Below are 252,460 nucleotides of genomic sequence, written 5' to 3' on the forward strand. Positions count from 1 at the left end.
AGTTTTGTCTTTAACCTAAGAAAAATGGGAAACCATTATAATCACGGACTGTGGACTAATGTCCATTTTAAAAAGGTGTCTCTGGCTGCAGGACTCATAGTAGACGCTCTACCCTCGTCCCTTCGATGCACCCTCAGGTACCAAAGTTGCTAAGTTCTGTTGGTTGCTCCTTCCTTTTTATTCCTTGCAGCCCTAACCATTTTTCATGGGATGATTGCAATGGTTTCCTAACTGGTCTCCCTGCCTCCAGTCCAATCTCCTACACAACAGGCTTGATCTTATTTGATCTTCACAACAAGTCTGCAAATAAGCAAAGGAGCAATCCTTATCCCTATTTTGCAGATGAGAAAACTATAGTACTATGGAGCTGGCTCAGACAGGCTTTTGAAAGCCAATTATTAAAATTTCAGGAATTTTGCAAGCCAGTTGTTAAACACAGCCGCTGTTAAAAATTAAATTATACAAACTTATAATTAAATAACTGATATTAAAAACAAAGGTAATAAATTATCAAAACTCATCACTGAATAATTTCACTATTTACCTATGCTCTTGGGGTTGTTATTGTATATGATGAAACTACTACATAATGGTACGCTACTGCTCACCTCTAACTTCATGTTCCGTAGAGTCAGGTTGGTAGATTGAAATTACCGTGGAGGCAGTGTTTACGCCATGGAAATTGGCAAACCCTACAAATCAGGACCTTGATTTATTGTTTTGTTGATTATCTAGATTTAAGAATGTGATGGAGAAAATGTTCATTATTCAGATTTAAATTTAATGTGTGACCTCTGCAGCTATTCCATTGTGGACTGCACAAAAATTGAGAACATATTCTTTCAGTATTTGAAAACTGTTTTCTGATTCGGCAAAGAAGTCACTCCGAAAATTGAACTTTCCTCTTACATTGACATAGAGGAAAATATTAACCAACATTCATGTCATAATTATACTGCTTGGTCAACTGAAACCCAGTCAAGAGGCAAAAATCAATGAAAGTATTCTATGAGAATCTCTTGGTTACGTGGAATTTTCAATTGTATATTATTGTTTTTTGAAAATCATCAGTTAAATTTGATAAACGTATGTACCGGTATATGTGCATACGCTCCTTCTCCCCCAGAGCTGTTCAACATTTATCAGCACACCACTGGGTCTAGAACACATTATTCATGTGTCATTACCTAAATATTCACTAGATGCCAGGGGGATAGTTTGTCAACGAAGAAATGACACGGCCACGGTCACACATCACAAGCCGCATAGACCGGACCAGAACCAGAGTTACTCCCAAAGCCAGCAGCTCTCTCCCAGGACCCGTCCGCGCTTCCCAGGGCCGCTCCATCTTACCCGGAGGGATGGCTCCTGCCTGAGCGCCCGGGAAGTGAAAAGCAAGGGTCGGGGCAGGAGACCAACAACCAGGCAAGAAGCAGCTCGCGGCCAATAGCTGCCCAGACCGCGAGTAACGTCACGCTCGGTGAAGGCCCGCGCCAGCACACCCGGAGGAAAGGGGCGTGGTCACTGCCTCCCGGAAGTGACGCCATCCGTGGGCGGTCCTCCGCGGCGGCGGCGGCGGCGGCGCGCGGCCTGGGCTCGCGCTGGGCTCCGCGCGTCCCCCGCCCCCTCTATGAGGCAGAGGCCGCGGCGGCCGTTAACGCTGTCGCTCCGGGGCCCGTGGCGGGCGGGGCTCCGGCGGGGCTCGGCCTAGTCCCCACCCCAGCCCGGCTCCCAGCCGCCCGCCCTCGCTCCCTCTCTCCGATGCAGGGGGCCGAGCTCCGGGATGGCGAGGCGGCGGCGGCGGCGGCCGCTTCGTACCGTGTCCTGAGCCGCCTGCTCGGCTATGGAGAGGCGGCCCCCGAGCCAGGCCCACCGCCGCCGCCCCCGGGCCATGGCCCGCCGCCACCACCCTTCCTCGCGCGGCCGGGTCCGCGGGGCTCCCGGCCGCCGCAGCTGATGGTGTTCCGCAACGTGGGTCGGCCGCCGGAGGAGGAGGACGCCGAGGCGGCCCCGGAGCCGGGACCCTCGGAACTGCTGTGTCCCCGGCACCGCTGTGCCCTGGACCCCAAGGCCCTGCCCCCGGGGTTGGCGCTCGAGCGGACCTGGGGCCCGGCTGCTGGACTAGAGGCGCAGTTGGCGGCTCTGGGGCTCGGGCAGCCGGCGGGGCCGGCGATCAAGACGGTCGGTGGGGGTTGCTGCCCGTGCCCGTGCCCCCCGCAGCCGTCCCCTCCGCAGCCCCAACCGCCTGCTGCCGCCCCGCCGGCCGGGGAGGATCCCACGGAAACGAGCGACGCGCTGCTAGTCCTGGAGGGCTTGGAATCGGAGGCCGAGAGCCTGGAGACTAACAGCTGCTCGGAAGAGGAGCTCAGCAGCCCGGGCCGCGGAGGAGGAGGGGGCGGCCGGCTTCTGCTGCAGCCCCCAGGCCCCGAATTACCCCTGGTCCCCTTACCGCTGCAGGACTTGGTGCCACCAGGGCGCCTGAGTAGAGGGGAGCAGCAGCAGCCGCCGCCCCCGCCCCCGCCCCCTCCCGGGCCCCTCAGGCCACTCGCAGGCCCTTCGCGGAAGGGCTCCCTCAAAATCCGCCTCAGTCGCCTCTTTCGCACGAAGAGCTGCAACGGTGGCACTGGTGGTGGGGATGGAGCCAGCAAGAGGCCTTCTGGAGAGCTGGCTGCTTCAGCTGCGAGCCTGACAGACGTGGGAGGCTCCGCGGGCCGGGAGCTGGACGCGGGGAGGTGAGACCGGCTGGGGGGGGGTGGATGGGGGGGGGGCTGGCTGACAAACTTCCTTTTCTTGTTTCATTTCCCTTTTATTCTGCTAACAAGATCCTGACAGTTCTTATGATATGGCCTTCATAAGGAGGCAGAGACTTGGGGCTAAAGGTGGTGACATAGCTCATTAGGTCAGAGCTAATTAATAATGGGAGACAACTTTCACTCTAAGAGTCCACTCCCTGTGACACTTGTCAGCTAGCTATTGGCATCTCTCTAGTTCAGAGATGATTTGAAACCATTCCCCTTCCCCTCCCCGGGCCCAGCTTTTAAAGTTTTTGCAAGGTGTCTGTCTCCCATTACCCCTGGCAGGGAGGTTGCTGGAAATGTTTGGCCTTTGGGACAAAAAATTGGTGTTGCGTTTTGACCACCTTGCTCGCTACTCTTTCTGTTACCAGCACCCCACCTCTTTCACACTGATGCCTATAAATGAGGTGACGGACTTGTGCAGTGGCAGGCCCGCTATCAGTTGGGCTTCTCTCTTCATCTCTGTTTTCCTGATTGGTCTCTTAGATGTACTTGGTGTCTCAATCCTGTGTGCTGACTGCTGTCAGTGAGCATAGAAAATAGCTTTGCTCTCAAGCCCATGTAAGAAGTGCGAAGCATAGGCATTGGTGCATGAGTTCCGGCCAATTGATGAAACTTCCAAACTTAGACGTCGAGTTTTCCTGCATTTCTGAAGAGTACACTGCTCTCTGACCCTTCAGTGTTAGATCTGTTCATTGGTTTAGAAAGCTGTCAACTTCTGTGTCCATGAATGGAGACTTCCCTTGTGGTGACTGCCATTGTAGTTTGTGCTGCGGAATGGATTCTTAGAAAGATTGGAATTGGTTTTGGTGCAGCTCCTGTGATAGATTCTTGAGACACAGCCCAAGGCTGAAGAACAGATAGATGAATCAATTGAGAACTTTGTGCACCAGGATCACGCGGGGAGCTTTGGGGAAAAGATCAGTATGTCTGAGTGCCCAACAATTTGAATTTTTCAAAAGCTCCCCCATTGATCCCGAAGTGTGACCTGGACTGGGAACCATTCACCCATGGCCTTCTCTTTTCACGGGAGTTCGGATGCCCCAAAAGGAAAGTGTGAGGGCAGGTTGGCTTTGCTACCCTTTCTAAACATCTGCCAGGGGCTCATCTTGGGAATCGGCTCAAACCCAAACTCCCTAAAGAAACCAGTACGTTGATGCGTGTTGCCCCTTCTGGTAGACCTATGTTTCTGCATTTGCCTCCCAGAGAATTCATGCTCAGATCTTGAAAAGTGTGTGGCTGCTAAAACAGCTTTTTTCTTTGTTTTAGGCTCTGCATTCGATGCTCCACTTAACCAATATAGATGAAATTTTCATCAGATGGGGGAGGGCAGGGTTGAAGCTGTGGGTAATGACATAGGATAGATTACTAATTTTCTTGTGGTCTGTCTTGCCTTTGTTCCATATTGACCAGGACTTGGTCTATGATTCTAGAACCGCCAAATATGATGTGTGGCGTGAAATTAGCTGCTCCATCTAATAGATTAGGAAGAGGAAAAGTCATATAACATTATACGGTTTTTTGCCTTTGGAAGCAGAACTTAATGGTCATTGGCTGCTCTGTCACCAACCCTCCCACTAAGCACAATACAGATTGCTGCTGCTGAGCAAATTGGGCTCTTGTTCTGCAAAGCTTAGTTCAGGGCACTGGAGAATTACGTTTTTTGGTCCAGGGGCTTTTCTGATGAATTGGAGAAGAGCTAGATATTTGTGTACGAACGTTTGGTTGACTGCTGTTAGGAGGCAGCATGTTGGTTGGAACGAGAATGGGAACATCTAGAGTCCATTTAGAACTCCAGCATCAGCTGTGGGATGCAGGCCAATTTTGTCGTCTTCATGCTTCCTCCTTTTTATTCATCAGTAAAATGGGAGTGATTCCTGTCTTCTTCCTGTTCTTATAGGAATAGAGTGAAGACAAGAGAAATTGAGATGGAATATTTTGTGCTTTTGGAGAAGTAGTAAGATTGAACTGATTTTTTTTTTTTTTTAATGCTTAGGATTTAGTGCTGTTAGATTTGCTTGTTAGCTTTTACACAGCTTACTATGTGCCAGTCTTGCTGGCAGCTTCACAGCTGTGAGAAACTTGGTACGTCTGGCCAGGGTAGTTGTGATTTCTGTAGATCTGAACCTGTTGGGAATAAGTTCGCCCTGTTGGGAGGAAAGATGAGTTTGGATTTTTAGCTTGTTCTCTTGTTTTGATTGGTAGGACCTGGAAGCTGTGAGAAATCTGTCTCTTGCCAGAAGTTATACGCCTTCCTCCTTATTGTTGATTGGAGGTAATTATGAGTCTGCAGTCTTTGCTGTATAATTTGGGGCTTTTACAATAACCTCTGGGCATGATTCTCTTTGCTTTTCTTAACATCTACCTTCCCCACAGCTATCACTACAAAATACTTCCTATAATCATTTTATAAGGCTTAACAGTTTCCAAATTTTAACAGTAAGCAAAACTCAAGTTCTCTTCAGGTGCTTTAGAGTCTGCTAAGTGGACCTGCCTGGATATTCTGAGTCTTAAGTCTAGTATGAGTTAGCTCACAGAAGTTTTTTCAAGTGAAGGAAGAAATGGGCCCACCAAGGAATTAGGTTTCTGTTGTGGAGAACTGGGCCAGGCCTTTAACACATATGTTGGAATTCACAGAGCTGGGCTTGATGCCTGTGGGCTTCAGTGTAATATAGACTTGCTATTTCAGGAAAACCAGCGAAGTTCCCTTGTCTGTTTCACATATGTTGAGCTGATTGTCTTCCTTGATACTTGGTGGGAAATGGCATTTGATCTGATCCTTTCTGAATCATTACACAATACACACTTGGTTGGAAATGGGTACTTGTTCATTTTTCAAGGTTTATTTTCTTAGTTAACAGTTGAGGCTGTTATCAGCTGTCTTCATAGTTGTAAGGTGGAAAAATGAAGAACAGTTCTGTAGTGGTTTCCTGTCTATTTGGGGGGGGGAAATACATTTCTGGAGAGAGGCAGGCTGCCTTGGCATCGGTTTGGGGCCCTGCTGTTGTGGACAGACCTGGCAGATATGAGAAACCCTTGTCTCTGTTTCCTTGGGTCTTTGGGTCTAGGGGGTCTTTTTGAGAAATAGCACGACCTGCTGAGAGCAAAAGGATTTTGATGGTATGGGGAGGGAGTTCTGACTTTATGTTTGGGTTTTGGGTCCATATTCCGTTGTTCTTTTTAACTATTCTTCACGAAGTGGTTGTGGTTGGCAGCTCTCTTTTGGAATGAGCAGCCTGGCTTCAGAAATCTCTGTCTGTCCATTTGAATCTTATGTCTTTCACTCCTTAATATTTTCCCTGCTAATATCATTCCTAAGGTTTTAGACCTTGGACTATCTACGCCTCTTGGCTTTTTCCCTGGAAGTTCCCTCCATAGGTTCTTTAGTTGGTTTATGATGGAGTGTTGGATCTGACCTTGCTGCACAGATGTCTGTGTATTGGAACTAAAAATGAACACATGGTTTTTGTGCCTGTAGCACATGAACAGACACTGGCTTATGACGTGTTGGAAATGGCACAGGCTGGCTAACTTGGCACTGTATGCTTTAGCAGGGGCAGAGGTAAATTATGGCTGCAAAACCTGGTATTTGGACACCTTTGTTTGGAAGTTACTTTAGAAAAGGACATGTATAAATCTTAGGACATCAGAAGAAGGGTTTTATAGACAAGAGAGGGAGGGCATTACTATTTCATTGTTTATATTTTAGGTTTCAAGGAATTTGAAAAGTGGCCAATGGTTTATCAGTGTGTGTTGTCGGCCTGTCTAGTCTAATATGCTTTTAACACTTTTTGTCCCACAGATCTGTTGCCATACAATTAGTAATTACAGAGTGGAAATGGACAGAGGCAGTTCTGTTTCTTTGTTACCTGCAGCACAAGCAATGCATAGTTGACACAAAGGACTGCTTACCCTCAAAGAAGACCTTTGCCTAAGGTCTTCTGCCACTCCTGTCCTGTTCTGCCACTTGAGGCATAGCCTACCAAATCCTACCCCTCCCCACCCTCACCCCATCAAATCTTTCTGCTGCAAAAAGACTAGTGACCCATTGGCAGAGTTACAGTGGCTTAATTTTGCTCCCTAATGCTTGTCAAGGTGATCTAGGGAGGAATAAAATAACATGGGAATGTGGTATAGAATTGTTACTTACAAATGTTACCTGGAGCTGTATCATTCATGATACTCTCCAAAAAACAGCATATTCAGCTTAGAGTGAACTTGGACTTTTATCATCTTAACTATTTCTTACATATAAAAGGTGTATAAAGTGTGTGCACTATAATAAGAAGAAAGTGCATACCTAGGTAGTCATCACTAAGCTCAGCAAATAGAATGTTATCAGTTACCTTTGAAGACCCCTGTGTGTTGCTTCCTGATTACATCTCCCTCCTCCCCCTCTTAACCACCATCCTCAGTTTTATGTTAATCATTCCCTTGTTTTGTTTTTTTATAGTCGTCTAGATTGGTCTTTTCATGAATGACTGCCATTAGAATGCTCTCAGGATCCTTGAGTCAGAAACTGCTTTGGATTTTCAGTTAGACAGCATCTCCCCAAAGAGGAAAGGAAGCACTCATATTTATTACTAGCCTTTCAGCGTCTTAGACCTTCTACTTCTCCAAGCTTCCAGCTCTGAGGACCCCTTATTTGCCAGGAAAAAAACCATTCCACAACCATCCCAGGGCTCTTAAATGGCTCTGCCTGGGTTTAAATTCATATGTATTTCTTTTTCTAGATCCTAGAAACTATCATTTTCTTCTTCAAAATGCCTAGGGCGGGGGAGAAGATGAGCTGGAGTGAGAAGGCCTCCACAAGCTGTGTGCATTTGGGTACTGCCGTTCTTCAGTGCTTGGCACTGAAGAGATTCGTCCCCAGCATGGGCAGATGGCAGAGTAATGCAGCTTCCTTTGAAAAGAGGCAAACGGCCAATGGCTGAGGTGTGAACCCTTTGAAAGGCCAGTCCTTTAGGTTTCTACTTGCTGAGTTTAATGTTGTACCCACAGTTTTCAAATAAAAATCAGCTTGGAAGCTCTTCAGTCTTAAAGTTCATGTCCAGTGGAATTAGCTTTCCATTTCAGCCCTCGGGAGTGTTGGAACGAAGCTTCAGACTGTCATGAGCAACTTTTATAAACAGAGGGACTCTGTGTGCTTGTGTCTTGATGCAGCCACCTCTCCTGTGGGTGCCGTGGGTGGGACATTCGCCGTGGGCACCATCCTTAGCTTTCTTAAGTCTCAGCATGGAGGAGGTTGTAGAGGGAGTGGGAGATGTCAGGAGAGGGAATCCAGCATCGTGGCTGTTTCTGAGGAAGGTCTTCATGGTAAGATTTTGAAATTTTGTTTGAAGTGGGTTCTGGGAATCTCAGATATCTATGTTAAAACATAAATGCATAAAGATCTTCTAAAGTACAATAATTTTAAATAGGATTTCATTTTGGATTTTCTTAGCTTCTTCCCCCCTCTATTGGTGCAGTTGAAGTTTCATTTTGTCCTTTGGGTGAGAGTGATTTTGGAAGGTGAGCCAGCTACAAGGCCTGGAGTCAGGCACACAATTCGGGGGTAGGATTTTTAAAAGGTCTGGTTTATTGAGGTATAATTTGTATACCACCTAACATCTTTTTTTAGGTGTCTAGTTTTATTAATTTGGACAAGTATGTTTAGTCATCATAACTTCCACCACAGTCAAGGTAGAGCATATTTTCTTCACCTCCACGAGTTTTTCCTTTGTAGTCAATTCAATCATCCTGAGGTGAATTTGAGATTAGCACATTTCTAGCTAGAAAGTCTTTGTCAGAGTCTGGATTTCTTTCATTTCTCTTTGAAAAGCCAGTTGAAATTGGTACAAAGCAAAGTTACCTTTTGTGTATCTTTTCACAGGAGATCTGGGTTTTCCAGCTGGTTCCCTGGAGCAGCATCAAGGAGAAGTCATGGGGACAGCTATGTGACTGGCAGTTCAGAGAGGGGAAGGGGGTCAGCCAAAGATGTTCTGAGGAGGCCCCCTTGTTAGCTGATGGCTTTGACCTATGGCTTGGGGGCATTTTTGCAGAAATCAGAGGTCTTAGTGGTTGAAGATTACATGTGCACCCTATAGTGTTGACCCCAAGTCCTAATGTGTTCCTTGGTTCACTTTGGGACCTCCTGCTCCTAGGACAGGCCCAGAGGGAAGGCTGTTGCTCAGCTCAAGAGCCGTTTTCTTGGCTCCCATATGAAAATCAACTCTGCATCCAGACTTCCTGCCTCTAGAAATGGACTTGCTAATTATCACTCAAGATGTTTTACTCTCTTAATGCGCTAGGTGTGGAAAGATCCAAAGGAATTTCTCGTTGCTTTATAGGCTGTGAATTCTGTAGCCAGATCTATTTAAGGAATTGCCTTAATTATTTCATTCTCTCCCTTTAAATTTTAGGCTTTATTACAGAAGTGTTCCTGACAATGACTAGGGTTTGCTGTGTTTTCCTGCATATTTTAGGCTTTATTACAGAAGTGTTCCTGACAATGACTAGGGTTTGCTGTGTTTTTCCTGTATCTGGAATTGAATAGCGTAGTGATTTAAGTGCATCTGTGTTCATTCCCTCTGTGTGCTTTCTTACCCCCTAGGAAACCCAGGTTGACCAGAACTCAAAGTGCCTTTTCTCCGGTCTCCTTCAGCCCCCTGTTCACAGGTAAGGGTGATCTCTTTTTTTTTCGTTTGACATTTGAAAGCCCAAGTGTTATGAGACCTGCTCGGAAACACTTACAGATGGATCGCAGAGGGAGCTTCAGGCATGGCTACAGTTATTTTCTTCATTCCATGCCTGCTGGGTTTGGGGTGAGGCTGTTTTTATGGTGCCGTATGTGTTCTTGACTTTGGATGCTTTATAGTTTGAGTAGTGACTGTTTGCTGGCAATTAGGTGGCCCTGTAGTTACACAGTGCTTAGTTCAGGATCATCACATATAAATTAAGAGGAGGAATTACAGATTTATAGGCTTGCAGTATATAAAGAACTCTCTAGAAGTCATACAACTCCTGTTCCTGCTTCCAAGGGCTTCATGGATTATCTGATATACATGATCCATGATTATCTGGTCTATTTTTAAAGACTGGTCAAAGGGGATTACATGAACTCTTGTCTTACCCATTTTAGGGGCTAGCAGTTCTTGCAGCTGTCAAGAGTTCTTCATTGTACCTAATTTAAGTCTCTCCTCTTGCAGCAGAGAACACAGTTGCTAAAGTAGGAAAGGGGCTAAATGTCCTTTGGGCAACTGCCTTCTCGTTAACGGGGAACTTTTTCAGAGAGGGAGACTGTTATGTCAGTCAGATGTGAAGCTCCTGCTTGAACAAGCTGCAGAAAAGGTCTTTGGCGCACTGCCTTAAGTCTCAAAAACTGGGTACTCATTGATTGTGGCTAAGAAGCCTTTTAAAAACAAAAAATCCCAATTTCAAACTCTTAGATATTGTGTCTCTCAAAAGGTGATTGGAAGAATTATGATTTGGGAATGGACATTTTCAGATGTTAAGCAGGCTAGTGGAACCCCCGTTACTACGTCGATGGCCATGAGCTGCCAGAATAAGTTAGTTGGTGCTGTAACAGGCGCAGGTGGAGAAGAAGGTTTCTTACCCCAGCTCAGAATTAAAGAATCTTATCCTGTAGCAGCGTGTCTTTCTGGTTAATAATTGTTTCCTATCTAAAGTAAAGAATACCCACATGTGTAGTTTCAGGTTTGGTGTTGTTTCAGACAGTCTTACCTCTTTTGAATTACATCTTTGTATTGAGGTGCTACACCTGTAATTTAGGCATCTCTGACCCTTCAGGAAACATACTTATTTGAGTTCGTTGCATTTTGCTCTGGGCAGCTAGGACCTCAGTTACAAAGCTATGTGATGAATTAGTACCAGGTTTCTAGAACTTCCACTGATGACTTTTAGACAGATTTTCTGCTTATCTTAATTAGTGTTCAAGAACTTTGTAAAAAACTGTGTTAGATTCTGAAAGCCCAGCTCCTGACTTTAAATTTAGAGACCTCACTTTCTAAACTGGGAAATAATAAAATTTTAGCTGAAGAGTTAATTCAGCAGCCTGAATAAGAAAAAGATGTTGTAAATAACACCCTAAGGGCTAAATTTAGAGAAATCTTGAGTTCTGACCTATGGATCAGACCTACCAAGACAAACCTATTTTTGGCTGTCAACCTTAGTTAATAAAGTACCATTCATCCTCCGGTGGAAAGAGGGTAGATGGGGTTGGGTGGCAAGGAGGAGTGCGCATGGCTGAGAACAGACCTGTATGACATGCTGGGAAGTAAAGAGAAACCACATGCCACCCCCATCAAGTTTTTACTGAGAAGCTTCCTCTAAGCTTACCTGACTCTTGGCTGACTGTGGAAGTAGTTCATTATTAGGGTTGTAAATGTATTTTTCAGCCGTTGTTGCCTCAGCTATTAGGAACTAGTTGATATCTGAAGTGGTTGTTTCTCTTATGAGTGAATCTTCTGAAAAATAGAGACATGGTAAGCCATTTAGGAAGAAGTTGGGGCTAACACTGGGACCTCCCTCTGTGTTCAGCTTACCGTGTATTTCTTACTGTTTTTCTGGCATTTGCTTTCTATGTCCATTTGGGCTTATAACAAGCTGCTTGCCGTGCTCCCTAAGGCAGAAAGTGGTATACAAATCTGTAAAAAATAAACGGTATGGGTCCATTTGCATAAAGAAGACCCCTTGTTCAATCAAGGTTATATTGTCAGTGGCAGAACCACAATTAATTGGCCTTTCCACTGTCATCCCATGTATTTGTCCTAAAGAGTCCTTGACGTTTAACAGGGCAAAGAAATGATAGAGTTTAAAATGGACTTCCCAGGTGTTTGGGGGTGAGTCCAGCCCTGGGAGCATTAGATTTGGAGCTTTTTGAGAGCCAGGGACTTCTAGCTTCCTTTGCTTGCCTTTGCTTCTGGCCGCAGCTTTGGGCAAGGTGCTGCTATAACATGCTTGCTCCATGAATCCCTCAGGTGAAACAGTGTCGCTTGTGGATGTGGACATTTCTCAGCGGGGCCTGACCTCTCCACACCCTCCAACCCCCCCTCCTCCTCCGAGAAGAAGTCTCAGCCTCCTAGGTATAATCTCCTCCCTTCTGCCTTCCTGTCCGAGTGGGAGGGGCGCTCTAGGGACCGGTTTTGTGCCGGGAGCCAAACAAGCTCCTGGGTTTCTAATGATGACCCAATTATTTCCTGTCTCTTTCTCAGCCCCCCTGTCATCTACTTAAGCGGTTGACTGGGTCTCTTACCTGCATGCTATAACATTGACTATCCGTGCGTGGATTAGATCTGTATTTATCGTACCCTGAATCTATAGCTAGTAGGCTACGTTAGGAATATCCTTATTTTCCTGCTTTCAAGCAAAGGAAACCAGATTAAGATGATTGTTGCCCTCTGTGCATAAAGACGGGGTGAAGGTCAGGCCATCTTGCCCCAGAGGGCAGCCTGATGATCCTTCTCCCTCTCCTCTGCTTCACCTTGCTCTTTCTGTACTCGTGTTTCTGAACCTCTTGCTTTTGTTCTCTCTTCTAGATGATATCAGTGGGACGCTGCCTACATCTGTCCTTGTGGCTCCGATGGGGTCTTCCCTGCAGTCTTTCCCCCTACCTCCGCCACCTCCACCCCATGCCCCAGGTTAGCTTAGCTTAGGGGCAACACTTGCAAGAGTTGGTAGCACAAAGTGATAAACTTTTGAAGGATGGGAGAATTCTATTTATGGTAACAGAACTTAGGAGAAAGCTTAAATTTCATCCCCTTGGCTAGACCGTAACTACTTGGAAATGAGGCCAAGAACTGGTTTTTCTAACCCTTTTTCTTTATGGAGTTGAATCTGATTTTTGTTAGCGATAAAAGACTATTGAATTTTTTTGTCGTTTTGCTGCTGAGACTGCTGTTTTAATCCTTAAGTAGATATCACTTGGGAGACTACTTTAATTTCAGGGCAGTGAGGAGGTTTAATATGTTGCTGGTTTTCAAAGTTCTGTGGTTTTTCTAAGCTTTTCATACTGACCGCAGCCTTGTAAATAAGTACCAAGCATTTAGTAGCCCATACCTGCTTTGCCAGCCTCCAGTACCCAAGGAGTAAAATGAATGAAATCGGCATTCTTTTCTACTTGCCTGGCAAAATCGTTACACTTCCTGGGCAAGTAAGCGAGTCACTATTTCCAAGGCTGCTTTACCGGCACTTCACCTCGAGGTGGGAGAAGTTGGAATCGCTCTAGGCTGGTGAAAGTCCTGAAGTAGTCACCTTAGTCAGGTTAGTGAGCAGCTCCCCACCCCCTATCCTGGGGTTCAGTGCCCCCACCCATCCTTCACAGCTTACACAAGCCCGCCCATCCAGCTCTTTCCCACTGCTTTGGCTTCCACCCTTTTCAGCTTAGCTTCTAATGCTTTGCCCCTCTTCAGTTAGCATCTCTGTTTTGGGGGGAGGGTCTGCTTATGGTTGGGAGGATTGAGGGTAAACAAGTGACCACCACGGTCTTGCCCTGCAGATGCATTTCCCCGGGTTGCTCCCATCAGAGCAGCTGAATCCCTGCACAGCCAGCCCCCGCAACACCTCCAGTGTCCCCTTTACCGGCCCGACTCGAGCAGCTTTGCAGCCAGCCTTCGAGAGTTGGAGAAGGTAGGTGGTACCTGAGCAGTGGTGGCTTACCCCTTCCTGCTCCCTAATTCTGTACCAGGCTCCCCTTTTATTATTTTTAGAGGAAGGGTCATTTCCTTGCCTCTATATTTACAGTGATAAAGCAATATGCTGCTATTATCTATTCCATAAAAGATGTAAAATTGAATCTTAGGAAAAAAAAATTGAACATGATAAAGGTTGTAGAGAAGTGTTTACGTAGTCTAAGCTGATTGTGGCAGATTGATTGCCCCAGGTCCCTTTTCTTTGTATGGCGTTGGGAAGGGAACTGTAGAATTCTTCTATAACTTTGCAGGGCTAAGAGTATGATGAGCCCAATGTTCATTGCTAATGGCTGAAACTCTCCGCAGCTTTTTCCCTACTGAAACGTGTTGGAAGTGGGGGTGTTCTCCTGCGGTAAGATAGATTGTGCTGAAAACTTGGGACATTTTTCTGTTCTGTTAACCACTCGACTGCTTTTAATCTTTGATAGTGTGGTTGGTATTGGGGACCAATGAATTGGGAAGATGCAGAGATGAAGCTGAAAGGGAAACCAGATGGTTCTTTCCTGGTCCGAGACAGCTCTGATCCTCGTTATATCCTGAGCCTCAGTTTTCGATCACAGGGTATCACCCACCACACTAGAATGGAGCACTACAGAGGTAAGCCTTCTTCCTTCCTTGCCTGTCTCTACTTTTGCTATTTGACTTTTTCATAGGAAGGATTCATAGAATTGGAACTGTGAATGGGGGAAAGGTTCATAGACTCAATTGGACGCTGATATGGGCTCTGGTTTCAATCACTAGAAGAAATGTCAGGGGTGGGTAGGAAAGAGTAAAAATTCTGTTTAAAAGTATTTGTCAGCGTCTTGTATCCTAAATAGGAGGGCCTGAGCAAGACTATTGAAGAACAGAACAAAGCCAGTAAAACCATGCTCTTGGTAAAAGGAAGGATTAAGCTACACAAATTCTCCCAAGCTTTGTTCATAACTAACCTTAATATCTAGAGATACTTTCTGTTAAATCGTATATCCAAAGAGGAGAATTTAGTGTTGATTGTCTTGACTGTTCTATTCTGAATTTCTTTGCCTGATAGTCACATCCCCTCTTCCGCAGGCAGCATGGTGATGATAATTACCTCTCTTGTGAGCTTTGTAGTCTCTTAGGTAGTAGTCGTAGAACTCCGAGAGTTTGTGGGATCGACGTGCTTTAGACCGTCTGCCTTCCTCCCTGGTGGTACCTCCTCCTCTGTGGCGGATTGTGCTGAATGTTGCCGTCATGTCTAGAAGAGGACTTGTTACACACTGCTGTCTGGATTGACTTTGTATCGGGACATTCTGGACTTGACTTGGGGCAGAAACTTGTGGTGCTCATTGGTGGAAGGGCTGGGTGATATGTCACTTGTCGAAATACCTCCGTCTGCTACAAGTTTAGAAAGTGTAGAGAACTTTGGAGAGTTTTGGGGACTTGCTCCTCCCATCCCTCACACGCTTCCCACGTGTGATCGCCTTAAATGAACTGCAGTGAACATTCATCTCAAATAAGAGTCTCTTTCATGCTCTTCTCAGGCACCACCATGTCTTTCCTGCTCTCACCCAAGTTCTGGATTTATTTGGTCTGCTGCTCTGGTGAGGCAGAAAGTAGCTGTTAAGCATAGCTTTGTCCATAGTTTCCTCCTCCCCCACTTTTGCCTCAGAGATGCGGGCAGAGAAAGGAACTTCAGTCCAGAGACCTGAGAATGAGTTAGATAACTGGGGTAGACCACTTCCTATTTTCCTGCCGCTCCTAAAAGCAAAAATCAAACAAACAAAATGCAAAATAAAGTATTGCAGAGTGAAGTATTTTTATAAACCTACTAAAATGGTTAATGAGTAGGGCATGGGAATGATGAATAAATGCTTGACCTCTAGGTTCCTGATAGGTGAGATGCCAGGAATGAGAGGGCTCTTTCAAATGGTTCTCCAATTACTTTTTGTTCAAAGGGACTTTTCTTCCGTGAATAAATGGAATTTTTAATAGAAGCCTTGTGGGCCGTTCAGTTGCCAGTTTGCAGTGGAACATTTGTCTTGGTCTTTTTAAGTGATACTGTAAGAGTAGCTAGAGAGACTCAGATCTGCAGTTCTCCTGAGTGATTCGGTGTCCCCTTTGTGGGTGCTTTCGTTTGGGGGATTTTATGTGTGTTTTAAATTGCGGGAGTTCAGATTCCCTTTTGCCTTTGGGATTCTCAAGTTTGGAGTGGGATCTTTGTAACATGTTGGGGTGTAGAATTTAGAAGTTAAAGAGAAAAGACTTAGAATTTGATTTTTTGGTGCCCAGCACACACATGAATGAGTGATACCCACAAAACTGCTCATCTTGTCTTTCCTTACTGTCCGTGAATACTTGCAGACTTAGATCTTCTTGAGAGGGTGTCATTAAAATTTGCTTTTGCTACAGAAGTCTTAATCTTATGGTCTATGATTGAAGAATTAGTGTTCATACTGGACAGAGTATTTTTGTATCTTTTTTTATGACTTGGAATTTATTATTTATTTGTTTAACAAAAGCCTTGTAAGACCTAATTTATGTCTTATTAAAGGCAACATCTTTCTTTCTATTAATTGTGGAACAAGCAGGAACAGATGGCTTCAAGGACCTTTTCTGACTCAGCTTGCCCATAAACAACCCTCCCAAAAGTGAGAATCATAAAATGTTCAAATCAACCTCCCAGACTTTCTTAAAGTCAGTTTTACATTTTTATGTCTCCTTAATTTTCCATGGCAGGAACCTTCAGCCTGTGGTGTCATCCTAAGTTTGAGGATCGCTGTCAATCAGTGGTGGAGTTCATTAAGAGAGCCATCATGCACTCCAAGAATGGGAAGTTTCTCTATTTCTTGAGATCCAGGGTTCCAGGTAAGCCTGTAGTTACTATATTATTGAACTTACTTGGGTATGGTCTAGTGTAGTATCAAAATGTACCCCCCCCCCCCAAAAAAAAAGGCCACAGTTATTTAAAGCTTTTTGTTCTGGCTTTTATAGCTATCACTCTAGAGTCCAATGGTTAATCCCCTACGCTTGTACATTATAATCTATCAATATTTTGAGAAGGAATCTTTGTTTCTCTGACCACATGAAGGAAAAAACTGATCCTGCCTCTGATGTGTAGGCATCATGTGAATATTTAATATGCAGAGATGTCTCCTTGTCCCTAATCCAGGCATTGTACACTTCAATGTGAAACAGGTGAGAGTTCTCAGGTCATTTCCCCAGGAGCAGGAAAGGTAAAAGAAGGTTCACTAGAAAGGCAATGGTGAGTGTCAAGAAGGCTGAATTCAGTGGCAGTCTGTTCTGGATTTTGTCCATGTCGTAGTAAACTTTCTGTTAAAGAGTAGGTTCTTTTTGTTGTATCTTATATCCCTACCAATGTTGACTACAAAGACTTCTCTCCATTTGGAACACTGGGCAGTTCCCAGCCTTGCCGGTGTGGTTATGTAGTCTTCCTGCCCACAAAGCAGGAAGGTATCTGTGTAACAGCTACTGGAGGGGGAGAAGGGGTGGGTTGGAGGAATCTATATACTGTTGGAAAAAGTAAAATGATAAGCACATTAATTGAAGCATTTGTAAGATATAAACAGGACTTCACATGAGAACATCATTCTTTCCCATTGAATCAAAGTAAGATTTTTAAACATACAGGATGCCAAGAAATTGCTCTAAAAAGAAGTTGCAGGAGAGCCTCAGGCAGAATATCAGTAACCGGATCGAGCCAGGTTGCAGGAATGTGTTTTATAATCTTGGTGATTTAAATAAGGTGTGACAGGGTGCGAACTGTATTAATTCTCACTTCATTTAGTATTTGCTTCAGTGCTGTCAACACAGTTGGGTCTCATACAGTTGACTTGATTAAAGGGAACAGTTAGAATCCTTTCTTATAGCAAGTACTCTGCATAGCAATTTGTAAAGTTTGTGGCTTTTGGGAGGTATTTATTTAACATTTATTTTTGTAACTTAGTATCAAAAACAAGCCACATCTCTGCTCTCAGAGAACTCATAGCCTCAAAGGGGGAACAGGTAGGAAGATAAAGGTAATAGCATGTGTTAAGTTCTATACAGTGATCAGCAAGGACAGGCTAATAAGCTCTGTTTGTAGGTGAACCAGGGAAATCCTGTCAGAGGATTCTGGAGTCTGGAGCGTGTATTTACTTGTAGAGTTATTGAGACACCATGGAATCTTGGACTCCTCAGGTGTAGTTCATTTCATTTCACAAATATGACCTGTCTGTAGAAATTTTAACTAACATTGTTAATGGCTAGAGATTATAATAATTGCTATTTATTGTCTGTCATGTGCCCAGGACTTTGTCAGATTCTTTATTTACATCTCTCTAAGTTTTGTTTTTTTTTAGCTAATAGATTGATCTATTATTTACAGGTAAGACTGTTTTCATTTTGCCAGTGAGGAAACAGGCTGAGGCTCAAAAGTGAAATTACTGTAAAGGTCACATCGCTGATCAGTCAGTGCTGAAGCCAGGATTCAAATCCAGGCCCAACTAACTCCAAAGCCTGTGCTTTCTTTACCACCACTCGGTGATGGGAAAGAAGTAGCAGTAAGCAAATGGAAACTTGAGTTTGTTGGGATTTGTGAAGACTACACAAAGAAGTCCGAATTGTGTTTGTTAGTGGAGGGTATCTTTCTGGGAATACTCACCTATGGTGAATACCTGTAGCATTCACCATGGTGAATATTTCTTCCTGGGAATATTCACGTATGGTGAATGCTACAGGTAGGGTATCTATTTGTACTTAAAAATGTGTCATCAAGTTGAAAAGGCAGAGCAGAGTTAGTGTTTGCCCCTGGACCCTAAGTGACCTCTCTTTGAAGGATTGGGACAGAGGAGGCAAAGCCAGTGTTCTCCTGACCATTGTTTGCTGCCCTCCTTTGCTTAGGAAGGTCTGGGCGTTCCATGAGGTTGACTGACTACAGGCGAGGACTCACCGAGAAGAGGTAGTCATAGCCCTTAGGTTGAGCCGTCAGCCTGCACCGGGAATTTTAACTTAGCACATTTGAAAAAGAGCCCGTTTGTTCAGACCTTGGGGTGATAACTGAATGCCCACAAGGAGCCAAGTATTATTTCATTTAATCCTTACAAAATCCTTTGAAGGGACATTACAACTTCTCCCTTTCTGTCTCTCTCTTCAGATTGAGAAACTGAAGTACAGTAGGTTGCAGTGCTAGGATAAAGTGTCAGGTTTTTCTGGCTCAAATCTAGAACTGGGTGCACTAGCAGGGCATGCCAGGGATCATAGGAATCATAAAGGCGGAACTAATGGGAAAGTTCTCAATGGTGGCAAATAGGGAGCAGAAGGAAGGTAATTAGAATAAATGGAATAATTAGCATCTAGAGGAGGAGCCCTTGGTAAAAATGATGGCACCTGAGCTTGATTTCCCCTTTTATCATAGTGTTGGAACATGGTCATAACAAATCTGAGGTCGCTGATTACATCTCAGTCTGATCCATTTCACAATTATAAATGAAGCCCCTAACACCAGGCAGCAGTCTCAAAAAGAGAATGTGACTGGATTAGCACAAAACCTCTGACCCTGGGAAAGCCATAACTCGAAGCAAACATGTCGTAGTCGGGAGACTCTTCATCATTTGCGAGGAAGAGAAAATACCCTTTTTTTTTTTTTTTAAGATTTTTTTATTGGGAAAGGGGAACAGGACTTTATTGGGGAACAGTGTGTACTTCCAGGCCTTTTTTTCCAAGTCAAGTTGTCCTTTCAGTCTTAGTTGTGGAGGGCGCAGCTCAGCTCCAGGTCCAATTGCCATTGCTTGTTGCAGGGGGCACAGCCCACATCCCTTGTGGGACTCGAGGAATTGAACTGGCAGCCTTGTGGTTGAGAGCCCACTGGCCCATGTGGGAATCGAACCGGCAGCCTTCGGAATTAGAAGCATGGAGCTCTAACCGCCTGAGCCACCGGGCAGGCCTTGTTTTTTAATCACACTTTGAATTACACAACTGTAAGGAAGTTGGTCATTTCCTCTTTTGTAACCATCATAAAGCTTATATTGCTTGTTTAATGACATGTCTTCCCTGTATCCCAGGGTGTCTCAATTTAGCACTTTTGACATTTTGGGCTGCATAATTCTGGTCTTCAGGGAACAGTCTGGTATGGCAGAAAGACCGTGTTCAGGTGCTTAGACTTGAAATCCAGATTTGTCACCCCTAACCTGGTCCATGTTGGAGGAAGAGAAAATAGTGAAGTAGTTGGTGACTGCATTGGTGCCCAGAACCCCTGGCATGAGGACCAGAGGAAGGTTCCTGCTGATCACTGTTCACCTCGCCCTTTCCCTTTCAGCTGCACTGGTGTCTTACCTTGTTTCCAGTGCTAACCTCTTCTATTAACTGGTTCTGATGTGAGAGCACCAATCATTTGCTGTTTGGGGGCAAACAGTAAATGGTCAGGTTGACACCAGGGAATATCAGAGAAGTAACAGATTCCAAATTGCTATTTGTGAACCTAAGGCTAAAAATAACACAATTAAATAGGCACCTATGTATGGTCATTAAAATTCAAGTAGGCAAACAATCATAATTATATGCTGCTTATTAGCCTGATCTCTTTAGGCACAAGTCCAAACTGTTGCATCTTTGGGAATAAATAATTAGATACATAAATTACTTTTATTTCTGAAACATCATGTTGAATTTAGCAATATTACAACCAATCCCCAAAAGCTTTCTGTTTGCCATAGTTTAACTTAGTAAAGAATACTTTAAAAACATGAGAGAAAGGGTAAATTCAAACAGGCATTTGAACCCGAAATCATTTTTAAAACCACTTAAGTTTAAATATATTCAAGAGAGAAATTCATGTGTGAATTCTATTTTTTTAGTGATGTGTGAGAAGAGGGCCAACCATGTGGGTGGAGGGGGGCTACAGAGCTTCAAAATATAAACCTTAGACTTGAAGGGGTAGAAGTGAAAAGGAGAGAACTAAGGGAGGCTGGTCATGAAGGAACCAAGGTGCTGTGACTGGCCTGGACAGCGCCCCCCCAACAGACATAGGGACAGGTGCTTGCTCTGAGGAGACTCCTGGGCTTACCACCCCCTTCCCACCCCCACAGAGGTTTCCTGGGGTAAACTTTTCCTCAGACAGCAGGTGTTCAGGGCAGTGGGCAGGCCTGCTTTGTTGATTCTGTGCTTTAACAAGTTCTCTTAGCCCAATAGGCCTCAGTTTCTTCACATGGGAAATGGGAATAATAGTGGTATCTAAACAGTACAGTTTTAAAGACTAAATGAGTTAAATGTTTTTAAGATAAACTTACTTGTTGCGTAGCAGTATAATATGTATTTTAATTTTTTGTTTGTTTTAGAAAGTCAGTTGTCAACAACCATGAAAAGGCTTCGGGAGGCAAGCTCTAATTTTTTCTTCTCATGCCTTGAAACAAAATTTAAAAACTGCTTGAAATTAAACTCCAAAAATAGTAGACATTTTATTTCCCAACAAATTGTATCTACAGAATTTTTTTTGATATGACAATGGCTGAGAAAATAATTCTTGCAAAGATTTTGCAGCTCAGATTCTTTCTGAGAACAGTTTGCTTATTTACTTTCCACAGCCCCTTTGTGTATTAAAACCAGAATATTCTTTGTTCCTTTGAACCTGTTTCAGTGCCCCTGCCATTCTGGGTGTCTCCATTCTGTAGCGTAGACCCTTGGGGGGTTGGAATTTCCCAACACAGAGCCTGCTGATAATTGAGGAAACCTAAGAGTGGGGGGCTCCCGTTGGGCCTGGCTGGCATTAGTCAGCAGGCGCTTGGGATTCCAGCTTGCCCAAGCTACTGTAGTTGCTTTGCTTTTAATAGCATCATCCTCTTTTTTTTTGTTCCTGTACCCAGCCTAAAATTTCAGAAGCAAGGAGGGTGGTTGGGGGTGGGGGAATAAGAGGTGATTAAACCTGACTGTCCTGTCTTGAAGTAAATGGCAGAAGTGATAGGCTTGTAAACTTTGATCTCAGCTGTTGCCTTCTGCTTACCAACCTGTCAGTTAGAATTTGGTGGGGACCCTGCCTAATAGCCTTTTGAGTCCTTGCCTTCAGGGTATTGCTAGATGTGCTGAACAATTATCCCCCATTCCCAGGAGGGATGCTTTTGATTCTTGTCCTTCCCTGAGAGCCTCAGGCCTGGGATTGGTCACTTGGCTCCCAGTAAAGTCTCTAGCTTGGCATTTTTCATTGGGTTGTTTTAAGAGCAAGACTCTTGACTATTAAGAGTGACGCTAGGGAGGCCCTCTGCTGGGGAGAATAGATTCTCTTGAGTGTGAAATCTAGTGGTAGTGCTTTTGCAAACGGAAATCAGCAGGCCTTTGTGGAAGGGAGCTTTTGCACAGAACACATAGATGAACGGTAAAGAACCCCATTTCCCTTCCCTGGACTCCCTTCATGAGGGAGACTGTAGTTAGCTGCATTGTTCCCTCTGAATGTTTCTCTTGGTTTTCATTCTTGAAGGACTGCCACCAACTCCAGTCCAGCTGCTCTATCCAGTGTCCCGATTCAGCAATGTCAAATCCCTCCAGCACCTTTGCAGATTCCGAATCCGGCAGCTCGTCCGGATAGATCACATCCCGGATCTTCCACTGCCTAAGTACGATGGGGTCTTCAGGGCTGGGGGCAGGAGGGAGGGTTAGTTCCCGATGTTAGCCAGGCCTACACTCTGACTGCACAGGCCGCTCCTTTCACTTCTCCTGGCACCTAACTCGAAACTGTCACATTTCTAGCCAGAAGGGAGCAAGGTGTGTGTGTGTGAGCCTATCCTCTGCAGTCTCTATGAAGGGTGGAGGGAAGGAGACAGAACTATAATAAAGGAGAAAGTGGGGATTCCATTAGGGTAGCGGAGTCCTTGGTGTGGTCTCACCACATAGGATTGACAGAAAGCGTCGAGCAAAGGTGGTCTTTTTGTAATAATCTGTGTAAATGACACTCTGTGTGTATCCCTCTTGTGTGTTTCACAGACCTCTGATCTCCTATATCCGAAAGTTCTACTACTACGATCCTCAGGAAGAGATATACCTGTCTCTAAAGGAAGCGCAGCTCATTTCCAAACAGAAGCAAGCGGTAGGACCCTCCACGTAGCGAGGGGCCCCTGCTGGTCACCTCCAAGGGTATGAGCTCTGCTTCTCTGTCCAGCCATCTTCTTCCTGGGCAGCTGTGATCATGTGAGGGCCTTGTTCCCCTCCCCCCCCCGTCCTGTGTGTATACCCCTGCTCCCAGCATCTGCCCACAGTTACCACATCTGATAATGAAGTCCCCAAGGGGTGCACACCCCAGTTGGGAGAAGAGCAGATAGACGAGGGAGGCTTAAAGAATATTTGCCAAGCAACGTGCAGGCTAACCCCTGAATGTGGAGGACATGCACAGGTCGCTAAGTGTGCAGCTTTCTCATACTTCGGCTAATCTCCCTGATACTGTACAAATGACATATAAAGCAGGAAACCAAACGGGAAGGAAGCTTCATCAAAGGTAACACAAACATGCCTTTAATTGCAATAGGCATGCCCTTCCGTGAGAGCTCCACTATGTCCCACAGCTTGGCATAGGGGATGAGGAAAAGAGCTCACTCTTCTCTTTAGAGTTCAATTTGGGCCACTGAAAGTAAATTGTTCAATAGAATAAGTGAATTAACTAAGGAATTCATTCATCTAACAGGCTGTTCTCCCATTGCTGCACTAACTGAGCCCTACTCATTTTCCCATAAAAAATCTTGGAATACTGGTTCCTGCAGATGGCATTGAAAAGTAGAGAATAGGGAACAAAATTGCCAGAGAGGAGTGATTTTGGTAGTGTGGGTTTACATGCAAGATCTCACATTTCCAGTGATATATTATTGGGGTGCAGTCACACACACCCCCCCCACCGCCGCCACCACCCCCACCCCCGTCTTGCCTTAGTGCAGAATGTCCTTTTAAAGCACTGAATACTTCTGCTTCTCTTATAACCTCTCTGTTCCCGATCTCCCACATAAAACAAAGGGGGAAAATCCACAGGAGCAACAGCCTTAGAGTGAGAAGGGGCCTTTAATCTCTCCACCCTCTCTGCTCTCTGCATAACAGAAGAGTGACCTTTAGTGTTTATGTCCCATGGATTTTCTTGAGCCATGGCTAAAGTGAACCCAGCTGTGTGTCTGTCTTGGCTCTGGAAGTCCCTGATCCTGTGTTATTGGGGGAGAGCATGTGGGCTGGGCTAATAAGGATTAACCAGGGAGAAGGAATGAAGAGGAGAGATCAGCAAATGGTAGCTGGGAAGCTGCAGAGTTTTAACTTAAAGGATCCTGGATTGGGTATACAATCTCTTATCATTGCTTCAATTATGTGCAGATTCTATGCCCTCAGAAGTGTCTCCTAAGGCATCGGAATCTCCTAATGTTTAGAAGCATGTTTCTGTTTGGTGCCTTTGTGGTTGAGCTTAGGATGGGAAAGCAGAAGGGAATTGGGAGGCCCAGTTACCTGACTGCACCCTTGAAAGGTAATTAGGACCCTTCAGTTACAGCATCGCTTCTGTGGATGCTGTGCCCTGGGAGGAACCCATGTGAACAGAAGCACATTCAGAGAAAGACTCAAGAAGGTGGAAGGTTCCAAACTTCATCATATGGGGAATAAATGATTAACATGAGCAGAGAAGTTGTAGGGTGAGATGAACTTTATAGCTAAAAGAAGTATTTGATGGATTTTCCTGAGGAAGGGAAGAGTATTAAACTTACTCTGTGTGGTTCCAGGGGCTGGACCAGGACTATAGTGGATGTAAGTTATAAGGAGTTAGACTTCAGTCCAACATTAGAAGAACTGTTTTAACAGAGAGGTCCAAAAATGAAATGGTTTTTCCACAGGAATTAGTGAGTTCCCCATGTTTAAATTCACTTAGCAGGTATCTGTGTGTGTACGTATACATGTACCCAGTGTGAATTGGGAATAGAATGCTGAGCAAGATCGTCAAAGCTCGTGTTCTCACTGAGCTGCAGTTCTCATAGGGAGAGACAGACAGAGAACATGTAAATAAATGAATAGGTTCATTTTAGTTGAATAGGTTCATGTTTTGAGGGAAATAAAACTGGTGAAGTTAGTGATTAGTGGTGGGATACGACTCAATTTGGATGATCAGGGAAGGCTCCTGTGAGGAGGTGACATTTCCGCTGAGATCTGAATATTGAGGAGTTAGCCAAGCAAGGATCTGGGAGCAGAGCATTCTGTGCAAACGGTCTTGTAAGTATAAAGTCGCTGAGGTGGGAAGGGACTTGATAAGATCAGGGGTAGGCATTTGTCGCAAGTATGGGGGCCAGTCATGTGTTGGTCAAGGATTGAGTTGAACTTCCAGGGTCTCTTTCTTGTGACACAGGGATTGTTGTCTGTGGCAAAGAATAAGCATCATGCTGTACTTGCTCCTGATTTAGACCCTAGGATCCCATGAAAAAAGAGAAGTAACACTTCTCGAAGAAAAGGTCTTTCAAGTGTAAAATTTTGGTCCCTATGACTTCTTGTTGGTAAGGCTGATTTTAATTTGGGAGTTCTGAGTGGACCACTTGGTCTGTTACCTGGCGAATTTCATGCCAGGGTGCTTGGAGTGTAACAGCTTGAACAAGTACCCTTCTTAAATTAGAAGGTAGAAGCTGCACTGGCCTTGGTGATTATGTCAACCCTCTTCAATGGCCAGAAGCTGCAGAGACCTACAGCTATTTCTAGCTAGCTCTCAAAGGGTTATGTCAGGGGTTCGGCCCCTTTTTTAATCTCAGGGGAGAAGGGGGAAGTAGGTAGAAAATTGAGAAGGGAAATAGAAAGGGGAAGTTAGGCATTATGGTAGGACATATTTACTAGTTCTTTTTTTTTTTTTTTAATTTATTTTGAGTGTGTTTTTCCAGGACTCATCAGCTCTAAGTCAATCTAGTTGTGGAGGGCGCAGCTCACAGAGGCACATGTGGGGATCAAACGAGCAACCTTGTTGTTAAGAGCACTGTGCTCTAACCAGTGGAGCTAAGCGGCCCCCTTACTAGTCCTTTAAGAACGTTCAGGTCATAGGCTGCTCAGGCCCCTCCAACAGAGGCCATTGCTACATCGCCAGCTAGCTGCAGTGTTTGTAGAAGTGTTTGGCTAGCCAGACTCCATTCCCCTTTTGAGCTGTGCTTCTCTACCTCCAGAGGCTGGGCTATTCTTTCACTCCATTTTGGTTCCACTGGGTTGAACCCCTCTAATTTTTTTCCCTTTTTTTGCCTAGCCATTTGGTTGCCAAGCTCCAATTTTGAAGAACCAAATGAAGCTACTATGAAACGAGGAGTAAGAAAAAACAAGAGGGAGTAGTAAGGGTTGGGATCGTCTGCGCAAAGACGTTGGTTCCCCTCGCCGCCTGGGGCTTGGAAGAAGCACACAGCCGTACTCTCTGAGTGGGGGCTCCACCGTTTGCATCCGCCCCTGTGATATCTGGGAACCTGATGAGCTCCTTGGAAAACTGGAAGAAGTCTCAACACTGTTCCTTTTTCACCAGTTTTGTTTTGGACATTTACATTTCTCGGTATGAAAAACTCACCTTAAAGACAGCTGGGGTTTGTGCCCATTGGATTGGACATGGTGTGAAGAGTGAGCAGGTCCAAGGGGGAGGGGGACCGCCAGTGTGGGTCATGCAGCTGGTGCCAAAGGCAGAATGCGAGTTTTCACCATTGACCTTGAAGAAGGGAAGAAAAGGAGTCAGAAGTGCAAATCGAGTTGGGAGTTTCTGAAGGATGAGAATCTGCTTCTCTTTAAGCATGAGTAGCTTCAGTGGGAGCAGGAAAGAAAGGTGGGTGGTCTCAGACAGAAGATTACGGGACAGAAACTGGCAGATGACTTCTGCTGGGGAAGTCGTGACTCCTTGCATCCTTTCTTTTTAAGGTTTAGAAACCTAATTACAGAATCACCTCTCATAGAAGCTGGATTCGTTTTATTTTACTTGATTCCTGAGTTCTGTGACCTCAAGTTAGCCCCGTTCTTCCTCCACCCTCAACCTGTTCCCCAAGATAACTGTACATTTCACCCTGGTCGTGGTAATTCATTCCTATTGCTTCTGCTAGCTGTCAAGGCACTAGTTTTTCTCATCACCTGAGTGGTTCAGAGCTCCAGTCATGGGCTGCTAAAGGTAATGGAGCATGCTTCCAGATTGTTAATAGCAAACTGTACCATGACTTAGGAGTCAGTGTTACTTACCTCCATATGTCTGTCGGCTAGTGAGAGGGAATGTGCAGGAAGGTGGGAAACGAAGCTGTCACGTTGTCCTCTTCCTAGAGAAAGCTTTCTACTGTCTCAGCCTTAATGGGACGTCCTTAGATTAGGAGGAGGAGAGCATTACATCTCATGTGTTTGGGTTTATCACTGTCGTCCTACTTCTGGGACGCGAGGTAGCAAGGGCTTCTATATTTTCCTCTGTTTTTTCTGGCAACACGAACATTTTCCTGAGTCAGATCCTGTTTGCCCTCCTTTCACTGGGATTCTGTCAGATGCTGATTTCAGAGTTGCCTGTCTTCCAGGTGGAAGTGAGGAGGAGGGAGAAAAACTCCAGTGCTTTCCAATGGTCCTTAATTTTTCCTGAAGCAGGCCATTGCCAAATCATGTAACATTATAAATTTGCTTTTCTGTAGAGTTACTCTGGGGAAACTTTTGCAATTAAGATGTGAAAATTGAACTGTTTGGTCTTTATTACTCTTTTCCAGGGAGTGTTCCATTAGACCGCTTCTTTTGGTGCCCCTGTGCTTTATATCTGTCTCATCTCCTGAGATAAGTAATACTGTCGGGTTCGTGGGTTCCTGATGCTTTGGGGTGAGGCCTCCGTGACTTGTTAATTTACAGGACTGTCTCATCTGGAAGCACTGGCCTTCTGCCTTACGACCTGCATAGAATGACCAGTCTTCCTCTTTGCAACTGAATGGGGAGGAAACTTGCATTGTTACTTGGCTCTAAAGAGGTGGCCCAGAAAATGAGCTTTGTAGCATAAACACAGCCCACCTCTGATTTGTCAGGAGCTGCTTCTCTCCTTGGCTTCCATGGTAGTATTACCAACCAGTTAAGATTACCTACCCAGAAATTGGCTTAACCTGTGAGTCTTACCTCTTGAGGATACAGATTAACTTGCCATCTTGCAGACAGTGCCACCCCTCCCCGACCCCTCACTGTAGAGCCTGAAGTCTGGAATCCATCGGGATCCTTGAATGGCTGATGTGCAGCTCTCTGGGATTTTTTTTCTGTAACCACTTTCGCTACACATAATTTTTTAGTTATTCTTTAGTATGTGTTTGCTTGGCTCTTGGGCCAGGTACTGTGGAAAACACAGGAGTCAGAAGGTGTGATATCTGGCTTTAGGGAACTTTTAGGTGACTGCCACTCATGAAGCAATTGGAGAGTGACTCAGTGTGGCAGGGAATCAAGAACTCTTTAAAGAAATTCAGAGTGGGTAACATCAGGGTAGACCATGATGTAGGAAGGCTCTGAGGCGGTGGGTGAGGCTTTGGGTTGTAGGCGAGGGCAGGACAGTGAGATGAGAAACACATGAACCAAAAGCATGGAAGCGGAAATGTGCATGGCGTGTACTGAACAGTGCGCAGCCCTAAGTTAGAGCAGAAGCACCTAAGAATCCGTTTTCAGTGCGAAACTTCCCAGGCATCAGGCAGGTCTGAGTGAGTGCTGAGGGCTTATGATGGCAAAGTGGAGTCCAAAGCCGGAAGTCAGCAGGGTTCCTGCTGGTGGCCCAGGACCTGACCTCACTGCTCTCGGTACAGCCTGCATGAGAGAGGCAGAGCTCCTGGACCCACTGTAGTACCAGGGTTTCCACTGGAGAAGTCCTACACTCAGGTACAAAACCAAGCCAGCTGAGGAGGGCCAGCCTCATCCCTGGCTTCCGTCTGCCCCGGGAAGGGTGGTGTTTACCTGTGTCTGTGATCTGTCTGCATTAGTCACAGCCCAGGCTGCAGCCTAAGTCCTTTTTCTCAGTAGAGCGGGTACAAGACAGTGCAAAAGGGGAGAGGCTCCATCAGGAGATGTGGCGGAAGAGGTGGGGTGGGGGCAGTGGGCTGAGGTGCCGGCATGGTCAGAGAGGAACCGGAGCGGGAACAGCGGGCCTGTCATTAGCACTCCCCTTCATCTCCCCTGGCTGGGCCCACCCCCGCCTTTGCCCGGTCTGTGCAGTGCTAATTGAAATGCAGTCTACAGAGTCTACTTGTTCCTTTTGGGTTGTATTCTAAAGTCACAAACTGGAAAAGGTTCTCAATTTTAGAGACCCCTTAATGATTTGTAAGTTGTGAGTGGCCGATGTAGTACCCTCAGGCCCTGCCTGTGTAACCCTCACTTGTTTCTGATTGACCTGCTGTAATCATCCTCAGGATGGCGTGAACCACTGTGAGCTCGTGACAACTACTGCTACAACTTGCTATTACTTGAAACTTGTGTGCTGTGGTAGGAGCGCAGGAGTGAGGAGGGTGGGGGCTTTTGTGTAGGGACCAAGTAAGTGGGTGACAGCTGGGAGTTTGGGACCCTTGGTGATGACCTTGGCCTAGTCATCTGCCTGTGCCTACATGTAGTGAATGTATAGTCACTGGAACGTGAGCTGAGGACTGTAGCCACCAGCCTCCCAAGAGGAAAGGCATGATGGGGAGCTTGCCACCCCGGCCGGTTTCTCCTCCACCTCCATTCCTCCTTTTCTCTTGACTCATATAGGCCCCTTATTAAGGTTGGGTATGACGTGGAGCTAGCTGCCAACACCCATACACTGCACATCCAGGAAGAACTGGGGAGCAGAGAGGGTTGTTAGTGGTCCCACATCCGGGTGTGAGACTAGGGGGAGCTGAATGCCCTGGGGTGCCAGCCCATTCAGGCCTCCCCCCAGCTCCTCAGAAGAGCATGGCCTGCTCGAAACCCTCAGGGCCCAGCAGGGTGGGCATGGGAAGAACTTTTCCCTTGGCTTCCATCCGTCCCTGCCCTGCCACCTCTCCCTTGGCTTTGAACCCTGAGATTGGAGGACCGGGCACTGGCCTAGAGTGCTGTGCCTGCTGAGGGCCAGGGGAAAGTTGTGTGTACGTGTGCACATGTGTGTCGTCATTTGCAGGAGTCTTGCCACCAGTTGGGGTGTTGAGAGCATCTCCACTGGGGGGAGACCCGCCATTTGTTTTCCACTTTTAAGAGAATGACATGCCCCCTGTCCCTAAGGGAGGAGCTTTTGAGTTAGACATTTTCCCTATGGGAATCCTCTTGGTTTGGTCTGTGGGAAGGGGGGTAATGGATAAATGATTTTTATCTCTAATCGTCAACACAGCTGTTCTGACACTGAATTTGTGCTATCGCATACGTGTAGCCATCTTTCTTTTCACTGCAGCAGTGTTTATCAGTAGTTCAAATGATTTATTTGCTCCTGGGGAGTAAAACCTTTTTTATTAAAAAAAAGAAAAAAAGAAAAAAAAACGAAAAGTGCGACCCCCCCCCCCCACAGTGATAGGATTATTGGGCCATGCCTCTCAAGAAGGCAATGCCCAGTGTGCCGGTCCCCGTGATCTGTCCTGTTTTTACTCAGCACAAAACGACAGGAGACCTCGAGAAAACGGAGAGCAGACAAAGCCTTGGGAAGGAGCAGTGCGAGGGGTTGTACCGCAGAGAGGGGCACTGGGGGCTCAGGTGCTACAGGAAGAAAAATAGTGATGAATTGTATTTAAAATGTTGACTCTAATCTGCCAGGAAAGACCTTTCTTTACATGCAAATTCCATGTTGTCTTTGTCCTTTTCATCCCTTCTTGACCTTCCTGGTAGGTGCTGTCCGGTTTCTCCCTCTTTCCTTTTCTGTCTTCTCTGCCCCTTCTCCTTCCCTTTCCCAGTCCCATCTACCTCCCGGGAAGCCAGCCCTGCACGCTGAGTCTGTGGCATGCCTTCACACCCATTTCATCTCATTTAGAGGGTACCTGGAATTGCTCTCTCCCCCTCTCCTTCCCCCTCCGCCATGCCAAGAGGCATTAAGGGACAGGCAAAAAGCAGCCAGCCATGGCCGGAAGACAGGAATGCCTGGTTGCAGCTGGACTGCGATCATAGTTGCTCCTGGAGATAGAGTACGAGGAACGCTTAGGACACTCTTGATCAGAACCCAGGATAATCCCAAAGCGCACAGCCCTGCTCACAGCTGTGTCCTAAGCCCCCTGCCCAGCTCAGGTGGAGTGGGAAGGCTGGTCTGACTGCATCCCTGGTGCTCCCTTGAACAGGGCGCTGCCCCTTGCGTTGGGCCCGGAGCCTTTTCCAAGGGACAAGCATGACACAGGCACCACTGGGCAGCCCAGGCGTTGGAATGCCCACACTGGTGCTGCCTGGGCATAGCCACTGCTGTACATTTTTTGATTGTTTTAAGAAACTCAAGAGGGGTGTCATTCTGGGCTCCTCGGGTGGCTGTCCATTCTTCACCGGAGGGGAGCCACACCCCCTGCAACCACTCTGTCCTCTTCAGCCACCCTTCCCTCCAAGCCAAAGCGTGGCCTGGCTTTTCTCTTCCCATTTAGTTTTCCTCCTTTCCTCTCCCTTTTTGTGCTTAATTTATTAAAATAGTTGCTGTATAATTTATTTTCATAAACTATAAAAATTACTAAATGGTTAAAATAGACTTGCAGGCCAATCTTAAATGGGGTGGGAGGGTCTGAGGGTGGGTGGGGAAAGATGTTTTGATATAAACAAAACAAATGCACTTTGGGTGTGTTTTGGTATTTTTCTGGGGCTAGAAGGGTGGGTGTTGGGATGTCCCTGTAGATTAGTTCCAGAATGGGGTGTCTGTATATATTGTATTAATAGGCATGTTTGACTCTTGTAAAGGGACATTAGTAGCTGCTGCAGGTCCTGTTTGAAATCCCATGTACAATTCCCGGTTTTTTGTAAGTGTCAGTGCGGGAGACATTTGACTCTTGTGTTTGTATCTCCTTTTTATGATTGCTGTACTGACCATGTCTTTTTGGGGAGGGGTGAAAAGAAATTTGAAATAAAAATGTTTAAAAATTATTTCATGTTATTCAGTGTGTGTTTTTCAATCCCTCTCCCATCTCATTTGACTCCTCACACCACACACCCTCAAGGTCAAGTGACCCACTCTTGGGGACTGGGCAACCCCGGTGACCTCAGCCAAGCAGAGCACATCCAGAACTGGTCTTGTCAGAATTAGAGATGTGGAAAAATTCCCGAGTCTCATGGTCATTGCTCAAAGCTGCCTTCTCCTTCCTTAGGAAGTGCAGGAGAATTCCAGAAAGCTTTCTGGGGGGCCAAGTGCCTGTGGCCCCTTTGCCTTGGTGAGCAGTGGTGTGGGGCTGTACTTAGGGAGAACTCATATTTTATCTTGGTACATAGTCATTTCTAGCATTTACCTAGGCCGGCAGTCATGGGGTTTTCATAAATTTAAACTGCTATTTCTGTCTTTCTCTCTTGAACTGCGCTTTCTTTGGAGAGAAAAAGACCAGGTTAAGTCTTGTTCTTTGCCTTCTCACCCAAGCCCTTACCAAGTTCCCACTGAGAGGAACAGTGTACCGCCCTGGCACATTTTGGGGAGTTTTTTTTACAATTTCTCTGCACCCTCAGTGTGGGAAACATGCTGAGAGATGAAATTGAGTTCCCAGGAGTTGCATTTTCAAGGACTGACTAGAAAAGCTGCAAGGAGAGTCTGGGAATCCCTGCGTGCCAGTCAACTCATTCACAAGTCTAATGTTGCGTTAGGATGAAATAGTATTGTATCAATGTGACAAAATTAACGCTTGATTAAAGTTTTCTTCCCTTTTGGAAGAAAAGGTGCTCCGAGCTATGAATTGTGAATATTCCAAGGAAAAATGCTTAGCTCAGAATTCAGCAATTCAAATGCTTTAACGACCGCCATTTGGACAGTTTGTCAATCATCAGGAATCTTTACTAACACCATCAGTCAAGAGTGTTAATGTGTACCTCCTGAAAGTAGAGAAACATAGGTTTTCATCACTTCAAATCAGCATTATTCATATTAGTAAGGAGTGGTTAGTGGTTAGGTTTGTTAGGAAAGGTAGGTACGAGTCTATCGTATGAGTCTGACTTGGGTAATAAAGCCACAGAAGGAAAGGCATTCTTTCGGAAACAGCCCAAAATAAACAAACTACCCCCTCCCACCCTCTTCACCCTAAAAACCTGAAACCGCCTACTTCATCTTCTGTGTTCCCTGGTTACTTTTACCCACCACTTTCTCACAAAGGCTGTTCCACCTCATCTCTCAGTGGCACTCATGCATACCTACCTTCCTTGAATTCAATTATAAGCACGTGACAAATAATAATAGAGCGGGAGATTCCCTCCTCCACTCCTGTGTGTCCTGATTCGGATGAGATGGGAAAAGTGAATTTTCTGTCTGTCTTGGTTCCCTCCAGCCTCTCCTATTGTGATCATCTTGTGTATAATGATTCTAGTGCTTGTCTGTGCCACATGAATTCAGAAAACCAACCATTTTCATCTGGTTCTCAGCCAAAGGCACAAGAGTTGACTCCAGCTCTGCAGATCCACTGGCTGGGTTATCATGGATCTGTCATGGAACCCCTTCCCGAGAGATTTTCAAGAGGAATTTTGACTGCGATGTTATCCTGTGCACTGATCCTCATTTAAGCTGTGACTTCATCATGCATGTCTCCTTAATTGTCGTGTCCTAGTTTAGGCAGTCCTCTTTGTTCACCTGGACGATTCAATAATTTCCCGATTGGTTTTCCTATGTCCCCTCTCCAGTCCCTTTAAAAGTCCTTTTAAAGTAAAGATGTGTTCAGGTCACTTCCTTAGTTTAAAATCTTCGATGACTTTCAACATAGAGAAAAAAAATCTTAACTCCAACTTGATATTCAAGGCTTTCTCCTTCCCTGCCACACAAGCTGCACTCTGGTCGTGATTTATGACTCGAAGTACCCAGATCACGGCACGCCTTCTCCTGCCACTCCACCCTCCCTCATGCCATCCCCTCTGACGGGAGGACCCTTACCTGTCACCATCTTTACCTGCAAAGCTTCTGCTTGTCCTTCAAGTTTCTGCTCCAAGATCACCTCTGGAATTTTCACCAGCCACTTCCGGCCAAACAGATGTTCTTTCCTCTGTTATTTTTTCATGTGTCTACCTGCTTGCTCACCTGTGACCTCTGCTATGTGAGGGACAGAGCCCATGTCCTGTTCAGCTCTCTCTCTGCTCCCAGGATTGACACAGTTGAGTAGCTGTGGAAAGGTGGTGGTTGAGGAAATGAGATCAGCCCTCTCGGTAGGAGTGCTGCTTGTTTCCCTTGGTCTCTAGTCAGCCAGCCTTGAACCTGGATTTTCACCTTTCACATAGGACAACTTGATTGTATGGGGGAGGGGTAGCCACCAAAATGTCAGTCTTCAGAATTTTCTCAAGGGGTTAAAGTTATGGTGGTTGGAGTAGGAGCGTGAATTATGTGATGTAGCTATAACTCGATATGCCAAGGGAGGGATGTGGACTGGGGACCACTTCCTCTTGGTACCAATGGCATCAGGAGGAGGACAGCTGTCACTGCCCTTTGGGTGGAAGATGCTGCTGGTGGGTCAGCAGGCTTTTTTCAGTGACCAGAGGTTGCACCAAACCCCCACCCTGCATCACATCCTGCGCTTCTCATCTCATCCCGTGGGGTGTCAAGGCCTGGCTTTCCCTTACCTGAGACATTGGACTTAGTTTCTGGGCCTTTAGTCTGCAGATCGAGGGGTGGTAGGAGAATAGGAGAGGCTAGCTAGGTTTATATTGGAAGAGAAAAAGAAGTGTGGCAGGGTAACGGCTGAGCTTGGGAGGTGTTTGGAAGATTTGGAATAGGATAGAAAAGTCTGGCAGCAGCTGTCCCCCTGTGTGAGGGATTGATAAAGTTAAGGAAGATTTCAGGGACTTTCACTGAGCATTGGGTGTCATCTCCTGACGCCCCTTCCCTGCAGCTGCCACCCTCCCCCATGCCCTGGTGTTGAGAAAAACTGCAATGGACATCCTTTTCTTCTGACTATGGGCCTATTTATTTGAATGGGACACCGTATGTAGAAGTGACTTCAGGCCAAGCTTTAGACATGTTAAACTCTTATCTCACCTGGAGAGTGGGCTCTGGGCCTTGTCCATTTTCTGCCCTTCCCCCCACCCCACAACCCAACACTTGGCCAGCACACCAAGAGATGCCCCCATGTTTGCTGAAAATGATGGAGTAGGTCACAGACAGTCCAGGAGGGGATATGGCACTAGCGGAGGGTCCTCTGGGTAGAATCACCTTGGGGTCTGCATGGGAAGACAATCATATGGAATGAGAACTCGCAGGAGGCAATGCTGGTGAGAGGAGAACCGAGAATGCCATGTGGAGTGTGGAGGAGAGGCAGCAGGACAGGGTTTTTGTGGGCCTGGATCTCTTAGACAACCTTTTCAAATAAACCTCACTCACCCTGAGACTAAGACACCCTCCTAGAATCTCAAGGTGGGAGGGAGAGGGGTGGTAAGGATGGTGGGCTAAACTCCGATGCACCTGATGGGTCGTTTATTTGCCTCCTCCCCACCTTACATCCACTGCTTACACTGCTGTAGGGAGGACCCGCCCAGCATTTGCAGGCCGGGTTGGAGCGCTGGCTCCACCACTTGCCAGTCATATGATCTTGGGCAATCCATTTATGTTTTTTCAGTCCTCGTGAAATGAGGGAGAGCATTTTTATTTACCTCATGTGTGAGTAAATGAGATAATGCATGTAAAATGCCTGCTACCTCTTCAGCACTCAATATAATAGCCACAGGCACTAATTGTTACCATTATTATTAGCAACATTTTGAGAAAAGGACTGAGAGCTTTTTGCCTTCCCAAAGGCAGAAGGACTTCAAGCCCCTGCCACCAAAGGCTGTAAAGAGGGGTGGGATGGAGAGAGGAGGGAGGAGAGAGAGGTTACCGAGGGCAGGGGAGGCCTGGGGGGGGGGGTTGGGGAGAGGGGGAGCCGGTGGGGCCCGGTGAATCGTTGGGCTTTTCCTGCCACCTAGTGGCCGCCTCAGCGTTAGGCCACCCAGCTGTCCCCTCAGGTCTGGTGGTGGTGGGGTGAGGCTGAGCTTAAATATTCCTGAACACGGTATCTCCACTTCTCCTCTGTGGCCCCCCATTTAATGCCCTGTCCCTTTGGGGACGCTGGCCTATGCCCCATCGTCCACATGGCCCTTGTGTGGGGAACAAGAGCTCTTTCTCCTTTGTTCTCTTGGCTCCTGGGCAGCGTGGGGAGCTGAGGCAGACACCTCAGGGGTTGGTGGAGGCCACTCCTAGGCTCACCCCACCTCCACTGGCTTGATGATGCTAGTGGTAGTCTTGCCCCAGGGGGTGCCAGGGCCTCCCAGTGCCCATCTCAATGCCTGCCTTCTATAAAAACGTACTACTTGGTGCAGGCACAGGGTGAGGGTTCTCCTGAGCCTTCCCTTCCCACCTTCCCCAGAGGATTTTGCCTATCATCTCCAGGATGAGAGGAAGGGGAGACAGAGACCTGCATCCAAAGACGTGCTGCTGAGGGGCCCATCTGGGGCTTCCGACTCAACTTGGTGTCTGGGTCTCTCATCATCTCCTCTCCCTGTGGGGAGGGGCTCTCCCCTCTGAGGAGGCCGCCTGGAATGATGTCCTAGTTGCATCATGTCTGACTCCAGCTGTGACTATTTGAGGAGGGGTTTGACCCTGGGGGAGGGGCCTCAGGAGGAGGCCACGTATTGAGCTGGGAATTCAGGGTCAGGCATCCACAGGCCCAAGTGTCTGCCTGCCACCCACTGCCCTGCCCACCTGGGATGCCCACTTTTCCTCTCAGCCTTGCAGCCTCAGCTGCACCAGACCAGGATTGCATCATTCTTGGCTTTGTTTGCAGAGCAGCAGGTGGAGGAGGGGGGCCTGCTGCCCACCAGTCCCCTTCCCTCTCATCTCCTTCCACTCCCTCCTGGGTAATCCTCCTCCTTCCTCCCTTCTCGGGCCCATGGCACCCCAGGAATTGTCTGCTTTACCCCAAGGCTCTCAGCTCCCTTTCCACCTTCTCCCACTCCCCAGGGAGCCACGGAGGCTCCAGAGCCAAAGGGAAGAAAGATGAGGGGCAGGGACCAGCACCAGGCTGGAAACTGCCCTCATCATTTCTGCTCTCCACCCGGTAGAAGACAGGTGCCACTGCCCAAAGGAACACCTGGTTGTAGCCAGGGGATGGCTTCCCAGAATTTGGGGATAAGGTCAGAAATTGTCACCTGCTAAACTAATGCTAATAATAGTCAACATAAGATAAATAAATTAGGCTCTTTGTGGAAAGTATTTATATTGAATATTTATGTGCTTGGTCTGAGGATGAGACATTTTGTACTTACATCTCATGTGATCTTCCATCAGCCCTATGAGGTGGTGCTGTTATCATTCCTGGTTTGTGGATGAGGAAGCTAGAGCTTAGAGAGGGGAATATACCACACAGCTACTAAATGCCAGACCTTGGATTTGAATCTTGGTCTATCTTCCTCCAGTGTGACTCAAAGCCTCTCAAAGAGAAGATTGGAAAATATGATGCTAACCAGACTTAGACATTTTTTATCCCAAAAGGAGGTTTTTGCCCAAAGATATCCATCAAGAGCCAAGACTGTCCTCTTTTAATCTTATGAAGGAGATAAAATAAGATACGTATCAAATGACCTGGTCTGAGCCTTGCCTCCATCCCCCACTGCTGTCCCTCTGAGGTAATGCTGTTGCTGAAGGTTCTGGCCCACCTGGGATGTAGAAACAGGAAACAAAGAGTAGGAGCTTGTGGGGGGTCCAGCCTGCCAGGGAAAACTGGAGGGTTGCACATGTGGACTCTGCTGGCTTGGGCAGAGACACGTGGGTAGTGCCACACCTTCCTTTCACAGGGACTCTGCTTGTGAGCTTCCTGTTGTGCTCAGGGTGTGTTGATAAAACAGCTTTAGGGTTTAGCAATCTAGCCACCATAACTTTGGCTGGTAGGAGTCTAGTCCTCAGGACCAGTTTAGCATCTTTGGGGATAGACAATTCTCAACCTTGCAAAGCCCAACCCCAGACCTCAGGTCTGGCCAAGCAGCAGCTGTTTCAGAAGCAGCATGGGCAGCTGCTGACACCTTGACCACCTCCTCCTTCTTATTTTTACTTTTCAGTGGCTGCTTCAGCCCTGAAAGAGAAACACAGGGAAACCAACTGGGAAGAATGGAGCCGGCCTTCCACAACCCAGGGCCCAGCTCCACCACGGTCTGGAAAAGGCCGGGTCAGGGTCTAAGGGACATGCTTGCTGGCTGGCACTCTGCTTTGTCTCCTGTCTCTTTAGCCCAGGACAGACTCCATCTGAAGTGACAAAGGGCCCCATTGACCCCATAGCCTTGTGACCCCACCCAAGTCTGTTCCTCCCCTTCCCAGGCAGCCAGCAGGACACTCACTCGGGCAGCAGACAGGGGCCCTGAGGCCACTGAGAGGGCACGGCAGGGAAGCCAAAAGAGGCTGCAGCCAGCTAGGTGGGGAAGACTGGGAGTGCCTGGGTAGTACCCACCAGATCTCTGAGAGAAGGGGCGGCCAGGGGTACAGGGCCACCAATTCTCCTGGCTGCAGTCCCAGGGGCAAAGCAGCAAATACCCTGCAGGGCCAAAGCAGGGGAGGGCTGGGAGAATCCAACCTCAGCCCCAAACTGTGCTGCCCTGGAGCTCAGGGCCTCCCCAGCCTGCATTCCTGCCTCCCTGCCCCCAGCATGCCCCCCACACCCAGCCTATAAAGCCCCCTTTGTCTTGGCCCACTGAGGATCTTAACTCTCCCATCTCAGCTTCCCACCCCCTGCCCCCTCACCCTCTGGTGCCTAACGAAGAGACCAGGGTGCAGTGAGAAGTGGTAAAACCCCCTTCATGCCGGCCTGGGCACTGGCCCAGGGGTTTGGGCAACCAGCCTCTGCACAGTGATGCCCCCTCCCCACTGCCTGCCTCAGGGCAGGTTAATTCCCAGCCCTGTTCACTCAGGAGTCTACCCTCCTGCCCTGGGCAGCCTGCCTGCCTCTCACATGCCTGCTCATGTGATGCCCCCCTCAGTTTGGCCCTGCCTTGTGAGGGGCAGGACAGAGGGGCAGTGGGCAGTCAGGAGCCAGCCCTGACCCGGGGTGGCTGAGAGGAGGAGGCAGTCTTTTGGCCACCTCCTTGGCTTTCACCAGAATGGTGAAAGAATGGGTGGCCCCATGACCCACAAGTCAGGTTCCCGGCTGGTATCCAGGGCTTCAGATGACCCTTTTCTGGCAGTGTACAAACAGTTCAGCCATCTTCCTTCTTGGCACATATCTGGGGCATGCACAGGGTGGGCGGCAGGAATCTCCATCTTGCTCCCCACACCCAGTCCAGGGCTTCAGAACACATTTGAATAGAGGGTGGACCCTGGCGACAGGGAGAGCCCTGGCCCCACCAGCTCCTGTCCTCGCAGGGTCACAGGGTCCAGACCCCGGTTCACTGGGTGGGGACAGGGCAGTGTCTCCCTGTGTGCCAGGCTCTGTGGGTATCTCTGGCCTGTTCTCAGGCAACCCCTGAGATGGGGCACCATCTTAGGAGACAGTGGTCTGGGCCATGAGGTCAGCTCTGTCATCAACCTGTTGTGTGACCTTGGGCAAGCCCCTCTGTGGCCCCTGTAAAATGAGGGGTGGGGCTCCCCTGACTGATAAACCTCAGGAATGAGAGGGGCTTCTCTTGGAGGAGGTCTTCTCTGAATAACAGTGCCTCCAAGACCGGCAGGACAGGGGGTGCTGGCAGTGAACCCCTGCGTGTATGAGGAGGGTGTGTGCATTATACGTGCGTGTGATTAAGTGCGTGTGCGCGCGCGCGTGTTCATATGGGAGCGCGGTGCCTCCACCCGCGTGTGGGGAGGAGGGGAGGGGAGGGGGCGGGGCCTGCGGGGTTGGGCGGGGCGGGGCGGGGGTCTGAGCTGCCGACTCCAGGCGCTGCTCCCGCTCGGCGGCGGCCGGGTGCTGTACTGTTGGGGCACATGGAGGGGCCACCCCGTGCACCCCGCGGAGCTGGCGCTGCGAAGACCGCATAGCTGGCAGCAGCATGGAGCAGGTCAGCGGGCGCGGGACGCGGGGCTCTGGTGCGTGTCTGGGAGGGGAGGAGGATTATAAGGACACGGTGCGGGTGGGCGCCCGGCGAGGGAGGGGGACGCGCCACCGCGGAAGGGGTTGGAGCTCCTGGTGGGGCCAGGGCTCTAGGGAAGGTATGGGGCTGGTTTGTACACACACGCACACACACACGCACGCACGCACACACGCACACACTAGTACCCCCTACCACTGACTCACAGGGAGGTGTGCACAGAGGGAGCACACGCCTCTCTCCCCATCCCATCCTCCTCCAGAAGGAGAGCACCTGCATTTAGAAGCCCCCCTCCCCATTCGGTAAGGTCCCAGTACCTGCTAGGATCCTATGCCTAAGGGGACTGCAGGCTCTGCAGAATGAAGGTGTGACGGGAGGAAAGGTGGCTCTCTCAGGCGGTACAACTACCGCTGACGCCCAGACCCCCACAACTGTCCCCCTTCCCCCCACACATCAGGGGTTTCTCCCAGCCAGGCTCCTCCTCCTCTCCCAGTTACAGCAGCTGCTGCCACCATTTCATAGGAGTGAAACGATGGGGTGGGCAGGGAAGCCTCTCCGTATGTCCCCCAAATACAGACCTGCAGCCCTAGCCAGACCTGGGGGTCTCTCCTTCACACGGCTTCCATCAGAAAGGAGTGGAGTGAAGGCCCCCTCAGGTCAGAGCTCCTGACCCCCCTCTAGGGAGCTCAGCAAATCCTGGATGTTCAGGGCTAGTCCCCTTAAGTGAGCCCCAGAGGGCCCTATCCTGACTTGCAGCCCCCTGCTGGGCAGAAGTGAAGGGGTGCTCCTGGGGCTGCCTTGCTCCCTGTCTAATCCTAACTTGGCCTGAAGTCTTGGGGTGGGGTCTGGAATAGTGAGGTTTTCTGTCCTGTGAGTGCCTGTAAGTGCTGGGCTTGTGCACATGCCCAGGCTCCTTGGGGCTGCTCTGCTGAAAGCAGTGGCCTGTGGGGCCTTGGTCTCTGAGAACCCTCCCTCCAGACTGAGCCAATCCCCGGGCCCCTGGCAGAGGGGTTCATGGGCTGCCTGTGATGGTGGTGAGGAGGGGTGTGAGGAGTGGAGAGGAAGGTGTGAGGGCTGGGTGAAGTCAGGGGATAGGCTGATCCTAAATTCTGGGGTTGGAGAGGGTCCCAGGAAAGAGGAAGTGCTCTGGGCATCTTCCCTGGGCCTGGCGTGATGTTTGGGGCAGGGTTGTGGGCTGGTCTAATCTCCAGGCCTGGTTGACATCTTGGTTGTTAATTTAAATGGCCAGTGGCAGCTCCCTGGAGCACCAGGCCTGGCAGGAGGAAGGGGACTCAATTCGTCATTATCTGCTGTTGTTGTCATTACTGAATACCTTCAATTCTACTCTACAATTTTTTTTTTTACAAAAAACATTCGTGGGGGGACAGTATTAAATGCCACTGAATTGCTCGATTTAAAATAGTTAATTTTATGTTATGTGGATTTCATCTGAATAAGAAAAATAAATAAAGAGGAGCAGGGATAGGAGCCACCACCGCTTCCTGCCTACATGGTCCTAAATGCATCTCCCTGGAGGTGCCCCTAGGCCTGCGGTGCTACTCAAATCAGCCCCATGGTCGCCTCCATTAGCCTCTGTACTTTTCCTGGGGGTTAGCTGCTTGTCTCCCTGGAGGGCAGAGACTGCCTCTCCTGTGCTCTGGCACCGTGGAAGGGAAGAGGAAGCCTGGAGGAGGGTCAGGACGTTGGGCTCCTGCCTTGGCTCCATCAAAGGGATACTGGGAAGCCGTAGACATCTGTCCTCTCTCTGGGCCACTGGTGGCTTTCCCTGTCCTTTCTAGGTGTCCTAGACACCTCTGCTGAGGAACACAGCAGCCAGCCTGTCCCCTGGACCATGAGCTGCCCCACCAATGGGGACTCGGATCATTAGCACAAAGCACAACCGTGGGGGTGCCCAGGGTGATGTCAACGCCTTAAGGCAGCCCCAGCCCTGCCAGCCCCACGAGTGTTGCCAGCTTTCTTGATGTGTCAGAAGCACGGCGTGTGTGGGGTGCTTCTGAAATCAGAGCTTCTTTTGCGGCACCAGGAGGAGCTCCTATTTTAAGTTTCCCATGTGCTGAGCCCTCTTGTAAAGCAAAGAATCCTTTTATAGTGCAAGAACCGCCCTGATGTGTCTGTTTGGTATGTGTGGATTTTGGCATGTAGGGTTTCCTTAAAGGGGAGCATGCCTGGAATCTCTCACAGGGGCTGGAATTGCCCCCCTGTGGTCAGTGCCCTACCCCTCTTTCCTCTACATCTAACGCCCCCCACTCCTGCTCAGGGCTGGCTCAGGGCCAGACAGAGGCGAGGGGAGCAGCTGCTGGGGATTTCCAGAGCTTCCAGGGAGAGGTGGGAGCCACCCCTCTCCTCCTCCTTTCACCCCTCTCCTTTGTTCCTCTCTCCTTTCTCCTTCTCTTCCCTTCCTCTATATTTCTATCCTCTACCCCACCCCCCCACCTCCCATAAGGGCAGAATAGAGATACAGAGGAGAGTGAAGCAGACTCAGCTTGTGTGCAGGGATGTGCAGAGGCTGGGGTGGGGCCAGGCAGGGTCTGGGGGCCTGTGGTAAAAGCAGGGCTGCAGGCCAGTTGCTGGAAGAATGAAAGACCCCTCACATAGAACCATGGAATTTAACATCTTGGAGCTGGAAGGGACCACCTGGCCTAGCTCCTCCTAGAGGGGTTGTGCTGCGTAGAAAGAGCAAGGGCTTAACATCAAACTTCAGCTAGTTACCTAATCTCTCTGAGCCTGTTCCCTCCTTTATTTGGTGGGGCTAATAATACCTACTTTACGGTGTTGTCATGGGCAGTACATGAAATAATGTTTGTAAAGAGCTTGGCATGTAGTATAGGTGCTCAGCACATTTCAGTTCCTTTCTTCTCCATCTTGGTGTTTTCAACCTCCTTCTAGGGGATGTCTTGTCCTTATAAGTCATCTGTTACCTATGTATACACTGTGCCACTGCGTCTTCAATTGCCCTGTGTCACACAGCTGAGAGGCTGCAGGGCTCAGACGCCAGCCCCAGGTCTCTTCCTCTCCCACACCATGACAGAGGTTCCCCAAACATGGTTCCCCCTAGGGGCTGACAGTTGACAGAGGCTTCTTTCATCCCCCCCTGCCCTGATACCAGGGCTTTGCTGGGTGTGGTTTGCTTGCCTTGCCGCCAGCCCAGAGAAGCTAGAGCCTCTCAGTCCCAGCCCAAGCCGGTTGTCCAGAGGTTGTTGGACTAAGGCCCCAGCTGTTTGGCCAGTTGTAGGTGTCCCTTGGCCCCAGCCTGGCCAAGGGTCTGTAGCTTCCCCACCTTGAGGGGTGTTCAGATAGGATTCCTCTTACTCAGGGCACGGGCAGCAGGATGAGGGTGGAGACTGGAGTTGGTGTGGTCTTGAACGCACTGTTGCCCCACCCTACACCATTAAAGATGCTCAATGAGGTCCGCTCTATGGGATTCCCTAGGGCTTCTGCCAGAGCCTGCGCCATGTCACATCCCCAGCCCTCAGCCTTCAGGCCTCCTTTTCTCTGCCATTTGCCAATTCAGGGCCTTCACGGTCTAGGCCAAACACTGCCTCCCTCACCCTTGCCGTCTCCCCTCATTATGGAGCTCCCTCTTGTTTTGCTCAATGCTCTGCTTGCACCACCATCACGGCACCATCCCAGCCATCCTTTGCTATGTTTGTTGCCCTTCCTGGAATTGGAACTCATTGTGGGCAGGGATACCCACTGGTTCATTGCACTGTCCCCATCACCCCACAAAACAGTTTGCATGTAGTCAGCACTCAATAAATGTCTTTTGACTTGAATGAACTGGGCCCCCACTTGCTTTGGAGATGAAAATTTAGGTGTGTGTGCGTGTGGCGGAGAAGGTGGGTTGATTATGGGGACGAGCAAAGAACCTGAGGGCTGAAAGACTCAGAGGCACAAGAACAGGTCCTATTTGTCCTCTGTAGTCCTGCCCTCCTGTCATTCTCCACCAGGGGGTGCTCTTTCTCCTTCAGTGGAAGGATGGAAAAGCTGTGGCCAGGAATATGGCCACCTGTCCTATAACCCACCTTCCATCCATTGTCTTTCCTTTTCAGCTCACAGCGTGCTTTGAATATATTATCAAATGTGAGCCCCAAATCAGAGGCAGGCAGAAAAGGCCTTATTGTTTTCATCTTACAGAGGGTGCAACTGAGGCTCAGAGAATGTACTTTTCCTCAAAGACATACACAGCTACCAGGTGGGCAGGATGGAAACCTGAACCCAGGTGTTTAGACCTTGGGTTCAGTGCTCCTTGATGACACTGTACAACACCTTGACAGCTCCTGAGCCACGCCTGATCCTGACCCTGGGTGGCTCTGGTCTGGGGACTCTCTGACCTTCCCCCGTGCTCCTCTCCTAGTCCTGGGAAGATGGGTTCTTTTTCCTCCACTCTTCTTACACCCCCTCAGGCTCTCTCCCTTGGTGCCTGCTCCTCAACCAAAAGGCCTGCTCAAGTCTCCCTGAGCCAAATGGAAATGTGCCTCGCTCATGGCTCACCTGTGCTCCTGGCTGACCTTTCCTGCTAATTCTCATAGTAGGTGTGATTCTACTGCCTCACCCCTTACGTTCTTCTTCACTGCCCAGTCTGGTCTCTGCCCCCACCCACCCTGAAAGTGACCTCTCTGCCCAACACAGTGCCACTTCCTCCAGCCACTGGCTTCCTCTCAGCCTTCCTCACTGCCTCTTCCTCCCTCACCTGCCCCTAAAAGGTGGGTGCCCCTTGAGTCCTATTTCACATCTGGTCTCTCTGCACTATCCCTGGACAATTTGAACCACATTCTTGGTCAACCGATGACTTCCAAAGCCATGTCGCTAGCTCAAGTCTCCCTTCAGGGAGAGGGACCCAGGGCTTCAGCTGCCAATCACTACTCCACTGGCAACACAGCCTCAGGATTAAGTATGTGGACTGTGGAGCCCAAATGTCTGGGAGCCCAAATGTCTGGGTTCAAATCCTGTATGGCCTTGAGTAAGATACTCAAGTTCTCTGGGCTTCAGTTTCCTTATCCATAAAATGAGGAATATAATTTCTATTTCACAGCCCCTTTATAAAGCTAAATTGGAATAATACATACAAAGGACTTAGCATAGGGCATGTCCCCTGGTCCTGAGGACACTTGAGGCAACTGGTCTACCTAATATTCTGAACCAGAAACCTTGGAATTCTTCTAGACTCTTCGATCTCCTTCCCACAACATCCAGTTGGTCACCAAGTCCCAGGCACCCCCCCAGGGGCCTCTGATATTCCTTGCCCCTGCCCTGGTGCAATGCCCCGCCCTGCCTGTCCTCCATTTTTTTTCACATTGAGCTACAATTGCCATGGTACATCTCTGCTTAAATCCTGCTGCAAGCCAGGCTAAAATCTAAGTGCCTCAGGCCCAGTCACTCCAGGGTCACATCCCCAGCCTCATTTCCTTCCTCTTCCCTCCATGCTTCCTGTCCAGTACCCTCCACTTGGCTCCAGCCACACCCATACTGCTGGTCTGCGCTCTCCTGCCTCCCAGACTTTGTCCGTGATAGTCCATCTCCCCCCATTCCTTACCTTGTTCCCTCCCCATCCATGAAGCCCCCCAAAACTCAAGGCCACCTCCTTCTGGAAGCCTTTGTCTGCTTCTTCAGCCTAACATTGCTGCTTTTCTGGAAGCTCACTCTACAGTCAGAATTAATAAGACGTGGACCCCTTCAAGGGAAGGAGCTGGGCCTTATCTGTACATCCCTGGGAGGCTACCTCCACTCCCTTCCCTACCCCCTCATATATTAGGCCTCCCAACAAGCATTTGTGAATGAAGACATGTGATTGGATTGGGAGAGGAGTTTAGAAAGAGGGAGAGTGTAAGGAGGGTCCTCAGTGAGGGACACCCTCCATCCATGTTGCACTGTACTGCCTGAAACCCCCGAGAAAGAGTATGCCAGGAAGAGAGAGGATTTGGGGTGGATGGTGGGATGCAGGGAGAGAGATGAGGGGAGTCAGGGGATGGGGAGCCTAGGTGGAGAGGAAGGAAGGGAGGAAGAGGTGCTGGAGAAGATGGATGGGGGAGGGCTGGGACAGGATGGGGTGCGGGTCAAGGTTCAGGAAGAGGTGGGAAGGGCAGCAGGGTGGGGGCAGAGCGGACTTTCTGGGAAGTTGGAGTGGGTGGGGGAGGTGAGTGCAGTGCATTGTGGAGGGAGGAATTGCCTGCCGGCCAGTGTGAGCTCATTTCCTCTCACCACCTCCTGCAGTGTCTGAGGGCATCAGGCTCTGGAAAAAGTGAGCCAGGGGCACCCCAGGGGCCACCACTCTCCTCCCCTCCCCCACAGCCTCAGTTCAGTCTGGATCTCAGATGCCATGGTTTCCACTTTACATAGACAACCCATTTGTTCTGAGAGGAAAGGACCCCTGCGTGAGGGTGTCAGCAAGCGTTGGACCACTGGAACTACAGGGCAGAAAGAGTCAGAAACAGGGACCTGGTTGAGGATTGAGCAAGAAAATACAGGCAGTATGATGGATTACAGTTAGATAGCAGGAAGGACTTCTCAGGAGTGGGGGATATTTCTGGCTGCACATGACCTTGATGAAGAGGTAGGGAAAGAGGAGGAGTCATTAACTGCCCTTCTATCATTATAAAATCATCTATTGCCATTGACTTCCAGGGGATTTAAAATAAATTAAAACATAAGATTTAAAAGCAAGTCAGTATCTCCTTCCTCAGTCTCACAGGAGTAGGGATGACCTAGTTGGTGTCTGGGACACCTTGGCCCCTCTAGGACCTGAGTCCCTGATCCTGAAGGGCTGGGTGTCTTGGCGCTGATCCGCTCTCAGGAGTCAGGATAGTGGTAGAGGTAAGCAAACAGGTTGTATGACATCTCCTTGCCCCAGAGAGGGTGGGTGATTCCAGTAGACAGAGTTGGCCTTTCCACTTTCCTTGCCTGTCTTATCCAAATCATATTCTTATCATCTGTAGCCTCTGCGATTCCTTTCTTCATAATCTGTAAAACTACAAGAAGGCATGGGAAAGAGGTAAGCGTAGGCTGTAGAAAATAGGAGGTAGGAAGGATGTTAGACAGTAGAAAGAACTTCTCATCAGAAATGAAGAACTGAGGGATTGTCCTTTCCTGGATGGGCAGGGGATTGGCTAGAGTGATCCCACTTGGGGGCAGAAAATAAGGAACTGGCTCAGGACCCCAGTGGCTCTTTGGGCCCAGCTCAGAGTGAAGCCGGGAAAGGAGGCTATGGGTTGCTTGTGACTAGGAGGCCTGAGGGGTCTCTGTTCTCACTGCCACCCACTGTGGAGTGGGTCTTTGGACGTCCAGAGGCCTGAGCCACAAGCTGGCCGGGGGCATCTGCCAGCCTCTCTCTTCCAGCCTCCATAAGATCCTGAGCTGAGCCTCTGATTGGGGAAGGGGGCCCTAGATTGAAGGGCACTTAGCCTCTGAAAGTTGCCCCTTCTCCTCCAGTTGTCCACGTGGGCATCATCATCTCTGCCCTTTTCTCAACTTCCATGAGCCTCTGGGTGGAAAGCTTCCTATGGCTTTTTCTGTCTTTCCCTCTCTTCCATCCTGGGTCTTTTTTCTTTATCTCTGACTTTCTCTGCCTCTCTCTACTGTCTCTATTTTGCCTTTGCCTCTCGTGCTTTCTGTGTCTGTCCGTCTCAGTTTCTGACATCTCTGTCTGGCTGTGTTTCTCTCTGCTTCCCTTTCCCTTCCTGACTATCTCCCTCCCTCTCCCTGGGTTAGTTCTGGGTTTGGTGCCCTTGTTCTCTTTCCTTGGCTGGTCCAGATCACCGTCTATTTGGGCCGGTCCCCTGTAGGCCGGACCAGACTGTCTCCCTGAGACCACCTCTTTTCCTCAGGCTGTGTTCTGCCCTCTAGCTTCGCTGTCAGCGCAAAACACGGCCTCAGTCCTCTTTACCAGTCTGCTGCCCTAGGGAGAGGCGGGTGCGCCCCGTCGGAAGAGAAGGGGGAGGAGCGAAGGAGCGGGCCCCGCCCCTCCGGCTCCGCCCCTCCCGGGTCCTTGCCCGCGCCCCCAGCAGTGCCCAGGCAGCAGAGCCGCCGCTGCCGCCCGATGAATGGAGTCGCTTTCTGCCTGGTCGGGATCCCGCCCCGCCCGGAGCCCCGGCCCCCCCAGGTGAGGCGCTGGGCCAGGGGAGGGGGCGGATCCAGGCACTGCCCCGGAGATGGCAGCAGGGCCGGGGTCTCGGAATCCCTGCTCGGCGGGTCCAGCCTGGGGCGCACGGCGCGGGCACCGTGGGCACGGCTTCAGGGAACATCGGCTGATAGAGGGCAGAGAAGGGGGCCAGAGCGAGAGCTGCTCTGGGCAGGGGTGTGGGAAGGAGGAAAGTAGGCAGGGGGCCGGGTCGCGCGGGGCTGCCAGAGCAGGGGGCACCGACCCGGGAGGCAGTGCCAGGACCTCGGAGGCTGGGCAGCGGGGGCGGGAGGCCCGCGCCTTTTGTCCGGGTTTTTTTCAGGCGGGGCGCCTGCCGCCGTTTCCTCTGCCCGAGTTTTCGTTTTCCGTTGGCGAGGCCCCGGCACAGCTGGAGGGAGAGGGAGTGGGGGAGGGGGTTCCCGGAGCGGGATGTCCTTGGCCACTGTGGCCGGACACCCCCCTCCCAGCGCCACACTAGCCCCCGGCCGGGCAGACGAGCTGCCTGGCCTAAGTCCGCCGAGCCCCTGGGTCGTAGGGAAGAGAAACGGGCCTGGGACCCCCTGCCTGCAGGCATGGCTGCCCTTCCCTCTGCCCCCTCAGGCCTGGCTGTGGGTGGGTCTGGGCGCAGGGTGCCAGGGGCATTACTCAGCGCTAGGCTGCTTTGCTTGGGTTCTTTCATCTGCCAGCTGCTGAGGCTGGGGAGGGGCCAGCAGGGGCTTCGGGGCCCCATGGGGGCCAGCCCCCCACCGCTGAGCCTGGCTGCCCAGTCCTGCTGGAGCACCCCAACACACCCTCCTTCCCGAGTTGAAGGGTTGAATACTGTTAAGCAAGTCGTTCTCTGAGCTTGAAAAGAAGTTCCTTGGGGGTCCACGTTGGGTTCTAGGTCTGGGCTGAGGTCTCTCCGCCTTTTGACAGGGCGTGAGGATTTAGGGATGCCCCGCCCCAGCCCTTCCCACAGGGGGGTCTGGCACTTTGCAAACTCTGAGACTGCTGTGTTTCTCAGGAGCTGGGATGTTTGTTCTCCCTCAGTCTGCATCTCTCTCCCCGACTCCCCCTCCACCTTTCAGCCAAAGTGTTCCTAATTACAAACTTGAAATTCAGGATGGACAGGGGGTGGGAGTGGAGGTCATTAAGCCTGAGTTGGATTCTGCCCCCCCACCAGCACATACTTCATCTCCACCCCTCTATCATCTCCACCCCCACCCCCACCCTGCGGCCCTGATGGGGGTGGATGGCTTTGATCCCAGGTGATTCTCCCCATTCCCAAAAGTGACCAGTCTCAGTAAGATGTGCTCATTTGAATCTCAATTGAATCTCAATTACGTAACTAGTCATTTTGCTTCCAAACACACAGACCGAAGTCCCCCAGCCCCGGCCTCTTCCACTTGCTCACAAGGTGGTTGATTTCACCCCTAGGTGGTTGGGAGTTCCTAATGGGAGTTACAAGATGAAAACTATGCGGAGGGGTCCTTATTAGGAAGGTGGCTTTGGGACACCATGGGGAATGGGGCAGGCTTTTGAGGATGGCAGCCCAAACAAAGAGGGACAGGCCCTGCGCAATAGGCCTTGTAACTAGGCAACCTGGGTGGGGACCTCTGTGCCCCCTCCTCAGTCTGGACCTGAGCTCATGGTGAAGGAGAGCAGGAGGCCCATCTGGCCCTCCAGGAATGCAGCAAGTTTTGGCATGGATGGAAGTAAAAGTGAGAGAAGTTGCTAGTTACAGAACAGGATAATGCAAGAGTGGGCAGAGGCATTTATTACTTCATCCTTCGTTGCAGGGATACTTAGAAGGACTTCATGATGTGTACAGTTAAAAGAGAGACTACAAAGGAGGAGAATGGAATAGGTTACAACATGAGGGATTGCAGTTAGCTCCTTGGGAGAACTTCCAGGGAGAGGCTTGTGGGCTGCAGCGTCCCAGGCCTGGAGCAAGGAATGCAGGGAATTTTCTTCCAGTATAGTGGGTTAGGTAGATTCCTGTGAAATTGGATTCCAGTGCAGAAATCTGGAGAGCCATAGCGGATGCAAATATAATCAAATGAGCGTATACATTAGTGTCAGGAAAAAAATGTGTTTTTAAGGAGGGGGAGTTGCTTTCATAGCACAGCTGATAGCTAAGACATAGATAGCAATTACCCTGGGCCAGGACTTAGATAAATTACCTCATTTAATCCTCACAACACAAACATGGGGTGGGTATCATTATTTCCCCATTTTATAGTTGAGGACACTGAGGCACAGAGAGCTAATAGCTTGAACAAAATCACACCATTAACAAGTGGCAGAACTAGGGTAGGACCCTGGCATGTGCCTCGAGTCCATGCACTCATCCTGCTATCCCTCTTCTCAGGACCTTCCTCATCCCACTGTCATTCCTACCCTGAATCTGGGTCCATCTTGGACATAGCTCAAGATCAAAGTCAACCTCTTGCTGGATTGGAGCTTGGTTGCTTTACTTTCACTTGGGACAGGGATGGGGCCAAGAGGTCTCAGGATGGTGAGGCCTCAGGTATCCATGCTTGGTGGGTGAGGGAATCAGCTCCTTCACCTCTCCAACCTCCCCTCCCCCCCAGGCCAGCCCATAGCACTTGGCCATGGCTCTCTGTTCATTGGTGTTTTCCTTCCAAAGGGGCATCAGCCCTGCTCTGTTGGCTGCAGGGATTCAAAGGTGAGATATTGGCTTGGTCAGGAATTTGGACAAAGCCTGGTTTTAATTATCCTGCTCTCGCTCCCTCTCCAGAGAGAGCCATGAATAGGGCCGGTGGAAGCTGGCTCTGCCTATCCCCTAGCACCCCCACCTCTTTCAAACCACCCGCCTTTAGGTCCTGGCCCCCCTGTTCCATGTGAAATTGTGCCAGCTCATCAGCAGGACAGTGCCAGTCAGTACTAGGCAGGCATCTTCTCCTCACTGCCTCAGTGGGACAGCAGGCTGGGCTGGCCTTGGGACTGGACTTTGGGGTGAGTTTAAAGCCCTGTGGGGGTGGAATGTTTTCATCACTTGTCAGAGTAGGTCAAGACCAGAGGGTCATCTCGTCCAACTCTCTCATGCTACCATGGCCAGACAGTGCCCACTCTCTCATGCTACCATGGCCAGACAGTGCCCACCGTCAGGGAGCCTGTAAATGGTGGATATGAACCCAGGTGTTCCAAATGCCAGGCCCCCAGACCATGCCTTTCCCTGTACAATTCTGTTCTTGGTGCCCCCTTCAGTGCAGGGTTCTGGGACTGGGCCCAGGAGGAAGAGGGGAGGGTAGGGAGGAGCCGGGATGAGTGGACAATGTGTCCCGTTCATCTCTGTGTCCCCAGTGGCCAGCACAGCGCCTGGCACAGAGCGACTCTCCATAAATGTTTGTGAAGTGCAGGCCAGGGAACAGCCCCTCCTCTGAACTCCCAGGGTGCCCCATGCCCAGCTCTGCCCCTGGCATTGTGATGGTCGGTCTACATGTCAGTCTCCCCCACCAGACTGGAGTTATTTGAGGGTAAGGAAAATAATAATAGCAACTACTTCCAAAGCGCTGACCATTCAGTGGGTACATTGCCATCCCATTTGACAGATGAAGAAACTGGCACAAAGAGATTACATGGCTTCCTAAGGTCACATAGCTAATAAGTGACAGAGCTAAGGAGTTGACCTTGCTCTTAACCTCATTCCAGACAGGCCCAGAGGTGTCATGTTTATCTTGGTATCCACAGGGCCTGGCACACAGCGCTTTGTTTGTTGACTGACTGACTGACAGTGTATGGAAAAAACCCACAGAATTCTATAACCTAATCCGTTGGAAGTCGCTGGGGTTGGGGCCTTGGGAAGGCAGCCTAGAAGTGCATCACTGTCCTATTTGTGCGAGGAATGCCTGAGCCAAACCTAGAGAGGAAAGGAAAGCTCACCCAAACCGTGTCTTAACCTCCCTCCACAGTTTTACAGGGGCCACTGGGGGCCCCCAGTTTTCTCTCTTGCCCTCACTCCCTCCCTTCTTCCTTCAGAGTTCCAAGGGGACAGGGCTGAGCAATGAGCACGTGGGAAAAGACTCCAGGTTGGATTAAAGAGGCCTGTTCCTTTTTTGTCTCTCTGGCCCTGAGACATTCAGCCCAATGCATTACCTTGGTGAAAGATTCTGCACCTTTCAAGTTGGAGGGTGAGTGGAATGCCTGGTTTGGGCAGGTCTGTCATTGCTATCAATTCTCTGTCACTCACAGGAGGAGGTATTGGATTTCCAGCCACCTGTAGTCATAAACCTTAGGCCCAGGGTCGTCTCCTCTAACCTCCTCAAGCCTGTGTGCCCTTGGGCAGATGACCTCTTCCTTATGACTCCCTCTGCTCCCCATTTGCTGGTTTGGATTAACATCAGTCAGTCACTGTCCCCAGGTCACACTTCATCTGCTGACAAAGGCTGGTGGCGAGATGACTAGGAAGAAAGAAGACTCAGTGTGGAGCTGTGGTCTGCCTCCTCGTACAGACAGGCAACCATGGAAGCTGAGGGGCCTGGGCCTGGCATGCCCCTTGGCACATTGGGAGTTAGAGTGGGTATCTGGGCCCTGACTTCAGCCTGCTGAGGTTCACATTTCAGCCCTACCCCTTGTTTACTGTGTGACCTTGGCCAAGTCACTTATTTTTAGCCGCAGTTTTCTTATTCCTAAAATAATCTCTCAAAATTGTTTTGGATTAAATTGGATTAAATGAGGTAATATAGGTAAAGTGGCTGACGTTTGGTACTCTCAACTCTCAGTAGCAACTATTATTAAACAAACAATAATCAATGGATGGAAATGAGAACAACACACTTCGGACTCAATTAAGAGAACTTTTTATGGTCGGAATAATCTGAAGAGGAAATGAGCTGCCCCTGCCGCCCCTGCAGGTAATGAGGACCCCAATTAGTGGAGATGAGCGAGCGCAGGCGGAATAGAGAGAATTCAGGCAGTGGGTGAAGGGTTGATGCAGGAAACCTTCAGGGCTCTGCTTTAGGATCAGCACCGTGGGAATTAGAGGAGCAGGTGGGACCTGGTTCGTGCTATCAGGGACTGTGGAGAGGAGTAAGAGGTCGGCTGCTGTGGGTTGGGCTGTGCTGAGAAGATCCTCAGGACAGGGAGTCGTGAGACGCTGTCTGGAGAAGGCCTGGAAGGGTGGGTATGGTTCTGATGGGTGGGGAAAGGTGAGAGGCCATTGCAGGCTTGGGAGGGGCAGTGAGGCACCTGGGCTTCTGGTCCTGAAGTCAGCCCGAAGGCTGCCTCCACATCCTGGATGCCCAAGGTGGTGAGCGTATGGTGGTGGTGGTGATGGGGGAACTGGTAGCTCCCTGTCCCCCCCCCACCTCTAGTCTCTCCTGGAGGAGGGGCCAGGGCTACTCCAGTGACAAAGAGCAGGGGCCTGTAAGGAGCGGAACTGGGGAAAGAAAGACTTCTTATGCCCAGTGCATTTTGGGGGTGTCTGGGGGTCGGAGAAACAGTGGAGCCTTTGTCCCCAGCCACCGAGAATCTGGCCCTGGGTCTGGCTGGGCCCTCGCAGGCAGGTCCTCTTTGAAGTGACCCTTTCAAAGCTCAGCCTGAATCTCTAGGCGGAGAGACGCTTGGGGTGGGGCATAAGGATGACTGAGAGCTGCAAGCCAAGGATAGAAGCAGACCCAGTGCTGGCCTCTTTGGGGGGGGCGGGCTGGCAGGAGGTGTGTGGGCCAGAGGAATGTGGCCAGGCTGGGGGCACACATGGGAACCATGTGGGAGGACAACCGCTCCAGGATCTTGGCCCCCTGTGGGGGTCAGTCTAGGGAAGGGCAAAGTTCATTGTAGCCTCTGCCTGGTTTCTCTCAGTCTCAGCTTGATTTCTGTCTGACTCTGGGCCCCCAAATCCACAGCTTTCTCCTTTTTAATTTTCTTAAAGTGTGTGAGCTACTTGGAGAGAATCCGGTGTGGACTGGATGCAGGACTTAGAGCCCTCTGTAGGAGGGAGGGGCTGTGATGTGGGCCATCAGAGCTTTTCCTGCTCCTGAGAGCCCCAAAAAGGCTGGAAGAGGAGTCTGACGTGGAGAGCCCCTACCCCCACCCTCTACCACAGAGCTGCCCTCCTTCTCAGTGTGGAGGGAATTCTGTATTGTTCTCCAAAAGAGAGAGATAGAGGGAGGAGACAAGCGCCCCGAGAGGGAACATCTTTATAAGTTTCCACTGGAGGGCTATTAGAGGCCACCCCTCTCCCCGCCTCTCCATTTAACTCATGGGGACACTGACTGAGGCCTAGAGAAAGGTCAAGGCCAAGGAGACAGAGGCAGAGGGGAAGGGACAGGCAAAGATGGAAGAGGGAGGGGGGAAGCCAGGTGAGAAGGGCTCAGGTTGCCGAGTTATAATCCGAGGATAGTGGGGAAGTGCCCCTAGCCTCTTCTGCTGACCCACTGTGATTCCGTGAAAGGCGGGAGGGGAGGAGAGGGTTTCTGTTGGGGATTTTTTGGACTGAGCAGTGGACAGTGGAGCCTCCAGTAGCCCAGATGAAAACTCTACCCCCCCCCAGGCTGTTTTCCAGTTTATGCCCCCACACCCTGATCTCTCTGTGGCATCATGGTACTCTCTGTACTTGGGAAGATTCTTCTAAATCTCCCTTTCTTCCTCTGAGGGTGTGGCCCTTGATTTCTCTGCAAGAGACAAGGAGGAGGGAACTGAGTGCCCAAGGTTGTGATGGGGGGCTGTGGGCGGTTCTGGTACCCTCCCATATCTTGCACTGACATCTGCAGGGCTGAGCCCTCATTAGCAATAATGAAGCCTTGGCACTGTGCCCCCCCTTCCGCCCCGTAGCACCTACTGGGGGTGAGGGGGCAGCTGAGGTTGGGCTCAGAGCCCAGGAGAGGGGTGGGATGTCTGTAAGAGGGGAGGGTAGGAGTTAGGAAATGGAGGCCATGCCACAAGGCTGGGGTTGCTGACAGGACAGAGAAACAGGCAGACGCCCCCATCCCTTCCTTTCCCTCTGGAACCTTTGCTCCTCCAGTGGCTTCTCGATGCTTACGTTCCACAATGCTGGGGAAAGTGTTATCTGAAAGACTGGGTGTGCCCCAGGGGAACTGAGGACATTCCCAGGCCTGGCTCGCATGGAGTGTTGTCCTGCCCTCTCCCTAATTTCAGCCTGGGGCAGGAGAAGAACCTGACTCCAGAAACTGCAGGTTCCATGCCTGGGAAAATCAGGCAGCAGCCAGATCTTAATGCAACCAGCCTTTGTTCACGTGGTGATCATTCCCTCGTGCCCTGTCATTTCCTGTGTTCCAGGCTCTCTGTGTGGGTCTTAGGACCTGAATGAATAAGGGACAGCCCTGCCCTCAAGGGGTTCCTTGTCTGCTTTTCCTACCACCCAAAAGCTCCACTAAGATTGTCTAACCAGGGGTTCTGAGATTTGCATCTGCACTGTCTGCCAGTTCAGAACACCCCTTGCCACCCCTGCCAAAAATATTAACATAAAAATGGTCTGGCACACATGGGGATACAGACCCGCAGCAGACATAAGCAAGTGTCTTCACTGTGACGTCATTTGAGTGTGAATGTGGCCACAAAGATAGTAACAAGTTTAAAGATGGAAACAGTGTGGCTGCGTAGAATCTCTATAGGGATTGGTTATACACCTGTTGGCAACACGATTACATCTTCTTCCTCTCATCTCCTGTTTCCAAACTTATCATTAAGTTGAGGATTCTTTAGTGAAAATTTCTTTGATGAATTTTTAAGTGCCGTCATGAAGTGGTTGTGTATTTACTGATACAAGAACTGAAACCCTGAGAGGGTAAATAACTCCACCAAAGGTTGCCCAGCATCCACATTTGAATCTGGCTCTTCCTGAATCCTTAGCCTGTCCTGTGTCACTGCTATCTTTCCTGCAAGAGCCTGGCAGGATAGCCTCCCACTCTGGGAAGGTGGACACTCTCCTTTGCACCCAGCTAGGCCTTGAAATTCAAGTCGGTGTTGGCATAATGAAGGAGGGATGGAAGAGGCAAATGCACAATTCTGTTCTGCTGTGACTCTGCTGTCCACAGGTTTCTCCCTGAGCCTGTGTGGACTCTGAGTTTGCCCGTGAGTGTTATGGAGGACCCCCGGGCTCCATTAACAAATATGGGCTGAGCACCTGCCTCCTCTAAAGATGCCCCAGCTCTGAAGGGAAGAAGGCTTCACTGAGGAGGAGAGGCTTGCCACGTGGAAAGGTGTCTGCTGGGACAAAAGAGGGGTAGTGGAGAAGGGAGAGAAGGGCATTCCAGACAGAAGGACCCAGCACGACTTGCTCCCTTAGATACTGTGGAGCAGTGGAGGCAGCCGACTGGATGATGAGGGCTGCAGCTGGAGTTGGAGATGGAGAGGAAAGGATAGGAGTGGTATACATCACCCTCTTCCCCTTTCCAGAAACTTGCCATGCCATCTCTTCCCTTTGTCTGATGTAGCCTTCTCTGTTTCTCAAACTCCTATTCATCTTTCAATGCTCAGTTCAAATATTCTCTTCTGTAAAGCACCCCCTTCCCTCAAATGTCATCAAATGTATGGGGACTTCCTCCACTGGGCACTAGACCCGAAGCCCCATGAGGGTAGGGACATTGTCTTGTTCAACTGTTCTGTCTCCAGCTTCTAGGTCAGGCCCTTAGACTGAATATTGTTGATTAATGAACTAAACATTCAGCACTTTGCGCTGCATTGTGAGAACCACATAATAATAATTATAATAAAAATAGGACTATTGGTTGTAGCTAACCTCGAGCATTTCAGTGCCAGATATTGTTGTGCTGAGCACTTTACACACACTCTCTCTTTAATCTGCACAACAACCCCATGAGGAATAGGTTATCTCTATTTTATAAATGCAGAAACAGAAGCTCAGAGAGGTTAGTAACTAGTCCAAGGACACACAGCTAGGAAGTGGAACCAAGTTGGGATTCAAACCCAGGTTTCTCTGAATCCTGTTCCGGAATTTCAAAGCACTATGCTCTGCAGCCTCTTTATTTGTTGCCTGTCTATCTCTTTATACATTTAATTGATTTTATTCTTTTCAGACGGCTGAACTAAGATGTGTTGAGCATCTCCTGGGTGCCAGGCACTCAGCACTGAGTCCTCTCAAAGTCCTCTCCTCCAGCTGAGGAGACTGAGGTTTGGAGAGGGAAGAGACTTGACTGGGATCCCGCAGCTGGGACCCGAACTCAGGTCTCTTTAACTCCTCTTTCCCTAGTGTCACTGGACCCAGACCAGTGTCAGGCCCTGGGTGACACCCAGTCAATAGTCCGGAATGAAAGAAAGAGGAGCGGGGCTCTGAGGCGGACTTGTTTGGAGGCCCACAAGGGGCAGGACTGGGCTGGGGTCTGGGTCTTTGCCCCTAGCCCAGTGTGCTCCCCACTGTAGTTACTGTTGAAGAAAGGGGGTCCAGAGGCAGGGCAGGGATGGGACCGTTGCAGTTTCCCAAGTGCCCGGCTATCTGTCAGACACGTGAGCTCCGTGGAGGCCAGGCTGGCCTGGAGTTGGGGTGGGCAAGGACGGTATCTGATGGTGGCAGAGGCTTACAGGACGTGACAGAAGAGCGTGCGAGGCCGCCGTGCACAGCATCCGTGGAATTTGAGCCACGGGGTGACCCGAAGGACCTCCAGGCTAGAGAACTGCAGCTGCCGGGCCGCGGGGAAGCCGGGAAGCGGGTGAGGGCTGAGGCCCTGCACGGTGCTGAGGGCTGGGTACTCACTGACTCTTGTTGAGTGCCCATTGGGCGCACGTTCCCCAAACGACAGAAACCCGCCAATCCGATATGCCGGCTGCTCTCTATTTGCATGACTACACCCTTTCTTTCCTGCCACTCAGCCTTCGACCCCAAGTGTGCCTCCTCGGCACCCCACCGCCGCCACGCTGCCCCATTTCAGGCCCCCTGCTTACTGCTGGCGTGAGAGGGCTGGGGCGGGGGGCTGCCGCGCGGGAAGGGCCAACCTGGGTTGCCAGCCTTGCGGCACTATTCATAGCTTAGGGGCTGGCGTAGTTCGCATACTTGGCGTTTCTCACGTCTGGCTGTCCCGAAGATGCCGCCCCTCCTCCCTCCTCCTCTCCTCTCCTCTCTTCTCCCTTTACCCTCTCCTCCCTCTGCCTTGCCCTTGCCTTCGTCCTCTCAGCCCCTCTTCCTGAATCCTAGAGATGGCCGAGCCCTCAGGAGGACACTGAGGCTGAGAGAAGGCGCGTGTCTCTAAGCCAGCTCTTGAGGTAGACACTGGTAGCAAGGAGACTGTTAATGCAGTAGCTAAGAGCTGGGGCTTGAATTGGAGCTGTCCTTAGCTGTGGGACCCTGGCAAGATCCTTAGTTTGCAGTCCGGGAAACTTTCCAGAAACAGTCAAGCTGAGACCTGGAAGATAAGGGATCAATTAAGGGAATATGGGAGGGGGAGAGACAGGTGTTATATTCCAAGGAGAGGGAACGGTGAATGTGGTGGACCAGCCCCGAGTGGACAAGGGCTTGACCAGCTGGAGTGAGGGGACAGAGGACACTGCAAATAGGAATAAGCAGCTTCCCTTTTCTCCCTACCCCTTACTCCTGTATTCCAGCACCTTCACTTTCTGGATCCGGCTCCCAGTGAGGAAGGGATGGGGTACAAAAAGACAGACAAAGATGTGAAGCAGCCCCTGCCCCAGATAGACTCCTCCCTGGGGACAGGTCCAACCACCATGGACACTGAGGAGAAGCTCATTAATTCCTTCAAAGTGTGCCGAGCACCCACCCTGTGCCAGGTGCTATGCCAGAGGCCGGGGATTTGACAGCCAGATGGTCCCAGTCTTCCAGAACTCACAGTCCCAAGGGGGAGATGTTGGTCAAAATAACCTCATAAAAATATAAACACCAACTCAAGGGTGCTGTGAAAGGGTACACAGCGGCCTGGCCTGGTCTGGGGTCCAGAGGAGGTATCTCTGGGGAAGTGACTTTTTTTTGCTGAGAACTACAGGATGGTTAGGAGTTAATTAAGGTGTGGGTTGGTGAGGCAGGGAGGGAGCTGGGGAAGGGAGAACAGCATTCCAGAAACAGCATGTGCAAAGGACCTGAGGCTGGAAGGGTGCCTGGTCCTTAAAGGAACTGGAAGGAGGCCAGGGTAGCTGGAGCACAGAGAAAAGGGGTTTGGTGGGTGTGGAGCCTGGAGTCATGTCCCACAGAGTCTGGTGGTCAAAATAGTAAAACAATTAGTTTGGACTGTCCGGGGCCCAGATGAGTGAGGGTGCCTTGGAACAGAACGGTGGACATGTTGAAATGGGTGGACTCAGGAGACATTTGGAAAACAAGGTCCATTCTGTAATGGGTGGAGTCTAGGGTTCGGGCTAAAGCACCTCCCATTTATTAGTTCCCAGAGTGCTTTCCCAGCAATTTTGTCAGGCTGCTATCCCGTGCTTCATTTTGTAGTTGAAGAGATAAGGAAACCTGTGTGACCTTGAGGTCACATAGCCAGAAAAGGGCTAGGGCTAAAACCAATGGCAAGTGTGACCCTTTCTCCATGTCAGCCCTCTTGATGCTGGGACAGTGCTCTCTCTCGCCGGCCTCCTGTGGCTCAGCCCAACATTCCCCATTTAGCACCAGACTAGGGGTGGACTGGGGTGGCAAAGGGCCGGGGTGGTATGTGTGTCACATTTATCCCCAGAGGCTGCTCTGCTCTTAAATGAGGTAATGCATGGGCAGTGTGCCTGGCATATAGTAAGGGTTCAACAAATATTAACATGGAGCCAGGCAAACTGGTGAGAGGTAGGATCTGGGGCCAAAGGCAATGCCATCTAGTTCTGACCACAGAGCCCAGCCCAGAAACCATCCCAGCTCCCTCATGAGCAGAAGCCGTGGGAAGTTGTTTGTCCCTGCAGAGCTACCACACTTTCCACCCTTCCAGCTGCCTCTGGGCTGGAATTAGGGAGAGATTCAGGGGCATCATGGGCTGGATTAGGGAGAGATTCAGCTCCTAGGTGGGGTGAAGAGATGACCAGAGCAGGTCAGGCAGGGCCAGCGTGAGGGGGTGGGTGGTTTCAGGGGTGGGGCTGAGAGCCTCTCTCCACAGAGAGCCCCAAGTGCCCTGGGGAAGACTTTTAGAATCTGCTGAGACCTGCCCTGGGAGGGCATGTGGTCTCAGCTTGACTAAGACTGAGCTCTCCCTTGAAAGAAATCAGTGGGTGCACCTGTTCTCTCTGCTCAGGTGGTCAGACAACAGAACTTCTGGACAGGGGTATGTGGGACCATAGAGAAAGCCACTCCCAGAGTTCTCCCATAGTCTCCTCTGAAATGAGCTTTCCAGTGTGGAATTGGAGAATGGATATGATAATTTTGGGGAAGAGGCATTGTAGGCGTTCTGCTTCCAGGAATGACTGCCCTTAACACAATCTAAGAGTCTCTGCTCTAGTACTCCTTGACCAAATGGAAACCCTCTTTAAGGTCCCACAGTTGCTCTGTCCTTCTGCAGGGGACCTTGCTCCTCTGTACAAGTCGGAGAGGGGTGCTCCTGGGGCGTGGCTGGGGGCTGAGGGGCCTGGGGAATACAATGGCGGAGAGGCAGGCAGGATGGAGAGAATGAGGACAGCCTGCCCACTCTGGGCTGTGAGGGCAATAAGTGTGCCAGACCTGGGCCAGCAGGGGGCTCTGCTGCACATGGGACCTGCTTGTCTGACAAGACTACATCCTTCAGTGTGTAGGCGTGTTTCTCCGAGTGTGTGCATTGAGAGCAGGAACTTACCTCTGCGTGCACAACCTTGGTGTGTGTGTGTGTGTGTGTGTGTGTGTGTGTGTGAGAGACGGGTAGTTTGTAAGCATATGTAGGCTTGGAATAAACGTGTGCTGGCTGGGGTCAGCCCTCAGTAGGCAGGAACCCCACATTTAGCCTGGCTTTTGCTAGGAAAACTCTCTCAAGGCCCTGATATCGTGGGATATGGCATCCCAAGAGTTTGGGCCTCCATCAGTCCAGCCTCCGATAGATGTTAGGTCCTCTCAACGCTAAGGACCTACTGTGTGCAAGGTTCAGACTCCCCTGGCAGTCTGAGATCTCCCCTGTGTGGAGACTACTAGAACCCCAAAGATGACAATAGGGTGTCTGAGAAGGCACAGTGGAGAGGGATGGGAGGGAAAGGTTCTCCAGGCAGGAAGGATAACCTCTGTTGGCAGGGCCTGCTCCTGGGCCTCAATGGGAGACCTGTTCCTTTGTTCCATCTTCTTCCAAAAACAATTTTTTCCCGTTTGAATTCTGACCTTGCCATTTTTTTTATTGTAGCAAAATATATATAATATAAAAGTACCATTTTTAAGTGTACAGTTTGGTGGCATTAAGTATGTTCATCACCGTCATCCATCTGCAGAACTTTCATCTGCAGAACTTTTCATCTTCCCAGACTGAAACTCTATGCCCATTAAACATTAACTTTCATTTCCCTTTCCCCCAACCCCTGGCAGCCATCATTCTATTAATATGTTGTGTCTCTGAATCTAGGTATCTCATATTTAGTGGAATTGTACAATATCTGTCCTTTTGTGTCTGGCTTATTTCACTTAGCATAATGTCTTCAAGGTTTATCCATGTTGTAGCAGGTGTCATAATTTCCTTCCTTTTAAAAATTCCATTGTATACTACATTTTCTTTATCCATTTATCTGCTGATGGACATTTGGATTGTTTCCACCTTTGGGGTGTTGTGAATAATGCTGCTATGAACATGGGTGTACACGTATTTGTTCAAGTCCGTGCTTTTGCTTCTTTTGGGTAAATAGCCAGAAGTGGAATCGCTGGATCATAGGATAAATCTATATTTAATTTTTTGAGTAACTGCCATGCTGTTTTTCACAGCAACGGCACCATTTTGCATTTCCACCAGCAATGCACAAGTGTTCCAATTTCTCCACATCCTTGCCATCAACGAATAATTGTTGAGAGCCTACTACGTACAAAATACTCTAGTAGCACAAATCCATTTCTCAAAATTCAGTAGCTGTTGTTCTTAGAAAGCGCTCAGCCTAATGGGGGAAACTAAGGCCATGGCCTTGAGCAGTCTCCAATCTAAGGGGAAAGACACAGGCCATGACCTTTGGGAGACCCTAGATTAATATGGGCCCAAAACCCCCAAAACAAAATCCAAGCCCTGCTGTCAGGGAGCTCCCAGTCTGATGGAGGAGATATAGGCTCTTCCCTTTGGGGAGTTCCCAGACAGGCCCAGAGACCAGAATGGCTACGTGGAGGGCATGTACTGAGACATCAAGGGGCTGCTGAGTGGAGTAAAAGGGGGTGGAGAGGGCTTGTGGTGGGCCCTGGCCCATGCTGGCCCACGGTTGCCTAGGCAATGGTCCTGCTGTTTACTTTGTGGCTGGCTCCAGACTCACCCTTTTCTGCAAGTGCTCATTTCCCACCATGAGGAAAGATGCTCATCTGTAGTCTCCCCTCCCTTTGCTGTCTCTGAGGAGGGAACTGGCTCTTTTCCTGGGAAAGGCCCTGCCAGCTTGGCACCTTTGCCAAGTTCCTTCCCTGCTGGGAGCAGGCCCCATCCTGTGGTCTCACGTTGCCCAGCCCTTCCCCACTCCCAAAGGGTCTACAAGACAAGGTTCTGGGCCTACCCAAGAGTTGTGATGGAATGGGGCTCCTGATGATTCCTTCCTGCTTGGGGGAAATTGGGGCGTAAAGGAGCCTGTAAGGGGCTAGCAGGGGGGAGTGGTGGTGATACACATGTGAGTGGGTTCACCTCGCTCTGTGTGGACCTCCGTAAGCGTCTGATGTGTCACCGTGTCTTTGTGTACATGTGGCTGAGTTGTCTGCATGTCTCAATGTAAATGTTGTTGGGTGTGTGACAGTATGAATATTCAAAAGACAATAAAACAGCTTGCATCGACCTTGAGGGCATTATGCTAAGTGAAGTAAGTCAGACAGAGAAAGACATACACCATATGATCTCACTTATATGTGGAATCTTTAAAAAATGCAAAAAACAAAAAACCCCTCCAAGCTCATAGCGGACAGATTGGTGGTTGCCAGAGGTGGGAGTGGGGGTGGGGGTGTCATGGGGCTGGCCAAGTAGGTGAAGGGAATCAGAAGATATAAACTGCCAGTTCTAAAATAATGAAGTCATAGGGATGCAATGTGCAGCGTGGTGACTATAGTTAATAATACAGCATTGCATATTTGAAATTGCCAAGAGAGTAGATCTTAAACGTTCTCATCACAAGAAAGAAATTCTGCAACTAGATGATGACACTGTTAATCAGACTTACTGTGGTGATCATTTCACAATGGATACACATTTTGAATTACTCTGTTGTACACCTGGAACTAATATAATGTTGTATGTTAATTGTACCTCAACAATTTTTTTTTTTAAACAGGAAAAGAGAAAAGAACAAAAAACGCTTGTGTTTATTAAATGCCTACTATGTGCTTAGGGCCTGTGCTAAAGACTTTCTTTAATTTGCTTAATTATCCCAACAATCTATGAGGTGGGAATTACTGTCCTTCCCAGTTTACTGGTGAGGAACTGAGACTCAAAGAGGATAAGTAACTTGGACAAGGTCTCACAGCCAGAAAGTGGTAGAGACGGGACTCAGACCCAGAGTCTGGACTGCAGAGCTCAGGTACTCTCCCCTGGGTCATGCTGCCACTGACAACAGAGGGGATTCTGTGCTGCTTGGGATCACGTTGGTCCCTCCTTGAGATAACAATGGGATTTCTGGCATCGCAAGTGCTTCCTCCTCCCCTTTCTCTCACCATCCCCTCCCCCAGCCTTCCTTGGCTCTGGCCCAGTTTGAGGGCGGGAAGGGAATGTCACAACCACCACAACTGAGGGCAAGCTTGGCTCTGGAGAGGGAGAGCACTGGTCTGGAGAGACCCTTTGAACTCCCCCTGCTCGTGAGAGTACATACCGAGTGTGAGGTCCCCAGGCTCCCGGTGACAAGGGGTTAGCTGCACATTGAGGGTGTTGGGGAGACTCAGGCTTGCTGGGCCGGCTCATCAGCTTGGCTTGTTGGGGCATGTCAGGCCTGTACACAAATGGTGCCGGGAACCAGGCATCTGAATGGGGCAAAAGGGTGGAGGAGGATTGAGGGGGCGGCCGCCCTTGAGCGAGGAGACTGGAGCATGGGTCAGAGGCCCAGGCGTGGGCAGGCAAGATGCCTTGGGTATCACATTGCCTGCATGCCTGGGATGGACATGACTGGTGGAGGATTTGCTCTGTCTGGGTGTGATGTTGTGGGGTGGTTACAGATCTGCGTTTGGTGGTGTGCAGGAGGTGTTTAAGTATGGGACCAGTCAAAGCTTCATACGTGCCAGGTCATTCTCTTGGGGTAGGGGACATTATTTGTGTTGTGGTTCGGGGCCAACATTCTGGGAGGAGGCACTAAGCAAACTAGAAGAAGGAAAAGCAGGCAAATTGACCCCCAGTCCCTCTCTCTCACTTCCTGAACCACTTCACCCTTCAAAGTGATCAGTTTCCCTCCTTCTCATATCCCCTGACCTTTGAGACGAGGATGCTCTCCTTTTCCTCAGTTCCTGATTGGCAGGCTGGCCCCTGCAGTCTTGCGCTCCTCCAGCCCAAGCTACCCTTTAGTAAAAGTGAGACTCTGAACTAGTCATTTGTCCTCTTTGACCCTCACTTTTTACACCTGAAAAATGGGTATAAAACAATCCCTGCACATCCAATTCTTAAAGTAGGGGTCAAATAAGATAAAGTGAAAGCGCTTTCAAGCAGTAAAGGATGATTATCTCATTTGGAGAGAAGAAGACTGGATGCCCTCCCCTTGGAGGTATGGCTCCCAAGATCTGTCCCAAAGACCCTCAGGAAGATAAGGTTGAATGGATTTTGCAAGCTGGTCAAACTAGAGGATGATGGGAGGGACTTCTCAGCGGGGTAATTCCTGACTTGGGAGGAGGAAGCTGGGGAGGGTGTAGGGAAGGAGGACTCACACTAGGCAGGAAGGCTTGGAATAGAATCTCAGCTACGCCTGGTATTTCCCAGCCCTTCACCCCTCCCCCAACACCCTCTGGGGCCCACCCCACATTCCTTTCCCAGAGGAAATGGGGGAGGTGGCTGAGAGGCTCCCCAGGCCTGGAGGATCATTTATTCAAACTATGTTCAACCTTGGAGGCCCTACTATGTACACCCCCCTCCTGACATCCCTGTAGAGGCAGCTGGGGTAGGGTGGGGAAGGTGCAGGTTTGTGTTGGACCAGGCTGTTAACCTCCTTTGTGGAGTCTTGCTGCCTGCTCCTTTCAGGTTAGAGGGCAGGAAATGGACATCATCTATGGCTCATCGTTTCCCAGGTCTCTGCACCGTTGGACACAGAATCCCGTGTTGGCCAAGAGATGGGGCATGAGGTGGGAGAGTCACTCCATTTCCTCAGAACCAGGGACTGAATTGAAGCAAGAGGAAAGGAAGTTAGGTAGCTGGAAGGACTGGCTGCTTGCTGAGAGGCCAGGCCAGACTCTGGGCGAGGACATCCTCGTGGCCCTTTTTCTCTGCTTGGGGCCTAAAAGTCTAACATGGCTGAGGACATCTTGGTGGTGCTTCTAGCTGGTCTATGAGCACCTGGCCATTGGGGGGCATGACAGAGAGGCTTAGGGCAGCAAGGGCAGGAGGGGGCCTGACTCAGATCCTTGGTTTTCTAGTGATTGAGGAGCAGCAGAGGGTGCTTGCTGATGGAGATGTCATGCGTTCTGCTCCCCTGACTGCGGTCCTTTCCCTGCTCTGCCCTTAAGCCCTCCTGACTCAGCGCTGGTGGCAGCCTTGCTCTTCCCGTCTGGCTTCCGCCAGGGAGGGGGTGGGGGTCCAGTCCAGCACAGGGGGCCCAGAAAGCCGCAAACAGGAAACAGGAGAACAAAAACACTCCCTGGCCCCCCACACGCCTCACCCTTCCTCCTCCCTTCCTTCTCCCTCCCTCTCTCCTACCCACCCCTATGGTCCTCTAGTTCTCCTCCCTCTGCCCCCAGACTCCCTCCTCTCTCCTCCCTGTGCCCCTCCACGTTGCTCCCCTACCTCCCCTACCTTCCAGGGCTGTCCTTGTTGGGAACAAGGAACAGGTGGAACAGGTGACGGAATGAGGGAGCCAACTTTTCTGCTCCTATCTCACTTCTGGTAGTTGCTCCCAAGGACCCAGAACTAGAACTCTTCCTCCTCAGACTTCTGGATTTGGCAGCAGGGTTGAGCTGGACTGCCTCCACCTACCCAGGCCCCCAGCCTCCCTTCCCTGGCTGCTGGCTAGAATTTGGGAGTAAGATTCAGAGTTGGAGTGAGGGGCTCTGGGCTTGGAGTCCCAGTGCTGCCATAATAAGCTGGGCGCTCTTGGGCCTCAGTTTGCTTCTGTGAAAATTGAGCCATAGCAGTGGCTCCAGGTCACAGTCGGGGGGTGGAGGGGTGGGGGGGGCGGTGTAGGGGGTATGGTGGGAAGCACACTGAACAGCTGAACAGTCAAGTGGGATAGAAGTGATGGTGGCTATTAAACACCTACTCGTTAAGGCCTCTGTCAGCTCCCCCTGGCCCCCAAGGGGCCTAGGAATGGAGAGAGTCAGGAAGGGGAGGAGGTCAGGGTCTGCCATCAACATGGGCTTCCTGTCTGACTCAAATGAGCACGAGGCCAGGGTGGGGAGGCAGCTTGGAGCCCATTGTCAGCTTGGTGGTGGCCCCAATGGACAGAGTGAATGGGCGGGGGGCCTGGGGAAAAGGGTCAGTCAGGCCCCACCTGCAGCCTTAGTGAATATCTGGTGGGTGTTATGAGTGTGAGCGCTACACTCTGTGCTGAGCAGTGTGTGTGTGGTTTGTGGGTATCTCTGTGGGGTATGGGTGGGTATGTGGGGGGTCTAGCATGCTTTTAAGTACACAGTGGGAATGCTTGCTCTGTGGGGTGTGTGTTCCATATATGCATGGTGTCCCAAGTGTGTGTGCATACAGAAGGATGGCCACACACAGTGTGTGTGTGAGGGGAATAGTGTGTTGATGTGTGTGTTTCTGTGGGGTATGTGGACAGAGGGAGAGTGAGTGAACGTGTGTGTCTGGAAGGGTGTGGAGTGTATGGATGTGTGTACTGGGGAGGTAGGGTGTGTTTGTGTGAGCATCTATGTGAGAACACGTGTGAATGTGTGTTTTTCTGCGCACAGGAAGGTAGGCGCCCTGTGCACTGGAAGGAGTACCTGCGGGGGCCAGTGTGAGTTTTTGTGTGAGTGGGAGGATGAGGGGGGGTGTGTACCTGTGTACCTGTACAGGGTGCGCAGTGTGTGACTGCGGAGGCGCTGTGTGTGTGGGTGTGTATGTGTGTGGGACGGGGCGGCCGCGCTTTGGGGCCGCCCCGGAGGGGGAGGTGTCTGCCCTGCGCGACTCGCTGGCCTGTCCCGGCTCGGCGCCCTCAGCGGGGAGGCGCGGGAGGCGCGGAGCCGCTCTAGCCGTCCTGCCGCCGTCTGCGCGGGCTGTCTGTCCCCTCGCGGCCTCTGGGCCCCGGGCCCGTGGCTCCGCGGGGCAGGCGGGGACCCCCGGGGCCCGCCTGCCGCCCGAGGGCACGAGGACGCCGCCCGCGGGGCGCCGAGGAGAGGCCGTGGGCTCCCGTACGGTGCGCCCCACTCCGGAAGCCAGGCCCGCGGTGGAATGGGCCCGGGGCGGCGGCCGGGCCCGGGGGCCACTACCGGCCGCGGCGCTCGTGGGCAGCACTGTGTGGCGCGTGGAGCGCGCGGGGGCCCGGGACTGGCGCTGGGAGCGTGCCGTCGGCGTGGACTGCAGCGCCCCAGAGCCGCGCTGCCTCTGGCTGCCCTACCTCGACTACAGCGACTGCCGCGCGAGTGGGTCGCGCCGGGTCAGGGTGAGCACGGAGGGGGTGGGGACCCGGGGCAGGGGCAGGGGCCCGGGCAGCCCTCGTGGGAAGGTGTGTGTGTGGAACTGGGCCACCAACTCCCTGCGATCTTTCAGCTGTGTGTGCCCTGCATTCCAGAACCAATGCCCAGGAATGGGGAGTGAGTGAGGAACTGGGGAAATGCTGGTGACGGTGGCGAGATTGTGGCTGAGAGCTTTTCCAGGGGTGCTGGGTGACAAACCCCAGTCTGAGTGGTGGTCTCCAGTGGGCTCGAGCCTCCTGGTTTACAGGCAGGGGAAGGATGGAAGGGACCAGCGTTGTTTGAAGAGATACTGGGGCATCTAGGATCTTAGAGGGGTTTGGGCTGGCGGGAACCCTGAGCCAGAGGCTGGCAGGGGTGCCACTAAGTAGAGCGGTGGGCACCACCCTGTCCTCCCCCTGGTAGGGGACCTGGGCACAGGGGCACACAAAGGTTTTCTAGTGGGCAAAGGAGGTTGAGGCGGCAGAATGGGCCCCAGCAGAGAGGGAGTGATCTCAGGATAAGGACTGAGGGCAGGAGTGGGGGGCGGGGTGGAGCAGTGTTTCTGAAGTCCAGGATCGACCAGGCGGGTAGGGCATGAGTCATAGTGGGCGCCATGCCCAGCTGTGCTCCCTGCAACGACCTCTTTATGCTCCTGGGGGATGGGGGGTAGGAGCAGGACTCCTGGGTTCCAGTTCCTCGTGTTGCCAACCCCACCACATGTCTAGTTCTGTCTAATTTGTGGCCCTGGGACCGTCTGCCCTTCTCCCAGAATCAGTTGGTATTTCTGGATGTCTCTTTCCTGAAGTGAGGGTGGGAGCATTTGGAAATAGATCCAGGGCAGGAGAACATTAATCAGTGATGTCTCTGTGTCTCCTGAGCCTCTCCTTCTCCATTCTCTGTCTCTGTGCCTACCTCAGACAGCAGAATTGGGGGTGCATGTGAGCTGTACCCCTTCCCAATCTAATCAGCTTTCTAGTTTTCATTGCTGGCTCCTTCTCTGTTTCTATATTTAGCACCTTCCTCCCCCTCAAGATGAGAGCAAGACCCAGTGTTGTCCCAGGTCAGAGAAGAGGAGAGGAAACATGCATGTATAATAGCATGAAAGATCGAGGTTAAACCTCAGGAAGAACTTCCCACAGGGGAGCTGCCAGATCTGGCTGTTTATGGTGGCTACAGTGTCTCCTCTTCAGATAGGAGTGTGGTAGCTGTGGCAGAGGGATTACCACACCGATATTCTCAGGCATTTGGGTGGAAGGGATGGGGGAAGGGAGACTGGAGGGAAGGGAAAGAGGAAAGGGAGAGGCTGAGATAAGGGTGGGGGCACCAGTGGTGCCTGAGTGAGGAGGAGACTTGAGAGAAGACATTCCCATTGCCCTGGATTATGGGCAGGCCCCCCCAGGGAACGTTGCCCCCAGGCACCTGGCAGCTCCAGGCAGGATGTATGCTGGGGGAGGTGTGGGGGGCGTGCGGGGACCTGTCTCAGCTACTTCTCGTCACTGGGGCAGCTGGTGGCTTAAACCTTAATCCAGGACACCAGCAAAACAATGGGCCCTGCAAACAGCCTCAGCTCTGAGCCTGGGTGGAGGACGCGCTGGGGAGGCCACCCACACTGGAGAGGAGCAGGGGCTTCTGAAGGAGGGGGCAGTGGAGGGTTCCCTGAGGCCCTCTTCTCTCCTTGGCAAGTTCCTTGCCAAGTCAACAGAGATAGGAAATCCAGGGGATTTCAGACCTCAGCAGAATTCCCAGAGTCTTTTCTCCTCTGGGCTCCTCAGACACCCCCAGTATTGTGGGTCTAAGTGGGAGAGTCCAGGCTATCACCATAGGTGGAAGGAGCTGAGGGGCCATCACTGGACCTCCAGCCCAGTGCAGGAATCCCAGCTGAGACCTTTTAGACTGGGGGTCGTCCAGCTTTTGCTTGACCCTTGCAAGGACAAGAGAGCTCACAACCTCATCCAGGTAGTTTTCCACGTGTATATGTTAGAAAGGTCACCTGGCCTGGAGCTTTGCTCAGCCTCCTTGTATCTCCCACCTGGCTGTGTCCCCTGGGGCTGTATGAACCAAACCTTTTGCCTGTCATATTTTTCTTTAATCTTCCCACCTGATGCAGAAATCCTTAGCATAGCACTGGGCACAGGGCCACCTCCCTGCCACCAGATGTGTGAACAGGAGAGTGGATGGATACGTGAAGGAACTTCTTAGTAGCACTACATTTGAGTGGCAAATTTGAGCTTTCTCCAGCTATTAAATAGGGAAGAAAGGCGAACTTAGTAGTGAAGTGGGAGCTCCTCACCCCAGAACTGGTGGGCTTCTTTTCTTGGTCCCCAGCCCCACCTTTCTGGTGCCAAGGAATGAGGGGTTTGGGGACTCTTGAGGGTGGGGGTGGAGGAGCTTCTTGCCCTCTGAGGGGGTAGGTTAGGCTGCCCAAGGTGGGGGCGTAGGTTGGAGAGCCTCCCTGAGGGAGGCCTCCTGGCTTTTCACTGGGTAGCCTGCCCTTGGCTTCCATCTTCTCCAATTTTCTCTCTGTCTCCCTGTGCACATGTCTCTCTGACACCCTCCTGTTACCACTTTCCCCATCTGTATACAAGCAAGGTACCTGAAGAGAGCTCTTCCTCAGGCACTGTCCATTTTCTCTCCCTTTTGCATACCTGTGTATCCCCAAAACTTTGTCTTCAGACACCTTCTGCCATGTCATCCTGGGGAATCCCAAGTATTCCAGCGGGTCAGCCAGAGGGCAGTGAAGAGGGTCCCCCCAACCCCCCGGCTGCCCCTCCCCACACCCCCTTCCCGACTCAGTTCCGGTGAACCAGCCAGGCCTCTGGGCTGGGCTCCCAAGTCTCAGGAAGTCCCGTTAGTTGTCTGATGTCCAGTCCACTCCGTCATGGCTCCTGGTACCCCACCTGTTCCTGCTGCTGTTCCTGAAGGATGCGTGTCTGGGCCAGTCTGTCTGTGCATGTGTGTGTCTGTATGTCTAGCATGTGCTGTGTATGAGACTGATTATGTGCGACTGTGTGTGTACACGTCTGTGTGTCTATGTAGAGTGTGTGTGTGTGTACTCATCTGTGTGTCTGTGTGTACTCTGCACGTGAGTGTGCTTGTCTGGGTGTTGTAGTGTGTTCTGTGTGTATGAGTGCCCGTGGATGTGTCCGTGTCAGCATATGTGTGTGTGTGTGAGATTTTGCAGTGGCAGGAAAGAGCTCAGACAGCAGCAGGCATCCCCAGGGAGGACAGCTGTGTGTCCAGTGCCTGGCATATAGTAGGAGCTCAATGAATGTTTATTGAACTGAACTGAACCAACACCTGGCTCGCTGCAGTGAATTATTTCCCTGTAGGCAGAGCCATCACGAGGGGATTGAGCGGGAATAAAGAGGAAAGAAGCTGTTGGGCTGATGAGGATGAGAGAGGATTCAAGGGCTGAGGAGGAGGTCAGGGGCAGAGGAGGGTGCCTGGGACCCCAGGGCCCAGTGGACCTCCTCCAGCCCCTCTCAGGTACTCTGGGTTGCAGGAGGCAGTGTGCAGACTTTCGGAGTGTGGGCGACACGGCCACTCAGCCCTGTCTCCCTGTGCTCCCACAGCTGCCACTGGGCCCGAGAGATGGGTGCTCTCCTGGGCGCCCTGTCCCCTGGCACGGGCCGAGGACACTGCTGCTGCACAAAAGTCTCCAGGATGGCTTTGGCTTCACCTTGCGTCACTTCATTGTGTACCCGCCCGAGTCCGCTGTGCACTGCAGCCTGAAGGTATGCCCAGCTTGCCCACTGCCCTGGCCCATCCTGAGGAAGCCTTGGTGGGGGAGGGGAGATTGCTTTGCACTGTGTCCTCCCTCCAAAGTCCTTCTGTGGCCTGGGGAGGATGGTCACAGAGCGGAGGGTTCAGCCTTGGCTAGGTCATTTGCGTCTTCTCAGGAGAAGGGGCAGTGTGGCTGGTTCAGCACAGGGAACCTAGAGATGGGGCAGCCAGACTGTTCACCTACACCCCAGCTCTTGGTCTCTGGATGGTGAACAACCTTTTCGGAGATATGGTGTCATGAGATCCCTTATCCACTGGCTGCTTCTCAACTGGGTTTGTTGCTCCCTCCCAGCCTGAGCTCTGTGAGTCCATCCTAACACTCCTCTGGGACCCCTCCGGAAGTGCCCCCACGCCCTTGCTGGCCTCAGCTCTGTGTGCTGGAAAGAGCCCTGGGCTGGGATGGAGACCTGGCTTCTGCCCCTGGTACAACTCCTAACTCACTATGGATCTCTGGGCTCCATTTGTCCAGAGGGCATTTCTCTACTTGACCCTAAGGATCCTTCCAGCCCTCATGAATGTCAGGTTCTCTGAGTCCAGGAACCAGGCTGCTTAGCCCAACCCACAGTGTGGGGAGGGGTCCTGGCAGTGAAACTCGGGTGCAGGAAGACATGAGGAGCCCTAGGCAGGAGCCACAACTCCCTAGGAGGGCCCTGCTCCCATTCTCCTCTCTCTCCCAGCAGGAGAGGAGACGGATTTATTTTGGAGTCAATGAACCCCATTCCCCCGTTCCCCCAGGGCTAGGACCAGCCTGCACAACTGTTTGGGGACTCTCCCTTGAGGAGCCTGGTTCCACTTGCCAGAGAACTGTGGCACTGGATTTTACTGCCTGTATCTGTTTGCTTGCATGGCTCTTTGTGGGCACATGTGCACGCACGTGTATGCTGGTCATGTACATCTATGTGTGTGTATCTAGATGGGTGCATATTGGTGTCTGTAAATACACATCGTGTCCAGGCTGTGCAACTCTCCTCGCCATGTCTGAATTGGGGGGCCTGCATAAACTATGCTCACTGGCGGCGGCTGTGCTTCTGGGTATAAATGGGGCTGACGGTGTATGGGAGGGGCGCTGCCCCACCCTTGTCGCCCAAGGACACGAGCCCCCTAATTTGCTGGAATCTCCTCTTTCCTTCCAACCTTCCCCAGAATGCCCCTCCTTCCTGGCCCCTGCAAACTTCTCTCAAGGGTCCCTGCTGAGGGGTAACTGGGGCAAAAGCAGCCTGAGTGGTCTAGGCTGGGTAGTGGACCTGGCTCACACGGGGGCATTGGAAGACCCCAGGGCAGGGAAGATCAGGGACAGGCTTCATCCCCTTTCCAGAACCTGCCCAGGACTGAGAGCCTGCAGGGAGCTCAGCCGTCTGAAGGTATCTGTGCCTCTGCCACCCGCTCGCTCTGCTGTCAGCTCATATCAGCGGCCATATACCCCACATGGGAGGGCGGGGGGGGGGGCGATTATCCAGCAGTGCGCACTGACCTTCCTGTTCTGGCTGGCATGCCAGAGAGTCCTGGAATCAAGCCATGGCACTGCTACTGAGTCTGTGAGTGGCCCTGGACAAGTCACACCCTATCATCTATAAAATGCATGCTCTGTGGAGTACGCTAGACAAGATGACACAAAGGTCCCATCCTGCTCTCCAGTGCCACATCCTGGAGAGACACAAGGAGAGTCGTGTCTCTCTCCTTTCTCTCATTTCTATTTGCTCTTCAATCCACTACCCTTCCCCTCACTCACAAGGATGATCCCAGGGGTCTCCCTAATGGGTCTCATTGACATGATTTCTTCGCCCTGCATCTAGGTGCCAGAATCCTCTTCCCTAACTGCTATTTTCACATCCACTCTCTCCCACTCATAAACCTTCACTGGCTCCCTCTTTCTCCCCTTTCAAACTTGAATGCTTTAATCTGACTTCTGTGGCTTGCTGGTGTTGATTTTCTTTCTCCTTCAGCTCAGCCGAGCCAGTCCTACATACGCTTGCTTATTTCCAACACCAAACGCACCCCAGAACGCCTTCTCCCAGGCCTAATATCCCCTCCCCCAGAGGGAGGCTAATCAGGCCTTCCCCTCCCATTCTCTACTAACCGATAGCTACTGTTTGCACTTGTCATGCCTGCTTATCTATGTCCGTCTGGGTCCTCTCTCTGTTACTGTGTTTGGTTCGAGCTCCCCAAGGGAAAGGGTCGTGGGTCCGCCATTGGGGGCTTTCAGATGGCTGAGATGCTGATGTGGTGGGATCAGCAGGCATGAGAGAGAGCTCATGTCATTGGGGAACCATGCCTGGGACTTGATGTCCCCATAGACACCCCTCCTGCCCCCTCTGGGTGCTCAGCTAGTTGAAGGAAGATAAGAGGGGAGGCTGTTGGGTGGCGGAGCGTGAAGGGGCCCGCCCAAGTGGGGCTGGGCCTCCCCCTGTGCTGCTGAGGGCTGGACTGAGGGTCCACACCCATCTCTGTCCCTTGCAGGATGAAGAGAATGGAGGAAGAGCAGGAGGTAAGGAGTGGTGGGGGGTGGGCCCCTGGAGCTGGGGCTGAGCTGGGACTCATTTTCCAGCTTCTGTTTCTCTCCCTCTCCCCTAAGTCAGCCTGGATTTTGCTGTACCCCCACCCTTGACCGTTGTCCCCGTCTTTGCTCTTCTCTGTGTGGCCACTCTGGACATCTGCTCACTCCCTCTACCTTCCGTTTCTCTTCTCATGTTTGTCTCCCTCTGGTCCTGTCCATTCCACACTAGGGGTGGCATTCTGGGGAGCAGATGGATTTCTAAGACCTGGCCCCTGCCCTGGAGTTACTCCCAGCCGAGACTGAGGCGCACGCAGGGGCTACAGGGCCTGGGGGTGTTGGTGGGGTGCAGCTGATCACGGAGTATCCTTGGGGACAGAGACACTAGGGTTGTGTTGGTCATAAGGGGTAGGGGGACCTGAGGTCTTTATCTTTTCAGATGTGAGTCTAACTTTCCTGGCCATCCCAAAGGGCCTTCCCCCCACCCCGCCCCGGCTCCCAGGCTCCCTGCATTGAAAACAAGGCAGAATTTGAACAGGCAGCCTTCCTTCGCTGCCACTGGGAAGCCATGGAGACACTGTCTTCCTGAGGCCCCATTGCAGAGGCCAGTGGTGAAGGAGGAGCCGGCTGACCTAGAACAGGCCCATTCTTCGGTGGAGACAGGAGCAGAGGAGTACTGCTGGGGGATATACAATGTGGTTTTGGAGGTGTGGGTGTTGGGTGTCTGAGCTTCAGGGCCTTTCTTCAGTTCCCCCAGGTCGGCAGGTATAGACATTCTCTGCGTTTGGGGATGTTTCTCCCTGCGATGTATCTTTAGGGATTGATATAGACTCTTTTATGGCACCCTTTCCTTTGTCTTGTGACTGTGTGTGTGTGTCCGTCCCACTAGACAGGGAGCTAGGAAGGGGAAGAAAGAGCCGTGTCTCTCCGTCCTTTTTAGTCTACTTTCTAGCACATGCTGGGATGCAGGAGGCATAGGAACAACTCTGTGTCCGGGTAGGTTTTCGTCCACTTAGCTTTTCATTCTCCCAGGAGCGTGTTCTCCTGTCTGTCTCTGTGCCCTGTGGACGTGTGGGTCTGTGTTTGTGTCTGTGTGAGTGTGAGCATTCTCTGAGTGTGTGTCCTCTGTGTGTGTAGCTGTGCATGGGTGTGACCTTCAGCAGCCCCCCCCAGCTAACCTGGCTGATGCTCAGCAGGACCCTCCCCTCGGCACCGCCTGGAGCCCATGGATACCATCTTTGTCAAGAATGTGAAGGATGAGGGCCCTGCCCATAGGGCAGGGCTGCGCACAGGTGAGCTGTCCCAGTTACCAGGCTCATTGCGTCCCTCTGGGGCTCTTCTCCTTACCCTCTGGGATTCTTGGATCCAGGTGTTTGGGAGGCTCCTGCCTCCCCACTGTCATCCATACTGGATACAAGGGTTCTCAGGTGGGGCTACTGACACCCCTTGGCCTGCTCACATGTGGCCCTGCCCCTTGTCTCCAGGAGACCGGCTGGTGAAGGTGAATGGGGAGAGCGTCATTGGGAAGACCTACTCCCAGGTCATAGCTTTGATCCAGAACAGGTGAGCGCACCCTGCTTTTCTTCTCCCATAATAGCTCCTGCCCGCTCAGAGTCCCTATACACCCCACCCACTTGGCCCTGGGGGTACCCTGGCGACAAGGATCCCTGTTCTCCCAGACCCTGTTGCCTCAGCTGGGCCTGACCCTCTGCCCTGTCTCTATAGCGATGACACTCTGGAGCTCTCCATCATGCCCAAGGACGAGGACATCCTCCAGCTGGTGAGTCCTGCCCTGCTGTCTGAAGTAGAGGACCCTTGGGATCTGGGGGCCAGGTACAGCCTTTCTCCTTGGGTGTCCCTCCTGCATCAGCCCTTCCGGGAGGCAGAGAAGAGAGTGGAGGGGGCAACACCAGCTCAGAATTGCCCAATCATGGATGCCAGGCCCATCCCTGGGCTGGGGCTGGTTGTTGCTTCATTCAGGACTGCTCTGTGTTGGGGGAGGGGGAGGTGCTGGCCTTGGCAGGCAGGATTCCTGCCAGGGTATCTGGAAAGAGGGTGGCCCAGCGGGCCCTGCCAGACTGGCACATTCTTGTTGATTCCCGTGAGACGCCTGTTCCCTGCACCCCCTCCCTGCCTGGCCCAGAGTGAGTGTCTCCTGTAGCTGCTGTGTTCACACACACACAGCCTACCCCACCTCACCGCACTGTCGTGTGCCCGCATTCACAACACACCTCGCACCACTCGACACATAAGCCAAACACGCCAGACACCCAGCCATACAACATAACCCTGCAGCACACCTTCATCTAGCACACTATACACTGCAGTGCGTGATGCGCACATAGTACACCCCACAGATCACACACACACACACACACACACACACACACACCCTTGGTGCTGCACACCGGCACCCACTGCCACACAAATTCCTTCAAACATCACAGCATACCACGGTCCTCAGCATCTCCGTTCCCCACAACACGACACATACAGTGTGTCACCACACACACACTCGGACTTCTCACCGTCACCACGTGAACACTCACTGACGTCACAAACGCTCGGTGTTGTCACATGTCTGCCCGCAAGCATCACAGCATGCGCCAGCCCAACACGGGCATAAGCACCCGTGTCACGGTGACCAAAGCTCGCACAACCCTGATGCACACGCCACGTGCCCCTCCCCCCACAGGTACTTCAGCACACCTAGTACTCAGCACACAGCAGATACACGGACATTGCGTGCCACGTACCCTGCCCTCACATGTGTACCTGTTTACCCCACACACGCATGCGCAAACGCACATGCTCTCTCTCTGGGCCCACCTCCCAGCCCTGACCCAGAGCCCAGGGCAGTCCTCTCTGCCCAGTGAGTTCCCTGGTCTCATGGGTTCCAGCCAGATGCCAGCTTGCTTGCCCCCAGTGGCACTGCCCCCCAGGAGAGGGCTAAAGGCCAAGCCCAGGAGGCCCTGAGAGCCGCTGTGCTAGCTTTTGCCCTGCATGTGTTCTCATAATCACTGTAATCATAGTGCCCTGCTTGGCGCCATGCCCCTCTGGGAACCTCCACCCCCTGACCTCAATTGTCTCCTTGCTTTTCCTGGGGAGGGGGAGGCAAGGATGGGGGTCCAGAGAGGTGGATGGCTCCCTTCAGGGCTCACAGGCCCTGCCCATACACCTCCCACCCCCCAGGCTGAGGGGAGGCAGGCTATGGGAGGAGGTGACAGGGCAGGACCTAGGGCCTGTCCCCCTGCCCCTGCTTCAGCTGGAGGGGGCATGGGGTGGAGAGGGCAGCAGCCTGGAGCTCTGCTACCCAGGCTCGGGTTGGCCGCTCCAGATGTCAGCATCTGGGGGCCTCCGCTGCCCCCGCCCCATCCCCAACAGGCCAGAGGGTGGGGCCCAGGCATTCCTGTGGTTGGGAGCCAAGGCTGGAGGCCAATGGGGCCGCGGCAGCTGCTGACGCCACCGCCGACGCAGCGAGGCCCCTCCACACCCATCCTTTCCTCCCTCCTCCTCCCGCTGGCCGAGAGAGCTGGTGGGGGCCGAGGGCAGCCGCAGGGAGGGTGGACTGGCAGGGGGGACGGAGGCCGGGCGGATGCAGTGGTGGGGGGGTTTTAGCGGGGGTGGGAGGAGAGCTGCTGTGATGCGGAAAGCCCGCGGAGCCGGCAGGATGGCAGGAGGGAGAGGTATGTGGAGTGTCCCTGGCCCGGGCATATCAGTCCGATGGGGGCCGAGTGTGCAGGGGTGTGGTTTAGCTCTTCCTCGTCACAGGATATGTGTTCCTGGGACTGGAGGTATAGTTATTTGTGTGTGTATATTTCATTGTGTTTTACTATGTTTGTGTGAGTGTGTCTCTGGGTGTGTATTTTCCTGTATCTCCTGTGGTGTCGTGTGAGCATGTGTGTGTGTGTGTGTGTGTGTGTGTGTTTGGTTTCACCCTCCCACCCTTTGATACTGCCCCCTGAGGTAGGCACCCCCTATCCTGGGCAGCCCATCAAGGGCCAGGCTAGGGCAGGGCCACAAGGCCGCTGTTCCTGGGGGCTGCCTCCTTTTTTGGCCTGCCTGGGTGCTGGCCCTGTCAGTCCTCAGCAATGCAGCGTCAGACTCAGCTCCCAGCGCCAAATTCCAGGCCTCTGGTGGCTGAAGATGGCCCAAGTCCCCTCAGCTAGTCTGGCCCCTCCCCCAAGCCTGTCCCAGAGGGAGCAGAAGATGGGCTAGTCTATTCCTCCTAAGCCCAGTGGCCCAGGAGCCAGGCCCCCAGCTCTCCATCCAGCGGCTGGTGGGATGGCTGGGCTTTCCAGGCCCCACCTGCACCCCCAATCCAGGACACACCCCTTAGCCGGCTTCCTTCTCTGTCATCTGCCACCTTGACTGGTCTCTGGTGGGGTTTCCCAGCTCTGCCCGAAGGGCTGTGGGCACTGATGGACGTAAGGAAGCGGGGTGGCTGCTGACGCCAGCATGTGGGGAGGACCCCAGAAAACAGATGTTGGAATGTTTGTGGCTAAAGGCAGTCCTTGTCATAAGTCTTAGAGAAATCCTGGCTCTTTCTCCTGTGTGTGTGTGTGTGTGTGTGTGAGTGTGTGTGTGTGTGAGAGAGAGAGAGAGAGAGAGAGACAGACAGACAGAGACAGAGAGAGAGAGAGACAGAGAGAGAGAGAGACTCTCAAAGGCCTCTTATTTCTTTGCCCTCCTCCCCCACCTTAGGAGCTTGCCCTCCTCCCCCACCCACTCAGGACTCCCCCTGCTCGGTCTTCTCTTTTTAGTCCCTTTCTGGTGTCCTAAACTCCCAGGGCTGCTATAGCCTGACCCGGGGGACCTGTCCAACCCCACTCAATTCCCTCTGTCTCCGGCCAGGCCTACTCCCAGGACGCCTACCTGAAGGGGAACGAGCCGTATTCTGGAGAGGCCCGGAGCATCCCAGAGCCTCCCGCAATCTGCTACCCTCGCAAGACCTATGCCCCGCCGGCCCGGGTCTCCACCTGGGCCTCTATGGTGCCTGAGCCCCTCTCAGCACTGCCCAGTGACCCTCGGAGTCCTGCTGCCTGGAGTGACCCAGGGCCCCGAGTCCCATCCACTGCCCGCGCCCATCCAGACAACCCTTCCTTGGGGATGAGCCAGCCCCGCCCCAGCCCTGGTGCCTTCCCCCATCTCCCCTTGGAGCCCCGGACACCCCGTGCCTTCCCAGAGCCTGGCAGCCGGGTGCCCCCTAGCAGACTGGAGTGCCAGCAGGCCTTGTCACACTGGCTGTCAAACCAGGTACCCCGCAGGGCGGGGGAGAGACGGTGCCCCGCCATGCCCCCTCGGGCCCGCAGTGCCTCCCAAGACCGGTTGGAGGACGTGACTGCCCATCGCCCGTGGCCCTGCTCCACCTCCCAGGGTGCCTTGAGCCAGCTAGGCCAGGAGGGCTGGCACCGAGCTCGCTCAGACGACTACCTGAGCCGGGCCACCCGCTCAGCTGAGGCACTGGAGCCAGGGGCACTGGTGTCACCCCGCTTTGAGCGCTGTGGCTGGGCTTCCCAGCGTCCATCTGCCCACAATCCTGGCTGCCCATCCAGAGACCTGCCCGGGCCCCAGGCCCCACCCCCGCCTGGTCTGCAAGGACTGGATGACATCGGGTACATTGGGTACCGGAGCTATAGCCCATCATTCCAGCGCCGGACTGGACTCCTGCATGCACTCTCCTTCCGGGACTCACCCTTTGGGGGGCTGCCCACCTTCAACTTGGCCCAGTCTTCTACACCATTCCTACCGGAGGCCTCTGAACCACCCAGAGTTTTCCGGCCAGAACCCAGCACCCGGGCACTGGAGCCTCGCACCGAGGATCGTCGTGATGAGGTGGTCCTAAGGCAGAAGCCTCCAACGGGCCGCAAGGTCCAGCTGCCCCCTGTAAGACAGATGAACCTTGGGTTTGGTGACGAGTACCCAGAGCCAGAAACCAGTGGGCGAAGGGAACGCCTGGGAAGGAAGGTGGTCCCTTTGGCCACTACTGAAGACTCTCTGGCTTCCATCCCCTTCATTGGTGAGTGATACGCAAGGGGCAGTCTTAGGAGACTTGGTTGTCTGTGCCTCGTTGTACCCCACCCACCTGTCACCAGGGGCAAAACTCTGGGTTGAGTGCTGACGGGATCAACTTGTTTCTCTGTCCATCCATCCGTCCATCCATTCATCCATCCATCCTTCATTTTTCCTTCCTCCCTTTTATCAGTCTTTTCTTTCACCCTTTCTTTCATCCTTTCTTCTATCCTTCCTTTGTTCCTGTCACTCTTTGTTCTTCCCATCCATCCATCCATTCATCCATCCATCCTTCCATCCATCCAGCAAATATTTGTGTTACGCACTGTGCTAGGCCCTCCTGAAGTACATGGTCCAACGGGGACAGACTATCAGCAAGAGCAATCCAATGGGATGGGTGTGTGATGGGAATAGAGGGAGTTCTAGGAGATAGAGAAGGGCCACATAGTCTAGACTGGGGCATGGTGGCCAAGGAGAGAATCTTGGAGAAAGGAGATTTTGGCTAAGTCTTAAAGGACGAGAAGGAGTTAGCTAGAGGCAGAATGTTCAGGGAGAGAGACTAGAATATGCAAAGACTTTAAAGTGAAAGAGGCAAGATACCCTTCCAAGTCATCAGAATGGGTCTGGAGGGGCCTTGTCAGATTCTGGGGAGTTTGGACTTTAGCCCGAGAGCAGAAGGAATGCTGAAGGCTTGCTGCTTCTAGAATAGATGTTGGACAAGAGAGAGGTAAGAGATTGGAGAGGCTGGGTGATTTCCAGGTTTTGGGCCTAGCTGGAGGGTGCTGCCTCACCTCCATTTGGGAATGAGAGGGAGTGGGGCAGGAAAATGTTTAGTGTTTGCTGAATATAAGCACCTGTGAGGGAGCAGGATGGGCTGGGTTGGGCCTAGGGGCTTGGGAGGAAGATAAGATGCAAGTTCATGGAACTGGGAGCCAGAGAGATGGTAACTGGAGCTGAGAGTGGTGAGCTCACCGTAGGGTAGCCACGGGAGTGAGAGAGAGGAGACCCAGCCCTGGCCTCCCCCAGCCTTCAGTCTGAGTGGGCAGACACAGCCTCAGTAACCTCCCTGTCTGAAGGGGACGTAAAGTCTTTATTTTCAAAACACTCCTAGACTGAAGGGAAAATCGCCCCTACTCTTAATGAGCCCCAGCTGATGCAAGACATAGTCTTTATCTTCAAGGAGCTCCCAGTCTGGTGGGGGAGACACAGTCCCTGCCCTCAGGAGCCCGGTCTAAGGACGATGGCTCAACCCCACACCGGGGTGCCCTCAGTGTGATGGGGGAGGCAGCGACCAAGCCTGTATGACCATAGTCTGGTTGGTGAGACACCCTTGGCTGTGGGCATGTTGCCAGAAGGGCCCTGGAAGACGTGAGGGATCTTGGGGATGCGGTCTGGGCCTGGAGGAAGGGTGGGGGTGGGGGCAGACAGGTTCAGCTTTCGGCCACCTTTACCCACCACTTCCTCCACTGGAACAGATGAGCCCACCAGCCCCAGCATTGACCTGCAAGCCAAGCACGTCCCCGCCTCTGCCGTGGTCTCCAGCGCCATGAACTCAGCCCCTGTCCTGGGCACTAGCCCCTCCTCCCCAACCTTCACCTTTGCCCTCGGCCGCCATTACTCCCAGGACTGCAGTGAGTGCTCCCCACACTCCCAGCCCCCTCCTCCCCCTTGCTGCCTGGTCCCCACAGTCTCTGTCAGGCCTGCTACCGGATGTTTGGCCTCTTCTGACTGGCTTCAGCTCCTCCTGGGGCCCCAAAGGGAGAGTTACCTCCTGCCCTGCCCAGGTGGGGGGGCCCCAAGGAAGCCCCTGACCTGGGACCCCACTGATCCTGTGGCCCAATGTGGGTGGTTTTGCAGGCAGCATCAAGGCCGGCCGCCGCTCCTCCTACCTGCTGGCCATCACCACAGAACGCTCCAAGTCCTGCGATGACGGGCTCAACACCTTCCGGGAAGAAGGCAGGGCTCTGCGGTGAGGACGGGGGAGGGACCGTCACAGCCACCTTGACTGGGCTGTGTCAGGGCTCCCAGCCCTGGGGTCCTCTACACACCAGGGCAGGGAGCTCTCTCCCTGGAAGGCCTCTGAGCCTTGGGACTTGGGGCGGGAGTGGGGGGTGTCCTAGCTATGCTTGCTACATCCCTCACTCTCGGTCCTTGCTCCCCAGGCGCCTGCCAAACCGAGTACCCAGCTTGCGGATGCTTCGAAGCTTCTTCACTGATGGGGTGAGTGGCATGTGTGTGCGGGCCAGGGTGTCTGTGTGCTGGGGAGGACCCTTGGTGTAGGGTCCAGGCCTATGGCCTCTGTGGGCTTCTGTTTCCTGTCCACTCCTTTCTCCCTGCGCTCGCTCACCCTCATGTCAACCACGTGACCCACCCTCCTCTGTGGGCTCTGTCATCACTTCAAGACACTATGCACCCACCCAGCCAAGGCCTTCGGATTTGTCATTCCTTTGTCTAGAATGCCCTCCCACCCCAGCCACATGACTCACGTTTTTACTTGCTTCAGGTTTTTTTTTAGGCCTTCCTTGAAATTTCAGCCACCGCCCCTGACATTTCATGCCTTTCTTTGCCACTTTATGTTTTTCTCCTGTGCACTTCTCATGTCCTATAATTTATACAGCCATCTCTTCCCTGCCTGTCCCCAGGTAAAATGTAAACTCCATGAGGACAGGGATTTCATTTGGTTTGTTCCCTGCTTGATCTCTGTGGGTACCTAAGACAGGGTCTGCACCAGGGAGGCACTGGGTCAGTGTTTGCATGGTATTTTCAGGGGACAGGGACACCAGACTGTAGGGGCACACAGAATTGAGAATGATGAAGAAACTAGAGTTTCCAGCCTCAGGACCTGGGAGACATAGGGTCAATTCTGAAATGGTCTCAACTCTTTGATTATGGACAGATTGGAAAAAGCCATCTTGATTTCAAACTCTAGACATCTTTAGTTCATTTAACACCTTGTTGATATTGTCACCTGGCTTATTCCTTATAACTTCCTCTGCTTACTTAACTCTCCCTTGACATGTCACCTCTGTGGCTAGAGTCCTGTTGACACTATCACTTCCTCAGTTTAACTCTTTGTGGACATGACTACCTGCTCCATTAACTCAGTCTTTGTTGATGTTCCTACTTCCTGTTTATTTAACTCTCTGTTGACACAATCACTTCCTCTGTTTCCTTAATTCCTTCAAGTCTATAAAATTAAGAGAGGCTCCAGACTGGCTTCTCTGGTCTGCAGGTCAGAGCCTTCCTTTCTGGCTTCCCAGCACATAGTCCCATGACCTCACCATAAGTGGTTCAGAGAGGGCAAGCAAGTCCCATGAGGCCACACAGCATAGTAGAGCATAGCACAGGCATACATCAGGCCTGTGTGTCTGTGAGTGGTCCATGGGGTTCCTGAGATACTGGCACTTTGAGAGCCACCTTAAACTATCCTCTTGTCTTGCTGTAGTCCTTGGATAGCTGGGGAACTTCCGAAGATGCTGACGTCCCTTCTAAGCGACACTCAACCTCTGACCTCTCAGATGCGACCTTCAGCGATATCAGGAGGGAAGGCTGGTTGTATTATAAGCAGGTCCTCACCAAGAAGGGGAAGGTAAGCTGGCTGGAGGAATGAGGTGAAGGTGGATTGAAGCTGAATCCAGCAGAACTCTCCAGCTTCTCATCCCACAGCCTCTGGAGCCAAAAAACCAGAATTGGTTGAGGCTGTAGCATGAGGGGTGGAGGCTAGATGCTAGGAAGAACTTCCTGAGGGACCTAAAGAACCCATGAAAAAGAGGTTAACCAGAGAGGTGGTCTGTGCTGTGGGATGGATCTGATCAAGTTGTGCTTGGAATTCTGACAAAACCATCCCACAGTGACCCTTAGTGGGAAGATCACCCCAAAACTGGCCACTGGGGCTCATGGAAAATGAGTGAACAAGGGCAGGGCAGTTTTCTTTGGGGAACTGAGGCCAGTCTTTTCAAGGCCAGCAAAGGTTTTAGTCTTTATCCTAAGGCCAACTGAAAGCCCCTCAGGCCTCTTTCATGTGGCTTCCTGGGGAGTGAATTAGGAGGGCCAAAGTGGAGGCAAGAAGACCAGTTAAGAGCCACCACAGAGATCCAGGTGAGAGACGAAGGGGGCTTGGGCCTGGGGGTGGAGGGGTTGGGGGAAACAATCAGCGTCCGAGGTGGGAGAAGGTGAGGCCCCTGGTCCATGGAATATGAACTTCAGGTTTCAGGCAAACACCATGTCTGAGGTGGAAGGAGGAGAGGCAGCCCCATTGCTGTCCGTCCAAGCAATCCAGGCAAAGCTGAGCAGAGCGGTTGGCATAACTTGGGCTTGTCTCTTTTTTTTTTTTTTTTTTAAAGATTTTTATTGGGGAAGGGGAACAGGACTTTAATGGGGAACAGTGTGTACTTCCACGACTTTTTTCCAAGTCAAGTTGTTGTCCTTTCAATCTTAGTTGTGGAGGGTGCTGTTCAGCTTCAAGTTGTTGTCCTTTCAGTCTTAGTTGTGGAAGGCACAGCTCAGCTCCAGGTCCAGTTTCCGTTGTTAGTTGCAGGGGGCGCTGCCCACCATCCTTTGTGGGAGTCGAACCGGCAACCTTGTGGTTAAGAGGATTCACTCCAACCAACTGAGCCATTCAGGAGCTCAGCGGCAGCTCAGCTCAAGGTGCCATGTTCAATCTTAGTTGCAGGGGGCGCTGCCCACCATCCCTTGCGGGAGTCAAGGAATCAAACTGGCAGCCTTGTGGTTGAGAGCCCACTGGCCCATGTGGGAATCGAACTGCCAGCCTTCGGAGTTAGGAGCATGGAGCTCTAACTGCCTGAGCCACCGGGCCGGCTGCCTTGGGCTTGTCTCTTGACCATCATGAATTGCTGGGGAAGCTCAGGTGACTCCCCTGCTTATATCTCAGTTTCCTCATCTGTAAATGGAGCTAAAAATAATCCGTAGCTCATATGCCTGTTGCTGAGGATTAAATAAGACGATCTAAGCAAAAGGGTTTACCCAGTGCCTGGCATGGGGTCGGGGCGGGGGCGTTGCTATCCTGCTTATTGCTATTTGAATTTTCTACCCTGCCTTCTATGGGTTGTGTACCTGGAAAGAACATAAACTTTAAAGTCAGATAGACTTGGAATTCCTGCCAAGCCATTTATCAAGCATAAGGCTTTGGGCAACTCCCTTAACTTTTGAGCCCCACTTTTCTTATCTGTAAGATGGGGACAGTGTTATTCTACTGCAAGGGCTGAGGGTCCAGAGCTGAGACGTGTCATCCAGGCAGGACTGGCACTCATCCATGCCCCCATCCAATGTGTGGATAATGACTAAGGGCCTGGCCTGCCCCGATTCTCAGTTGAGGTTCTGGGGATTTCGTGGTGAGGGAGCCAGGCCAGTCCTGCCCTGCTGGGTTCCTGATGAGCAGAAATAGCTCAGGTTGTGTAACAGTTACCAGTGCTTAACTGTTATGATGGAGGCATCCAGGCAGCAGCGTATAGTAGGTGAGATACGAATGATGTGTGAGACGCCACAAAGCTGGCAGGGAGGGGAGTGGTCTGACAGGAGATGGCCTCCTTGATATCTGGGAGAAAGGGAGAGAGGAGGGGCTAGATGGCCGAGAGCCACGGCAAGAGGTGGAAGCCAAAGTGGGGCGTTGGGGGCCTGTTCAACGGGCAAGCCTTGGCAGGATTTAAATGGGGAAGGGGTAAGATGTGTATGATGTGTATGAGTCCAGGAGTCAAGTGACAGGAAGAAACAACACATTACCACTGCTGTTTGTCCAGGTGAGCGAGGGTTGGGGCCCCGACTAAGATTGTGGCATGGGGCTGAGGGGAGGGGACAAGTTAGAGATACTCAAGGGAAAGGAAGACCTGGGCTTGCTGATGGCTGGGAGGTGAGGGAGGATGGGGAAGGCGACGCTGGTTCCTGGGATTCCAGCTTGGGCTGTGGGTAGTGGTTGGTGGGACCCTGCCCAGAGCCATAGGCACTAGAGGGGCAGGTTTGGGGAGAGGAAGCCAAGAGGTTTCTTTGGGGCCTTGTGGAGTCTGAGGGTGGCAGTGTCCTAGGGACACAGACTCCAAGCATGTGGCACTCAGGAGGGAGGCCTGCCGGGGAGGGCATTTGTCCATTAGGATGTCATAGTCACCTGCAGCCAAGGTGGGGGAGCACAGAGGGAGAGGGCAAGAGACAGACTGTGCCTTAAGAGGAAGTAGGGGATGATGGCCAAGGAGGAGAGCCAGCAAGATGGCAGTCGACCAGGAGGGAGACTTAGGAGCGGCAGCATGGGCCAGCTGTGTGGCTGAGGAGGGGGAGCCAGGTGTAGACAGACCCTTCCAGCCCAACATTTGAGCCCCTTGGAAGGCCTGTGAGAACGGGAGACAGCCTGTCCCCTAGCTCTAGGTGGCCCCTGGCAGCCCAGCTGCAGTATCTCCTGGGCAGGGAGAGGAGCTGGCTCCTTCCTACTCACTGACCAGTTCTGGACAATAGGGGCTTCCATTCCCATACATGCCAGAACCCAGTTTCGCTCATCCCCTCCTCAGTTCCAAGGTCTGGGAGTTAGAAGAGGTGTTCTCAGCTTCAGGCCCTTGGTCTGCCCAGGCTCCTGGTTGCCAGACAGATGTTGTCTGCTCCCACAAGTCCAGCTTCTCCTGGGTGTCCCCTCCACCCCAGTCTCTTTCAGAGACATTGATTGTCAGGTGGGGGAGGGCAGTGTGTGTGTGTGTGTGTGTGTGTGTGTGTGTGACACGTCCCTGCAGCCACAGACCCAGCATTTGAGCTGGGTGCAACCTTGGAGACCAACTAGTGTACCTTTCATTTTACCAACAGGGAACACGGATGCCAGGGGAGGGGGCTTGACTTGTCCAAGTTCACCTAGATGGTTCAGTCTCAAAGGGGCACCCTTGTCACCACCTCAGGGGAAGGTCCCACCGACCACCACCCACAGCCCACATTAAAATTCTCCCGGAGGGCCCTGCTGTCTCCTGTTCCAGACGATGCTGCCCAGGTCCCCAGGACTGTGATGGGCATGGCTCACAGCCAGCCATGGCTGTGTTCACCTGCTAGCCATGCAGTTTCTTCACTGGTTTGCTCTGAAGGCAGAGGCTCATACTGGGTGTGGAGTAGTAGGTGGGCCACCAGCCAGAGGGAAGGAGCCCTGAGTCTGAGATAGAGCCCCTGCCCTCAGGGTGCTCCGAGGATGATTCTTCCATTTATTCAGTAAATATTGATGAACACCTACTGTGGGCCTCTGGAGGTCTAGGCTCTTGAATGTGGATCTGAGAGGACAGACAAGCTTTCTGCCCTCCGGATCTTACCACATATTGGAGAATTCCACAATCAGCATCGCCTGAGATTGCAGCAAGCATGCAGGGAAAATGAATAGGGTGATGTGATTGCCTTTAAGTTGGGAGGACAGGGGAAGCTGCCTGTAGAGAAAAAATAGTTAGAGAAGGCCTCGCTGAGGAGGCGATATTGGTGGAGCTCAGACCTGACAGGTAGAAATGGGCAGCCACATAAAGAAGTAAGAAAAGGGGCTCCGGGCAGAAGGAACAGCAAGTGCAAAGGCCCCAAGAAAGGACAGGCTTGGCTTGTTTACTGTAGAAGGCCCCCGTGGCTTGACATAGTGAGGAAAAGGGAAGGAGAGAAGATAAATTGGCAGAGGAAGGGGCCAGATCACAAAGCCCTTAGATTTAATTCCAGAGGCAGTGGGAACCCATGAGAAGGTGTTAGATGGGAGAGACATGATCTCTTTTACATTTTAATGAAAACGATGGCTGCAGCTGCTGGGCGGAGAATAGATTGCAAGAGGCATGAGTGGAGACTGTGCAGTTGTCCAGGCAAGAGGTGTCCATGGCGTGGACAAAGTGGTAGCAGGAAAGATGAACGAACACAGGTGATATTTGGAAAGTTGGGACTTCCTGATTGGTGGGTTGGATGTCAAGGGTGAGCAAAAGGGCGGAGTCAAGGTCAACTTTCAGGTTTCTGGGCAACTGGGTGGATTTACTGATCTGGGAAAGATGGGGGCGGACGTTGGAGAACAGGGTTGATGGTGAGAATCAAGTGCCCCATAGCGAGCAGTGCCTGTGGGCCATGCAAGTGGAGACGCTGCACAGGGAGCAGGAGGTACAGGACGGGCTTGGGGGAGATGCTGGACCAGTGCTACATCAGCAGATGGATGACATCATGGGGGGGAGGCATGCCGGGTGAAAGGAGCCCAGGACAAGTTGTGGAGCTCGCCATCCTTTAGGGCAGAGCCCTACCCTCAGCTCTATTAACATTTGGGACCAGATGATTCTGCGTGGGGGACTGTCCTGGGCATTGGGGGCTGCTTCACAGCATTCTTGGCCTCCATCTACTAGATGCCATAGCACTTCCCCAGGTGTGATAACTAAAACTGTCTCCAGACAAATGTCCCCTAGGCGCGATTCACCCAGGTGGAGAACCCCTGGTGTAGAAGATATGGAGGGAAGGAAACCAGTGGAGGAGGCTGAGAAAGAGCCAGTGAAAGAAGGAGGAAAACCAGGGCCCGTGGGGTCCCAGAGGTCCAGAGAGGATTTGAAGAGGGAAGGCACAGCCAGGTGCTGCAGAGAGGTTGAGAAAAGGGCTGAGAAGGGCCAGGAAGCGTCCACAGGCTTTGGCAACACTGTCAGCCCGGGTGACCTTGTGAATGGCTTCCTGAGAAGGTTTGCTGCGTAGAGTTTTGAGTGAGAGGCAAAAAAGCGGCCCGTTTTGTTGTGAAGGGGAGCATATGTGGACGAGGAATGGCTTTCTAAGGATTTTATGTGAGGTGGCTCATGCTGGGTGGGTCCCGCCTGCCCCCTCCCAGCCCCCCTGGTTCTCTGGGGCACTGCCAACACCAGATGAGTGTTGATGCTAGTATTTAAAGATGCTAATCTTTAAAGGGAAGGTTGTGGACCCTGGGGGGGGGGGGACTGAGAATGATGGGTAGGGGTTTCTAGGCAGGTGAGAGGCTGAGAGAGTTGTGAGACTACGGGCAGGAGGCTGCCCCAGGTTCCAGCAGGAGTGGAACAGGGGTGCTCCTGGTAGCCAGTGGGGTGGGGTCCCCACTACTGTCCACTGTCTAAAAGATTTGAGTGCCCCCCAGGCTCTGGGGGCAGGGAGGACAGGACTGGCCTCTCACACGCTCTCCCTCCTATTTCTCCCCTCTCCCCCTGTCTCCCTGCAGAAAGCGGGCAGTGGCCTGCGCCAGTGGAAGCGCGTGTACGCTGCGCTGCGGGCGCGCTCCCTCTCGCTGAGCAAGGAGCGGCGGGAGCCCGGGCCAGCGGCGGCAGGGGCGGCGGCCGCCGTCGCAGGTGAGGACGAGGCGGCGCCCGTCTGCATCGGCTCCTGCCTGGTGGACATCTCCTACAGCGAGACCAAGAGGAGGCACGTGTTCCGGCTGACCACCGCTGACTTCTGTGAATATCTCTTTCAGGCTGAGGACCGGGATGACATGCTGGGCTGGATCAGAGCGATCCGCGAGAACAGCAGGGCCGAGGGCGAGGTGAGGGCCCCGCCCAGCCCCGGGAGGGCCAGGGTGGCCAGGGTGGGGCCCAGGGCCACCTCTCACCTGTGGTGGACCTCCCTTCACAGCTCTGAGCCTCAGTTCCCTCTTCTGTAAAATGGGCTAATAGGAGTCCACCTTGCAACAGTACCCACCTACGGTTTGGTGTGACAAGGAAATGCACAGTGGCTCCCAAAGCACCTGGCATCCTTAGTGTGCCATGACCGGCAGTAACAATAATATCTGTAGGAATAACAGTAATTATTATTATTGTTATGACTGCTTTGGGCACACCATGGCACACAAAGGTCAGCTCCAGGCCAGCCTCAGCCTCTTGCTGCAGGTTGGGGGTGTGTGTCTGCTATGCAGTGTATTGCAGAATGAGATGCCCCTGTGCCAGAACTGTGGCTGGCCCTTCTGATAGGCCTGGCCTGTGTGCAGGGACATGAACACATTGACCTTGGGAGGAGGCCAAGAGGCTTGGCCTTTGGCAGCAGGCAGCTGGGGTGGAGCCAAGGCTTTGGCAGGGACGTTGGGAGAATTTAAAAATGACGCCCCTTCCTGGGCAGCTGCATACCAGGGGCCTGGGCTGGGGTTTCCACCTCCATTCACCCCGTCCTTGGCCTAGTGCCCTCATGAAAGTACTTCGGCACACCTGCACAAAGTTATGTAGGGGTCCTGGGCGTGGGGCCTGATCCAGGTGTGCATCTGCTCTGGCCACAGGGAGAGGGACACTAGTGCACAGCCTCAGGCCACAGGCCCTCTTGCTGAGGATATAGCCTCTCACTGAACCAGGCTCTGCCCCCAGGACATTGTTTTTTTTCCGCTGCAAGGAGGAAAGTACCTGGAATCTCGTCTCTTGCTTTGGAAGGCCTGGCTGGCTGTTCCCAGCAGAGAATGGTCACAGATCCCAAGTCACTTTCATTATAGCAAATAGCTGTCCCTCATGGGGCACTTCCCCTGTGCCTTGGCAGGACTATGACGACTGCTGGGTGCATAATTCTGCACCCCAACACTGAGGTTGCCATGTTACTGCTGAGGAGACTGAGGCTCAGAGAGGTTAAGTGGATTACCCCAGGTCACACAGCTGGTGGGGTGCTTGGAAGTCGAACCCTGGTCTTTCTCGCTCCAGGGTCTGTACCCTCCAGCTGTTAGATGGAGGAAAGGGGAGGGAAGCCCAAGGGATGAGCCCTGGAGTGGACTGGCTGTGGGCACTGACAGCATCTGCTCTCTTCCCTTTCCTCCAGGACCCCGGCTGTGCCAACCAAGCTCTGATCAGCAAGAAGCTTAATGATTACCGAAAAGTGAGGTGAGGCCCAGCCCTCATGGAGCAGTCCTGGCCATGTAGTGGGGGGCACTCTGGGCAAAGGTTGTCCTTCTGCTTCACTTCCAGACTAGAGGGCAGCCCCTGGGTGGCAGGGGCCTTGAGGCCTCCAGTCTCAGAAGGGTGTGGAGGGTTTGCCTCAGGGATGGAGGGGAGGTCCAAAGTGGGGGAGGCTAGGGCAGGTGGCATGCTGGGTCACCCAGATGAAGACTCCTCTTCTCCCCATCTTCCTGCACAGCCATGGCTCTGGGCCTAAAGCTGATTCCTCCCCAAAAGGCTCTCGTGGCCTGGGGGGCCTCAAGTCTGAGTTCCTCAAACAGAGTGCTGCACGTGGCCTCCGGACTCAGGAGCAGCCTGCAGGAAGCAAAGGTAGGAGGAGGTGGCTGCTAAGGGGGTGACGTGCTTGCAAGTGGAGGGTGGGAGTTAAGCCTGTGGGTCTGAATGGGAGGGGAGGGCCTGTGAGTGTATGTGCACGTGTGTGTGTGTGTGTGTGTGTGTGTGTGTGTGTGTGTGTGTGTGCCTGTGAAGATCTGGGGCTCTCAGGGTCACAGGTCACAGAGCCTGCTATCCCTCCACGACAGCCCTGCTGGGTGGTCACCCAGTCTCTGCTGTGTCCCTTCAGAGGCAACAGGCTTGCCCTCTCTGGAGGCAGCCTTTTCCATCTACACACACTTTTGGCTGCTAGAAAGTTATTTTAGCTGTACCAGAATCCATGGCTTTCACCCTGTTGTGTTAGCCCTGGAGGCCACACAGAAGTCCCTACATTACTCCGAGGCTGCTCTCCTCTGGGGTGAACACCCTCATCCCTCAGCCTTCACACGTGGGACATAACTTCCCATCTGCCCCCAGCGTCCCAGTGGCTTCTCTGACAGAGTCCCCACCTGTCCAAACACGTGTGGATGTGGCGGGTGAGTGCGGCTGCTTGGCTGCTGCCCCTCCTCAGGCCCAGCTCACCCTGGCGCCCTCTGCTCCCCATCCCAGATGACAGTGTTGCTGCCCCCAAAAGCCCCTGGGGCATCAACATCATCAAGAAGAACAAGAAAGCAGCCCCCAGAGCATTTGGGGTCCGGCTGGAGGAGTGCCAGCCAGCCACAGAGAACCAGGTGCGTCCCCACAATGCTGCAAAGCAGGCAGGGCACCGGGAGGCCAAGACACAGATGTCAGAGCTGCAAGGGACTTTGGAAGCAGCTGTCCAACTGTCGTGCAGACACAGCTGGGGAAGCCCAGGGAGGGAGCACGGAGCTGAGGCAGAGCCCACAATCCCTGACCCCCGGCTAATGCCCCTTCTCGGACCAGGGCAAGGTAACCCCCAGATTGGAGGCAGTGAGGACCTTTTGGCCCCTCATAGGGTTCCTGGCAGCAGCTGGGCCTTGTATTGCCCCCATCTTGGCCTCCCCACCTCCTCTGGCCCACTGGTTGCCCTCACACTCTCTAACACCCATACCCTGCCTGTGTCTCCAGCGCGTCCCCCAGATTGTGGCTGCGTGCTGTCGCATTGTGGAGGCACGTGGGCTGGAGTCCACAGGCATTTACCGAGTGCCGGGCAACAATGCAGTGGTGTCCAGCCTGCAGGAGCAGCTCAACCGTGGGCCCAGTGACATCAACCCGCAGGATGAGGTGGGTGCAGCTGGAGGTCTGTGGGGAGGGCCCAGGGGGTGTGCATGTCTATTGTGTTCATTGCACCCTGACATGTGTGTGGCACTGGGCCAGGGCACCAAGATGGGCAAGACGGGACCTACCCTTGCACACCAGCCCTGGGGGTGGCATCACCCCCTTGAGGCTGAACAGATACATGCAGTATGGTTTATGAATCCCTGGGGCAGAGTCTCAAGGACAACAGTTTTGGGCCTTAAGGATGAGTAGAGTTCACTAAAAGCCAGTAAAAGCCGGGTAAGGGCATTGCAGGCAGTGGGATTGGCCTGGGCAAAGACGTAGACTCTGAAGGCTTGCCAGTAGTCAACACACCTTCTCTGTATAAGGCCAGGTTGCAAAGCAGGCAGGGAACCGGGTTACCATATAATCTCTGTTGCATACCTTCTTCCTCTTTCTCCTCTTCTTCCTCCTACTCCTTTGTTTTCACAATCCTTTAAAAATGTAAAATTCATTCTTAGCTCAAGGGCCATGCAAAAACAGCTGCTGGGTGGTTTTGGCCTATGGGCCATGGTTGTGGACCACTGGCTTAGAAGAAGGGAAGTAGATGGTGTTTTCTGGAGCAGCCAGAAATTTGGGGGGCTGCAACATGGGAAGAGACTGATCAGATGAGACCAGCTTGTGAAGGGATATGACAGCCACACTTAGGAGTTTTCAGCAGAGCCAGTGTTTCTAACGGTGTTTTCCAGAATCTTAAGTTTCCACAGATGTGCTGTGGGAGACCAGGGCCGGGTCACGACCCCCATCCTTGCTTGAACTAGAGCAACCCCTCTCTGTTGGATTTTCATGGACAGTTTTATCTGACAAAAGGGGTTCTGCTGAAAAAGAAGTTTTAGAAAACAACAGATCTGGGCGGTGAAGTCCCATGAGTCACATACATGTGATACGTGACAGTCTTCCTGCCCTGGAAAAGGGAGTGGGGAGAGAAGACAAGTATGTGTGAAATCGTGGGCAAGGGAAAAGGCTGGTCTCTCATCAAGGACCAGATTGTGTGATGAGGGAGGAGAGGACGGCTAAGGGCTGGAGCAGATGGGAGTCTCGAGTGTTGGAATCTTCAAAGGATGAATAGGAGGTGGCAGCTGGACAAGAAGGCAGTCTAGGCACGGCATGATGGCATTTTCCAAAATCCCAGAGAAAGCTCTGAGTGTCAGGACAGAGAAAGGACCCACCTCCTGGGCTTGGCAGTGGGGAGGGTGAGGGCCAGGGCCGGAGACAGAAGAGATTTTCATGACTCCACTATTGCCTTTGACCTTGATCTAATGGACAATAGGGAGGCTCTTCAGCTAGAGAGGCATCAATGAGAATGGGGTTTGAGAAAGAGTAGTGCTTTATCTTAGACCTAATGGATATGACTGAGGAAGGCCCAGCGCAGGGCATCCAGGAAAGAAATTACGGATGTATTGGAAGTGTAAGGGACCAGGAGGGTTCAGTGGTCCCAGGGGAATGAGGAAGATGGGAGCAGCTCTAGGAGCTGGTTGTATAAGAGGAAGGTGGGGCAAGAAGGGCCAAAAGTTTGAGCTGGGAGCTGGTGGTATCTATCCCTGGCAGAAATTGGGGAGTAGGACAGGAGAGGGAGGCTATGTCAGGTCGTGGACCCATTGGATTTGGGATTCTGGTAAGTCACCCACATGGGGGTGATGGCATAATCAGGCACTAGACCAAGAGTAAAATGGAGAGTGGGTGTAGGGTCATGCTGGGGCATGGAGATGAGACGGAGGGAGCTGCTATTCAGGGAGAGTGGACATCAGAAGTGCACTGTGAGTGGGCAGAAGGAGAGGAGCTCAGGGGAGGATGGGGAGGAGGGGCAGACACTTGCACATAGGAGGGGTCAAGAAGGACAGGGCAAGGCCTTGGGTTTGACAGCTGGGAGATGAGAAGAGCCCAGGCATCGGGGCCAGGAGCTGATGGAGGAAGGTGGCAGGCACTGCACTGGGTAGGGGTGGGTATGTACCAGAGCACGTTATCTAGGCCTGAGGAGGGAGAAGAGGGCCTCAGGTGGGGGTGTGCCAAGTGCATTGGGTGTGTGGTTTTGTCTTGGACATCAGTGGTGTCATTTGTTGGTGGTGGGGGGAGGGGCAGTGCTGGAAGTTAAGTGTTGTGTGTGGGGTGAATCTATCTCCTGTTGAGCCTGTGGGGAGGGTAGTAGTTGTGGATGTTCAGGCCTTAAGCTGTAGATCCATTGTAGCGAGCATGTATGTTGTTGAGCTGTGTGTCTTTGAACATGGGTATTGTCGAGTTGCGTGTCTGTTGAGGGTATTATGTTGCTTTCTGGGCATGAGTTACTCTGAGCAGTTCCCAGCAAGGTTGTTACCCTTGGCTTTGTACAGGGTGATGGTGCCGCCTGGTGGACAGAAGGGAAATGACCCAGCTGTTCTTTATTCATTCTAGTATTCGACAACCATCATTTAGACTGGAGTTTTCTCAACCTTGACACTTTGAACAAAATAATTCTTTGTTGTGCATTGGAGGAAGTTTAGCAACATCTCTGGCCTCCCCCAGTTGTGAAAACCAAAATGGTTGCCAAATGTCCCTGGGGGGGCAGAATTCCTGATTTCAATCTTTAAAGTGCCAGGTTAACAGAACTAGCTTGGTGATAGGAACACAGTAGGGAATTAGACAGACAGGATCCCTGCCCCTTATGGAGCTTACACTTCCGCCAGGGAGATAGGCAGGAACTAGAAAACGAATGTATATAATAATGACAAATTGTGATAAGTGCCACGGAAGAAACAGTCAGCGCTGTGATACAGATGACAGAGCAGTGGCAATGGCGGCTGCTTTAGCTGTGACAGTCAGAGCAGGCCTCTCTGAAGAGGTGACATGTAGACAGGGTGAGGAGCTGGTCATGTGGAGGGCAGGGTGAGGAGAGTTCTAGTGGAGGGAATAAGCAATTGCAAAGGGCCTGAGGCAGGAAGGCACTGTGCATGAACGTGTGCTATGCCAAGGATAAGGACAGGGGGGTCCAAGGACGATTCTCTGTGAAATGGGCAGCATGGAGAAGCAGGAGTTGGCACTAGCAGGCACGATGAAGGTCCAATGGGCAGGCTCATTGGAAGTAAGAAGTAAGAAGTAAGCGAAACGTGGGGGTTTCCCTTACTTCTGTCCCTCAGTGTCCAGACCAAAGAAGGCACCTGGTACTTTCTGTGGATGGGCACATGTTGGAGCTCATGGGGCTGGATAGAGCAAGGACAGGCTGGGGTCAGATGGTAGGGGGGCTAGGACCTCGCTGAGGACTCTGTTCTGCTGCCTCGATGAGTCTACGTAGCCCAGAGATTCCTGGTGTGGGCAGAGCTTGGTGTGAGTGGATCCCAGGGAGGGCCTGGGCTGGGCTCTAGGGCTGACTAGCATGGAGGCATGGTCACCTGGGCTGGGCCTGGCCGGCCCTACACCTGGACCTGGGAGCATGGGAGTTTGGGCATTTGGGTTGGGCTTGCCTGTGCCCTGACATCTTTGCCCTCTCCCCAGCGCTGGCAAGACCTCAATGTGATCAGCAGCCTGCTCAAGTCTTTCTTCCGGAAGTTACCTGAGCCTCTTTTCACTGATGGTGAGTAAAGGGTGGAAATAGAGGATGGGAGGAGGGATACCTGTCTCTGCTGCACCCTGACCACTTTTTAAATTGGGTTTGTTAGTTTTACTTTTTAGGTTTTTATTTTAATACAAAAGAAACATGTGCTTGTAAAAACTCAAGTAGTATAGATATGAATAAACACAAAGGTCTTTGTCATTCTCCCACTCCCTGTCTCCCGTTGTTATACTAACATTCTCTGAGCATTTCCTATGTGCCAAGCACTACTCTCTACAACAACTCCAGGAGGTATGTACTATTATCTCCACTTTACAGATGAGGAAACCAAGGCACAGGGAGGTTAAATGACTTATCCAAGGTCTCACAGGCTGTAAGTGTCAGAGCCAGGATTCAGCTCCAGGCACGCAGCTCCAGAGCCCAGCTCTTGCCCATTTGTTGAGCTGCTTATTAGCAATCTCTTGTGTTTCCTTCCAGAGCCTCTGACACATATGACAAAGACACACATGCGTACGTAGGGTTTGGAGTCGGGTGCATTCAGTGGTGTGCTGGTAAATGTTTAATATCTGGCTCTCTGGGGGAAAAAAAGCCTTGCTCTGTAGCATTTTCCACTTTCCATGGTGTGAATACTTCCCTGGTGACTGATTTCAAGCCACTGATACGCTGTCACCAATGTGGAGCTGCGAAGCAATGTACACAGTTGGGCGTCAGGCAGCAGGGTGAGCAGTCTTCAGCACGCCACTGGTGGGGTTCTTCTTAACAAAAGGAGGCTTGTGATTCTGAGATTTATTCATGTTAGTACAAAGAGCTCTACCGCATTTTTTGGTAAATCAACCACTTCGTACGTCATAATCTGAATAGAATGTAATTCTTCTAGTCACTCCCCTGTTGATGGATATTTAGGTTGTCTTCAAATTTTTGCTGTGACAAAACATGTTGCAGTGACTTTCCTTGAGTATGTCCCTGCATACCTGGCTCGGTGTCCTCGAGGTAGAGATGTAGAATTGCTAGGTCAAAGTCCTGATAAACATTTTTGACAGCTAATGTCACATGGCACTCTGAGGAGGGCCTATGCACGGCCCCCTAACAGCGTAAGAGGGTTTTGGCTTCCCACCACCGCCGTCAACACTGGATGTTATTAATGTTTTAAACTTCTGCTAATCAGATAGGGGAAATGGCATCTTATTGTTTTCATTTTCATTTCCCTCATTACTAGGAAGATGAACCCTCTTTTCATTATTAGTTTATTGGTCTTTTCTATTTCCTCTGTAGTTGCCTGTTCAGACTATGTGCCCATTTTTCTATTCGATTGTCTGTCTTTTTTTCATGTTGATTTGTAGGAGACAAGCTTTTGTATATTGTGGATACTAATCCTTTGTTAGTTTTTGCAAATATTTGTCCTGATCTTCTGGTTTGCCTTTTAACTTTTCAGTAGAGAAGTTGGAAACAATTATTTTAAGTGTCAACATTGTTAATGTCTTATAGATTCTGTATCTCATGTTTAGGAAGGTTTATGATTATAAAACTATTTCCTTATTTTTCCACTATTTTAATAACTTTTCTATTTGGCTCTGTAATGCAATTATGTGTATTATGTGAGCTAGAAATGGATATCCTCCCCATCCCCCCAACAAGATAGCTAATTGTCTCAGGGACATTTACTGACACCTCCATTCCTTCCACACTGATTTGAAGGGCTGCCTTTATCACATAGTAAAGATCTTCATGGCCTGTTCCTTCCTTTCTGCCCCGTCCTTGCTCATCTTTCCCTACCAGTTCCATTGCTTTAGCTTTCCTATCTTTTTAGTGTGTTTCAGTATCATTCTTCTCCCCCATCATTCTTCCTCTAAAAAATATTCTTGGCTGTCCTTGTACATTTATTCATCCAGATGGATTTTAGAATAAACTAGCCATGTTCCACTTTTAAAGTTCCCCACGGACTTCTTCTGAAGGGAGTTGGGGAGATCCTGACATAGGTAGGGTAGGGTGTCTGGAGGCTGAAAGGCCCCTCCCTCTTTCCAGGTAACTCTCTTCTGACCATGTGATATCCTTGTCCTGGAGACTGGTGCAGGGGCCCCGTTTCCAGTATGAACATGCAACTCAGGTCTTATTTTTTCCCAAATGAACACCCCTAGGTTACTCCAGGTCAGGTGCACACCTGAGTGTAACTGTGGTGGGTTTGATCACATGAACACAAGGCCACAGAGCTCCCTGAAACTGGAACAGCGTGGGCCTGCTCAGCCAGCCGGGGCTTTCAGCCTGGAAGCCACCCACCTTGACTGTTGGAGAAGGAGCTGCCTCCCACCTCTCTAAACGGTCTTCCCTGTGTTCTAGATAAATACAACGACTTCATCGAGGCCAATCGTATTGAAGACTCGAGGGAGCGGATGAAGACCCTGCGGAAGCTGGTAAGGAAAGAGAGGTGCTGTTGGGCAAAACATAGACTGGACAGGGAGCACTACTGTCCCCGGAGGCCCAGAGTCCGGTGCCACTGACTCGCTCTGCGACATCGGGAAGCCCTTCTCTGCTCTGGGCCTCAGTGTCTCTATCTGTACAAGGGGGTAGTTAGAGGTAGATTCCAGGCCCCCTGAGATACGGTAGTGGAAGCCACTTTGGGGCGTGGTGGACAGAGGGGTCTATGACAGCCTGGTTCCATGTCCCTTCTCTCTCCCGCCCAGATTCGGGACCTTCCAGGACACTACTATGAAACACTCAAATTCCTCGTGAGCCATCTGAAGACCATTGCTGACCACTCAGAGAAAAACAAGGTAGGTGGGGGTTCTGGCATGGAGTGTGGGGGAGGGACACGTACCTGGGGGCTCCGCGGCGTATTCCGAGCTCCTCTGGGTCAGAAATCTCAAGGCCCTGTAGACATGCCCTCCTCCTTCAAGGTCATTCTATCCCCACCCCAGCCCTACATGCTGGCCAGTGCTTCTCCCTCAGAGAGCCATTTCCTGAGTTGGGGAGGTCTTCCAGAGACCCAGAGCCACAGTCCCCCTGCAGCTGATGGAGATCTATCCTCTTATTCTGCGTTTCCCTAAACACACCACTGATATCTTCTGGCCTGCAACAGCAAAAGTGAGGGGATTGTAGGATTTCTCCCAGTCCTAAAAGACCCTGGGACCTCCCTCCGGTCCCTCCTGTGGGACCTCCTACTACTAGCACAATATCGGTGCACATTGCGGGCACTGCCCATGGCTACCCGGCCCGGGGGTGAGTGGGGCTGAAATCTGACTGTGCTCTCCTGCCCAGCCACCTCCATGCCCAGCCCCTAAGCGAGGGACATCTTAGGGTATGATCAGGACTTCCTCAGGGGCCCAGAGTAAGGGAGGCCTGGGGCACTGGAGTCAGGCTCGTAGTGTCACTGATGCTGGCCTGCTTCCTCCCCTGCCCAGATGGAGCCCCGGAACCTGGCCCTGGTGTTCGGGCCAACCCTGGTGAGGACGTCCGAGGACAACATGGCAGATATGGTGACCCACATGCCCGACCGTTATAAGATCGTGGAGACTCTGATCCAGCACGTAAGCAGCCACCCTGGCCGGGGCGTGTCCCCCTGGGCACCCTGCTCCTGTTTGCCTGAGTGGATGTTCTCAGGGAAGGATGAGGCAGCTTAAGAAAATGCAGCTGGGATGGTGAATCCCCTTTATAGGCTGTGTTTCTAGGCCAAACAGGAATGGATCCTAGAATCCCTGTTGTTCTGGGATGTCACGTGCCCAGCAGGAGAATCAAGAGGCCCCGGAGCTTCCAAGATATGTGTGAGGGTCAGAGGGAGGAGGACAGGCAGGGGATTCTTGTTATTGTCCACGAACGAACGGATGAGAACCGAGAATGGCCAACAGAGGGTGCAGGAGGACTTCTTCTTCCAGAACCAAACCCTGGGCAGCACTGACCCCTGCTGGGGTGCTCAGGGATTTCTTTAAGAATCCTCTTAAATTTTTCCATTTCCAAATCTTGGTATGAGCTGTGGTCCAGCCCACAAAGGGCAGAAGCAGACCCCCTCCTGCCGGGAGAAATAAGGTTGGCAGCTGGTCAGAGGAAGGGGAGCCACAGCCTCCTGCACCTCATAGACTTTAGGGAAGGGGTCATGTTACCTTCATGTTATAGGTGAGGAAACTGGGCCTCAGAGAAGCCAAGTGACTTGCTCAAGGTCACACAGGTAATACATGGCAGTCCAGGAGTTTAACCTGGATCTGTCTGACCAAAGCCCGTGCTTTCCTCCCCACCTACTGGGAGGGCAGATTCTGTCCTAGAAAGAGAGAGGCTGGCCAGGGTCAGCGAAATGAGGCAGTAGGGTCACTTTTGGTTATGCTGACTGGCCTTGCCTACTTGTTTCCTTCCTTCACTGTGTGGTCAGGGCTCCAAGGCCCATTTTCAACTTAACGTTGGGACCACTGGCCTGGATTCCCACTCCAGAGCTGTCAGGCCAGGGCCACTGGGCAGTGTCAGGGATCCTGATGAGGCCTTAGTCTGGGGAAGCTTATCTCCCTTGGAAAAGTTCAGCTCTCTGATCGAAAGGGAGCCTCCCTGGAGCCCCGTGAGTGTGTGCTTGGGGGTCTGTGAGGAAGAGAAAGGGCTGGCCCCACCACTCCTGGAAAAGTGCCTGGATGCTTGAGGCCTGTGGCCAGCAGGGCTGTCAGCAGCAGCAGGGAGAAAGAGGCCCAAAGTGTGTCTCCTTACTCTCCCCCATACCCCTGAGGGGAGTCCCGAGCCAACGGCAACCCCTCCTCTGGGCAGGGTCGGGGAGGGGGCTCCTTTACAGGTATATTACAGGTACTGAGCTTAGTACCTGGCACATAGTGAGCACTCAGTGTTTGTTGAATGAATGAATGTCTGCTGAGGTTATACCAGGCTGGGCTTCCCCACCCAGGGATTTACTCCTGGGAACTAACTGAGCTGGGTACCCTCCAGTCTTTACCTTCTTGGCATTTGAACACAATCATCCCTGGACGGTGGGTGAGGGAATGCGTTTCCCCCTCAGCAGGCCCCTTAAGCTCACCCTCTCCCCATGTTTGCCAGGTTCTGTTAGCCGAGGCTCTGTAGCTGGGGATCAGTGTAGTGACAATCCCAGGCAGGGGTCAGACTTGTGGCAGACTGCTCTGACTCTGAGCACCCCTGACATGTTGGTGGATGGTAGGAGTTAGTGGGTGACATGACCTCCTGCTGGGAGTGTTCCAGCTGAAGCCATCACTTGGCCTCCCCTGCTTGGGGCTCCTGTCATCTGTGGAACCTTTGGGCCGCAGAGCTGGAAAAGGCCTGAAGGTCTCAAACCTGTCCTCACATCATATAGACGGTGCAAACTGAGGTGTGAAGAGGAACAGTGACTTGCCCAGGGTCGCACAGTAAGATGATGGCAGAGTAGAGATGAGCAAAACCAGGGGTTCGGCCTCCCAGTGGCAAGTCACCAACCAGCTCATACCTATGTTGACTAAGTTAATTGGAACTCAAACAAAGACCTTATCAAAGCATTTGTTCATTTATTCACTCAGCAGACATAGTGATACCGACTATGTGTCCAGTGGCATTTCTCAACCTTGGTACTCGTGACCTTTGAGGCCAGATCATTCCTCATTGTGGGGTGCTGCCCTGTGTATTACAGGGTGTTTAGCAGCATCTCTGGCTAGATGCCAGGAGCATCCGTCCAGCTGTGACAATTGAAACTGTTTCCAGACATTGCCGGATGCCCCCTAGGGGGTTCAAAATCAGCCCCCCGTTGAGAACCACTGGTGTGTCAGTTGAGGGCACTGGCTGTGAAGCCAGCCTGCCTGAGGTTGAACCCTGGCTCTGCTCCTTATATGCTAAGTTACTTACTGTCTTTGTGCCTCTGAAAGTAGAGATAATAGTGGTACTTACTTCGCAGTGGTATTGTGAGGGTTACATGGCTTAATATCTGTAAAGCACAAAATGGTGCCCGGCAGTTAGTGTTATATAAGAGTTAGGTATCATCATCGTCATTGTCATTATTCCATCCCAGAGACATGCAGGTACTGGGCACACAGAGATGTATGGAACTCAGGCCCTGCTCTGAAGGAACACTGCCCACTGAAGACATCACTTCTTCATGCTCTGGGCTATGCCCAGGGAAGCGCCACAGAAGGACCCAGCCCAGCCTTGGGTGTCGGGCTGGGTCGGTAGTCGGAAATTCTTGAACTGTCTTAAAAGACCATGAGGAAATTAGATAGGCAGAGAAGGGAGAAAGCAGTCTAGGCCGAGGGAACAATGTGTAAAAGCAGGGTAAATTCTAAAAAAGCTAGCAAGAATTCTTCCAGAGAAACGTGGGCCACCTGGAAGCGTCCTGTAGACTTCCGGGTTCCTGGAGCACTTTTGGGTACCCTCACACCCGAATTAAAGGCTGGCTTCTTAGTGCCTCCTCTGGTCAGCTTGTCTCTGGGTAACCTCACTTTTTAATAATAATAGCTGACATTTATTATATACTAACAATGTGTTGTACTAAATGTTTTACATCTTTCATTATTTTTTAATTTTTTTATTAATTGAGATTAAATAGACATGTAACATTATATTAGCTTCAGGTAGACAACATAATGGTTCGCTATTTGTATATATTGTGAAATGATCAGCACAGGAAATCTAGTTAATATCTGTCACCATCCATAGTTACATTTTTTTTCTTATGATGAAAACGTTTAAGATCTACTCTCAGCAACTTTCAAATATACAATACACTAGTATTATTAACTATAGTCACCATATTGTATATTGTATCCTCATGTACAGTACATCCCCTTGACTTATTAATTTTGTAACTGGGTGTACCTTTGACCACCTTTATCCATTACATGCACCCCCCACCTCCTTGCCTCTGGCAACCACCAATTTGGTCTCTGTATCTACCCTGTTTCCCAGAAAATAAGACCTCGCCGGACAGTCAGCTCTAATGAGTCTTTTGGAGCAAAAATTAACATAAGACCTGGTTTTATTTTACTATAATGTAAGACCGGGTCTTTAATATAATATCACATCACAAGACAAGACAACACAACACAACATAACATCGTATAATATAATACAAGACAATATAATAATACTGGGTCTTATGTTAATTTTTGCTCCAAAAGACGCATTAGAGCTGATTGTCCGGCTAGGTCTTATTTTCAGGAAAACATGGTAGGAGCTCAGATTTATTTATTTTTAGATCCCACATATACATGACATTATATGGTATTTGTCTTTCTCTGACTTATTTTACTTAGCATAATGCGCTCAAGATCCATCTATGTAGTCATAAATGGCAAGATTTTTCTTATTTTTTATGGCTGAATAATATTTTGAGGAACCTCCATACTGTTTTTTATAGTGGCTGGACCAATTTACATTCCCACCAGCAGTGCACAAAGGTTCCCTTTTCTCCACATCCACACCAACACCTGTTATTTCTTGTCTTCTTGTCTTCTTCTTTTTTTTTTTTAATTCACTATTAGGTCTTTATCATAGTTTTAGCAGCTGTCTTGCCGTTCCTTCCCACAGATCTAACACACAGTTCTGTGAGTAAAAGAAAGCATGTATTTACTCTAGGAGACATTTCCAACGATGTAGGTCTACAGAAAAAGCCCCATGGGGATAGATCTCACTTCTTTTCTTCTTGATAATAGCCGTACAGTATTCCACTTTGATCCTCACTACAATTTTTGAAGTAGATACTCATATTATGCCCATTTTACAGATAAGTAAGTAGATTCAGAGAGGTAATTTGACTGAGGTGAACTTGGACCCAAGATGACTGACTCCAGATGTTGCATTTCTTTCTTGTCCTCTCTCTCCTCATCTGTCTCTTTCTTGTTTCTCTTCTGTGCTGCTTACTTGAGTCAGTCATATGCCAGATTTTGATGAATAGTAACTGAGGTTCATGGCACTTGGTCATAATCAACCTCGCAAGTCTCCTTGTTCATTCCTGACCCTACTGTGCCCCCACCCCATAAGTACCCACTCTAATAGTTTAATATGTATCCTTCCAAACCACCTTCTATATGCTTATTTTAAATACACGGATAGCCTTAAATGTGTATAATATTCTGTATGTGTTTTAACTTTCGGTGAGCTTAGATCACTTTATTGTAATTTCTGTACTGCTAGAACTTAATTCTGCTATCTTAAATGTCTTTTTTTTTTAATGCCTTTTTTTGTTGATGTTTACCACATTTTTATTGTATCTCTTGTTTTGGTCTACCATGCCTTGCTTTGATGGATTGATTTTTTTTTCCCTGATATGAAAAACATACAATTTATAAAACCCATACTTATGTTTAGTTTTCACTATCAATTTCTAAAGCTCATCAGTGTCTATGTCTTCCTTCTATCACATCTAAAAGCCAAGTACCTTAGTGTCCTTTTACCTGTCACTGGTTTCTCCCTCTAAATTTGAATTCCAGATTGTCATGAAAACAGCGTGTGTGTGTCTGTCTGTCTCTGTGTGTGTCTGTGTGTTTGTGTGTGTGTGTGTGCTTGGTTTGATAACAATGGACTTTTCTACACTACTGTCCATCCTTCTCAAGAGTTTGTTGCTCCCCCCTGGATTCATTTCTTTACTTGCTCATGTACTCAGTTAAGAGGCTCTTTGTGTACTTTGTGATGTCTGTCTTAGAATAGCTTTATTTCATACTCAAACTTAAATGAGAGTTTAGCAGGGTATAAAATTCTAGGTTCAAAATTCCTGCATTTGTAGTCCAACAATACATTGTGAATATTACTTCCTAGTCTTCTTGTGTCTTTTGCTGCTGAGAATTCTAGTTACAGCTGATACTTGTTCATTTGTAAGCAACCTGTTTTTGTTTTTCATAAAACTTTTAGAGTTATCTTCAAGATTCTCAAATTTCACGAAATGTATTTCAGAGTGGGATTTTAATTTCTATCCCGTTTGGCATTTATGAGAAACTCGTTGCCTGCCTGCCCTTGAGGGAACCTCCTAACACCTCCTTCCAGGCACTTCCCTTTTCTGGGTGAGGGGAGTGCCACCCCAGTTGTAAGAGTTGAGCCTACTGCTGGTGTAGGGTACACTCAGCTGTAGCGTCCCTGGCAGGCCTTCTCCCTGCAGTGGGCCCAACGGGCAGAAGATGGCGCTGCTTCTAGCTTGCAGTAAGGAGCCAGCCAAAGTGATGTGTGCTGGACAGTGTTTAATGAAAAATAGGCAGAGAGAAGCTCTCCCGGAGCCAGTCATCCATCTCTCCTCAGACCCTCTCTCACTCCAGGCTGCGTTTCCCTCTCACACTGGGGTCCAACCTTTTCTCTCCCCAAGAGTTTCTCATAGTCTGTGGAGTTGGGTTCCAGGATCCATCAACTTCCCTCTGAGACCTCTCTAGCAACCAGGCCAGCCTGGGGTTTGTTGAGAAGAGGGGGGACCCTTGCTTCTTTGTGCCTCCTCCTTGCCTGTTCCATTTGGCACCTGAGTGGGTTCTCTGGACTGAGTAGGTTGGGAGCCTATGTCTCCCTGTCTTCCTTCAGCCCCTTCCCATGTTGATTGATCACTTCCTTTTGTCTCCTCTGCAGTCAGACTGGTTCTTCAGTGACGATGAGGACAAGGGAGAGAGAGTAAGTGATGCAGAGGGCAGATGGGCTGGGGTCTGGTCTGAGGTGGGTCCTCATCGCAGGTGGCGGGGGCAGCAAGACTCAAGCAGGGGCAGGTGCCTGACCGTGTGGCATCCACAGTCTGATGGAGGAAACATAGACCCTCTCCTCGGGAGCCTCCGATCTGATGGGGGACTCAATCCTTGCCTTTATGAGCCCTCATTCTAAGGGGGGAGATGTAGGCCTTGCCCTAAGGAAATAGAGTCCAGTAGCAAAGGCAGACCCTACCGGAAGGATATGAGTTGTAGGAAGGTCCTGTCTGATCGGGGAGACACAGTTCTTCCCCTCAGCTGTGGGAACAGTTTGGGCCTTCAGGGTTCAATGAGGGTGTTGGGAAAGTTACAAAACAGTCTAACTGGGGGCATGTAAGACCTGCCCTCAAGAGTGCCTGATTGATGATGGAGATAGTCGCTGCCCTGGTGAGCCCCAGTCTGATGGAGGAGAGATGGGCCCTGTCTTCAGGGCACCCCGTTCTGTGGGATCTGCCGTCCAGCCAACTGAGGGCATGCTGGCTGACCCTCCTCCTGTTTGCAGACCCCTGTGGATGACAAGGAGCCTCAGTCAGTGCCCAACATCGAGTACCTCCTGCCCAACATTGGCAGGACAGTGCCCCCTGGTGACCCAGGTTCAGGTGAGTGCAGGAGCCAGGGAAGGGGTGAGGGTGGGAGTGGGCTCTGATTCCTGAGGGTCATTGATGCCTGGCCAGGCTCCCAGCTTCCCTGCTCCTGCCTCAGCTGGGCCCTTCTCTGCCCCCACCACTGAGAAGGGGATGTGGCAGGGCCTTCTTCCTCTCTGGGGAGGTCCAGCTTGCCTGGGTGCCCACCTCCTCATCTGCTCAGCTGCCCCCACCCCAGGGCTGGGTAGGAGCTTTGTTTGCCCTTGTTCACTGGTTTCTTTCCTGAGCTTTTTATTTCTTATGGACTGTGTCCTTCTGGGCATGTTACTGTTTTTAATTTTTCTTCCTTTTCTCCTTGCACCCCTCCTCTGTCTCTCCTCCCTCTTCTCCCTGTACTCTCCTCCCATCCCCTGGATCCCGTCCCTTCTCCTCTCCTTCCCCTCCTCCAGCGGACCTGTTGGAGATTTAAAGGGTACAGTGTGACGTTGCAGCCTCGGTCACTAACAGTGGCGGGTGATTATAAGAAGGCTGGGCAGACAGAGGTGTCCCAGGCTGAGGGGACCTCACCCTGACATGCCAGTTCCCCACACTTGTTAAGAATCCCCAGCCCAGTGCCCTCCTACATGAAAGCCCCTTCTCAGGAGGAAGGAGGCACTTGCTGGAGCCAGATCCTGACCCCCTTGCCGGGAAGTCTGAGTACCGTATGGCTGCCCTCTCGCAGTCCCCCACTCTGCGGCCTTCTCTCTGTGCTGAGCTCAGCCACTTCTGGTTATCTCGGCAGGGGAGGCTTGGCGGGTAGTGGAACCCAGCCTCTGCAGACACCAGTGATGCCAGCCTTAGAAGCCTCTCTAAAGCTGTCGCTCCTGTCTCAATCACCTTCGAGGACTGGATTTTTCTGCTTCTGAAACCAGTGCCCCTGGTCACTCAGCCCTTGAGTCCTAGTTCTGTTCCTCTGGCCCTGTCATAGCAGAGTAGCCCAGAGACACAGGATTGCCCAGTGCCTTCTTGGCTCCAGCCACTAACGCCTCCCACCCTGTGGGTGACCAGTGCTTAGTATTTTGACTGCTCCTGTCTCTAATGGAGGCATACCACAGCACCCCTAGTTGCAAGAGACAGGCTGGGGAAGGGACCCAAAGGACATGGGGTGGGGATAGCAGAGAGGAGACCGGATCTCTTCTAATCACCCGCTGCCGCTCGCCTGCCCCGTGTGTGTCGCTGTGTGGTGAGCCCATCTGCTCCTCTCACCGTGTGCGGGGCGGGCTGGGGAGGAGGCATCTAACTTGCTTGCCAGAGAGTGTGGATTAACTGCACTGCTCACTGCCCTGTCGGACCCCCAGAGGTCCTTGGATCAGCCTGCTCCCTCCCCAGTCCTGGAGAGGACACTGCCAAGACTCGTTTCTGGTTCCTTCTCCACCCTAGTGATATTAAGGGAGTGGGACCCACGTCCCATTGAGGTAATAATGATTTTACTCTTCTTCATAACTTTGGTTATAAACTGGGGCAGATTGATCTCAGGTCTGGAGATGGAACCTATGAAGGCTTTAGTCACCAGCCCTCTCTACCTCCTGTGTCCCACCCACTTCATGTCCGCCCCTGTACTAGAGTATTCAAATGGTCCTCTTCATTCTTCTGTCCTGGAAGTGGGGGGTAAGGGTGGATGCAGGGCCCCACCTCTCTGTGCACTCACTGTGTGGTCTCCATTTCTCCAGAGCATCTGTGATTTGCTGTGTCTCACCGTTGTGGTTTTGTGGACATCTGATATTTGGCACTTTCTCTGTAGTGCTTCAGAGGAAGAGGGACAGGAGGGTGGTGAGAGGAACAGGACCCAAAGAAAAGCCCCCCCTTGCCCTTAACCCTGGGCAAATGAGGGTCAAGTGGCTGGAAGCCTGATGTCACTTCCTGCCAGAAAAGGAAGTGGTGATTGACATCATTTTCTGCCTCATCCCTATGCCCTGGGAAATGACATCAGGGGCCCATCACACTCTCGGCACTCAGGGAGATCTCAGGTTTCTGAACTCCCTGGTTTCTGAAGCCTTTGAGGAGAGGGAATTATGTTCACAAGACTCAGCCTGCTCTTGCCCTGATCCAATTTTCATTTTTCTTTCTGTTCTCACCAACAGATTCCACCACCTGTACTTCAGCCAAGTCCAAGGTAAGTGCCCAGGCAATTCTGAAGTCTAACCCTACACAAGCCAGCCCACTTTGTTTTTCGGTCAAGAGAATTGGGAGACTTGCAGTTGGACCCTGTGGAAAGTTGACGATCACTGGGAGGGCAGGTGGGAAACACTGAGTGTCCAAGATAAACTGAAAAGTCGTTTGCTTTGGCTGTGCTTGCTGAGGCGTCTGGTGCAGTGGAAGGATCTGGCGTGGGAGTTAGGTGGCTGAGAGGCAGTGTGTTCAGTGGTTACAAGCAGCCCGTCCTGGGTTTCGGTTCTAGCTCCACTGGAAGCTTTGGGGTCCAGGGCAAGTTCCTTAACCTCTTTCTGACCCTCAACTTCCTCGTCTGTAAATGATGGCTAATGTTGATCCCCATAAATTGGGTTAACAACAAACATGCCCCATATATCTACTGTGTAAAGTCTTTGGAGAGCCCAAAGTCAGCGGAAGGAAGGAAATAATAAAGATAAGAGCAGAAATCAATGAAATCAAAAACAATTGAGAAAATCAATAAAACCAGAGCTGGCTTTTTGAACCCGGTCTCACAGCCAGCTAGTCACCTGCTCCAACCTGCCCTCTAAGACCAAACCTGTCAGGTGAAGATGCCTGCCCCAGGCAGACGCTGCCCAACTGTTAGGTTAGAGCTTGATGGCCAGGAAGGGTATCTTAGCTGCCATACAAAATACCATAGACTGGGTGGCTTAAACAACAGAAATTCATTTTCTCACAGTTCTGAAGGCTAGATCCAAGATCAAGGTGTCAGCACGGTGTGTTTCTGGTAAGAGCTCTCTTCCAGGCTTGTAGACGGCTGCCTTCATGTGTCCTCATATGACAGACAGAAAAGCCAGAAAGCTCTGTCATATCTCTTCTCACAAGAGCACTAATGCCACCATAAGGGCCCCACTCTCATGACCTCTTCTAAACCTAATTACCTCCCGAAGGCCCCATCTCCAAATACTATCATATTGGAGGTTGGGGCTTCAGTGTATGGATTTGAGGGGCAGGGCACAATTCTGTCCATAGTAGTCCGTGAAATCAGTGAATGTTGACTGGCCAAACTGGGCTCATTTCTGTCTGGGGCTCTAAGCACTGGCTAGGTCCCAGCAAGTCCACTGTGCCTGACACCGAGGAGGTAGTCATTGTCAGATGAATGCACTGGAAAGAAAGAAGGAAGGCTGCTCTAGTTTGGTGCAGAGGTCCCCTGTAACCTCTCCATAGAGCTCTGCCTGCACACCTCTGCTGACGGGGAGTTCACTCCATCCCAAGACTGTGCTGGCGGGGAGCATGTTCATTATGGTGACCTGAAATTAGCTTTTTGTCCCTTCCATCCATTGCACCTGCTAGCCCCTTGGTTTCTCATAGCCTCTCCTGGACTGACCCCTTGACCTTTATGTGACCCTACTGACCTCTGCATTCCCTGGCAGTGACTATTCTGATCTCATTGCTTCTATAACTAGTCAGGATAAAGTAATGTGATCAGATAGTCTAGTGGCCAGAGAGCATGGCCAGGAAAGAAAGCGGCACAGGCCACCATGTGCCTCAGATTGATCATAGGGGTGCTGCCATGTCGCAGAACTCCAGGGGTGCACTCTAGAGTTGTGTAGTGTAGGCAGCCATGACCCAGGACCACGCGCCTGTAAATCCTGAATCCCTGACATACTCTGGCTTCCTGAGAACTAACTGATGTGAGAGAGAGCGCATAGGATGTGGTGGCCACACCAGACATCTCTATCTCCACTCATTATTATACTGTGGGTGAAATAGGAGGTGGCTTGTGAAGAGGGGTTCAAGGGTAGGTCATTCCAGCCCAGCATCTGCTTCTGCAGGGCTTCCTATGTTGAGGGGACTCCACTCACCCATTTGTTCATTCACTTAAAATGTATTGAGCACCTATTATGTCCCAGGCATTGTGCCAGGAATCCTGGATATGCAAACACACATAAACCACAGACCTTGCTCTCAAGGAGCTCAGAGTTTGATGTAGATGATATGCAAACAAAGCTATTCTGATCTGAAAAGAGCTGGTGTAGATGTATTTTCAAAAGGCTATGGGAACAGAGAAGGGATTTCCCAGTTCAGCCAGAGAGGGCTGGGAGATTGCTGCACAGAAGGTGGTGCCATGTTTGAGCTGGGCCTGGTAAGGGGAGTAAGAGCTCACCAGCAAATGGCATGGGGTTCCAGGGTGGCAACTAAAGGCTGCCAGTGTTAAAGTGCAAGTCATATTGAGGGAAGGGTTTGTAGGTCAGCATGGCCAGAGTGAAGGCTGTGTCGGGGTTGGGGTCAGGGCAGGGAGGACACCAGGCTGGGAAAACTGGGACCCGGTTGTGAAGGGCCCTGTGTCTTTGCTTCATCCTGGTGGGGATGGGATCCTGGAGAGTCCAGAGGTGACCGGAGTCCTGCTTTCCCTTAGAAGAATTGATTGCTTCGAAGGAGAAGGGACTGAGTTGAGGCAGGGTGGAGGCAGAGTCCTATTGGGAGAGGGTGAGAGGGCAGAAAGGCCCAGAAAAGGCAAAATGAGGGCCCAAATGGAGGATGATGGGGATGAGATGGCTTTGGGAGTCACTTTAGGAGGAGAATTGAGAGGAGGGGAGAGGGAGGAATCAGAGATCCCCTAAAAGTGGGAAACATGAATGGAGGTGGTTTGGGGCAGGGGTAGAGAGCATACTGTGGTTCTAGATAGGTGAGTTCCCAGTGCTGGTAAAAGATGAATTGCATTTGGAAGGAGAGTTCTAAGCTCAAATAGAATTTGGTGTCGGCCCAGGAGGCCTTAGCAGCAAGGATGTTGAGGACGAATACTTCCCAGGCAATATGAACAGAGAGAGAGAAGACGGGCTGAGACGGATGCCTGGCACATGGCATCTTAAGGTTTAAGAGGGGAACAAAGAGCCCCCCAGGAGGCAGAGGAGAGGCCAGAAAGGGAGGACTGAAACCCAGGGTGGAGGAGGCAGTGACGGGCAGCATGGGTTCTGCTGGGGGCTTGGGGAAGGCCAGGACAAAAACACACTACCGGGCTTAGCCCTGAGAACAGCAGCGGGGAAGTTTCCCATTTGGGGTATGGAAATCACAATTTGGGAGTGGCTTCAATTCAAATCATTGGATGGTGCTGGGCCTTTTAGCACTTTTGGCAGCAGAGTTGGCATTTGGATTGATCTGGGTTGGGAATTATCAGGGTGGGGTGCTGAGGAGATGGCTGTGGGAAAGGGAAGTGAAGTCGGGTGGGTTGCCTGGAGAGGCCTGTACTCGCTGAGTAGGTGGAAAGACAGGTTTCCCAGGTGGGAGGGAGTGGCGAGGGAGGGGCCTAGGAGCTGTGGTCAGAGAAAGGTCCCTGCCAGGCTCTGGTGATTAAGTATAACCCAGGACAGTCTATGTGAAATGGGTTCAAACAAATACTGTTCACTGTTGAGAGACTTACCAGAGCTGTGTCTAAAAGGATTTATCTAGCGCTGGATATGGAGAATGGAATGAAGTTAGGGGTGGCAGAGTTTCTAGACCAGCCCCCAGCTCACAGGAAAGAGCTGAGAGTCTAGATTAAGTCGGAAAGGGATAAGGAGGAGAGACCTCAGGGCTGGGAGAGGGGCCGAAGGGTAGTCTCTAGAGTGGACAGTGACACTCCAGATGGGTCAGTGGTCCAGGAGGAACGGTTTATGATGCCAGTGGGGATGCTGGGCTGGGCTGGACCTGTTGAGATTGGGTGCCATAGTACCTGGGTGGGGGAGGGGTGTCCAGGTGGGAACGTGAAGGGAGCTGAGGCCCTCTGGCCTGGGGCTGGAAGAGAGGGCCATGCTCGTGCAAGTCTGGGCGCCTCCTGCATACTGACCTGTCGCCCGCCCAGGGTTCGTGGGCCACCAAGAAGGAACCATACGCCCGGGAGATGCTGGCGATCTCCTTCATCTCGGCTGTCAACCGCAAGCGGAAGAAGCGGCGGGAGGCGCGGGGGCTGGGCAGCAGCACAGACGACGACTCGGAGCAGGAGGCGCACAAGCCCGGGGTGGGGGCGCCGGGGACCCAGGACCAGCCCGAGGAGCGGCTGCCGGGCGCTGCCGCCGCCGCCGAGGCCCCCGGGCGTCTCAGCCCCCCAGCGGCGCAGGAGGAGCGGCCGGCCGCGGACACGCGCTCCATCGTGTCGGGCTACTCCACGCTGTCCACGATGGACCGCAGTGTGTGCTCGGGCGCCGGGGGGCGGCGGGCCGGCGCGGGGGACGAGGCCGACGACGAGCGCAGCGAGCTGAGCCACGTGGAGACGGACACTGAGGGTGGCGCGGCGCCCGGGGGGCACCTGGCGCGGCGGCCCTCCTTCAGCTCGCACCACCTCATGCCCTGCGACACCCTGGCTCGGCGCCGCCTGGCCCGAAGCCGCCCGGACGGCGAGGGCGCGGGCGCGGGGCGGGGCGGCCCCCGCGGCGTAGAGCCAGCCGGCTCAGCCTCGTCCAGCAGCCAGGAGTCGCTGCGACCCCCGGCGGCGGCGGCGGCGGCGGCGGCGGCGCTGGGCGCGCGGCCCTCGCGCCTTGAGGCTTTGCGGCTGCGCCTCCGTGGCACTGCCGACGACATGCTGGCTGTGCGACTGCGGCGACCGCTGTCGCCCGAGACGCGGCGGCGCCGGAGCAGCTGGCGCCGCCACACCGTGGTGGTGCAGAGCCCGCTGACCGACCTCAACTTCAACGAGTGGAAGGAACTGAGCGGAGGGGGCTCCCCAGAGCCCGCGGTTCCTCGGGCCCACAGTGACAACAAGGACTCGGGCCTCAGCAGCCTGGAGTCCACCAAGGCGCGGGCCCCGTCGGCGGCGGCCTCGTTGCCGCCCGCGCCCGGGGACCCGGGGGCCCTGCAGAGCCAGACTCCGCGCCGCTCGGCCGCCTCCCGCCTCCATCAGTGTCTGTAACCAGCTCCCTCCCCTCCCTGCGCCGCCCCCACTTCGCACCCCTTGGGAAACAGGCGTGTTCTCTGACTTACACCTCCTCTTCTGTTGCCCCTGGGTGAGACCGTGTCTCCAATTTGTGTGCTGGAATTGACAGGCAGTGGGGCAGGGAGGGGCTCCAGGGGTAAGGAGGGGGATAGTCTGCTGGGGGCTTGTGTCCCCTGGATAAATGACAGTGTGCCCTTCTGGGCCTTTCTGTGTCTGCACTTAGGGACCCTTCTCAGTCATGGGGTGTAGATAGGGAACTCCCAAGTCTCAGACTAAAGACAAAAGGAAAGATACTGGGTCATGCTGACTCTTCCTTCTTTGCTCTACCCACACCCATTAGCTCCTAGCTGGGGGCCGGGGTGGGGGGGTATGTTGTGTATGTATGTCTGGGGAGAGGTGTAGGGCAGTGGTGTCCATGGGAGAGGGGTTGTGTGTGCCAGGGTGTGTAGTCACTGTCCAAAGGTGTTTCCAATAGCAACATCTGCCATCCCTGCTGCCTTGTCTTCCCACTCCCACCCCCATCAAGGCGCCCTGTCTTTGGTGCACACAGGGATCCTTCCCCCCCACCCCACCCCCCGCTGCTTGTCAGAGCCAGAGAAAGGGGTTGGGGCCACTCCACAGGGGCAAGACAGACACTCACCAGGCTCACTCCCTCACCAAACTTTTGCCAGCCTCTAAATCACCCCCCAAGCGCTTTGACCATGGCGGAGCTACCCATTCTCCAGATAGTTTGGGGAAGATCCAGGGTTCCCTCTGCTACACCTCCCTTGCCCCTCTCTTTGTTCTTCCAGCTGTGCCTGCTACTTCCACAACTCAGGCACACAGACCCCACCTTCTGCCCTTTAGAAGCGGTGGTAGAAACACACACTGATTTATGAGGTCTGAGCTCTGTCTCTTCCTTCAGGATGGGCGGGACCCAGCCCCCTCTCCTCCCAACATTGTAAATAGACCTCCCATCACCAGGCCTCCCACACAAGCCCTCACTCATTCCAGGGAAGCCCAAGCCCACATGGGGCTGTGAACCGTACTGCCGTGTCTAGCTGTCCTCTTGGTTTATGCAAAGATTTGCTGTAGATTTCTCTCTCCTCCCTCCCCCTTCCTTTTATTGTAAATATTGTCTCTAAATGTGTAACATATTATAAAGAATTTATAAGGATTTTTAAAGATGTTTTGCTCATTTAAAGAAGTGTTGTAACTGTTGGGTAAGCCTCCGGCCCCACGGTCCGCATGTCTCCTTTCACTGTGTCCTTGACACACCTCTCTAGGCGACAACTAAGATTTCCTGCTTCTGAAAAGTCCTGTCTTAAAAGTATAGTCTATATCTTGGAAATAAATGGCCTTCCTCGAGGCACGAATCAGCTGTGTCACTTGTTCTGGAGGGAGGAGAGGGACAGAGCGGGGCTAAGGTGGGGGAAGAGTGACGTGCCTGGCCCACAGTAGGAGCACGATAGGGCTGGACTAGGTGGTGGCAGAGTGGAGGGAAAGCTCTACCTCCTGGTAGTTCTGTAGGTGTCCCATCCTGGGAGGCTGGTAATAGCAATGACACAGGAACAGAATACAAGATGGAAGGGCGGGGACCCTCATTGCACAGAAGGTAACCAGGTATTTGCTCTCTATTCCTGCAGAGGCCAGACAAGTGCATAGGCACCTTCCTTCTCAGTCCTTCTTGGACCTTCAAAATGGTCCAGGGGTGCTGCCCAGAAGAAAGGAGGTTTGGGCAAGGCCTAGGCCACTGGGGGACCCATCCTCACCAGCTGTCATCATAGGCAGTCCTGGCCTAGAAAACATCCCAAGAGGACAGCATAGATTTTGCCCATTGTCTTATTTGCATGTGTAAGCTTACAACATAGGATGGGCCTCCTTCTGTGTTGTCCCTGCCAGTTTCCAGGCTGCCTCTGAGGAGCTTAGTATCCATCTGTAGGAAAAGCAGGTGACAGTCATCAAAGAGAACCTAGAGAGGGGCCCTGCAGCTGGGAAGAGCTCAATGACTCACTGAATCCCCCTCTTCCCTCCACCTCTGCCCCACAGGTTTTTGTTTGGCAAACTAGCTGAGAGCTAGTGTTACTGTGGGCTCGCACCCCAAGGGCTTTATAGATCTTACATCCATCCTCCAACACCCTTCTGAGGCCCACATCATTGTTATCTCCATTTTATGTCCGAGGAAACTAAGGCACAGAGAGGTGACATTACTTGTCCAAGTGACACAGTAAGTGGTGGAGCCAAGCAGGATAAATCTAAGCCCAGAGTAAGGATAGGTTTCCTAACCATTGGACAACCTTCTCTAGGCTTTCGTAGGCTTTGGATGAGAATGGATCAAAACCCTGCTCTCCTTCAATTTGCCTTCAAAAATAAAGGAGAAATGAAGACATTTCCAGTAAAGAAAAACAATTTGTCATTAGCAGACCTGCCCTGTAAGAAATACTAAAGGGAGTCCTGGAAGCTGAAATGAAAGTACACTAGATGATAATGTGAATCCACGCAAAGAAAGAAAGAACTCCAGTAAAGGTAACTAGGTATTATGAAAGACAATATAAACATTTTTATTTATAATTCTTTTCTTTTTTGTCTGTAATGCTGTCTTTAAAAGGCAAATAAATAAACAAACAAATAAATAAAAGGCAATTGCATAAAGCAATAATCACAAAACTGTTGACAGGCTTGTATCGGGTAATGGTAAAATTTGTATGAGAAGAATGGTGTTAAAGAGTGAGGAGGGACTAGAGCTACAATGAAGCAAAGTTTTTGAACACTATTAAAATTAAGTGAGTATTAATCTGAACTGTATAGATTTAAATTAAGATGCTAATTATAATCCCCAGAGCAACCACTATGAAAATTACTCAAAAATGTACTGTAAAGGAAGCAAACGGTAGCTAGGCTGATCAAGGAAAAGAGTCCCAGAAGCAATTTATAGTTGATTCCTTAAATTGATCTATAGCTTCAATACAATCCCTATTAAAATCCTAGCGTTTGGGTTTTGGGGGGCAGATATTGAGAAGCTGATCCTAAAATTCCGATGGAAATGCAAAGGACCCAGAACTAATGGGCACGGTGGCCGCAGGCCCAAGACCCCAGCACTGTGGACTGCTCAGTCACCCCGTGAACTCTGGGATCACTTCAGTCTCTCAGAGACCAAGGAGGAAGAAAACAATGCACTGGGGACTCAGAGGAGAGGTACACACAGGGGGAGAAGATGAAGGCTTCCCCAGGTTTGCATTTGTAAAACAGTCCCTTCTATCATTTAGGATCCGACTCTGAGGCCAACTGGATATCAATCAAATCTTTGCTCAGTCAGCCTCTCCCATCAGTAAAATGGAGGTAATCATACCTACAGCCACGTTGTGAGGTTTAAACAAACGCTTAGTAAATGGTAGTGATGACCATTATAAAGCATTTTTTAAAAATGTGTCTGGGGGTGGCCGGATGGCTCAGTTGGTCAGAGCGTGAGCTCTGAACAACGGGGCTGCCGGTTCGATTCCCACATGGGCCAGTGAGCTGCGCCCTCCACAACTAGATTGAAAACAATGAGCTGCAGCTGAGCTTCCAGAGGGGCGGCCAGATGGCTCAGTTGGTGAGAGGGCGAGCTCTCAACAACCAGATGGCCGGTTCCCGCATGGGATGGTGGGCTGTGCCCCCTGCAACTAAAGATTGAAAACGGCGACTGGACTTGGAGCTGAGCTGCGCCCTCCACAACTAGATTGAAGAATCAATGACTTAGAGCTGATGGGCCCTGGAGAAACACACTATTCCCCAATAAAATTTATTTTTTAAAGTGTGGCTATTAGGAGGGTTGTGTCCTGAGTTCTGGCTCTATTACTTCATAGCTACAATGTCCCTGAGACTGTTTCCCTTCCCTCAGCCACAGGATGATTAGCTTGGAGTGAGGCAGCCATCCTGCACCTGCCCCTACTCACTCCTGCCCGCCGAACTTCCCTCTCTTCTCCACACTGCAACCAGAGGTAACTTCTGAAATAGTGTCAGATCATAGCACTTAAAAAAAAAAAAAGATCTTATTGGGGAAGGAGAACAGGACTATCGGGGACCAGTGTGTACTTCCAGGCCTTTTTCCCAAGTCAAATTGTTGTCCTTTCAGTCTTAGTTGTGGAGGGCGCAGCTCAGCTCCAGGTCCAGTTGCCGTTGTTAGTTGCAGGGGGCGCAGCCCACCATCCCTTGTGGGAGTCGACCCAGCAACCTTGTGGTTGAGAGGATGTGCTCCAACCAACTGAGCCATCTAGCTCGGCGGCAGCTCAGCTCAAGGTGCCGTGTTCAATCTTAGTTGCAGGGGCGCTGCCCACCATCCCTTGCGGGACTCGAGGAATCGAACTGGCAACCTTGTGGTTGAGAGCCCACTGGCCCATGTGGGAATCGAACTGCCAGCCTTCGGAGTTAGGAGCATGGAGCTCTAACTGCCTGAGCCACCAGGCCGGCCCCACACCACTTTCTTAGTTAATAGCCTCCATTTGGTTTCCATGGCTCTGTGAAGAATTCTGCCCTCCTTAACCACTCCTGCAAGACCTCCTAAGATGGGGCTTCTGCCCACCACTCCTACCTCATGGCATGCCCTCTTTCCCCCTCTCACTCTACTTGGGTTTCATTCATTTTCTAGAATCCACAGATTACTTCCCACCTCAGGGCCTTCTGCCTAGGACACTCAGCCACCACCTCCCATGTAGCCACTTATTCTTAAGGTCTCCACTTAAATGTGGCCTCAGGGGCCTGGTCACCCTGAGATGGTCCCCATTACTCACTGCCACAACTGCTGCAGGCCTCTGTGGCATTGCTCACCGTCTGTCAGGACTCTGCTCAGGTATCTGCATTCTTATGTTTTGTCTGGCTCCCCTGCTATTTACTGACCATAGTCCCAGGGAGTAGATGATCAGTTTCCAGCAAGGAGTAAACATTTCATAGGTGTTTGAAGGATGAATGAAGTGCCTGGCATAATTCCTCGCATGCAGTTGATGGTCCCATTTGTTACTTGCTCTTGAACTGTCAATGAATGGGGTGATTCTGGGAGATGAGGGGTATGGGGAGAATCCCAGAGAGCAGTTTCCAGGCTCTTGGCCTTGTGTGGAGAGGTGCTGGCTCGGGTAGTAGATGGCCATCACCTGTAACTAGTTGGCCATCAGCTGTAACCAGTTAGCCATTGGCCACTGACGTGGCTGCCGTGGCTGAGCTAGCAAGCACGGATTGCAGCTAGCAAGTGGGGTTGGTTGGTGGGCAGAGAAGTGGATGGCAGGTTGCAGATTCTGCAGCTCCTGCTTCCTGTGTCTCCAACCCAGCCGCCGTCGAGAATATAGTGGTGTGACTCCCGTATCTATGGCTCTGTGGGTGTTCCTTTTTGGCCTCACCATATCTTGCGTTCCTGGCTTGGGGAGTGCAAGCTGAGCTCCTGCATGACTCATGGCGCAGCGAGCAGAGTATGGTGCCGGCCAGAATTTTCAAAGGAGTAATGGAGCAGCTTACACGTATGAAAACTGTTTTGCGAGCAGGGTATGGTGCCGGCCAGAACTCTCCGAAGGGCAGTGGAGCAGTTTGTGTGTATGAACACTCAGTCTCTGGAAGCCCGTGAGGAGCAGCGCCGGGAACAGGAAACGCAATTTGCCTGGGAGAGGCGTGATCCCTCGCTGAATTGGTGGTCCTCTCAAGCCTCCGGATGGCATGCCGCCCTATTGGCCAAAGCAAGCATCGTCTTCCTTTTGGTGGTCTGCTGCTGCCGTGGGCTCCTAGACTTGTGGACATTTTACACCGAAGGCCTCCACCCAATCGGACGCCTGGCGCGGCGAGCAGGATTCCGGCCAGGTAGGAATGGCGTCTGACTCGGGCAGGAGGACGTGTGGCCCGCACACAGTGTGTGGTGTCCAGTAGTCACTGTTCTCAGGAGTTGGACCCCTGAGGAGGGGTGGGAGGATGTGGACGGTTCTCCGACCAGCAGAGGCCGGAGAAGGCAAGGGTCGTTGTGGCCGTGTGGGCTGGGAAGTGCTTGCTGAGGCAGCCCAGATGCGGGACTTGTAGTCCCAGGAGGAAACTCTTGCTGAGTCCTCCGTGGGAGATGAGGGTGAGGTCAAGGTCGTCCCTCGCCCCCAGGTTGGGGAGGACTTGGAGCCCTCGCCCTGCGGAGTGCACAGCCCTGGCGAGTGACTGTGGACTATAGGGAATTGCCTTCCATCCCTGATTTGATGGCCTGCTTGACTGTTTGCTTGGGAACGTACCACCATGTAGTGGAACTGGCGGATGTTTGCTTTCTGTGTCTCGCCCGGCTACCAGTGAGACTGTGGTGCAGGAATACCCCTTGTTGGGGTTCAGGCGAATGTTTGCTTCCTGTGTCTTGCCCGGTCACCAGCGAGACTGTGGTGCAGGAATACCCCTTGTTGGGGTGCAGGCAGATGTTTGCTTCCTGTGTCTCAACCAGCCGCCGTTGAGAATATGTAAGCACCTTGGCTATGAGCCACTATTGTTCCAGCACGGCACCCTGAAAACCCTGGCTGTGCCCAGGAAGTCTGGCTGTGTGTGCCCAGAATGACTGGCGGTCCCCTGAGAAACCCTGACTATGCCAAGAGGTCTGGCTGTGCCCAAAAAGTAGGTGGACATTGAGGGACACCCCCTGAGACATTACTTGAACTGGACTGAAACTTTTTCTCGTGAGCTAAGTTCCTGACACAGGGCCCCTAGCGGAAGATGCGTGTTACGTAGCTTGTGAGGCGAGACCCTGTAGGGGTGGAGTGTGGGGACAGAGTCCCAGAGAGCAGTTTCCAGGCTCTCGACCTCACATGGCGAGGTGCTGGCTCGGGTAGTAGATGGCCATCAACTGTGACTAGTTAGCCATTGGCCACTGACGTGGCTGCCGTGGCTGAGCCAGTAAGTGTGGATTGCAGCTAGCATGGCGGACTGCAGCTAGCACGGAGGATTGCGGCTACCAAGTGGGGTTGGTTGGTTGGCAGAGAAGCAGAGGGCAGGTTGCAGATCCTGCGGCTCCTGCTTCCTGTGTCTCTAACCCAGCTGCCAGCGAGAATATACTGGTGTGACTCCTATCTGTGGCTCCGTGGGTGTTCCTTTTTGGCCTCACCATATCCTCCATTCTTTTTTTTTTCTTTTTTTTTTAAACCATATCCTCCATTTTTATGTGGGGAGCAGGACCTGAGTCCCTGCATGACAAGGGTTTTTTTTTTGTTACTCTCCCAGTTTTCTGGGAATGGGATAGGAGAGAGTTGGCATTTTTAAAAAGACATAAGGGATGAGGTCTGGCTGTCTGAGAATTTGAAGGAAAGGGTGCTTGGCAGATGGGTGACCCATGGCATGGGTATTCCATATAGTTAGTGAGCAGATCCTCAACAGTGAGCTTTAGGAGAAGAAAGTGCAACTGGGGCTCCAGTGAGGTCTGGAAGCCTGTGGCTCTGGGACACTGTCATTACTTTACAGGATAGAACGGTTGGTGTTTGGGGGGAAAGTAGAGGAAACACAGGAATACCCCAGGTCTCAGCCAAACAGAAGAATGCCTAGAAGAGTAACCTCAAGGACCCTTAGAACATGCTGGCGCAGTGACATGGCCTTCAGAATCCCAGGAAAACCTGAGAAACCCCATCAGGTCATCCGGTGGGGTAGGTTGGACTCGGATGTGGTAATAACCTGGAAGGATTTAGGCATCTTGTTGGCTACAGGCCCCCAGCCAATCAGAATCAAGGATAAATCTCCTCTCAGTTTCAGAGGAGACCATAGGGTAAGTGGGGCCAGTAGGCTTTTGAGAAGCAGAAAGCAAAAATGCAACATGATGGGGGCTGAAACTAGATCCTCAGACAAACATTTTTCAAACTCTGGGTTTTGACCCATTAGAAGGTCATGAAATCAATTCAGTGGGTTGTGACCAAAATGCTCAGAATTTAACAGAAAATACCAAAGTACACTACACATAGTAAGTGCTGTTTCACTAAATGTCTGTGTGTACATGTCTAAGTTGTTGAAATGAAAATATATTTCTTACTGTGAGTTACAATTTTTTTTTAAAAGTTTGAATGCTGCTGCTCTTGAAAGGATGGACAGACAACATGAAGGGTCCTCCCATCCAAAGAACAGGAGGCTGAGACCCCAAACCCAGGGGTCATCAGACCCTACTTGGTTTTGGGGGGAAAGCATTGGGTTTGCTGTCAGGCAGAGCTGGAGTCAAATCCTGACTCTGTGTCTTACTCCGAGCCAGACACCTAACAAGTATGGCTTTGTCACTGGCAGGTGTAAGTAATACCAGTAATGACCTCACTGATGGTGGTGAGGTTCCTAGCCGAGAGCCAGTGCCCATAAGAGTTACTGGTGTTCTCACCAGCAGTTCCATGATGTTGGTTCAAAGGGCCCTTGGGGCAGCAGCCTCCCAGGCATTTCTGCCCCTCCTTCCCCTGCCCTGCCTGCTAAGCGGGGCATTTGGCTGCCAGGGATGCCCATCCCCTGCCCATCCATCTCAGCACCTTCCAGGGTGAAGTTGAGAAATAAGGAGACAGCAGCCTATAGGAAGGAGATCCAGGAGAGGAAAAAGAAACAAGTTTTATTTAAGCCCCAAACACTCGGCTAGAAAAACCGAAAAGGAAAGAGAGAGAGGAAGTAGGGAGAAGAAAAAGGACATTAAAAAAGAGAGAGACAGAGAACACAGCAACCCTTTTCCATTTAGAAATTGTCAAGTTACACTGACAGAGGTCACAGAATATCCACAGAAGCCATCACTGCTACACCAACACGAGCCCTACAGGGTGGGGTGCGGGGTGCGGAGCCCCACCTGGGACCCCTCTCAGAGCCTCGGGCCTGAGGCTCCTGGGGAAACAGCATATAGTAGAAGGGGCGGGAGAGAAAGGCCCCATGCGAGTAACACAGCACAGTGAGCAGGGGCTGGGGGGCCAGGTACAGGGACTCCCCCAGACAACTTAGTTTTCTCTTGGTCAAGCACACACTGATGGACAGAGCAGCGAGGCGCATGCATCTGGGGGGGGGGCATTGACGTGCTGTGGGCTTTGAGAGGACCGTGGGGATGGGGGCTTGGGAGGGCAGCTGGAGCAGGTGGTGCAGGGACGATGGAACACACACAGGCACTCCCACACGCCTGGGTCTACACCCACGTGCATATACACACAGGTCACACACACCTCCACGTACACCCATCCACATATGTGGTCCATATACCTACAAGTCTCTTGCAGCTACGCATGTCTGCACACACACATTACACGCATTCTCACACACAAAGCTCTTCGAAACCAATGTACAGGTAGGTGGGCACGTGCTGATGCCCAAGCAGGTTACACGCACCTAGGCGTGCATGCCTCCCTGCACACGGGTGGTAAGTCACACCTGTACACACACACGCTTCTCTCCATACACAGTTAAGTGGCCTTGTGCCAGTGCATACACACAGGCTGCATACAACTCCATGCAAATGCCTCTCAGCCCGAAATGTGCAGGAACCAAAGTGAAAGAAAGATGCAAAGCCCACTGGGCTCCACATGAGTGGGTGGGGTGGGGCCCAGGGCTCCCTCCATCTGCCCCTCATGGATGGACACTTCCCCCACATCCCCCTACAAAGGGACATTCAACTTAGGACAATGACGGTGGGGCACACATTCAGGTCACAGGGCCGAGGGTGGGAGGTGGGAGCAAGTGAAAAGTAGCAAGCAAAGAGTAATGGAGTGGAGGGAGGAGGGGGCACCACTCCCCCCAACCCTCCCAATTCAGGGGTCTCTGTACAGCCAAATCAAACCAAACCAAGTCACTGGACCACAGAAGCCAGGCTGATGTATCCATCCTCCAGCCCCCCTCCCCTGCCAAAACAGTGGCCAGGGAGCGAGTGCTGTGGTTTTTTTTTTCTTTTTTAAATATTTATATATATTTATATTACGTATATTATATATATATAATATGTAAATATATTTTTAAAACAATATAAAATGTTAAGACACTTCACTTAAATGTAAAGAGTTGCCTGCAATTAAAAGTAATTGCATCATTTATGAGGTCCTTTTTTTTTTTCTATTTTCCAGGGTTTTTTTTTTTTTTTCGGGAGGGATTTTTTTTCCTCTTCTTTTGTTCTTTTTCAAAAAGGCTTACTTGCCTTTGTACAAAAATGATCCAAAGCTAGAAAACAAGGATGAACTAACAAAAACAAAACAAAAAAAGAGAAAGAAATGAAGAAACACAACCCAATTTCCCCTCGCTCCCCAAAGAGGCTCTCCCTAAGAGACCAGGCCCCAGGGTCTATGAGGTGCTGCCCCTTCAATGGCTCCTTCTTTCTGTGCTTACTCGGGAGACTAAACCCAAACCCCGTCCCCTGTGCTTACCCGACTTTGTGCTCCAAATAGGAATCCTGCTCCCTGGGGACCCTGCTCCATTCTCCTCCCCCTCTCCCACCCACATAATCTCCCAGCTAGCCCCTCGCTCTGCCCTCTGGGGGGGCCAGAGCTGAGAACCAAAATTGGTCTCTCCCTCCCCATCTCAGGACCTCCATCCAAAAGCCTCACTGCAAGGCAGCCATTCACAGGTTGGGGGCCCTGACTGGCTGGTCAGACCTCAGGGACCCTCAAGGATCTCACCAGGGGTCACCCCTCCCCGGAAAACCCTCAACTCTCAAAGAGGATGGTTGAAGGTTAAGTCACCCACCTCTGGACTCAGAACTGCCTCCCATCCACCCCCTCTGTATTATCCCATTTCCCTCACAAGACCCTTCCCACCCTCCAGGGCTCAAAATCTAATCGTCTAGGCCCTTCATTCTTGCCCACCCACCCCCATTAAATAAGTTCATGTTATTTAAAGTGCTAAATTAGGGAACTAAAAGTACCAAACATCCCTCCTCTGGCTGCCCTCTCCCAAGGCAGTGTCCCCAGTATTAGGCTGTCTGCCCCACCCACCATCCACAGCCAGCAGTCCAAAAGGGCCCCTTCCTCCGGTTGGCACAGGCCAGGGGGCTCCTCACCACAGGAAGAAGGGAGTCCCAGGAAGTCAACTCCCCTCCACGGACACACAGATTCAAGGACCTCACACACACCATCCCCTCCAGGCCCTCAAACTCTGGCCTCCCTCTCTAGCCCACGCATCTTGACTCAGGCGCACCAGGGCATGTAGGAGAGAGCAGAGGAGAGCAGAGTTCAGACACATCCCCAGGCTGGACAGGAGGGGGTGCCTCAAGGGCCAGGGGCTCCCTGCGTCCCATTTTCCAGCCTGATATTGGAGTTGGTCCAATGTCCAGGTTTTCCTCCAGGAAGGTTTCAATGACGGTGGAGAGGGGATGTCTCGCGGCTCCAAGTCTCCATGGCTCAGAGTTTGTTTGGAGTGCTCTTGGGAAGTTCCGGGGAAGGGAGGAAGGGAAGGGAGGGTGCAGGAACTTAAAGATGGACTTGGGAGGAAGAGTGGGAAAAGAGAAAAGGGAGGGACCATGACAGGCAGAGGGCCATTTCAGAATAGGAAATCAAAGGAAGATGGTGTGTTTTGGTTCTTAGTTTTACTGTTTTGCGTTTAAAAAAAAAACACACACAAAAGATAATTGAAAGTGTATCATTTAAAAAACCAAACACACCAACAGAGGATGGGTATAGAGAACTGAGGAGGGCCACATCTTTGGCAACCCTTCAGAGGGTCTGGAGAATGCGGTGGGGTGGGGTGGAGATGAAGGGAAGAGTAGGCAGAGAAATGGCTGGGGTAAGGGAAAGGGGGGATAGGCTGGGCTGGAGGTGTCTGGGGGCTTCTAGAAGGAGATGGAAGAATTCCTCGCCCCAAACGAAGTCAATACGGGGATAGAGGTTCTGGAAGCTGAGGGCTTTTCTGAGACTGGGCTTGAGGTCTCATTTGACCCGCTCATCTCTTTAGATGGTTTAGTGGCCTGGAACAAAAACAGGGGTCAGGGATCAGAGAGAGGAAGGGTAAAGACTTCATGCTAGCCCCCAGTTGAAGTTTTCAAAAAAGAACACCTCTGCATATCCAAGAGGAAATTAACTGCAGAAGGAAGACACCAAAGGGGCATCTGGAGAGAGTGGTCCCCTTGAGCTAGGGAGTGGGGTTGGGAGGGGGTTGGAGAGCATAGCAGGTGCAGAAATGGGGCACAGAGTTGGACCAAAGGGCCTGGGAACGGGTGAAAATGTAGGTCCACGGTTACTGATAGGAAAGAGAGAAGGCGGAAGAGAGAGACCAGAGAAGTATAAGAGATGTCCCAGGGCCAGCAGACAGGGAGATGGGGAGTGGGGAAGGGACAGGGGAGGAAGGAAGAAGTGAAACGTTAGCTGCCACAGGGGTGCATGCCCTCCAAGCAGGGAGAGAGTAAGTGAGCTCTTAGTCCCAACTGGCCAGCAGCCCAGACAGGGCCCCTTTCTACCTCAGCAGGAGGCTGATTCTAAGCAGAAGGTCTTGTGGTGGCCACTGAGGAGAGAGCTTGCCTCCCTGGGGAGCACTTCTCTAAAGAACCCCCCATCCCCACCCTCCAAGAAGCTGAGAGAAAAGGCACTCACTGCAACCAGCCTCCTGCGCGTGGCAGGAAGCCCCACTACGTCCCATGACTGTTTCTCCAGCTTTGACCTGTGCCTTGTGAGTAAAGCAGGTCACTCCCTAGTCACCAGTCGGCTGGCTCTCGTAGTTAGAAATAGCTGAGTCCCCTCTCCACCTCCCTGCTTCTATACTGGTTCTGGAGGTTTGTATGGTTCCAGAGCCATCGGCATTGCTGGGAGGGGATGACATGTCACAAATGCAGATTCCTGGGCCTGCTCCAGAATCCACCTCTGGCATGGGCTTGGGAACGTGCATTTTAGGCAGGCACCCCAGGTGATCCTGCTGCACATTTCACTTGGAGATCCCCTGGATTAGGGCTACACAAACTGGGTTTTCTTCCTGTCCCTCCTGGCCTTGTTTAGTTACTAGTGTGATAACCAAATTGTACTGATTAAAAAAAAAAAAAAACCAGAAAGGAAGAGGACTGGAAACAGTGTCGTGGCCCATTGCTAGAGACCTCCTGCAGGTCAGGTCTGGGCAGGGTCACTCCATTTCCCATGACCTATATTATCAGCCAGCTGCTGGGTCACTCTACCAGATGCCTCACAGCAGGAAAGCAGACCGGGCCTCCAGCAGCCTGGAAAGGAAACGAGGAGCACACTGACCGCTGACAGTGAACCTGCCCTTGCTGCTGGTGGTCATTTCTACTTCCCCTGGGTACAGTGATTCACCTGGGTTTTACTCACCACACTGCAGTCTGCAATCTACATTTCCCCCTTTATGAAAATCAAAGCAGGTTCCCCGTTTGGGTCTTCTACCCCTCTCCTCTTTCCTGTGGCCACAGATTCCTTCCTCAAAAGGGTTCCAGGGCTGTAGCCAGACATCTTTCAATTCACTCCGTCCTTTGCTGAGAGCCACGTGCCAGGCACGGTCCCTGCTCACAGGGTCCCAGTACCTGGGCCCTGAGAAAACTCATTTAACGGCAACCAAGAGTTCTCTCCATCCCTGTCACTTAACTTTGGCTCCTGTCCTGCTCCTCCTCTCCTCCCCTTTCCCATTTAAGTTCTTTCTGCCAAAGCCAGGTGGGAGGGGAGCATGTCTCCCTGTGTGTCTCTTCACATTTCACCATGTCCCAGTCCCGCCATTGGTTTCCTCTTGGCTATCCTCTTTGTTCTCAGCCCATCTCTCTAGTTAAAAGGTTTTCTGTTCCTTCACTTTAGCATTTGTCAAGAGCCTCTGTCTATTCTGAGCTTTGGTCTTTAGAACACCTGCCTTCCAGCTTGTACCTCCACCTGACTGGGTATTCATTCAGGTGACGTGTCCTCACCCAAGTGATGTCCCCCTTCTCCCACAGCCAACACACGGCCTTTAAACATCAGCGCTCAGCCCCATTCACCCGCTTCCATAGATCCCCCCACCCCTTCTTCACAGGGACCTCTTGTGTTTGCTCTGTGAGCATCTGTTGGGTAAAGTCCTCTCAGGCCATCTTCCTTCCCAGGAGACCGGCCACAACAACATCCCAAACCCACTTTCCTGAAGCGAAGGGAGCACGTGTCCAGCTGTGCCCAATGACCCTACCCTGTGCTGCTCAGAGTTCTCAGGTGACACAGCTGTTGTCTCAGAAGGTTCCTGTCACTTCCATTTCACCAACCTGGCACTTCTATTCCTCCCCTGTTGCTCCCAATTATGTCCAGAGAAGCAGAGCTTTGTCATCGTTGTGGCAGGGGAGAAAGCTCCTAGATGTTCAGCTTTCAGCTGGGGGATGCTGGAACCCTTAGCCAGGGCCCAGAGGGCCGACCCCTGAACCCCTCCTCTTCCAGTGGGTTAGAGGCTTAGAGGCTAGCCCCCTCCCTCTGCTTCGAACATGTTCACCTGCCTCCGTGCTGTGACACAGATTTCCATACAGGTGTAAATCATCTTGATGCAGCAGACCCTGCTGGTGCCTCCTCCCAGGGCCACCTCCCCCCTGCCCACACCCCCTTCTTCCTTGCTATTTGCCTGAACCAGGTACTGGGCTATCAGCAGAGGTGGGGCTTCTCCCAGCCCAAGGTGGGTGGGTCCTGATAAATGTATAGCAACTGGAGCAATTCCTTCTCCTTGCCAGTGTCTGATTTAGGCGGAGCAATGAGAAGAGAAGGGAGATCAGTTAGGGGCTTCTGGGAAAGGTTCTCTGGCTCCTAAAAAGATCTGTGTGCTTAGGACCCCTGGAATGAAGGCAGCCATGGGGGAAGGGCAGAATGATGAGCCAACAGGACCAAAATATGGAAGGAGCCTAGGTCCCACATCTAGAGCTGCTGATCCTCCCTGCTTCCTGACTTCTTCTGTTACACAATACCTTTCTTTACTGCTTAAGGCATTTTGAAGAGGAGTTTCAGTGAGTTGCAGCTAAAAGCATTCCAACTGATACATGAAACCCAGTGCTGCTCCCCCAATGCTCTAGTCAACACTATTCCCGTCACTGGGGCCATCTCACCAAGGCTTGGTGAGACCCACAAGGTTATGTTTCCTGGCAAAGCAGGAGAATCCATCAGGAAGATACAGCATTTGTCTCAGGCAGACCTGGGCTGAAGTCCCAGCTCTGCCACTTCCTAACCGTGGGACCTCTGTCCCTCTGGGGTCTTCATGTCTCACCTGCAAAGCAGGGAAGACAGTCCCTATGGCATTAAGAGTCACATGAGATAACACACACAGAGCATGACACACACAGGACACACGACAGTAGCTATTACTATTATATCATTTGAACATTTTAAGTCGGTTTTGTCTGTTTCCATCTGGATTGGGCCTGATCAGTGGCACATTCATTCACCTACCCAACAAATGTTTCCTGAGTGTCTGTGTGTGCCAAGCACTGCTCTAGGCGCTACAGGAATGCAGCAGTGACAAAGCTCAGCACCTGTATTTTAACATCTAAAGTTGTTATGAGGATTAAATAAGATACCTAAGCTTGGTACAGCAGAGGCGCGCTGGCTATTTTTCGTCTGCCTCTCCACCCAGCGGATGCCAGGCCTGCCTGCTCTGTGCCCTGGCTGGCTAAGCCCCCTGCCTTTGCTGACTGGCTTCTGGTTGGGTTTGGCCAATGGGATTCTGGCAGGATGGGGTGGTGGGTGTGGGGGTGGAGTTTCTTCTCTACGCCCTCCCTCCTTGGTGCCATGTTATAGGCAGCAGCTGCGCCCTCCATAACTACAGCTCCTGCTGTCCCGCTCTCACTGGGCTCCCTAACCTCTATGACGTCCTGCACTCCTTTCCCCAGGGAGGTCCAGCTTTCTGCTCTTCCTGGTTCCATGGTATCTCAACATCCCTCAACCCTCTGGGTGGTCCCTTCATTACAGTCGCTTCATGTGAGCCATCTGAAGAGATACAGTAGGTGTTCACAGATTTCTCAGCCCTGGTAGAAGAGGAGGTATCCACCATTTCACATCTGCACCAATATCCCTGGGAATATGGCTCCTATCCCAATCCTGGGTCTTGAGCACAACATGCAAGGACATTTTTTCAATGTCACGTCCTCTGAGTTCTCTGTAGTATCAAGCACTGTTGCACCATCTCCGAACCCCCCACCTGTTTCTGTGTCTCTGGCCCTGGCATTTCTATTCCTCTCCCTTCATCACCGTCAAAGGCAGCTTTAAGCTCCAAGTGTTAGAACCCTCTGTCCAGCCCTTGACAATGTACTGTGTGACCAAGCACAGTGGTGTCTCCTTCCCTTTGGAGAACAACTGGCTTTTAAAACTCTTTCCCACGCCCACCCAGTGTTATGTGACCTCAGAACCTCCTGCTGGGGTTTTGTCCCCATGGTACAGATGAGAAGAAGTGGTTGCAGAAGGACTTTGACAACCAAGGTCACAGACAGAGTTGATATGGAGCCCAGAGGACTGAGGGCAAGTGACCCAAGATGGCTGAGCAAATTGAGGGTATAGGTTGGAAGGTACCAGGAGAACTGGGCAGAGGGGACCCAGGGTGTCATGAAGCGCCCTGGGCATAGGTGATGGAAGTCACCAGGAGACCTTAGAAGGGCATGCGTTTAGGTCGTGAAGCATGAGATGATTTTTTTCCCTGCCTCTTTGTAACGTTTCTTTAAAAAATTTCCACAAGTAATATGTATTACTGTATTAGAAAGAAGATATGCTTTTTTTAAAAGGAAGGAAAGCTATTTAAAAAGTGAATGTGAGACCAATGGCAGTAGTGTGGAGAGAACAACTACGTCTGTGTAGCAGGGGAGGGAAGGGAGGAGCTCTAAGAGCCACCACAGCATGGGTGAACGCCTGCAGGTGGGTGACATTTCCTGAGGGGAAAGCAGCTAAGGAAGGCTTGAGCTCAGAAGAGACCTGAGCGGGGCCAGATGGAGTCTGGTAGCCAAGGAAAGGAGCGTGTGGTGTGGGGAGAAAAGAGGCCGGGCACAGCGAAGTGAAAAGGCAAGCAGAAAGGAGTTAGGCGGGGTGGAGCTGAGGGCTGACCAGGGAAGGGTCCATACAGCACCCCCTGGTGTGTGTTGGGGGGTACATATCACTCATGCTGCAGAGAGGTGGGAAGAGTCCCTTTGGAGGCCGCTGGAGACCTAGCCAAGGCCAGTGGTGATGATGGAGGGGAGGCAAAATGGGCTGAGGATTGAATGGAGGAGAGAGCGTGGAGGCAATGGAGGTGACCAGAAAAGGGCAGGGGAAGGCAACGGGTGAGCAGCTGGATGCTGGGGGAGTCGTGACTTAGGGTAAGAGATGGTGGAGCATAGTAATGGCGGAAGGAGGCGCCCCTGAAGAGGCTAAAGCAAATGTGCTTTGGGTGAGGGGTGCCAGTCTGGATTTAAACCCTGATCTCCCACTTGCTAGCTGTTTGACCTTGGGGAAAGCCTCCGTTTCCCTATCTATCAAATTGGGGATAAGGACCTTCTTCAGAGTGGTGAGTGCAATGAAATAACGTGTGTGTCTGGCACAAATGAACACCCCATAAATGTCAGCTGCTGTTTTGGACATGAAAGTGGGACCAGCCTGGACAGGATGAGGGGAACTCATCCATGGTGGTGTCAGGAAAAAAGAGCCGGGGGTGGGACTTGCAGGGTGTGTCTGGAGACCCATGAGGAAGACTGTGGGCCAGTGGGGGGCCAGTGAGGAGAGGCTGGTCAGGGGGCGGACAGGAGTGGATGGCCCATCTCCACTGGATTCTCCAGGGAATCAGCAGGCAGGCAGGACCCACGTACCAAGGGCTGGCGCAGGATCACGTGGTGGGAAGGGCTCTGAGATTTCTGGATCCCAGTCCTGGCTCTGATCCACCGTGCTCTGCACCCTTGGGAAGTCCCTTTCTTTCTCTGAGCTGCCCCTGGGTTGTAAAGGAGGCAATGGACTCGCCCATTTCTAACCTCCTACCTCTGAGCCTTCATGTCACAGCATCTAGACATTTCACCCCCCACGCCCACCCCAACACCCAGAACAGGTCTGGCATACCAGAGCTGCTCAGAAATATTTACTAAACCAAATGAGTCCACTGAAGGTCTCTCAACATCTAGGCCCAGGGACCACGCTGCAACTTCAGACCAGCCACACGGGGACACAGTGTGGAAACACCCATGGGTAAGGTCAACAACTCTACACACCATCCCCTAACACGCTAGTTAAATCTGAAAGAGGGTGCAGCACCCCTGCTGCTCCTTCCCCACGGGGAGGGAGGACAAAGCACCCCTCTCTTTTTTACCCCATCGAATATCAGCAGGAATGCACTGAAACCCAAACACAAGACTGAAAAGCAGATGCAAGTTGGTTTCTACCTCAGCTGGTCTAGGAGCTAAGAGGGAAGCTGAGATCAGAGTGGGTGCCCCAAAGAGCAGGCAGGACTGAGAGCAGAAAGAAGGAAGCAGGAGAGGAGGGGAGCAGCAGCAGATGAGAGGGCATATCAGTCTCCCTCCCATAACCCAGGGCAGGCCAGGTCTTAGAAGGGACTTGGGCATTGGGGCTAGTGGGGACAGGAGTCCACTCACTCCCCCTCCTGCAGGAGCAGCTAGGGAGAAGGCCCTGCATTAGGGGAGGGCCCTGGCTGAGAACCTAAATCCTAGACCAGATCCAGAGCCCTGGGACTGGGGAGAGGCGGGAGGAGATGCCTCAAGGGACCGGTGGAGCAGTCCTGACAGGGAGGGCCTCTCTGGACAGCCAGTGGGAAGACAGTTGTAGGAACAATGGCAGTACACACCCAGCACACAACGAGCACACAGCACTGCAGGGGGCGGGGCCCGAATGGGGCCAAGGTCCCAGTCCCACGGTGCCCGCCTTACCTGCTGCTGGGCCTGAATCCTCATGTACTCGGCCCTCTGCTTGCCGTGCTTGCCTTTGTCGGGGCTGCCTGTCTGGCTCTGGGCTGCCTTCAGCCTGGAGGCTCCTGGAGTCACCACCTTCATGGGTGGCACACTGCCACCACCACTCTGCAGGAAGAGGGAAAGGGTCGGGGTTGGAGGGGGGTCATACAGGAACCTTAGGCACTGGGTGGGATCTTCAGTGGGCCCTTTGGGACCTAGGGACACACACCCCACGCCGGCTCTGTAGCCTGCCCAGTCCAGGACTCAGGCCCACTCTCTAAGGCCAGATTTCAGGTCTCCCTGCAGGAGAGGTGACAGGGCCACCAGCGAGGTTCCCAATCACCCCACTCCCTAGGGAGAATGCATTGGTGGTTTCTTTGAGTAGCCCAGAGACAGGTGGTGCTTCCTGGGGGAGCCACTTGTAAAGTGAGGGTCCCTAGCACCACCCCCACTCCCAGCAAGGGGCACCATCCTGAGCCCAGGAGAGCATGCCCGAGTCTGGCAGGGGAGGGGGGGTATTCTCTATAATGGCAGACAGAGCAGGATTGACAGCCCCAGGCCCACATCTTTCTCCGAACATGAGGATGGGGGTGAAGTCTCCCTAGAGATGGAGAAGTCTGGCCCCCTTGAACCACCCCAGGTACTAGACCTGCCCAGAAGGCCTCTGGAGCTCCAGAGGCAAAGGCAGAGAAACGACAGAGACAGAAAAAGTCAGACAAGAGAGGGGGAGGGGACATGGGGATGGAAAAAGGGGAGAGAACTTTATTTGTCGGTTTATAGATACAGAGCAGAGGGGAGAGGCCCTGGTCCCTGCCAGGGCTAGATGGGCTGATCCCTGAAGAGGCCAGCTTCCCAGCCTCCCTGGGCTCTGCCTGCCAACCCCGCCCAGCACCAGGCTCCCAAAAAGGAGGCGAGAGCTGAGAGAAGGCCAGTGGGAGGAGGAGCTGGTGTAGTGTTCCTGCAGCCCTCCAGCTCTGAAGTCCTGAAGGCAGGCTGGGAGGACAGGGGAGGGGGCAGCCACCTGGGGACTTGGGGGCAAGGGTGGGGGACTGCCAGGGGGTCTCTCGGTGGGGGTCGTGCCCATCTGGCTCAAGGTAGCTTCCAGCTCCCGGAGAGTCTCCTGCAGGCTGTCCATCCGCTGGGTGGTGGTGGCCCTCACTGCGCAGTCCAGGTCAGCAGTAGGCTGGCCCTGGCACTCCCCACTGGTGGGCTGAGAATCGTGTTCAGAGTCCTTGGGGGTCTCCTCTGGGTGCATCTCAGCAGAGGGCTCCTGAGTCCTGTCTGAAGCTGGTCCCCAAGGACACAGGATCCTGGCTCCTTCTTCCTCTGGCATACAGCTCTCTATCCCCAGTCTCTTCAAAGGTGTCCCTTCTTTTTCGGGCATCAAGCTGCTCCTGGGCTGGGAAGCGTCGGCCACGACCCCTGGCAGGGCCTGGGGGCCATCCCAGCCCCTCCCACTGCCAGCCAGGGTCCGGGGTCTTGGGGTGGGGGTCATCCTGAGACTGGGTTCTTCAAGCCTGGCCTTTGGTGGAGAGGGAGGGTTGGAGGCACACTCTGTCAAGATGATCCTGGGGACGCAGAAGGCCCTGGGGCCTGGGGCAGCCTGGAGAGAGAAGGAAAAGGAGGGAGAATGTGGTCTCTGCAAACCATATCACCCCAAATTGGGATGGGAGATTAGACATGGGTGAGCCTAGCCCCTTCCTCCCATAGATGGAGAGACTGAGGCAGGGGAGAGGCCTGAGTTGACCCAGCGATTAGAGGCAAAGCTGGGACAAGAACTCACGTCTCTTTCTACCATACCCTCTGGTCTCCCTCTTGCTGGCAGAGATGCCAGTTTACATAGAAGCACAGATACATGCTGATTTCCCATTGCCCATGCTAGACTCTGGGAGCAGAGTTTAGGTCTCACGGGTCCTCCCGCGAGTTTGCCCATCTGTGCAATGGGATAACAACACGAGGGGTGGGTGGAGAATTAAGCGAGCTCATGTGGGCATGTGCTTAGAACAGTGCCTGGCTCACTGTCAGTGCTCACCTATTTGCAGAATCGAACTAAATGAGGAGACCAGCAGCCCTGTGTGGGTGGAGACCAGGTGTCAGTCTCTGGCCCCTAAGGGGGGGGCTGTCATCCTCTTCTCAGGACAGAGATTCCTGGATCCCCCACCCCCTACTTTTGGAGCTTCTTCCAAGGGTTTCACAGCCTCAGAGGAAGGGGCTCAGCCAAGTCCCTCTGCTGCACACAAGCTTTGGCAAAGCTGGAGCACCCGGTTCTGTGAGAATCCCTGGCTCTGGCTTTGGTGGGAGCACAGAGAGGCCCCCCAAACTGAGTGAACCGCCGTCTAATTCTGAGCACCAATCTTGTTCCAGGTTCTGTTATGTACATCTTTGCCTTTAATCCTTACTGTAACCCACGAAATGGTCACTACTCTCCTTTGCCCCACTTTATTCATGAGGAAATTGAGGGTGTGGGGGGCGGGTCATTCACCCAAGGTCACTTACCCACAGCTAGTTAGTGGCAGAGTCGGGATTTGAACCCAGGCAGTCTGACTCCAAATCCAGTGCTCTTTCCACTAAAAGGAGCCATGGGGAGATTCGTGGGGGGCAGCAGGGTCCCCCAACCCCCCTCCCAAGGCAACCCACAGCCCTGCCAGCTGCTTACCTGGAGGTGGGGATGCAGACCAGGGAAAGCAGAGAGGGAGACCCATGCCTGCCTGGCTCCATTGCCCGGTGGTGCCTCAGGACGCAGAGGGTGAGCCTGGCTTCAAAGGCCAGCGGAGGGGCTTTGACCACTGGGCCCCTTCAGGATTGGCTCCTAGAGCCAGAAAGGGGCAGGGGCTGGGTGCCGAGCGCACGGCCAGCCTGGGGGGCAACCCTTCCATACTGCTCATCCCAGATGGCTCCTTGAACTGCTCTGTGCCCATCTTCTGCCCAGCAGACAGCACTGTCCACCCATCTGGTGCCTGTCTGCTCCCCCTGACCAGGGAGGCAAAGCACCATCAGGCCTTAAGCTAGGCCAGAAACTGGTGGCGGCCAGCATGGGGCCCACTGTGAGCCAAGGAGAACCAGACGAGACAGGTGAGCCTATGTGTACTTAGAGATGGCCTCCCAGAGCAGAGGCCCTCCTCCCCCAATGTGACTGGGCAGAGGGAGACATTCCCAGGCCACCCCCCTCCTAGGTCCTACTCCCCAAGCACAGTCCTCTGGGGGTAGAGACAGCAGGTCCACCCCCAAGTTCCCAAGAAAGAGTAAAGAGGAAATAAGTGCAGCAGGACAGCAGCAAGGACTAAAGTTAGAGTGAAAGAAGAACTTCCCAATGCTGACAGACAGAGCCAAGGAAGGGCATGAGTTTCTTCTATTCCAAGCTCCCTGACCAGAGGGGGCGAGATGGAGCCATGGGTCGAAGGGAGATTATAAATGAGCCTTCCCCCTGGGATGTCCTGGCCTCCAGTACAAGGCATAGATTCTAGTGGGCGAAATGGAGCGCCTTCCTGACATGGCAGAGTAGGCGGTACGGAGGCAGGGACTAGGCAAGGGCTCAGAACAAAGCCACTTTTTCAGTTGGACCTAAAGTCATCTAGTGAGCAAGATCCAAACTCCAATCTTGGACCAAGACAAAACCCCGGCTTCGGGCCAGACCTAAACTCTGGCCACAGATGGGAACAAAATACCCAGGCCACCATGGGCTGACTCAGAATCAAGCCTGTAAAGAAAGCAGACCCAAGGGGCCACCGGATACCAGCCGCTGGAGTCTCAGGGACAGAAGAAAGGGTTATGCTCCTGCCCTTGGAATGGGGGAGGGGTGAGTCCTTGTAGGGGAGGCTGTGAAAGTGAGGGGGCTCAGGGTGTTTGAGTGGGTTAGCTTGAGAGGTGAGGACAGGAAGCTATGCAGGCACAGGCAGAGAGAGCGCCATGAGAAGTGGGGGGCAGCCCGTTACCTTCCATGTGGGGCCTGGGGCTGAGCCCCCGGGGAACCCCAAGTCCTGGGGGGACTGCAAGGTGGGAATCAGCTGGCGGCAGGGCGTGGGGGGGAGGGAAGACACTGAGCTTCTCTCAAATACCTGGGGAGCAGAAGGCAGGGGCAGATTTGGAGGAAGGGCACAGGAAGGACAGGGGGGGTACAGGCCTATGGCTTATGCCGCCACGGGGAGGGGTGGCCTGGGCTGGCACTGGGATCCCAGCCTCACGCCTTGGCCCCTCACCATGGCCACTGGCCACTGGCCACTCTGCCCTCCAGTTTGTCTCCTCCTCCAGAGGCCCTAGAAGTCCAGGGTCTCCAGCCAGTCAGGGAGGAGGACTGAGGACACTGGAATGGGTGACTTGGGAGAGGCTCAAGGCACTTGGGTTCAGGGCATTAAATGTTTGCAGAACATTTGAGGATGGGGGTGGTCTCAGAGCACAGAGGGTCTTAAGGTAATTGAGTAGGGGGTCTCAGAGACTACAATCAAAAAATTCAAACCTGCAAAGAGGGTTAGACCCCTCCCATTTTACGGTGGAGAAAGAATCAAGGCAAGAGGGATGAGGTCCTGACCAGGCCAGTGCTCAGCAGGCAGCCCAAGAGTCCAATGCCCTGTCCTCGTTCAGCCACCTGCCAGGGGGTCAGCGTGGCCGGGGAGAGGAGCAGGGCCTAGATGATGACGCCGGGGCCAGGTGTGCCCCTTACCTACCTCCAGTTCTGCAATGATGCGGTCCTCATCGTCCTCGTCCTTGATGGCAGAGGCCATGATGGGCGGTGTGGAGGCCGGGCGAGCCACCTCGGACACAGTCCGGCGCAGCTTTACTTGGGGCTTCTGTACCTCCAGCTCCTCAGACTCGGCCTTCTGCAAGGCCCGGGCCTCCGTCAAGGCCAGGCTCTGCCCCCCACCACTCCCAGCTCACCTCCTAGGCTCCCTGGGTTCCAGACCATCTCCCACCTGCCCCAGCTCATCTGCCACTTGCTCTCTCCCTTCCCAGCTGGCCCCTTCCCCTGGTGGAAGGCCAAGCCAGTCATCAGCACTGGCCAGGCCCCTTCTTTCCTTCCACTTCCTCTGAGAGAGGGGACTGCCCTGAAGAGTCTCTAGAGGTCATCCTCCCAACTCAACCTCCTCATCTCCTGCCCAAGGTGGGGGTGGTACCTTGATGAAAGCTGAGTCCTTCTTGCTGGTGACCACAACCTCTCCGGTGCGTGTGGTGGTCAGGCCATGGGAGGAGGGGAAGCTCCGGCGGGGAGGGGGTGGTGGGGGCGACTTGGAGGGCTTCTCCGTGCGGTATCGGGGCACTGTCAGCTCATCTGCGGGCAGCCAAGGGGCTGGGAGTCAGGGCATCTGTAACCCTGGAGTCCATGTGCCACATCTGACTCCAAGGGGATAAACCTTGCCTCCTCCTCCGGGGAAGTGGGGAGAGGAAAGTTCAGAGGAAAGGACACAGGCTCCCTCCTCCTCTCTCTTACCTCCCCATGCAATCCAGCCCCAAACCCTGTCACTCCTCCCCTGACAGCACTCTTTACACCCCTTACTACTCAAACTGTGGTCCACGGACCAGCTGCACTCGCAGCACCTGGGAGCTTTTTAGAAATGGAGAAGCTCAGGCCCCACCCAGAGCTGTTGGATCAGAATCCACATTTTGACAGATCCTCTGGGGATTTCATGCACACCTTCAAATTTAAGAAGTGCTGCTCTCATCCATTGCTTTTCCACCTGCCCCCCAGCCCCTGCCCTGGCATTGATCTTCATCCTTTCTCCATTGAGAGAGCAGTAACTGTTCCAAGAGCGTGACCCCGCCCACCAGGCTCCCCCTTCCCCCAATTCTTCCAGGGGTGGGGGCTGTTTCCAGGGCAACCTGTAAATCACTGAAACCTGACACTCCTCTGCCTCTGATCTCCCAGTGGCTCCCCATTACCCCCAACCACATCCAAGCCCCTTGGCCCAGCACCCTCCACATCTGCCAATCTTTTCAGCCTCAGCTCTGTTTGCTACTCCCTGGCCTGGACCCTACCGGGCAACACTAAACACATACCTCCAGGCATTTGCACATGCTGCTCCCTCTCCCTGGAATGCCCTCTCTCACCAGCCTGGGAAGCACCTACTCATTTGCAAGACTCCAGTTGAAAGTGCCCTCCAAAGGGAAGCCCTTCCTACCCTCCCAGGGCCTCCCTAGGACTGCACAGCACCAGAGCTCACCTCCCAGCTGCATTTAGCACCTCATCCTGTTTCTGGTTTACACACTAGCTATGGCCTGGTACCGGTTACGTAACCAACTTGAGCTTAGTGTCCTCATCTATAGAATGGGAATAGCTACAGTATCTGCCTCCTGGAGTTGTTACGAAATTATAAGGATTAATATACAGAAAGCATTTGGGGCAGTTCTTCTCACAAAGTTAAGTACCTGATAAAACATTCACGTTAGTATTATTCCTGCACTATATTTTAGGCTCCTTGAAAGCAAACTATGCCTTATCTCCAGCACCTAGCACACAGTAGGTGCTTAAACAAATATATGTGGCAGGAATGAATAAAGGAATGGACGACGACTGCCATTTCTGGTTCAGATTTCTGCCTCCCCTGTGAGCTCACAGGCTCGGGGAGCACAGGAAGCAAGTCCACATCGATCAGCGCTGCCCCTTGTCTGAGCACCGCTTGATTCAGGGCACGTGGTAGGGTAAAAGGTACAGGCAGTGGACCATCTGCCTGGACTTGCTCATCCTCCCTGCGTGGTCCTCTTAGCAGCAGAGCCGTGGGAACAGCCCTGGATAGAGTCCAGCTCTAACCCAGCCTCTGGGGCTCCCTGTGGTGGCTGAGGGTCGTGCTGCTGATGTCCCAGCACATCCCTTCTCCAGCAGCCTGACCACAAAGATTCTCACTCCCATGTGCTGACCCCATCAACCTGAGAGCTCCTGAAGGTGGGGCTCCCCTCCTCTGGGGTCTTCACCCGCCCCCACCTGCCCCCGTACCTGAGCCCCTCCTCCCACTGGGCTCCGTTCGGGGGGCTGCCTTCTGGCCATGGGGGACCTTGGGGGGCTTGTGGTCAGGGGTGGGGGCCGGGCCTGGGTGGGCCTTGCTCGCACAGTCCAGGTCAGGAATGGCCTTCAGCAGCTCCGCCTGTGTCTCCTCCAGCAGCCGGTTGATGTCCTTGGCACTGTACTGAGTCAGGGCTGCGCGCTTCTCCTCCCAGTCTCGCTCGGCAGCCTAGAGAGGAAGGGGGGGAGAGTCAGGACTAAAGTGGCTGCCCTGCTCCTGGACCTTTGGGGCCCCAGCCCCTTCCCCCAGCCACACATGCAACGCCCCCGGAGGACGCTTGGACTTCTCCTTGCCTATGACGTGCTTTCCCCAGGAGTCTGGAATGCCACCTTCTTTATAAACTACTCTCTTGATATACTTAGACCTGTTTTTGGACATTCTCTTCTGTTTCATTAACCACATAGTCTATTTTTGTGCTAACGTAACACTGCCTTAATTATTATAGCTTTATAATATGCTTTCCTATCGAGCTGGACGAATGTCACCCTCAGCATGCTTCTCACACTTCCTCCTCCCCCAGGAAAAGTACCCAGGCAGTGTCAGCACTTCCCAGCCTAGGACGGTGGGAAGAACCCATGAGCCTCGCTTGTGCCCTTCAATCCCAGGCCCAGCACCTCAACAGACACAGCCTTGTCCACGCTTCTCTTGCCAGGAGCTTCCAGGCCTTTGGTGGGGTTGCCCCCCTTGGGGGTAACAGGAGCTCCCTCAGCTGGCCCACTCAGCTCATGGAGGTTCAGTGGAGGGCTGGGGGGTGGCATTTCGAAGTCCAAGCTCTTATTGAAGTCAGTCTCGGCTGTCACCTTCTTGGGGGACTGATTCAGGAGGTTGTTGGGCGGTGGCCACCCCCCCTCGTCCACTTGCCTGTGGTTGGGAGAATTAGGAGCAGCTGTGAGACCAGCAGCATGGTGACCCCCATGAAAGGGAAGCCTGGCCAGAGGGAGGCAGGGTATGTGGAGGGCTCTGGGATCTTGCAAGACAGAGCGAAGGGCCTGAGGAGAAGTGACTGCATCTAGCATAAGGGGCAGCCAAGCCTACAACATGTGAAGAGGGCACAGGTCAGAAGTGAGGTACAGCTGCAGTTAGCACATGAGTGACCTTTGGGGGAGTCAGATGTGTTGATCTGGGCCCAGTGTGGAACCCCACGGGAAATCAGAGGTCAGAGATAAGAGGTCAGGGATAGAATGACCTTCGGATCTGAGCCAGCGTGTCTGTGACCCCACGGCAGCGTTTGAGTAGCCCATCCAGGCGCTGTGGCTCCTCCTTCAGGAACTTCACTGCCTCCACCTCCACACGAAGCACTACCCGCATCTTGCTCTGTAGGGCTGGGAAGTGAGCTGAGGAGACCAGAGGAGTGAGCTGGGGAGGGTGAAGCTTGGAGGACCTTCACCCTCCGAGGATGGGCAGCAGAGAGGGCAGGGCCTGGGGCTGGGAACAGGGGTGCAGCAGGGATTCCCACCTGGACCACATGCCACACTCACTGGCCCCCAGGCTCACCCTTGAGCTCAGTCAACGTCTCCCCAAGCTGCTTCAACACCAGCGCTTTCTCCTCCAGCTCAGGCCCCGGCACCAGCCTGTGGTTATGGGACACATCCCTCTGGATCTTCTCCACTGACTTCTCCAGGTCACTGCAGCCACAGAGAGACCCTCTCAGCCCTCTCTGGCCCCAGCCCAGCCCCCCTGAAATTGGGCAGCTGAAAAGAAATCAGGTCACCAGTCAGATAAAAATTAAAAGCCATTTACCAGGCCACATGCCCAAGTGAAATCAGAAATGCCAAACCTCAGAGATGAGACTTTGGAAGAGCTCCCTAACAGGGGCCCAGGGTTCCTCCCTTTGAAGTTCTGATGTTTAGCCACATCAGCCCAAATCTCTCTGCCTATAACTTGCATCCTCTGATTCTCATTCTGCTAAGCAGCAGCAGATAACTTGGCAGCCTTTCAGAGAGCTGGAGGTAGCTGCATATGCCTCTAAGGGGTCTCTTTTCTTGCAGGGTGACACTGCCATGTCCATCTACCTTTTCTCAAATGATCCAGACACTTGGCCTCTTTCTTTGAGGACAAAACTGCTTTTGATTTTCAGCTGGCTTATGCTGAGCTCGTGTCATTTAAAACCCCACATCTTTCTAAGGTAAATCAGACCAAGTCGCCACACCATGTTGAACCTAAATGGATCCCAACATTCTGAGGCTAAAATCCAAATTCTTCAATGCAGCCAAGAAGGGCATGAGGGCAGTAGTTGAAAATTTGGTTCCAGACTCAGACAAATCCAAATTCCAATCCCAGCTCCGCCCATCCCAGCAGCGAGATCTCGGATAAGTTACCTACTATTTCCAGGCCTCAACCGCTTCATCTAAAATATTGGAGTGGCAAGAATTCCTCCCTCCTGGGGCCACTGTGAGGATTAAATGAGCCAATGCAGATGGGAAAGGTGTGGCAAAGGGTCAGGGCCTGGGGATTGCTCGTATTTTCCATCTTGCTACCACCCCAGTCATCTGGCTTGCTTCTGTTTAGAATCATCCAAAATTTCTCTGAGTTCCTTGTGTGTGCTGCCTTCTCTGGGTCTTTTAAATGCCATTTTCTCTGCCCAGAATACTCCATTCTCACACACACACATACACACACATACATGCACGCACACACATGCATGTGTGTGTGGGTACATGTGTGACTAATTTCCACTCGTCCTCAGGTCTCAGTGAGAACCTCTCCCCCATTCCCTACACTCGGAGTTAGAGGTCTGCTTCCTGCCACCCCCCAAGACTCTGGAGCTCCTGATTGCTGGGCTGTGCAGCGACACGCAGGCAGAAACCATGTCTTCAGGATTTGTCTCCAATGCTGAGCACCTGGCATGGTGCCTGCAGCAGAATAGAGGTCTGGTAAATAATTGTGGAATAAATGAATAAGTGAAAGAAGGAACTGATGCCCTGGTAGTTCATCTTCATTCTATACTGGAGTCACTGACATCTCTGACCCACATGCAGGACTTTACATACATTCCTGTCAAATCCCATCTGTTGGATTTCAGCTCAACTATCCAGGTGGGAACAACTTCTGAGTCTCAGTTCTACCATCCAACAGATTTGCTCACCCTCAAAGCTCTGTGTCATCAGCACATCTTACTGGCACGCCTTATACACCTTTGTCCAACTAGCAGGTTAAAAGACCATGTGGGAGCCAAGGATAAAATCCTGTGACTCAGCACTACCAGTTAAAGAGCTATCATGTCCTAAGCATTTACTGTATGCCAGGTGCCACATTCAGCCTTTCACTTTCATTACCTTATTTAATCCTCACAATAAATCCTGAGTGGGACCATTATTACCTCCAGTTTACACATAAACAAACAGCAGCTCAGACACTAGACTACATTTTACAGCTGCCCTTGCAGTTTGAAGTGGCCATTCAAACTGAGGTCTAGCCAATGGAATATGAGTGGAAGGGGTACATGCTGTTTCCAGGCCTGGCCCATTACAAACCTCCCATGTAAGCTCTTTTCCCTTTCCTGTTGGTTGAAACACAGTGATCCTGTGGGTGATCTAGGAAGGCACATACTAAAGAAGGCAAAACCTCCATTAGCCTGGGTCCCTGAATGACTGCATGGAGGAGAGCAATTCCACGAACTCACCTAATATTGTCCCATGAGAAAGAAGTGTCTATAACTTTTGAACCATTACAGAATGTGTTAGAGCAGCTACCCTAACTAATTGGCTACCTTAACTAATAAACTGGCTTTGTCATTTAAAAAAAAAGTCTCAGAAAGATTAAGTAACTTGTCCACGGTCATACAACTATTCTATGACAAAGTAAGATCTACTCATGTCTGACATCAGGCACTGGATTACACTGCATCTCACTCCCACGCTAGACTAACATTACCCCACAGACATCCACTATCCCAGCCGTCACTCTGCCATGTAGGAAAGAACAACTCTCCTCCACTGTGTGTGTCACCTGACTGGTTCAGGGCATGCCAGTTTTGTAAACCTTTAGGAAGTGACAACACTGCAACTCTCAGGTAGAAGGGACTAGGTCCCCTTTTAGGCTCAGTTAGAAACCTGATTTTCTGATCATGCAATCTACCTAACTTGGGCCGGCTCTGCAAATGAGTCCCAGACAAGTCCAAGTCTAGACACTAGGACCAGAAAGTAGTTGGGTTTTCCAGACCCAGATTTAGTCCTGGAGGAGTTGAGAGGGGAGGGTTGGGACAGAACCAGCTATATAAAATGCGGGGCCCATTGCAAAATGATTTTTCCCCTAGTTAAAAAATTAAGAATTTCAAGAGAGCAATAGCAGAGCATTATAAACCAAGCATGGGCCCTTATAGCATAGGTCACATGCCTACAAAGCTGGCCGTGGATTAGGCTAAATTAGGCTCCAGAGGCCAAAAGGACTCAGTCAGCAGAGGCTGCAATGTCTACATAGAGCTCAAGTGCTTGGCTAGGATAGATGAGTGAGCCAAACTGACTGAAGCACAGTATTGGCCTTAACTTCCAACAAGAAATCAGGGCAAGAGGAAGAGGCAGAGCGAAGCTGAGGAAGAGCAAATGTACAGGGGCTGCAGCCAGAACAGGGGAAAGGAGAGGCCTGCTGGTTCTTCTGATGCCCAGGGAGGATATGGGAGCTGGACAGGGAGGGCCCTCATAGCCAAGCTGAAGCCACTGCAGCGCTGGTGTGGAGCCCGCCCCACCCTAAAATGGCAGAAGCCCCCTTCAAAGTGGATGGAGAATCCTGCCAGAAGCACTCTAGCAGCCCCCAACTCTCTCAAGTGAGCAGTCTGAGTAACAAGTTCGATAACAGGGCAGGGGATAAGGAGTCTGTATGTTCCTGGAGAACCAAGGTCCCCAGGAAGCTGAGGACCAGACACTCATGTGACAGGAGCATAAATCCATCCTTTCATTTTTTTTTTTCTGCCTCTGTGCTTTTATATTTCCTTTTATTTTCCTTTAATGTCTCAATAAATTTCCTTTTGAAAATTCCAACCCAGCTCCTTTGTGCTAAGTGAAAAAGGACAAGGAGAGGACAGGAAAGTCAGGTAATAGAATTCCCTGGGTAACGGGGGATGGCAGCTGTCAGTCTATCTGGAGATGTGACTGGAGTTGTCATTAAGCTTTTACACCTGGAGTGATGGGTGGCTGCCACTGGCTTATTTCCACGTGGGATGACCCCTTATTTTATCTCAGCTACACGGGGTCATAGGAATCTTTGCCTTGTGTCTCACTGAAATGTACATGTACCACCAGGCTGTGTGGGCCCCAGCCCTTCTCAAGGAGCCCCTTGCAAGAGGTACAACCCAATGACTTGGTAAGGAAGCTGGGCTCCTCTGAGTAGCCTCTCCTGGCTCCCTGAGTCACTGACCAATTGACCCCAACCCCTCTCTGGAAAGAACTGCAAAAATCTTAATACTGGGCACAGACGAGGAAGCCACAGCACAGAGCAGGGCAGAAAATGTCCTAATCACACAGCCTGTCAGTGCTGCAGCTGGACCTCAGGTCCCCTTTGTGTCCTGTGCCACTAGGAGAGAGGCCAGAGGAAGGAGCAGGGTCTCTGTCTCAGACCCCAACGACTGACAAGAGAAGGCTGCAGTGAGGAGAGTGCTCACTCGGTGCACGGTGCCGGTGCCCGGACAGTGAAAGGCAGCTTCTTCCTGCAACAGTGCCAGACAATCGAATGCTGGCCAGACAGCCATTTGCTAAATTTGGATCAGAGGACCATTTTCTGTTAACCCTTCCATGTCTAAGCATTTGGGGGAGGGGTGTTCTCTATTCCTCATTCCTTCTGAAAACGCTACATCTGCATTAGAATTGGAAGAGGGTTTTTCCTCAGCTATACCTGGTCTTAGACATCAGGGAATTGGAGTGCTGGCAACCGTGGCTGGTCAGTACCAAGCTGGCCAAGCTGGCAACATCTGAATGCTCCACCTGAATATTCTACCCCACGGTCAGTTTATACAGGTCACAGGCCAGAATGAAAGCAGACAGAGGACAGAGTGAAATCAGACAGCTGACCACATGAGAGTAAGGCTTCAGGCCATGGGAAAGCAAGACTGTGGGCCATTGGGAGCAAGACCAACGCAAAAGCAGGCATCAAGCCAGAAACAAAGAAATCAGGAATTGTGCCAGATGGTCAAAGGTTTGTGGGTCACAGAGAAATCAGGCCACACAGGAGAAGGCAATCAGGCTTCAGAAGAGACCAACGTCACCTGTGATTCGGAAGGAAGGAGAGCTGCGCCTCCCAGAGAAACCAGGTTGCGGGCCCCCCAGCCCGCACCCCCAGCCCGCACCCCCAGCCCTCCCTTCGCAGCTGGGCCCAGCCTCACTTGAGTTGCTGGGTAATGAGCTCCTCGTCGTTAAGGTAGCGCAGCCGCTCCTCCTCCACCAGGGTGCGCTGTCGCTGCAGCGGGTCCTCATGCCGCCGCGCCACCTCTGACACGCGCATGCTCAGCTCCGCTTCTGTGCCCTTCAGCAGCGCGCGCAAAGACTCCAGGTTCTGGAGCTGCGGGACGCAGAAAAACCGATCGACTCGGGTGGGAGGGGATGGAGGCAAGCAGCAGGGAAAGGGCCGGGAGGAGGTGGACAGAGGACAGCCCTATGCCGGGCGGATTCCACAGCAGATGCGGCTGCTCGGTTGTGACCGTGCAGCAGCAAAAGGGTGGGATGGTGCGGGGCAGAGGCCAAGAGCTAAATTCTGGAGAAGAATAAAGGCAGGAGGAGAACGGCCTGGGGGTAGTGGAGGAAGGAGTACTGAGTTGGGCCAAGCTGAAGGTGCTGCTCTTGACTAAGAACAAGAGCAGCAGCGAAGGGCTGGGATGGTAGGGGGCGGAGAAGCTTACGTGCTGGGGAAATACTGAAGCAAGAAAACCGGATGGGAATATTTGGGGGGCAGGGAGTGATCCCATGAAGATCCCTACCGACCATGCGGCTACATTGGACTCAAGCACTGGGGGTTGATAGAGGGTCTGCGGGTGGGATGGGAAGAGTAACAACGCCCGAACCCAGTTCTAAGGCCGAGTTGGGGCAATGGTGGGGGTAGGTGAGATCTTACCCGTTGCCCAGATGGTAACTCTGCCCCCTCTCCGGCCTGTCTCTACTCATTATTCTCACCTGAAGGGCTCTGGGGCCCTCTGGAGGAGCGGGCTCAGCGATGCCAGGCTCCTGACTGGTGGGACCATCTGCCAGGTGGGGCAAGGCAGGGTAGCTGAGGGGAAGACGGAGCTAAGGGGACCTGGGGGACGGGCTCTCGCTCAAGGTAGGGAAGGGGGGAAAGGAATGCTGAACTGGAAGGAACTGGGACCACAGAGTACTGACGGGGAAGGAGGTTCAGTGGGGTGGGCTGGGGCTCCAGGACAGCAGTGAGGATTCACGGAAGGGGGAGGAGGGCTTTGTGAAGAGGCCACGAGGGAGCGGGGGAGGTTTGGTGAGAGCTCAGAAATTCAGCGAAGGGGCAGAAACTCGAGGAAAGGCAAGGGGAGAAAGCGTTCAGAGATGGGCGGTGTAAGCAGCGGACTCTGAAGAGCGATTAGGAAATGGGGCGGGACTTTTGGGAAGAAGTTTCAGCGCAAGTAGGTGGGTTCCGGTGGGGCTGGGCTTCGGGGGGGCGGGGGCGGGAAGAGGCCCCAGAGGGGGGCGGTACCTGGAGCTTCCGCAATTGCTGAAGCTGGCCGCGCAGGTCACTGGTGCTGTTCTGCAGGCCACGCAGGTGCAGCTGCATCTGCAAACGGCTGATGGCAGTGGGCTGTCCCGCAGGGGTGCTGCTGGCTGAAGGTGGGGGAGGGCCGGACACTGGGGTGGCCCCGCTGCTCCGGCCGCCTGACCCACAAGCTGCAGAAGGATGAGGATGGGAGAACAAATCGTGAGCCTGGGAGAGGCTGGGGCAAGGTCCTCCCCACACAGTAGCCAGAGAGGCACGTGGCTCTGACTCCCTGCCCCAAATGGTGGGCAGCCCTTCTGTAGGGAGCAAAGTGCCAGGGCAAAGACATCTTGGGCTAAGGTGAGACTACTCATCTATCCTTTAAAGCCTGGTGATATAGCTATTATTTAATCCCCACTTTATTGATTAGGAATCTGAGGCTCCCAGAGTTTAAGGAACTGCGGGGAAAGGGGGAAGGATCACTCACGTGCTGAGGGAGTGGCTGCTCCATTGGAAACTTCAATCTTCTCACTGTGGCACAGGGGAAAGATGGCTACCAGAGGCTCCAGGCTGGCCCCAGACAGCCAAACCTGGGTGAGACCTTAACATAATCTCCTCGTCCCCTGATGTCAGGACGGAGTCCCAGAGAAGGGAAGGGACTCACCCAGAGTCACATCGTGAGACACTGGCAGAGCTGAGCCCAGGGCTTCTGCTGCCCACTTCCCCTTCATCTTGCCCCAACCACACGCCGTGGCAGTGGTGTTGGAAGAAGTGCCTCACCTGGGCGTCTCAGGCTCCGAGCCTCGTAGTAGGGCACTCTGCACCAGGCCTGTGAGGCTGGCAATCTGCTTCTCCATGGCCTCCATGCGCTCCCTGGGGAGGATGGTGGCTTTGAGCAACCACTTCTCGGGGCATGAGGTCCCTCCTTCCCAGTTCCCCATTCCTAAGGTTGGTAATTAGAGGAAATACCATTCCCTTCCCAGCCACCAATACACAGACAATTCAAAGAACCCCAATGCCCAAGGATCAAGTCCACAGCCCCCCCCCATATAATATTGGTAATGCCCTGCTCCCTCTGACAGTCACCCCCTCCCTCTGCAGTCTCGTCTCTCTTCACAAATGAGATAGGTCTCACTCTGGCCTCTGTGCTTCCACATGCTTTCCCTTTGCTGCTTTCCTACTTCCTCTCTGAAGCCATCCCAGAGTCCCCAGCAGCCTTGAGAAATCCCAGTACACCCTCTGAAAGGAAGTGTTTTTTTAATGTCTCCCAACTAACCAGGGCAGGAACTGGGTTTGCCCAACTTGGCTCTGGCAGTACCCAGTGCACTTCCTGACCCACAGACCACAAGAGAGCTGTGTGAATGTAAATCACTTCTCACCTCTCAGCAGAGCTGCTTGAGAGCGGAGGGGGACAGGTTGGTGCCCTGGTTACCTCCTCCAGCCATGCACCCTTAGAAGGGAGCTGAATGATTGGCAAGAATTCTCCGGATTGGAGGCTACCAAACTGAATGTGTCTCTCTCCTCATCCCTTTTTCTTACCAGCACCCCCTCCCCAGTGGACTTCAGCCACCCCTGTGCTGGACAGCTCTCACGGATGTAAATTCTGCGCCGCAGGGAGACAGGAGCTAAAGAGTGTTGGTTCAGCCTCAATTTTAGTTAGGGAAACTGAGGTTCAGAGAATGGATACAAACAGTCTTCCAGATTCCTGTCTAGGGCCCCCTCAGGTCTTGCGGAGAGAAGGAAAATCGCATGTCCCTCTCTCCAGTGCCTTCCCTACCACGTTCAGGATACCCTGGAGACCCCTCTAGACTACTCCAGGTCTACAAAGGACTCCTGGGTCTCACAATCCAGGACACAATCCTGCCACGGACTCTGCGATGCCGCCTCTCCACTGCGTTCCCACGGCCCTGAGGCCTTGAGAGCGTTCCTCACCTGGTCTCCGTGTCCTTGGCTGGCACAGGCGGCCCGAACCCAACAAGGGGGCGCTCTCCAGGCCCTGGGAAGAGCTCGGAAGGCGGGGCTCCAGCAGTCGAGGAGCCCCCAGCGCTTCGGGTCTTGCCTCCGGGGCTCTCTGCGAAGACCGACGAAGAACCCGAGTCTTTGCGGAAGGACTGGCGTACCGGCGAGCCACGGCTGGGTGGCCCCGAGTAGGGGCTGTGGGGTGGCGGGGGACCTCCCGGTGGTGCCGCCACGTCTGCCAGTTTCTGAGGTGACGAGGGCGGCAGGCGGAAGCCGTAGCTGTCGCCGTAGAGCGGGCCGCCTCCCGCCGCCTTGTACAGGGAGTCCTCCAGGTCGGACTGCAGCGCCGCGGCCGAGTAGGTGCTGAGCGAGCGCACCGAGCCGCGCTTGTAGAGGCCCCCGGCACCCGGGTAGGCGAAAGGGTCGCCCGCGGCAGCCGCCAAACTCAGGCGGCCCTCGTGGAGCAGCCCGTAGGGGTCGGCGTAGAGGCCTTCGCCCTTCACCAGCACCATGCCGCCCGCCTTGCCCGCCAGGTCCTCGTCCGGCTTCACGTCGCGCCGCTCCAGGATGGCGCTGGGACTGGGGCTGACGCCCTGGGCGGCGGGGGCGCCTCCCAGCCGCTCGGCGCCGTGGTGCACCGGACTGCCGGCGTAGGAGGGCGGACGCCCCCCGGCGTAAGAGAGGCGCGAGCGCGACGGCGAGCCAGAAGGCAGCCCGGACGGCAGCCCCGGCGGGGGCGAGCCCGACGCCAGGTGCGGCGCAGGTGACAGGTTATTGAGGCGCCGCGTGGGCGACGACTCCCGCGATGCATACACCATCTCTCTCTGTGTAGAAAAGTCCCGGAACCCACAAGGCTGGTTACAAAGGGGGTCCCTTGCCCCTTGCTTGAGGAGTTAGCATTCTTCCCCCTGACACTTAGGAAGTCCCTTCTGTTCTCTGTCGTCCCTCGCTCCTGCTGCATTTGGGTCCCTCTCCCATCAGGGATCCCAGAATGGAGGAAGAAGTGGCAGATGGCGAGGCACCAGAAGGGCAACCCGCAGCCCACCCTACGGGGACGGGTGGGGAAGGAGTGGCTCCCGAGAGAAGCTAGCTAGGTTCGAGAAGCTATCTCGAGGTTCGCGGGAGAGATCCTGAGAGAAAGGAAGGGCAAGTGGCAGGTGAGCGGGCAGGGACGCTTTCGAGACGCCACAATTAATGGAGGCCTCCTCCGCTTCAGCCTCTAAGTCCTCTTCTCCAAAGCGGGCTGTCGTCCCTGGTGACAACTGACTAAGCTGTGCCCCTGGACCCCATCTGCCCAGCCTCCCTAATGCCCTGGGCACCCCGAGCCATACCCGGAGGTCCCCGTTGGTGAGGTGTGAGCCAGGGAAAGCGGCGTAGAGTGGCTCCTTCCGATAGATCTTGATAATACTGCGGTCCTGGATGTCCCTGGAGGGGGACAGGGAGGTTCAGAGGGTCATCACCTCCCAGCCCTGTGTTGAGGAAGGGTAGCTACTCCAGGCAGAGGGGTGGCAAGAGGGGCCAGGGGCCCCAACCCCTTCCTAACTTTTGCTCAGTGGATCTCGTGCCTCAGCGTGCCTGCCACCACCACACACACCCAGCAGCTTCCACCCCGTCCACTGCCTCGGCCTCATGCACCAGTTTCAGGTTAGCTCGAGCCAACGAGAAAGCGGGGGAGGGATGATTTAGAAGGGACAGGGTAGGGCTGGGAAGAACAAGGAAAGGTACAGGGTGGGAGGGCTCTGGGAGGAGAGAGGGAAGAAAGCAGGGGTTGACTCTGGAGGGGGCTGGGGAATGGCCTGCGGAGTCGAGCCCCTACTCCTAGGAGGAGGAGTAAACGGAAGCCCACCCTTCCCCCGGGGCCACGCCCACCGGACGTCTTCCAGCTCGTAGAAGACGTTGCGAGCCTCGTCTTTGATGAGGATGGCGGTGTTGGGCGACTTAAGCATGCCCATGGTGAGCTTCTGCGGGAACATGTGCGCGATGAGTGCATGCAGCGTGTCCAGGCTGCTGACCTCATGCGTGATGTGCACACGCCGAGTCTCCTCCCCGAACTGCAGGAACAGCACCCCTGCGAAGGAGATGCCACCCTCGCTGTCAGTGCCACCACCACCACCAGGCTGCCGTCCAGGAGAGCGAGGGGGGCCTTCGGAAGCCGCGCTGGTCCCACAGAGGCAAGGTCTGAGGCCGGACGCTGCCCCAGAGTGCAGGTGCACCCAGGCACTCCTCATGCTACCAGCCTCTCAACCCCAGACGGGTTGGAGCCTGAACGTGGAAATGGAATTGGGGGCTGGAACGGGGGACAGAAACTGGGGGGGAGTCGTTGCTAAGGGGGAGAAGGGGGAGAAGGACAGGGGACTGCTGAAGAGGAGGAGAGAGAGGACTAAGGAAGAGGGGAGGCTTGGAGAGAGAGGGGAATAGGTCAGGGGATGCTGAGGGAGAGAGAGGGGTGAGAGAGAAGATGGAAAGGGCTGGGAAGAGGTGCTGAGGGGGGAGAGGCCCTAAGGGGAGGAGGCTGCTGGGGGGGGGAGATGGGGAAGGGACAGAGAAGCTTGGTAGAAAGATGGCTGAAAAGAGATGGAATGGTAAAGGGGATGAAGAGAGTTCCAGGCAAGCAGAGCAGAGGGAGGAGCCAGTAGCCAGGAGGAAGATGGACAGGGCAGGCAGTACCTGGAGAGCGCAGCTTGGTCTGGCTGGCAGAACGGGAGAGGGGCAGGCTCTGTCGGAAGCGGTTCATCCTACTGAAGCCCAGAGGCAGCTCAGTTTCCGACATGGTCTCCAGCGACTCAGCAGAAGCGTAGGACAGCTTGGCCGCCTGGTCTGCTAGCCCGGGCTGGGCTCCCTGAGTGTGGCGTGAGCTGCGGGTCTGCAGGAGCAGGGCGGATGAGAGGAATGGAGCCTGAGCCCCTTCACCCTGCCCGCTGCCCCCATCCAGGCCTGAAGAACCCCCACCAGCCAGCGACACACACACACAGGAGGGTCTCCTGGATTCCAGATAAGCTGTGTGGCTGCAGGAGAGTTCCCAACCTCTAGGGGTCTTGGTCTCCCTAGGACACCCAGCAGGTAAGGAGTGGGTAAAGGATCAGCCTCTCTGGGAAGCCAGACAAGAAACCATCTGAGGGGGAGCCATGGGCACGCCTGCTATTTTAAGCTTCCAAAGAACAACACAAATTTGTCACCAAGGTGAGCAGCAGAATTGTTGAGCAAATTGGGGCATTAGTTCCAGACATTAATTAAGCGCCGGGTTTGTGAGCGATGAATTTATCCTTCATGGAGTTCAGAGGGTTGGGGTGGGGGGTGGAAAGCAGGGCCCAGGGAGAAAGCAAAGAGAGCTAGGGACCCCGGGATCCCAGCTCTGGGGGGTATGGACCCTCACAGAGCTGGGCACAATGTCCTTGACTCAGGGTGACTGGGTGAAGCATCCCAAACCCACCAAAACCAGCTGGGCCCCAGTTTCAAACAGACTACCTGCCTAGTACATGCAGTGCACATGCTAAGCCTGGCGTGATCCACACACACACATAACATGAGCGACAGGCCTGAGTGAGCCCCTCCCTGCAAAGCACATGCTGCGACAGCCAACCACTAGCCTCCTGGAAGGGCCTCTCCTAGAAGCCAACACAACAGCCTCTTGCCCTGAAGCTACAGCTGAGGGTGATGGCTGGCTGGGGCTAGGGAAAGGTGTCACCCAGTGACCCTTCTTGCCCTAGGGACAGTTTGAATACTCTTTCCTTGGGGAAGGGTTCACCATGATTTCTATTGCACTTTAAGAGCCTACTTTTGGCCGATGGCTACAGCTGTCACTCAGGCCGCAGCTCCTGCCACCCAACCCCCCCCAAACCTAGTTGATGTCAGAAACTCATTTATTTAAAGGAGAACGATAATGAAACAGGAATATATCATTCCACATTATGCACATTATATACATATATGTATTACATATACATATATTATCAAGGAAAAAAACCATGTTGCCCAATTGTATTTTCCTATAAAACAAATTGCCTACTTTTAACAATGAATCACTTAAAACCATTAAGATTGGTTATCTCAGGGTTGAGACAGCTTTTTCGTTTTACCCTATGCATTTTTCTGCTGGGTGAATTTTGCACAGTCAGAATATATCACTTTTATAATTTTTTTAAAAACAGTAAAAGTACCTCTAAAAAGGGATCATTTATTCTCCTCCCCAGCCCTCTCCTTCCCCAAATCCTGATTAACCTCTAATTAATCTCCATCTTTATATTAACTCAATTTAATGTTCCAATTGGATTAGCACTCTCGAAAAGAGAGAGTATCTTTCTCTGATGGGCAATGTGCCCAGCTGTCCCCAAAGTGTCCTCGAAGGCTTAGGGAAGTGGAAGGCCAGATTTGGGAACCTCAGGGGGCATCCAACCTCAAGCACAATACCTTGACCAGTGGGTCTGGGGAGGAGGGAGGCAGTGTAGAAACTGGGGGGACAGGGAGATGCCCGTGGCTAGACTTTGGACCCTGCAGCTCAGATCTAGGCTGACCACCAATGCCAGCCTGTACCCCTCTCTCACCTCAGCCGCAAGGCAGTGTGGGGAACCAGGCCTGATCTGGTGGTCATGGGGTTGCCAAGCAACTGGAAGGTCAATGATTGACAAGCTGGTGTGGATGAGGGGCTACAGAGTTCAGGCAGAATGAGCAGCTAGCAGGGCTGAAAAGCAGGGGGTGGCCACAGTGCATGGGGGCACAAGTGAGGTACCAGTAAGTAGATGGAAGAGGGGCCAGATGTAGGGGGGCAGGGATCCTAGGAACTGTTGACTGCTAAGAAGGCAGGGCTCTACCCAAGGGAAAGAGATGCTGGCGTTCCCTGCCCTGCCAATTCCTGTCTCCATCCTGGCCCCAAGGGCACCTTTCCATTCTCACAGCCTTTGTAGAAAACCCTCTTGAGAAGAGAGAAAGCCTGTTAGCACTTCTCTCCATCCCTGGGCTGAGACAACAGGGCAGAGGAAAGTGAGACATTCAGAAGGACTTCCCTATTAGAAGGGAGATGGCAAGAGAACAAAACAGTAATTCAAACAGAGCTACCCAAAGATAGGAAAAGGGCTGCCATGAGAAGCCGTGAACACCTGTCACTGGAGGTGTTCCTGGGAGGAGCCATGACTTCTGGTCAAAGATCAGGCAGGGGAAACCTTGAGTGGGGCCATCAGACTTTGAAGTTCCCAGATGCTGTCCACAGAGGGGCAGAATAACTTGGGAGCTTTTAAAAACACTTTGCAGGACCCCCAAATTCACTGAATCTGAATCTCTCAGAGTTGGTGCCTGGGATTCAAGATTTTCAACCAGTTCCCAAGGTGATTCTGATTTGGGAATCATGTCAGTGTCCATGATTCTAGTGAATGAGGTAAGCTACCCTGAAAAGCTCCCTACGAGCCAGGCACTGTGCTTGGCACATGCAGTGTTTCTTCTCTCTTTACAACAGCTCTATGATGCAGATATTGTTGTTCTATTTTACAGAGGAGAAACCAAGGCCCAAGGGATTGTAGAACTTGTCTCAAGTCACCTAGCTAGTTAGTAGCAGACTAGAAGTCACCACAGGTAGTCTGGCTCTTGGACACTGAACCACTACACTCTCCTGCCTCCTCCAAAAAGGTTATGCCTGATGTCGTGATTCTGATTCCATGACTTTCCGATTCAAGGATTTCTCTCTAGGAGAAAGCATACAAACAAGACGCTTGGAGCAAGATGACACTTGGGGAGTCAGGGATGGATGCCTCCCATCCCGTTATGATGCCTGGGAATTAGGGGGCTGGAGACTCCAGGACACCAGGAGCAGTCTAACTTGGTTCAGCTCTGGGCCTGGGTGCCAGGGAAGATGGAGGGGGCACCCAAGGGTGCTCCCCTAGTCCGCAGGATGCCCTTGGAGGGGCAGAGAGCTCTGCAGCTGCGGCTAATCCAGACCCTCCAGGAGAGGGAGGAAGGCACCCATCCCTGAGCTTAGCCTTCCACTTGGGCAACAGCTTTGGGGTGCAAGGCTGTAAGTCTCTTGCCTGGCACTGACCAGCTCCCCATAGTGGAAAGAAAGGGATGAGGGACCCATCACAGTCATAGGGCCTCACTAGAAGATGAAATCTGAGTTCAGAGAACAGAGCCCTCAACAAGATCATGGGGTCCAGGCTGCTGCCTGAGAGGCAGCAATCTCCCCAGGCTGGGGAGAAATCAGACAGCCTCTCTCATTTTAAAATGTCCCTCGCGTCCTGGGGAAGCCTGAGGATGTCCAGCTTGGATCCCCAGCAGGGGTGGCCCGAACTCCCACAATGGATCCACAAGACCCTGGCAGGCGAACCCAGACTCAAAGCAGCAGCCGCAGCCTGCAGCCCCAAGGCCCTCCGCCCGTACCAGAAGGTCCCATACAGACGCACATCCCTGTGCAAAGCATGTGCAGGGAGGGGCAGGGCGGGAGAGCACATGCAGTTGTCACAGAAGCAGAAGCGCCACGCACTGACCTTGAAACTCCAGTAGTTTGGCTGCTGATGGAAATAAGAGAAGAGATGGTTATGAGAGGCTGGGTAGGGAGAGTAGGGGCAGGGGAGGGTTTGAGACCCTTGGAGCTTAGCACTCAGCCCTAGGACATGGGCCCTCCACCCTCCCAGGAGCAGCAAGGATGCTATGACTGTACACCCCGTTTTCTGCTGAGACCCAGGATGGCCCTGAGAAGGCTTCAGGCTTGTCGGTGGGGGTGGGGGAGAGCCATTCCAGATGTTTACAAGCCACACATTCTAGTAACTGTCCTCAGAGGTACAGGTGGGAAAAGGCGCAGATGAGATAATGGCAGATGAATCAGAACTGCGGGGTCAGAGAAATGGCATCTGGTTGTGACGGGCCTGGGAAAACTTCCCAGAAGAGGTGGCATTTGAGCTAGGTCTTGAAAAAGGAGCAGCCCAGGTTGGGTAAACGCATGCTGAGTACAGGGGACAGTGTGGGCAAGTGCCCTGGGGCAGGCAGGCGGAGAGTGTGTTGAGGGAATAGTAGTCATCCAGTGTGGCTGGGATGCAGGACCTGGGAAAGCAGATTAGGCTACAAAGAGGGAGCTGGGGCCAGATGACTAGGCTTAAATGCCAAGCAAAAGTATGTAGACTGAACAGGTTGGACAAGCAGGAAGCATTTGAGTGAAGCAGAGTGGAGTCGGAACTGGAGCCCAGGAAGGTTGATGGGGCAGGGAGGCTGGGGTCCAAGGCCAGGGCAGGGAGGCCTGTTAACATAATGGACCTGGGTTATAGAGAAAGGTGGACCGATGCCAGTCACCTCACAGCACTGGGCAATGGATGGGGAGCCGTGGACAACAGGAGTTGGGGAGACTGGGAGCATGGACAGCATCCTATGGCCGGAGAGATGAGAGAGGAGGTCTCCTTACATCCCGAGAATGAGAAGCCTCAGATTCCTCCTCATTCACAATAACCAAGGGTCACCCTGCCTTCCCTGGAGGCCAGAAGGTCCTTCCAGATGGCTAAGGACAGGAAGGAGTGGCCCGGAGGCTGGGTTGGTTCTTGGCAAAGCTGACGGCACCCTGCGGACCGGTGCCAGCCTCAGCAGGAAGACAGAGGCAGCAGATGGCCTGGCCCTGGGGTGCCTGGCACCAGCAAACAAGATTCCCCAAGCCTCAGAGCCAGCGGCAGAGGAGAGGGACGCCGAGGGCCCCCAATGGGAGAAGAACAAACAGCAGGATGTTCTGGGCCACCTGAATGCTTTAATGACAAATAGGAGGTGGACAGGTCTGCATGGAGGGGCAGTGCTGGCATGGAGGCTTTCCCTGAGTTAGACCTTTACAGTGGAGCTGATGCCGGGCTATGGCTGGGTCAAGAGGTTCATCTGCCAGGGCCATCCCCGTCTGAGCCACAAAACCCACCTCCCTCCAGCACTGGCTCTCAGAGATGCAAAAACTATTGACTTGCCAGGGAGGGGAAGGGGAGGGAAGAGGCTGGAGAAACAGGCTCTAGCCACAACTGCCTGTGGCCTTGGGAAGGGGAGGGTTAACAGAGGGAGTGGACACATTGGAGGCAAGAAGAGCCGGGCAGAGGGCACGGGAGGTTTATGGTAAGAGTCATGTCTACAGCCCCGGCAGTGATGGACGGCTCTGCAGAAAAGGCTGCCATCCCTCGTCCACCACCACGCGTACCGTGTGCACATGGGGCATCCACAGCACCCCACAGTACGCAGGCCCATGCTGAGCTGCACGCAGACGTTCAGACATTCTCGATAGGACATCACCGCAAGCATACCCGGAGCAGCAAAACACACCCACAAAGGGACACAAGCACTTAGAGAGAAGCCCTCCGCGGTCAGAAACAACCCCAGAAACAAACTTAGAGACAGATATGTGTACATAGCCCACTGCTACTCTTACACAAACAGGCACCCCCTACAGGACCCTGACTTGCTCACACAAACTGCCACAAGCACCACTCTAGTCACAGAAACAACAGAAGTACCCGTATCATTCAATATCCCCTACAGTCATAGAAACACACGGAGCGATGGATACTCACTCACACGTACACGTATGTACACACACACACCCCAACTGCAGAAGCACACAAAGCAGTACACACACATACAAAGAGAGAGTCTCATCCCTCCTTCTCCCCACCAGCCAAGCCAGGTGCCTCTGGCCACCTGATTATCCCATGCCTACGGTGTCCCAGACATAACGTGTCAGGTAGGTACACTCCTGATTCAGGAGAGGTAGAAGACGCCCCAGCCCCAAATGTCAACACATCCAACTCAGTGTGTGCAGGTGGCTGGGGCCTACCTCCTGCCTCTGGGAGGGAGACAGGGAGGGGACCTGTCTATAGCCACACTGGCTATGCCCTCAACACGGGCATGGGCCTGCCTGGGGGTCCCAAGGCTGGGCACATCCCCGGGGCAGTCAGAGCTGGAAGGGAGGGTTCACAATCTGGGGCCAGGGGAGAGGACTGGGTAGCATCAGTGCCACATAAAAGGCCAGCCAAGTGCCATAAGAGGGTAAAGATGGAAGAGTTGCTGCGTTTGTGATTGGTGAACTTGGAATGAGGCTGCAATCAAAGTCCTGGGACTTTGAGCTCTAGCCTGTAGAGTACACTAATGAATCCTCTCTCCATCCTCTCCGGAAAGTGGGAAGAATGCTCCTCTCTCAGCAGGAATGAGACAGTCTCTTGGCAACTTAGTGTCCTTGGAGTGGGGAAAAGTCCCCACTGTAGTGGAAAGAGGTCCATCCCCTGTCTCCTGACAGAGTGTTAAACCCATGGGACAGCCTTGGGTGACAGAGGAGAGGACTCCTCCATGGTTAAGGTGGGGCTCTCCCCATCCAACCTCAGGCACCCTTTACCTCCTCCTCACGCTTTTCTTTGGTTGTCTGTTCCTCCTGCCATACCTATCACAGTGCCTGGTAGATAGCAGGCCCTCAACAAATATTCAGCCATAAATGAGTGAGAAGAAAATAGGACCGGCCCACAGGAGGAGGGGGACGTCTCTGAATATTCTCATCTGGCACCATTCCCTCCATCTCCTGATACACAGCACTGCTCAGCCTTCTGGGCCCTTTCCCTGGGGATTTCCCAGCACCAGGAACCCTCCACTCCAAGGAAAGCAGAGGGCAGGAATGGCTCAGGAGAGGTCTGACTTCCCAGGCCAAGCAAAAACCTCCAATACCAAGGGGAAGCTGTTTCCCTTCCTCTACTCATGGAGGGGTCTCCCCTTCTCAGAGGACAGTGAGAAAGCAAAATAACGAAAAGAGTGAGTAGGAGAAACCCTGCCACCGGTATTCACTGCAGGGAAGAATCCTACAGGGGCCAGAGAAAATGAGAGGTGTTCTAAGAGGATAAGATGGAAGCCCTCCATCCACTCTCTAGGGACGAGGCTTTCAAAAAAGGGGGAGGGAGAGCTTTGAGACCCAAGGAAGCAAGCCAGGGAGTCCTCACACTCCCTGGAGGGAAGAGGAAACAGCTCCTTCCCTCAAGGGTCTGGGCAGTTAACTCCCTCCCTCCCCTACCCTAGAAGCCCTTAGTGGGGTTCCGCTCTCCTCTAGCAGGTGGTCCCTTCTCCCTCACGCTGTGCCCTACGAGGGCGGAGTTGTGACCCCTGGGAGCCTCAGCCAAGCCAGACAACGGAGGTCTCGCTCCTCCCCTGGGCAGATGTCCCTTGCGTGACCACCTCCTTGACCTAGAGTCCCTACCGCGCATCCTCCAGGAGGGCGGACAAGTTCCTTAATCCCCTGGCTCCGCGTGCACTAGCGCACACACCCACCTCTCAACTGTGAACACGCGTCCACGTAAACACCCGCCCCGCAGGCTGGGACTACGCAACGCGCCCGCGGGCGCCACCTCCCTCCACGCACATGCTTGGCCCTCCCCTAAGTGTGCTCCAGACACCCTCACCTCCTAGCCCTTCCCAATGCGGTGTGTGTGAGGGGGGTGCTGCGGGACCTGCGCTGCGCGGGGCGCACCCCGAGAAGGTCATGACTTTGCGCCGTTGGGGGAGGGGATGCCCGCCGCATTTCGGGGTGGGGGCCTGGCCCACGCGGAAGGCTGCGAATGCAGTGGGGGAGGGGAGGGGGCGTTTCTCAGGGATCCGGAACCGCAGCGCCCTGCGCACCCCACACCCCCGACGGAGATGCGGAGCCGGCCCCCCCCATCTTTGTGCCCCCACTCCCCGCAGAACCGGAGGTGGCGACCCAGCCCCCGCAGCCGCTCCGCTCCCCCTTACCTGCGGCCACAGGTGTATGCGCGGGCCTCTGGCCCCAGGTCCCACGTCGGGTGGGGTAGGGAGGGCAGCCCCTACTCCCACCCGCCCGGGCTCTCCCCTCCCCCGGCCGCCTCCGCAGCCGCAGCCGGTGCCCTTTGCTGCAATGCGAGAGCCGCCTCGGAGCCGGCCCGGGCCCCGGTCGCCTCGGTAACCGCGACTCCACCTGGCGCGGCGCAGCGCGCCACCGTGCACATCCTCTCTCCTGCCCCCTCCCCCGGCGCGGCCCCGCGGGCGCAGCCCCGCCGAGGAGCGGCGGAGGCTGGTGGCTGCGTCGCCGCGGTCACCCGATACGCCGGCCCTCCGCCTGAGACTCGGGTTGCAGAAGGAGGGAGGGAGGTTAGACAGCCTAATGGAAGCGGGGGAGGGGCTGTAGCTTGGAGTTAGTCTCTGGTCTCCCAGGGTCCTTTCCGAGCCCCCACCCCCAAAGGTCTGATCTAAGGAGGGGGGAGGAGAGTGTCCTGCTTCCTGACCCGCCACCCTCGAGCTCACAGCCTCTCCCCGCCAGTCTCAGCTGTGCACCGTTGCCCTCAGTTCTCCCATGACTCAATTCCCAGCCAAGCCTGGGAGGCCTAGGATCCCTGTTTCTTTGATGGCCTCTGATCCTGCTCTGCTGTGTGACTCTGGCATTTGCTGAAAGTCTCTGGCCCTGCGCTTTACAAAAAGGAGACTTAGACTCAGCTATGGGGAATGGAAAGTGTGATCATTAAGTATCAAGTAATGACAAAATCCAGGGCACAGCCACTTTTCTCAGTAATTCCAAGGTTCTGTGGCGAGGGTCCTTTCAAGCTCTCCTCCTTCTTCCATCAGAGCAGATGTGGGCAGGCCTAGAACCCCTTGACCTGGGACAACTGAGCTCACCAAGTCCAGCCTCACTCCTCCGCATCAGCCCAACCCTACCTAGCCCCAAGACACTCCACCTAGGGAGGGCCTCTGCATGCCCCGGGCACAGGGCACCTGTCCTCTGCCCCATCACCATTCCTGTCTCAACCCCATTTTGGCCTCCACACGTACTTGGCCACTCAGGATAAGTCTGTCCCACTTGCCATCCAGCCTTGGGGACAGACACATCTTTGCTCCCCAAAGTTCAGTCAAAATGAGGCAGGGAGCAGGGAAAGGAGGTGGGCTGAATGCCCTGTGAGTGATGCCAAGCCATGCCAATTTGTTGCTAGACTTGAGTTCACTTGGCCAAAAACGTCTGAAGCTTTGTCCTTCCCTAGGCTGTCATACTTTTATTTCTCCTAATTCTTGAAAAAGTCAAGGTTTGCTGCCCCTCCCCAGGGACAGCTGGGTGTGTCAGGAAGTGAAGCTGGCACCCATACTGTCCATGGGATCCCCTGACTCTATACGTCCTTCACCGCCTACAGCTGAATGCCCTTAAGTCCAGGCCTTCTGGGGGGCTGCCCTTCCCCATTGTAACTCTGCTTTTCTGGTCCTCCTCCCTATTTGGGCCTCGGATGCCTATTTTTCTCTCATGGCAATGCCCTGGCCTGAGCTGGGATCCTAAGCCTTGTCTAAGTGTGTGACTGTCTAAGCTGAGATCCATCCTCCCATCAGGGAAACTAAGGCTTGATGGGGAAGCAGGGGACAACTTCAGAATGGCCAGATGCCAATGTCCTCTTAAACTTTTGAAACTAAGACTTGAACCCAGCAAGCAGGGTGGGAGAGAGACATCATGAACTTCCTGATGGTAAGACATCAGAGGAAGGTGGTTCTGCTCAGAGATGGAAGGGTGGTGGGGTGGGGATAGAGAAATGAGATGATCTGCAGTGGGGGCGGGGAGTGAATTCAGGGCATAAGAGACTCCTGAAAACCATAGGGTAAGGTCGGGGAGGGACTCCTGTTTAAAGGAGAAAAGAACACAAAAAATTTGTTTTCAAAACCTGAGTATTTGCCCTCAAAAAATTCCTTCCCCAAAGCCAAATCTCACCTCAGGTTTGGGGAGGGAGTGGTAGGAATTAGGCAATCATGGGGAGAGTACAAGGCATAGAAGTCTCCTAAAAATGGGGGACCCTACCTAAGCGAAAGGGATGCAAAATAAAAATCCGGGATATTCCCCCCTCCAAAAATATCCTCCCCAAAGCCAAACTCCACCATGGGTTTGGGGGGTGGGGTGCAGGTGGGTGACTCACCTGGGCCGGCTGGCCAGCCCCGGAGGGGGCGGAGTCGCCATGGAGGTGGGAGCAGAGGGAGCTGAGGAGGCACACGGGGTCCACGGTCCAGCCGCCAACCTGTGTGTGCGAAGCGGGGGACACCCCATTAGGGGGAGCGGGCAGGAGCCGCTGGGGGGCTATGACGGGCAGGAAAGGGCTTTCCTGGGGCAAGCTTTGGCACAGAGCTCACGACCAGAGGAACCCTGCAACACTGGCTAGTCCCTTGGAGAGGCTGGGTCTCTAACTAGAGCCCTTCCTTGGTCTGTTTCTGGATGTTTCTCTCCTGTCAGGCTGGGGGCTCCGTGAGCCCAGGGGAGGGCCTTCCCCATCCCTAAGGTCCTTTTCTTCAGTTTTCAACCCCCTCCCTGTATACTCTGACAGAGAACTGCTCCTCACCTTTCCCCTCCTCCAGCTCTTCATTCCCTCCTCACTGAAGAGGTCACCTCCTATCAGGAACCATCTGCAGGGGCCCTCACCGCACTGTGCCTCTTCCGACAGCACACTCTTCCCTGCCATCTCAGAGGAAGCGACTCTCTTCTCCCACCCAAGGTCACACCATACTTAAGGCTGGAAGCCTATCCCCTTCTGATTCCTCCAGGACCTTTCCCCCTCAGCCTCTTCAAATTCATTCATCTTCATTCATTCTACAAACATTTACTGAGCCAGCACTATGCTTAGGCACTGAGCATTCCATGGCAAGTGAACTGGCCGAAGGTCCTACCCACTTACACCCTAAGAGAGGGAATGAATGAGGGAACGAATAAAGGAATGAATTTGAGAGTGAGTGGCTGTGCTTTGATTCATTTACTAAGTATTTACTGAGTGCCTAGTAGGTGCCAGAGAACATGTCAGACTCAGATGAGACCCTCAGACACGCCCAGATCTTCTCACAGGCTGGCTGCCCCTTGAGGCCGCCACTTTGGCTGTCTTCATCTTTTTCTGGCCAAATCTCCCCAGATAGGTCTGTGGCCAAGGGTCCTAGTCCCTCTCCACCTCCAGTCTCCTCTGAAACTGACCATTACCTTATCACACCACGAGAAATGAGCTCTCAATCCCCTCTGGACCCACAGATCCTGGCCAGTCCCAATGGCTTTCTCTCTTCCCATCCCTCCTGACTTCTGAAGTACAGGGGGCCCTCCTGCTGGGCCCCTGTCCTCTTCCTCAGGATGTAGAACTCTTCCTGGTTTCCCCTCCCCGCAACCATCATAGGCCCTCCCCTCTCAGACTCCACTCTGCCCTGGTGACTGTGCTTAGGTGCCACGTCCCACTTCCATTCTGCCGTCAAGCGTGGTCAAGCCCCCTCCTGAAGCTGTGGTCCCTTCAGAGTCTTAGGCTGCACACACAGTGCCTACCAGGTGTCCTGTGACCGCCCTACCCACTCCTCAAACTCATCTCTCATATTTCTGTCCCCCACCCTCTCAACATTTCCCTCCCAACTCTCTTCTTTCTCCCCAAGGCGTCAACACATCCCTGTCACCCAAGTTTTTCTGCCTTTGCCTCCTAGATCCAGGCAGCAAACAAGCCTTGCCCAGTCTTCCCTCCTACCCTCCACGCTTTTCCCTTTGTCCTTCATGACACACTCTCTTCTTCCTCTCCTTCTCCTGCCTCCGGCCTCCATTTTCCCCCCTCTTATTCACCATAAAAAAACAACCACAGCACTTCTAACAATTAACCATCTGGTCCTCCTTTTCAGTCTGCCCTCACCTCCCACCATCCCCTACTCTGAGACTTTCCGCACCAGCCAGGTGAACTTCTGTGCCAGTCCCCAAACCAACTGTGCTCAGGCCTATGTTCACCTCCCCTCCCCAGCTCCTCCCCATCTCCACACCTCTTAAAACAACATTCTTTTTCTTGATGCCTAATCAGTCCTTTTCACCCTTCTAAGCCTAGTTTAGGTACCTCCTCTTCCAGGAAGCTTGCCCTGACCAGGCCTGCCCACCTGACCTCCCCTCCTCCAAACCCTCTCCCAACGTACTGTGCCCCTCACATCAAGTTTACCATCCTCTGACCCCCATCTAGATCACAAATGCCCCTGCCCCCTCCTCCCAAGCCCGAACAAACAGAGGAAATGCACTGAGGGGGATCCCTGAGGGTAGGGGCCATATCTCCTTCCTCTGCAACTCTCCCTTATCCCAATTGTAACTCTGCTCCCAGGAGGACTCTGGAGCTGGGAAAAGGCAAAAGCCAGACAGAACTGGAGGTGATAAGGTCCTGGGGCAGATTAGGTACCAGAAGTGCACCAATGTATCTTTGTTCCCTGCAGTGAGGATGGGGTAAGGACACTCTTCCTCTCCCCCAGCCACACCCAGCAGTATCTGGAAAGGGGAGACAGAGCAAGACAGGCGTGGGAGCAGGAAGTGACACCCAAGGCTCGACTGAAAGGATGCTGATGGGATGTACCACCCTCCTCTCTGTCCCTTTCCCCAGAGCGGTTAATGCCTGAGTCTCAGCAGTCAGGGTACCTCACCACTGTGGAATTGTAAGCAGAAGGCTAGTCCCAAGAAAGAACTTTCCGACAGAAAAGGTCATACTCGGATGGAGAGATACATCCAGAACACAAGGATCTGGGAGAGGTTGATAAGGGAAGCACACCACCTCCCATAGAAGGAGATGAGACCGGTACTGGACTGGAGGCAGGAGCCCCAACTCCATTCTCAATCTCACTGATGGCAGGAGAGAAACCAAGGCACAGAGAGAGGCAGCTTTTAGCTCAAAGTCACACAGCAAGTCTCGGACAAAGGAAGCAGGGAGAAGGAGGTAAAAGGCCCCAGGAGTTCTGGGCCCTGTTCTCGCAGCAGCTGGAACACATCACATCCAGCCTACTTAGACTCCCACTGGGCGATATCCCAGAGGTGCAGACCCCAAGCATCTCAACTCCACCTCTGGATGGACCCTCAGGCTCAGAACAGTCAGTCCCCAAGGTGTCCCCTCTTCCTCCCCACCACTCCCTTGGCCTCCAAGACATGCCTTCCTGCCTCTCTGCCCAGTCCAACAGCCTGAGTTTCTGAGGCTGGACTTTCTCCGCCCAATCCCTTGCTCCAAATCCCAGGATTGCAGGCAAAGGTCTGGAGGCTGAGCCTCTCCCCACCCCCCACGCAAGGCTGCAGAAAAGGCCAACCAGGGCAATTGTCCAACACTCGCTTTCCCCCTTCTCTGCCCCAGACGCCCCTCCGAATGGGAATGAGCCTGGGGACAGGGGAGCACTGGATCAGACCTTCTGTCCGGCCAACTGGCCGTCCCCCCAGCCCCCAGCCTGTAGCTGGGCTCCCACTCACCTGCTCCCGCATCCTGTCTTGCTGACCCCTCAGGGCCAGAGCGTGCTGGGGGTACTTGCTCTTCAGATGGTCCATAAAGGCATCGCGCTTGCGGTCGGCGTCAACCTTCTGCAGCCCACTGAGCGCCTCCAGGCTCTGGGCGGCGATCACCGTGTGCCGGCGCTCCGACGTGTGCACCAGCCCCACGTTGGAGAAGCGCCGGCCCCCACTGCCCCCGCTGCCCCCGCCCCCCAGGGTCCGGTACTCGCGCGGGTACTCCGCATCATCCGCAGACAGCATGGGGGGGCTGCTCCGCTCCGGATCTGCGAGAGGGGAGAGGGGACACAGCGAGGTCACTGGGCGCCTGGTTTGAGGCTACCGGGCCCCTACCCGGGTCACTGTGGGGAGGGGTGGGACTGGGCCTGGGGTTGGGCCAGAGAGGCGCCTGGGGTGAGGCAGGGGCTGCCCACCCCTCACTAGGGGACAGAAGGAGCAGAAGGAGGGCTGGGGAGGTAAGTGACACTAAAGCGCCAAGGAGGGTGGGAACAAGGATGGGTCGTTTCTCACTCTTCTGCAGGTGGGTTTGGAGGGATAATGACTGCTGGTGAGGGGCTGTCCAGTGAGGCCAAGCAAGCTGTGGAAGCAGGGGTCCTGGGCACCTCTCATCCACACATTCCTTTCCTCCTTCCTCACGCTGGTGTGAACAGGTGAGGGAAGGGGAGTTTCCTTATAGATGCTTGCTGGAAAGGAGCCTGCACAGTTTTACTTTCAAGAGCATCGTCTAAGGATAGGTGGAGGGCCGTAGCCTCCTCCCTCAGACTAGCATGTCCAGGACACACATGTCCTGAAGGCTGGGGCTTGGCTTGGGAAGAGGCCAGGACTAGGAAACATGGAGGGAGGATGGGCCCTCAAGCAGAAGGAGGCCCAGGGCCTGGGGCATGGCATCCTCTTTCCCCTCCCTCCCCGGAGACAGACAGATGGACAGACAGGAGATGCTGGGCACAGAGAGGACAGTGAGAGATGGATTTGGGACAGACTCCAAGGAGAAAGAAAGCAGACAGAACAGCTCAAGCCCTCCCCCTGGGGCCCTCCCCTGACCAGTCCCCTCCTTTTATTGCGTCTCCCCTCCCAACACATACATGAAAGTTCAAGACCTATAAAAGACGCACAGGGGACAAAGGACAGCACAGAAGCGAAAAAAAAAGAGAAGGCCGGGGGTTGAGGTCCCCACCCAGAACTCTGAATCCTGTCTCCACAGGCCCACCAGCCCTGGGCTCCTGACCCCCCCAGGTCCAGCCCTGCTGCATCCCACCCTGCAGCCTTAATGTTGACCTCCCCACAGCCCAGCAGGGACAGTGGTTCCAGAGGAGTTGCCAGGGCTTACCTCCGCCATATTCCTGGGTATATAACAGGTTGCTCTCCCTCATCCCCAGAAATCACTCCCACTGGCGGACGACCAGTCTTCCTGACACACCCCCACCCCCACAATCCACCAACCTCAAAACAGCATCCCCCAAGTGTGGTCTAGGTTTGGGGGTGTCAGGTACTGCATCAGACCCACGCAGCTCCACAAAGGGGCTGACTCACAGGGTCAACTGGAGCCAAAGAGGAGAGGGGGCAGGGGATTCTGGGACCCAGCCAGATTCTATTCAGCCCAGCCCCTCAGCAGCCCCCTTCCTCCACACATCACTGCGCAGGCCTGCTGCCACGCCCCAGTCACCTCCTGTTCACCCCAGGAGGAAAGAGGAGATTGTCTCTCAGTTTAATAGTTATACCTTCATTTTCATAAGGATTAGAGAAACCCCAACTAGAAGGTCCAACCACTGATTTCATGGATATCATTCCTTGGGGTGGCAGAGACATAAGGTTTCCTTTCAAGTACATGTATTTAAGTTCAAAGAGTTAACAGAAAACATATTGAGTTAGGATAGTGCAAAGGTTCCCTGATAAGGAGGAAATTCGTGAAGATGGCTCCTGACTGAGCAAGGCTGGGAACCCTGGGGACCCAGTTCCTGCCCTTAGCCAGCCAAGGTGGCCAATGAATGTGGCTGAAAAGGAGTGACCTGATAATCATCCAGGAGAAGGAGGGGCCGGGATGAGGATGCTCTGGGCACTGGTGAAATAGCCCCAACCAGAGTAGGGGCCTGCCTCTTGTGACCTTTAACCTCCCTCTTCCACGCACCCTCACCACCAGCCAGAGGTCTGCAACCTCATCAGATATAACTGAGCAGGAGGAGACCCTCTGTGGCCAAGGACCCTGGACATTTCACAGACTTCTCTTTGCCAAGGGCTGGATTCTTCCCACAGCCTTGTTGCTGGAACCCTGCGCTCTAGAGTCCAGCCCAACCCTGCCTGAGCCAGAGGGACGTCTCCCCTGGTGCCAGTCCACCGGGCTTGTGGTGCTTTCCTAGAGCTCTGGACACACACTTCCTCAGGTGGACCTGGGGAGGGACAGTGTGCCAACCTGAGACAAGGAAAGACTGTGGGGAGGTCCAGGGTCACCAGGCTCTTCCAGGTTAATTAAAGGGGCCGAAGCAGGGCTGGCAGGAAAGTGTCCCGGCTACCAGAACAGGAAGCAGCCACGGACAGGGGACGTGTCCTCACAGGCAGCCCTATTGATGACTGCAGCCCCATAAATCTCACTCGGGCAGTGGAAATGGGGAGGGGGCTGCTGAGCAGGCCTGAGCGGAGAGTGCAACAAGGACTAACTGCCTGCCTGCAAAAGGTCAGGGCTCACCACTCAGGTGCCCAGGCATTGGTGGAGGGAGGGCCAGGGGTGAGGCAGGAGCTGGATTCTGGGGGTGTCGGAGAGAGGGGAGGGGGCAAGAGAGACGACTGCTGTCTCTGAAGGGCGATGGCAAAGAGGAACTTTGATTTGAAGAGCTTTAGAATCTGTTTAAGAACCTTCCAGATCCTTGGCTTGATTTAACAAAGACAGAAAGTAGGCTGAGGGAAGAGGTGAGGTGCCTGTGTAACCAGAGTGTCTTTGCTCCCTGCCCTTTGCATATTTCCCTTATTTCTGCAGGGCCCCAGTGGGGTTGGGGATACCCTCAGGAGAAGGAAGTCTGTGGGGGCTCTGATGGCTCAGGCACCAATCGATCTCTCTGAACCAGCCCAAGCACTTGAGGTCAGAGCACTGGGAGAGAAAAAAACACCCAGGCCAGAAACACCCTGGGTTTAGAGTCTGTTCCTTCCCTGAGGGCGCTGGGTTAGCCACTCATTTAATTATCCATTCAGTCAACAAATCTCTTCCCTCTGGGAGCCTAAGGGCACGAATCTGCAAAATGGGGATGTTAACCTTTAACCCCTGCCCCTGGGCTCTGAGTGAGGAGCTGGCAAGACAATGGAGGAGAAAGTACATTGTTTTGAATGACATTCCTGGTACAGAGCTGTTGGGCCCTAGCAGAACAGCCCCCCCCATTTCATCACCCCTGCCTGCTGCAGCCACCCCCAGCGCGTCCTCACAGCGTCCCCGACCCTCCCCGGCCAGAGCAGCCCAGTGAAAAGCCTGGGAGATCGATTCCAATCTAGCAAGCAGTGGGCTCCTGTGCAGATCGATGCTTCCTGTTCAATGGCAGGGGGGCAGTGAGGGATCCATCCGGGCAGGGGTCTTGGGGCGGATCACGGAGGCCTTAAGAAGGTAAGCAGGGCTGGGTTCTAGTGGGGCAGGGACATAGGAGTGGAAGGACTCTGAGGTGGAGAGGCACAGGCAAGGAGCCTGAGGGAAGGGGGAGGGTGGGGAGGTTCTGGACGGGGAGCAGAACTGGGGTACACTGGAGAAGGACTGGGCATTGGGGCTCAAGGCCCCTGAGGGATGGGGTTTGGTGGAGCCCCGGAGATAAGCTGTGGCTGGAGGGTTTGCCATCTCTCCAAGGACCCTCAGTAGGCCAGGCCGACCATAATTTTTGAGTCAGAGATCCAAGCTATAGGGAAGATGCCTGGGACTGGGAAAATCCAGCTCAGAATTAAGAGGAAGGAAAGAGTGGGGAAGGGGGGTTCTGGTCACCCTCAGCTCAGCCCTCCCAGCCTGGGCAGTCGGGAAGGGAATGCTGCCCAGGCTGAGTGACCAGGGAAGAGATGGGTGCCCCCCAGTGGCTGGCTGCAGATAAAGGCGCAGGTGCTTGGGAAGAGGGAGACATGGTTATTTGTTCTACCGATTCCAAATTCCACGTTTATTTATGAGCGTGATTTATTTTTATCCTCAATAGCATTCTCTTACATGAGATCACTGTAACTCATGATGAGAATTAAGATTTCCCAAGTTTTAGTGACACCGTCTGGTAAGTCATCAAGTCCATCCCCATCTGGCATCTTTATCCAGATGTCATCATCTACTCTGTCCTCTGGCTGCCGATGGGCAACATTCACACATGACATCATCTTCAGAGGAAGAGAAAGTGGAGAAGAGGAGAGGGGGAGGGAGAGGGAAAAAGAGAGACGAAGGGGAGAAAGCAGAGGGAAGAGCAAAGCTAGAAGCTAAGGAAAAGAAAAAGGACTCTGGGGACCCCAAGTTCAGGATCTGGAGTTCAGGTCCCTGTTTCCCTCTCCCTGGAGATAGAGAGGCTGACCAAGTTCCCTCCCTTGGGGAGCTGAGAAGCCTCACAGGTGTGTCCCCATCCAGGGCACAGGTGGGGGCTGGGCACTAGCTCAGGGAGCCCACAGGACCTGGGGCTAGATCCGATGAGGCTTAAAGATAGGGCAAGGGGAGGGGTGCATGCATGGAGATTTACGGAAGGGTGGAGGACCGGCTCAGACCCCAAAGTGCCTTGCCCAAACACACACATTTGCAGCTGGAGGCTCCCCCAGTCCCACTGTTTGCAGCCAAAGCAAGAGGAGCCCAAGTCACCCAGGAGATGCCTGGAGGCAACTGCCACCATCAATTGTGTCTGACAAGTCCATACTGTTGGGTGCCTGCTGCAGTTATGAAGCACACTGCGCCAGGAGGTCAGAGGCCAGAGGTCAAAGGTCAAACTTGGCAGAGACTCTAGGCACCTGGGTCAGGTGAGGGGATCATCCCCTGGCCCACCCCCTGTGAAGGAATCTGTCTTTGCGTGCCCCTGGCTCTGGGCTCCTTGTGTACCCATGCCCCTCTGTCCTTGCTGTGTTTGTGGGTCCTCAGAGCAGAAGCCCATCTGTGTCTGTTTTCTAAAACCATCTTTTCCGCCCCACACCACAGCAACCAAAGTCATTTTCCGGGCAATTGCCTTTCTGTAAACATTCCTGTGTAATATCCCCCCCAAATTGCTAATGCCCAGTGCCCTTGTTGAGTCTCCCTGTCACTCCAACCAGAGCTTCAGAGGTGGGGGTGGGGGGTGGGGGGAAAGGCGATCAGAGGGGAGGAGGCAGCTGGACTGAGAATTAGGGACAGGGCTTCATGTCCAGCTGCTGGCACGGAGGGGGGCCAGAAACCCGCACACCTGCCCCCCATACTTCTGATTCCCCACCAACCCAGCACCACTTCCCCTGAATATCAGCCAGCTCAGCATAGCCTGTCTGGGCTGGGAAGGAAAACAGAGAGGGCAGGGAACAGGAATCCCTGGGAGGGCAGCCTGGGAGGAAAGGGAACCGACTGGAAAGCACAAAGGAGATGGTGAGAGGATGAAGGTGACTTTCTGTTGACTGGGGGCAGTGACACTGAGGGGGCAAGGGACAGGCTAGGCAAGCTGCCATTACTGATGCTCCAGGGAACGCCAGGTCCCCTCCCCCTTAGATGTTAGAAGGACAGAGAAGTGCTGAAGAGGCCAAGTGGAACCCCACCCCCAAGAGAGACGCTACCTGGGCAGTGCAGTGGTGGGGGAAGGTGGGCAAGGCAAAAGGGTGTCAGAGGCAGGGTGGTCCTTGGCCAGTGACACACCTGATGCGACTTTCCAAGCCGCCACGAAGGGCCTGGGGCAGGTTCCTCGCAGTACAGCAAGGGAAACTGAGGACCAGGGAGTTGAGTAATTTAATAAGAGTCACCACGTGGACTCCCTTCCCTGGGGCTAGTGGGGAAGAGGGGGAAAAGGACTGTGGCCCGTGACCCTCTGGTCTCTTCCACCCCCATGCCCAGGGAGGCCTGCTGCCCCCCCCCAGCCCCCAGTGAAGCTGGTTATCTAGACTCAGGTGGGCTGTGGGGCTGGGACGACAGAGCCCAGAGGGAGCCAGGAGGCAGGGGAGTGTGCAGGGCACTGCCAGTCACAGCTTCATGCAGGCAGAAAAATACAAACCAATTTGTGCAGATTTAAAACCCACGGAAGGCCACTTAGTTGGTAAACGAGTTGGAATCTAATTAAAGGACCTCATCAGAGTTGGGGGAGGGAGAGCTCACCTGCCTAGTAGGAGCTGTTGCGCAGGGGGGAAGGAGGACCCTGGGTCTCAGCAGCTCCCAATGGAGCTTCTGCGACTTTCCCCAGGGGGAGAGAATTTGAGAGAGAGAGGGTGTTGGGTGTCCTGGGGGTGGGGTGGTCATTGTCCCAGCCAGATGCTGCCTCTGTCAGCGCTTCTTTCTCCCCCATCCCTAGGCTGACTCTGTCCAGTTGCTCAGAGGGAGCACATCCCAGCACGGAGCCCATGTCTCCCCCATCAGACTAGGGGCTCCCCTAGGACAGTCTTGTCCTCAGACTGGATACTCCCTAAAGGCTGGGCCTGTCCCTCCTCTCTGAGGGGCACTAAGGTAAGGCCCTGTTGACCTCATTAGATTGGAAGCTCCCTCAGACTGGGGCCTCCTTGAGGGCAGAGGTATTGGGTGGTCTCGCAGGACAGAATTGGGGGAGGTAAGGAGACCCATAGCCACCTCAGGAGTGGGGCGGGGGTCTCAGTGCCGTCTCCGCCAGCCTCCCTGGACTCCGCCAGCATGGCTGTGGAGTCCTTGCTTCCCTTTACCTGCTGCCCTCTCTCGCCCACTCCCCATGTTCACAGGCCACAAAGCACAGCAGCCCTCTAACTTCTCAGCTCTTATTTCTGAGGCAGGGAGGAATGAGGTCTTGCGACTGTTCTGCTTACCCCTCTCTGCATCTTGAAAACCATACTGTGCTCTCCCCCCAGACAACCTCCTTTCACACGAAGGAAACTGAGGCCCAGAGAGCAAACCTGACCCAGTCATACAGGAGCTGGAGACAGAGCCGGAATTGGAACTCAGGCATTCTAGCCCCAGAGACAAGGATTTTTCCATCCCACTATGCCACTTCCCAGAAAGCAATTGCCAGGAGAGCCCCTCTCTAAGTGGTAGGCCCCTGGAGGGCACAGACTTAGGAGGAATCAGCAGCAAAGTGGAAAACGTGTCACAGAACCATGGCCCCAAAAGAGAGAAGAGCTGTGGGTCACAGCCCAGCCACAGCACCAGGTGTCCACCCCAGCCCAGTGGGATGCTCACCACACAGAAATCAGGGTCCCCGCATTGCATCCTGATAACACTCTTCAGACAAGACCTCCCCCGCTTTGCAAAGGAATCAACAAGCCAGCTCCTTGCCCAGAATTTCAGATATAAACCCTCCCTCTTCTCTCTGCACCCCCTCTCCAAGCAGGCAAAGCTATGGCAGTACCAAAAATCATTGAATTCGAGCATGAGAAAGCTCTGTTCAAACACAGCTCGGCCACTGACTAGTTGTGTGACCTTGAGCAGGTCAGCAGCATCTCTGTGTTTCAGTCCTCTCATTTGTTTTTCAAAAAAGAAAAACTATTAGGTTGGTGCAATAGTAATTGTGGTTTAAAGAGTTAAAAATAATTGCAAAAACCGCAATTACTTTAGCACCAATCTAACAGTAACACTTAACGGGTGTGCAGGTTGTGCACTGCACAAAAACACCAAAGTAGGGAGCAAGTGGGGGACAGTTCTTTCGTAATCTGCCAATCACTCGATTTCCTTTCATACCACTGTCAGAATTTTATCAGACCCAGGACTGTGTAGGGTTTTGATTTTTAACTACTCATGAAGATCTGGCTAATTGGCTTCCCCAGGAAGGAAGAGGGCGGAGATGCAGAGGGGAGCATGTCACCCCCAGTCTGAAACCTTTGCTGGAAAAGCTGGGAACAGCCCTGGCGTATGCCCACACAAGTGCCGCCGCATTAACAAGCTAACTCCCGCATGGCATCTCTACCATCACGTGCCCAGGGAAGGTGTCCTGTCAGCTCCATGTCTCCTTGGAGAGACAGCAGAGAGGAACACAAGCCAGGGGAAGGGAAGGAGCAAATACAAGAGGCTGGGAAGAGATAGAGGTAGGGGCCTGTCCTCCCAGCTCTGCCCCCATTCCAAGGAGGCTGCCAGAGCTCCTTCTCTCCCAAGGGATTAGGACTCAGAGTACTGAGGCCAAAGCAGCAGGTGTGGGCAAAGGACCTTTACCACACCCTGAAAGCTGGCCCAGACAGAGGCATCCTGTTCCCAGGGGAGAGACCCCAATCTGTCGGCAGTGAGAGGTAGAAGCCCCACTCATCACCCTGTCCCACCACAGGGAAGTGTTGTCAATACCCAGTAAGCATCCCAGGCCCCATGAATGCTGGGCTTCAGCCTGGCGGGGCCCCCTTCCTACCCTCCTCAGACACCATCCTTCAGGGGGTCAGGCTCCCTCGAGGAGGCCTTTTCTCTGCCAGCACCCAGACAGCTCCCTTAGTCACCAGAACAATCAAGGCCCTGCTGCCTCCAGATTCCCAGCACATGGCTCGGTCACTCAGGCACACAGTTCTGCTCACTCACACTTTTATTGCCATACTTGGGCACCGTGGCACATGCCCACGTGCCCAGCACATACTCACCTACATATGCCCAGTCACAAACTACCTCGCCTATATCCCCCACAGGCATCTACGTGCAGAGCAGCACACACAGGCCTGGGCAGGACTGGGGTTACCACACAGATGCCACCCTGACTCACCACTCTGCCGTCTTAGATGCCACAAGGACAGACAGGGGACTGTGCCCATGCACACACATCATGTACACTCAAGAGATGCCCCAGGAGAGAGTGCAGTGCATCTGGGGGTCCCCTCAAGTGCGAGGTTGATGCATCTGCAGCTTGGGGCACAAGACCGTGGAGCGCCCATCTGCCCACCCTGAGTCTAGCTGCGCCTTCTCAGGGAGGCAGCTTCCTCAGCCCTCTCCTGCTTTGTCAAGTCCAGAGCTTCCTCGCTGAAGTGTTTACATTCTGTCCAGAAATAGAGAGATAGGCCAGTGACCTCAGGGCCACGCCACTCTGACCAATGTCCAACCAACAAGGCAATGCCAAGGACTGAGACGCCCCTCTGGGGCCTGGGCACCCAGCTGTTCTGTCTCTACAGACGCTCAGCCTCCTCTACCAGGGTGAGGGGCCGGCGAGCCTTTCACCTGCTTCCACCTGCTGCTGGAGGGTGAAGGACAGGGCTGCGGGGCTCCAAGGCTCAGCTCTCAGCTCAGCGCTCACCTCATGTGTTAATTACTCCACTGCACGGCAAGCCATTGAGAATCCACAGCCCAATCTGCATCCCATCATTTTGTCTCCCTATGGATGCCAAGGTTAGTACCATAAGAGACGAGAGGAGGCAGGAGAAGGGGAGCCAGGAGTTTGGAGAGGCCACGAGATTCAGCTAGTTCTTGCTAACCACTGGGTCCAGGCTGACCTGGGAAGCCTGATCAGATACTAGGGGCATCTTTCAGAAGTTCTCCCTGTTGTTCAGCCAGAGTCCTCCCACCAGAGCAGGATCTGGGAAGGTGGAGCACAGGCTGGAAGGCAGTGGAGAAATAAACAGTCTCCCCTTCCATCTGCAAAAGACTCGAAGACTCTACTATTCTCTTCTCAGTCGAATCCACCCATTCATCTTGAGTTACACCTGGCAGCAGGCTTGCTGGATGCCATGGGAAATATAGACCAGCCATGAGTGACACCGCTCCTGATAACCCCCCACACTCATGACAGTCGACAAGGGTCCTCACAGCCATTTTCATTGAATTCGCAGAGTCACCTTAGGAGGTTGCTCTCCTTCCACCCATTTTACAGGTGAGGAAGTGGAGGTTCAGGAAGGGGTAACTTGTCGGAGGTCAGAGTTAAGTCTGATCTCAACTGCGAGGGTTCTCAGCCCAGATCGCCCTTCTTTCCCTACACCCTGTAGCCCCGGAGGAAGATGCTGATTCTGCCACCAAGGCTTCCCTGAGTCTTCGTCCAAGACATTGGGTCAGAGCCCTCGCGTCCCCTCAGTCTGTCCAACTCCCTGAGAACACTCCAACAGCCCTCCACCCCAGAGAAGCACAGACACACCCCAACCCTGTCCTCTGTGGAGAGACCTGGCACTGGAAGAGCCAAAGCGACTCTTCTCCAGGGCAGGGCTGAGAGACGGGGGAGGAACAGGGAGCAGAGCTGCTTCAGGGCCACGGGAGCGCAGGCTGGGAAGGGGTCTCACAGTCCTGAAAGAACCGCTGAGGGATCTACCTTTCCACGGAGCTCTTCTCACACCTGTTGGGTAGAGTCCTCCCAGAGCCTACCACAGGCTGTGCTGAGGCCAAGCTACAAGTCTTCCCTACGTCAGGAATGCCATCCAGCCAGAGCTTGGATACCTCTAAGAACAGAGGACTCATTACATCCAAGGCACCAATCTTCCTGAGGGGCTCCTTATTCCTTACAAATGAGCCCATGGCCCTCAGAGGGGCTCAGGGACAGGTCACGACCTATCCAACTGGAGCAGGATGGAGGGTCCTGAACTCTGATGTTCTCTCCTGAGCCCAATTCTTCGGGCCCTTCCTTGTGTGGCCTGGCTCCCACCGCCTGGCTATTTGCACTGCCTTCTGTTGGCTGAGCCCTTGGGCATCACCACCCCTCTCAGGTGATGGCCTTCAAAACTGCTCTAATGGTCCAGATGAGGTCTGAGCAGCCCAGATGACCCCTCATAGCTTCTATTCCCACCAGCCCTCCTCCTGCCCTCAGTATGTGTGCTGGGGAAAACAAATGCCCGGGGAATACACAGCCCTGCTCTGAGATCAGAACATACCTTCCTTGCCTCCTACTCCTCACTCTCAGGCCTCCCCTGACCTTGGGCCTTGGGGTCCAACTTGACTCTTCCTGCCTGGGATGGATGACCCTCCTGGCAAGGTCAGCTGAACCTGTCGGCTCCTTCCAGGCACTTCCATCTTCCCTCAGTGCCTGACCTTGCTGATGTGATTTGAGGAGTCTGCTCTGAGTATTCGCCCCTTCCCAGTAGCAACAGTGCCTCCTCACAGCCCCACAAGGCAGATCCAAGCTCCAGGCACCAAACGGTGTGCCCAGGAGTCTGAGTGGGCAGTCTGCTCTGCTGGTAATTCTCTGGTTGTGGCCTGATGTCCTGGATGCCCTGTCCAGCAGCTAGCCATCTCAGGGGTATAGCCCAGCCACTTTGAAGACTGGAAAACCACAGCACACAGAATATCTGATATACATAAACCACACAGTGCTTCCTCTCTGCTAACCTACTTCCTCCTCTCCAGTGCCGACCCTGCCTTGCTGCCAGAGGGCCCCCAGCTTGGAAGCAGAGGCTCCCCCACCCCCAGCTGCTTTCCTCACTGTGCCCCATGTCTGTATCCCATGCTTGCGCAGTGGCTAATTCTGGCGTCTCATCAGACAGTAATTATGGGGGAATCAGCAGTGCTGTCATCTCTGCAGCTCGGCACCTGTCACCACGCCGCCATCCCCAGGCTGCTGAGATGGGACCAGAAGCTGAGGGAGGAGGGGTGCACTGGAGTGAGGGGCGCCTGCTCCCTCCCTGCCTCTTTAGTCCTCCTTTAACCCAACCTCCCACAGAGCCTGTAATACATGTCAACCAGGTGGCCACTCGCCTCCCTTTTACCTAGGGCAGGTACTGAATGCATGTGCCATGTGTCACACGTACACAAAGCAGGAAGGACACAGCGAGCCAAGGCTCAAATCTTGCCTTGGCTGCTTCCCATACATGTGACCTTGAACAAGTCATTTTATTTCTCTGGACATCAGTTTCCCCAATGGCAAAATGGGGAAAACAGTGCCTACCTTGGGGAGATAGGAAGAAATAAGTTATGTAAAGTATCTAGCACAGTACCTGGCACATGTATGTTCATGTATTCACTCAACAAACAATCAGTACGCATCTACTATGTGCTGCGTAATGTGGGGATGCCAAGATAAATTCACCACAGTTTAGCAAGGATCGCACTGGGGTCATACGGGGACGCAGGCATTTTGTCTGGCTGGTGGTGTTTGGTTTTTATTTCTTTGAATGTTAACGTCTTAAAGGGCACATGTGCTCTTCCCACCGCCGTCCCCACCATTCCCTATCGTCCTCATCCACTGCTTCACCATTTCCTGCCCATGAAGGCACTGAGCTTACTGTCCCCAAGAGCAAACATGGACTAGTAGGCTCAGTTATGTCCGCAACCAGTGATTTAACTATGCTGTGATTTAACTGTGATTTAAATCATAGATTTAAACCACAGAGATTTAACTATGCTGGGGGAGTTCAAAGGGGCCAGCCAGAGGTGGTCAGGGAGGTGCTGGCTAAGGGAGGAGCGGGAATGGGCGGTGACAAAGGGGGGGGTTGTTCCTAGAAGTGGAGTCCCAGAAGCAAAGACTCAGAGAAAAAGACCAGGCCTAAGGGAAGCCAGTGGAGACAGATATCTCAGGAGGTCCTTCCTGACATGGGCTCTCCAAGCCCCGGGGCGCAGCACCTCCCACTCCTCCAGAGCTTTCCAGAATGCTTTCCTAGGTGGCCTTATTGGTGGAGCTGCAATGTGAGACCACCTCCCTTTGCCTCACAACCAAGCCGCACCTGCTGTCCCAACCACGTCACTGAGTAACTTCCCTGTCCCCATGGTCTTTTTTCCCCAGGTGGGGAGGACCTCTATGAGAACTGAAAGAATGTCTACAAATAGGAACTCTCTAACCTCGATTCTTCCTTCCACCCCCACTCCAGGGTCTGGGAGCCCCAGACTCCCCAGGGACTGAACCAGAAATGGGGTTGGGGGCTAGAAGGTGGAGATGAACTTAAGAGTCAAGTCTCAGTGGCATTAGTCAGGGGGGAACCCCTGAATCAGGGAGGAGCGCAGAAGTGAGGTGAAGGTGTATCACTCCACATACAGCATGAGGGATTGAGGCTAGACCTAAGAAAGGCTTCGGGAGGAAGGCCAAATGGACGGAGAGGGAGTAGGACTGAGGCTGCCATGATGGAAAATCTGTGCGACCTTGGGCATGTTACTTAACCCCTCTGGTCTGTCTTCTCCTCTGTAAACAGAGACAGGAGCATCAAGCTCACAAGACAGCTGTGAGGATAAAATGAACTAACACATGGTCAGAGCTCAACCCAGCATATATGATTCAAATATTATGGGTCATTCGTATTTGCACTATTACTGTTACGTATTTGCAATATTCCCCTCAAACTCAGCAACAACTAAATGAGCCCCCAACCCCTTGCCAGCCCTCCCCCGTCCACTCCCTTCTTTCTCAGAGCCCACATAGGGAGCACAGAGGTCTCTTCTAACAGCAACCAGAGTCAACAGTGAGGCGCTGACCCCACTGTGTCCCCTCCACTGATGCCTCCCGACCCCCACCCCCACCCAGCGCATTCTAATAACCCTCAGAGTGGTTTTCCAAAACCCACCCACAGGTCATTCCACTCTGGGTGGTAAAGCAGGACGGGGTTGCTCCCCCTCTTTACAGATGTAGAAAATAAGTCTTGGAAGGTACTGAGCTTCCTGCCTCTGGCAGTATTCCAGAAGAGGGAGGGTGAAAGAGGAGAGCATTCAGGCCCCCCTCCCTGGTTCCCTGCCCCTCAACCCACTCCGTGGACCCTCTGCTATGTGTGTGGGGAGTGGGGGTTGTGGCCCTCATGACCAAGACAGGGCAGAGGGGAAGGGCTGCAGTCTCTAGTCACTTCTGCCCACTCCTGGCAGCAGTGGAGGAGTGAGGAGGGAGAGGAGTTGTGCCATGCTTTTAGGAAAACGGTCATTTTAATTAAGAGGCAGACAAACAAGCGCTCTGCAGATTGTCTCCAAGCAAAGTTATTAAAAAGCCATTAAGGCAATGGCAGCCACGGTGGCTAGGAGGGCTGCCTCCCCCCGGCTGCCTGCCTGGATTTGGGCTACAGCATTCTTCAGGGAGCTGAAGAAGGGCTGAATGATGTGGAGCCGAAAATGGCCAAAATGGGGATTCTGCAGCTTCTCTCCCAAGGTGGGGGTAGGGGCAGGACTCAGACAGTACCTAGGGCACAGTCTGCCTGACACCAAGGCAGGGCACAGAGGGTGGGGGGAAGGGGAACAGAAAGGGAACTAGCAATTGGGCAATCGCTGCTGTGGATCAGCTCTGGACCAGTCACTGCTTTTCCTTTACTCTTAACAACTCTGTTCCTGCACCATTTTACCAGTAAGAACACGGAGGGTCAGAGAGGGAAAGTGGTTTGTCCTAGGCCACACAGCTAGGAAATGGCTTAAATGAGGATTAGAACCCAGGTCAGGCCGATTCTTAAGTCCAGTACTCCAGGTTTCTGGTCCTGAGCACAGAAGTGCAGGGCTGGGCTGCCTACCCACTCACCCACCCTCAACCTGGGCTCCCTGAGGCCCTCTGAAGGAGCCTCAGCCTGGCCCACCAATGATGCCCACAGTCCCCAGGGTCACAAGGGACTTGGGGACTTGGTCACTGCTTGCTTGGTGGGGACACACAATGAGAGGGGTGTGATAGGGTCAAAAGACTTTCTACAAGGACATGAAGTACAGAGCAGCAGCCAGGAGAGGGAACAGGGGCAGACAGGGGCATCATAGACTCACAGCCCTGGGGTGGGGGCAGGTACTATACAGTCAGCTGGCCAGGCCATGACGCCAGGCCCCACCGTTGGTGAATTCAGCCAACCCCTTAAGCTCTTTGGGCTCACCTGTCTTGGTCACTGTTGGACTCTGAGTCTAGCCCAGTGACTGGCACAAAGAAGATATTCAATAAATCTTTTTGGAAAAATGAGTGAATGAAGAAATGAATGGATGAATGAACAATTGATTGAGTAAATGAAATGAGATCACAGGTTTGCAAGTGCCTATAAACTAAACAAAGCTGTATTGAGATCGGATAGGGTCCCATCTTCTCCCATCCCCCACCTTCTAGCCATCATCAGAACATGGGCTTCCCCCCAGAGAAGGGCCCCTCGCTCCTGACCCCCACCCCCAAGGCCTCCAGTCCCCTAGCAGAGGGCTCCTGCCTCCTCCACCCACCCCAGCCCCAGGTACAAGGAAGCTTTGCCACCAGCACACACATGTACATGCACACGTGCTTGCACACACACTAACTCACATGCACACACATGCACACACAGACACATTCTCTGCCAGGCAAGGTGCCCTCCCGAGTCAGGTCTCTGCTGCCCCCTCCCCTGGCAAAGGCATGGGCCCACCAGGGATGGCCTTCTCCCCCGTTTCTGGCCCTCTAGGCTGGGAAAGGGCATGTGGCTGAGGAGCAGTGGGAAAAGAATGGTGGGGGAGGCCTCCCTCCTGGCTTACTAACCTGGAGACTTTAAACAGAGGGAACAGAGTCCTGAAGGCTTCCCTCCCGCTGCACGCTGGAGCCCTGGGTGAGGGACAGGAAAGGAGGAAAGTCGTGAATGAATGCCAAGAGCCTGGGTAGCGGACTTGGAGAGAGGGAGGGGCTGGGGCGGGGCTCCCAAAGTGGGATGGGCCAGGCAGGGGCCCTGGGCCGTGGGAGAGGAGAAGGCAGGGACGGCAAGGCAGAGCCTTAGAAACTGTCCCTTTGGGATAGGGCGGGAGTCACTGCATGCTGGGGGAGCAGGCAGGATAGAGATTGGGTGCTGGAGGAAGAGCACGGGCTGAGGGGGCAGAGACACTGGTGGAAGACAGACAGGAGGACAGACAGCAGGACAATACAGAAAACATGGGATCCGCAGGGCAGACAGCCAACAAGCTGGCCTGGTTCTCATACCAGAAACAGGGCAGACTCTTTCCTGGGGTACCCATACAAGATCCCAAATGACAGCACCTTGGATGGTCCATCTGCCTTTCCAACCAAGGTCACCCCATTATGGAAGGTTGATGGGTTCAGAGTCAGAGGGGTCTGCCATCATTGCTCTGCTGACAACCCTCTCCCAGCTCGAGACCCACCCCCATCTGCTCCACTCACCCCTTAACCTTGAATTAGGCCCCCTTCCCTGCATGTAATAGAGGAAACAGGGGCATTTCATACCCAACAAGCATTCACACACTTGCATGTGATGGGATCTGTGCAGGAAGAGGCGGGAGAATGGCACCCCTGCCCAAAATTGCCCAAAGTCCTGCTCTTACCTCACTCCTGCTCTGCACCCAACTAACCCTTAAACTGCCAGGGCAGGGCCCCCCTCAGCTGTCCATTATGGCTACCTCCCTCTCACCATACAGGGAAGTCCTTCTAACTGAATTCCCTCGTGCTGCAATAGAGTAGTCCATCACCCCTTATCCGCAGTTTCAGTTACTCATGTTCAACCGTAGTCTGAAAATATTAGTTTGGTGCAAAAGTAATTGCAGTTTTTGCAATTATTTTTAACCTTTTAAACCACAATTACTTTTGCACCAACCGAATACATGGAAAATTCTAGAAATATACAATTCATAAGTTTTAAATTGTGTGCCATGCTGAGTAGCATGATGAAATCTCAAGCCTTCCTGCTCTGCCCCACCTAGGACATGAATCATCCGTTTGTCCAGAATATCCACACTGTTTATGCTACCCTACTAGTAGCTACCTCGGTTATCAGATTGATTGTCCCACTATCACAGTGCTTGTGCTCAAGTAACCCTTATTTTATTTAATAAGGGTCCCAAAGCTATTCACATAACTTTTCTTACAGTTTATTATAATTGCTCTATTTTATTATTAGTTATTCTGTTAATCACTTACTGTGCCTAATTTATAAATTAAACCTTATCATAGGTATGTATGCATAGAAAAAACATAGTATATGTAGGGTTTGGTACTAACCACAGTTTCAGGCATCCACTGGGAGTCTTGGAACATATCCCTCTCAGAAAGGGTGGGACTACTGTACCTGTCTTTTGCCTTTCAGCCTGTAGCAATGCAGCATTAAGACCCTTCCTGCCTGGAGACACTGTGGCCCAGGCACCCTCTTGGGGACATCCCTAAACTCAGCTGGCTCAGACCCATCCCTACCCACGTCATGTCTGGCTGCAAATGTTCGCAGAGCCCCCTGCCAATCTCATGGCTCCAATTTCCCCCCCTCCCCCCATTACTCAAGACGCAGGCATCTCAGGGAGAAACAACTGTTGTATCCAGATGTTGGGACATTGACTAGGAGAAGAAATCAAGAATGTTCACTAACATGTCTAGCCACAGAGGACTTCCTGGATGAGGCAGTGGGGCTTGGGGGTGGGGTGGGGAAGGGCAGATGGACAGAGGGGCCCAGGGTGGGGGGAGTGAAGATGCAGGAGGGCAGCTTCCTTCGTACTAGCAGCCTTAAGTGGCAGCTCCAAGGGCCCAGCCCCAGATAGGCTGAGGTGAGGATCTGGGTTTTCTCACATGAGCCCCTTCCTCCAGCAAGAGCATCTCCCATTCAATCGTTCAATTGGATAGAAAGGAGGAAGATGAAGACAAAGAAATGACTATGGAAGGTTTACAATGGGCGAGGAACTCGGCTTGAATTACTTCATTTAATCCTGATACCCACCCTGTGATCAGCCCCGATTTACAGATGAGCAGACTCCATAACCACACAGCACATGAGTTTCAGGGCCGGGCTGCCAACTCCAGAACCTGAGCTCTTGACCCCTGAGCTACACTGCCTCCCATCCATCCTCCCCGTCTTGGCTATCTCCCATTCAGTGCCTCCTGGGAAGTTCTGCCTGAAGTGTAACCTCTTTCCATCCCATGCTCCAGTATAAACTATTTCTTAACAACAATAAGTGGAAAAGAAGGCTTCGCTTCAGTCTCTTTATGTCTCATCCTAGGGGTGGGAGTCAGATGATTTCAACCCTGGGATGCTGATGGACCAGGGACCAAGGGGGAAGGGGTGAGCTATTGGGTTCAGGAGAAGTGGGTCCAGGATATCCTGAGCTCATCTTGAAATGACCTCTGGCTCTCCAGGAGCCTCCTTCCTGCTCTCCCACCTCCATCTTGGAAGAGGCTCCAGGAAGCCTTCAAAGGCCCCTTCTTGTTTTAACAACCAGAAATCCCCTGAGCACCCAGGCTAGAGAGAGCCTAAAAAGTCAGGGGGCTGGAGCAAGTCCTAAGAGCCCTCACTTTTCCTCAGAGCCCTAACTTTCACCTTAGGAGGCTGGGACAAGAAAGGGAATTCGTTAGGCCAGCCTGGCCACTGGGTGGGGACAGCGTTGATAGGGGTTAGCCAGGGGAGCAGGCAGAGAGGTTCAGAGGTTCAGAGGGGCTTCAAAGAGCCTTCGAATGCCTTCCCAATGAGCTGGGATTCGTAATTCTTCCCCAATGAGGCAGATGCAATGCCTGGGGTGATGCTACAGAGGCCTGTGGTGTCTGCAATTCTCACAAGCCCTGGAGGTGGGGTGAACAGCAGGACACACACTCCCTCCAACCTCCTAGGCTCTGCATAAACCTCTCAGGCAAGAGCGTCTCTGTGGGGAACTCTGGGGTCTGGGGCTTCTCTGTGGGATCTCTGGGTCTGGGGGTCCACCTGTGGGCTCTGGGTCGGGGTCTCTAGCACGTTCTGTGGCTGGGGTGGAAAAGAAGCCAGTGTCCTGGCATAAAGATATTTGCAGAGGTGAGGAAGGCAGGCACGTGAAAACCCAACTCTTTCCCAGTCTTATGTTGCTCCACACCGGGACACGTAGGCAACTGGGCCTGTCGCTGAGGCTACCAGGGAACGGGAAGAGGTTGTCTGGGAGATGAACCACCAGCTGGAGGTGCCTCATTGAAAGAAAACACGTATTGGATCCTAGTCCACGGCTGGAATGGAGTGTGACACAGCGAGTTCTGCTGGGGTGGTAGGAAAACACCGAGTTTATGATTCAGAGACAGCTGAATCCTGTAGCCACTCCCTCATCCATCCTCTGGGCTAAGGAGAGATTTAAGCAAGGTGTGCCTTCGGAGCAGAAGGGACTGTTTGTAATACGTGTGTGTGCACCAATATTCTTTTCGGCCAAATCTCCATTTTTCCTGATTTAGCTGGAGCTGGGAAATATTCTTCCCACCCTCCATGTGGACAGGCATGTATTATCTCAGGAGACAGGAGGTGGGTGAACCTCTGACAGCTAGAAGGGGCCTTAGAGATTCTCTAGTTCCACGCTTTCTTCTCACACCAAGGACACTGAAGACCAGAGGGGGCAATGATCTTGCCCCAGGTCACACAGCAGTAGGGTAGGCAGGCAACCTGACACCAGTCTAATGCTTTCACTTCACCCTGTCCTTCACCTCTCTGCTCTGGGGGATCAGAGTGACTTCCCCATCCTCTCCTCTTCCCCAGCAGATCTAAACTCCTCTCCGCTGTGGCCCCTACATCTTGCCAACCACAACAGCCACTGAGGTTGAACTGGATCTACCAAGCTCCTCAGGATGGCCCAAAGGGCATCTCAAAGGTCATGCCAACCAGTCCCCTGCTTCTAGGTACAACACTAGCCTACTCATGTCCATACACACCTATCATTGAGGCAAAAGATGCAAAAACACCCCCAGAGCTCCCCACCCTGGAGCGGCCACCCTCCACATGCCACCACCACCAGGAAGTTTTCCTTCCTATCTAACCTCCTTTCCTCCCACTGCAGCGTGGGCCTATTTCCTCTCAAGCTGTCCTGTGCAAAGATAGGGGGAAAGGGAGAAAAACAGGTTTCCTGGCCTCCAAACCCTTCTGTTTGCCCAGCATCAGCAGAGAGGATGAGGGCAAGGTGTCCCTATGTGGCTGGGCCCTGAGCCCAGTCTATGTGTGGGGCATGAGGGGTGCAGTGAGAGAGTGGCAGCCTGCGTGTGGGAGAAAACACTCCTCTGGGAACAGTCTCTCCAACTCCTCATCCCCTGTAAAATCCGAAATCCCAGAGTAAAGGGAGGGTCTTCTCTGGGTTCAGAGATACCTATTTCTATCCCATACCATTTATTGAGTGTTTATTATGTGTCACGCACTGTACTGGACATTTTTATCTATTATTTCATTTAATTTTCACAATTTCAGAAACTAATCTGCCCCCTGGGACAGTACCTCCCTAAAACTAAATCTAACCTTGATCCCTCTTGCTGCATTTCCTTGGGCCCAGTCCTCCTTGGCGGTGGAGGGCATTTTTGTTCCTGTTTTCACAAATTCTCACTATTACTCAGTGGCTCCACATTATCTTCTCCAGGCGCCAGCCTTTACCCAGTCTTGCCCCATGTGATGGGCATTATAGTGGTGAAGGGAACCGAGACAGGACTGGGGGCTGGGACTGGCCTGTGCCAGACGTAGATAGAGAACATATCAGGTGGCAGGGGGCAGGCCCTGGGATCAGTCCCCGGGAAATCAGGCGGAACCAAGGACAGCTCGTTTCCCCCCCATGATGTCCATGACCCTTGCAGGGGGCAGGACGCACGGGGCCTCACATTTAGTGTGGAGACTAAGCAGGGCCCAGAGATGCAAAGGTCTAGCTCTCTCTCAGTGGCCATCTCTCAGGTCCGAGCTCCACTGACACGTACCCAGAGCCCAGGGGCCGGAGCAAAAGAGGGCGGGAGCACAAGACAGCAGAGCTGTGGGTGGGAGCCGGAGCAGAATCTCTCACACCGAGTTTGGCTCCTGGCATCCAGAGGGTGCTCAGGGCTCCTGGTGCAGGAGGGAGACCCCCACGCCCTTCGGCCAGCCTCATGGGGCTTCACACACCCTATAGTAGCCACAGGCAACTTTAGTGAATTCACACAGCACTTGGCTTCCCTGTTTGGACCTTTTGGAGTAAGAGGGATGAGGGCAGGGGTCCCCTCCACTAGGGCTTTTCACCCATCCTGCCTCCAGCATGGCTGAAACGCGGGGCCAGACCCACCTCCCCAAGCACTGCTCAGGCCTCAGCGTCCACCCCTAGGGAGAGTCAAGCAGGGAGAGTATGGGCCAATGGGCAACCGGAGTTGGAATGGTGGGTGGGACTCTGGTCCCTGTGAGTGGCACCTTCCCCCTTCAGGCAGGCATCCCTAATATATGCAAAGCATATGCAAATCATCCAGAAGAGAGACACAACACGGGTGGAATGTCAGAAGAGACCTTGGAGAGATGATCCAGCCCACACCCCCTCCTTTCCCAGGTGAGGAAAGAGGCTCTTCCAGAAAGGGACATGCTCAAGGTCACTCGGACATTTGGGCACTGAGGAAGGATGTTAACAAGATCTCCATTCAGTCCAGTGCTGTTTCCAGACAGTCTTGTCTTTCATATGGGGGTTTACAAGATGACAAAGGGGGCACAGGGCCTAGATGAGGCTCCAGGAAGGCCTATCAGACTCTCCCTTCCTGCCTCTGAGGCTGGAGATGGTGTGGTGGGTGTGAGCAGAACAGTGGGTAAGGACAGTGGTGATTACGTCTGGGACAGCGGGTGACCAGATGGATGGAGGGACCAGAGGATGGAGGCATTGGTTTCCAGCAGTCAAGCAACAGCAGAAGGCAGCAGAACTGGAGTGTCTGAAGCCCAATGTCAGGGCAAGGTGCCCGCTGTGGTGCGGGGAGGGGAATGGCGCTTTTACTATACACACATCCTGAAGTGCTCAGCTGCCCCCTTCCGCCTGGACTCTGATGATGATGGCACCTGACAGACCATAATAATCAACCCAGGCCCATCCCTTCCACGGCTGCAGCTGTCCTCCTACCCCCAGCTTGGCTTCTCAACCTTCCAGACAGTCCTAGAAAGCAGGACCGAGGCTGGGGAAGGGAAGACAGACAGATGGGAGGGGGCAGACAAAGAGAGAAAAAGGGAGACTGAGGAGCAGAAGCGGAGACTAGGAGGGAGAGAGAGCATGAAGGCAGAGCAGGAGAAACAGGAGCAGAGAGGGGAGGTCTTGGGGAAGGAAGTGAGGGAGACTGAGGGGCACAAAGGGGACTGTGGGAGCAGCGGAACAGAGAGGGGAGGGTTCCCAGCCTCCGGAACTGAGGGACAAAGCTGGAGCCTGGATGTGGGGCATAGGCCCTGAGGCCTGAGGCTGTCTGGCAGGAGTTGGGGACCATACCCCTGCCCCTCTGCCACCTCCCCAGAAACTCCTCCCGCTGCCAGGAAATCAGTCCTCCCTCTTATGTCTGCCTCCCTCCCTCGGGGCAGGCAAGCGCTGCTTCCCAGCCAAATCCAAAGCCTTCATCTCTGCTTTTCAGAGCTGGGAATGAAAGAAGGGGAAGGGAGTGCAGCCCTCAAACCCGCTGACGGCCAGATTTTTATTATCTTTGCTCCAATGGGCCCTGGGAAGCCAACAAGGATCTTCAAAGAGCATCTGAGTGGCTCATTGAAGTCTGCACCTGCACTGGCCCACCCAGAGAAGGCATCCGGGGCTTGGGGGACACAATCTGTCCCCCGACTCCCATCAACCCCAGAGACCAGATCTGAGGCTGCCAGGAGCCTCACCCTCAGCCCCTGTGCCTAGGCAGGGGCCACTTGGCAAGGCAGCCAGACTCAAAGGCCAGACCCAGGCCCACTGGGCCTCAGAGGCGGTTTGGGCCTCGAGGACACAAACGAAGGAAGAAATTGGATCTCTTTGCCAGGGCTTGGAGGAGATAAGTGCTTGGGATTCCTCGAAAGAGAAGCTTTTATGGCAAGTCCTAGATCCTTCGCCTGAACTCTCTGCCTGCCCCACACCCACAGGCCCCCTCAATTGCCTCCTGATTCCCCTTCACAGGACCCCTCCAAACCACAGCTGTCCCTCCATTCCCGAGCCGCTGGCCTACTACTCAGGGTGATCCTCAAACCCCAAACAGCTCCTTCTGTTTCTATTCAAATCCTCAACCCCATCTGCCTTTTTTCCCCAAGACCTAATGTGGGGTGGGGGTGGGGCTAAAACAGACCTGATACTTCCAAAAGCCCATCACCCTCCCTCCTAAGCTTGGGTTTTGTCAGAGAAAGTCAAGGTTGGCACTGGGCAGATGGCAGCCATGCCACCCCCGCCTGCCAGCTCTGACCACACCATTGAGATCAATGCCCGAAGCCAAAGAAGGAATCGATGGTTCTAATTAAACCCTTTTACCAGGGTGGGTTCCTGGCCAGAGAGAGAGCACATCTGAGGCTCTGCATCCCAGCACCCAGCCCTGTTCCCTGTACATCTTTAAGAAACCTGGAGCCCAGCAGGAATCAGGCCATGAAGACCCCAGAACACCCACATTAGGCAAGGAGGCAAGCAGAAAGCCTGGGATGGTGGCAGGCCTCATTCCCAGGGACCCTTTTCCTAGGAGAGCCCCGCCCCCACTCAGCACTGCCTGAGGACCACAGATTCTTCTTCCAGATCCCCAGAACACATGGGGGGACATGAGTCTCCATTCCAGCCCTGTGGGTCATTACAGAGAACTGGCAATCATGCTAAGGGCGGATGAAGCAGGGTTGGGGGTCACTGGACAAAGACCCTCTTGTCCCCAAGGAGGGGTGGCAGGAAGCCAGGGCAAAGCCTTTACACTTGCTGCCAGTGGTGCCTGGGTGCCAGGCAGTCTGGGTGGGAGATCTTATTCTTGGAACCTCCTCCCCTTATTCCCGGAGCCCTCACCCCCATCCCTTGCTTCTACACCAAGCCACCAGCTAAGTCTCTGCCCCAACAACTCTCAGCTGCTCCTGGAGACTTCCTTCCCAGGTGAATGCTGGGCCCTGACACTTGCCCACAGTGGCCCCAACACCAACCCCAAACAGCAAAACCCTCACACATAAACCACAACTGCCCCCCTACACACATACACAGGCACAGCCTTGCCAGAAACCACAGCATCACAGCTGCCACCAATGATGACAGAGCCCCACGTTTTCAGTCACAATTTCCATCAAATGCATCATCAATTCTTTAAGACCAGCAAGAGGGATATGAAAGGGAATGAGGAAAACTGAGGCACAGAGTTAGCAAAGCATCTGGCTCAAAGGTCACCCAGACCAAGATATGGAGAGTGCCCCCGGCCCAAGTGCTCAAACCCCAAACCAAGTAACATTCAGACCCACAAGCCTGGAAGTCTGGTCAGCTATCCCCAATTGCCAGCCCGCATCTGTTTCCCAAAACAACAGTAGCTCAAACATCTTCTAAAGGCTTCAGCTAGGAATCCTCAGCTCTGGGAACCCACTTCCCTTAAAGTTGGGGGCTGCAGGACCTCCTGGTTTAATGATATTTGGGGAGAGGGAAAGACAGTCCGGTATCCCCTCCTTGCACAATCTCTTCCTGCTCACCTGGCTCCCTTCGGCCCCCGGGGTCTCTCGGTCCAGTTTCCTCCCTAGAAGATCGGGCGCTGCCCTCGGCTGTCCTCTCCCACCAGGCCAGGGCAAAGCGCCGGAGGCACTGCCAGGGATGCATGGGGAGGGGTGGGGCGGGGGCGCCGGCACTAGCAGCAGCACACACCGCGCTGGGCCCTGCCAGCCGAGCTCTGCAGGCACCCGGCCGGCCCCCTCCGCTTCTACCAGCATCCTGCTGCCCCCACCGACAGGATTCGGAGCTGGTCCGCGAGCTTCTGACGTAGCAGGGGGGTGCGTGGGAGGGTAGGGGGAGCCATGGCGCGTCCCATCCCCAGCCCCGCCCTCTGCCCCTCAGCTTCCAGTTGTCCCTAACTCCTCACTCACTGTTGAAACCCAGCCCAGCTGGGGGCGCCCTCCCCTGCCCTCTGCAGGGGGAGGGCTTAAGATCAAATAGCCCCTCCCCCAGCCCCTCCCTCTCACGGCCCCTCCCTACCCGCCAGCCGAGCCGGGAGCGTGTCCCCAGTTTCTGCACCTGCTGCCTAGGCTCCGAGGTCTCTAGGGCTAGGGCCTCGCGGTGAGGGGGGGGGTGGTAGTAGGGAATACAGGCTTGTATCCTGGCAACACAGCCAACCCCAGAATGCACTCATCCCCTTCCTTCCCTGGGGGGCTGGCTCCAAGCTCCTACCACCGCCACTCAAGTGCCTACACCCCATTCTGAGACCTGGGGGAGAGAGAGGCCTTTGATATTCCCCTCGCTTCTCCATCCCCTTCGATTCCCCCTTCATCCTCCTCGTCCTGCACCTCGGATAGTCCATTCCCCTCCCCCACTTTCCTCACCATCCATCCCTCTTCATCTTCTCCCCACCCCTCCCCCTCCACACTTACCCCTTTCAATTTTAACCCCTCAGGCCCCCTCCCCCGGCATGGCGAGGCCCTCCCCACCCGGTCTCCAGCCTTGCAAATTCCTGACCCTCTCTCGGGTCCTTCTCCCAAGCCCAGCCCGCCGCGGTCCCCTACCCCACACACACCTGCGCCCGGAGCATCCCTAGCCCCGCCGGCCGCCGCCTCCCAGAACCGGCTGCCGCCCCCGCCCCCGGCCGAGGGGAAAACACACAAAGAAAACAGAAATACCTTCCACTTAAGCATGGAGGCACATTAGGGAGGAGAGAGACAGGGACATGCCTTGGGACGGAGCGTTCCCCATCGGGCGGGGCGCGGGGGGCGGGGGCCCCGGGCCGGCCTGCCTGGCGCTCGCCCTCTCGCCGCCTCGCGGGCTTCTCGCTGTGCCCCAGCCCAGGGGCGCTGTGCCAGGCGGGCGGGCCGGGGGCGCGAGCCCCGCCGGGATGGACCAGCTGGGAGGGCGCCGGCGGCCGGGCGTGTGGGTGCGCGCGCGCGCGGGCGTGTCACCGAGTGTGCGAGAGCGAGTGTGTGTGTGTGTGTGTGTGTGTGTGTGTGTGTGAGCGCGCGCGCGGGTCGGCGCGGGTGTGTCACTGCTGTCGGGAGCGCGCGCGGCTCGGGCACGCGCGTGTGGCCGGAACGTACAAAGGGCCGCCGGGGGTGGCGGGGAGCGAGGAGAGGAGCGGGTACCGCGCCTGGCGCCCTCAAGCAGCACCGCGGAATCCCGCGGCGCGCGGCCTGGCCCGGGTGCGGGGCGCGCTCACGCTCCCCTCCCCGCTCCACCTGCTTCTCCCACCCCAAGCCATCCTCGCTCTACGATAGGGACAAATACCTAAGGCCTGGGACCGCCTCGAGGGAGGGGGTGCACCTCGAGGGTGGAAGACTTCTCGGTCTCCAAGCCCCCGCGCGCCTTGGCATGGAGAATCATTCGGGGAGGGACTGGGCAGGGAGGTAAAGCCGGTCGGCGGGGCTGGGGGCCACTCTTTGGCCAAGGTGACCTCCGAAAGTCACAGCTGCCTATGCAGGGAGAGTTGGACCCTCCTCCGCCTCTGCCTGGATGCTCTCCTGACCCCTTCCTTAAACAGCGCTCTTACGCGGGGACCCAGTCCGCCGGCGCCCTCTGCTGGGCTGTCTCCTTGCCCCCAGTTCGGGTTGCGGCCCCTCCTGCAGGCGTCTGCAGGAATTGCCGGGGCCCTTGCTGGTCGTGGGGGTTGTCTGGGATCATCTGTCAAGTAGGGACCCCAAAGGAGGGCGCTCCTGCCCATTCTCACACCCCACCAGGCGACGCCATCGCCACCTCTACCTTAGCCGGCAGAGGCCAGCTCTGCTCTACCCCCGCTTTACTTCCACCCCCTCCCTGTCCCACCTTGGCCTACCTGTGGGCTCCACAGACTTCTCCAGCTCAGACCAGCACTGACCGTTGCTCCTGTCCTGGTTGTTTGCTTCCTCTCTCCCTCGGATTCTCTGTCCTGTTTCGTTTTCCAAGCTTCACGGGGAGGGGAAAGCGGGCTGAGTACCCTGCCCCATTTATTTACTCCTGGCATCCCCACAGCCAGCTTAGATGAGCAAAGAAGGAGCACAGTACATCTCTTCCCTATAGCCACCAGGCAGAGTGGCAGGCAGGCAGAGAGGCAGGAGAAGAGACCCCACCCCAAGAAGCCCAAATGACAAACCGGTTTCCCCACTTCCTGGTCTACCCAGTTGCAACCTTAATCTAGGCTCTGCCACTTTCCTGCCCACCCCAGGCCTGCCCCTGAGCCTTCCACATGCCTGGCTAGGGCCAAGCCCCTGATGCCCCTTAGAGATGAATCTCCAGTTGCAGTAACTTAGATGGCAGGGCCAGGGCAGGAGGAGGAGGGGGCCCTTCCTAGCTCCAACTGGACAGCTCAGGAGGGCAGCCAAGAGCCATGTCTTGTACACACCGCCTGGGCACACGACCCCAGCAGTCGTCACCCTGACTTCTCTCCTCCTGGGCCAGCTGCCTCTCCCTCTGCCAGCTGGATGGTACCCATCTTTTGGCCTCTGAGTGCACAATGGGCACTTGTCCAGCTCCCTGCCTGGCTGCCTGCCCAGGATGGGCATGGGAGGCATCAGGCCCTTGTAAAAGAGGAGTTGGTGAGGGGAGAGGTAGCTTCTCCTCAGCTGCATGGACACCACCTTCCAAGTCTCTCAGAGCCCAGAGGTTGGGGGACTCAAACTGCTGTCCCTCCATTAATGCCTCCCACTCAACTACACATTCCCCTCAAGAGTCCCCCATGAAACAAGGTCTCTTCCCTTCCCTGCTTTATGCCCACCTTAGAGGAAAGGAATCAGCAGGTGCTTTACCCATGTTCTCTAATTTAACCCTATCAACAACCTTGCAGAAGTGTGCATTTCAGCTCCATTTCAGAAATAAAGGTGAGGCTCAGAAAGGTACAGCCACTTACCCAATCTAAGAGGAGCAAAGCTGAAATTCAGACCCAGATCTGCCTGACTCCAAAGTTTCCAGCCTCTTTTCTATTGTCACCACCATCTCCTAACCCTGTGGGCTGCCAGAAGCAGGGACTAACCTCTGGCACATACCTCATGACCATAGGGTGGATGGGAGAGAGTGGGCTCAAGAATGTGGCTGAGGGTTAAGAATACACTTATGTCAAAGTTAAGGAACTGGGCATTATCCCTTGGAAAGATGTTTGTCCTGTCACATGGAGATTTTTCTACCCTTACATTAAATGCCAAGAAGCCACTACCTCAGAGACTGACGGGTAGAGGCTCCATGAATCAGCCCTTAGAGGTTCCAAGGGTGTCAGCAGGAAAATGCATCTGTCTTTCCCCACTCTAAGGTGACCTCCTGAGCCATGCGGGCCCCCTCCATAGTGAGGAGTTTAAGTCAGATTCAGGTAATATTATTTTATTTGTGTGGCTTACTTTGTAAAGACATTCCTTCACATGCCTGATCATCTGCACAGCTGTGAGCTCTTTGACTTCCTCCTCCCCTCGACGACCTTGTCCACACCCACCCAACCCAGGACAGCGGCCTCCATGTGTCCCACAGAGGGGTGAGAAAGGATGCGCTCCTGAACCGGAGCAAAGATCCCAGGGTGCCAAGTTGAGCCACTGGGGCAGATGGCCTGACATCCTCACCCCTCATTGACCCCACCTGCTCCGCTGCCCTCCCCCCCAGGGAAGATAGGTGCCTCTTCCCAGTCCCATCAGATCTCAGAAGCAGAGGCTCCTGGGGTAGAGAGAAGGCCAATCAGGGCGAGAGCAACACAGGTATGATTCTTCCAGCCGAGATATGAGAATTGCTCCTGTAAGCTGGCATGGTGCCCAGCACAACCAATGTGCCAGCTGCCTCAACCTAAGATGCCTCAGGTGCCACCCCACCCCCACTGTCTTTCAGCAACAGGTAACTTCCCCCCGGCCCTGCCCCTATGTCTCTGGCATTGTTCTCAGCTGGGAGGGGGCAGCAGGCACCACCCACCTTGTCTGTCTCAGACACTCCACCCAACCTCCTTGCCTGCTCCTGGGAGCCTGCCAGAGGGAGTTTATGTCTAAAAGTGAGACTGTTCAGCCTCGCCTCTCCTTCCCCAAGGTGTCCTTAGAATGGTGGTTGTACCTGGACAAGCATCTGGGCAGGAAGAGAGAGATGGGGTTTAGGGTGTGCAGAGAGGGGCACATGGGCCTCTAGGGGAAGGCACAGGGCAATGTGGAAATTATGGCTGGACACCGTGAACTGCTCCCTCTGTCACTTTGAAGCCCCCCACCCTAAATTCTCAAGGAAGCCCTCTGCCAGTGGGGCTGTTGTCGGGCCAGCGCATTTTATGAGCCCCCTTTGGACTGTCCCATCTCCACCATGGGTGGCCTGACGCAGCAAGGAGGCTGTAGTTTGGCGCTGCTCTGCAGCGAGAGTGACCAGGGCATCTGGGACAGAAGCTGGTGTGGGTGGGGGAGCTGAGGAGTAGGACAGAGCTTCGTCTGCTGTAGACCTGCACCCTCGTGACCACAGCCAGTCTCCTCACTCTCCCATGCCCCCTCCCACCCGACAGAAGAGGAGTAAATGGCAGTAAGTTTCAAAAGACCCTTTCAAAAGACCCTCCTTTTGTTCCCTGTGGTCCCCACTCCCCCGCTTGTTATTGTAATAAATGCTAATGACACTCAATAATAGATGTCCTCATTAGCATATCAAACGTACTTTCTGAAGAATGGAGAGAGAAAGTGGAAGGAGGTGATTCTCTGGGGTCCTAACTGTAGCCAGCTCCCTCCAAAGAAATTCCTCCTGGTGCTTCCAGAAAGAAGGGACCCTGTACTGGCACTTGCTGGGAGAAGCCTAGATGGCCCCTTCTGATGGGGAATTTTCTGAGCACAAGACTGTTTTCCCTGACACATGGCAAACGAGGTCCTATCTACGGGGAGCACTGAGTTGCCCTCCTTAACTAGGGCTCCCCCTCAGGGCAGGGCAGTGGTTCTTAAACTAAAGTAAGAATCAGAATCACCTCGAGCGCCTAGATCACCTAAAACAGGGGTTGCTGGCCCCAACCCCAAAGTTTCTGAGTCTGTAAGTTTGACGAGAGGCCTGAGCATCTGAATTTCTAACAAGTTTCCAAGGGCTGCTGCTGCTGCTCCTGCTCGGAGTCCACACTTGGAGACCCCATGGGGTAGGGGCTGTCTTCTTGCCTTCCCAGCTCAGGGCTTTGCCTGCTGATGTGGCTCAGCTATCCAGTCACGGCAGGGCCTGGCACACACAGAGTGTCCAAGAGAACTTTGTGGCACGAATGAAGGTGCCTCTTCTCTCCTTTCCTCAAACCACCACCAAGGCCAATTTCTGTCACCAGAAGCGCTCCTGGTGACTCCTGTCTCCCCAGACCTTGATCTTTGATCCTGATGGAACAGAGATGACCAGCACTGGATCTCCTGGTCCCCGGCTGTGTGCCACCATGCTTGGGCACTGCAGATACTAATGGATCTTCTCCCCTGAGAGGAGGAGGTAATAAAGGTGAGGGAGAGGCTTCCCCACACCCCACCTCACTTTGGGGTGACCTACTAGGGCCTAAGTGGAGAGAGGGGTTCATGTATAGTCTATGAACATGCAGGTAGCTCCCCACTTCCTTCCCACTCATTCCCCTAAGTGTACGAATTGCCTTTGGTGCATGAACTGCAGCCTTAGTGCTGGGGGTGTGGAGAGGAGACTGGAGCAGGAATGTAGAGATGGAAAGGAAGGGAAGAGGAGGGCAGACAGAAGTAGGAAGAAGAGAATGAGAAATGGACAAAAACACCGGGAAAAAGGAAAGAAGAGGGGAGGTGGAAGGGAGGGGTGTTGGGTGAGAGGCCCAAGAGAGGGAAAGGAAAGGGAAGAAAGATGATGAGAAGGGACCAAAGCAAGGAGAAGGAGGGGGAAGGCCATCTGTATCTATCCTTGAGAGAATATATTATGAGCCACTGGGGCCCAGGTGGACCACAAGCCCAACTCCTGCAAGACCACATCCAACTTGGCTTTGAGGCTTTAGATTTCACCATATGATCCACATGCCTGGTGAAAAAAAGGAACATACACACATACACAGCCACTCCAGCCTGCAGCCTTCCTAAGCCTGCCAACTAAGCTGATAAACCGATGGTGGGTAGTGGGGGAACAGAGCAGGTATCATCCTGACCTATTTTACCCATGCTAGCACCTGGTAACCATCTCCTTGCCTTCCAAGGGCACAGCAATTATCTGTTTATTAATGAAAGTAGATGGAACCCTCATACACTGCTGGTGGGATTGTGAAATGGTTCAGCAACAATGAGAAACAGTTTGGCGGTTCCTAAAACGTTAAACATAGAATTACCATATGACCCAATAGCCTAAATGTCCTTCAGTGGACAAATGGATAAACAATCTGTGATACATCCACACAATGGAATATTATTCTTCCATATAAAGGAATGAAGAACTAATACATGCTTCAACATGGATAAACCTCAAAAAATTACACGAGTGAAAGAAGCCAGACACAAAGGGTCGTATATTGTAGGATTCCATTTATATGAGATATTCAGAATAGGTAAATCCATAAACATTTGCCTGGGGGAGGGGAAATAGGGAGCAGTTGTTTAATGCATATGGGGTTTCCTTTTGAGGTGAGGGAAATTTTTGGCACTAGATAGATTTGGTGATTGCACAACATGATGAATGCACTAAGTGCCACCGAGTTGTTCACTTTAATTCTATGTTATGTGACTTTCCCCTCAATTTTAAAAAGCAATAATGAGGGGTGGCCGGATGGCTCAGTTGGTTAGAGTGCGAGCTCTCAACAACAAGGTTGCCGGTTCAATTCCCGCATGAGATGGTGGGCTGCGCCCCTGCAACTAAAGATTGAAAATGGTGACTGGACTTGTAGCTGAGCTGCGCCCTCCAAAACTAGATTGAAGGACAATGGCTTGGAGCTGATGGGCCCTGGAGAAACACACTGCTCCCCAATATTCCCCAATAATGAGAAAAAAGCAATCATGAAAGTGTTTTCCAGAGAGTTCATCAAATCGAGCACAGATTTCAGAATCTACTTTCTTTGGAAAGGGGAGCTTGTGTCCACATGAACCCACATGAGTCATGGCCTTTTCCAACACTCTGGGGCACTAGGCATCTGCTGTGAAGACTGGAAAGATGCTCACAGGACCCCAGAAAGCTGTGTCCTGGACCCAGACTACATCCCAGCAGCCTCCTCCCCTGCCTGACTCCCATCCCAAGGGAGGGTCCCTTTCAGGTCCCTGCTTCCCAAGCAGGCAACAGATGTATGATCTGCTGCCCAGCGGCTCAGCTCTTCATCTTCAGCTAACATCTTGCCATTTGTCCCAGCGGCAGACCCACCACTCCCTGATCTCGCTCCAAATGTAGCTTTGGAAAGCTCTCTGGTTTTCCTTCCCACAGATTATTTTAATAACCCCCTAAGTAGAGTCCCTGCTATCTGGAATCCCCAATCCCCTCTCCCTGTGCTAGGCCCTGTGTTGGATGCTGTGGGTTCATTTAGAGTGGGGAGGTGTCCCAAGAAGAATCAGGCACATTAGCTGTTCCCCATTGCTCTGGGGCCCCACTAGATCCTTCCTCTCAAATACCTTCAATGACCACTCCCTACAGCAGGGGATGTGTTCTCTTGGGACCCTGAACCTTTTGAGGTCCTGACAAAAGCTTTGCACCCTCTCTCTAGACAAATGAATATACATGCCCATCCATCCACAAGGAATATGTGGGCCTCCCTGACCTCTGCAGCCCATCCAAGGACCCCTAAGACTACTCGAAGTGTGGAAAGTCAGTTTCCCCACCACTGCCTCTGTCCCAGCCACCCAGGTCCAGCTCTGGAAGGAAATACCATTCCCGAGGTCTTTGGTCTTTCAGGGCTTGGCCCTGTGTTCACAAGCACTTTCTTTATGTTCTCTTACCCAGTAGTGTATACACACTCGACAATATAAACTGGAGATTGTTCTGCCACAGTACATAGAAAGCTGCCCCGTTGATGGATATTTAGGCTTTGTCCAGGACAAGAGACAGCCTGGTAGTTACTTCATTTCACACAAATTGAGCATCTCTGCAGAATAAATTCCTGGAAGTGGAATAGCTGGATAAAGGGTGTGCATAATAAATGTTTTAAATATGAACCATTATTTCTGTTGTTGCCCTGATTAGTGAATCCATAGCAACCAATTTGGCCATCTATTTCTCTTGTGGTGTGCCAGCTGGGGAAACCAAGGCACAGACTGCCCACCTTCCCCTCTGGAAGAATCAAAAATTGAGCAAGGGAACTGATAGCAGGAAGAAGCCCAGCTTCAGTAAGAAAAATGCCCCAAGGGGCCCGCCCACCTTGGAAAACAGGGAAGAGGAGGGTGTCTAGCCTGAAAAGGAAGAAACTGAAATAATAATCACCTCGTCTGTGAAGGAGGAGACAAGCCGGAGAATACCCAAGGACTCCGTGGCAGCAAGAGATTGAAGTTAGCTCCAAGTGTGAACTTCCTGCAAGTGCAGGAGGGTTGATGACAGCCTGACACCAGGGGAGGACTGTGGGTGACTCCCGACTCAGAGATCATTAAACCAAGATTAAGGGTGGAGGCCCTGCCAGGCCTGCTGGGAGCAGAGAGCTGGGGACGTGACCAGTTAAGACGCCCTGGGAGAGCACCGCCTAGCCCAGGTGAAAGGCTGAGAAACGGATTAATAAGGCAGGGTCCAGAACTTGGTTGTCTTCAAAGCAATCTCATAAGCAAGCCTTAGAGGAGGGCAAGCAAGGATTATGAGTGGCCCATTTTGCAGATGAGAAAACTGAGGCCCAGAGAAGTTAAGAAACTTGGCCAAGCCTTCACAGCTGAATCAGGACTTGAACCCAAGCCTTCAGCCCCCAAGTTTTCCCCAATGCCCTGCCTCCAATGCCCTGCCTCCTGGGGCTGGAAGCTTCCCAAAATAGGACTCAGGCCTCTGTCCTTGGTCCCTCCACCAACTTCCTCAGGCCCTCTGTACCCCACTCCTCCATGCTGCCCTCCCCACCAACACCCCAACCACACAGCCCAGAACAGGGTGGAGACTGCTGGGAGAGGCTGCAAGTCCCTCTCCTGTCTAACAACTGAGCTGAAGGAGGAAGTTGGAGGTGGGAACAGGTCCCAAACTCCCATCTCACTTGTCCTCGCCTGTCTCAGTCTCAGACTCTCTCGTGATAGGAAAGTAGGCCAGTTTGGAATATGTCACGGATATTTTCGACATCCCCATCTGTACTATAGCTTTCCATACAGCCAAGGAGGGTGGAGCCAGAGCCTTCCTGCTGGGTGAGGAGCACACCTGCTACCTCTGGGACTCAGAGCTCACATGGGGGCTGGGGACAGGTACAGTGAACCCTGGAGGACACTGGGCAAGTGTCCAGCAGCCTGGGCAGGGCAGGAGACCAGCAGTGTCTGTCCTCTTCCCAGAGAAGCAGGAGCAGAACAGCTGCGACCTGTGGACACCATCCTACCCCCCACTAACCTGGAGCTGAAACACTGAGGAATGAGCAATTAGTTCTGCGGAGAAAGGGGTCTGGGAAAGCTTTACAGGAGAGGTGACTGACATTTGAGTTGGGCCTTGAAAGAGGAGCAGGACTTTGCTTGGTGGAGAAGATGGAGGAGGGTGTTCCCAGCCAAGGGATGTGCTTGGGGTATGCTGCAACCAGTGTGCCCGGTGCACTAGAGGAATGACCAGGGAGGGCAGCAAGAGAGACGGGACAGGGATGGGCTAACACTGGCAAAGCAGCGGTTCATGGTGAATGCCCAGCTACAAAACTTGGGGTGCTGCTGCTCATGGAGAGTAACTGTCAAGACAGAAAGAACATGTAACTGCGCAGACAGGAGTCACCCTGGAAAGGGCAGGAGTCAGTGAAAGCTCGCTTCAAGCCACCAGCCAGTCTGCCCACAATCATTTCCAGTTTGTTGGCAGGGGCACCTCTCCTGATTAGGGGAGTGAAGACCAATGTGAATAATGAATTCCTTGTAGTGGTGTTGGAGATTCGCCAGCTTAAAGGGGCCAGAGTTGGGGTGGGGTCGCATATAAAGAGACTCTCCTGGAAAGATTGGTTGAGAAGACACCTGGACACTGTTTATTAAGCACCTACTATGAGCACTTTGAACCATTACCTCACTTAATCCTTGCAACACAAGAGGTAGGTATGCTTTCCCCTTTTAATTGATGTGGAAAGTGATGAGGAAAGTAAAGAAGTAAAGGGAACTGTAAGTCCCTTCCCTAAGGACCCCCAGCTTGTAAGCTGGATAAGAATTCAGGTCTGTCTGTCCCCAGCACCCATCCCCTCCATCTCTCACTACTTCCCAGATAAAAGCCAAGGTTCCCTTCCAAAGAAATGTCTCCCCAAACTTCACCCCTTTCTTACTGCCCACTATGGACCAGGCCTTCAGAGCCCCACAGCAACCCCAAGAAATAGCTATTCTCAGATGAGAAAACAGAGTCTCAGAGAAGTTAAGTGATTTGCTCAAGGACACAAAGCTAATTAACGGCAGAAGCAGGATTAAGATCCAGGTCCCTTCTCGCCCCTAATCACTCTGCCTTGCTCCTCCCTAAGCACTTAGTTCCTTTATTCCTCAGTTTTCTTCATCTGTAAAATGGGGCTGGGAGGATGAGTGAGAGAGTACACAGAGATATAAGCCACTTGGCACAGTGCCTGACATTCATTCAACATTTAACAAGCATTCTTCAAGCACATTCTAAGAGCAGGACCCTCTTCTAGGCGTTGGGAGGCAACAGGAAACAGAAATAAGAGCCTACTCTCCCGAAGTGGAGTCCAAGATAAGGATTGAGAGGAAAGTGGACAAACATTGGAACAAGGGATGATGTCACTCTCATCATCCCTCCTCAACATTGTACTGGAGTTCTCACCAGTGCACCAAGGCAGGGGGAAAAGAGCACTGAGAATTGAAAAGTAGTGGTAAAACTGTCTATATGCAGACATCATTGATTTCTATGTAGAAAATGTGATGAAATCTACAGAGAAATAGCTAGAACCTATTTAGTTCTAAACTCTAGTGAGTTTAGCAAGATTATAAGATACAAGATCAATATACAAAATCAATTATATGTCTATAGGTTAGCAATGAACAACTAGAAATTGAAATTTTAAAAACTAATACCATGTATAGTAGCATCAAAACTATGAGATAAGTCTGACAAAGGATATGTAAGACCTGTACCCTGGAAACTACAAAACATTGCTTAGAGAAATTTGAAAAGACAATAAAGGAGGAGATAGACCATGCTCATGGGTCAGAAGATTCACTACTGTTAAGATGTCAATTCTCCCCCAAATTGATCTATGAATTCAGCACAATCCCAAATTCCCAGCAGCTTTTTTTTTTTCTGGTAGAAATTGAAAAGCTTATTCTAAAATTCTTACAGAAATGCAATGGATTTAGAATAGGCAAAACAACTACGAAAAAACGTGGGGTGGTGCAAATCAGAGCGCCCTGTGCCCTGGCTGGCAGCGGGAGGCTGCACAACGCCTGGAGTTACTGTAACATTCTTGAACCACAGGCGTTCCTCAGAGCTGTGGCAGCCGGCCTCAAAAAGTCCGGGAAGCTGAAAGTCCCTGAATGGGTGGACACGGTCAAGCTGGCCAAGCACAAGCAGCTTGCTCCCTGTGATGAGAACTGGCTCCACATCCGAGCTGCTTCCACAGACAGCACCTCTGCCTCCCAGGCTGCACTAGTTTGGCTCCACGACCATGATGTATGGGGGACATCCGAGAAAGAGCATCACTTCCAGCCACTTCAGCAAAGGTTCTGAGAGTGTGGCCCACCGAGTCCTCCAAGCCGTAGAGGAGCTAAAATTGGTGGACAAAGACCAACATGGGGGCCACAACACCTCAGGGACAGAAAGATCTGGACAGAATCACCAGACAGGTGACGACTGCCAACAAGAAGCATTAGGACAAATGCTAGGTTAATAAATGGCCTCATTCATTAAAAGAAAAAAAGAAAGAAAAATGGGGGGAAAACAACTCGGAGGATTTACACTACCTAACTTCAAGATTTTAGAAATCCGGGGTGGCTGGTTGGCTCAGTTGGTTAGAGCGCAGTGCTCATAACACCAAGGTCGCCGGTTCCCACATGGGCCAATGAGCTGCGCCCTCCACAGCCAGATTGAAAACAACGAGGGAGGGAGATGAGCGTAAGGGGGATCCAATATATGGTGATGGAAGGAGAACTGACTCTGGGTGGTGAACACACAATGGGATTTATAGATGATGTCATACAGAATTGGACACCTGAAATGTATGTAATTTCACTCACAATTGTCACCCCGATAAATAAATAAAAAGAAAAGAAAGAAAACAATGACTTGACTTGGAGCTGATGGGTCCTGGAAAAACACACTGTTCCCAAATATTCCCCAATAAAATTTTTTAAAAAAATTATTAGAAAGCTACAGCAATCAAGACAGTGTCATGTTGTCATCAAAATAGACCAACAGACCAAGGGAAGAGAATAGAAAGCCTACGAACAGATCCACACGTGTATAGTCTATTGATTTTCAACAAAGAAGCAAAGTTCAGTCTAGTGGAAAAAAGATAGTTTTTTCAACAAATGGTCCTGGAACAAATTGATATCCATATAGAAAATAAAATACCTCACACCATATACAAAATTAACTCACAGGGGGCCCTACGCCTAAACATGAGCCTAAAAATATGAAATTCCTGTAAGAAAACATAGGATAAAATCTTTGTGACCTTGGGCTAGGCAAAGATTTCTTAGCTACAATATCTTTAAAAAAAACTTGAAAAATTGGATTTCATCAAAATTAAGGATTTCTGCTGTTTGAAAGATACTGTTAAAGGAATAAAAAGACAAGTCACAGAAGAGAATATTTGCAAAGCATATATGTTACAAAGGACTTTTATCCAGAAAATATAAAGAACTCTCGAAACTCAATAATAAGAAAACAAACAACCCATTTTTTCAAATGGGCAAAAGATTTGAATAGATACTTCAACAAAGAAGATATACAGATGGCAAATAAGCATATGGAAGATGCTCGTTATCAGGCATTAGGGAAATGCAAAATAAAACCACAATTAGATATCACAAACTTTTTTTTAATGACAATACCAAGTGTTAGTGAAAATGTGGAACAAATGGAACTCTCATACACTGCTGACAGAAATGTAAAACAGTACGACCATTTTGAAAATCAGTTTGCCAATGTCTTTAAATGTTAAACAGACACCTACTCTATGACCAGCAATTCCACTCACAAGTTATTATTTACCCAAGAGAAATGAAAGCATATAACTAACAAAAACTTGTATGTAAATATTCATGGCAGCTTTAATTGTAATAGCCAAGAACTAGAAACACTTCAACAGTGAATGAATACACAAATGATAACATATCCATATAATGGAATACTATCTTCAATAAAAAGCAATGAACTATTGATACATGCAACATAGATGAATCTCAAAATGATTATGCTAAGTGAAAAAAGGCAGACAGAAAACAGTATACACTGTATAGTTCTGTATATGAATAAAATCTAGAAAATGCAAATTAATCCATAGTGACAGATAACACATCACTGGTTGCCTAGAGATGAGGGGAGGGATAGAGATGAGTGGGAGCAAGACAAGGACACCAGGAAAAGGACACAAGGAAACTTTTAGGGGTGATGGATATGTTCATTATCTTCACATAGTGATGGTTTCATGGTGTACTCATATGTGAAAACTTACCAAATTGTACATTTTAAATATGTGTAGTTTATTATATTGTCAAGTATTCATCAATAAAGTTATAAAAAGGCAAATAAAAAGCAACAAATAAAACAAGTTAATCTGAAAAGAAAATGAGATGTAGATTTTGGAAAAAAGAGCAAAATCATCGCAACATGAATATTATTACGAAAGTCAAAGATTCGATGGGAGCCTTGTAGATCTTATCAGCAACTCAGTAAAATGGCCAGTTAAAAGAAAAATATAGATAAATCAATAGCTTTCTTTTTTACCAACAAAAAACAACTTTAAATTGTTAGAAAAAATGATTTAATTTTTTTTCAAATTGTTTTATAACTTTTTAATTTTTTTGCTTAACTTTTATGTGTGTTTTCCGAGGACTCATTAGCTCCAAGTCAAGTAGTTGTTTCAATCTCATTGTGAAGGGCGCAGCTCAGAGTGACCCATGCAGGGATCGAACCAGCAACTTTGTTAAGAGCACTGCGCTCTAACCAACTGAGTTAAACGGATGCCCCATTTAATTCTCAATAGCAATTAAAGTTATGAAATACAAAGGAATAAATTTTATCGGCGATATATAAGGAGAAATGTATACCACTTTCCCATAATGAAAGAATACTTTGGTAAAGCTGTTAATTCTCTCCAAATTACTCTATAAATGCAGTGCAACTCCAGTTTAAAATTCCAATGGAATTCTTTAACTGAAACTAGAAAAGATAATTCTAAAATTCACCTGGAAGATTAAATGAGTACCAAATGAAAAAAAAAATGTTTAAAAAAAAATGGGCTGGGTGGGAATTGCTTGTATTACCACTAATCCAAATGTACTATAAACAGTTGGTATTAACAGTAAGAACAGGATTTGTCTTCACACATAGTAAGTGCTTCACAAACATTTGTAGAATGACCAAGAAAATGAACAGGCAAACAAACAGATCAATAGAACAAATAGTCCAGAAGCAGTCTCAAAAAACTTTTTCCTTCTCAGACTGTAGAACAGCTTTAAGAAGCATTCAGTTAGGCTGATGGAGATAGTCCCCAAGCCAAACCTGTCCATTAGAAGAGTCCAAAGTCCCACAGGAATGAGTCAGTACTACTACCCCTGCCATGCTCAGCCATTGGCTGGGAACAGCCCAGGCAAAACATGGCCAGGATACAAACACAATGAAGGATTCATAGGGGTGGCAGCTGGGGCTGTCCATCAACCGTGCTCCACGTGGCAGGTTTCCTTGAAGGAAATCTGAGCGGCACATTTCAGTGACCCCCAGAGTTGCTTTAACCCAGGGGTCAGCAAACTACAGCCCACAGGCCAAATAAAACCTGCTGCCTGTTTTTGTAAATATAGTTTTGTTGGAACATGTAGCCACACCCTTTTATTCACATGTTGTCTCTGGCTTCTTCTGTACTATAATGGTGGAGTTGTAGTTGTGACAATAGTTGCAGCCTTCAATGCCTAAAATATTTACAGGCCTGACCCTTTATAGGAAAAGTTTGCCAATGGTTCTTTAATCCACTGTGATTTGAGGGTGGTTTATTGCCATAGCAAAACCTAGCCTATCCTGCCTGGTACAGTGGCCTAAATTGGTCTTCTTTCATCACCTCCCACTCCGAAACCTTGTGGTCCCCAACCTGTTACCACACCTCCTCTCCCCGTCAATGCCATTCAAACTTCTCTTTCTAAAGCTGTGGCATAACTGTTTCAGTCCTTATTGAATTTGATGTCTAAGCAACATACAAGTTACCTATTTCCTTTTCTTAAAATTTACTCTCCTCCCAACTTCTATGACACTATATGTTCTTGGTTTTCCTCTTAATACTTCTCTGACCACTTCTTCTCAATCTCCTTGGTTTAAACCAACTATTAAATGTTCCTCAGGTTTTTTTGTTCTAGGCCTGCTTCTGTTCTCACTCCCTAACATTCCTATGGCTTTAATTACCACACATATTCTAGCAGTTCCCAAATTAACATCCCCTGGTCAGAGATCAGCTCCAGTCCTCTATAGTCAATTTGACTGACATTCCAGGCCTCTCTCCACTAGGCTGTAAACTGGTCTAAAACTAATCTCATTGCTCTTCCCTTAATCCTGTTTCTCCTCTTGGATTTTTTTAAATAAATGGTAATAACCATCCACCAACTTGCTTAATCTAGAAATCTAAGGTTTTCTTTCTTTACTCTGCTTCACCTTACACTCTAAATCCAATCAATAAATTCTGTTTTTCTTAACTTCTAAATATCTCATTTTTCCACATCTCTCTATCCTCATTGGCATGAATCTAATCCAAGCTCCATTTTTACTTATTTGGACAATGGCTACAATTTTTTAACTGATCTCCCTGTTTCTGTTCAAGTGTTCGTTCAAGAAAATTCTCGCACTGTGCTCAGAGAACTTTGCCAGTGAGAATATTGGAACAAATAGGAAACAAATAGAATATAATAGATTTAAACCCAACTATATTAGTATTATATTTACATGAAATGTAAGTGATCTAAATACTCCAATTAAAAGAGAACAATGTCAGACTATAATAAATAATCCAATTACACGCTGTTTACAAGAGACACATCTTAAACAGAAGAACAAAGAAAAGTTTAAAGGATGAAAAAAGATACAATGCAGGCACTAACCAAAATAAAGTTGGTGTAGTTATATTAGACAAAATAAACTTTATGGCAAGAAGAAGAATAAAAACAAAGAGAAACATTTCATAAAGATAAAAGAGTTAATCCAACAGGAAGGCATAACAGTTCTAAATTTACATGCATCTAATAATATAACCTCAAAATATATAAAGCAAAAACTGACAGAATTAAAGAAGAAATAGACAAATCTCCAATCACAGTTAGATATTTTTAACATGTCTCTCTCAGTAACTGTTAAAACAAGTAGATTTTAAAATATCGGCAGAGGAATAGATTTCAACAACATAATTAACAAATTTCCCTAACTGACAATTATAGAATACTATAAAAAAAACCAGGAGGAAACCGACAACTACAGAAGGCACGTTCTTCTCAAGTATCAATTTTGACACTTAACAAAATTGACCATATGCTGGGCCATAAAGCAAGTCTCAACAAATTTCAGTTTAAATTATTAAAATCATGGATAGTGTGTTCTCTGGACTCAGTGAAGTTGAGCTAGAAATCAGCAATTAAAAGATAACTAAAAAATCCCCCCAAAAGTTTAGAAATTAAGTAATAAGCCTCTAACTAATCCATGGGGCCAAAGAAACTACAATGAAAATTATAAAATAATTTTCAGTAATAATGAGATACAGCTAAAAACTATGCTTAAAGAGAAATTTATAGACATACGTTCATATATTAGGAAAGAAAAATGGATAGAAATCATTATTAAGCATCCATTTAAAGAAGTTTTGGGGAAAAAAACCAGCAATAAAACCCCCCTCTCAAAAAAGTAGAAGGAAGGAAACATTAAAGACGAGTAGAAATCCACAAACATTCAGTAAAGTCAACAAAGCCAAAAATTGGTTCTTTGGAAAGAACATTAAAATTGATTTTAAAAATCACACAAACATAGCAAGAAAGAGAGAGAGAATGAACAAATAACTAATAGTAGGAATAAAAATAGAAACATTACTACAGATCCTACAGATGTTAAAAAGATAATAAGAGCATATTGCAAACAACTTTATGTCAACATTTGAAAATTTAGACAACACGGGCAATTCATTTAAAAAATACAATTTACCAAAAATGTCACAGTGATATCCAAAAATATCACAAAAATATTCTGATTTTTGAGACCACAATAGACCTATATCTGTTAAAGAAATTGAAGCCTTAAATTAAAATTTTCCCACAGAGAAAACTCCAGACCCAGACGGATTCACTGGGGAATTCTTCCAAACAGTTAAGGAAGAAATAATACCATCTTACAAAGAATAGAGAAAAGATGAACATTTCCCAACTCATTTTATGAGACTTGAATAACCTTGATACTAAAACCTGACAAGAATATTACAAGAAAGAAAAGTTACAGCCAGTATCTCTCATGAACATAGATGCAAAATCCTACACAAAAATACTGAATCAAATTTAGTAATTTTCCTTAAAAGGTAATTCAGAATAATGACCAAATGCAGTTTTATACAACAACAAAGTTTCGTTTACTATTCCAAAGTTAACCAATGCAACTAATCACATTAACAAAATGAAGTCGATAAACTGTCTGACCATTTAATAGATGCAGAGAAAGCATTTGACAAAATTTAATACCCACTCATGAGTTTTAAAACTCTCAGAAAATGGGAATAAAAGGAAATTTCCTCAATTTAATAAAAGATGTCTCAAAAGACCCTACAGTCACTGACATCATACTTAATAGTGCAATACTGAGGGCTTTTCCTCTGTATTGGGAACAAATAAGGATGTTTACTTTCATTTATTCTATTCAACATTATCAGCTCAATAAAGAAAGAAAACAAAGGCATCAAGTTTAGAAAGGAAGAAATAAATCTGTATTTGTATATAACATGATTGTATACATACAAAATTCTAAGGAATCTACAAAAACTATTAGACCTAATGAGTGAATTAAAAATTTCAAACAATGGACAATAATGTAAAAAAAAAAAACATGAGGTACTAATGAATAAATTTTATGGAAAATGTGCAAGACTGTTATACCAAAAATACAAAACATTGCTTAGAGAAATAAAAGACAGCTTAAATAAATAGAGAGATCCCCATGTTCATAGCATGAGAGATGAAACACTAAGATGTCATGAGTCCCTATGTTGATGTATCAATTCAATGCCATCACAATGAAAATCTCAACAAGTTTTTTAAAATAGAAAATTGACAGGCTGATTCTATCATTTATATGAAAATGCAAAGAATCTAAGATAACCAAAACAATCCTGAAAAAGAACTAACTTGGAAAACTTGCACTATCAGATATTAAGGCTTACTACAAAGCTGTAGAAATCAAGATAGTGGAGTATTGGTATAGGATAGACAAATAGATCAATAGAACGGCAGGTTCATAAACAAACCCACAAATATGTCAATTTTGACAAAGGCATTAAGATATTTCAATGGAGAAATGAAAGTTTTGGTGTTAGAACAATGGATGAACCCCAACCTTCACCTCACACCATACACAAAGACTAATTTGAGATAGGTCATAAACATAAATGTAAAAAGCTAAAGCTATAAAGCTTCTAGAAGGAAACATAGGAGAATATCTTTGCAGCCTTGAGGTAGGCAAAATTTCTTAGGACAAAAAGTACTAACCAGAAAGGAAAAAAATTGATAAAGTGAACATTATTAAAAGTAAAACTTTCTACTCATTGAGTGGTAGCCGTATAAAATGAAAAAGCAAGCCACTGAATGAGAGAGAAGAATTACAATACATAGATCTGATATAGAATTTATATACAGAATAAGTAAATAACTTCCATAACTGAATAATAGAAAGACAAACAATCTAACGTCTTAAATAGGCAAAAAACTTGAAGAGATACTTCACAAAAGATACTGGAATGGCTAATAAGCAAATGAAAAGATGCTCAACATCATCAGTCACCAGCGAAATTGAAACTAAAACCACAACAGGATGCACGTCACAATGACTAACATTAAAGTCTGAAAATACTACATACTGAGAAGATGTGAACAACCAGAAAAGTCTCCTACATGTAAAATAGTAGGACCACTTTGGAAATAGTTTGGCAATTCAACAGAAACCTACCCTATGTCCCAGCATGCCTAGGTCTTACCCAAGAGGAATGAAAGCATATGCCCACACAAAGACTTGTACAAAAATATCTGTGGGGGTGTCCGGTTAGCTCAGTTGGTTAGAGCGTGGTGCTGATAACACCACGGTTGCTGGTTCAATCCCCACATGGGCCACTGTGAGCTGCGCCCTCCTTTAAAAAAAAAGAAAGAAAGAAACTAACTACTGATGCAGAAAAGAACATGATAAATCTCAAAATGATTATGATTGCTTTCAAAAAGCCAGACTCAAAAGAGTACATATCAAATGATTCCACTTATATAAAGTTCTAGAATAGGCAAATTGTAATCTATGTTTAGGGGTTTCCACTGGGAATTAACTGGAAAGAGGCTTGTGGGAAGTTACTGGGCTGATGAAAATGTTCTATATTTTAATTGGAGGTAGTGGTTACACGGGACTATATTTTTGTCAGAACTATATATTTGAAAATCTGTGCATTTCATTGTAAATTAGACCTCAATAAAAATTTAATTGTGTATAAGTAGCATATCAATTATCTATAAATTGGATGCTTTAAGGAATTAGAACAATTGTTTGGTTAAAAAAAATTACAGTTAGCCTCATGTTTAATGATAAAATATTGAATGCTCTTCTCTTAGTTTGAGAACAAGACAAAAAAGTCCACAGTGCATTGGTTTTAGCCAGTGCAATTAGGAAGGAAAAGAATAGGAAGATTGGAATGGAAAAAGCAGAACTAATTATTTGAAGAAGACATGATTTTGTACGTAGAAAATCCAACAGAATCTGCAGATAAACTATTAAAATTAATAAGTAAAAGTAGCAAGGTCTCTGGATACAAGATCAATATCCAGATCAAGATATAGAACTAGCTTATCCAAGACAATCTTGAAGAAAAACAAAGCAGAAAGGTTTACACTACCAGATAGCAAGGCTTTTTATAAAAGTCTTGTGTGTACATGTATATATGTAAAACTACACTAAGAGGATAGGCAAATATTGGTGCAAAATAGAGTCCAGAAACAGACCTACACATATACCATCACCTAATTTATAATAAAGATGCAACTGAAATTCAGTGGGGAAATGATAGTGCTTTTCAATAAATGATGCTAGAATGATTGGACAGCCACATAGAGAAAATAAAATCTTGGTTCCTATTTCAAACATACCCCAAAATTAATTTGACATGGATCATAGACTTACGTGTGAAAAATAAAAACACAGCTTCTGGAAAAAAGTCATAGAAGGATATTTTCATGACCATGGGATAGACAAGTATTTTTTAATCTGGACACACTAAGCACTAAACACAAAGTAAAAGATTGATGTATTTGACTCATTAAAATTAAAAACCTCTGTTCATTAAAAGACGCCACAAAGTTGAAAAAGCAAACCAGAGAATACATAAACAACGCATATTAATTAATAAGAAATAGCCAAGAAATCCCATTTTTAAAAATAGGAAAATGCAAATTACAACCACATGAGGTACCAATGCACATCTACAAGTATGGCTAAAATTTATAAAACTGAAAATGTACGATGGAAGTGTAAATTGGTATAGTCACTCTGGAAAACTCTTTGACAGCTTCTATGAAAGACAAGCATAGCCTACCTTATGATCTAACAATTCCACTCCTAGGAACATACACAAGAAATGTTCTTTACACTTCACAAGTGTCACCCCCAATAAATCTCATGCACGTCTAGTAACTCCATTTGGTGTCTGTTTCCCAAAGGACCTCAACTGACACAGGAGTTTTCTTCATTTGTCAGGTGATCCTTGTTCAGCCATTGTATTTAAGGGAAAAGCAGACTGGAAGTTTCATAAGCACGAGTGAAGCTTTTTTAGTGGCTTTTGCTTTTTAGTGATTGGACAAACAGCCAGCTGTTTCATCGGAAACCTTCCAAATGTTAGTATATGGAATTTTTCTTTGGAGCCTTTCAGTTTCTCCAGATAAGAAACTTCTGCTCTTCTGCCGGGAGGTAGCAACCTTGTTTCTGCCTTTCTGTGCAGGGCAGTGGGGGAGGGGTCGATTATTCTTCCACCCTGTGCCTCACCTCTGTCCCTGTCCTTTCGTCCTTCTGCTCAGTGTGGTGCCTCCACATCCCTTTCCCCTCCTTATGTCTGTCCTCTTCTGTCCAGGTCACCACGTCTATGACTCTTCCCGGATCCACTTCCACCTTCCAAAACATTGCTGAAATCCTTTATCGTCAGAGACAACATTTTCTCTGTCCTCATGGATGTATGCCTTTCTTCTTCCTTTACTACCATTTTAGGGGGATCTTAAAAGAGAAAGGAGATGCAATTCACCACCATTAACTAGAAACCCCCACATCTGACTTACATGGACTCATGTCCATCCTGGCCGCTTTGTAGAGAGTGGATTGTAGAAGAGCAAGAGTAAAACCAAGACAGTCAGTCCAGAGGCCACTGCCATAGCAGAGCTGAGCAATGCCGGTGACTAGGCCTGGGATGGTGGCAGTGGAGATGAAGAAAAAAAGATCATTTAAGCCATATTTAGGCAATGGTTTTTAAGAATGTCCACAAATTCTTTGATATTTCTCCCTCCAAGACATGGAACTTCATTCTCTTCCCCTGGAATGTGGGCTGGGCTTAGCGACTCATTTCTAATGAAGAGGATGTGGCAGAAGTAACCGTGTGACTTTCAACACAAGATCAGAAAAGGCATTGCAGCTTCCTCTTGGCTCTCTCACTCTTTCCCTTAGATCACTCACTCCAGGGGAAGCCAGCTGCCACGTTATGAGGACACTCAAGAGCTCTGTGATGTCAACATGGAAAGAAATGTAGGCTTCCTGCCAACCATCAGCCCTAACTAAACAGGGATGTGAATGAGGCCCCTTGGAAGCAGATCTTCCAGGCCAGACCAGCCTTTTACATGACTGCACCTTCACTGACATCTTGACTGCAACCTAATGACAGACCCTGAGCCCAGCCATGTCACTTCTGGAAACCTGACCCAAAAAGCATGCGTTAGTGAGATAATGAATGCTTATTATGTTAAGCTGTTGAGTTTTGGGCGTAATATGTTATGCAGCAATAGACAACTAATACAGGAGGTGAGGGAGAGAGGAATCAAAAACTTATTCTGGGGACCGGCCCAGTGGCTCAGGCGGTTAGAGCTCCACGCTCCTAACTCCGAAGGCTGCCGGTTCGATTCCCACATGAGCCAGTGGGCTCTCAACCACAAGGCTGCCAGTTCAATTCCTCGAGTCCCACAAGGGATGGTGGGCTGCACCCCCTGCAACCAGCAATGGCAACTGGACCTGGAGCTGAGCTGCGCCCTCCACAACTAAGATTGAAAGGACAACAACTTGAAGCTGAATGGCACCCTCCACAACTAAGATTGAAAGGACAACAACTTGACTTGGAAAAAAGTCCTGGAAGTACACACTGTTCCCCAATAAAAAAAAAAAAAAAAAACTTATTCTGGGTTTTTAGGCTTGAGATACTGGATAAATGACAGTACCGTTTACTGAAGGAGAGAAGCCTGGGAGGGGAAAAGCATTAGAAATCACAGTGTTGACTTTGATACTCCTTTCCAAGTGGAGATATCAGGTAAATATTATAAGTCTTCAGGCCAGAGAAATAATAGAGAGGCCCTGGCATGGGGCTAGTGGTGGAAGCCATGAATACCCAAAGAAAAAAAACACCAAGAATCCTGGTACCAAGCCCTGGAACCCTTTAAACTCTAGAGGTAGGACAGAGAAGGAATCAAACTAAGACGGAGTGGCCAGCAAGGTGGGAGGAAATCCAGAAGACAGTGGTAACTCAAAACCAAGAGAAGAGAGTTTTAAGAAGGAAAGAAAGATCAGCTTAAGGGCCTAGCAGCAGAGCAGGAAGTTCAGAGGAGCAGTTCCACCCTGATGACAGCTACTTCAAAGAAACCCAGCATCATACTAAGCACATAGTTATCATTTCTTGAGCACCTACCAATTGCCTGGCGCTTTAATAAATTATCTTGTTGAGTCATCACAGTAACTCCATGAGGTATTGTCTCTTTCCCTCAATGCCCTCATCTGTGAAATAGGGGTAAATATCATTACCCCTATTTCACAGATGAGGGCATTGAGGGACAGAGACATTAAATAACTAGCCCAAGATCATGCAGTTTGTGGAGTGACAGAGGCTCGGTTGAAACTCAAGCCTGTGAAATACCAAAAGCCTTGATCTTGACCACAAGGGATGGGCAGAATGCCTGCCTTCTTTTTGCATCTCATCATGAATAGGTTTCCTTAAGTTTTTTATAGGCCCTGGGGAACCTAAGTGATTGTGGACCCAACAGGTGGATGTTCCCCCAACGAGTGAGCAAAGAAAGAGGAAAGGGGCAGAGGTGGAAAAGGCAGGGGAGAGGGAATCTGTGCCTTTGACTTTAAAGGAGCAGCATGCAAATTATATTCAAAGCAGCATGCAAATGATATGTAAATCGCTTTGTGAATGAGCATCTGTTCTTTTTGGATCAACAGCTCAGGCACTTTTGGGTGAGCCCTCCTCAGCCTTCTCCCAGGGTTGATCAGGGTCAGGATCCCTTGCAGGGTCTATTGACTAAACTGGAGAAGTAGCCCGTGCCTCCCCCAAGGCAAACCGGGCTCTGGACAGGAAGGAGAGTGCTGCCTATCACGTCCCGGTGAGTCATTTATTCACCCATTTGTCTGACAAATCCTCATAAAGTATCTACTTGGAGTAAGGTTCAGAGGCAGAAGAAGTAGACAAGTAGAAGACTCATTATTTCGAATTGCTGGGAACACATTCTAGTAGAGGAAATAAATAGATACACTAAAGTCTCTGGTATCATCTAGAGTCTAGACCAAGGTTTCTCAGCCTCAGCATTATTGACGTTTTGTGCTGTGAACTGCAGGATGTTTAGTAGCAGCCCTGGTCTTTATCCAGTAGAGGCCAGTAGCACCCCCTCCCTAGCTGTGACAACTGAAAATGTCCCCAGACATTGCCAAATGTGCCCTAGGGTGGGACGAGGGAACCAAAATCACCTCAGCGACAACCAGTGCTCCAGACCCTAAGGAGCCATAAGCAACTTGGGTGAGTCCACACATCCAGTGAGCTCAGGGCTCACCTTCGAGGACCCATGTTGTTCCATAGTTTTGTATGTAACCATTATGGAGGATAGTCTTTCTCACCTAATTCCTTTCTGCCAAGCATGGCCTTCCTCTGACGCCCGAGGCCTCCACTCTGAGCATGTGCCATTACTCACTTTGGCCCCCAGAGATTCTTGAGGCTCAACCAAGGACACGTCTAAACTAAATGGCGCCAGCATTGAGCCCTTCGTGTTTACATACCTGTTCTTTAGCATCATTCCACCTCTTTTTCCCCCGTCTCATGGAGTTGTCTCCTGTGGGACTGTCATTCATGCTCCTCTCTCTGCCTGCGCCTATTCCCTTTGATTGGCAACTTGCAGGAATTAAGAAACTAGGTTTCGCAGGTCAGTGTTTTTCTCACTGTGCTCTGCCAAGCACTGGGAATCCTGTGGGGCCTCTCAGAAGCCCGTGAAGGGGGGCAGGTGGCAGGAGGGGCAGGAGAGGCTTCCAAGAGGCAGGGGACAGAAAACAGGCATGTCTCCATGGCCTCCACCAAACAGCTGGACTTTTCTCAGGTTTGTTTCTCTCTGCTTCTGCGTGATATCCTTTGGACAAAAGGTCCCAAGTAAAAAAGATGTTTGCAAACCACTGACCGAGATGGAGGGCACTGTGAGAAGCAGAGGGCTTCCCAACACCTAAAATGCTTGTGCTTTGGCGTGCAGGTCGGTGGTGTCCGTTGTGATTGTCTGGGGGCGCTTAAGCTTCCCCCCAGCTCCTTACAACTGGTTGGATGGTGGGGATGCCCATGGGAGTGTGTCTCTTTACATAGAGACCAAGCCCTCTCTGTGTGTGAGCAAGGGAATGGACCGCAGAGGCAGACCAGGTCTCCAGGCTTCATATCAGACCACGAGGCCTCTTCCTGGGGGGAAGATGCACTACACCGCACAACACAAGAGCCCCTTATGCACCCAGATAGCAGAAGAGAGTCATTGCACTGAAGTGAAAGCAGAAGAACTGAGGCAAGACACAAGGAACAACTTCCCAACTTGGCACCTGGGAGAGGAGCAGTTGGGAGCGGCTGTGGAGCAAGCAGCTCTGGAGCAGGAGGGTTTCCCTGTTGCGGGCTGAGTTATCCCCACATCCCTTCCTGGCGCCTGCCTCCAACCTGGGCTGACTCCTATACAGATAAACCACTAGGCCCCAAAACTTAGCTGGGGCCATGCCCCACCCTGCCATCTCTAAGAAGCTTTTTTGTCGGAATGTTGCCAGACTACAACAGACTGTGTGGGGATCTTGTTCCCGAGGGGCTTGGGGATGGAGCAGGCTCTCCCTTACACCCCCACCCCACCCCCGACCTCCAGGCCCCACTGAACCCTCTGAACACTGGCACAATCAAGCATTTCATGCCTCCCAAGGGTCAGAATGAAAGGCCTGTGTCTGTCTGTGCTCCCCTCCCCCACTTCCATCTTCAGACTTTTCCATCTGCCCTTGGGCCAGAGCCTCATCTTTCTCCCTCCTTTCCCCCTCCTGCCCACTAAGTTCTTTCCAAATATATGGGAACAGAAGAGAATGCCTTCAATACTCTGCACTAAAGCCACTAGCTCAGGTCTCTGTCACGCCAGGGAGGGAGGGGAGATGCTAATGATCCTTCCCTGCCACTCACAGGAACCCAGAGAGCTCAATGACACCCCAAGGTCACTCAGCACCAGCCAGACCAGACCCACTGTTCTCCCATCCATCTCCTCCCTCCCACTCTGTCCTCCTTCATGGTTTGCCCTGGTTCTGGGGTGACTTGCCACTTCCCCATGGAGCCAAAGGGCTTCATCCCACTGAAAAATCCCTAGACACTGAAATGACCAAGACCTAGAGTTGCTGCTGAGCCTGAAAATCAAGTTCAAATCAGAGTTCACCCTTCCCATGACTGTGAGCCCCAAGGAAGGGAGGCCCTCTGTTCAGGCTGGGGGTACTGATCTCTGATATGTTCTCCCCACCCCCACCCAAATGTTAACTCCAGACAAGCAGCCAGAAACTGGCGTCACCATTTTCTAGTCCTACTGCCACCACCCGTGAGCAACCATTCCGGTGCCTGACATTCTGTCGGCTTCACACCACCTCCCAGAGCCCCAGCCAGGAGCGCTTCCTGGATAAAATATTAAACATGCAAATCTGAGACAGTGCCTTAACGAGCGACAGACTGCACGACCACAGCCTGGCAAAGGAGACGTATGCAGTCTGGGGGTGGGGGTTGAGAAGTATATATAGATATAGACTTTGGATCTATCTGTGCGATGTGTGTATAAGACAGAGAACAGCAGGGATGGAAAACTACCACAGCAGCCTCCAGCTGGGGTGGCCTGAGGGCAGCAGGAGGCTGGGAGGAGGGAGGGTTAGGAGGAACCCCAAAGCCAAGCACAGAGTGGGGGATGACAAAAGCCCTTTGTGCGTGGATTCTGGGTGGAGGGGGCCAGAAGCTCAGGACAGGGGACTGGGCATTTGGTTTTGGAGAAGGAAGTTAGTTAGACGCAAGGCCTCAGGGAGGAAGAAGAGAAAGGTGAGACAAGAAGGCAGAGGCCTGGGGAGTCACAGAGACAACTCACAATGTCTCAGCTCCCCCGGGGCACTGGGAGCTCTTTAATGAGCATGCACATTGGCCCCAGTCATGGAGCTCACATGGCATCAGCTCAGCAAGGTTCCGCCTTGATCCAGATTGATATGAAGTTGACAAGGGTGTTCAAACTTGAACGTGCATACGAATTACAAGGGTCGTGTTAATAATACAGGGCCTGGTCCAGCAGGTCTGGGTGGGGCCTGAGACGCATTTGTAGCAAGTCTCAGGGGATGCCAGGGCTGCTGGTTCACCAACCCCAAAATAGCAGCCATGGTCTACCAGGAATTAGAACAACATGAAGCTCACTTTGGCTCAGATGGACATGGAACCCGCAGGAGTCTCAAGGGGCCCAGGGTGCTGATGAAGATGGCGTCTGTCCATGGTGTCCAGCGGGGCAAGGAATTAGAAGCATATGGCCCAAGCTGACATGGAATTCCCAGCCGAGTCTCAGGGCTCTCATAGCAGCTCACACTAAAGAGTCCACAGGGCTCCAGACCGACTGGCACTCCCAGGGCCTGGAGTGGCATGGAGGCCAGGGGGCCTTGAACTAACTAATATGGGCCCCACATTGCTGCAGAGCATCATGGAGCCCACAATTGAAATAGAACCCACTTTAACCTAGATGAGATAGAGCCCGCAGTGGCCATAGGGGTCTGGACTGACTTGGAACCCACAAAGTATTAAAGTGATACCCACTTTGGCCCAGGGTGACATGGAGCTCCAAAGGGCTTAGACTGAGGTGGTACCCAATACGAAGTCCCTGACCTAAAGAGGGTCTGCAGCACAGGCCCCAGACTACCTAGCAGGGGCTCTCCACAGACTTTCCAGGATGCAGAAGACAGGAAGGGAGGGGCCAAAGGGCTGCAGAGAGTTAGGGCAGGAGCCAAGATGCGCACCAGCTCTGGGGCTGCTTGCCGTGGGCTGAGTGCTATTTGGCTTGGACTCCAGTTGGAAGGTGTTGAGAGAGAAGGTGCTGCTGCTGCAACAGCTCAGATGGAGGAGGAAGTGGGAAGCTGGAGGCAGGGCAGCATGGGCCCTGGCACAGGAGAGCATGTCCTTCAGAGGAAGGCCTGGCATTGGGGAGGGCCCACTGCCCTATCCAGGGCCCTGATATTCAGACTCCCTGCTCCCATTATACACAAGGGACGTGGGGGTTATGGGATTAGGGTTTAGGGACCCCAGGTGGAGAGGTATCCAGCACTGGGGGAACAAACAAGTGTCTCCCTGGTTGGGGAACTCAGGGCCCACAGGAGTAAGGATTCTCACTCCCTGGGATAGGAGTCCCTTCCCACGCAGCCAGGTCCCTGGGCAGGGTGCCCTAACCCTGTCATGTCCTTCTCCAGGGGCAAGAAGAAAACAATGAATGTTCTCCCTCCCCAGGTCCCTGGCAAAGACCCATCAGTATCTGGAGAGCAATGCTTTCCATCTTTTTAACTAAATCAGCCCTCACTCCCCCAACTGATCAAACATCTCTCAGTCCTCTTCCCCACCCAGGTGAAAGGCTATTCAAGGGCTACCTGCAGCTTCTCTTTAAGCCCAGGTGAAGGTAGGGGAGGAAGGGATGGAGGGAGGGGTGTTGCTATGGGATCTTGCTAAAATAGATCTGGTAGTATCAGGCAGGAGGGACACCATCCTTCTGAAAAAGGGAAAAAGGCATTTTCTTGCCAAAGCCCTAGATGGCTGTCCCATGCAACGTCTGGCCCCCCACCCCACTAGTTCCAGGCCAGGACACCCCCAACATCTCCAGTCTATGTCTGCCTCCCTCACCCCCATTCCTGGTGGTGGAATGATAAGGTTCTCCCCTCTTTCCACTCCCTTCTGTGCTCCCTTTTCCAAAAGAAGGTATCAGGAAGAAGCTAGTGAGTTCCCAGGTTCAAAGATTCCTTTCTGGGGCAGACGGGTGGCTCAGTTGGTTAGAGCGTGGGCTCTGGCCAACAGGGCTGCTGGTTGGATTCCCACATGGGCCAGCGAGCTGTGCCCTCCGCAACTAGAATGAAGTCAATGAGCTGCTGCTGAACTCCCGGACGGCTCAATTGGTTGGAGCCCGGGCTCTCAACCACAAGGTTGCCAGTTCGACTCCCGCAAGGGATGGTGGGCTGTGCCCCCTGCAACTAACAACAGGCAACTGGACCTGGAGCTGAGCTGCGCCCTCCACAACTAAGACTGAAAGGACAATAACTTGACTTGGGTGGAGCTGATGAGAGTCCTGGGAAAAACACACCACTGTTCCCCAATAAACAGTCCTGGAAATACACAGTGTTCCCCAATAAAGTCCTATTCCCCTTCCCCAATAAAATCTTAAAAAAAAAAAAAAAGTTGTTATATTGAATACTTGGAAAATAGTTTCCTGTAGCTCGTAAAAAAAAAAAAAAAATACATTTCTTTGTCCCCTCTCCCTCCTCTGGCCCTGCCACATTTCTCCATTCAACATATTACTGCTGGAAATCAATGTGCCACTGCCTCCCATATGCTGACCTAGTTTTCTGCCTCAATGCAGAGGGGACATATCTTTACAGGGTCCTAATGCAGAGCCATGTGTAGCCAAGAGATTCACACTCAATGCACTCAGGATAGCCTGATGCAGGAACTTAATGGCATGCCTTCCCAAACATACTCATCCAGAAACACCTCCCTGGCTCAAGAACATGCCAAGGACCCCCCACCCCCACAGACACACGCAGGGCTCCCTTCTTCATAGGACCCATGGATACATGTGGACAGACATGCAGGCCCCCATGAGCCACAGACACAGTTCTCCACAGGAGCCCCCTACTCTGTATTCAGCTCCAACTCCCAGGTCCCCTTTAGGCCAGAAAACACCAAAGGAGGCATATGGCCCGGCTGCCATGCTACCCCAGCCATGGGACCAAGGACCACCCCAAACCCAGGAACAGATCTCCAGTCTCCCTCTTCCCTCCACCATGCCCACCTATTGGTGCTTCAGGTGACTTACCTCCCTGAGACAGGATCCTATACCTCTATGGGAGTAACCTAGGGGAGGGGATACCTCCCTTGTGTTTTCATTGCAACAAACTGAAGGTTATATGACCTTGGTCTGTGAAGATGACAGGAGGTGGGGTAATTTGGCGCCTTGAGTATCTTAATCCCTCTTAGCTGTCCCTCTGTTAAAATAAATACTTGACTGCATGGAAAGCCTTTGTAAATGTTCAAGATCAAGGACATGAATGTAAGAGATCATTTTGTATTCTGCCTGTTGATGACCGTGTGGTGGGTAGAAGGGATCTCCCACCTCTGCCTCTCCACAGCCCACCCTGTGCTGCAGGAAGTCGCTTGGCCCAGGGCACCGAACCCAGGACCGAAGTGCTTACAGAAGGCAGGCTAGGGGCAGACGGAAGGCTCAAGGCTCGTGCACCCTCTGCCCTGCCCACACCCTCGTATGTCAAAGACTGTCTCCTGACTCCCAAAGTGCCTCCCCAACCCAAGTCCTGCTGTCATTCTGGGTAGCCTTGGGGTCCCAGCAAAACCAGAGAGGTAGGCAACCTCCACTTACCACCTGCCCTGCTTCCAGGCCCCTGCCTCCAGTCGTCCACTGCAGCTGCTCTGCGCCCTCCCCAACCCCTTTACACCCTCACCTCACACTTCTTACTTTTCTGCTGAATTCTTGCCCCCACCCTTGGCTTCAGTTTCCTTTCCTGTCCAACTCCTGGACCCACACTTCATACCCTCACTCTCCTGGTCCTTGACTTACCCTGCAGTAGGAAGAAGCCGGGCCCTGGGCCCACCCACCTACCTGCTGCACTCCTAGACCCCAGGCTAAGCTCAGCTGGAAAAAGCCCCCACACCCAGGAAGTTTGGTACCCCCACCAATGCCCGGCTTCCAAGTATCTCTGTGTTGTTAGCAGATTCCTTCTCTCAACCTCACACTTTATCAGAGCTCCCCAGTCCTCTACCCAACTCTCTCCCCTCCCCCACTGCACTCCTTACCTGATCTCCCACTTCTCAGAGAACACGGAAGGTCTCTAGAAAGTACTCCTACTCCCTGCTCCCATAGGTGCCAAGCAGTCTATCTCCTCACTTATCTGCTCTTCTGTCTTGTGCGTGCATATGCGTGTGCACCTATGCGTGAGTCAGGTGTGGGGAAAAAACCCCAAAAAAGCAGTTTCCAGGCTCTCGGCCTCACATAGAAAGGTGCTGGCTCGGGTAGTAAATGGCCATCAACTGTGATCAGATGCCAGCAGCTGTGGCTAGTTGGCCGTCAGCTGTAACCCGTAGGCCATTGGCCACTAATATAACGGCTGTGGCTACGCTAGCAGGAATGGAATGGGGGCTAGCAAGAAGATGGTGGCTGGCAAGCGCGGACTGCTGTTAGGCAGATTATGTAGATCCTGCTTCCTGTGTCTCCAGTCCAGCCGCCAGCGAGAATATATTGGTTTGACTTCCCTATCTATGGCTCCATGGGTGTTCCTTTTTGGCCTTACCGTGTCCTGCGTTCTTGGGCGGGGAGTGGGAGCTGAGACCCTGCATGACAAATGGCGCAGCGAGCAGGGTCCCCTGCGTGACACATGGCGCAGTCGGCAGGATACGGTGCTGGCCAAAGCTTTCCGAAGGGCAGTGGAGCAGTTTGTGCGTATGAAAGCTCAGTCTGAGGAAGACCAGGAGGAGCAGCTGCCGGAGAGCTCGATTCCCGTGGAGGGGTGGAAAGACGTGGATGGTTCCCCAACCAGCAGAGGCCGGAGAAAGCGGAGAAAGCGAAGGTTGTTGCCGCCCTGTGGGCTGGGAACTGCTTGCTGAGGCAGCCCGGATGCAGGACTTTTAGTCCCAGGAGGAAACGCTTGCTGAGTCCTCCGTGGGAGATGAGGGTGAGGTCAAGGTCATCCCTCACCCCCAGGACAGCCCTGGCGAATGACTATGGACTATGGGGAATTGCCTTCTATCCCTAATTTAATGGACGCTTGACTGTTTGGGAACATACCATCATGTAGTGGGACTGGTTGATGTTTGCTTTTGTGTCTTGACTGGCCGCCATTGATAAGATGTAAGCACCTTGATGTGAGCCACTGTTGTTCCAGCACAGTACCCCGAGAGGCCCAGAGAGAGTGGCAGTGCCCTGAGGCCCTGGCTGTGTCCAGGAAGTCTGGCTGTGTCCAGAGAGTGGCAGTGTCCTGAGAGGCCCTGGCTGTGTCCAGGAAGTCTGGCTGTGCCCAGAGAGAGTGGCAGTGCCCTGAGGCCCTGGCTGTGTCCAGGAAGTCTGGCTGTGTCCAGAGAGAGTGGCAGTGCCCTGAGAGGCCCTGGCTGTGTCCAGGAAGTCTGGCTGTGTCCAGAGAGAGTGGCAGTGCCCTGAGAAACTCTGGCTGTGCCCGGGGAGACAGGTGGTACCCTAAGAAGCCCAGGAAGTCTGGCTGTGACCAGAAGTACTGTGGTGGTCCCCTGAGAAAACCTGGCTGTGCCCGGGGAGACAGGTGGTACCCTAAGAAGCCCAGGAAGTCTGGCTGTGACCAGAAGTACTGTGGTGGTCCCCTGAGAAAACCTGGCTGTGCCCGGGGAGACAGGTGGTACCCTAAGAAGCCCAGGATGTCTGGCTGTGCCCAGAAGTACTGTGGTGGTCCCCTGAGAAAACCTGGCTGTGCCCGGGGAGACAGGTGGTACCCTAAGAAGCCCAGGATGTCTGGCTGTGCCCAGAAGTACTGTGGTGGTGCCCTGAGAAACCCTGGCTGTGCCCAGAGAGCCTGGCTGTGTTCAGGATAGTGCATTCACCTCCAGGCTCCTTGCACAGGGACCCTCGCAGAAGACGCTTGTCGCGTAGATTGTGAGGCGAGACCCTGTAGGGGTGGAGTGTGGGGACAAAACCCCAAAAAAGCAGTTTCCAGGCTCTCGGCCTCACATAGAAAGGTGCTGGCTCGGGTAGTAAATGGCCATCAACTGTGATCAGATGCCAGCAGCTGTGGCTAGTTGGCCGTCAGCTGTAACCCGTAGGCCATTGGCCACTAATATAACGGCTGTGGCTACGCTAGCAGGAATGGAATGGGGGCTAGCAAGAAGATGGTGGCTGGCAAGCGCGGACTGCTGTTAGGCAGATTATGTAGATCCTGCTTCCTGTGTCTCCAGTCCAGCCGCCAGCGAGAATATATTGGTTTGACTTCCCTACCTATGGCTCCGTGGGTGTTCCTTTTTGGCCTTACCGTGTCCTGCGTTCTTGGGTGGGGAGTGGGAGCTGAGACCCTGCATGACACAGGGCACGTTTGTGAACACACATTTCCTCTATGTTCACCGGGGTCCAGTTCCTGCCCCTCCACAGACGCCTCACTCCCTCACTCATCCTCTTTCCAGAGCCTTCAACCCCTTAGTCTGCCCCCAGCTCCACTGTAATCATGCTTGATCCTCATTTCCCTTCTAGATCCTTCCCCATTTCTTTCCTTCACATACAAGTTTCTCAAAAGAGATGTCTGCATTTGCTGTGTCGACTTCTTTACCCCGTTTCACCCCCCCACACCCTTGAAAGTCACCAGTGACCTCCTAGTTGCCCAGGCCAGTGGACCTGCTTCATTTCTTTTTTTATCTGATCTTTGTGCAACATTCAACACTGTTCCCCTATTTACCTTGATACACGTTCCTCCCTTGGTTGTCGTATTAGTTAGGATACGTTATATTATTTAGGCTATTTTTTTATTATATTGTATTTTAATTTTATATTGTACTAGTTAGGCTACTAATTTTTGTGAAACTAGTTATATTCGTTGGGTTATTCTAAACTCTATTAGGTTAGTTAGGCTAAGTCGCATTAGTTAAGCTAAACTCCTCTAATAAAGAGATCCAAAAAAGACGGAGGCTTAAAGAATGTAAGGTTTTGTCCTTTTTCGTGTTCCCCATGAACATTCCAGGTCCCTGGGGAACTCTGCTCAGTCATTCAAAGACCGGATTCTTTCCGTGGTGTTGCTGCACTGCCCCCTAGGGCTTTATTGGTGACTCTAGACCAGAGCTGGGTGACAGCCCTGCTGGGCGCCAGCTGCAGGAAGGGGAAACAGAGTATAGAGTGGGTATGCCTAGGGTCTTAAAGCCGAGGCAGAGCCGCGCCCATGGCATTTCTCCCAGGCATCCCAGTGGTGGGAATGGAATCACACGGCTGCACCTGACTGCAAGGGTAGCTGGGAAGCCAGTCTACCTGGACAGCCAGGGTGGCACAGACTTTGGTAGACCACCAGCAGTCGTCGCCAGAGTTCCACGGCGTCCCTCTGACCTCCCGGCCATTGCTCCCACCAAGGGGAGGAAAGTCACTCAAGGTTCTATTCTTAGATCTCTTCTCCCTCCATACACAGCCCCTGACCATTCTTGCTCAGTTACATGCTAATGCCTCTAACCATTTCTACCTGCAGCCCAGATCGCACTCAAGCAGCAGACCCAGGGCCAAAAGCTGGGATTCAAGCCAGACGCCTCCTCTCCCTGACTTTACACTCAATGCGTCACCAAGGCCTGGCAATCCTCCATGATGAAGGTCTCTCCTCTCCTTTTCCCTGCTGACTCCCGCGTCGTTTCTCACAGCCTCCCCGCCTCTGCCTACCCCCTAATACTTCACACCATCCTCCAGTAAATTGTGGGGATACAAAGCCCAGTCCCGAGCCTGCTTCTCTTCTCACACTTAAGTCTCTCCCTCAGCCCCACTCACAGCCAGCCACCTAACCTCCATTCTCACAGACACCAGGTGACTCACACGAGTATATCTCTGGCCCTCCCTTTTCTCCGAGCATCAGATGCAAACATCCACTGGGTGCCTCGTGGGCACCTTGGGCTGTACATGTCCAAGGCTGAACTCAAAATGTTCCCCACATTCCCACCCCAGTGTTTACTGTCTCGTTGTCAACCCAGTGTCTAAAGCCGGAGTCCTGAGACTTAGTCTTGTCACCTCCCTGTCCTTATCCCCCAGATCTAACTGACCTTCACCACATCTGGTCAACTGTACCTACACCCACGCCTCTCCATGGCTGCAGCCCCACCCCGTAGCCATCCGCCCAGCCCGGGCCGTCATCATCTCTTGCCTGGACTATGACAGTAGCCTCCTCACCAATCTCCCCAAGTCCCCCTTTGTCCCCATTGTCCACACTGATGCCACAGGGATCCGCTCCATAGGCAAATCTGATTGCCATAGCCTTGCTTATAACCCACCACTGGCTTCCCAGTGCTGTCAGAACAAGCCCAAATCCTTTCCCTGGCCTGCAAGTCCCGCCCCCGGCCTCTGCCCAGCCTCTCCCTGACTCTAGGCTCTGGCCACATTCAGTTCTTTGAGGTACCCTGTTCCCTCCAGTGCAGGACCATTCTCCACACTGTCCCCTCTTCCCTCCCCTCTCCTTGTCATTAACTCCTAGTCATTATTCCAAGCTTATCTCAAGCATCACTCCCCCAGAGAAGCCTCTGCTGCTCTCCCTGGCCAGGGCAAATGCGCCTGGCACTCCTCTCCTTCCCAGCACTGTCTCAGCTGCGTGATTATTATGATCCAATCCCCCTGCCCACTGCAAGCTTGAAAGGGCCAGGACCCTGCCTGTTTTACTCACCATTGTCTCTCAGTGCCTGACACAAGGCCTGGCACACGGTAGGGGCTCAATTAATATTTATTGACTAAAGAATAAGTAAAGGAAACTGTATGATCACCATGGTCTGATTGGGTCATCCCTCAGGGGCTCCCCGTTGTCTTCAGAGTAAACTCCTTACCCTGATATACAAGACCTTTTGTGATCTGACCTCTGTCTACCTCATCTCTTGTCACATGCATCCTGTGCTCCAGGCAACGTGTTCTGTTTAAGAGTCCCACTCTCTCGAGCTTCAGTGCCTTCGCTCTGCCCACGTTGTGTTCTGTCCTCAGCACCTCCCAGGCCTTCATCACGTCATGAACTCCTACCAACCCTTCAAGACTCAACTCAGATATCTCCTCCTCTGGGATAGCCCCCCCCCACCCCACCCCAGCTGCTCCTCCCACATGCGCCATTGTTCCCTCAGCCTCATTCATCTCCATCTCCATTTGTCATGCTGTGCCTTGGCTGTTGGCTCACTTGTCTCTCTCCCCTACAATCTGTGAACTTTGGGAGAGAAATATGGGGTTTTAGTAATTTCTTATCTGCAGCCATTAGCCTATATCCTAGGAGAATTAATGCTTGAGTAAATGTTAGCTCTCTGCGTGTCTCTTCACTGCCCCTCCCCATTCCTTTAAAACTATGCCACACCGTTTTATACATAAAGCTGACAACTGGAAAGAACCCAAACATCCATCAACAGACATCAATTGTACAATGAAATATATGGCAATGAAAACAATAAACCACTGCTACCCACAATAGCAGGATGAACCCACATGCATAAGGAGGAACGAAAGAAACCAGACCCAAAAAAAGTACTTTCCGTTTCTACGAAGGTCAAAAACAGGCGAAATGAATCTCTGGTGACAGAGGCCAGCATGGTGGCTATCTACAGGTCAGGGAGACTGAGTGGGAGAGGGCCTGACGGAGACTCCCAGTGGGCTGGCAATGTGGGTGGCGATCACACAGGTACGTGCCTGCATAAATGTTAATTTAATCAAGCTGGACTTTTCCTTCCTTTTAAATTAGATAACTTCACCTCTATTTTTTTTAAGTGCTATGATTTTTGCAATAAGTCATCATAGATAACAAACCTCCTGGACCCGAGTCACTTCCTGCTACAGAGTCCCCTGATTTTAGGTGGCGATACCAAAGCCCAGAAAGGGTAAACCACTCCGCTGGAGTCACCCAACAAGTTTGTGGAAAGCCCACACCCTAAGGAGGAGACTGCAAGTCCTGCTTTTTCCATGTAGCTAGAGATTCCTCAAGGGCAGGCTCTATGTCTTTCTGTCTCTGACACAGAGCTCTGTGACCTCCAGATGTTGGTGGGGGGCTACCTCTGGTCTGTATCTGGTTGCTGCTGGGTTGGTGAAACATGGTGGCAGTGTGGTCACAAACTCAAAAGGCACTATTCTGTAGCTATGTGGGCTTAACCTCTCTGTACCTCAGTCTCCTTATCTGCAAAGTGGGGATAATAATAGTACCTTCCTCATAGTGTTGTTCTGAGGATTAGATGAGTGATTAAGCATAAAGCACCTAGAACAGTGCCTGACTCCAAGAAAGTGCTGTGTTTGCTATAATAATGGCTACCATATCGGGGGAAAACCCAGTCAGACAGACCAGAATTAAACTCTGCTCGTACACTGGCTGTGTGACCTCAGCAACAGTAAACCTCTCTGAGCCTCCATTTCCTCAACTATTAGACATAATAATACCTATCCATTGTTATTAAAGCAAAATACTGTATTCAAAGCACCTCGGTCCTTGTGGGCAGGGAGCGTGTCTTACACATCCTCAATTGCTTGGAAGAATTAATCTCCTCCCCACCCACCCTTCTCCAGCCCACCACACTCCTTTTGGTGCTAGCAGACAGTATCATCTAGTGGACAGTTCTGGAACTGCATCTAGCCAAGTGCCGCTGGCCAAGCTGCTGTTCAGTCCTTTAAACTAAGCCTTTAAAACAAACTCTGCATTGCACAAGTATTTGTTAGGTGCGCGCTGTGACAGGACACGAATCCAGGGCCTAAAGAAAATGCAGCAAGGAATACAAGATGACCGTAGAGGGGTGTACAAAAAATATCACAGACAATTATCATCAAATATCCTAATTTTTTATCTTAAATCTTAAAAAATATAAACATTATGTAGAAGGTCTTGGAACACTGGACAATGTCTTCTCAGGAAGTTTTTACAATTTCAGGAGTTATTGTGAAGTGGCCGTTTTGTGTCAATGACTCAGTTAAGGCCAAAGCAATGAAATGAAAACTTAGGTCAGAAAGGTGATTCTGCCAGAGCAGCCTGACTTAGCTTGCCAGGGTCTCCATGGAGAGGGGGAGCAGAAGTGCTTGGCTCCAAAGCCCACATTCTTCCACTACCCTCCACTGCCCCTGCCCCAGAGTGAAGAGGTCTAGAAGTCCTCACAAAAGAGTGAAGAGGGTCTAGAGCTGGCATGAACTCATCCAACAGGGGAATCAAATAAGACATCATGGAAGAGATGGTATTTCAAAGGGGCTTTGGAGAATTAAGGTATTGGAAGGGGTGGGTTGCTCAGGGAGGAAGGGCAGTCCAGTGTGATGGACTACACAGTGTATAAAGTGAAATAGCAGGAAAGGAGAGTTAGGGCCAAGTCACAGAAGCCCCCAAATGACAGGCCAAGAAGACTGCATTCAATAAAATCAAGGGACCCACTGAGTAAGAAGATAATCTGATCCAAGGGGATCAGAGAAAAACAGAAGGTACCGAAATTAGTTAGGTGGCTACTGCAACAGTCCAGGCTAGACTCGTGGGAGCTGCACCAAGATGGCAAGGATACAGGAGTTATTGGCAAGGCGAGAAGCAGGGGGAGATTCAGAAATAGATAGCAGTGGTCAAATGGGAGGACCCAGGGAAGAGTTCAAGGTGCTGAGTCTGGGGGAGGTGATAGGGAGAAAGACAGAGCTGTAACCAGAATGTGGACTTGAACAGGGGTACCAGTGTGGATGAGGGTGCAGACAATCAGCTTGGTCTTCAACAGGGAAAGTATGAGTTGCCAGCATCCATGCGGAGATATGGGACCAAAGCCCAGGAGAGGGGCTGGACTGGAGGAAGAGAAGGCAGGGACAGCCATCTGGGAGTCACTTACCTGTGAAAGTGCAAGCTGAAGACTTGGGAAAGACCAAGAGAATCACGTGGGGAGACATGGGGGTGGGGGGTAGACACCCTCTGGATGATCAGACTCCCTTTTTTTAAAGCTTCCCGATGACAGAGGAGGGAGAAGAGACACCGAAGTGAGGGAAGGGACCTTAGAGGGAGAGAACTAGGAAAACTTGATGAGCATCCAGCAATGTCATAGATCATAGAGTGACCCAGGGGTCACAAAGGCCGGGTGGCAACCGTTAGATTTGTGGTTGGGGGTTTGTCATGAGTGATCCTGGAAAAAGTGGTTTCAGAAGGCAGAAGTCAAGCGACAAAGATTTGAGACAAGAGGCAGAGGATGTGGGGACGGCTGAGGCTCCCAGGAGGAGGAAAATGACGGTGATCAGGGCTGGACTAGGGTGAGGCCAGCCCCAAGGGGCCTTGGGGACAACAATTTAAGGAGGCACTCACTCTCAGGGTCATGCAGAGCGGCAGACTCGGCCCCAGAGTTGTTGAGAGATAGAGGCCCATGGAGAGAGACCCTCTGAGACTAAAGGAAACGCGATAACCCAGTAAGAGAACTTAGAGATTCAGACAGAAGCTAAAACTCACCCACCAAACACATGGAGGCCAGTGGCAGAGCCTCAAACCTCAAAGGACATGAAGGAAAGTGGGGGTCGGGGGCGGGGTAGGACAGGTGGAAGGAAGGATGCACACCAACAATGTGGGGATAGGGGCTGGGGACAGCCCTCCTGGAGTGGCAGGAAAGCAGGGAGGGAGGGAAAAAGAGCTTCCTTGGACCCTCCTGGGGAGATTGAGCTCCCTTCCCCGCTTGGTGAGTGTCGAATGGAGAGGAGTCCCAGCAACCTTGGGATCAGGCTGGGTAAAGCAAGAGGTCCAATTCTACCCTTTCCCCAGGTTGTTCCAATTCAGGGAGACTTGTGGCTCCAGCTCAAGTGGAGTTAGCACCCCACACCAACCCTGCACATGCTTCCTTCACCCAGATAATCTGGGCAAGTTTCTCCTTTCCCGGTCTCAGTTTCTGTAGTGGGCACCCAAAAAGGTATATCTGTGTCCTAACTCCTCTCCCTCCAGATCTGTGAGTGTGACCTTATTTGGAACAGGGCTCTTTGCAGAAGTAATTAGATTAAAGCTGTGAAAAATGAGGTCAAGCTGGATTACCAGGGTGGGCCCTGAGTCCAATGACAAGTGTCCTTATAAGAGACAGGAGAGGGGAAGGCCATGTAAAGATGGAGGCAGAGGCTGGAATGACGCAGCTATAACCCGTGGAATAACTGGACTCTCCAGAAACTGGACGAGGCAAGGAAGGAACTCTCCCTGAGAGCCTTCACAGAAAGCAGGACCCTGCTGACACCTTAATTTCGGACTTCTGGCCTCCAGAACTGTGAGAGAATAAATTGCTGCTGTTTGAAGCCACCGAGTTTGTTGCAATTTGTTACAGCAGCCCTAGGAAACGAATATAGTTCCCTATTCTGTAAAATGACTAGAAAGTTCCTAGGGATGCTTCCAGCCCTCAGATTCTCCAAATTAAATCATTCAGCAAGGAGGGGAGTGCTAGGTCTGGCCAAAAGGTATGTTTTTTTAACTCACTGCCCTGCCCCCTTTCAGGTTGAGGTTTAATACTTTCACTTGAGTGGGGAGGAGGGAAGCCAAATTAACGGCCCAACTCCCACTCCTCAGAGGAGTATTTCATGACCCATCACCCATTCCTCCTTCACCTAAAGCTCACACCACTCTGCCCAGGCTGCTCAAAAGAGCCTAAGCTGACCAGGACCACATTACTAAAAGCAAGGAGCTTTTTCAAAACAGGAGTTGGCCTTTCTGAATTTATCCTTGCAAACATCACCTCCTCTTCACAGCAACTCCCCAACCCTCACATCTGCCTTCTTTCTCTGCCTTCCCTAGTCTTGGGGGGCAAGATAAGAGGGATACCCCTGACACAGGAATGGAAGGCACTCTCCCACCCTCCTCCCTCCTGCCCACAACACAGCTGGAGGGGGGAGGGGAGGTCAGCAGGGTTCATAAAGGCCAGATGTTGAGAGGAGGGCAGTGCCCACCCCACATCCACCCTCCCCATCCCCACTCTCACCCCCAGCGAAAACACATTAAAAGAAACAGTTACGAACAAAACTTTTGTGGTCCAAAACAGTTTTTCTCAAGAATCTGCTCTATGCAAACAATTATTAATACTTTTTACAAAGCATTTTCACAGAAAAGGAGACAAGTCCTTCCCCAGTATCATATATGGGAATTGTTCCTCCTCCATCCCGTTTTGGGGGGAAAGGAGGTGCTATGCACTGATGTGGACAGAAGGGTCACTGGGTTGGGCAGATCCTCAACCTCCAGGTTCCCCCCACACCTGAACTTGGAATCTCCCTAGGAGCTAACCTTTCTAGACCTCACCTGGGTGGAGAAAAGGACTCCACCCCTCCCAGACTCTAGGGGATCCTCCCAGCCAGAGGGCGTGGTCCGGGCCTAGCTCTCCCCTCCCCCGCCCCGGAGAAAACAGAACTTCTGACCTCAAAACTAATCCCCTGGCCCTGCCCCCTGCGGATCCATCAGGTCCCTGACAACTCCCGAAATGCCTGAAGTGAAGGGGGAAGCTGAAGGTACCTCAGCCCAGCTCTCACCCAAACCCAAACTTTGCCCCTTCCAACCCCATCGGACCTTGTGGTTAGGCCAAGAGCCCTTTCATTTACCCCTTCCACAAAGAGCAGTTTGTCTTGTTTCTACACTTTAAGGGGCCTGAGTTTGGATGTCCAAAAAATGGACCCAGGCCTGCCCTCTACCTCCACTCCCTCCCATCCATAAATCGGTGGAGAGGACCTCGAAGGGCAACTTGTTTGGTCTGATTTTATTGATTTCTTCCACCTTCCATTACTTTCCCTGGGACTGTCTCCGGCCCCTTCCCCAGGCAAAGCCTGCACTTTTGGAGGGGAGGAGGTACCTCAGCCTCGCCCTCCCTCAAATGAGAGGTAAACTGGGGGAGGGAGTTGGTTTATCAAGGGGCGTCCTCTTTTACCCATCAGACATTATAAACTGAAAGCAAACAGGAAAATTGAAGAAGGAAACTCCAAAACTGGACAAAAGGGAGAGGTTGGTGGCTGAGACTTAAGATCTCGCCAATTAGGGGTCACCTGACTTGGGGGGCCCTAGGAAGGTAATGATCATCCCCTTGCTCAAGCTGCCCCTTCCCCTATGAGAGCTCCTTGGTGTTTGGAGTGCTGGGGAAGGCCTGAGGGGAGTGAAGGGTTAAAGACCTGGATGGTGGGGGTGGGGGATGCCCCCAGGGAGCTGCCAATCACCTCCCCACCCCCACCACAGCCCCCTCACCCCCAGGCTCGCCCACAGAAACAACCGGTTTGTCCATCACCAAGGTCTCTCTCCCTCTTTTTTTCCTTGTCTTTGAGCGGTGGCCTCCTTTGCTCCCCCTGGGGTGAAGGCCCTGCCCCCAGAGATCCGAGATGGAAGCGGGGAGGGACTGGAATCTGTCATTAAGCCTTTTTCCGTTAAGCCTTCTCCAGACTCCAGCCCTTCGTTCGTCTCCAAAGGATGAGGGGGAGGGGGTGTCACCCCAATCAGTTAGGTGCTTAACGATCACTGTCATTTGAGGTCCCTTAGACCACAGCCCATAAAACATGAAGGAGTCAGGCAAATGTGAGAAACCAGGCTCTATCCTAGCGTCCGCAGTTTGGCTATGGCCCCAACTTTTCCCTCTTGGCAAAAGAGGTCTCGCACTCAGAGTTCCTCCAGGTTGATCCCCCAGAATTTGACGCCGGGGGGCTCGGGGACAGCGGGACCCCCCATCTGCCACCTCCACAGCGGGTGGGCAGGCGGGGGCTTAGAGTCTCCATGGAGGCGAAGTGAGGATGCCGGTCCTAAGTCTCCGTCCTCGCCCACCACAAGGGCCGGGGGGCAGGGGAAGCAGTCGAGGAGGCTGAAGGTGCTGGTGGTGGGCAGCGTCGGTGCAGGGCGGCGGGGCTGCGCGCTGCGGTGGGGGGGCGCGGGGCGCCGGCGTTTCTTGGCGGCTCCCCGGGCGGGCCCTTTTGCTAGCGGGCGCTCGGGCCCCCGGCGTAAACTCGGAGTGTCGAGGGCGAAGCCCTTAGCATAACACCAAAGTTTCGACCTGCGGATCAGACGATCGAAATGTTCCTGACGGAGATCGCCCGGCGTGGCCGGAGCTCCACTGGCCGTCGAAGGGCTAGAGGCGGGTGCCTCGGGGGCGGCCTGCGGGGGGGTTCCATCGACTGCGGTCGTCTGGCCTGGCAGGGGCGGCTCCGGCGCAGCCTCGGACCCCGCGGGCTCGATGGAGAGGCCCGCAGGTGGCGGCGGAGGCCGGGAATCGGGCTCCCGAAGCGGGCTGGCAGCGGCGGGGCCAGGCTGAGAATCGAGACCCGGGACTGGCCTAGGCGGAGCCGAGGCGGAGCTGGTCGGAGATTCCCGAGGGCTCCGAGGCGCCGGGCAGCGGCCCGGAGGTCCGCTGGAACGAGCGCCGAAGTGCGGGAAACTGCCTCCGCCCTCTTCCTCCTCGCCGCCGCCCGGGCACACTGCGGCGTCGGCATCCTGGCCGGCCCGGGAGCTCGGATCGCTGGACCGTCCGGCCTGCCCCGTGAGGTGCTTCAGGCCATCCGGGGCCCAGCCGCCTGTGCACGGGGGGGCGCGAGGGCCCAGCAGCACCGGGGCCCGCGGCGCCGGCTCCCCAGGCCCCAGGCCCAGAGAGGACGCTCGGGGTTTGGCAAGGGCGCAGAAGGCAAGGGCACGGAGGCACAGCGGAGAGAACTCCTGGGTCCCCCGACGCGGCTTCCGGGGTGTGGGGGAGCAGGGCGACCCTCGCGGGGACGCTGGCACTGCGAGGCGGGGAGCCTGGCACAGAGTCTCCATGGAACGGCCTGGGGGGTGCCCACTGAGGGGGCGCTGGTCCCAGCGGCGGGATGCCCTGGCTGCCCGAAGAGCCCACGGGCGAGGGGAACATCGCCCCCCCTCGACGGGGAGGTCTCTGCTCACGGACGCCCCCGGCCCGCACCCCTGAGCGGCAAAGCTCTGGCTCCCTCCTGGATCTCGTCACGCGGCCCTCTCGGCGGCCGGACTCCTGGGTCCCTGCGAGTCGCCGGCGCGGTCGGCCGCCCTTCCTGCCGCCGCGTTCCCTGTGCAGCCCCGGCGGGAGCCCCTCTCGAGTAGCCCGGAGCGCAGAGGCGGGGGAAACAAAGCGACCGGCGACCGCGGGAGGCGGGAAGGAGGACCCCGCGCCCGGCACCCGGTGCCCGGGCCCAGGCGGCGGGGAGGGCGCCTTCCGCCCGCTCGGCTTCTTTCTTCCCCGCTGGCTCCCGAAGACCGCGTTATAGAGAACTGCCCCCTCGCTGCCCCAATACCAGCGCCGGGGCCGCGAGGCCGCCGCTGATTGGGCAGCACTGACTGTGACGTTACCCGGACCCCACCCCTCCGGCGGCACCGCCCCCGTCCCCATTCTGCACACAGACACACACACGTGGACCCGGCGCGGCCGCGGCTGGGAGCAAGCGAAGGAGGCAGCGTGCGCGGGTGGGATCGCGAGGGGCGAAATGCGCTGCTGCACGTGGCCCGGTGGCGTCCCGGCATTTAGTCGTCGCAAAGCAATTCATTTTTGTCCCTTAGCAGTCCCTGTTTTCGCATCTGTAAAATGGGAATGTTCATATCTACCCTCTGGGGGCTACGTGAATCAACAGATGAATCTCAAAAACAATGTTGAGGGGAAAGGTGAAGTAAGGTGATGGTGGTTTACAAGCTTTGCACAGCAGGGACTCCTGTGGGCAGCAAAATGTTCCCTACCTCTCTGCTCCAGTGCCCTAGAACAGTGTCTGGCACACGGTGGGTTCAACAAATTTTGAACAAGTAGTTAGGAAGTAAGTGTATGCCAGAGAACAAAGGAAAACATAAATTCGGAGAGAAGCGTATTATTAAACCACGGAAGACGATAGACTTTCTCAGTATCTGCTTCCAGTTCTCTAAAGCAATTTCTAAGTGGCCTCTTGACCAAGTTCCGAGGGGTTGACTTTGCAACCGCCCTCGAATTCCAAGACTCTGCCCTCTGAGTCCTGCCTGAGCTGCCAAAATGGGTTGAGGAAACCAGAAGAGGGGACACACAGACCCTCACTCTTATCTCCCGCCGAAGAGACAAGCAAAGAGAAAATGAATCCTCAATAATGGAGGACTACTTCCCCACAGCATGGTTTTCACTTGACCCTTCTTCACTTTCTGTGTAGCTTACTGTGATATGAAAGTCTGAACATATTTATTCTTTATTGTCTGTCTCTCCCATTAGTCTGGTGAGAGCTTTGTCTGAATCACTGCTGTATCCCCACTGACTAGAACAATCCTCAGATATAACAGGTGCTCAGTAAATATTTGTGACTGAACGAATGAATCCCCAGAATAGTTTTCTCTTGATAAAAGTCAGCTTATTGGAATATGGCTGCCTCCCATCCCCCAAAATATAAAGAGATTGGTGTGATGGCTAGGAATAAGGGTATAGAAGGAATAAGGGTGTGGAGGGAGGCTGGAGGGGGATGCCAGAGGGAGAAAACTCTCACTCTGGGTCTTGAGTAAGAGAGGGTTTCTGTAAGTAGACAAATGATGAGGTTTGCATCCTGGAGTGACAACGGAAGCATTTTTTCCTATATGTCATCAAATAACACTTGGGAGGGAAGGAATCAGGAAGGTCTGCCTCGCCACCTCCCTTTGCAGAGGCCAGAAATTAAGGCCCCAAGGTGGGGCAGAGTTTGATGAAGGAAGGTTCATGGTGTCCTGTTGCTCAAAATTCTCACTCTTTAGCATCTTCTACAGAAGTCTCCAGGGCAGTTGCCATAAAGGAAGATCCTGGGGTCCTGCAAGTCTAGACTCCAGGCTTCCTAAGTGCCCCAAAAGTCCTGACCACCCTCCTCCCACATCCTCCCCCCCCCGCACCCCCCCCTCCACACACACACACGAGGAAAGTTCTGGAAGGATGATGATCTTCACAGCTGTCTCTTCTGGGGACAGTTCTGGATACTCTTATCCTGAGACACCAGTGCCCGATTTCTTTGGCTTGTGGAGCAGAGGGCATCTGCTTCGATTCAACTCTACTCCAGCCTCCTTGAAGCTGAGTTCCCGAAGGGGAGGGGGCTTGGGCCCCACCTACAGGAACCTAGACTGGGAAACTCCTTTCATCCCCTATCGTCTCATTCATATTTACATTCCTGTGCCTAGCACAGTGTTGAAACAAGAAGAAAACACTCGAGAAATTTTTTTGTATGAATAAATGAATGAATCTTACATAACAATGCAGATCAATGGCCTCCCCTTCTCCCACTCTAAAAGCCACTAGTCCCCCAAATCTGAGTTTAGGGGCTTCACTGGGGATTGTTACTATTGAGAGTCTTTCCCTGGAGTAGGAAATCCCTCCACCTCCGATTTCCCTTCTTCCCCTTCCTTGTATCAGGGACCCCAGTGTATAGCCTGGAGGGAAGCATGGAAGCACTTTACAAACAGTGGGGGTTAGTGTGAATAACTCTCCAGCTGAAAGGATCTGGAGTCATCGAGTCTCCAGTTTCAGAGGGTTTGGACTGGGGGTGTCCGCTGTACAACCCTGGTCAGGTCACCTAAACACTCTGAGTCTCAATGTCCCTATCAGTAAAGAAGGGACAATAGTTGCTGCCTCACAACATTGTCAGGAGGGTGGAAACATGCACGATGTGAGCCGGCTGGCCCCACAGTTGCAATTCCCATTGCCTACAGCAGAGGACACTCGACCCCGTCCTCAGCCCGCAGGATGAGAAGGCAAATACCCTTCTCAGGAACCCCTCTTCCCCATAGGAGAAAAAGGGACAAGGCTACATGCTGGGTCCCATCTGACACCTTCGGAATAAAGCATAGGAAGGGCCCTGAGGGACCTGGAAGCCAGCTTTTCCCTTCCGTGGCCCATCTAGGTCTCACCCAAAGTCCTGTGTTCAAGAATTTGGGAGCAGAGGATCTGCCCAGTTGCCCTTTCCCCGAAGAAAGCAATAGCAGGGAACTGGCCCCAGAAGTCCAGCCCAATAATAATAACTTCTACACCACTGACTGCATTCCAGTCTCTAAGAACTTTATGTTATGTAATCCCCATAATAACTTTATAAGATAGATACTATATTTTTAAAATGTTATATACCATACATAACCCAATTTAAAGTTTTATATACCATACATAACCCAATTTAAGTGTCCAATTTAATGATTTTTGTTAAATTTACGGAGTTTATATGACAATCCACTTTTAGAACATTTTCTCATCCCCACTTTTAGCAACTCCCCATTCCTACCCTCAGCTCCCAGCGACTAATCGATCCACTTTCTGTCTCACTAGACCTGCGTTTTCTGGACATCATAGAAGTGGAATCATACCATATGTGGTCTTTCACATCTGACTTCTTTCACAAAAGCATAATGTTTCTGAAGTTCATGCATGTTGTAGTGTGTCCCTTTAGTAGACTGTCCCTTTTTATTGCTGAGCTGTATCCCATGGTATGGATGTACCACAGTTTGTTTATCCAAAATCATTTGGGTTGTTTCCACTTTTTGATTATTATAAATAATACTGTTATAACATTGGTATACAAGTCTTTGTGTGGACATATGTTTTCAAGGGAAGAGTGCAATTTGCAGGTTACATGGTAAATCTATGGTTAACTTTTGAAGAAACTGCCAAACAGTTTCCCTAAACTGGCTGTACCATTACATTCCTATTAATATACATGGTATAAATGAGGAAAGTGAGGGACAGAGACTTTAAGTGACTTACCCAATATCACTTTGCCAGCAAGTGGCAGAGCCTGGACTCAAACCCAGGCAGCTGGGTCCCAAGTCCACTCTCCTAACCAAGAGTCTCCTCCATGACAATGAATCTAAGAAGGAAGCCATTTTTCCTCCCACCATACCATAGCCACCACGTTTGCCCATTTTGCTTCTAGAATTCCCCAAGTCAGACTCTGCTCCAGCCCAGTAGGGTTGCACCCCCTCCAACCACTCCCACATGTTGCTCTACCCCTTCTGGAAATTTGCACCCAGGATGACAGCTTAACTTCTGGACTCAACTGGGTCTGTTCATATTCTAGGCTCATCATTTTACCAGCTTTGTGCTTTGGGGGCAAGTTACTTAAACTATGCTTTAGTATCCTCATCTTTAAAATAGAAATCGCATCTTCCTTCATGCAATTATAAAATGTTTTATCGTGGAGGCGGCCAGTCAGCTCAGTTGGTTAGAGCGCGGGGCTCTTAACAAGGTTGCTGGTTCGATCCCCACTTGGGCCACTGTGAGCTGCGCCCTCCACAACTAGATTGAAACAACTACTTGACTTGGAGCTGATGGGTCCTGGAGAAACACACTTAAAATAAATAAAAAGTTTTTTTTAAATGTTATGGAAATTTTCAAACCTACACAAAAGTAAATAGAGGAGTATAACAAACCTTCAGGTGCTCAACATCCAGCTTCAACTCAACTCGTGGCCAATCTTGTTTTATTCTTATCCCCACCTACCTCCTCTCCTACTCCCATTTTCAAAAAATCAACTTTCCTGAGGTATGATTTACATATAACAAGTGCACATTTGAAGTATATAGTTTGAATAGTTTTCACAAATGAATACACCCATGTAACCCCCACAATTAAGATATAGAACATAGTGCTTGCTTCGGCAGCACATATACTAAAATTGGAACAATACAGAGATTAGCCTGGCCTCTGCACAAGGATGAAAAAAAATACTTAATTAAAAAAAAGTATAGACTATAACCCATATTATCTTGAAACAAATCCAAGATAGCACATAATTTCAATGCTAAATATTTCAATACATATTTCTACAAGATAAGGATGCTTTAAAAGTAAACATAACCCCAATGCTATTAGCAAACCTAAAAAGAATTAAGTCATGCTTTAACATCATCACATAGCCAGTGTTCACATTTCTAATTGTCTTATAATATTTTTCTTTATAATTTGTTTCATTTATTTGAATTAAGATCCAAAGAAGGGTTTCAAGTTGTTGTTATGTCTGTTAACTCTTTTAATCTATACATTCCTCCTTTATCTCTTTTATTTTTCTCCTTGCAACTTATTTGCTGAAGATACCAGACTATAACCTAGATTTCCCACGGTCTGGAATTTACTGATTGCATCCCCAGGGTGTCATGTAATCAAGCAACGTTTATTCAACAGTATTTATTAAACATCTACTATGTGCAGGATTGCCAAATTTAGCACGAAAAAACACAGAACATATTTATATTTAAAAAAACATTCTTTTTCTATAATTCAAATTTAACTGGACATCTTGTATTTCATCTGGCACCCCTATCTATGAGCCTATCTAATGTTGGAGCACAGTGGTGAGCAAAACAGACAACCCCCACTGCCCAGAAGTTTACATCCTAGTAAACTAGGGGGAACCAGATAATATACAAGCAGACAGTATTCCTCCTTGAAGACGCTATCCGGCTTAAATGAGAAACCGGTATGCTTAGCACCTGGTCCATAGAAGCACTTGATAAATGCAAGTGCTTTTGGCAGTAGCTTAGCCTTTTGCCTTTTTCCTGTTTCTTCCCCTTTCCCCTCCTTGCTCTACATCCCCAGGAGTGACTTCAGGCTTGCCCTCCCCCTGCTATACTTCCATGGCTTGTACGGTGAGTTCATTCATCTATTCATCCACAGTCTCTGAGCACCCACCTTGTAGCAAGCTCCAGGCCAGGCTCTGGGGACTCAGAAATGATGGCAACACAGTCTGGTGGGAGAGATAGACATGACAGACTAATTTAAGCCGTAGCAGTAGAGGAATGACCAGGGTCCAGGCAGGGTGACCTTGAGGAGGGAAATCTTTTCAGACAAAGTAATCTTGCACTCAGGTTCTAAAGGATGAGCAGCAGGAGTAGACAAAGAAGGCATGAGAGAAGAATTCCAACAGAGGAAACAGTGTGGGCAAGGAATAGAGGCAAGCGAGTGCCCGTCCTGTAGCTGCCAACTAGCAGCCAGCAACAGCGATCTCCTCCTGTGTAGTAGAGGGGGTGCCCAGGTGTTCGTCCTGTCACATCCACCCTCTCAGAGCCATCCCTTATCCCTCTTTCACGTCTCTCCCATTAAAAACCTAATCTTCCCTTGACCCCACAGGCTCTGGCCCCCATCCCTCTCTCCTCTCCTTCACAGCCAAACTTCCTGCAAGAGCTGTCTACACAGTCTTCCTTTTCTCACTTCCTACTTACTCCTCAACCCACTTCCATCTGCTTCCACCTCTACTAGCCACCAAAATAGCTCTTGCTGAGGTCCTACTGTCCTCCCTCACATCAAAACTGGCAGGTTCTTGTCAGCCCTCCAGACTTGACCTCTCAACGGCATCCCACATGATTGGCCACTTCCTCTTTCTAGGAACTTTCTAGTTCTCTGCCTTCCAGGCACCTTGCTTTCCTGGTGTCCTCCTGCCTCACTTGCTACTCCCTCTTGGACTTCAGTGCAGGCTCATTCTCCCCTTCTGAACCCTAACATCGGAGTTCCTTACGGCTTGGTCCAGAACTTCTCCCTTCTCTCTCTGGACTCTCTTCTGTACAGGCTCTGCAATGACCATACGGCCAAAGTGATGGGAATGTACAAGACCCTGCTACACCCCTCCTCTCAGCTCTGACCAACACACCTCACTGCCCACTCAGCCCCTACCTTGGACATTTCAAAAGCCCAGCAAACTCAAGCTGTCCCAAACCATCAGCGATCCACCTCTTGGGCCACATGTCTACGTCCAGGGAAACCTATCTCAGTGTGTAGCTCCTTCCCCCATCCACATCTGCAACCAGAAATCCAGGCATCATCCTGGCATCTCAGCAGGTCTCGTCCTCATTACACCCCATGTCTTCTCCCCACCTCCATTCCAGCCCACCCCCGCAGCACTCATACATCTTGCTATGCCCCCTACATAGCCACCAATTATCTTCCTAAGCCACAAATTGGATTGTGTTCGCCCCTGTTCAAAACATTTCAATGTCTTCTCATTGTTTTCAGGATGAAGAGTGAAATCATTAACTTGGCTCACAGATAGGGTTACCTGAGTCTGACGACGCTACCCACAGGTCCTCCTATGGAGAGGGGACAGGTCCCTCCCCTTCACCTCCCCTGTGCTGTCCCCTCTCCCTTCAGCCATCCAGGCCTCCTTTAGTGCCTAAAGCAGGAGTGTCCAAACTTTTTTCAACGGTTTTCACCAAGGGCCATATGCAGTAAAATACACAAACAGCCGGGCCACTCACTCGAGGTGAAGTATGTATTGCCTCACCTGGTTTATTTAAGTAAACTAAATATATTTTTGGAATTTGCTGCGGGCCAATTAACAATGGATTCGCGGGCTGCATTTGGCCCGCGGGCGCAGTTTGGACACCCCTGGCCTAAAGCAACAAAGCTCCCTCCCTTTCCCCCCACCTCCCTTCTCCTGTGCCTGGCCAACACCTGCTCCTATTCAGAGCTCCACTGAATCATTCTTGCCTCAGAAAAAACCTCTCCCCACCCCTCCAGATTGTGACCAGGTCAGCTTCCATCATTATCTCCCCTCAAGACCTGTGTATCTTCCTTCAAAGCATTTTCGTCCGCTTGTCACTATTCATATATTAGTGTGATTAATTGACGATTCGCCTCTCCCCTACCACACTCGGATTCATGGAGACGAGGACCACATTCGATTTTGCCTTAGCTCAGTGACGAGTACATAGTTGGCACCTAAATCCATTTTAAAAAATCTTTTTTATTATGCACATTTCAAACCGAAAGAGTAGAGAAGAGGACATGAGCCCCTGTAAGCCCATTACCTAGATGGATAATTATGTTAATAAGTATTAACACATTAGCATATTTATCATTTTTACTAAAATATTTTCAAGTGATTTAGAGTTTTCATGACTGTTGACTCCAAAATACTTCAGGAAGTTTCCTTGCTACAATTATGATTGCCCCTTACAAAATTAATGATAATGCCTTAAAATCATCTAATAACAAGTCCATATTCACATTTCCCTAATTGTCCCCCCAAAATGCTTCTTTTGCATTTGGTTTGTTCCAACGGGGATCTAAATAAGGTCTGTACATTGCATTTGGTTATGTCTCTTAATTCTCATTTAAATCTAGACTAACTTTTTCCCCTATGAATTGAGTTGTTGAACTGCTAAAATATTTTAAGTAAATTACAGATGTCATGTCCCACCTTCTAGATTTCTCTGATTGCTTCCTCCTGCTGTTTATCCTGTATTTCCTGTAAACTGGAAATTAGATCAACAGGCTTGATTAAATTCAGGTTCACTATGCCGGCAAAAACACTTCATGGGTGATGATGCTTCCTTTCTCATATTACATACACTCGGCCCGGCGTCCTCCATGCCTGAGCTCCACTCTTAGTGATGGAATGTTGATTCCATCAGCAGTATATGGAATAGTACGTCCCATTGGTGATAGCTGATCCCTTTATCGAGAAGTTTCTCCTTTAGGACCAGCAAGTAATCTATGAGACAGTACTTTGAAATGACTGTGTCCTTAATAAATGAATGGAGTAGGTCAGTGTGGTTGAAGAGTGGTGAGTATAGTAGGCAGGAACCAGAAATCAAAGGGCCAAAGGCCTTGAGAAGAAATTTGGACTTTATCCTGTTGGATGGGGAATTATGGACCACTTTTAAGCAAAGGAAATCACGTAATCAGACTTGGCAAGGAGGCAGGGTGGGGAAGCATGAAGGGAACAGGGAACTAGCATTTCCTGAATGCTCAGCCTGAACCCAGCTCTCTGCTAGGTGTTTGACACACTTGACCTAAGTGAAGTGTTCATTGTGTTTAAAAGAAAAATCCTATTTTACAGATGAGGAAAATGGAGGCTCCAACTCATTTAGTTACTCACCCAAAGTTGCAGCGAGAGATGGTGAAAGCCAAAGGAGGCAGTGACCACAAGAATGGACAGGTATTTGAGGCGGAATCAGCAGTACTTGCAAGCAACTGGCTGTGGGGAGAAGGGGAAGCAGGAGCCCTGGCTGAAGCTGAGGCTTTACATGTCATGGGTGGGATGCAGGAGGAAACAAGCAGGTTGGAGGGGAAGATAATGAGCTCAGTCTGCCCAGATGTCTCCAAGCCGCTCTCTTGAGAAATGGTGTTTATAACATGACAATGTCTATAATTTGGCTTCCGGCATGACTCGATAATTAGCTTAAGTTATCCCTCATTGGCATTTCATTCAAAGCAAGGACACTCTTCCATTCATTCTGATGAGGCCTGTTTTCTGTGAGTGTTACAGTGTGAGTGTGAACCTGGAGCTGTGCAGTCTCTCGCTTGGCTCAAGGGGGCCAGAGACTGAAGTCACAGAGTGGGTGGGCTCACCCCTACTAAGAAGCTGCCTCAGGGTGGGGTCCCAGAACCTGCACAGTCAGCGCCCACTAGGAGTCCAGAGATTGGTTCCAGGAGCCAAGTGGAGGGTACCGTGACAAGAAAGATGGGATCCAAGCGGTTAGTTAGGAGACAGCCGCTGAGGTCGGCTACAAGGATACTTAGGGCTAGAAGAAGACTGTGTTTAAGGGACACAGGGCAACTTTTTGATTTAAGAGGTGTTGACAAGGTAGATTTTATGAGATTTGGTGGTTAATTCAGAGAAGGAGTGAGGAGATAAAGAGTTGAGAAGGACACTTAGGTTTTTGTCTCGGGAGAGAGTGAAGGCTATTAACTGAGGTGGAACCTGCAAGAGGAGGGCAGGTCCAAGGATGGGGAGATGTCGAGTTCTGTTCAGGTCTCAGTTCAAGGAAGCCAAATCTAAGTGGCTCTGGTCTGGGGAGACCTGGCAAAGGAGGTCCGGGGCTGGAGAGCAGTCAGGACTAAGTCATGAGCACATGGGTCCAGGTAAAAACTATGGGCGTGGACAAGCTCTTCCTGGGCAAGTCATGTGGAGCCCGAAGACCCTGCGGAATGGGCAGGGGAACAGGACCCCAACAAAGGCAGCTGAGAAATGTGAGACAGTGAGACAAGCAGGGTGGTCATGGGGATCAAATGCCATGGAGAGGTTACGTAGGACGATGACCAAAAAGCTACTGGCCTTAGTGATTCTGAATGAACCAGTCAGAGGTCTGGGAAACCACTCTGGCTTCTTAGCAAAAACAGAAATGGGAGGGATCACCTGAGGTGGAGCCCAAGTAGCATAAAGCACAATTGTCTTTCAGCAGGACGAGGCACAGGACACAGGACCCTCTGGTACTATGAGCAAAGCCATCAAGAGGGACCCCCACCCGCCACTTGCTCCTCAGAGCAAAGCATGAAGGCATCAGATTGGCAAGACCTGGGTCACATGTCCCCATCTCAGTGCCCAGGGCACAAAGCAGAGACTCAGAATTCCTTCCTTCGAATCTCTTAGTAAATATTCATTGAGCACCTAGCACCTAGTATATGCCTAGACCTATACAGGTCTAGGCCCTTGAATACAGCAACAAAATCCACAAAGACCCTTGTCTTCATGGCATTGACATTGGAGGGGAAAGATTGACAATAAACAACAGGCATAAACATGTGAATAATATAGAAGGTTAAGGAAAAGAAAACGTATAAGGAAGATTGGGAGCAGGAGGGAAGAGCACAGCTTGCAATTTTAAATAGTGTGGTCAAGGAGAGCCTAATAGAGAAGGCAGGAGCATGCCTGGTATGCACAGGAAATAGCAAGGAAGGCGGTGTAGCTGTAGCACATGAGCGAGGGGCAGAGATGAGGCCAGAGGGATTGGGGCCGCAGACTGGATAGAACCTTCTAGGCTCCAGGAAAGACTTAGGCTTCCCTCTGAGTACGATGGGCACTCTGGGAGGAACTGGGTCCCAGGGGTAACCTGATCATCCTGTAGTTAAATAGGATCCCTCTGGCCACTGTGTACAGAATAGATGGCAGGGACTAGGATGGAGGCAGGGAGACCAGTTAGGAAGCTACCACAATAATCCAGGGGAGAGAATGATGCTGAAGAGGGTGGGAAGTCATCTGATTCTGCATGTATTGTGAAGGTAGAGCTGGCAGGATTTGCTGACAGAGTGGATGTGGGAGAGGAATCAGAAAGAAATTCAGATTTGGGCCCTGAACAAATAGAAAGATAGAGTTGTCACCAGTTGGGAGGGACAAGGCTGTGGGTGAAACAGGTGGTATGGGTGGGGGTGGGAAGGAAAGGGTAAATGGAGAGTTCTAGGGTGGATCACCCAATGGGGCATTGCCCTGAAACAGGAAGGAGGACCCTGGACAGCCACAACCTCCAGAAAATATCCATGACTGGTGACCTTTGGCAGAACAATTGCAGCGGGGGGAGGGGGAGGATGGGTGAGAGAGAGCCGTCCAGAGAACAAACATGGATCAAGAGCATGGAGATAGTGCTTGGGGTCTCCTAATTTACAAAGCAGAGCAGGAATGGAAGACCCAGGGACCCAGAGACAAGGCCAAGGGGATGACTCTTTGGATGGAGGTGGCCTGAGCCCATTTGGAGGCTGAGGAGAGAGAGGTAGGTGAAGGAGAAGCTGGCCATCAGGACAAAGGGATTCCACAACAGGGAGGAGAGACCGGTCCCAGCTGAGGCTTGGCCTGGGAAAGCAGAGGTTCAAGAACAGGGAGCAGAGGGAAAGATTCCAGAGATGGTTTGACAAAAGAGGTGGTGGCACCTATGGTGAGTGGAAGCAGTCAGATGTGACCCCAGGGAATCCCTACCACTGCCATCATCCTGAAGGCCTTCCATGTGAACCTCTGAGTCCAGGTTTCCTCATCTTCACCCTCTCCCGTCCCCAGGCCCCACCCTACTCCTGCCACAACGAAGGTCTGGGCACCGTGGAACCCTCAATGCTCTGAACAGTCTCATACCTCAGTCCAAATCCAAGCATCTGCTTTCTCCGCTTCTGCTGCAGGCCGCAGTTGGGGGACACTGCTTACTTGCTGTCTCCCACCCCTGAGTAGCCCTTCTATCCCGCCTGTCTTGAGTGGCTCCCTCTTCTGAGCTCCACCTGGGCCCCTAACTCAGCAAAGGCTTTGCTTCCTGTTTCAGAAAGAAAATACAGTGCTGAGTGAGAGAAGCCAAAAACAAAAGAGCACATACTGAAAGATTCCACTTTTATGAAGTTCTAGATCTAGCAAAAGGAATCTATCATGATCTATGCTGATAGAAATCAGATCAGTGTTGCCTGGGCTTTGGGGGAATGTAGTGGGGCGATGGAAAGGTTCTATATCTATATTGGGGTGGTGTTTACACAGCTGTATATTTTTGTTAAAAGTCATCATTTACACATTTAAAATGTATGCATTTTATGTGTAAATTACACAATAAAAAGTTGATTTAAAAAATAGAGGGTAATGGATGTTAACTAAACTTATTACAGTAATCGTTCCACAATATGTACATATAGCAAATCATTATGTTGTACCCCTTACACTACTTATATGTTATTATATCTCAATAAATTATACCTCAATAAAACTGGAAAACATAGAGCTAAGCATTTTTTTTTTAAAGAGAAAATACATGCTATCAAGCAGAAAAGTACTACACAAACACATTCATCTGTTCCCATCCTTCACTTCCTCCCTTCTCTCTGGGGGAAGCAGAACAGCCAGCCGTCTCTGGTCCACCCAAGCCCTTGTTGCTGGAGACTGTCCCAGAAAATTTCAGGCCACGCCTCCCTGACCTTGCATTCCCCCCCACCCCCGCCCCATCCAGTCTCTCTCTAGCTCAGAGCCCAGCCCCTAGGAAGGTTGTCTAAACTTACACTGTCTTCCTCTCCTCCTGCTGCAATCTACCCCACCGTCACCCCACCTCCACCATGCTGGACCAGTCGCCCCTCTCTGAGACACCTACCCGGTGGGTCACTTCCTCCCTCTTTCCTATCTCCTCTCTGGTTTCCATAACACCAGTTTTCGGGGGTTCCCTCCATCTCTGGACACTCATTTTCATGCCCCATTCCCTGGCTTCTCTCCTTCTGCCCCGTCTTAAACGCCGTGTTCCCTGGGCCTCTGGCCTTAGCCTCCCTCCTGCTCTCTGCACCTGCACAGCCTCCCAGCGTGGTTGCACTCATGCCAGGGCTTCAGTTACCATCTACTGCTGACAATGCTCAAAAAAATATCTCTGAATTTTTCAGAGTTTCAAGGATATGGCAGAAGAAGCAGACAGAGTATCACATACGCTTCAAAGCATTTTGCAATTTTTAAAGTGATATACTCTTACATCTCCAACTCTCTTCTGGGACAGTCCATTGGACCTCAAATTCAGCAAGCCCCCACTTGAACTCATCAATTCTCTCCCAATCCTGCTCCTCCTTCCTTCTTCAGGAGTCCAGTTATTGAAAACAGAAACCTGGGAGTCACCCTCCCACTCCATGACCACCAACTGTCAATTACCCCTTCTCTTGAATTACCCCTACCCATCCCCTCTCCATCTCTACCCACGCGCCAATCCAGGTCTTCTTCCTCACTCCCAGAGATGTTCAAACATTCATCCATTCACTCATTCATTCATTCAGCAAGTGTTAATTGAGTACCTACTACATGCCAGATGCTGATTCAAACGTTGGAAATACATCAGTGAACACAAACATAAAAATCACTGCTCTGTGGAACTTACATTCTAGCACTTGCAATGATTTCAGAAGTCTCTCCGTTTTCCACCTTAACCCCTCTGAATGCCAACTCTACTGTGGCCGCAGTGAACTTTGCAATATGTGCATATACTCAGCATCTTCCAGGGACCTCATGATCCTGGGGTCAAGTCTGGGCCACATGAGAGGTGCCCTGATCCCTTCCCTTCCTCCTGCTCTCAGGCAGACTCTGGAGCTCCTTCTCCAGAGCTCCCTCTGTACATGGTCCATCCGCCATTATAACACATTACATTGCGTGGTGCAGTTTGCCTGTCCACCAGCCAGCCTTTCCTCTCCACCCCGAGCACCTACAGGGCTGCAACTCGCTTTGATTCATTCTGTATCACTAGTGCCTGGCCCATTATCTGGCACATGGTAGGGGTCAACAAATGCTGGTGGATTAAATAAATGACAGTGAATTAGTAGTAGTGTCACTGCTAGGGAGAGACTTGGGGAAAGGGGGATAGTGAGTTCTAAACTAGCCCCAGACCAGCCTCTTTATTGATTAATTTGAACTGACCCCATGATTAAAAGCAGGGTTCAAGTCCTGCTTCCGCATCTACTGGTTATGTGCTTCGAGCTTATTTCCTTCTCTACACAATGGGAACAAGGATGTGTTGTTGCAAGGAGCATGTTGGATGCTTAACACAGTGTCCTGCACATCGGTTCTCATCAAAAGTGAGCTGTTAATCATTGCTATTGTCATCATCACCACCTTCCCCACCATTGGTGTCCATTCTTGCCTCCTGACCCTCCTGTCCCCTTAGCACTGTTGTCTACTATTTCCTCCCTTCTCACCTCCTAATTCATGCTTGATCCACTGCAATCAGCCTCCACCCCCACCAGTGCCTGGAATTTTCCAGGCTGAGGTCACCAGGGATCTTCTGCTTGCAGAATCCTTTCCTCCCTTGACCTCTCAATGGCACGTGACCTTGGCATCACTTCCTCCTTCTTAAATGTCCCTCTCTGACTTCCATGACATAAACTGTCCTGCTTCTCAGGAAAGCCTGTGGCCCTCTGCTGATCCAGACCCAAATAATCAACTGCCTACTGAGCATCACCACCCCATGTGCCACAGACACCCTAGGTCACCATGTCCAAAATGGTTCCTTCCCAGCTCCACCACCCTGTCCCCACTCCTGGGTTCTACTGGTGAGTGGCCAGATAAGCCCATCCACCAAACCCGCAGGGTGCTCCCTGGGAGTCATCCCCTCGGTTTTGCCTTGCCAAGCAGTCCCAGTTCTGCTCTTAACATTCCACCTACTTAACATCATCATACCCAGCCCTCCTCTCATCCCCTCTGCTTCTGCCAAAGTCAAGCCCTCATCTCTCGACTGGACCTTTACAAGCTTTCCACCACTGCTATTCAAAAAAGCTGGCACTCAGACCCCAACCCCAGACCTACTGAATCAGAATCTGCATTTTTAACAGGACCCCCAGGAGATTCATGTGCACTTTAAAGGTTGAGAATTGCTGTCCTAACCAATCTCCCACTCTAGCCTCCCCCCAACACCAACCAATCCCATACTTAACAACCAATGTGCAAATATGGCTGTGTACCCCTTACTTAAAAGCCCTTAGTGGCCCGTAGCCCTCCACTGGCCTCAGGATCAAATCCAAACTCTTTAGCAAATTATCCAAGGTCCCTGCATCGGGATTTTGCCTTTTGGCCATCCTCTAACCACCCCGCTCCTGCTCTCCTACTACACATACCACCATGTAGTTGACACAATACACAAGACCTTTCTGAAGGCTGCTTCTGGTCTCATTTTCGTTTATCACAGTTATAGATGAAATGCAACGCAGTGTTATAGCAGTGCATGCACTAAAATTGTAGTGTTCCTGCTGCAGGATGAAACTGGCCATGTCACTCACGTATGCACTTATGAAGTGAAGCTTATGATATGCCTTTCTTCTTATTTAACTTCAATACACACTTTGCTGGTCCCTACCTCTATGTCTTTGAACATGCTGTCCCCACGCCTGGAATTCTGTTCTGCCTCTTATCTGCTTGCAAACCCTCCTTCACGCACTTGGTCCCAGCTCAGGCTGTCCCCGACTCCATAAGCAGTTCGTAACTGCCCATGTCAGCACTGTTCTTAGCACTATCATCTTCAATTGAAGTTATTTCTCTATATGTCTGGCACCCCCCATCCCCATCCCGGGTGCTATCTGTGTATCTCCTATGGCTTATCTATGATGACTCAATGAAGTGTTTGTTGAACGACTGAATAATACAACTTTTTCAACTTCTGTCCTAATGGTAACTGTAACAGGAGGAATAAAGATTAGACTTCAGGAAAAACTAGTGGAAAAGAAGAACATACCTGAAATCTATGTAACTTTACTGACAATTGTCACCCCGATAAACTTTAATTTAAAAAATCTATAAATGATAAATAGCACTAATTGCATAGATATTACAAAATAAATCTTCGGAAGCCTAAAAAAAAAAGAAAAGAAGAACACAGCTGGACAAGTGTGCTATTCATCTATCATCCCTCAGCTGGTAAACTTCCCCAGGAGCAGTCATCAACCACAGAATGTGGTTGACTCCAAGGGGATTTTCAAGATCCGATCACTCAACCAAATGCCAGAGAGGGCAATTACTTTGTCCAAGGTCACACAGCTGGCTAGGGGCAGGGCTGGGACTAGATTCCAGGTAGCTCTGGAAAAAGTTTGGGTACATAGCTACCTCCTCCCATGAACCTCTTCCCTTTCTACCCATCTTAACTTCCTAAAGGAAGCCCCTTATGCCCTAACATGGTCAAAGGGACTATTCACAGCTCTCTCACAGCCCTTGATGCACCTGCTGGGACCTTGGCTGGCTGGAGTTGCCAAAGCCCTATAGATTGGAGGAGGAGAATCCCACTATCCCCATTTTACAGATTGGTAAACCAAGGCAGCAAGGCTCTGTGTCACACTGCTAGCTAATGGCAGAGGCAGTATTTGACACTAAGTAGAGAGAAAAAAAAATCCCACTTGTGCAGAGTCACTATTTACAATAATCATGACTACTGGCCTCCTATTGCCTGGGGAATCCCCTCACTCCCACCAGTTCCTCTTTTAAGTTAAACCTCCATCCCTCTTGCACAGGATGTCTGATTTAGGAAAGAACCAATACACCCACCCTCACACCCCCACCAAGAGTCATAACCTTTGATGGGGAAATCACCTTTGACAGTGTCATTGCTGAATTTGGTACTACCGTCCCCATTCTGAGGTGGAGAAACTGCGGATCCCAGACAAGGCATTACTAATCCATGGTCAAAGCCAGTAAGTGGTGAGGCTGGGTCTCGAACCCAGATCTTCCTGGCTCTAGAGCCCCCTCTTTCTATTCTGCGACGCCAGACTCTCCTACTCCGCAGGTAAACCACCTGAAGCTTCTTACTGGCTGGGTTATTTCGGGAAAGTAACTTAACCTCTCTGGGCAACCCCCAAGGTCAAAAACTTTGCTTTCGGGGAAGAAATCGGTATTCAAACGAGACAGGAGCGAAATGCAAACCCGCGGGCGCCGGCACAGTCCTTTCCCGGAGTCTGGGACTTTCTAATGGGAGGGTGCGTCCCCAGACCCCGGGACCTGCGAAACCAAGCGCTCGGCCGGCTAGCAGAAACGAAACCTCAACACCCTTCAGCTTCCTCCGCTCGGTTCTGGGAACCCGCGGGTCAGCCTTTGTGAAAGCGCGCTCCGTGGCGCCCGCCTGGGGCGCCGGGCCCGCCCCACCTACAGCCCGCGGTCCCAGGCCGGGAGGTGCGGGGGCCGGCGCGGTCGGGCCCGAGCAGCAGCGCGACGCGCGCTTCCGCCCCGCTCGCTCGGCGGCGGCCGCTGCGGCCCCACAATCCCCTTCTGGCTCCGGGGACGGGCGGGGCGGGGCGGGGCGGGGCGGGCAGAGCGGGCGGAAATAATTTTCTGTTTGGTCCTCTCTGCCCCAGTCCCTTAGCCGCGGTTCGCGCGAGTGGGGCGAGGAAGCCGGAGGCGGGAAGCGGGAGCGGGAACGCGCTGCTCTGGCACGCTTAGAGGGGCGGAGAGGGGGCGAGCGGGGACTGAGCGCCTACTGTGTGTCTTTGCGCTTTACAAAAGGATTTTCGTTCCATCTTCCCTACTTGCCAGAGGGACTTAACGCCCCGTTTAAGAGGGACAAGCTGAGCCTCTGAAAAGTGAAGTCACTCGCCGAAAACTGCACACCCTGGATCAGCGTGACACCCCAAATCAGCACTTAGTTATGCAAGGAGACCACGAAGAACTTGAACCACTTGTTGGCCGTGTCCCGCTCTTGATTTTTATTTTGGGGGGGGGGGTATAGGCACATAGTGGGTGTTCCGAATAATTGGAAGGTGGAGAATGAGTTTGACAGCTCAGCCTTGGAGGTACCACTGCCGCGAATCCACCTCAACTCGCGGGGCATCGGGTTTCCCCCGACCTCGGAAGGGAACTCCTGCGAGGGGCGGACATTCTAGTTCGATATAGGCATTCGGCGAACAAGTGGTGGCGAAGCCCCAGCCCTAGCGAAGGACAGACTGGGTTCAAATCCCCGCTCTTTCTTTTTCCTCCTGTGTGACTTTGGGCAAGTCATTCAATCCCCTGGAACCTCGGTTGCTCCATCTGTAAAATGGGGACATTAACACCCACCCTAAAGGGTTGTGGGGAGGATTAAATGAAACTGTTTCTAATGCACTTACTAAACGCCCAAGTATCATCGCGCGTTCATCCCACAGGTTTCCCGCGGTGCAACCCACCAGTTAGGACCCGAGACAAAGACTCCTCGGTCCCAGTCCCTAGGTCGCCGACCCCTGGACGCAGGGACCAACGGGCCTTCGACTGACCCTCGTCCAGCGAAACTCGAAACTGCGGCCACCTCGGCCGCGATCGGTCCCGAAAGTAAATATTGGAATATTCCGAAACTGGCGCATGGGTAGGGCTAACATTTTTGCGTTTAATCTTCTTGTTTTATTCTTGTCAGTATAGTAATTCGTTAGAAACTCCTAAGTGAGACTTCCCGTCTGTGTCGTGTCTAACTTTTCGTGTGAGCGAAGTTCACAAAGCGGACCAAGATACTCGCTTGTGGCAATCCTAGCGGGGATCCCAACCTTCGGACCCGCCCCCGACAATCCCCGGGCTCTCGGCCCCTTCCCAAAGCAAAGACGCGGCAATGACAGGCCACCGCCCCGCCCGTTTAGACATGGACTCTTCGTCCTGGCAGCCCTCCGGGATTCCCGAATCCCTACAGGAACAACGGGGGGTAGGGGTTGCAGCCCAGAACTCAGCTTTTCGGACCTCCCCAAACGCCAGGCTAGCCAGGATTAAAGGGAGTAAATCTCTTGATGCCACAGACCAGGTCAAGGACAAGTTCTCCCCCGCCCTGTTCCCCCCACCCGCCTGGGCGGGGATTCAACCCCCCTTTCCCTGATGAAAGGTACTAGATAGACGCAAAGGGAGGGGTGGCGGCGGGCCCCGGCCCCTTGATGTTCCAGTTGAACAGGTGCTGGTGAAAAGGAGGCGGTCCCGGCGGAAGAGTTGGCTTGGGGGGCAGTCCGCCAAAGAGGGGGCAGCGTCCTCCACCTTCAGTCCCCTGCGGGTCTTCCCCTCTCCTCTCGGTCTGCCCCTCCTCCGCAGGAAGCGTTCCGGGCCGCGGTGGCTTTGAAGTGTTGCTGAAGCCCCCAGGGCGGCCTTTCCCCCTCCACCACCCCACCTCCCGCTGAGGGAGTGTAACCTTTGGTCCCTGCGGGCGTCCACCCCCTTTTAGGAAGTAGGGGGGTCAGATTTAGTCCCCTTTGCCCACACTGGTCTTGGGGAATGAAGCCTTCCAGCCGACATCCCCTCACTTCTTCCCAGACCCAGTTTTAAGGACTTTAATCCTTTAGGGGGGGCTGTGAGTGAGTTTATGTGTTGTTTGTGTGCGCGCCTAAAGGTCAAGTGTAACTCTTGTTCGTCAGCACTTGTACTCGTCGTCTTGGGTCTCTAAATCGCGTGGGTCTCTAAGCGCGCCTGTGGGTCTGGCTGGCGTTTGCGCCTCCCTGAGAGGGTCAGGTGGTGTGTCTGGATGAGCCTGGGAGTGAGTTTGTGTCTGGGTGCCTCGGTGTGCCTCTAACGTGACTCCCTGTGTGTGTG

General features: G+C 51.9%; 4 protein-coding genes and 1 pseudogene across 22 annotated transcripts; 3 read left to right on the top strand and 2 right to left on the bottom strand.

The window, feature by feature from the left end:
- The first annotated feature begins 1,586 nt into the window (after window positions 1-1,586).
- On the top strand, window positions 1,587-31,415 carry SOCS7 (suppressor of cytokine signaling 7). Of its 2 annotated transcripts, XM_081029046.1 has the most exons (10): window positions 1,587-2,732; window positions 9,388-9,452; window positions 11,774-11,878; window positions 12,332-12,433; window positions 13,291-13,421; window positions 13,912-14,080; window positions 16,181-16,309; window positions 21,909-22,044; window positions 22,412-22,561; window positions 25,662-31,415. In XM_081029046.1, the coding sequence occupies exons 1-9, from the start codon at window positions 1,762-1,764 to the stop codon at window positions 22,530-22,532; spliced, it is 1,929 nt and encodes a 642-aa protein (XP_080885172.1). In that variant the 5' UTR covers window positions 1,587-1,761; the 3' UTR covers window positions 22,533-22,561; window positions 25,662-31,415. The 2 variants fall into 2 exon arrangements, with proteins under 2 accessions (XP_080885172.1, XP_080885173.1); XM_081029047.1 differs by lacking the exons at window positions 11,774-11,878; window positions 12,332-12,433.
- A 7,930-nt stretch (window positions 31,416-39,345) lies between these two features.
- Window positions 39,346-114,252, top strand: ARHGAP23 (Rho GTPase activating protein 23). Of its 11 annotated transcripts, XM_081028850.1 has the most exons (25): window positions 47,526-47,618; window positions 70,968-71,129; window positions 73,636-73,663; window positions 74,863-74,961; window positions 75,154-75,232; window positions 75,395-75,449; window positions 78,524-79,688; window positions 81,157-81,312; window positions 81,539-81,650; window positions 81,844-81,901; window positions 83,127-83,270; window positions 88,839-89,156; window positions 90,404-90,465; window positions 90,719-90,849; window positions 91,462-91,583; window positions 91,942-92,097; window positions 95,596-95,674; window positions 97,988-98,061; window positions 98,332-98,421; window positions 99,049-99,174; window positions 105,155-105,196; window positions 105,767-105,863; window positions 106,298-106,320; window positions 107,969-108,000; window positions 111,838-111,942. In XM_081028850.1, exons 1-23 carry the CDS (start codon window positions 47,556-47,558, stop codon window positions 106,315-106,317), a joined length of 3,438 nt encoding a protein of 1,145 aa, XP_080884976.1. In that variant the 5' UTR covers window positions 47,526-47,555; the 3' UTR covers window positions 106,318-106,320; window positions 107,969-108,000; window positions 111,838-111,942. The 11 variants fall into 11 exon arrangements, with proteins under 11 accessions (XP_080884979.1, XP_080884976.1, XP_080884975.1 ...); XM_081028853.1 differs by lacking the exons at window positions 47,526-47,618; window positions 106,298-106,320 and adding an exon at window positions 39,346-39,472 and having other exon boundaries at window positions 111,838-114,252; XM_081028849.1 differs by lacking the exon at window positions 106,298-106,320 and having other exon boundaries at window positions 111,838-114,252.
- A 7,154-nt stretch (window positions 114,253-121,406) lies between these two features.
- Window positions 121,407-189,941, bottom strand: SRCIN1 (SRC kinase signaling inhibitor 1). Of its 7 annotated transcripts, XM_081028843.1 has the most exons (22): window positions 188,576-188,865; window positions 179,773-179,835; window positions 164,363-164,664; window positions 161,067-161,165; window positions 154,665-154,688; window positions 150,862-151,057; window positions 150,064-150,262; window positions 149,526-149,619; window positions 148,168-149,018; window positions 147,016-147,108; window positions 146,723-146,766; window positions 146,239-146,426; window positions 144,926-145,101; window positions 140,107-140,237; window positions 139,799-139,946; window positions 139,227-139,473; window positions 138,546-138,780; window positions 136,732-136,886; window positions 136,285-136,437; window positions 135,556-135,678; window positions 131,603-131,749; window positions 121,407-124,747 (listed from the first exon to the last, which is right to left on the bottom strand). In XM_081028843.1, the coding sequence occupies exons 1-22, from the start codon at window positions 188,697-188,699 to the stop codon at window positions 124,613-124,615; spliced, it is 3,927 nt and encodes a 1,308-aa protein (XP_080884969.1). In that variant the 5' UTR covers window positions 188,700-188,865; the 3' UTR covers window positions 121,407-124,612. The 7 variants fall into 7 exon arrangements, with proteins under 7 accessions (XP_080884969.1, XP_080884973.1, XP_080884970.1 ...); XM_081028847.1 differs by lacking the exon at window positions 179,773-179,835; XM_081028844.1 differs by lacking the exon at window positions 135,556-135,678 and having other exon boundaries at window positions 188,576-188,863.
- On the top strand, window positions 189,757-200,881 carry LOC308488350 (small ribosomal subunit protein eS19-like; annotated as a pseudogene). Its single transcript has 3 exons — window positions 189,757-190,002; window positions 190,622-190,679; window positions 200,438-200,881. The product of its transcript is annotated as a small ribosomal subunit protein eS19-like (transcript).
- Window positions 200,882-229,953: 29,072 nt separating this feature from the next.
- EPOP (elongin BC and polycomb repressive complex 2 associated protein) lies at window positions 229,954-233,040 on the bottom strand. Its single transcript, XM_081028236.1, has one exon. It carries the CDS (start codon window positions 232,608-232,610, stop codon window positions 231,468-231,470), a length of 1,143 nt encoding a protein of 380 aa, XP_080884362.1. The 5' UTR covers window positions 232,611-233,040; the 3' UTR covers window positions 229,954-231,467.
- Window positions 233,041-252,460: the final 19,420 nt, after the last annotated feature.

Source organism: Rhinolophus hipposideros (assembly GCF_964194185.1).
Source record: "Rhinolophus hipposideros genome assembly, chromosome: 20".
NCBI classification, from domain to species: domain Eukaryota; kingdom Metazoa; phylum Chordata; class Mammalia; order Chiroptera; family Rhinolophidae; genus Rhinolophus; species Rhinolophus hipposideros.

Excerpts from the sequence above, each read along its gene's own strand:
- SOCS7 (XM_081029046.1), top strand. The coding sequence starts at position 1,762 with ATGCAGGGGGCCGAGCTCCGGGATGGCGAGGCGGCGGCGGCGGCGGCC. Across the intron at positions 9,453-11,773 it reads CTTCAGCCCCCTGTTCACAG|GTGAAACAGTGTCGCTTGTG; the intron begins GTAAGGGTGATC and ends TGAATCCCTCAG. Across the intron at positions 14,081-16,180 it reads TAGAATGGAGCACTACAGAG|GAACCTTCAGCCTGTGGTGT; the intron begins GTAAGCCTTCTT and ends TTTCCATGGCAG.
- EPOP (XM_081028236.1), bottom strand. The coding sequence starts at position 232,610 with ATGGAGACTCTGTGCCAGGCTCCCCGCCTCGCAGTGCCAGCGTCCCCG.
- SRCIN1 (XM_081028841.1), bottom strand. The coding sequence starts at position 188,699 with ATGCATCCCTGGCAGTGCCTCCGGCGCTTTGCCCTGGCCTGGTGGGAG. Across the intron at positions 150,263-150,861 it reads GACCAAGCTGCGCTCTCCAG|GGGTGCTGTTCCTGCAGTTC; the intron begins GTACTGCCTGCC and ends TCTCCTTCGCAG. Across the intron at positions 145,102-146,238 it reads AGCAATTGCGGAAGCTCCAG|CTCCAGAACCTGGAGTCTTT; the intron begins GTACCGCCCCCC and ends TGCGTCCCGCAG.
- ARHGAP23 (XM_081028849.1), top strand. The coding sequence starts at position 47,556 with ATGAATGGAGTCGCTTTCTGCCTGGTCGGGATCCCGCCCCGCCCGGAG. Across the intron at positions 95,675-97,987 it reads TGAGCCTCTTTTCACTGATG|ATAAATACAACGACTTCATC; the intron begins GTGAGTAAAGGG and ends CCTGTGTTCTAG. Across the intron at positions 99,175-105,154 it reads TGGAGACTCTGATCCAGCAC|TCAGACTGGTTCTTCAGTGA; the intron begins GTAAGCAGCCAC and ends TCTCCTCTGCAG.